The sequence below is a fragment of the Sturnira hondurensis genome, unplaced genomic scaffold (genome assembly GCF_014824575.4).
Source record: "Sturnira hondurensis isolate 20B ecotype Veracruz unplaced genomic scaffold, ASM1482457v3 Scaffold0002840, whole genome shotgun sequence".
NCBI lineage: Eukaryota > Metazoa > Chordata > Mammalia > Chiroptera > Phyllostomidae > Sturnira > Sturnira hondurensis.
Genome location: NW_028075471.1, coordinates 15,444,042 through 15,669,538, shown reverse-complemented (window position 1 = coordinate 15,669,538; position 225,497 = coordinate 15,444,042). Strand labels below are relative to the sequence as shown.

At 38.4% G+C, this 225,497-nt stretch overlaps 5 protein-coding genes and 1 pseudogene across 10 annotated transcripts; 5 read left to right on the top strand and 1 right to left on the bottom strand.

Annotated features, from left to right (window-relative positions):
• The first annotated feature begins 800 nt into the window (after positions 1-800).
• LOC118983670 (glyceraldehyde-3-phosphate dehydrogenase-like) lies at positions 801-1,798 on the top strand (annotated as a pseudogene).
• Positions 1,799-9,053: 7,255 nt separating this feature from the next.
• Positions 9,054-20,843, top strand: LMOD3 (leiomodin 3). The gene is made up of 3 exons (XM_037040927.1): positions 9,054-9,514; positions 11,662-13,071; positions 20,013-20,843. Exons 1-3 carry the CDS (start codon positions 9,221-9,223, stop codon positions 20,037-20,039), a joined length of 1,731 nt encoding a protein of 576 aa, XP_036896822.1. The 5' UTR covers positions 9,054-9,220; the 3' UTR covers positions 20,040-20,843.
• Positions 20,844-27,711: 6,868 nt separating this feature from the next.
• Positions 27,712-50,581, bottom strand: ARL6IP5 (ARF like GTPase 6 interacting protein 5). The gene is made up of 3 exons (XM_037040926.1): positions 50,190-50,581; positions 30,920-31,137; positions 27,712-28,605 (listed from the first exon to the last, which is right to left on the bottom strand). The coding sequence occupies exons 1-3, from the start codon at positions 50,363-50,365 to the stop codon at positions 28,433-28,435; spliced, it is 567 nt and encodes a 188-aa protein (XP_036896821.1). The 5' UTR covers positions 50,366-50,581; the 3' UTR covers positions 27,712-28,432.
• Positions 50,582-69,090: 18,509 nt separating this feature from the next.
• UBA3 (ubiquitin like modifier activating enzyme 3) lies at positions 69,091-94,509 on the top strand. 4 transcript variants are annotated; one of them, XM_037040921.1, is made up of 18 exons: positions 69,091-69,169; positions 69,356-69,397; positions 71,078-71,198; positions 72,450-72,530; positions 76,127-76,209; positions 78,514-78,594; positions 84,066-84,109; positions 84,423-84,487; positions 84,770-84,925; positions 88,019-88,121; positions 88,261-88,374; positions 91,930-91,983; positions 92,465-92,501; positions 92,586-92,667; positions 92,991-93,091; positions 93,211-93,274; positions 93,368-93,422; positions 93,733-94,509. In XM_037040921.1, the coding sequence occupies exons 1-18, from the start codon at positions 69,150-69,152 to the stop codon at positions 93,819-93,821; spliced, it is 1,392 nt and encodes a 463-aa protein (XP_036896816.1). In that variant the 5' UTR covers positions 69,091-69,149; the 3' UTR covers positions 93,822-94,509. The 4 variants fall into 4 exon arrangements, with proteins under 4 accessions (XP_036896816.1, XP_036896818.1, XP_036896820.1 ...); XM_037040923.1 differs by lacking the exon at positions 72,450-72,530; XM_037040922.1 differs by lacking the exon at positions 69,356-69,397 and having other exon boundaries at positions 69,097-69,169.
• Positions 94,510-96,096: 1,587 nt separating this feature from the next.
• TMF1 (TATA element modulatory factor 1) lies at positions 96,097-126,955 on the top strand. The gene is made up of 17 exons (XM_037040920.1): positions 96,097-96,518; positions 98,827-100,031; positions 101,988-102,091; positions 102,724-102,850; positions 105,123-105,228; positions 111,019-111,161; positions 111,404-111,570; positions 112,305-112,461; positions 115,885-115,977; positions 116,707-116,863; positions 121,476-121,668; positions 122,767-122,836; positions 123,068-123,160; positions 124,007-124,108; positions 124,240-124,392; positions 125,165-125,290; positions 126,241-126,955. Exons 1-17 carry the CDS (start codon positions 96,377-96,379, stop codon positions 126,382-126,384), a joined length of 3,282 nt encoding a protein of 1,093 aa, XP_036896815.1. The 5' UTR covers positions 96,097-96,376; the 3' UTR covers positions 126,385-126,955.
• Positions 126,956-133,267: 6,312 nt separating this feature from the next.
• EOGT (EGF domain specific O-linked N-acetylglucosamine transferase) lies at positions 133,268-190,544 on the top strand. 3 transcript variants are annotated; one of them, XM_037040917.1, is made up of 18 exons: positions 133,269-133,409; positions 134,174-134,252; positions 135,000-135,055; positions 137,776-137,999; positions 139,181-139,281; positions 139,871-139,979; positions 141,929-142,023; positions 142,373-142,477; positions 149,126-149,232; positions 164,796-164,899; positions 170,658-170,750; positions 174,212-174,283; positions 174,422-174,508; positions 175,198-175,266; positions 180,593-180,654; positions 182,894-183,013; positions 184,711-184,813; positions 190,389-190,544. In XM_037040917.1, exons 4-18 carry the CDS (start codon positions 137,790-137,792, stop codon positions 190,533-190,535), a joined length of 1,584 nt encoding a protein of 527 aa, XP_036896812.1. In that variant the 5' UTR covers positions 133,269-133,409; positions 134,174-134,252; positions 135,000-135,055; positions 137,776-137,789; the 3' UTR covers positions 190,536-190,544. The 3 variants fall into 3 exon arrangements, with proteins under 3 accessions (XP_036896813.1, XP_036896812.1, XP_036896811.1); XM_037040916.1 differs by having other exon boundaries at positions 133,269-133,585; XM_037040918.1 differs by lacking the exon at positions 174,212-174,283 and having other exon boundaries at positions 133,268-133,585.
• Positions 190,545-225,497: the final 34,953 nt, after the last annotated feature.

Below are 225,497 nucleotides of genomic sequence, written 5' to 3'. Positions count from 1 at the left end.
ACACCAATTCAAAAGAACCTATGCACACCAATGTTCATAGCATCACAATTTATAATAGTCAAATACTAGAAGCAACCTAAGTGCCCATCAGTAAATGAGTGGATCTAAAATCTGTGGCACATTTACACAATGGAATACTGCACAACGGAAAGGAAGAAGGAGCTCATACCCTTTGCGACAGCATGGGTAGAACTGGAGAGCATTATGTTAAGTGAAATAAGCCAGGCAGTGAAAGACAAATACCATATGATCTCACCTATAAGTGAAACCTAATCAACAAAACAAACAAGCAAATACAGTATAACCAGAGACATTGGAATAAAAAAAACTGACAACAACCAGATGGGAAGGGGAAGGGTGATAACGAGAGAAAGAAAGGAAAAGGTCATCAAGGAGCCTGTATAAAGGATCTATGGACAAAGCCAACAGTGGGGTTAGGATTGAGTGTTGAGGTGAAGGTGGGTGTGATAAGGAAGAGTTGGGGGGGGGGAGTAGGGACAACTGTAGGTGAACAACAATAAAAATAATAATAATAATAAACTTAAAAAAAAAGAATCCATCATGGGTTAACACAGCTTTCAGATATTGCTTAGAGATATTGCTAAGATGCTTTGGTGAGTGGCAGAACCATTTGGATAAGTACACATCCTACCAAAATCACTACAGATGGGAACAATCTCATTGAATTTACAAACTCTAGTGTATTCACTTTTAGAAACCATGTTTCAGGCTCTCTGCTTCTCATGTTCAACAGACAGCCACATTTTCCTGTACAGTGCCAGCTGCAACCCTGAGACACAATGGTGAAGGTCAAAGTGAATGGATTTGGCCTATTGAGTACCTGGTTACCAGGGCTGCTTTTAACTATGGCAAAGTTGGTATTGTTGCCATCAATGACCCATTCAGTAATTTCAACTACATGGTCTACATGTTCCAGTATGACTCTACTCATGGCAAGTTCAAAGGCAGAGTCAAGGCTGAAAATAGGAAGCTTGTCATCAATGAAAAACCCATCTCCATCTTCCAGGAGCAAGATCCTACAAACACTAAATGGATGTAATGCTGGTGCTGAATATGTTGTGGAATCCACTGGTGTCTTCACTAGCTTGGGGAAGGCCGGGGCTCACATGAAGGATGGAGCCAAGAGGGTCATCATCTCTGCCCCTTCTGTGGATGCCCCCTTGTTTCTGATGGGTGTGAACCATGACAAGTATGACAACTCCCTCAAGATTGTCAGCAATGCCTCTTGCACCACCAACTTCTTGGCCCCCCTGGCCAACGTCATCCATGACAACTCTGGCATTGTGGAGGTAACTCATGACTACAGTCCTTCCCATCACTGTTGCCTGGAAAACTGTGGGTGGCCCCTCTGGGAAACTGTGGTGAGATGGTTGAGATGCTTCTCAGAACATCATCCCTGCTCCTACTTGGCACTGTCAAGGATGTAAGCAAGTTCATCCCTGAGCTGAATGGGAAGCTCACTGGCATGGCCTCCTATGTCCCAGCTTCCAATGTGTCAGTTGTGGATCTGGCCTGCTGCCTAGAGGAAGGTGCCAAATACAATAATATCAGGAAGGTAGTGAAGCAGGCATCAGAGCCCCCTCAAGGGCATCCTTGGCTATATTGAGAACCAGTCTGTCTCCTGTGACTTTCACAGTGGCACCCAGTTCTCCACCTTCAATGCTGGGGCAGACAATGCCTTCAATGACCACTTTGTCAAGTTCATTGTCTGGTATTACAATTTGGCTACAGCAACAGGGTAGTGGACCTGATGGTCCACTTGCCCTCCAAAGAATAAGAGGCCCCAGCAAGAGGAAGAGAGGCCTACAGCTGCTGGGGGAGTCTTTGCCACAAATCAGTCCCTAACACAGGGCATCTTCTGATCTCCACTGTTTCCATCCCAAACCCCCTGAAGAAGGGGAGGGGCTTAGGGATCCCTACCTTGTCATATACTATCAATACAGTTAACTGTACCCAAGTAAATACATACATACATGCATATACAGATCCCATGTTTTTTAGCCATTTGTAGTCATGTTTCCTACACAGGTGTAGGTGATGGCCTTGTATTAGTAGGAAGAAATCATTCCTAGAAAAATAATACTACCTTGAAATTTCAGAACATATTCCAAGTCATAAATGCTAACATTTGAAAGACAAAATTAATTGCTCTCATCTTTAGAAAAAGGAAAACTGAGGAAAGAATTTTTTTAAGATAACACCATGAGTCCAGGGTCACATATAATTAATTACATGATAAAACTGTTGGATCCTCCCCAGGAAAGGCAGCCATAGGTTTCTGCAAAGTGAGAATTTCACTTAGGTAGTAGAAAAGATAGGAACAATCTTAAAAGAAAAAGTTATGTAATTTTCTCATTAAACAAACACCACATGTTAAGAGTGGTTATCTAATTATTTCAATTTTTATTTCTGTTATCTATAGTTTCTATTTTTCTATAATAAACATTACTTTCAATGCCCATATTTTTCAGCCTTTTCTTTGGAAAGGCACCAAAGAGGAGGCTTGCTTTTACCTTAGTAAGATTTGATAAAATTCTTGAGACACTGAACATGGTTTCGGGTTATGCTTCTAAAGTTTCTTGAAGCTCTGGCCTTTTCTCCAGTATCCTAATGCTTCTTGAGTAACAGCACTGTGATATCTAAATTTCTCCTTGCATTTCAATCAACTGAAGTGCCCTTTGCCTTTATTGTTAGGCGTGGTTGCCTCCAATATTCAGTGTTTTTTGCACTCGGAACAGCTCTATATTCTTTTCTAGCTACACTTTTTGTTTAAAACTTTACTTACATATTGAGGTGAAATGTGCATTGTGGGAATTGCCTAGATCTTTGGTGTACAAATAGATGACTTGTAACAAATGTATTCACCTATGTAACCAATACCCCAATCAAGATACAGTGGTCACCCCAGAAAGTTTCCCAGTTCCAACTTTCCAGTCAATCCCCACCCTCTAGAAGCAAGTGCTCTTATGATTTCTATCACCATGGCTTTTCTTTACTTGTTCTTCACCTTCATTTAAATAGAACCTTACTGCACTATCCTTTTGTGTCTGGCTTCTTTCAATGAACCTAATGTTCTTGAAATGCAATCATGTTGTTGTGTCTACCAGTAGTTCATTTTTATTATTGAGTAGCCTCCCTTGATTGGCTAAGCCACAGTTCTTTTACCCATTCTCCTGTGGAGGGACTTAATCATCAGCTTTTTAAAAAGTAGCTTTTTGATCCCTGGCTGGTGTAGCTCAGTGGTTTGAGCGCAGTCCTGTGAACCACACGACCGAAGTTCAATTCCCAGTCAGGACACATGCCTGGGTTGCAGGTCAGTTCCCAGCAGGGGACTCATGAGAGGCAACCATACGTTGATATTTCTCTCCTTCTCTCCTTCCCTTCCCCTCTAAAGATAAATAAATGAAATATTTTTAAAAAAGAAAAAGACAAAAAATAAAATAAAAAAGTAGCTTTTTATTTTGTGAGATAATTCAAAAATAATAGAATCTCATATAACAAATACTAGTGGGAACATCTTTATCCTCTAATTGTTTGCTTCTAATATTTTCTGTTCAACATTTTTCAAGTATTTTTATAACTGTGGTAAAAAGCATATAACATAAAATTGATCATCTTAACCATTTTAAAGTGTACAATTCAGTAATATTAAGTATATTCACATTGTCAACCAATGGCTCTCCAGAACTTTTTCATCCTGCAAAAACTAGAACTCTGTACCCACCAAACAACTTCCCGCTTCTCCCTCCCATCACCCCCTGGAAATCACCATCCTACCTTCTGAGTCTGAATCTGACTACTGTAGAGGAAACCTATAGTGTCTTTTGTGATGTGTTTATTCCACTTCTCATAATATCCTCAAGTTTTATTCATGTTGTAGCACATGACAGGATTTCCTTTTATTAAAAGGCTGAATAATATTCTATTGAGTGTATATACCATGCTGTGCTTAACTACTTATTTGATGATGAATATTTGAGTTGCTTCCACCTCTTGGCTATTGTGAATAATGCTGCCATGAACATGGATATACAAATATCTCTTTGAAATTCTACTTTCAATAAGTTTGGACATAAACCCAGAAGTGGGATTGCTGGACTATATGGTAGTTTAATTTTTAGTATTTTAAGAAACTGACAGCCTTTTTTCCATAGTTGTTTGTACCACTATGGAAAAAAAGTGGTACATAGTGATACCATTTTACATTCCCACCAAACAGTGCTTTAAATAACTTTTGAAGGAATCAAATATCATAGTTACATTTGAGGTCCTAGGTTAGCTTTTCCTTTCGCTCCCCTCTTTTTCTGCCCAGAGAGAGTCACTATCCTGAATTTGGTGCTTCTCTTGCCCATGAATGTTTTTATATTACTTTGTTCACTTGTTGTATCTACTACTATGGATAAGATGTCTTCTGTCACTCTGATTTCTTCTTATTTTCTCAATAATGTCTTTTCTCTCTCTCTGATAGTTTCTTGAAGTCCTACAGTTTTACTAGAAATTGCCTAAGTATGGCCAGTTCCACATGTTTTCAAATTACAAATGGTTTTAAATGTTGTTAAACTTACTTTGCTCACTATTCAGAAAATACTTTCATTCTGAGGCCCTACATCTTTCTTCAATTCTGGAAAATTAATAATAATTTCTCTTCAAATATTGCTCCTTCACCATTCTCTCCACGCTCTTATTCTGGAGTTTATATTCAACAAATGTGAGAGCCTTACAATCATTCTCTGTACCTCAATTGCTCCTTCAGCATTTTGGCTCCCCACCACATTCTGAACACCTCCATGCTATGTTCCAGTGTAAAAGTGTACTCTTTATCCAGCTAGAGTTCATCCCATTCATACATAGTTTATTTCCATACTATATTATTTATTTCCACGATTTTTATTTACTTTTTATGTTTTTCTATTTAATGGTGTATAATTTCTTCAACACCAATCCAAAAAAACCTATGCACCCCAATGTTCATAGCAGCACAATTTACAATAGCCAAGTGCTGGAAGCAACCTAGATGCCCGCCCATAAGTAAATGAGTGGATCCCAAAACTATGGTACATTTACACAATGGAATTCCATGCAGCAGAAAGAAAGAAGGAACTCCTACCCTTTGCAACAACATGGATGAAACTGGAAAGCACTATGCTAAGAGAAATAAGCCAGGTGGTGAAAGACAAATACCACATGAGGAACCTAAACAACAAAATAATCAAACAAGCAAAATATAACCAAAGACACTGAAATAGAGAACATGCTGACAGTGTCCAGAGGGGAGAGGGGAGGGAATTTCAGGGGAAATGGGTTTACAGGAACAAGTATAAAAGACACATGGACAAAAACTATGAGGGGTGGAAATGTGAGGGAGGGGAGGGCTGGGTGGGTGGGCTGGGATGGGAGTAAAAGACAGAAAACTGTACTTGAACAACAATTAAAATAAAAAATAAAAATAATTTTTTTCAATTACAGTTAATATACAGTGTTCTATTAATTTCAGGTATACAACATATAATTACTTCTCAGATGGAAGTTACACTTAATTACTCTGAATGCCCTAAATATTTAAAGTCTATCAAAATCTATAAATTAATCTGTGGTAAACACATATTCAAAATACTGATTTCACTGGTTATGATTTTTCCCACATAATTTGCCCTGACACATTTACTTGTTTTCTTCTCCTTAAAACATATATTGTCTTAATTCTTACATCTTTACTTAAAGGTAGTAAAACAGAGGGACATGCTAGTCTCCAAATAACAATACCCACAAGGATATTACCTATATGTGAATACACACTAAGAACATGGTCTCAGGTTTTTCTGATTATAAAATTATACATACTAGCAAAATATTTTAAAAACTTGGAAATGTTTATAGAAGAAAACAGGATCTGTTTCATATTGATATAAATACTGTATGTCTCTAACAATATTGGTTTTATGTTGATAGAGATGTTGTATCTATACCAATATAGATATCATTGATAAAAATATATGATTGTGGTATCATAGCACCCCTCTGATATAAGAAGCTGCTGAGGTGACAGCCACAGAAAATCGTTAAAAGAAAGCACCACTAAATCATCTGTGTGTCAAATGAGGCTAATTATACACAAACCCTCCTTGTCAGAATGTGGATCAAATGCACAGTGGGGCAGCTGGGAGAGATGTGCCCACTCTGTACAATGATTTAGAGGATGGACATTTGCTGAAGGAGTGCCTCTTACAGGTGTTCCCAAATATGCTTCATCATCCAAAACGTTTGGTCACATTAAAAGAAGTAGAATTTCTCCGAATAGAATTTGAATCTGAAAGCTCACTAGCAATAATGCAGATTATTTTCTGCATTATAAGAGTTTCATATTTATGAGCAAATGGTGATTTTCTATTTTCTTTATAAATAGTTCCATCTGAAAGTCTCAGAGTTGTTTTCTGTAAAAGAGACAAGATTTTTTAAATGCCCTTTTGTTTATTGTCTTTAATATAATGATTTCTATTGTGGAAGTGGTTTATAAAATGCATTACATTTTATAATTGATTTTGTTTTTCTTCAGATGTTCTGTGGTTATCCATGAAGTACAATAATAATATTTAACATTTATCGAGGGCTTACTCTGTATCATGCAGCATCCCATTTAATTTACATGTATATCTCTATAGAAACTCATGCAGTTCTCTCAATAGTTACATATAGTAAATCTTATTCTCAGATCCCTTTCATATGATGGGGAGAACGGGAATAAGTTGCCCAATACTAGTCAGGAGTGAAGCTAGGACTTGAATCCTATAGACTGATTCCAGTCTTCCTTTTTTATATTTAGATCAATATTTCCCAAAGTATGAATTATGTAAAGTTAATTGCACAGGATATTATTAAGGGATTTTTAAAAGAAAAAAATGTGAATTAGCTAAATAAGGTTGGAGAATATTGGGCTAAACAAATGGGTTTCTCTCCTGTAGGATTTCTCAGAGTACCTAAAAGATCATAAACTCTATAAGTCTCTAAAAGACAAACATGGAATATAATGTTTCCCAGTCCTCCTTGAACACAAAACTCTTTTTGGCCGAGTCTTTTCTGACTACTGGCCTGCAAACTACATCTATAAAATAGCAGCCTGAGAATCAGTGGTTAGAAAACTGGTTTACAAACCTCCCTGCCAACTGAGGCCAAGTTTTTACTTGGAAGATCTGAGGGCTGTTAAAGACTGGAAGTTGCCCCTGTGTACTCCTGGTCTTTACTTTATAAATGATTATTCAGGTAAATTGGTAATAACTTCCTGGGGAATCATTTAGCTATACAAACAAAAAGCCTCTCAGCCTTGGGGAGTTCAACATAAACCACTGGGGTAAGAAGAAAATACTAGAACATCAATTTAAAACTTTACTCATTTAATTTTTTCACGTTTTGTTATATATGTGTATTTGTATAAAACATATGCCAAAATTATAAATTTATTTCTAAATATTTATTACTACTATAATACTTAAGAATATATTATTTGATTATACATCAAATATATACTATAAATATGTATAAATTATGTATGATATTGCAATAGTAAAGTGTATATACTTTGCAAATAATTATATATATGTATACATATACATGATGACTTACAATAATATTGTAGCAGTAAAATATATGTAAAATACACAATAGCCTAGAAAAAAACTGATTTTCTAAGAAAAGGAAAAAATTACAAGATATTAAGTTCATATGCCTAGCAGAAAGGACTGCAATGATAAACCAAAATGTTAATAGTAATAAGATCTTAGTAGTGAGATAAAGGGAATTTCTTTATTTTCTTTGTGCTTTTCTCTGTTATCATAACTTTGTACAAGAAATATGTATTTTTAATAAATAACATATTTACAACATTCAACTTTTGACAATTACAAACATGTATACAGTAACAAAGTCTTTTTCCCGGGCTTCTCAAACAACCCTTTCCCTCAAAATTATCCAAAGTTATTGATTTCTTGTGTATCTTTCAAAGGATGCATTATGTTGATACGATCTATTTATATACACATATTCTTTTTACCTTTTATCACATAAATAATAGCATACAATGCACACTGTTTTTCACTTTGCTACGTTAAATAATCTTGTATATCTATCATTTCGCCCATGTGGGGAATATATCCGCAGTATAAAAATGGGGATAAAAATTTCTAAAACCTTTCTTTAACCCTAAAAAGACTCATATAAAAAAGTTCTTCAAGTAGAGTGGCTAGTTCAAAAGAAATTTACATATGTCATTTGGATAAATATTGCCATTTGAAAATTATTGCCATATTCCAAAGCTATGAAAATATCTTCTCATGTTCTCTTTTGGCACTTTAATGTTTGATTGGTTTTTGGCTTGTGTGTCTGTGTGTGTGTGTGTATGTGTTTTATACTGCAATTTAGAACCTTTCACATTTATCCTGGCTTAATGAATACTTAAGAAAAACAAATTATTTAAAATATTAAACTGCCCACTCAGTGGAAATTCAAGTGCTGGTTGTCCCCGTCTGTTAGATCACAGGATCTAGATGCAAATAAGGACGACTTGCAAAGGCTCAGCTTACACAGCAGATGGGTACCAGCCAGACCTCTGCTCTGTTGTGTGCTGGTTATTTGCTGCCAGAGCCACATTGTAGTGAAGAGACATATTCCTTCACATGAACTTTTCACATCGGTAGAACCCAAGCCACTGGTTGGATTTTCCTTCTGAAATATTGTAAGTTGCTTTAATCATTTAAATAAAAAACAAATGGTCTTCCTGTGTAGTGGGGTGTGTGTATGGGGGGTGTGAACTCATGTATGACAGTGTGAGAGTATAAAAGAAAGGAACTCTTTATTCTTGCAGCAATTCTGTAGACCTGTTTCTCACTGGCAAACCTTAGCAGCTGCACCGAAATGTCAGATGGATTTGCACAGCTGACTCAAGTCACTGAAAAGAGAGAAGCACAGTAGCTCCATAAACTGACCATCTCCAGCCAAGCCCTGCTTAATATAGACACAGAATAAGCTCAGCCTCAGTCACTCCTTGCTGCTCAGCAAGCACCACTGGGGTTCTTGGGGGGAAAATCTTTCAAAGGGATGTTGACCTGGGATACTTGTTAACTGGGGAAACTTTTTGAGAGGTTTTTCAAAATCATCTTTAATTATTTCTCTTTTTCTAGTAAAATAGAAAAAATACAGAAAAAAAATCATGTCCATGCACAGCAGGAATTCAGATCAGGAAGAACAATTTGATGAAGAGATTGATGAAGATAAAATCTTGGCCAATTTGTCCCCGGAAGAGCTGTTAGAACTGCAGTCGGAAATGGAAGTCATGGCTCCTGACCCCAGGCTTCCCGTGGGAATGATTCAGAAAGACCAAACTGACAAGCCACCAACAGGAAACTTTGACCATAAGTCTCTTGTTGATTATATGTATTGGCAAAAGGCATCTAGACGCATGCTGGAAGACGAGCGGGTTCCTGTCACCTTTGTGCCATCCCAGGTAACCAGGGATTTGTGTACAACAGAGAAAGGGTGCCTGGGCTGGCAGGTGTCCATGTGGCAACTGCCATTTTTCAAGATTTCATGTTTTGAATTGTTCTGTTGCCACTTAAAGATGAAATTATAATGTTTAATATTGGAAATTTCTGAAACACCTATATGATATAGCTGTGAGGGAAAAGTTGATCATTTTGTGTAAATGCCTTTGTTTTTTAAAAAGTTGTTGTTTGGTTTGCCGTGTAGAAAAGTCTGTAGTCTGTAGTCATGAAATTTTATGAATTAACTCATAACACAGAAGGAGTTGTCCTTAATTTTTGTTGGCTCACAGACCCCTTTAAGAAGCTAATGAAAGTTCTGTACCCTTTGTTTCTGGCACATACACACATATGCTATATTTCATATACAATTTCAAGATATCATGGTCCCTCTAGAGTCCATCCACATACCGTACAATTAATCAATTCAAATAACTGAAAATATCCAACATTCCCATAGTGCACTGGATATCAGTGATTAATTTAGAAATGAATAACTATCAACCTGTTTTAAAGATAGTTCTTTCTTAAATGTTCTTACCTGAAAAGTAGAATTGAGGTTAAATCTATTAATTTATTGTATATTAGCATGTTTTCTAATATGATAATACTAGGAAAAAAGACAGAGATCCCAGGTAAAGTCTCTCTTAGTTGTGCCTGCTGATATAGATAGATCTTGTCACATTACTGTCACACAGGCTGCAATTAGAAAAGTTGTAAACTGGTTTCAAGGGCAGGAGAGTATAAACATGTAGTGAAATCAAGACAATAAATTGCTGGCTTGATGAGGTTGGAGTTTGAGGTACAACTTTTACACATTTTACAATTGGTGTAAAAGCCAATCCTGTATAAACAACTTCAGAAAAAGAAAATTGATTGGGTACTTTTCACACTTTTTCTTCTCTTGGTAGAATTTAAACAGCTTGATGGCTGGCTCCCCCTACTGGGGAAGATGACAATTGCTTAGGTATTGTCAACTGTCAATCCCAATTTATTAATTCGTTATGTGCAGTAAGATCAAGTTCTTGTTCGGATGAACCTGTGACTCCAACTGCTAACTACCTTTCAAAATGACGCCTCTGAAGTAAACATATTGTATAGGAAAGTGCACAAATTGATGGGCAACAATCTAACAAACATTATTGATAAAGACTGCCACTTTTCTTCCCAGACTGAGCAATTGTTTCTAAATCTCTGCGTAATCCTATCCCCCTCTGTAGCTGGCTTTGCCTCCTACATACCATCCTTCAAAAAGGAACTGAACTAGTGAACCTGTCCTTGTAGTAGCCAGGGCAGTTTTTACAGAGCCAAGCAGACAAAATCAAAATCAAAGCTATTGGTATATTCCAAAATATCAAACTGCTCTCATTTTCCCCACAGTATTTTATGTTCTTAGGGAAACTTGATACATACAGTGTACTAGATTAGCTAGCAGATGAAGAATGTAAATTTTGGTTCTGGCAATAAGGAAATTATTGTGTAACTCAGCTAATGAGTACAAAGGTGACTGACTATTCAGCTGACTGACTAAACAAAACAGATTTCATTGTATTGGTAGAAAACTCCATTAGGTTTTCAAAACAAATCATTATTAGCTGCTTCTGGAATCATACAGCATTTTAAAAAACAATACTGAGTCCAAACACAAAAGGTACTATATTTCATTTTAATGTATAGGATGAGGTAAACATAGCCCCAAAATGGGCACTTATGTATGTGTGTTTCCAAAAAATTATATTTATTTTGGTTGTATTTGCTTACAAAACTACTATGTGTTTTAAACTTTGTTTAAAAAGCTCAATCGCTCTAGAATTATATACTGTAACAAGTGACTATTCCCCTAAATGCTTCTTCTCCTCCTCAGTTATCTTAATCATTACCTCTCTTCCTAAGAGCTAACTACTAATTTGATGAACAATACAACAGACTTTTGCTTATACATTTATAAAATTTTATATGTTGTATGTATGTTTATGTGTATATGTACATACATATATACATAACAGAATACTATACACACAGTTTATTTGCTTACATTTTTCTGAATAATAGATCTTTTTATTATCTCCAGTCTACATGGCTCTATTCTATATTTCTTCACTGTTTCTTTTAGGAAACCACTGAAGAGCAGCATGAAGAAATAGACAGAGGTGGTAAAAAGGTGTCCCAGTATTTAAAAGAAAAGCTCAATAATGAAATCATTGCAAATAAAAGAGAATCCAAGGGAAGCAACAATGTCCAAGAAACAGATAATGACAATAATAATGAAGATGAAGATGATGAGGAGGATGAAGAAGATGAGGAGGAGGAAGATGAAAGTGAGGAAGATGAAGATGAAGATGATGAAGAAGATGAAAGTGAAGGGAGTAGTGAAAAAGCAAAAAGAGAAGAGATAGGCAAAGGAAAGGAGCCAATTAGAAATGGCGAGAGCCACCAGCAGGCAGCTGACCAAGCATTTGAAAGACAAAAGGACAGACCAGAGTCCCAAGAGAAAATTGAGAAAAAGATATCAAAATTAGATCCTAAAAAGTTAGCTCTAGACACTAGTTTTCTGAAGGTAAGTGCAAGACCTTCAGGAAACCAAACTGACCTAGACGGAAGCTTGAGGCGAGTTAGACAAAATGATCCTGACATGAAGGAACTCAACCTGAACAACATTGAAAACATCCCCAAAGAAATGTTACTGGACTTCGTCAATGCAATGAAGAAAAACAAACACATCAAAACCTTCAGTTTAGCAAACGTGGGTGCAGATGAGAATGTGGCCTTCGCCTTGGCTAACATGCTGCGTGAAAACAGGAGCATTACCACACTCAACATAGAGTCCAATTTCATCACAGGTAAAGGAATTGTGGCCATAATGAGGTGTCTCCAGTTTAATGAGACACTGACCGAATTGCGGTTTCACAACCAAAGGCACATGCTGGGCCACCATGCTGAAATGGAAATATCCAGGCTTTTGAAGGCAAACAACACTCTCCTGAAGATGGGCTACCATTTTGAGCTCCCAGGTCCCAGAATGGTGGTGACCAATTTGCTCACCAGGAATCAGGATAGGCAAAGGCAAAAAAGACAAGAAGAACAAAAACAGCAACAACTCAAAGAGCAAAGGAGGTTAATAGCCATGTTGGAGAATGGTCTGGGGCTGCCACCTGGGATGTGGGAGATGCTAGGAGGACCCATGCCAGATTCCAGGATGCAGGAGTTCCTCCAACCTCCTCCTCATCCTCCAAACACCCCAGCAGTCCTTTTCAATCGACGAAATGAAGTAATAAAAAAGCCATCACAGTCCCCTCCTTGCAGGACAGACCCTGACTCCTTTCGGGGAGTGACGCTAAAGAGAACCCAGCGCAAATCTCGGATGCCAGAAGCCAGAGAAGCACCTGAGAAAACCAACCTCAAAGATGTGATCAAAACACTGAAACCAGTGCCCAAAAATCGGCCACCTCCATTGGTGGAAATCACCCCCAGAGATCAGCTATTGAACGACATTCGTCACAGCAACGTCGCCTATCTTAAACCTGTAAGTAGAAGGAAGGAGAAACGGTGAACAAGCGCTACAATAAATGTATGTCAACTCTACTCCTGTTTGTTTTACCACCAGGACAGCCTCACTAATTGTGACTAAATTAGAGATCTAAATTACTGGTTATCCCCAAGAACATACACCTACAAACTTCTGTAACAATATTAACATCTAACAATTACTAAACACTTATGATAGGCCAAATTCACTATATTAATTAACTCATATATATCATCTTAACAACCCCATAAGGTAGGTATTAGTATTCTCATTTCATTGAAAGAAACTTAGGCTTAAAGAAGTTAAATCACTTACCCAGGAGACACAGAGCTGACAATCAAGTCTTGAGGAATCTGATGTAGGCATAAGAATGAGGTCTAAGGAGGTCAGTCATTTGTAGATATCTGAGTGCTTCCAAACTACTTTACAAGTTGATTCATTTTCAGTAGATAAAGAGAGATGACTGGCACTGCATTTATACTTTTCACTGTTTAGACAGGCAGACAAAATGGTAAACCTCAGGTTGGTGTCACCACAAATTAATGGAGTTTAAAATATTTTACCATTATTTCAGTTTTATTTTATTTTATTTTTAAGATTTTATTTATTTATTTTAGAGAGAGGGGAAGGGAAGAAGAAAGAGGGAGAGAAACACCAGTGTGTGGTTGCCTCTCACATGCCCCCTACTGGGGACCTGGCCGGCAACCCAGGCATTTGCCCTGAGTGCAGATTGAATTGGCAAGCCTCTGGTTCACAGTCCACGTTCAATCCACTGATCTACACCAGCCAGGGCAGATTTCCAATTTCTTGTTTTTTTCTCTTTGCTTTGTCAGCACTATGATGTGAATGTTGGAATGCTTGAAGTTGTCCCAGAGGCTGCTTACACTATCCTCATTTTTTTAGATTCTTTTTTTCTTTTTTTTTCTGATTGTTTTAGTTTATGTTCCAAATTTTTTATTTGATTCTTGGCTTCATCCACTCTACTGTTGTTTCCTTGTAAATTGTTCTTTATTTCAATTAGTATAGCCTTCATTTCTGACTGGATCTTTTTCTTTTTTTAACTTTTTGAATATAGTTTATTGATTAAGCTATTCAGTTGTCCCATTTCCCCCCTTTACTCCTCTCCACCCTGCACAGCCTCTCCCACTCACGTTCCCCCACTTTAGTTCATGTACATGTATCATACTTATAAGTTCTTTAGCTTCTACATTTCCCATACTATTCTTACCTCCCCGTCTATTTTCTACCTACCATCTATGCTATGTATTCTCCATACCATTTCCCCTGCTCTCCTACTCCCACTCCCATGTTGCTAACCCTCCATGTGATCTCCATTTCTGTGGTTCTGTTCCTGTTCTATTGTTTGCTTAGTTTGTTTTTGTTTTTGTTTTAGGTGTGATTGTTAATAATTGTGAGTTTGCTGTCATTTTACTGTATATGTTTTTTATCTCCTTTTTCTTAGATAAGTTCTTTTACTGTTTCATATTTCAGTTTTAATATTTACTATGATTCACTATTACTGCTGCTGATATATGAAAATGTTCTATTCCTTGTAGCTTAAATACAGGAATGAATTTCTTTCATCATTGCTATGACATCATTTTAATGAACAATTACTTAAAAATCTAATGTGGAATTTACCAAGAGATGGCACTGATCAAATAGTTAATCTATTATTTTATCATAGAGAATCACAATTTTTTTTTAGATTTTATTTATTTATCTTTAGAGGGGAAGGAAAGGAGAGAAATATCAATGTATGGTTGCTTCTCGTGAGTCCCCTGCTGGGAACTGGCCTGCAACCCAGGCATGTGCCCTGACTGGGAATCGAACCTCGATCGTGTGGTTCGCAGGCCCGTGCTCAATCCACTAAGCTACACCAGCCAGGGCTGAGAATCACAATTTTTAAAAAATATTTTAAACAGATTTTCATGTAAGCTGCTTCTTTTTCTGCTTCAAAGACCTATACATTCTAAAATAAGATAGCTGTTACATATAATCATGTATGTATACACATACATATGTAGGTCCCTTATTCTCATCTGCTAATAATGCACAAAAATGACTTTTATTCAGAGAGATTCTGACTTTTGCTAGAGCAGGAGCCAGGATGAGAACACTAGAGGTCACATGAGGTCAGGTGAGAGTTCTTTGCCTGACCTTGCCACACCTGCTCTTCTCTGGCAGTCAGACCTCAGTAGGGAGTGGGCAAGGGGGTCATTTTGAGAGAAATTGTCACTTCTGTAACCAGTCATCAGTAAAGCATATCCAAGCTGCCTTGGTGGCTACACAGTCCAAAAAGTAACATTAGTCTGAAAAGAATGAAGAGAACTCTTTTTAAAATCTATGCTAAAGATGGCATGTAGCTTCAGAGTAGAGGAGAGAATGAAGTTCAAATGATCATCTGATCCAACTCCCTGCCTTCTACAGGAATATTCTACTGAGCAAATCTGCTTCCCTAAAGTCTGTTCAGCTCCAACCATTTACTCTCTCAATATGCAACAAATATTTGCATGCCAGGTGCCCTCAGAGGGGTCAGGAGTACAGCAGTGAATAAGACAGGTACAGTTTCCACATCACTGAACTTACAATGTAGGTTTTACAACATTCACAGTCAAAACACTCTGCCTTTTACTCAATTGAGAACACTTGTTTTAAGTCCAGATCCTAAAGCAAAGGACATTAAAATAAATCTGTGATAATTGCAAAATGTTCCATCCTACTAAATATTACATTTTACCTTTTCGATCTATTCTAAAGTGTTATCCATTTTAAGTTGTGTTTTTTAATGCCCACTAAGAAAGAAAAGAATGTTTCAAAGTACACTCTCAACTAATTTTTGAATGACAGTCTTGCATATTGGCCTCTGCATCAGAATGGCTTTTATGTGTTCTAAGGGATTGGCAATTTCGGCTGCTTTCTGTGCCTGGCTTAGCCTGCATGTACCTTGGATACAAAATGTCACACAATGTCATCTACATGGTCTCGTAAAGTGTCCCATGAGGAAAATGAAAATGCATTTTTCCACTGGTAAAAATTCATTTCACTAATGTCAGTTTGCTCCCCACTGCTCTGTTTTTGTGCCTTCCCACATACACAAGAAATTTCTGCTTTAATGCTGAACCATAGTGTAATCTTTAAAAGACTTCTTAAATCTCTTTATTTTGAAATCATTTTAGACTTACAGAAGTTCAAAGATAGTACAAAAATCCTTACATACCCACGACATTTTGCTACATTTGCTTTATCATTTTTTAAAAGGTTTTTAAATAGTAACACACTTGTGCATGGTTAATCCGTCCAAGAGGGGGGACCTCAATGGAGGCACAAACAGTAAGGAGAAAGGCTCTGATGTGTCTGTATTTGCACATGCAGCCAACTATTATAAATACCACTGACTGTTTTCAGGGTGGTTGAAATGTCATAAAACGTGCATCTTAGACTCAGTGAAGTACTATAAATGGCATCAGTGATGATGTCAAAAAATCCCAGTTAAAAGGGGGTATTTTGGGCTAGTCAATGAGACACAACGATGCTCATTTGGAGGTGAAATTAAAAGTTTGGGGGTTCTCTCTTTTGCACTGAATGTTCAAAGATGAGGTTAAAATTAAAATACAGTTTTGAAATCTTGTGGAATATTTATTACTGATGTTCCTAACTACACTATTAAATGCCAAAAAATGTACTTACAAATAAGTTATTCCTAAAAAACTTAAAAAAGAAAGAGTATTTTCATCTCATGGACTTAGAAATATTATTTTTGTATTTTCTAGAGTATATGTCATTAAGTAGTATGTTTATATTTTAAGATGGTATTTTTTTTATTTGAATGTTTATTCTCTCTCTACCACATGCTCTGGCCCAAGATATCTGAAATGAAGCTGCCAACAGAGAATAAGGAAAGTCTGTTACTTGCTTAGCTCACATGTTACATCCTCCAAGAAGCTGCCCATTTAGTTCAGTTTAAAAGAGATATATTCTGCAGGCCAGGTATTGAAAACTGGTGGCCTACAGGCCAGGTCTGAAAGCCTGTTTTATTTGGCTTGGCTATTATTATATATAATTAAAAATATCTCATTAAAAATCCCAGATATCCGGCACCACTTGAAACCTCATTTCTGGCCCCACTGGGTTTGCCATTTCACAGCACAGGTTAGGGAGCTGTGTACCGGCTTCTCCGGTGTCTCAGGCCCCACCATGTCCTGCTCCCTAACACCTAGCCTGCTCCACTCATTTCCATCAGTGCTCCTATAGAATTTTTTAAATTTTGTTGCTCTTGTTTTTTTAGCTATGTTTTAAAAGCCTTTGTGTTTACTATCAAATTGAATTTATGAGATAATGAGTATGAGTGAGTAACTTTCAATGAATATGATAACAGCCCAAAACAAAGACATTAGGTTTATGCAGGCTTATCCCTCAAGGCAAACGTATGATTTCCTTTCACTCAAAAATTCTGTGGTTCATTCACTGCCCACCATCTCAGATGCGTATTTTCACTTCTCACTGAGCTAATTGCATTTATGGTACATGCCAGCTTCTGTGCCAAACAGGGTCAGTTTTAACTTTACTTGGTTTCACTTTGGGCTTCCAGCCAGTGTCTAACGACAGTGCTAAATTCTCTTTTGGAAGGATTTCAGTTCAATAGTGACATGGAGAGCTATCCTGAGCCAAAAGAGTCTATGACACCCGAACAATCCTTTCAATTACAACATGAAAGATTATAGACTCTCAAGCCTTCGTCTCCATCTCTGGCCATTTCTTCTGTATCTCATTTATATGACTTTCTTCTTTCTCTTCAACTAGGTTCTCTAGATCCTCTCTTTCTGCAATTTTCTCCTCTTCTCCTTTGTTTCAATGACCACATAATCTGGGACGATCCCCAGATCTCTTTTTCAATTTATATCACTCAGGATTTTCTTGCCCCTTCATTCAATCTGTCTCCAAACCAAGTTTTTTGTTGGTAGGCCTGGTCATTTTTTCTGGTTCCCATTTTCCCTTGTATCTCCATTCTTTCACACATTCTGGTCTAAAGCCCCAGAGCTGTCTTTAACTCCTATTTTCCTGCTCCTGTTTCTTGCCTCCAAAAAGAACCCAGGAGAATCTACAAGCCCCAAAGCCTAAACTGTGCCATTTCTTTGGAAATGTTCTACTCCTTATAAAGGGAATCTCTCCATGGGAGAAAGCAATGTAACCTTTCAAATTCATCTCAAAAGAGCATATACTCACCAGGAATTGTATAGACCACAAAATGCCTTTCTCAAATACCTAAAGAGAAAAAGATACCAATACCTAGAATTTTTGACACAGGGTAGGGCCAAAGTAGGTTTATAATTCTGAGTACTCAAAACAGAGTTTATTCTTGTGTTACTATATATTAATTACAGTATTAGTTTCCATGTGAACAACTGTAAACCTACTTTGGCCCCACCCTGTATATTGTTTTCCTAACATCTGTGGGAGTGATTTTTAAATTTTATTATTAATCAAAACCACTTGGAAGGCTAACACAGATGACTGAGTCCACCTCTAGAGGTCCCTATTCAATAGGTCTTGGACGGGGCCTGAGAATTTGCATTTTGGACAAATTTCTTGGTGCTGCTGCTTATTTGGTGACTGTACTTGGACCACCACGACTCCAGGGCATCCAGGGCAATCCACAGTCTTGATTATTTTCTCTGACAGGCCTTTTTTTCCTGCCTCCATACCACCCTCTGCTCAAATTACCTTTTATTTTATCTCTGTCTGTTGAAATCTACCCAGAGAAATGTGATTTCTCTCAACAACAAAAGAAACCACACAGAACATCGGGATTGAGTACCCTTCCTTAATGTTTCCACTGCCCTCTATCTGTACCTGTCCCAGCATCTCCCACATTCTGCTTCAGGTTGAGAGTGCCCTTATGTGGACACAATGTAAGTCTCCTCAGGTCTTCCTCACCCCTATCCTGGACACCCACTGGGGTGTTGATCCAGAGCAGGAACTCACCCAGGTGTGAGGAATTAAATACCCTCTGCTGAAATGAATCGTTCCGCCCTGCCCAGCCAGTTCCATTCTCCATGAATGTATATATGTGGGATGCTGTCCATATGTGTGCATAGTGCACACACTAGTAAGCAAATTACTTACCCTGTCTGAGCCGGTACACTCTTTACAAGGCTGTTGTAGGATAAAATGAGAAAAATGTTCTAAAAACAAGCATTACAAAACAAACAAAATGGAAACACACAGTTACAGAGAACGAACTGATGGTTGATAGAGGGGAGGGACATTGGGGGACTGGGCGAAAACAGTGAAGGGATTAAGAAATACAAATGGATAGTTAGAGAACAGAGCTGGGGATGTAAAGTACAGCATAGGAAATATAGTCAATAATATTGTGAAAACTGTATGGGGCCAAGTGGGTACTTGAAATATTGGGGGGAACCACTCTATAAAGTACATGATTTTCTAATGATTATTTTCTACATCTGAAACCAATGCAGAATAATATTTAATGCTAACTGTAATTTAAAAAATTTTAAAGGGAAAAAAATAAGTGTTAACATTAATTACTAATTTATATTATTTAATCCTTAAAATAGCCTTGCGAGTTAGATACTACTATTGTCATTTTACACCTGAGAAAATAGATGCTCAACACCACACAGCTAGTAGGTGCTAGTCCCAAGTTAGACACAGGTGGCTCTAGCACTCGCCCTCTTGTTTCGATGCTATGCTTCACCAGGTGCTCCAAGCCCTAGAATAAGTTCCTGTTATCAAATGCCCAGTGAATGGCAGCTGTGATTGTTGTCGTTTTGCCATAACTTTGTGGCTCTCTGTCTAGAGTTTCTAATCTGCTATGTGTCTTTTGAGGTGTGTAAGCGTCGTCATTCCTGCTATAAAGCTCTTGAACTTCCAGGATTAATTTTTTCCCTTTTACTTAAATGCCTAAATCCCAGGTGCAACTGCCAAAGGAACTGGAATAAGAAGAGGCAACAGAATAATCTAGAAGAATAGGAATTGAAATAATGACTCTTGGATTAGAGTTGGTGTATCAGCAGCATCGTTCTGGATCCACATGGAACTGGGAACAATGTTAACAACGTCTGATGGGGGAATTTTATAAAAGGCAGAATGCTTAGCCCATGAAAAAATAGTGGCTGAAAAGGAAAGGGAAGGGGATGTTTAACTAACATTTGGGAGCAATGTTTTCTACTCCCAATCAGTTTGAGTAACTTCAGTGAAATTTAACTATGTTTCCAGCACAGAAGTTAAAAAGCTTTTTTTGTAAATGTTTGCTTTACTATTGCTTTCTTCTGCTAAATAACAATAAATACAATAGAAGTGTTAACTGTTATACTTCCATTTTTTCATCTTCCATCTCTTCTGCTGTAATTCACCACATAATATCTTAAAGGAACAAACCATATTTCACCTATGGAAATGTGATGGGTAACTTGACCTCCAGGCCTCTCTGATGCTTTGAAATGGAAGACTTGCAAATTAGCTTTTCTCTCATACTCAGCTGAGATTTCCATTTTCCAGCCCTGCCATGCTTTCTTTTTTGGCCATTCCCCTGGTGTTTTGGGACATATTTCTAATAGAGGTATCTGTGACAACCTAAATGTTTAAGCCACAGGGTGTGGAGAAAACAGTTTCCTGAAAAACTAATAGAGAAAACAAACCCTTCCCTGTTTCCACACACACAGGAACACTGGGAGGCAGCATGCTACCTTTCTAGAAACAAATTCTTATAAATAATATAGTTATTGAGAGGCTTTTGGTTTTAGCTAACTGTATTTTATTTGTTCCCTTTAAGTTTATCTAAAGATAAACAAGAGAAACTTAAGATAAACTTATCTAAAGAGTGAATCTAATTTGATCTTTTTTCAAATATATTTTATTGATTATACCATTACAGTTCTATTCCCCCCTTCATTCCCCTCCACCCTGCACACCCCCTCCCCCATCACTCCTCCCTTTAGTTTATGACCACATGTCTCAAGTTCTTTAGATTCTATATTTCCCCTACTATTCTTGCCCTCCCACTATCTATTTTCTACCTACTGTCTATGCTATTTTCTGTACCTTCTCCCCCCTTCTCCTCCTCCCACTCTCCTGTTGCTAACCCTCCATGTGTTCTTCATATTTATGGTTCCACTCCTGATCTAGCTGTCCTCTTGGTTTGCTTTTGTTTTAGGTGTGGTTGTTAGTAACTGTAAGTTTGCTGTCCTTTCACTGTTCATATTTTTCATCTTCTTTTTCTTATATAAGTCCCTTTAACATTTCATATAATAAGGGCTTGGTGATGATGAACTCCTTGAACTTGACCTTACCTGAGAAGCACTTTATCTGTCCGTCCATTCTAAATGAAAGTTTTGCTGGATAAAGCAATCTTGGCTGTAGATCTTTGGATTTCATGACTTGGAATACTTCTTTCCAGCCCCTTCTTGCCTGTAAGGTCTCTTCTGAGAAATCAGCTGACAGTCTGATGGGAACTCCTTTGTAAGTGACTGTCCCCTTATCTCTTGCTGCTTCTAGAATTCTCTCCTCCATTTTAATCTTGGCTAATGTAATTATGATGTGCCTTGGTGTGTTCCTTCTTGGGTCCAACTTCTTTGGCACTCTCTGAGCTTCCTGGATTTCCTGGAAGTCTATTTCCTTTGCCAGACTAGGGAAGTTCTCCTTTATTATTTGTTCAAAAAAGTTTTCCACTCGTGGCTGTTTCTTTTCCCATTCTGGTACCCCTATAATTTGGATGTTGGAATGTTTAAAGATGTCCTGGAGGTTCCTAAGCCTCTCCTCATTTTTTTGAATTCTTATTTCTTCATTCTTTTCTGGTTGGATGTTTCTTTCTTCCTCCTGGTCCATTCCATTGATTTGAGTCCCAGTTTCCTTTCCATCACTATTGTTTTCCTGTGCATCTCCCTTCATTTCAATTAGTTTAGCCTTCATATGTTCCTCTAATTTGTGACTATAATCAACCAGTTCTGTGAGCATCCTGATCACCAGGTTTTGAATTGTGCATCTGAGAGGTTTGCTATTTCCTAGTCGCTTAGAGTTATTGGCTGTGGGGCTTTGAGTTCTTCTTGAGCCATATTTTGGACTGTTCGTGCCTGTTATGTTTGAGGAGCGGAGCCCTAGGTGTTCACCAGGGCGGGGCCACTCAGTTGCTGGGTTGTGACCCTGTATGTGGAGGCAGGGTCAAAGGGGAGCAATGGGGATTCCCTCTGCCGCACCGTCCATCCCACTGTGTGTGAATGTTTGACCACAGTCAGCCCGTCGCCTTGTGTACTCACTGGGTTCGCCAGCTGGGGCCTGCGAGGTCTGTCTCACTGCTCTGCTGGTTTATCTGCGCGCAAATGTGTGACCACCGCAGTCAGCCTGCCCCACACTGTCACTGGGTCCGAGCTGCTACCCTAGCCACCTGTGCGCCTGGGTCTGGGGATCTTTCCTGCCCGACCCTGCTCCGTTGCTGGCTCCCCTCCTCTTACAGGTCTCAGTTCGTTGTTGGACTTCCATATAGTTCAATTTTCTATTCTTTGGCTATGTCTTTGTTTACTAAACCTTTGTTGTATTCAAACTTGGTTGTGGGAGAAGGCACAGTGTTTCCACCTACGCCTCCATCTTGGTGGAAGTCAATAGTCACCTTAAATGTAAATGGTTTAAATGCTCCAACCAAAGACATAGGGTAGCTGAATGGGTAAGAAAACAGGACCCATATATATGTTGCCTCCAAGAGACCCATCTCAGATTGAAAGATACACACAGACTAAAAGTAAAGAGAAAGAAAAACATATCTCATGCAAATGGAAAAGAAAAAAAAGCAGGGGTAGCTGTACCTATATCTGAAAAAAAAAGATTTTAAAATCAAGGCTATAGTAAGAGACAAAGAAAATCACAATATAATGACAAATCGAACAGTCCAAAAACAAATTAAACCCTAGTGAACATTTACACACCCAACATACAAGCACGTAAATATGTAAAGCAAATTTTGATGGACTTAAAGGGAGAGATTGACAGAAACACAATCATAGTCAGGGAGTTTAACACCCCATTGACTTCAATGGATAGATCTTCCAGACAGAAATCAACAAGAAGACAGCAGCCTTAAACAACACACTAGATCAAATTGATTTATTTAATATCTTCAGAGCATTTTACCCCAAAGCAGCAGAATATACATACATTTCAAGTGCACATGAAACATTTTCTAGGATAGGCCACATGTTAGGACACAAATCATTTCTCAATAAATTTAAAATTGAAATCACACCAAGCATCTTCCCTGACCACAATGCTATAAAACTAGAATTCAAATCACAAGAACACTGAAAATCACACAAAAAGACATGGAAGCTAAATAACATGTTATGAAACAATGGGTCAACAACAAGATCAAGGAACAAATCAAACCATACCTTGAAACAAATAAAAATGAAGACACAAAAAAAATCTCTGGGACACTGGGAAAACAATCCTAAGAGGGAAATTTATAGCATACATTATAGGCCTATCTCAACACACACACACACACAACAAAAAAAAGTTCAAATAAACAATCTAACTCACTTAATGGAACTTGAAAAAGAACAACAAACAAAGCCCAAAGTAAGTAGGAGAAAGGAAATAATATAGATCAGAGGAGAAATAAAGGAAACAGAATCTAAAAAAAGGGACAGAAGATCAAAGAATCCAAGACCTAGTTCTTTGAAAAGATAAACAAGATTAACAAACCTTTAACTAGACTCATCAAGGGAAAAAAAGGACCCAAATAAATAAAATCAGAAATGAAAAGAGGAGAAATAAAGGACTATAGAAATGATCCCTGAAAGTACAACTGAGAAGGGTGGAAATGGGAGGGAGGGGGGAGGATGGGGGGTGGGATGGGATGGGGGTAATAGACAGAAAACTGTACTTGAAAAATAATTAAATAAAAAATTTAAAAAAAAAAAGAGGAGAAATAGTCTTCCAACCAAGATGGAGACAGGTAAATATACTTTGCCTCCTCACACAACCAAAAGAAGGACAACAAAAAATTTAAAATTAAAAAATAACCAGAACTGCCAGAAAATCAAACTGTATGGAAGTCAGACAACCAAGGAGTTAAAGAAACATTCATCCAGACCAGTTGGAGCAGCAGAGATGGGCAGCCAGGGTAGAGAGCACTTGCAGCAAGGCAGTGACTGAAGGAACAGGCAAGGTGGCAGATGGTGGAGTGGGCAGTCTCACATTTGCGTGCAGATAAACTGGGAGGAACAACTGGAGAGAGAGACATCCTGCAACCCAGGGTTCCAGTGCAGTGAAATAAAGTCTCAAAACCTCTGACTGAATAAAACTATAGATGTTCAGTTGGTGTGAAAAACTCTCAGTCTCACAGGAGAGTTTGTTGGAGAGGCCCAAAGGGTCCTAGAATGTACACAAAACCACGCACCCAGAAATCAGCACCAGAAGGGCACAATTTGCTTGTGGGGTAGCAGGGGAAGCAACTGAAAGCTGGCCAAGAGCTGAGCAAGTGGCATTGTTCCCTCTTGGACCCCTCCCCCACATACAATTCCACAAAACAGCGACATGGGTTGCCCCAACCTGGTGAATACCTAAGGCTCTGCCTCTTACAATGTAACAGGGACACTAACACAAAGAAATTATGGCCCAGATGAAAGAAAAGATCAAAGCTCCAAAAATAGAACTAAGTGACAAAGAGATAGCCAACCTATCAGATGCAGAGTTCAAAACACTGGTAATCAGGATGCTCACAGAAATGGTTGAGCATAGTTGCAAAGTAGAAGTGAAGGCTATGCAAAGCAAAATAAAGGAAAATGTACAGGGAACCAAGAGTAACAGGAAGGAAACCAGGACTCAAATGATTTGAAGCAGAAGGAAGAAATAAACATTCAACTAGAACACAATGAAGAAATTAGAATTCAAGAAAACAAGGAGTGGGTTAGGAACCTCTGGGACAACTTTAAACATTCCATTTGAATCACAGGGGTGCCAGAAGAAGAAAAGCAAGAAACTGAAAACTTATTTGAAAAAAAACAATGAAGGCGCTGGCCGGTGTGGCTCAGTGAATTGCCAGCCTGCAAACCAAAGAGTCACTGGTTTGATTCCCAGTCAGGACACATGCCTGGGTTGCAGGCCAAGTCCCCAGTGGGGGGAACTGCACGATGCAACTACACATTGATGTTTCTTTCCCTCTCCTTCTCTCTCTCTTCCCCCCTCTCTAAAAGTAAGTAAATAAAATCTTTAAAATTTTACTAAAAAAAAAATAAAGAAAAAAGAATGAAGAACTTCCCTAATCTGGCAAAGGAACAGACTTCCAGAAAATCCAGGAAGCTCAGAGGGTCCCAAAGGAGTTGGACCCAAGGAGGACCACACCCAGGCACATCATAATTACATTGGCCAAGATTAAAGATAAGGAGAGAATCTTAAAAGCAGCATAAGAAAAGGAGACCGTTACCCAGGAAGGAGTTTCCATAAGACTTCCAGCTGATTTCTCAAAAGAAAACTTGCAGGCAAGAAGGGGCTGGAAAGAAGTATTCAAAGTCAGGAAAGGCAAGGACGTACATCCAAGATTACTCTATCCAGCAAAGCTGTCACTTAGAATGGAGGGCAGATAAAGTGCTTCCCAGATAATGTCAAGTTAAAGGAGTTCATCATCACCCAGCCCTTATTATTTGAAATGTTAAAGGGACTTATCTAAGAAAAAGAAGATAAAAAATATGAACAGTAAAATGACAACAAACTCACAACTATCAACAACTGAATCTAAAAAACAAACAAACTGGGCAAACAACTAGAACAGTAAAAGAATCACAGAAATGGAGATCACATGGAAGGTTATCAGCAGGGAGAGGGATGGGGATAGAATGGGCAAAAAAGTACAGAGAATAAGAAGCATAAATTGTAGGTACAAAATAGACAGGGGGAGGTTAAGAACTGTATGGGAAGTAGAGAAGCCAAAGAACTTATATGTATGACCCATGGATATGAACTAAGGTGGGAGAATGATGGTGAGAGTGAGGTATGGGCAGAGGGGAAAAAAAGGTGAGATAAAATAGGACAAATAAAATAGCATAATCAATAAAATATATTAAGAGAAATTCTACAACCACTATGGAAAACAGTATGGAATTTTCTTAGAAAACTAAAAATGGATCTGCCTTTTGACCCAGCAATTCCACTGCTAGGATTATATCCTAAGAACCTTGAAACACCAATCCAAAAGAACCTATGCACCCCAATGTTCATAGCAGCACAATTTACAAGCAACCTAGGTGCCTGCCCATAAGTAAATGAATGGATCCAAAAACTATGGTACAGTTACACAATGGAATTCTGTGCAGCAGAAAGAAAGGAGCTCCTACCCTCTGCAACAGCATGGATGGAACTGGAAAGCATTATGCTGAGTGAAATAAGCCAGGCGGTCAAAGACAAATACCACATGATCTCACAGGAACCTAAATAACAAAACAATCAAACAAGCAAAATACAGCCAAAGTCACTGAAATTGAGAACTGGCTGACAGTGACCAGAGGGAAGAGGGCAGGGAATTTTAGAGGAAAAGGGGAAGGGTTTACAGGAACAAGAATAAAGGACACATGGACAATAACAAGGCGGGGCATGGAAACGAGGAGGTGGGTAGGGCTGGAGGGGGGGAAACTGGGATGGGGGTAAAAGGCAGAAAACTGTACTTGTATAACAATTAAAAGAAAAAAGAAAAACCCCCGCTTCCCAAATAACACAATGAAACACCATCTCACACCTATCAAAATAGCTATCTTTAGTAAATCAGAAAACAAGTGTTCGAGGGTATGGAGATAGGGGGACTCTTTTACAATGTTGGTGGGAATGCAGACTGGTGCAACCACTATGGAAAACAATATGGAGATACACCAAAAAATTACAAATGGATCTGCGTTTTGTCCTAGTGATTCCACTTCTGGGAATATATCTGAAGGAACCCAAAACACTAATTTGAAAGAATATAAGCACCCCTATGTCCATTGCAGCATTATTTACAACTGCCAAGATATGGAAGCAGCCCCAGTGTCCATCAATAGATGAGTGGATAAAACAACTAGGGGACATTCACATAATGGAATACTACTTGGCCACAAAAAAGAAAATGTTATACTTTGCAACAGTATGGATATACCTAGGGAACATTACGCTAAGTGAAATAAACCAGTCAGAGAAAGACAAGTACCATATAATTTCACTCACATGTGGAATCAAATGAACAAACTGAACAAACAGGAAATGGGAACAGACTCATAAATGGAGAACAGGCTGACAGATAAGGGGGAGAATTAGAGAGTATAGGGATTGCACAAAAAGGCAAAAGGACTCATAGACGTGGTCAACAGTGTGGTGATTGCTGGGGGGTGGCGAGTATAAGGGAACTAAAAGGTAATGTAAAAAAACACGATAAACAAAAAAATAAATATGCTTTTCAGATTTCAAATAATCAGCTATTGTCCTCATTATGCCCTAAGAAATTAAAACACACATTTGTTTTCTTCTTTCTAAATGTTCTACTTAACACTAAAAATGATATAAACATAGGAGATATTATCTTGGACATCTTTTGTTATTATAAAAATAAAAATACACAATATAAACATAATTTGTTTTATTTTTTTTAAAGAAGAATGTAAAGAATAATACAGGTTACATAGCTGTAATCTCCTTGAGGAAGATGACATTCAGTTTTCAACAAATACATGCTAGTGAAAATACATTGCTAGCATTTCAAAAATTTACAAAACTTTGACAAAATATTCTGCTAAACAGTTACCTTTATATTTGTAAACAAAATATGAACGGTTTATCCAGTTTCAACTGCACGCCAAACAGGAGGCAAAGTGATAGAGATCATCTTTGATTTTAAAGAGAATAAAAATAAAACTAATTTATAGCCCACATATAATCCTTGGGAGTATTTTTTGAGGAGGATGCTGGGGAAATTCAACAGGCTAATGCATACCATTGTCTACTTAAACAGTCTTTCCTTTTACTGAATTGCCTTGATACTTTACAATAACCTTTCCCCCCACAAGATGATAGCATTGTTGTACAATTCATAATTCTTATATTTTCTTTTATTTACCTACAGACATAAGTGCGCTCCATTTCCTACCAGTTTTCATAAACAAGCTGAAAATTCCTACATACTAGGAGGGTGGTTTCTTTCAGTTTTTGAGACCTCTCTGTAACATCAAAGAGGTTAACAGTTTGGCCAACATGTGCATGCAGCCATTGATGGTTGGGTGGTATGTCCCTCCCATTTCAAAAACTCAAATGGGAAGGGTGTCCAAATGAGGGCAAACTGCAACTCGTGTTCTGTTGCAGCCTCTGGCCAGGTCATCTGCGTTTACTCCTTCACTTTGCTGATGTACTCAGTGAGCTTGCCGATGCTTTCTTCCTGCTGCTCCAGAGCATCCAGCACAATGCCCATGGGTGTCCTCTTTAGCCCAATCCCCTCCATCTTGTTCTCTAGTTTGTTCTTGAGGTTCCTCAGTCTGAGCGATGCATGGATAAACATCACTGCAGAGAGGTGAGACATGGTTAGACCCGTTCCTCCCCAGCCACAGACCACTCTCTACTCTTACTTCAGTCCTAGTTTCCTTCACTGGAAACCAACCTGGTTCTCTCATCAGTCTAAACCCTCCAATGTCTCCTTGGACTGTATATAAGCTTTATCTAAAGCTCTCTGTCAAGTCATATATGAAGTTTTCCTCTTGTGTGAAGGGAAGGACTGTCTTCAAGAGGAAGAACACTGACCTTGCAACCACATTTCCTCCCTATATTGGTACGGTCACCTTCCCATTGCTACAAATGCCCTGACGCTCAAAAGGAATCTACATGACTTCAAACCTGCAGACCAGTCAATCTTCCACAAGGTTCCCAGAAAGGAACTCAAGCTCAATTCTGGGATTGTCTGCATTGTGCTCCCTACAGGAAGCATGTGGTGAAGTCAGCCAAAAAGGCAGTTTTCCAAAGATTTATAGAGAAAAACTAATAGTTTTATAGATTTAATATACCCTAATGTTCCCCAAATTTGCTTCATCATCGAGAATTACCCAAGTTTGTTTATTAAAATGGATTCCCTGACCCCTTTCCTAGACCAGAACCTTAATCGAACGGGTCTGGGAATCTGTATTTTAAATGGGTACCCCAGGTGATCTACACCAATAATTTTCAAACTTCTGTGTACATACATATCATCTGGGCAGCCTGTTAGATAGACAAATTCCCAGTTTCCACTCCCCTCTCCCCCAATTCAGGCTGTTAAGACTGNTTTATAGAGAAAAACTAATAGTTTTATAGATTTAATATACCCTAATGTTCCCCAAATTTGCTTCATCACCGAGAATTACCCGTTTGTTTATTAAAATGGATTCCCTGACCCCTTTCCTAGACCAGAACCTTAATCGAACGGGTCTGGGAATCTCTATTTTAAATAGGTACCCCAGGTGATCTACACCAATAATTTTCAAACTTCTGTGTACATACATATCATCTGGGCAGCCTGTTAGATAGACAAATTCCCAGTTTCCACTCCCCTCTCCCCCAATTCAGGCTGTTAAGACTGAGGTAGGGCTCCAGAATGTGAAATTTCACATTCACTCTGGATGATTCTGATAAAGGTGACCTTGGACCCTCACTGTGAGAAACTAATATGCATTCTATCTGGAGGCTCCCAACCTAGACTAGCCATTAGAAACACATAAGACAATCTTTTAAAGTAGGAGGTTTTGTGGGCACCACTGTCAACCCACAGAATCAAGGTCTCCAAGAAATATGGTTAGGAAGTTTATATTTTTAAAAAGCACCCTGGTTGATTCTCACAATCATCAAAGTTCAGGAACCACAGATTTTGTCTAATTTCCTTATTTTATAGATGTATGAACTACAGCCCATATAGTATACCTGGTCCAAACCACATGGCTGGTTTCCAGCAGACCTAGCAATAGAAATCAACTTCACTACACTGGCCTATATCAGGCTCTGAGGTGAAAAGACACCAAAGTTAAATCATTGAAATAATAAGCCTCTAGCACATTAGGAAAACTTGAAGAATATTTCAAAAAGTCTGAGTTTCTTGATTCAAATATTTTCTCCAGTACTGTGTGGGATACATGCATAAATATTCTGGGCTTAATCTAACACAACTCCAAACAAGAAACTGATTTTACTTAATGAAATAATACACATGTGAAATGCTATTAAAAGTTAAAGGGATATTCCTGTCACTTAATACACTATATTTTAATCAGATTTATACTGATGAGACTGAATTTTATCTGTTCTCTATTTTAGGCTTCATGTGTTTGGAATCTCAGTGGGGAAAAAAATGCATGAAAAACTTAAAAAATATCTAGTTCTCTTCACCAGAATTGGAGGACTCAGTATCTATATTCTGGGATAATTATTTCTACAGACTTATAGAACTTGACACCAATAATGATCTTCTAAGTAACAGAGTAAGTAATTTACTTTCAAGTGACATACATTCATTCTTGAGTCAGGGTGGTGTGAATGGCACTTAAAAGATTGAGAACAGACTCTAATATCAGAGAAATCTGAAGTCCAGTGGAGGCTATGCTACTTTCCAATGTGTGACTTTGGATTTGTGTTTCTTTTGTTTACTGTTGCATCCCCAGAAGAGTATCTGGTACTTAGCAGGTGCCCAATACATATTTGTAGAACTAATGTACTACTAGGCCTTAATCTGCTATTTGAGAAAAGCCTGATAATTTTTCAGATATGCCAACACACATAAAAAACGGATTATGTAATTCCCACTGAACAATCTCTCCTACATTTTTGTAAGAAAAATCAACTCAGATTCACTTACACAACAAAGGAAAGGTGATGCCAAACACAAAGACCATGACCCCCCCAAACATGGATATGAGGAAGTAGCTAGCCACCATGACCACCATGACAAAGGTTGTGGGGTATTGCTTCTTCATCCGGCGGAGGATGTCTTTATTGTGGGCTGCCCACACAAACCCTGTGAACACCAGCACCACCACAATTCCTCCAAGGATCATGTTGAAGGGGCTCAGGAACCTGGAACATAAAAAAAAGAGGGAGGCCAGGTCAATAGTAATAGCAAAAAGAATAGGAAGATGAGGACGGGGAGGAGTAAAAATGAACGTGTAGTATTTACTAAGTATTGTATCTAAATTGCCTCATATAGCCCTCAGAGCCATCCATTCATTTCTCAAAAGAAGAAACTTTGGTGCAGAGGTAAGAAAATGGTGGGGCCAAGATTCTCATCTAGGCAATATGACTCTCACCAAACTCATCAGTTCATCTCATTAGAGACGCACAATTTTAAGACTTAAAATTTAAGAGACCCCACTGTTCGGAGGGGCTATGTTTACCTTTCATTCATCCAGGGCCCTAGTACACATTAAATTGTATTTTCTGAGCTCTAAAGGCTTATTTAAATCCTCACAGAAATGGCCATGATAGATGAATGTAGCACAGAGATCACAGAACGACCTCCATGAGCCAGGTCAAACACTGTATATTTGAAATATACAGTGTTTTAAAAAACTTTCACTTGAATCTCAATGTGTTTAAAAACTCCATAAAACTTGGGGGGTTTTGCTTTTCTTGGAAACAAGAAAATCTAACCACACCAGGCCCACTTATCCACGTTTCAACAAAGGCTGGAGCTGCCTTCCCATTCAGACAGAACCGCTCATCTCCATCATGCCTCAGCACCCCCCCCACCACCACGGCATCTCTGAAACAGAGGCCCCAGTGAGCTGCCATTATTCATTGTTTTTCTAATAAATGGCCTGTATTACTCTCTTATACAACTGGCCTAGTCATGGAGGCATTTGAGTTTATGACTCCTGGTATAGAGAGTCCATTATAATTCTTTAAAAGGGCCAAAAGCATTGTCTGGAAATGGGTTATCAATTAGGATTTCCAAATACAGAGCTTTCAGATCCATTGGTGCATGAGTCAGAGATAACACTACTGTTCATAAGGGGGGAACACACTATGAGGAAGAAATTTATAATACCAAGTATTTCATAAACTAAACTGACTGGGCCTTGTAGCCCCCACCTTCACTCCTACTCACTGTCTATACAAAACCCTTACGAAGACAGCTGTGGTCAGCAAATGCAACAAATTACTAACACTTTACCCTCACGAGAGGCTAATGAGCATGTTACTTAGGAAGGACAAAGAGAGTCAATGTGTTTTCATCATGCTCTGAGTATCGTCACGACTGATTTGGAAGGGAGGGAGAGGGGGAGACAGGATATGAAAGGTGAAGCCAAGAGCTTACTACCTCTGAAATGGAACAAAGGAAGGATTCATACTCATGTTGAGATTCATATGTAGGATAATTAATAAAGTTTTTAAATCCCTTTACATTTAGCTCTGATTCTACCTCTCCAAACATAAAAGCTATTTGAAATAGCTTTTAGTAGGAGTGAAAGTATTATATACCTTAATGGGTGAAATCAGGGATACAATCAATGTCAAAAATGCTTTTAAGAAGTTAAAATGAAATTTTACATGAAATTAAACAGTGGTAAAAGTAGTAGTACATAATTTAAAATTAAACCCTACAATAATACATTGCTTATTTCATTCAAAACTCTCGCAAATACTTATACCCTTCAAGACAACAAATCCCTCCCCTAGAATAGAGTCTAAGGAAATAAAAATGCAAAGATTGAGTTGTAACAATATTCATGAGTGGTACTTATGATTAAAAACTTTTAGAAGTAACCTATAGAGCCAAGAATTCACTAGATGGTGGGATATACAGCAAATTTTTAAGAGTAAAAGTATAATTAATAATATGGGAGACATTAATAGTGTGTGGGTAAACGCAACTAGAACACACTCTCTCTGTGAGGTTAGGTAGATTTATCATGTTACACAGCTCAGAAGTAGAAATTTCAAAATTAGTAAATTATTTGGTAATTAGAAATAATGTGAACATCTAAAAAAGAAAGTATAAAAATATTAAGGCAGCTGCTTCCTAGCCGCACACTGAGGCATGGTACAGCCAACTACAACAGTCCATCTTTACTTCATCTCTTTCATAGCATTAACACAATTTCCATTCATACACACAGTGAAGCCGCTCCTTCTCCTGCTCAAACCTTGGTTCACTGCCCCCAAGCTTTCCCAACATCTAGCTCATGTGCTATTCTGCTTGTCTTCCCCGGTTCTTTATTATCTGCGTCTAGTCAGTCTCTCTGTACTTTTTTTCATTTTAAACTTTAATGTGGGTTATACCCTACCTCCTGACTTAACCCCATAATTGGTGCGAGAAACACAAAAATTTCCCCATAGCCTTAGGAAAGGAAGAATTGGACAGGGCAAAAACAAAATCCTCTTTAGCAGGTGGTGGGGAGACTAAATGGAGACTCTCACAGATTAATAAATCACATTACTAGCATCAAAAGGAATCTGACAGAAATTATACCAAAGCCTACAGTAGTTATATTGGTAGTAGGATCATGGGTAGTTTATTTCCATTTGCTTATTGCTATTTACATGTTTTCCTCAATAGTCATCTATTAGTTGAAAATGGAAAAAAAAACAGTATTTAAAAATGAGCAAATGAGAGTGGAAAAAGGCACTGAAAGAAATAAACACTTTTACAAAGCCTGATGTTTATCTATAACACACCCAATTATTTCTGAGCTATAAAGAAAAGCAAAGACTAACATTAACACAAAGAACTAGAGTGCAGGATTCAAGTTTCAAGAAACTCTTTTGCATAATATATAAATAGGAGAGGATTGGTTGGCAGCAAAGTGTCAAATGCCCCCTCCTCAGTTCTTTCTAGAATACCTATTAAAATGATGTGAGCATGGAATAAAATGCATGCCAAGATTTTCCTATGTTCCTCTAGACAAGTAAAGTAGATATCTGGTTGAGTGTCTAAATTAAGCCAGTGACAAAGAACAATGAAAAATCCAGGCCTGACTCAAGCAATTCCAGATTTGTTTTTCACCTGTTCCTGTTGCTCATGGTCAAAGGAAGAAAACAGAGCAGAGATAGAACTGGTTTGAGTTTATAATACACCCAGCCACAATCTATAATTAGTGAGTAACCAAGTTTCTAAGCTTGAAAAAACAAACAAAGTTACTCAGAGCAGAAATGATTTTTTTCCTTATTTTGCTTAAGGGCAATTCCATGCCAAGAAATGGTAAGATGCACACCACTCCCATGCTCTGGCACCTACCTGCACTTGGAGGAAATTAATACACAAATTAACACACAGCAGCAAAAGGGAGAGATAGAGGGAGAAAGGGAAAACAGCAGAGAGGGAAAGAGAGAAACATGATATTCTGTCCTTGGTGGAAATAGGACCTAGTTTCATAAATAAAAAACAAAACAAAAACAGACTCATAGAAACAGAGACCAAAGGGAGCGAGTAGATGAAAAAGGCAAGGGAAATACAATAAATAATATTGTTACAAACTTACATGATGACAGATGATTACTAGGATTAGTGGAGTGATCATACTCTAAGGTATAAAAATGTTGAATCACTATATCACACACTTGAAACTAACATAAGCAATATAATATTGTATGCTAACCAAACTTAAATAAAAAATAAATTTAAAATAACATAACTATGTTTTTTCTATTTTGAGATAAAATAAAAATATATACTACATACATATATATCCCATTTCGCCCATTCCAATAGTAAATAAATAAATGTAATAGTTAAAAATTCTATTGGAATCATTGATGGCTGTAAAAAGGTTTAGAATCCCACCACAAAGCATGCAGCAGAGTCTTCAAAGATGAATTGGTTCGGTCCCATTACACATAAATAAGCTGAGGCCTGGGGAAGTGAAAAAATGTATTCAAAGGGATCCAGGGTAGAAAAAAGGTGCCAGCTGATGAAATTGGGACACCAACTGACAATACAAGGCATTCTGTGTTGTTAATCAGGCTCAGGAATTTCTCCCCTACCGCCTACCATTTTAAGAAACGCCATTCTTCTAGTTGGGATACACAACTAAGGGTCATTCCGAGAAATTCCTTAGCATTCTTGTTTCTCTCTGAAGGAAGGTGGCTATTGGCAGGTTAGGAAGCGTGTGTTAAACGTGCAGCGTGATTCAGCTAACTATAGCTACAGAGCTAGCATAAGCCACTTAAGGGAAAAAATACTGACCAATCACAGAATTTGAGAGCTTCGGGAACCTTGAAAACCTACTTCATTCTGCATAAAAGCAGGCTAAGGAATAGACAAATTAATAAATTTATCCCAAGGCCACCAGTTGCAGAGCTGGCAATAAAACCAAAACAGAGATACTCAGATCGATTCAAGGGCATATTTGGTAGCTTCTTTCAGGTTGCAATGTCAAGAACCAAAGAAGCAGTAATATTTCCTGAGCAGTAGAAACAGCTTTTATACTGAATTCTAGTTTTCTAACACAAAAAGATTTTTGCAGTTTGTTTTCTGAGGAAGCCTGATTCACCAAGAAAGGGGGAAACAATTTACTCACAGTGAACTTCTCTAAATTGCTAATGTTTTTTTCAGTCCTTCCACAGCCAGAGGGATGCTAGCAAACAGGAATCCACCCATCTGTTTCTTTTCTTCCCATTGCTCTCAGAATAAAAACAGAACTCCTCACACATGTACCAGGTCCTGCAGGGTCCAGCCCCTGATGCCTCCATAGCTGCACCCAGTTGTTTGGTTTACACCCCCACAGGAGGCCTTGGCTGGGGGAGGAACAGGGGCCTGATATCCAGGCCACACTGCACCTGCCTGCAGTAATTAGGGTGTGAGTAAGCCCCCAGAGCCAGCAGCTGCTTTCTCAGACTGCCTTCTCAGGTTCCTATACTCCATCTGCTGGAGCTTATAAACATCTGCAGAACTCGCCCATGAAAAAGTTGTGCTCTACTTGGCCCTTCCTACCTCCCTCACATCTCAACTTCTTCAGCTTTTCCTCTCAGTCCCTCTGACCTGACTGGGTCAGAGCACCATCTGATCTCTTCAGAGCACTAACACCTAGGCAGTGTCGCATTTATTTGAATTAGCACTGGGTGAATGTCCTTGTCTCCACTACCGATTAAGCTCCATGAGGACAGGGACCATGACATTTTCTTCCCAGCACCTAGCACAGAACAAGTATTCAATAAATATTTATTGAAAGACAGAAAAATGCTAAGAAGCGAGCATATTTTCATGTTATTTCAATGAACACAGCAACTTCCTATGGCCACAAATTAAGTGATGTGAGACTTATCTTGGAGAAATCACTATTATTCTCATTGGACACTAAATAATACCAAAAAATTAGTTCCTGTCTTTGTGTCTTCACAGAGCTGAGATGAAAGAAACAAATAAAAAAGCAAAAGTAAGATAAATCATCTAAGCTCCTATGCAAATGTAAGTGATAATTATTCTGGTATGATTGGTGAAATTTGTTAGTTTTTTGCTAGTGCAGGCTGGGGGCCAGGAGAGGATCCATGTCCCACAAACCTGTCTATACAGGCCCCTCTTGCTCTCTGTACCTCAGATAACCCCAACAATCTTCTATGTTTATGTTGGTTTCTTAACACAGTCTTCCACCCTGGCAAGGTCTATTTCTACTGTAAAGTATGAATGTAAATGTACAAACCAGTTTTGAGTAAACATGGGCAGTGTCTTTTGGGCCTAATGACCAAGAGCAGTTAAGATGGGACAGAAGCCTGTCTCTTGCCACAGAATGGTCACAGTAACCTAACCTGGAGATTTTCCTACTCAGTGAATTAGGAACTCCATTGGTATTTACTGCACACTCACTGTGTGCTGAAATCTACTGCACCCTCAGTAATTGGCAAAAACTAAACACTCATATCCAAGTGATCCACTATCCTGGCAGCCACTGGCATGTTAAAAGTATTCAGGGACTTCCAGACAAAATGGAGGTGTAGGTAGATACGCTTTGCTTCCTTGCATAACCAAAAGAAGGATAACAACCAATTTAAAAACAAAAACAACCAGAACTGTCAGAAAACAAACTATGTGGAAGTCCAACAGCCAAGGAGTTAAAGAAACATTCATCCAGACCGGTAGGGTAGCGGACAGGACACTCTGTAAGGTGGTGGCTGGTAGAGCAGGCGGTCCCACATTTGAGTGGGAATAAACCAGGAGGTACAACTGGGAAGCAGGATAGACCATGGAACCCAGGGTTCTAGTGTGGGGAAATAAAGCCTCAAAACTTCTGGCTGTAAAAATCTGTAGGAGTTGTGGCAGTGGAAGAAACTCCCAGCCTCACAGAAGAGTTCATTGGAGAGGCCCACAGAGTCCTAGAACATACACAAAACCAGCCACCTGGGGAATCAGCACCAGAAGGGCACAATTTGCTTGTGGATAGCAGGGGAAATGACTGAAAGCAGGGTGAGAGCCAACATTGTTGGCAATAATGTTGCCAAGCAAGCAACATTGTTTCCTCTCTGACCCTTCCCCAACATACAGTGCCAAAATGCTGGGAAGTGGGTTGTCCAACCCTGGAGAATACCTAAAGCTCCACCCCTTACATTGTAACAGGGGTGCCAAAGAAATATGGCCCAAATGAAAGAACAGATCAAAACTTCAGAAAAAATACAACTAAGTGATGAAGAAATAGCCAACCTAGCAAACGCAGAATTCAAAACACTGGTAAGCAGGGCGCTCACAGAAATGACTGAATATGGACGCAAAATAGAGGAAGACATAAAGGCTATACAAAATGAAATAAAGGAAAATATACAGGAAACCAACAGTAACAGGAAGAAAACAGGGACTCAGATCAGTGATTTGGACCAGAAGAAAAAACTAAATATTCAACTGAAACAGAATGAAAAGCAAGAATTCAAAAAAATAAGGACAGGCTTAGGAAACTCAGGGACAACTTTAAATGTTCTAACATGCAAATCTTATGGGTGCCAGAAAAAGAAGAAGAGCAAGAAATGGAAAACCTACCTGAAAAATAATGAAAAAAAAAAATTCCCCAATCTGGTGAGGGAAACAGACTCCCAGGAAGTCCAGGAAGCTCAGAGATTCCCAAATTGGACCCAAAGAGGAAAACACTATGGCCCATCAAAATTAAATTACCCAAGATTAAAAATAAAGGGAAAATCCTAAAAGAAGCCAGGGGAAAGGAGAGAGTTACCTACAAAGGAGTTCCCATAAGACTATCAGCTGATTTCTTAAAAGAAACCTTGCAGGCAAGAAGGGGCTGGAAAGAAGTATTTGAAGTCACGAAAGGCAAGGACCTACTTCCAAGCTTACTCTATACAGCAAAGCTATCACTTAGAATGGAAGGTCAAGTAAAGTACTTCCCACATAAGGTAAAGTTAAAGGAGTCCATTATCATCAAGCCCTTACTATATGAAATGTCAAAGGGACTTGTTTAAGAAAAACAAGGAGATCAAAACTATGAACAGTAAAATGACAACACACTCATAACTATCAACAACTATACCTAAAAAAACAAAAAACAACTAAGTAAACAACTAGAATAGGAACAGATTCACAGAAATGGATATCACATGGAGGGTTATCAGTGGAGAGGGGGAGGGAGGAGAATGGAGGAAAAGTTACGGAGAATAAGAATCATAAACGGTAAGTAGAAAATAGACAGGGGGAGGTTAAGAATAGAATAGGAAATGGATAAGCCAAAGAACTTATATGTATGACCATGGACATGAAGTAAGGTGCGGGAATGATGGTGGGAGGGGGTGTGCAGGACAGAGGGGCACACAGGGGAGAAAACTAATTGGACAATTGTAATAACATAATCAATAAAATATACTTTAAAAACTATTCCTATTAAGACACCTTTGAACCTCCATGTTTTGTTTTGTTTTGTTTTGCATTTATCAATTAATTGCGTGTTTTATTCTTAACAAACAACAGGTTGGATCTGGGTTGTAAGTCATATATCCGACACTCCCCACAGGAATGTAGCTTCAGATAGAAGTTAGTTACAAGACTCTGATTGGAATGCAACAAATCCTTTTTAAACTTTTTACTATAGAAGATTTCCTTTTTTATTATTGAATCCATTGGGTTTTTGGTAATAGATTTCTTTTTTAATTTTTTAAAATTTATTTAATTATTTTTCAAGTACAGTTTTCTGTCTATTACTCCCATCCCATCCCACCCCCCATGCTCCCCCCTCCCTCCCATTTCCACCCTTCTCAGTTGTTGACCATGTTTCCTTTATATATGTTCCTCTAAATCTCTCCCCTATTTCCCCTGAAATTCCCTCCCCTCTCCCCTCTGGTCACTGTCAGCCTGTTCTCTATTTCAGTGTCTTTGGTTATATTTTGCTTGCTTGTTTGTTTTGTTGTTTAGCTTCCTGTTAAAGGTGAGATCATATGGTATTTGTCCTTCAACACCTGGCTTATTTCACTCAGCGTAATGCTTTCCAGTTCCATCCATGCTGTTGCAAAAGGTAGGAGCTCCTTCTTTCTTTCTGCTGGATAGAATTCCATCGTGTATATGTACCATAGTTTTTTGATCCATTCATTTACTGATGGGCACCTAGATTACTTCTAACTCTTGGCTATTGTAAATTGTGCTGCTATGAACATTCGGGTGCATATGTTCTTTGGGATTGGTGTTTCAGGGTTCTTAGGATTGCTGGGTCAAAAGGCAGGTTCAAACTTAGTTTTCTGAGAAAATTCCATACTGTTTTCCATAATGGTTGTACCCATCTGCAGTCCCACCAACAGTGGAACAAAGCAATAAACAACAAATGTTGGAGAGGGTGTGGGGAAGATTTCTAATGTACACAAAGGTAGAGAGAATGGTAAAACGACACTCATGTATTTGCCTTCAATAATTAAGAACTCATGTTTACTCTCACAACAAATAATGTTTTAGAACTGAATTGAAAAGATACTCATTTACAAACTGCTTTTTCTGAATACTTTTAGTAGAATAAATTAAATTGTTTTCACATGGCAAGTTCTTACAGAGCATTGGAGAGAACACAGGGGTTGGCCAAATGCTAAGGAGACTAGCAACACAAAAATTCCCTTTGTACAAGCAGTTTTCCATCTGCAGTCCATTACCAACCAATTTCTGCTTTCCCTTTCATTCCTCTGAGACAAGGGGAAGCTGCACTGTGGATATGAAGCTACTGAGCTGATTAGTGGTAGGATTAGAAGAACCAGAGCTCAGATGGGCTTTCTGCCTTCCCTTTGTGTCCATACATGTGCTCCAGAGCCAGGAGGGCCGGGAAGTCTTAAATATTTACGGTCAACACCTGCAGAATGGAAAGCAGCCTGCAGGTCTTAAGATCACGGGCATGGAAGTGTTCCCCAAAACAAGCCACACTCATTACAAGAAACAGGAGGCAATGTTATGAGTAAATATTCTGAAGCCAAGTGATAAAGGGTAGAATTCATTTGTCCAGAAGGAAAATGATAAATTTCCAATAGTCCTGCTCAATTGAGTGTTAAATGGATAGGTCAGGCTCATCTATTAGATCTGGATTTCCTATACATAGCTCTCTGCCTCTAGTAAGTTCCTTAAGAGCTTCCGCCCTCTAAGAAAGGGACCAGGAATCCAAAACACACTCATTCATTTTGCACACTCACCAAGAACCACACCGTAAGAAAAGGGGTTAGAAACTACCAACCCTAGCTGACAGTGGCAGGGGAAAATTTGTTAAACAAGTGTATGGGGCCCTGACTGGTATGGCTCAATGGGTTGGTGTGGTCCTGCAAACTGAATGGTTATCAGCTCAATTCCTGGACAGGGCACATGCCTGAGTTGTGGGCCAGGTCACTGATTGGGGGTGTGAGAGAGGCAACCGATCAATGTTTCTCTTCCTCTTTCTCCCTCCCTTCCCCTCTCTCTAAAGATAAATAAATAAAACCTCTTTTTAAAAAAGTGTGTGGGGAGAAGTCAAGAACTAGGTTAGATAAATAGTGTCAAAAGATGATTTAACAAAAGATAACCCTTATTAGATGATAAAATTAGCAAATTATCCAAAATTAAAATTGTGTTTCTTCTGGTATCAGGAGAAACATGTAATCCACCAGGGGAAGACATATGCCAGCATGCCGCAAGCTCTGCTTCATGAGTGAATGAAGGGGTCTGGAAGGGCAGAAAGAAATGAATTCTGGGAGGATTTGGGAAAGCTGGGTGGACTTCAATTCCTTCCTATATCCTCAGGGCTTTCACAATGTCTGGCACAAAGTAGGTACTCAGTAAATATTGCTTGAACTGAGTAGAAGGGTGAGGATGAGTAAAATTTAAAAACCATTTACCCTATGCACATACTAAATGCCCCTCCCATTCTCAACATGTGAAAGTACTGGAATTTAGAATCATAATGTAGAGGGGAGATCAAGTTAGTCAGGCCAAAGGTGATGTATATTTACATAAATTTGTTTTTCTGTATGCTTGCTATGCTTGTACTTGTATAAAGGTTATTCTGACGTGTCCAGCTACCACCATAGACTCTAAATGCATTGAAGGCAGGAATCATAGCTACGGCAATGATAGGCGGTAAGTGCTTCACATACTTTGTGGAGTGAAAGAATGAAGCAATACAAATAAGAATGCTATCACAGAATTGGTGACGAAGCTGATTAATCTCAAAAACATTCCCACTAGGTTTTAGCATGAATAAGCTACCATCAATTTCACATGCTAATGTTTTGATTGATATGTTCCCACCCAGAGGATCCCAGGGCTCTGTTTTCTTTCTTTACCAACTGGAAACTCGGTTTTGTTTTTTATTTTTTAATCCTCATCTGAGGATATATTTATTGGTTCTAGCAAGAGGGGGAGGAGGGGAGGGGCAGAAAGAGAAAGATATATCGAAGTGAGAGAGAAACTTTAATTGGCTGCCTCCTGTACGTGACCTGGCCTGACTGGGAATCAAATCTGCAAACTTTTGAGACCAAAAGTTTGAGACCAAGACAACTTTTGAGACCAAGACAACACTCCAACCAACTGAGCCACCCAGCCAGGGCCCAAACCATTTCTTCAATACCAGATCCTGGTAGCCATAGTCCTAGAACATTCTATGGGACCACACTCATTTTTGAAAATATTATAGCAATGTTCTTTTCAAACAGAGTTACCAGCCTTCCAGAAAATCCTTTGCATCTCAAGCAACTGAAAGCACAAAGGAGTAACTCTAGTTTCCACTCTCTGGTAACAGGCCACAGGGTGATACTTGCTATGAAAATAATGGGCTTTTTCATTTAGCAGCTACATTGTGCTTTCTTGAAGGAAAGTCATGCATGTACACAATTGAGCATAAGTGCCTTTCTAAGTGGAGATGCAGTGGAGGGGCTTATGCATTTGAAGATTTTGTGTGTGGTTTGGTGCTTCTGATGTCACACCAGAACATACAGTTCAGCTAGCAGGGAGGAATTTGTGAGAATGAGAGCTGCAAATAATAAGATGTTGTGAGAAGAAACTATTCAGGAAAAAGTGGTTAATTAGGAGCTTTAGAATATTTGCAGTATGATTAAATGGGAGAAGTATTTTACTTTATATCAAGAAAAGAAGCTGCTATTAGCAGCTTTGATTCCAAAGCTGGAACCACATGATCTTAAGCATTTATATTTCTGAAAGTTGGGGAGTTGAATGGGATCAGTACCTCACAACTTCAACTTGGTGGTGTAGGAGGATGATCCAAAAAACCCAGAATTTATTTTTAAAAAATCGTGTATTTATTCTTACATGTTTAAACTTCAGTCGCCTTCAAAGTACTCTCCATTTGATGTGATATACATCTGGTGACATTTTTTTCCAATGCTCAAAACAGTTTTTGAACTCATTGATTTTGATGCCTTTTAGTGCTTCTGCTGTTTTTTTTTTCACCTCTTCCACATCTTTTTCACCCAGGGAAACAAACAAACATACAAACAAACAAAGGGTTGCTTGGGGCAAAATTGGGTGAATAGGGTGGGACACAGGGGTCATTCATTTTTTATCAAAAACTGCTGAATAGTCAGCGTGGTGTGGGCAGGTATGCTAGTAAATCACCCATCACAAAATGGGCAAACACGATAAGTCTTTAAAAAAAATTCACTGAAGTGGAACACAGCCTCTCATAACACCAACTGGTACTCTGATATGGATGGGTTCCTAGAACACTCCCCTAGCAGAGGAAGCCTGTACTACAAGGGGCCTGCCCTCCAGAATGTAATTCTCTGTTTTTAGGCAGAGGTCCCCCCTCATATACCAGAATAACTTGGGGAGTTAAGATAAAACTACAGGTGCCTGGGCCCAGGCAAGAACTATATATTTAGAATCTCTGAAGGTGACACTTGGGCAATAGGTATGTTTATCTAAATTTTCTCTTTCTGCTGAACCACAGCAGACTTATACTTCTTAAACTGTCATTGCCTGTGAGTCATCTGAGAGTCTTGTTAGAATGGAGATTCTGACCCAGTATGTCTGGGGCCTGAGAGTGTCCATTTCTAACAAGTTCCCAGAGTGAAAGATGCTGTTCTATAGTAGATTTCTCCAACCCACAGGTTTTGGCATTCTGTTAAGCACACAGAAATTCCTGTCCACAGCTAGAATATACCACATGCTTAGTACTTCAATTGCAAGTGCTATTAGATGTTGTCCTTGTTCTTCACTTCAAAAATATAACAAGAGCCGTGGCTGGTGTGGCTCAGTGCATTGAGCGCGGGCCTGCGAACCACACGATCGTGGTTTGATTCCCAGTCAGGGCACATGCCTGGGTTGCAGGCCAGGTCCCAGCAGGAGAGTCACAAGAGGCAACCATACATTGATACTTCTCTCCTTCTCTCCTTCCCTTCCCCTCTAAAGATAAAAAAAATAAAATCTTAAAAAAAAGAAAGAACTCATTAAAAAAAAAACTTAAAAAAATATATATATATAACCAGAGCCCTGGCTGGTGTGGCTCAGTGGATTGAGCATCACCTTGCAACCAAAAGGTCGCCCGTTCAATTCCTAGTCAGGGTACATGCCTGAGTTGCAGGCCAGGTCCCCAGTTGGGGGCATATGAGAGGCAATCATTTAGTGTTTCTCTCCCTCCCTTGCCCTTTCTAAAAATATAATAAATAGGACTTCTGGCCAAGATAGAGGCATATGTAGACACACTGTGCCTCCTCCCACAACCAAAATAAGGACAACAATTCAGAAACAAAAAACAACCAGTACCAACAGAAAATTGAACTACATGGAAGTTCAACAACCAAGGAGTTAACAAAGAAACATTCATTCAGACCAGTAGGAGGGGCAGAGTCAGGCGGCCAGTGGGAAGCGGGTCATGGCAAAGTGGTGGCTGGCGGACTCTGGATGCACAGGGCAGCAGCAGGTGGATCCAGCAAGGTGGCGGATTGTGGAGTGCAGCGCACAAGGCGGCTGGCAGACCGGGCAGTCCCACATTTGCTAGCAGATAAACCAGGTGATACTGGGGAGCAAGACAGACCACAAAACCCAGGGTCCCAGAGTGGGGAAATAAAGCCTCAAACTATCGACTGAAAAGACCTGTGGGGGTTGAGGTGCCGGGAGAAACTCCTAGCCTCACAGGAGAGTTCACTGGAGAAACCCACACGGTCCCAGGACGTACACAAACCCATCCACATGGGAATAAACACCAGAAGGGCCCAATTTGCTTGTGGGAAGTGGGGGAAGTCACTGAAATCCAGCAAAGAGCTGAGCAAGCACCAGTGTTCATTCTCGGACCCCTCCCCCACATACAGCATCACAACCCAGCACTGGTTGCCCCACCTTGGTGAACACCTAAGGCTCCTCCACCCCTCACTACGTAAGAGCCACACTGAGACAAAAAACTAGCCCAAATGAAAGAACAGATCAAAGCTCCAGAGCAAATACAATTAAGCAACAAAGAGATAGCCAACTTATCAAATGCACAGTTCAAAACACTGGTAATCAGGATGCTCACAGAATTGGTTGAATATGGTCGCAAATTAGATGAAAAAATGAAGGCTATGATAAGTGAAATAAAGGAAAATGTACAGGGAACCAATAGTGATGGGAAGGAAACAGGAACTCAAATCAATGGAATGAACCAGAAGGTAGAAACATCCAATCAGAAAAGAATGAAGAAACAAAAATTCAAAAAATGAGGAGGGGCTTAGGAACCTCCAGGACATCTTTAAACATTCCAACATCTAAATTATAGGGGTAACAGAAAGAGAAGAGTAAGAACAACAAGTGGAACACTTATTTGAACAAATAATAAAGGAGAACTTCCCCAATCTGGCAAAGAAATTAGACTTCCAGGAAGTCCAGGAAGCTCAGAGAGTCCCATAGAAGTTGGACCCAAAGAGGAACACACCAAGGCACATCGTAATTAAATTACCCAAGATGAAAGAGAAGGAGAGAATCCTAGAAGCAGCAAGAGAAAAGGAGAGACTTACAAAGGAGTGCCCATCAGACTGTCATCTGATTTCTCAAAAGACACCTTACAGGCAAGATGGAGCTGGAAAGAAGTATTTCAAGTCATGAAAGGCAAGGACCTACATCCAAGATTCCTCTATCCAGCAAAGTTTTCATTTAGAATGGAAGGGCAGATAAAGTCAAGTTCAAGGAGTTCATCATCACCAAAACCTTATTATAGGAAATGTTAAAGGGACTTATCTAAGAAAAAGAAGATAAAAAACATGTATGGTAGCCCTGGCTAGTGTAGCTCAGTGGGCTGAGCGCGGGCCTGTGAACCACACAATCGTGGTTGATTCCCAGTCAGGGCACATGCCTGGGTTGCAGGCCAGTTCCTGGTTCCCAGCAGGGGACGCATGAGAGGCAACCATACATTGATATTTCTCTCTCTCTCCTTCCCTTCCCCTCTAAGATAAATAAATAAATAAAATCTTAAAAAAAAACATGTATGGTAAAATGACAGCAAACTCATAATTATTAACAGCCACACCTAAAACAAAAACAAACTAAGCAAACAACTAGCACAGGAACAGAACCACAGAAATGGAGATCACATGGAGGGTTAGCAACAGGGCATTTGGAGGAGGAGAGAAGGGGAAAAGGTATAGAGAATAAGTAGCATAGATGGTAGGTAGAAAATAGACAGGGAGAGGGTAAGAACAGTATGGGAAATGTAGAAGCCAAAGAACTTATAAGTATGACACATGGACATGAATTAAAGGGGGGAAATGTGGGTGGGAGGGGGAGCAGGGTGGAATGAAGTGAAGGGAGGAAATGGGACAACTGTAATAACACAATCAATAAAATATATTAAAAATAAAAATAGATTTAAAAATTTTAAAGTTTTCCCCTAAGTATAGAAACAAGGAAAAAATAAATAAAATAAATAAAATATTTTTTAAAAAAAGATTTTATAAAATCTTTAAAAAAAAGATTTTATTTATTTATCTTTAGAGGGGAAGGGAAGGAGAGGGAGAGAAATATCAATGTATGGTTGCCTCTCATGAGTCCCCTGCTGGGAACTGGCCTGCAACCCAGGCATGTGCCTTGACTGGGAATCAAACTGCGATTGCCTGGTTCGAAGGCCCGCGCTCAATCCACTGAGCTACGCCAGCCAGGGCTAAATAAAATCTTTTTAAAAAATAAAAAAGACCCTGGCTGGCTTAGCTCAGTGGATTGAGCGTGGGCCTGCGAACCAGAGGATCGCGGTTCGATTCCCAGTCAGGGCACATGCCTGGGTTTCAGGCCGGTTCCCTGCAGGCCAACTCCCAGCAGGGGACGCACGAAAGGCAACCATACATTGATGTTTCTCTCCCTCTCTCCTTCCCCTCTAAATAAATAAATAAAGTCTTTAAAAAAATTAAATAAAATAAAATTTAAAAAATAAAATAAAAAAGAAATATATAACCAGAGACATTGAAATAAAGAACAAACTGACAGTAACCAGAGGGAAGGTTGGAGGGGATAATGGGGGGGAACAGAAGAAGGGTCGTCAAGGAACATTTGTAAAGGACACATGGACAAAGCCAAAGGGGGTAGAATCGAGGGTGGGAGGTGGGGATGGGCGGGGATGGGGTGGTGAGAAAATGGAGACAACTGTAGTTGAACAACAATAAAAAAAACAGGCACAGACTTGTATTGCTATATGTGAGATAAAATGAGTATCTGGTGCCAACATGTCTTATGATAAGGATGGAGGAGGTAACTCATTTCCTCTTCAACCTCAGACAGCTTTCCCTTCTGGATTTAAGGGATGAAAAGCCACTTTCAGCAAAACATACATTCTCCACCTTGTGATTCATGTTATTACTTTTAAGTCATTCAGTCTCTTCTGAAGTGACACCTGCATTTCAAAAGGAAACTCAAGTCTTCAAGGGAAGCAAAGTTTTATATGAAACACAAGTTGCAATTATGACAAAACCACTAACGTTTATTCATCATCTAAAACTTCTGCCTAAGACAACATACAAGTTGTGAGAATTTTAAACATGCCTGTGACCTAGGATTTACTATAACACCTAACATTTCAGTGTTGTCATCTGCAAGACCTTGATTAGTTTTATATTAATTAAGTCATTTAATTTCTATTTTATAGCAGTAGAACTCAAAGAGCACGTGTTTTTGGAGGTAGAGGATATCCTCTTGGTCTTCCTTCTCCCTCCCTGCAGGCCCTCTCTATCCTCACGTAAGTGGGTTTTCAACAGGAGAGCAGCCAGAGCTGAGACTTAGAACCCTATAACAATGGCCTGCAGGTTCCTTCCCACCAGCAGGGGATGGAAGAACACCCTGGAGGAACTCCCTTCAACAGAGTCCCTTCCCCAGTAAACAGTCAGGCCACATTTCCACACAACTCTACCAAGATATCAAGAGAACTATCAGATGCCAGTAGAGAGGATGCAGATCCACAGTCTCCAGTACTGCTCTGAGCCCACTTATCTACTGACTTTATCAAGAGGAGCCTCTGTAAAATGAGAAATGTTCCAGAATCAACTAAGCTCCCTGACCCCGAAGATATGTGGTTTCTTCTAGCTTTAACAGACTATAATTCTACACCTCATGATTCATAGGATGGTACCATAGTAGTTAAGAGCACAACCCTGGGTCTATGTCTTTGAGCAAGTCATTTAACCTCTCTGAGCCTCAGGTTTAATAATACGATAATAACAGTATCTCACCTCATTGGGTTGTATGAGGGAATGCAAGTAAATCACTTTGTTATTGTTAGATTATAAAGAAAGAAAAGGGCAATTTGTGGGAAAAACTACAGACTGTGTGTTTGTAGACACAGAAAAAACAGTCGAAGGTCATACATTAAGTTTTTACTGAGCTACAAAAATCTCACATTTTGTATGGAGTTTTCAAAACAACTCACTACTGGCCTGTAGTTTTCCAAAATAATAATTATAAAAAAATAAACATGGCTATGTTCTACTTTTACCTTCAAAAATTTCAATGCCAACCAATATCTCCCATTTGAAAAAAGGAATGAGAAGGGCGAACACTCCAAACTGCCTGAGTTAGTGGGCTAAGACACTACAAGGGAGCTAAATTTAGTTAAGGAAGGGAAGAGCCCTGGCCTTCCCAGGTAAAAAAAAAAAAAAAGATTCCAGCAAGGTTACCTGAGCTGTGTCTGGTCTGGGCAGTACACCTCTTTGAAAAGCATTGTTTTTTGTTTGTTTTGTTTTTGGTACATTTGCTTGGTTTGTGTCAGACCTTGCCTCATATCTAAGTTTTTGAAGTTACCTAAAAACAAAACAAAAAAAACCCATAACTAAATCACCAGATAAGATTCCTTGTTTACTTCTTTACAAAAGAAAAGAAAAAAGAAAGCAAAATAACAGATGCAATCCTATTTACTATTTATTTGTTTTCTTTTCTTTTCTTTTAATTTTTTTAGTGTACTAGGAAATAAGACTCTAGCAGAAAGACAGGGGAAGGTTCAGAAGGCAGCTGTTTCAGGCCTGTTTTACCCCAACTAATTTTAACTCAGGTTGCCACCTTGGCTCAGAGTTCTGCCCTCCACACACTGAGCGGTTCTCAGAGATTGCAGATCCTTAAGCAACACATAATGAAGATCTGGGTAATTAACTGTCAACCGAACCCCACAGATGAGTGTCCACTTCTCCATCAGAGTGACTACTCTGAACCACACCACAGAAATTGTGACCTCTGTCTTCTCTGTGCATTGTGTTTGGTCCTATAGCTTCTCAACAACCAACGGTGCCCTTGGGCCTTCTGGCCGGAAGATGAATTCTTTCATCTCTGTCGGATCCCACTGAGCTCCCGAGATTGGCACAGAAGAATGACTCAATAAATAAGTCAAAGAACAGCAAATCAACTTAAAAAACCACCCTATTAGCCCTTTCTCACACCCTCCAAGTTTGGATTTCTCCTGTCTCCCAGGCCAGCTTACTCTTCCCTCTGTGTTTACTCTGAAATGGAAATATCAGACCCTTCTTTAATGGCAAGCGTGTCCCTTATAATGTCTGAGGGTGGCTTTTTCTTTAAAGATGTGTGGATCCTAGCAGAGTGGGCGTGTGTGCATGTGTGAAACTGTATATAACACAGGGCACTTTTTTATTTTAAGATCCGGTTGAAGAGGCCTCCTATACACAGAACGCACCCTAGGAAGTGAAGATACAGAAAGTGGCCATGCCTGTCAACTCCTAGGAGGAAAAAAAAACTACGGACCCCACTCCTACAGGCAGGGCAGCCTTCACCCCACACTGGGTGATGCGTCCCAGGGAACAGCCCCCGCTTGCCTCCAAGTTCAGCTTCGTTGTACAGAGCGTCAGGCACAGCAGAGACACTGACAGAGCCGTCGCCTCCTGAATGTCCTTCCTACACTGCCGAACCCGAGCGGACATCGTCGGGATCCAGTCCTAAGATAGGGTTACACGACTTTCGTCTCCTTATTTTTAAAAGACCGGGCCACTACCGACATTCCCCCAGCAAGACCCTAATCGAAGCAAAGCTGAAACAAGTCATTGTTCTTGCCCGGTACTGTCAATATTTCCTTACTCTCAGGGCCCCCGCAGGTCTCAACCCGAGGAACGGAAAGGAAAATGGGGCCCCAGGTTGCTGCGGCCTCGCCCTGAACACATGCTACAAAGGCTGGGCCGCCTGCGGTTGCCCCGGCCCGCACCGCGCGTGCAGAGAATTTCCGCCGCCCGGAGTCTGGCCCTCAAGCCCCTCCGAACTACCCTCATCAATGCCCCGAAGGGGCCCCACTTACCCTACAACTGAAATCATCATGGCAGCCACCACCAGGTAGTTGGTCTGATAGTAGAGCAGGTTGCTCACCACGCGATTGTTCCATTTGGAAATGTCCCTGAAGTCTGGCCGGGCGAAGCGGTCAGAGCCTGGAAAGAAATCATCCCAGGCCCGGAGCGGGGCGATGTTCACGTCCATGTCTGTTCTCTTCGCCAATATTTCTTCGCCTCTGGAATCTGGCAGCGGCGGTGGCTGCAACCGAACCAGCTGAAAGGTTAGCAGTGACGGCAGTTCCGGATCGGCCGGCTCTGTGGTTGACAGCAGCGGAGCAGAGAAAATTGGAAGCGGGAGGGCTTCCCCCCTCTTTTTAACTTCCTTATTGGCCCTAAGAGGTCGGCTATAGGAAAACTGGGTGCCCGCGACAGAGTAAGGGGCTGAGTGTAAAAAAGAGACGAAATGACAGGAAGGAACCAGCGGAAATCCGCCTGGTGAGAGATGACAATGCCTTCCCTGGAAGTCCAGACACAGCCTCCTTTAAAACACCCCCTTTGAATATTTAACTCTAGGAATGTGTTCTAGACTTTGGCGGAAATTTTTGCAGCGGTTCCGTTGCTAACCTAAGTAGAATGGAATGGGAGGCAACTGTAGTGTTACTGGGGAACGAGCTGTTTTTGGAAAGTAAGCCGTTACTAACCTCTGCACATCTGAATGTAATCCGTGTTTTCTCTGTTTCACCATGAGTCAGAATGAGTGAAATTAGATTGACAAAATCGGAATGAAGAAGGTGTAGAACGGAAGATTGGTTTGTTCATTCACTTCACTTCTTTGTTTTGTCTAGGCAAAATTATTCAACGACTGTGCATTCTGATAAAGTGGGCACAACATGCCCGGATCTGGTCACTTCAGCCCTGATCTGGGCATGCTGTTTACATTTGAAAGCAAACAATGGTTTGCAATGAACTTACTGTTCTGCACCCAGTATCTTCTGGACAGAAACATAGATTCCACTCACAAAGATCTTTCTTAGTTTTATCTTAATATTTGACGACAAATTTCACTATGAAAGCACAGCACTATAATAGATAATATGATAGTTTTATATCTCAGTTCAAATGCTTTAGATGTAAATTTCCTGCTAAGACTTCCAAAGGGTCTTCCTTTTTCCAGTCAGAGGGCTGGTTGGTATAGTCAACCTCCTTTTATCTCAAGTGCAAGAGAAAAAAATATTTTAGTTAACTTCATAGTGTGGTAGGCAAAATTCTAAAATGCGAATGTGTAAGATAACAGAGTCTTTAAACATTCAATGGTGCTGTTTTTAAAAAAATGAATTCACTCTCCTCAGGCCACCAATTTAAAAAAAATTGGAAAGGATATTGGAAAATATATCTACTGCAAAATCTATAAGACATAATTTGTTTTTTCTCGGTGATTTAGAAGCTATTTCAGGAACCCACAATGACTCTAAGTAAATACTCCTGTCATTAGTGTTGAATAAAGTTTAAAAGGTGAAAATATTTTTGAGCTGTCACATTTCCTTGATTCTGGAAAAATGGAAAGATTTGAAGTTACAGAGAATAAAATTAGAGTCCCAGCTCCTCCATTTCTTGCTAGTGACTCTGACAAATTACTTAATCTCCTCCAATCTCAGTTTCTTCATGTATAAACTGGGTATAATAAAAAACATCTGCCCTGTATTAATAGTTGAAGATAAATAAGAGTGAATGAAGTGTGCTTATTGTATAGCAATTGCTAGAAGTTAGATATTACTGCTATTGCTATTAATTATAGCACAGCCCATGATTCATTTGGTATCATGGCATTAATAGTGCTGTAAGTTGATTTGTTTTCTATGCTTTCATAATGAATATTCATTGACTTTTCTCTAACTCATTGCAATTTTATTGTTTTAGTTGTATCTGGGTAGACTTGATAGGGGAAAAAAGGTTGAAAAATTTCAGTGTGATGTTAAAAGATATTTTGAATCCTTTCAAGGCCTAATGAGAACATTGTGAAAGATTAAAAAAAAAAAGTTGAGAAGACTGCAGTCTTGCTCTGTCTTCAAGGATCTTGCAATGCAGTGGAAATACTGACTTTACCAAACAGTGAGAAGAGTGCTATCTAGAGATGTTACAGCATGTTACAGGAAGTCAGAGGGTGTGGCAGAATTCCCTTGGGTTTATGAGCCCCAGCAAGGCCCACACTTATTGGAGAGATCAGTGAGCATTAGGAGGTGTGATCAAGAATGTTTACCTTTTAATTGCTCAGTACCACATGACCATAAACCATCAAGCGTATGTTAATAATAATATGATTTACTCATTGATCATAAGTCATTGATATCCATTAAATATTTTTCAGTCTAGTTTCACTCATTTGTTCAAACCTTCAGAGAGGTTTAAAAATAACAAAAGAAAATTTTAAAAGCCAGGTATAGTGATACAGAGCATGATCCATTTCTCCCTCTCTCAAAATATTAAATATGCTTCTCATCCTGGTTGGATTATGGGACTTTTTGTTTTTTCACTACACATTTGTATCTTTGTCATGTGGGGGAAGAGAAAAAAATTCCTCCTTTTTCCCATTCTCTTAGTTCTTCTGGCAGGTCTAATAATCAAATCGACATGAGACAGATTAACAGAAGAAAATAACTAAATTTAATTACACATGTATGTACAGGGGTTTCATAAGAATACTGGCTCAATTGAAGCTTTGCCTTCTTGAGCTAAAGCTAAGGGGGCAGGGAGTTGTGGTTTGGGACTTCAAAGAGAAGAAAGGCAGTTCATGTGGAATGGGAAAGCAAATGTTTCCAAAACAAATGTTGGCTGGTCCATCTTTAACAATGGGACACAGAGAAGTCTTTGATCAAATAGGCTTTGCTGGTTCCTCCCTATCACACTACAGTAGTTCAGATTAAACTGCAATTATCTATACTGATATCTCTCTTCCTGGAGCAGGTCGTTTATCTAAATTCTTTTTTTTTGTCTTAACTTTTTAAATATATTTTATTGATTATGCCATTACAGTTGTCCTATTCTCCTCCCTTCATTTCCTCCACCCTGCACACCCCTCCCCCAACCATCCCCCCTTTCGTTTATGTCCATGTGTCACAAGTTCTTTAGATTCTGTATTTCCCATACTATTCTTGCCCTCCCCCTGTCTATTTTCTACCTACCATCTATGCTACTTGTTCTCTATACCTTCTCCCCCCTTCTCCTCCTCCCACTCCCCTGTTGCTAACCCTCCATGTGATCTTCATTTCTATGCTTCCGCTCCTGATCTAGCTGTCCTCTTGGTTTGCTTTTGTTTTAGGTGTGGTTGTTAATAATTGTGAGTTTGCTGTCCTTTCACTGTTCATATTTTTATCTTCTTTTTCTTAGATAGGTCCCTTTAATGTTTCATATAATAAGGGCTTGGTGATGATGAACTCCTTCAACTTAACCTTATCTGAGAAGCACTTTATCTGTCCTTTTGTTCTAAATGAAAGCTTTGCTGGATAGAGCCATCTTGGCTGTAGGTCTTTGGATTTCATGACTTGGAATACTTCTTTACAGCCCCTTTTTGCCTGTAAGGTGTCCACTTATGGCTGTTCCTCTTCCCCTTCTGGTACCCCTATAATTCAGACGTTGGAACGTTTAAAGATGTCCTGGAGGTCCCTAAGCCTCTCCTCATTTTTCTGAATTATTGTTTCTTCATTCTTTTCTGTTTGGTCATTTTTTTCCTCCTTTCTGGTCCACTTTCTTGATTTGAGTCCCAGTTTCCTTTCCATCACTATTGGTTTCCTGTGCATTTCCCTTCATTTCAATCAGTTTAGCCTTCATATGTTCCTCTAATTTGTGACTAAAATCAACCAATTCCTCTAATTTGTGAGCACCCTGATCAACAGTTTTTGAACTGTGCATCTGAAAGTTTAGCTATCTCTTGGTTACTTAGATTTATTGGCTCTGGGGCTTTGAGCTGTTCTTGAGCCATAATGTTTTGGTCAGTTCCCACTTGTTATGTATGAGGGGTGGAGCCTTAGGTGTTTGCCAGGGCAGGGCAACCCAGGTTGCTGGGTTGTGATGCTGTCTGTGGGGGCGGGGCCAGAGAGGGGCAATGGCGTTTGTTCCGCTCTCTCTCAGATTTCTGTCCCCTCTGCGGCTTCCCACAAGCAAATTGGGTCCTTCTGGTGCTGATTCCCAGGTGTGTGGGCTTGTGCACCCTCCAGGACTCTGTGGGTCTCTCCAACAAACTCTCTGTGCGCCTGGGAGCTTCTCCCAGCACCTTGACCCTGCAAGTCTTTCTAATTGGTGCTTTCTGGCTCTAATTCCTGTCTCTGGGGCCCTGGCCTGAGCGGTTTGTCTCACTGCTTTCACCTTCGCTTTCTTTATCTGTGTGCGAATGTGTGACCCTGGTCAACCAGCTGCCTTGTGCCCTCACTGGGTCTGCCCGTTGCCACCCCACGCCTGGGATCTGCCAACCACCACCTGCGCTCCTATGCTCCTGAGCTCCTGGGTCGATTGGGCTGATCTTTCCTGCCCGATCTGGCTCCGATGCTGACTCCATCCCTCTTACCAGTCTGGATGAACGGTTCGTTGTTGTCGGACTTCCATACAGTTCAATTTTCTATGTTTTGGCTGCATTTTTGTTACTAAAACTTTGTTGTCTTTAAACTTGTTGTGCAAGGAGGCAGTGTTTCCACCTGTGCCTCCATCTTGGCTGGAAGTCCTTTATCTAAATTCTCTAGAGAGAAGATGAAAGGATTTTCACGAGTCTTTAATTTCTTAAATATAACTAACTTAAAAGAAGGGGAAAGGGAAGGGTTTACAGGTATAAAGAACCCAAAGAAAAAACGGGGTGAGGGGAGGAGGGCATGGCAGGGGAGAGTAATGGGGGGAAGAAATGGGGACAACTGTAATTGAACAACGATAAAAAATTAAATGATAAAAATGGCAAAAAAAGAACAAAAACCCCTATCTTAAAATAATCAATATCCACCCCCCCTACACACAAAAACATATTCTGGGATGGCACATATTCTGCTTCTCTTCAGTCATAAAATTATTTTTAATAAAATGAACACGTGGAATCCTTACTTTATTTCAGGCACTGTTGGAAATGCTATTAGTAGAAACTTTGACATTATTCATTTAGTGGGGGTCAGATTCACTGTTAGAGCCTTCGTGGTGTCCTTATATACAGACTTGTGCTTCTAGATAGGATCACTCTGAATACCTGTGGGAGAAACTTGGTTCTCCTCACTGACACAGCAAAGAATTACAGATCAGCAAGCCTATTAGTATGCAAGTAAAGTTTATTAGTGATAAGTTCTCATGGAAGAGAATGGGCCTTGCTCAGGTGAAGGACAAAGGCATAGGGCATAGGTATAGGCAAGGTAAGGGTGGCAAATCACCTGGGTGGTTTGATGTTTCACAAAAAGGCTCTGCATGAGACATGAGTATGAGTGGGCATGTTGTCATGATGAAGCTTCCAGTCACTACTTGCTCATAGCTATGGCCTTCTGAATCATCCAAATAGTTTCCATGGAGGAATGTTCAAGCTTCACACAAAATTTGATGCAGATTTGTTGCTCTACTTGCTCAGTGATTTTGAATGCAATGGCCACAGAATATACATGCTCATTCAATAGAATCCACTGCCCCTACAGACTAGTACAGTGAAGTTGTCATTGTTCACACATGAGCATTCCAGTCTACTCTCCTTAGCTGCTAGGTTACATTGATGTCATGCAAACTGTTATTATATTAACAATGGCTGGACTTTTTCCAGACAGACCTCATATATGGTTGCGGGATAAAGTAAGGGAGTTACACATTAATTGGTGTGTAAAGGTGGTGTCAGCTTCCTGCAGGGGATGTGACTACTTAAACATAGGCATTTGTGGAGGGCTATTAACCCAGGTCCCTATCTTGATGCAAATCACATCTTGTCACCCATTGTAAAACAGGTGATCGAGGCAGTTAACCAACGTTATTTATGGGCTCTTTCTGTAAGCACTAGGGACCCGCCTTGTGAAACAGATAGTATATCCAGAGGCAAGCAGTAGCTGAAGTTGCTTTATGGATTTTTTCTTTGGGCACCGTGACCCCCCCTCTTCTTCCACCTTTTAGACCTTGGGATGAATGCAGAATTTCAAAAGTGTTTTTCCCCAGATACTGAAAATAATATTATGTACAGAACTTCAAGGGCTCTCCTCTTCATGTGCCAGCATGGTGTTTCTTGTGACATTTGAAACACCTGGCAATGTTATCAGACCAGGTTCAACACTGCTGAGTTAGTGAGTGAGATATGTCTCCCTCCTCCTCCCTGCCTAGGTTTGCTATCTATCCTACATAACATATTTATCTATCTGTATGTAAATAATAGTGTACACATATTTGTTTACAAATATTTAACATTTTTACACTATTTGTTTACAATAGTGTAAAAATATGTAAACATATTTTATCTATCTGTATGTAAACAAACAAAAGACTAATAGTTTATAATAGATTCTGTTTGAAGTGAAATAAATTGATTGCAGGTTTTGCTTGCTTGTCTTTTATTACTGGCAAGGGCAATTGGCTATTTCCAGTCAGTGAGTCTGACCTACAGGGAGGGCCTGGTGTCAGCTATCAAAATACCACCACAGTGAGTCAGGGTATTAGTTCTAAGGCACAAAGATGCAGAAACAGATACCTTTGCAAACCTCTTCATGGAAGAGCAGGATTCTGTGCATGGGCCTCAGCTTCCTCTTCTGTGATGTGGGTGGGTTTAGACTAGGTGATCTTTAAGGTGCCTATTGGTTTTTAACACCTGAGGAGCTGTGATGCTCACTGCCATTAATCAAAAGGTCTCCTAAATGTAGCATTGCTGGGGAAAAGGATCTAACCTCAAGAGTTTCATCTGTGGAGTTGTCTGGGCAAGAAAAAGAGGATTCTGTGTAGATATCAAGACATGTGACCTAGAAAGAAGCTGGTGTTTCCTATTGTATGCTCTATACCCCATTTACTGCCTGGTTCAATGAATGCTATTGAATTGAACCTGATTGTGGGGTGCTAAAGGACAAAGAAAGACAGAATATCATAATTTATAAACAGCAGCTACATTTATGAATACCCATCAGGTTTTATACCAGGGGTATCCAACCCACGGCCCATGGGCTGAATGCAGCCCAGGATGGCTATGAATGCAGCCCAACACAAATTCGTAAATTTACTTAAATCTATGAGTTTTTTTGTGTGATTACATGTCACGATGTCACATAAACATACATATGCTCTCACTATTTGCACACATGCACAGCTTCAGTTTTATTGTGGTGTGCAGCTTCCAGTGTGTTCTCTTCCAAGTGCAGACAGTAGAATTGACACCACCAGACATTACATGTGCTCGTGGTGACTTAGTGAGCTGGTGATTATCAATAATATGTCAACCTACCATTACAACATTAATTTAATATTATTTAGAAGTAAGGTGAGCATTCTTATTTGATTATTAAAGGTAATTCCACATCTCAGAGGCACCTCACACATCACCCACCATGCTTTAAATCAGCCCTCTGCCTTGCCTGCATTGGCAGCCTAGAGGACTGTGGAACAGCCCAAACCTTGCTTTCTATTTTCCTGTCAATTAATTTTCATAATAAAAATAAATAAAGTCCCTTATCTATTATTATTTTTTAATCCCAGCATGGCTTCAACAACATCTCAAAAAAAAAAGAACCCCCCAAAGGAAAATATTACTGATGAAGGAAGGTTGTTCAGTGAAAAGTAGACAGATGACTACTTTTTTTGTCAAGGCAAATAGTAAGGCATTCTGTTTAATTTGTAGGGAAATTGTGCAAGTTTTCAAAGGCTATGGATTGAAAAGTCACTAAAGCAAAAACATGCTGCCAAATTCAATGCATATGAAGGCTTGCTTCATAAGGACAAAATAACAGAACTGATAAAAGTCTGTCTTCTCAACAAAAATTTTTTTTTTTAAAGTTACAACTCGGGCGGATTCCATCATAAAAGTTTGTTATGTGGTAGCATATTTAATCACAAAAAATCAAAACAATTTACTGATGGTGAGTTTATTAAGCAAAGTATAGAAAGCGTAGCACATGTAATTTGCCCTGAAAAAAAAGGAGAATATTTCTGAAATTAGTTTGTCTCAACAGACTATAGCCAGGCGAATTGAAGAAACTGGAAACACTATCGAAAGAAGTTTTGAGAGTAAAAGTGCTAATTTTAAATTTTATGCTTTGGTGATGGATGGTAGCACTTATGCTACAGATACGGCTCAACTTGCCATTTTTTATTAGAGATATTGATGACAAATATAATGTCACTGAAGAAATGGCTTCTTTAGTGCAAGTAAAAGACAACTAAATCAAGAGATTTATACAAATCAATAAAAAAAATGCTAAAGTGATTTTCTTTGCCCGTTGTCAACATATTCAGTATAGTGACTAAAGAGGAACTTGTAGAATTAATAAAAGATGCAATTGCTGCCCCAAATTCACATTTGATGAAGTATCATTGCACAGTAACTCAAGAAAATTCATGCACAAATACTTTTAAAATGGAGAGAGAAGATGGCCGCTAGGTAAGAGGGAGCAGATTCCACTCCCCTGTACACACGGGAGAGAAACCTGGCCAATCTACAGAGGAACAGAGTAGACAGCCAACAGTGCACAGCATATATGAAAATAGAAGATCAAAAATTGTAGCAGACATTGAAAAACCAGATGGTAAGAAGAGTGCTTCAGGACAATAAGGACCCAGGGATCAGCATGGGGACCAGGGAGGCCGCAGTCCCAGGCCCGGGGCTCACTGGGCCGGCCACAGGGCTCTTGGGAGAGAGCTGGGTCAATGTTCCCTCCTTGGTCAAGCAGGATTTGAGCAGCACTGGGAGAGACCTGGTTGCTTGAAGTCACAGAGAGGGGAGTAAGGACTGAGTAACAAATACACGGGGCTGTAAGCACCCAACACAGAGCCCTAGAAAGAGTGTGTGCCCGATCCTCTTCGACCGGAGGCGGTCTAGCCTAGCAAGTTTGCCCACAACCCAGGAAGAGGGAGCTTTGTGGAACACCCGGGGACCATACTCGTGGACCCAGAGAGATACTGCGTGCATCAGGTGACCCGGAACTTGCACAGCTCCACAGACCACATCTGTAAACCCGCTCCTCAGTCTGTTGCAGCCACCAAGAACAGAAAAACCAGTTTGGATAGTTTGAAACCAGCAAGAGGTTTTTTCTAGGTTGTGTGCGTGTGTGTGTGTGTGTGTGTTNAAGGACTGAGTAACAAATACACGGGGCTGTAAGCACCCAACACAGAGCCCTAGAAAGAGTGTGTGCCCGATCCTCTTCGACCGGAGGCGGTCTAGCCTAGCAAGTTTGCCCACAACCCAGGAAGAGGGAGCTTTGTGGAACACCCGGGGACCATACTGGTGGACCCAGAGAGATACTGCGTGCATCAGGTGACCCGGAACCTGCACAGCTCCACAGACCACATCTGTAAACCCGCCCCTCAGTCTGTTGCAGCCACCAAGAACAGAAAAACCAGTTTGGATAGTTTGAAACCAGCAAGAGGTTTTTTCTAGGTTGTGTGCGTGTGTGTGTGTGTGTGTGTGTGTTGTTTGTTTGATTTTCTAAAGTAATTTTTTATTTTTTAATGTTTATTATTTTTATCTCTCAAATCCTTTTGCTTCTCTTTCCTTCTTTCTGGTTTTATTCCTTCTTCGTTTCTTTCCAATTTTATCTCTTCTACCTTCCTTAGTCTGCTTCTTTTTATTTTGAAATTCCCATAAATGAGACCAAAAATCTGGGACCCTGAAAAGACCAGAGCTGGATCCAAAGAAGGGGCATCCCAACAGCTGAGACAAGACAAATTTCATTTCGCTACTACAGAGAACCTGCAAGTTATTGTATATTTGTATTACTGTTGTTTCATTATTCTTACACCTTTTATTTTAATAGTATTTTTGTATTCCTCTTCTTTCTGTATAGTCTTCTTTGCTTGGCTGGTTATATCGTATCATTTGACAGGTTTCCCCTGCTCTCTCATTCACAGTGTATTGCTATTTTACTGTCCTTCACATCGCTTATGTTCCATTAGCACACTGTTCAAGGTCCTGTACTCCTTATTCTTGTTATCCAGATCATGTAGATTCTGTCACATAATTGTTGCTCTAATATTATTATAAATAATAGCTGTTCCAAACAACTGTAAATACTTCACAATACCCCTTCCAGATCTTAGCCCACTTCACGGTCTCCTGAACTCTATTACTGTAGTGGTTAACTCTATTCTCTCACATAATACACCTCTTTACTATCCTTTATTCTCACCTTACCTCAGAATCTGACCTCCCAAAACCTCATTGCTTTCTAGATCCAACTCACAATCCTTCCCTTCTTAACTAGAATCTTACCTTCTTTCCATCCTTGCTAAAAAGTGGCTAGTTGGGTGGAATATCATGGTTAACACTATACATAGCCAAAGGATCTCCTATCTCTTCTTTATCGGCTGCTACTGTAAATAGCATAGAATACTTTCTTGCTGTCTTAAACCGTTTTGCATTACCCCTCCAATTGATCACAAAAAAAGAGTAGATGGAAGTGGTGAACACAAGGATACCTGCAGGAGACTGCACCACTGAATCTCACAGGTATTCTACCAGAGAAGTTCACACAATAAACCCAGAAAGTCACAACAGATAAATTTAAGAAACTGAGGCTAACAAGAAGAGTCTCACAAACAATGGGAAGACAAAGAAATAATCCCCAAACAAAAGAAAAATGAGGAAATCTCAAAAAAAAGATAAATGAAATAGAGGCAACTCAGCTATCAGATATTGAGTTCAAAGTAATGGTTATCAGGAAGCTCCATGAGCTCACAGCAAATTACCAGAAACGACAGGAAAACTACAATGAACTTGCCGCAAACTATATCAATATGAAAAAGAAAATAGAAACTATCAACAAGGGCCAAGAGGAAAGGAAGAATGCAATATCCAAACTGAAGAACACAGTAAAAGGAATCAAAATGAGGATAGATGAAGCAGAAGATCAGATCAGTGAGCTAGAGGACAAAGTAGAAAAAAGTACCCAGAAAGAGCAAGAAAAGGAAAAGAGGCTCAGAAAGAATGAAAAGGGAGTAAGAGAAATGCACGACAATATGAAATGTAATAATATCTGAATAATAGGGATACCAGAAGGAGGAGAAGATGAGCAAGGCATACACAACCTGTTTGAAAAAGTAATGATGGAAAACTTCCCTAATTTGATGAGAGAAAAAGTCACACAAATCCAGGAATCACAGAGAGTCCGAATCTAGAGGAACCCAAGGAGGCCAACTTCAAGACACATCATCATTAAAACGGCAAAATTTCAAGACAAAGAGAGAATCCTAAAGGCAGCAAGGGAGAAAAAGGAAATAACATACAGGAGATCCCTGATAAGGTTAGCAACTGACTTCTCAATGGAAATGCTCCAAGCCAGACAAGAATGGCAAGAAATATTCCAAGTAATGAGAACCAGAGAACTACAACCAAGGCTGCTTTACCCAGCAAGGCTCTCAATCAAGCTAGAAGGTCAAATAAGGAGCTTTCCAGACAAAAGAAGTCTAAAAGAATATACCTCCACCAAGCCAGCTCTATAAGACATGCTAAAGGGCCTGCTTTAAGGAAAGGAAGGAAAAGAGAGAGAGAGAGAGGAACACAGACATGAAAATGACAATGGATAAGTACCTATCAATAGTAACCTTAAACGTAAATGGATTAAAAGCATGACCCACACATATGCTGCCTACAAGAGACCCACCTCAGGACAAAAGACTTACACAGACTAAAAATGAAGGGCTGGAAACCAATTTTCCAAGCAAATGAATAGGAAAAAAAAAAGGCTGGGGTAGCAATACTCTTATCAGACAAAATAGACTTTAAAAAATGCCATAAAGAAAGACCCAGAAGGTCACTTCATAATACTCAAGGGAAGAATCCACCAAAAAACATAAACATTGTAAATATATATGCACCCAATGTAGAAATACCCAAATACATAAAGAAAATCTTAGAGGACTTAAAGAAAGATAGTGACAGCAACACAATTATAGTAGGGAATTTTAACACCCCACTGTCAAAAATGGACAGATCTTCCAAACAAAATATCAACAAAGATATTGTGGCATTGAACAATGCCCTAGATGAAATGGATTTAATTGATATAGACAGAGCCCTTCATCCCAAAGAAGCCAAATACTCATTCTTTTCAAATGCACATGGAACATTTGCAAAGATACACCACATGATAGGACACAAAACAAGCCTCAGCAAATTCAAGAAAATTGAAATCATACCAAGCATTTTCTCCAGCCACAAGGGACTTTAACTAGAAACCAACCCCAAGAGAAAAAAACCCCAAAACACTCAAAATCATGGAGGCGAATAGCATGCTATTAAACAACAAATGGGTCAAGAATGAAATCAGAGAAGAAATCAAACAATTCCTGGAAACAAATGAAAATGAACTCACAACAACTCAAATTTATGGGAACACAGCAAAGGCAGTCCTGAGAGGGAAGTTCATAGTGATACAGGCCTACCTGAAAAAGATAGAAACATTCCAAACAAACAACTGTGGGGGCGACTCTCCTTGCAAGTCCCCCCGTGTGCATGGTGAGAGTACACATGACTGAGACATGATGTGATTTGCTTGGGGAGGAGAAGTGGCCAGTTTCCCAGAGGAAAAAGGCCTTCAGCAGTGGCCAGTTTCTCAGGGGAAAAAGGCATTGAGCCCCTTCCTCCAAGGGCTTTTATTGGGTTGTAATACACAGGAATACAGGGTGGTAAGGATGAAACAGTAGATAACATTTCAAAGAAATCTGAGGGCTTAGTTTGAGTCAGAGTCTCTCAGGAAGAGAGTTTTAGGGTTTCCTGCTTGAACCTTTAACATATGAATGAAAGCATTCTTAGCAGAGCAGATTTCACAGGTTTTTCAGGAAGTCCTTGTGATGCCAGATTTTTTCCCTGGACAAGCTCTAGCAAGACAAGGACCTGCGCCCCTCCCCATCAGGTATTCAGGCTTAAGAGGATTAGAGCCAGGAAGGGCTTCTCCCAGAGGTCATGGGGACTCAGGCTATGTCAAAGCTGGGGGCGATAGTCCATTCGTCTTTGTTGCAGATCCCTGAGTCCTTCCATGATAGCCTCCCAAGTGATCGTGTCTGGCCTAGGTTGCCCCCTGCTGTGAGGGGTCTTACCTGTCATTTCCTTCCACCAATGTTTGGGGGAAGGGAGGAAACTGAGGCAGCATTTGCTACCAGAGACAAGCTTTGTCTCCTGCAGCTCAAATTCCAAAGGTAGTTACTCCTCATCCTTAAGCCATAGGGGGTAGAGAGTTACAATTCCTGAAACCAGGCAGAGTGGTCCACAACAAACAACCTAAGCCTATACCTACAAGAACTTGAGGAAAGACAACAAAGACAACCCAGAGCAAGTAGAAGGAAGGAAATAACCAAGATCAGAGCAGAATTGAACGACATAGAGAGTAAAAGCACAATTCTAAGGATCTATGAATCCCGGAGTTGGTTCTTCGAAAATATAAACAAAATTGACAAGCCTTTAAGCAGACTCATCAAGGAAAAAAAGAGAGGACTCAAATAAACAGAATCAGATGAAAGAAGAGAGATTACAACTGATACCACATAAATACAAAAGATTGTAAGAAATTACTATGAAGAACTGTATGCCAAGAAATTTGAAAACCTAGATGAGATGGTCAAATTTCACCTAGGAAAATATATAATATTTTTCACCTAGAAAAATATAACCTTCCAAAACTGAATGAAGAAGAAGTAGAAAGCCTAAACAAACCAATAACAGCAGAAGAAATTGAAGTAGTAATCAAAAAACTTCTGATGCACAAAAGCCCTGCACCAGATGGTTTCACAGGAGAATTCTACAAAGCATTTAAGGAAAAGCTAACCCCTGTCCTTCAAAGACTATCCCAAAAAGTCCAAAATGATGAAAGATCCCCAAACTCTTTTTATGAAGCCAACATCATCCTAATGCCAAAACCAGATAAAGACACAACAAAGAAAGAAAACTTCAGGACAATATCACTGATGAATATAGATGCTAAAACCCTCAACAAAATACTGGCAAACTGCATCCAACAATACATTAAAAAGATCATACATCATGAACAAGTGGGATTCATCCCAGGGATGCAAGGATGGTTCAACATTCATAAATCAGTAAATGTAATATATCACATAAACAAAAGCAAAGACAAAAAAAACATGATCATATCAATAGATGCAGAAAAAGCATTTGGCAAGGTACAGTACACATTTATGATACAAACACTCAGCAAAGTGAGACTAGAGGGAGCATTGCTCAACATAATAAAGGCCATATAGGAGAGACCTACAGCCAACATCATACTCAGTGGGCAAAAACTAAAATCTTTTCCACTAAGATCAGGAACAAGACAAGGCTGTCCACTTTCACCACTTCTATTCAATACAGTATTGGAAGTCCTAGCCACAGCAATCAAACAAGAAAAGGAAATAAAAGGCATCCAAATCAGAAAGGAGGAAACAAAACTGTCATTGTTTGCAGATGACATAATATTGTCATGGAAAATCCTATAGACTCTACCCAAAAACTGCTCAACCTAATAAATGAATTTGGCAAAACAGCGGGGTACAGAGTCAATATCCAGAAATCAAAGACAAGTGTGTATACCAACAGTGAAACAGCAGAAGCAGAAATCAAGAAAAAAATCCCATTTGATATAGCAAAAACAAAAGTGAAATATATGGGAATAAACCTAACCAAGGAGGTAAAAGACCTGTATGCAGAAAACTACACAACACTGAGGAAAGAAATCAAGGAAGACACAAACAAATGGAAACATATACTGTGTTCATGGATTGGAAGGATTAATATCATCAAAATGTCCACACTACTCAAAGTAATTTCCAGATTCAATGCAATAGCTATTAAAGTACCAATGGCATATTTCACAGATATAGAATAAACACTTCAAAAATTTATATGGGACTATAAACAACCCTCCATAGCAGCTGCAATTTTGAGGAAGAAGAACAAAGTACGAGGGATCACAATACCTGAGACTGAAGTGTATTATAAGGCCACTGTAATCAAAACAGACTGGTACTGGCATAAAAATAGGCACATAGTCCAGTGGAACAGAACAGAGAGCTCAGAAATAAACCCAAGTCTCTATGGTCAATTAATATTTGACAAAGGGAGCAGCAACATAAAATGGGGTATAGATAGCCTTTTCAACAAATGGTGTTGGGAGAACTGGACAGCTATGTGCGAAAAAATGAAATTTGAGCACCAATTTACACCATACACCAAAATAAATTCAAGGTGATAAAAGACTTAACTATAAGCCATGACAACATTAAAGTCCTAGAGTAGAGCATAGGCAGGAAAATCTTAGATATTTCATGCAGCAACATTTTTACTGATATGTCCTCTAGAGCAAGGGACATAAAGGAAAGAAACAAATAGGATCTCATCAAAATTAAAAGCTTCTGCAAGGCTAAAGGAAATAGTATTAAAATAAAAAGACAACCCACTGTATGGGAAAACATATTTGCCAATGATATCTCAGAAGAGGGTTTAACCTCCAAAATATATAAAGAACTTACATGTCTCCACTCTAAGAAGACAAGTAACCCAATGAAAAAGTGGGCAAAGGACTTGAACAGACCCTTTTTCAAGAAGGACATACAGAGGATCCAGAGACACATGAAAAGATGCTCAATATGGCTAGCTATCAGAGAGATGCATATTAAAACCGCAAGAAGATACCACTTTATACCAGTCAGAATGGCCATCATAAACAAAGCAACAAACAATAAGTGTTGGAGAGGTGGTGGAGAAAAGGGAACCCTAGTTCACTGCTGGTGGGATTGCAGACTGCTACAACCACTATGGAAAACAGTATGGAATTTTCTCAGAAAACTAAAAATAGATTTGCCTTTTGACTCGGCAATTCCACTGGTAGGATTATATCCTAAGAACCCTGAAACACCAATCCAAAAGAACCTATGCACCCCAATGTTCATAGCAGCACAATTTACAATAGCCAAGTGCTGGAAGCATCAAAAAACCATAGTACATTTACAGAATGGAATTCTGTGCAGCAGAAAGAAAAAAGGAGCTCCTACCCTTTGCAACAGTATGGATAGAACTAGAAAGCACTATGCTAAGCAAAATAAGCCTGGTGGTGAAAGACAAATATCACATGATCTCACCTATAACAGGAACCTAAGCAACAAAACAATCAAACAAGCAAAATATAACCAAAGACACTGAAATAGAGAACAGGCTGACTGTCCAGAGGGGAGAGGGGAGGGGAGGGAATTTCAGGGAAAAAGCAGAAGGGTTTATAGGAACAAGTATAAAAGAGACATAGAGGAAAACTGGGGGGGGGGGGGCGGGGAGTGGAAATGGGAGGTGGGGGAGGGCTGGGTGGGTGGCCTGGGTCAGGAGTAAAAGACAGAAAACTGTACTTGAAGAACAATTAAAATGAAATTAAAAAAGAAAAGAAAGGAAAAGAAAATTCAGCAGGATCACCTACTTAAAACCAGCAACAACTGTAAAAATGGAAAACATTATGCAAATCATCATCAAGACTGAATTTCATAAGGGCCAAGGGATTGAATCATCACCAATTCTGGGAATTCTTTAAAAGTATTGATGCTGACTATAGTAACATCGTTTACTTTTCAGAAGCAATATGGCTAAGTCAAGGCCAAATGTTGAAGAGATTTTATGATTTGCAACATGCTATCATGTTGTTTATGGTATCAAAAAACAAATTTGTGCCAAAACTTGACAATCAAAACTGGCTTACTGATTCAGCATTTTTAGTGGATTCAACTGCTCATTTAAATGAATTAAACATGTGTCTTTCAGGTGAAAACCAACTTTTCAATATCATGTTTCAAAGCACAATAGTGTTCCAAATGAAACTGAAATTATGGCAAGCTCAAATTAAGGCAAACAATTTTCTGCATTTTGACATGTTGGCTAAACACAGTCATGTGAACAGTGAAAAATATTCAGCCTTACTTTTCAATTTGATACAAGAGTTTGAAAATAGATTTCAAAATTTCTAGGAAAATAATCAATATTTTGTATATTTGCGACTCTATTTCTAGTCAACATAAATATGTTACCTGCTAATTTTCAAATGGAGTGCATAGAGCTGCAATTTAATATTCAACTTAAAGAAAAATTTGAAAAAAAAAGAAAAATTTGATCATGTCTCTTCACTGGACTTTTTTAGGTCCTAACTTCCCGGAGACAAATATCCCTTGTTTTACAATCATACCTTATTCATGTCATCGCTCTTTGGTGGCACCTAATTTGCCAGCAACTATTTTTAAGAATGAAAACACCTTAAAAGTAAAATTAGAACCAAAATAGCTGATGAGTACCTTGAGAACTCACTGAGAATCAGACCAGATATTGATGCACTATATTCTCAAATACAATGTTAAACATCCCACTAGTTTTATGTTGCTCCCTTTTACTTTTATAACAAAATATTTAAAAAACATCAGTGACGTTTTATTACTTAGGTAGGTATATTTTCTATATTAGTGACCACAAACTTGGCATCTGTTGATGATTTTAAAAGATTATTGAAAGGGTTGCTGCATAATTAGGGTTATTATACGAGGGCTTTTTTGCTTATCTGTGGCAGCAGATATTAGGAATAGTAGGCACTGACCTTTGTTTTTTGCGCATCAGTTTTTTTTAATGTTTGTGTTATTTAATGTGTGGCCCAGGGCAACTTTTCTTTCAGTGTGTCCTGGAGAAGCCAATAGGTTGAATTCCTTTGCTTTACATAGTCTTCATTTAAGTAGTTCTCAAGCTTTAATTTGCACAGTCAGCAAGGGTTTTGCAGAAGGTTAGAGGTCGGGCCTGGAAATTTGCATGTGTGAGAAGTTCCCAAATGATGCAGACGTGATTGATCAGGAGTTACATTTTGAAAACCACTCTGGATTTCATTAAAATCTCAGACTCTTACAAAGCTAATATTATTATCTCCACTTTACAAATGAAGACACAGATGTGCACAAGATATCAGAGGTAGTAAGTGAAGAGTTAAAATTTTCTGACTCTAAATCTTATTTTTGTTCACTTTAAGGAAAAATATATATAATTATATATATTTATATGTAGCTATTTCTAATTTAATGATTATATTTCTGTAGCCAGTCATACACACATCTATCTATCTGTTTTTGACTCTGGAAGAAAAGACATAGTCCAAGATTTTATCATCATTTATATTTAAGCGATGAAATCATGTGTGTTCTAAATGATTATTTAATTTTTGAGCTTTTTTCTTCATACATTCTTCTATCTGAATATTATATTTCTCTCAGAGATAAATGTTTCCAATTGTTCGTCTGCCACTGAATTTATTTGATAGAATGTGACACTATATTGATACTGGTATTAACGAAGAAAGAAAAACAGTATCTTCATCCAATCCCTATTCTGACTTAAATTTTACTCTTAAGTGAGTATCTTTAGGCAAAGATGTTGGGACCGTCTTGAAAATCAGTAAGTGAAAATTCCCCCGGTGCTTTTCCTCAGATGGAAGCTCTGGCATATTAAAGTGACTCTTCCAGGAGTTCTCTCATAGAATGTACAATTTTATATAATCAGTTAACACACAAATTGTACAAACATCTAACGTATTACATCAATATTTTTTCAAGCAGCATAACAATATCATACATCGGATAAGAGTTAGGCAATTAAGGGTAGTTTATCAAATCCATAACAACAACGCCGGGCTTTAAACCCCAAGGGAGCATCGGCGAGGCGGAACCTGCCCCGCCAGCCCGGTTCCTGCTCCCAGCCCCTACCTCCGCCCCTCCCGCCCCGTCTCCACCCACGGCCCGCTCACTCGCCCGGCCCCTCCTGCCGTGGGGGTACCTGGGAAGAGGCGGAGAACAATATGGCGGATGGCGAGGAGCCGTAAGTACTCGGGCTCTGCAGGCGCGCCGGGCCGGGCTGGGTTGTGAGAGAGCGTGGCAGTGGGCGGTGGCCGCCACCACCCGGGGTCCTCCCACTACCTCGCCCCGTTCCCTCGCCCCCCATCCTCTCGCGGCGCCCAGTGTGTAGCGTGATGCTGACCCTTCTTTTATTCTCTCTTTCTTTTAGGGAGAAGAAAAGAAGGAGAATAGAGGAGCTGCTGGCTGAGAAGTTAGTGCTGCCGGGAGGCCGGGGTCCTCTCCGGGGACCCCCGCCTCCCCTGACCCCAGGCCTAGGGGACCAGCCGCAGCGGGCCCGGGAGGCTGGGAGGGGGGCACCCGGAGCGCAGGCCCCGAGGTCTCGGTCCCGGCAGCAGGTCCCCTTCGGGCCCGCCGGTGCTTGACCCACAGGTCTAGCGGGACCATCTGGCGCCCCCTCTTCCAACATCCCAGTGCTCAGAGACGTGACCTTGTGAAAAGGGAACCTCACTTGAACACACGAAAGCAACACCGGGCCGATTTTGGCCTTCCGTAAACACAAACAGTTCTAATTGCACTTTGTGTGAGAACTTTCTATGGTATCGGACTAAGCACATCAGTTATTTTTGCAGAATAATTGGCTCTTAAAGGGGAGTGTTGACTCTAGAGGACTTATTTTGCCCACTTATTACACACCCTATTTCTTAGTTTTATGCGGTGAGATTGATGTAAACTTTTAAAATTTTTGCTCCTGTCTACACGGGAGGGGACGAAAATACTCTTGCGGTGGGTGTGGTGAGTTAGTAACTCCTGAGCCAAATCCTAGTAGCAGAGCTTTAGTCTAGGTTTCACCCCCAGAAAGTTGAATGTCAATTGTAAGAGGATTGGCGGGACAAGCTTAATTTCACATTCCTTCCCGCCTTTCTTTTACTTTCTGCTTTTGCTTAAAATGACAGTTAAAGTTTGAATGCTTACTATGTTTTCATTCTGACCTTAAGTAGATGTAAAAATTTGTAGATGACGTTTATGGCTGTTTAGTAATCTGCTCAAGGTCAGTTACGATACAGTTAATTGTGGAATCAAACCCAGCTTATCATATTAAAACTTAAGGTCTTTATTGCTAGGAAATACTTCTTGGACCCTTGTAAAAGTGGATATTAATACATTTGAACGTAGATGTTGTGGGGTTATAGGAAATAGGAAAACTAAAAATGATTACAACTCAACATGAGTTTTGCACTGAGTGGGAAATACATGGATTACTAGTATGTTAGAGGAGTCCAGTGTTAGAACACACTCAGTTGTGTGGTCTAGATTTCTAGAGAATAATGCTTACCTGCAGTATAATTGTAACCTAAAACTTACTGTGTACAGTGGCAGTAAAAAACACCTTGTAGTATTTAAAGAAATTGTTTTTTGAAAATCAGGACCTCTGTTTCAGATAAAAATGTGTGAGAGTTCCTCTCATCAAAAATGCTATTTTAGTTACATCTTTCAGACTTGGAAAGGACAGATGAGTTATATTAGCTATGAAACATCACAGTTCTGAAAGTGGAGTTACATATTTATTTTTCTCTTACAACTGATATTTCCTGATCCAGGTGTATTGAAGGAACACCTTGGGGAAGTTCACAATGATCTTTTATAACCCATTTCTCTGATTAAACAATATCCTAAGTTTTATTTTGGCTTGCTGTAGGAACCCAGAAACAAATAGACTGATTTATTTCATCAAACACATGTAGTTTTTACCTTTAAATAAACTCTGTAATAGCTAAGAAAAAATTTAAAAGCATAAGTATAACCACATTAAAACCCTTTTTATTTGAGCATCTCTGGTGTGGTTATCATTTCATTTGGGAAACCACAGTAGTTGTAGGTGTGGTTTTTTTCATATTGACCTTTGCAGCTGAATTTACTGTGTTCTGTGCAGAATGGCTGTTGATGGTGGGTGTGGGGACATTGGAGACTGGGAAGGTCGCTGGAACCATGTAAAGAAGTTCCTCGAGCGATCTGGACCCTTCACACACCCTGATTTCGAACCGAGCACTGAAGTGAGAAACATTTATTTTTAAATAACTCCTCTTACAGTTTTGTTTCAAAAGTAAAATGCTTTTTTTCACTTGCTCTTATAATAAAAATACTAATACAAATGTGTAAATTATCTTGAAATACTAAATTGAATATTTGCAACTGATTTTATTTGGATGGCTAATATTTGAGTCATTTTCACATTTCTCATGTAATATGTTGAAATTTTTTGAGTAAAATAACTTTGTAATCTCATTTAGAACTCTTAAGTTATAGTTCACTTTGAATTTCAGTTTAAAATGATTTCTGAGACACTCCCCTTTTTAGTTTTGCTATGAGAAATTAATTTTGATAGCAAGATAGATGCGTGTTTAACTTTTGAAATTTAGTTTAAATGAGCATCCTAGGATTGAATATAACTAATTGCATGTTAAAAAATTATGTGACTGCTGTATAACGGGAATAGAATTTTGGACAGGTAGTGTTTGGCTTAAAGCAAGTGTTCAATTAGATATAACTCTTTATTACAAGGTAGAAAAAAGTTTTCTTTATAGTAAATTTTTATGTCATTTTGTTTTTATAAAGAGATATTATTTTGAAATAGAAATATTGTGCTACTCCTAGAGGTATAAGCTCTTGGATTTTATCAGTGTCTTGTCTAAATAACTTTTTCTCTTTTAGTCTCTTTGGATAGAATTGACCATATTCTTTCTGCCTTTCTTTGGAACCACCTTATCTTCCTGTACTTCTGATTTTTGTTTTGCCTGATTGTTTAAGATAATTCTGTTAAGTGATTGTTTCAAATAGTATTTCTGTTCATATATAATTTTCTAAGAATTTTATCTGTTTTTTTTTTTCTTCCTGAAGACCTTTAAACACTTTGTGCACTCTTTGATTCTACATTATTAGGATTTTTACACTTTTTTTAGGAAGTCAGTGAAATAATGAATTTGATGCCTTCCATCCCTTTTCAAGGTTAAAAAAAGATAACTTTTAAGTAGCATAGTTTTTCTTTTTAGAAATAGCCTTTTAATTTCATACAATAAACATCAATTTAAAAACATTGAAATTGAAATGCTCTGAAATCATTAGGGTTATAGAATTTCTGGCTCTACGTTCTTCAGAAATTTATGAATTTATTAAATAGAAAGTCTGTTCTTGGTCTTCATTTGCATTTTTCATGGAAACATCAGAAACTATTTATGGTCTGTTATAGTGATGGAACTTATGTTTTTTTATAACTAGGTTTTAATATGCCTTTTCATTCTTTACAGTCTCTCCAGTTTTTGTTAGATACATGTAAAGTTCTAGTCATTGGAGCTGGCGGCTTAGGATGTGAGCTCCTGAAAAATCTGGTAATATATATGCATATATTTAATACGTATCTTTCTCTTTTGTGGTAATTTTCCTTTTCTGTCATACTAGGAAATTTTTTTATTATGATTAATAACCTATCTTGAGCCTTTGTTAGATAAGTTTAGCGGGTCAAATTCCAAACGGTCTTAAATTCTGAAGTTCTCAACTGTAAAGTCATTGACAGAAATTCTTACTACTTTGTTCTTTATCAAAGAAATCTTTCTGCTTCCTCTTGCAAAGTGCTCATTAATTTCAAAGAACAAAACTGGTAATTCATATTTTAACAAGCAATTTGAAAGAATTTATTATTTCTTTTGTCCCATAAAATAACCCACTTAGATAGGGCTTTGGCTTATTTTATATTGAAGGAGACATGAAGTTCAGAGAGGTTAAATGATTTACCTAACTTTTTTGGTTTATGGTGATAGGTCTGGAATCTAATCCAGGTAATCAATTCTTAGTCAAGTGTTCTTTTCACTGAACCATAGGTTAATTTGTTTTTAACAAGTATCTTTTAAGAGAGGGTATTATTTAGTGAAACTATTGGATATACTGGTTGGAAGTCCATAAGTAGTGGTTTAGTTAATTTGTTTCATTGACTTCTGATAACAAGTAGCTTTTTCTTTATTTTTTTAAAGATTTTATTTACTTATTTTTAGACAAGGGGGAAGGAAGGGAGAAAGAGGGAGAGAAACATCAATGTGTGGTTGCCTCTCCCGAGCCGCCTGCTGGGGGACTGTCCTGCAACCCAGGCATGTGCCCTGACTGGGAATTGAACCTGCTACCTTTTGTTTTGCAGGCCAGCACTCAGTCCATTGAGCCATACCAGCCAGGGCCCAAGTAGTTTTTTTTTCCAAAAGGAAAAACAGAAAAACCAGTTTACTCAACAAAGATGGATAGAAGGAGAATTGATTGAGAGCTGATATATGCCAGGCTTCTCACTGGTGTGTAGAAAAGTGGAAATGCTAGATTGGACTCCTTAAAAAATGAAGCAAATAAAAGAATCAGGTGAACAACCTAAAAAGTTAATCATGGGGCTAAAGTTTAAATATAAACAGCCACATTGATTTTGTTAGGGAGTACTAATGTTACTCCTAGCGAAACTGCAAAAATTCATTATACTTCATGGTACTAAGTAGTAGGTTCTGTGGTGATTGTAGATTATCACAATCTCAGTCCTTAATGAATTTGAACTTTCATTGGGGAGACAACTTTCACACAAAATAAATAGTGATGTGTATGATATACTCTGGCGGTACCAAAAATGGCAGTACCTTATCAGATATAAATACTCTAGCAGTGTAAGAACCAAAGTTGTAGAAGGGAAAGGTGGTTCGACTTTTCCATTTTGAAACTGTCGAGGTATATACTATTTTAAAGGTAAAGTAATTGGAGATTAGATCTGAAGAATAGTCATCATCAACTTTAGGAGTGGTCTCCTTATTCATTGAATTGTAATACTCTCGTAGAAGAAAACTAAGGGTTTTCAAATTTACAGACATAAGTACATAAGAGGTACACATCTTTTCCAAAATGGATTGTAAACCCCTCCAAGTCTCATTCTGAAAAAAGGAATGGGACATTAATATTATCTATTGAGTAAATATTTATTGAGCCTCCTACCCCATATGCCAGGCACTATTTTAGATGCTAGAGAAGCAGTTACAGCATTAAACAATACAGACAGGTGTTTTTTGGGCTTACATTTTAGTGGAAGGAAAAAAGACAAGTAAAATACATAGTTTGACAGATGGTAATAAATATTTTAGAAAGGAAAGATGGAAGATAGATAGCCAAGTGGAAAGGGAACAGACTTTTTTTTTTAAAAAGGTGCTATTTCAACAGAGGTGAACAAGAACATTCTAGACAGAGGGGCAGCAGGTGAAAAAGCTGTGGTGTAGGTGTATGACTGTTACATTCGAGGACGGCAAGGAGGTTCTTATAGCTAAAGCAGAAGTGGATTAAGGGTCAGCATTTTCAGAGAGGGTATCAGAGAGGTAATGGGAGGTGGAGGGGCTGGAAATGAATAACACAAAAGGCTTTGGAGGTTACTGTAAAAACTTAGTCTTTTACTCCTAGTCAGGAAGTCATTGGAGGGATTTAAGCAGATGAGTTGACTTGATCTGACTTTTAACCTGGATCACTATGGCTTATGTATTGAGAAAAAACTAAAGGAAGAATAGAGGAGAAAGCTGAGAGGCTAGTCAGAAGGTAGTTGCAGTCATGTAGACCAGAAAGGACAGTGACCTATAACAGGGTGGTAGCACTGGAGGTAGTGAGAGGCAGTCAGGTGATGCATGTGTTTTGAAGATGGAGTCAACAGGATTTGCTAATGGACTGGTTGTGGGACATGAGCGGGAGGAAGACAGGAGCAAAGGATGACACCACAATGTTTTTGCCCTGAGCAACTGGAAAGATGGAGTTAGCATTCACTGACAGGAGGGGACTGGAAGGACAGACTTGGTGTGGTTGGTGAATAAAGATGGTTAAGTTTGGTTTTGGAAACTGTTGAGTTTGTGATGTCTTTTGGATGATGCTTATAAGATTGAGATCAGTAGAACTAAGTGTAAGAGGCTCTATATTTCTAGCCAGTAAAGTAGGAGGGAAACTGGTAAACTGGAAAACAATTTTTAAAGTGTTCAAATTCTCATGAGTATAGTGACCAAGTGAAAAACATGTTTTGAGGAATTGATCCACATGGGGCCAAATACTCAGATGGGTAAGGTCATTGGAGGTAGCAACACCATGTGGAGTTCACTGGTGACTTAGAGAAGAGCTGTTTTCAGTGGAATGGTGTAAGTGCACGTTTGTTTAAAGTGAGCACAACAGGGAGTTTGAGAATGCAAGTATGGACAACTCTTTTGAGGATCTCTTTTTACTATAGTGGCAGAAAAATTGGGAAATTGTTGACAAGTGACTTAATTCGATCACTTAAACCAACCAAGACCAGAACGGCATAATTAATGAACGTAACTTAATTTTTTTCAATCTTTTGCTTCTGCTGGTAAATTTGAGCAGTGTTGTACTGTTGAAGTGCCTGTTCTTATCATTAAAACACAACAGTTGTTTGTTTTCCCTAGCTGTTGTGATTGCTTGTTCTTGACTCAGTACTTCAAGGTATTTCTTTTACATGTGCAGTGTACCTATATGTTGTTTGTTTATGATATGTATTTTATAAGTTATTTCTCAATCATGGCATGCCTAATGTTACATAAACTAAGAGAAAGCTTGTATGAATTGCTTTTAACAATATTCTGAAAAAAGAATAGTTAAGTACAGTTAATTAGTAAAACAAGTAAAATTAAAGCATCAAGCAGCAGCAAAGTAACAGACTTTACAGATGTGTTTATAAGATTATAAAACAACTGTAAAAAATTTTGAGTTGTCTTTTGGTTATAGACTATTTAAAATGGAATAGTTATACATTTTTGACCTTTCCAAGAACAACAACTTATGTACTTTGTCAGTCTCTTTATCAAATATGATTATGCAGAATTTATTATTGAGAATTTGTAGCTTTAGGACTACATTGAAAACATCTCGTTTTTTAAATGTGAGGAAATTTCTGCTTAATTGGATTTTTCTATTTCCACAGGCATTGTCTGGTTTTAGACAAATTCATGTTATAGACATGGACACTATAGATGTTTCCAATCTAAATAGGCAGTTTTTATTTAGGTAAGTTTTAATGTCTAACAGAAATTTCCAAAAAGTATGTGATATTGGGGGTGATTGTGCTCTGAAGACACAGAGTTCAACCTTCTGGGGATTTCATAAGAGAACAGGAGCTGGACTATTAGGCCCTAGTGTTATTGGGTGGGGGGAATCGTGAGCCAAAATTTGAGTGTTGACTCTGGGACAATGCAGTTGTAATGGAATTTGAGCTTTTTATATAAGGAGAGAAGAAATGAAGAGTTTAGGAGAGAACACCAGGAGCATTTAAAATGGAACATGAAATAACAAAATCACCTGGGAATGACTTGTTAGCAATAATTTTGAAAACTGGAATGGTGCACCTATGCAGATCTGAGAAATGTTCATTAGTGAAGTTCAGCAAATAACATTTAGGGGTTTGAGTGGCTAGATAACAGTGTCTGTCAGTTAAAGAATTTCAGATATGGAGAGATAATGAACTTTTTTCCTTTCTCTAGTGATTAGGATACTAACAGAAAGTAATTAGTCCTGGGAATGTAGGATAAGGTTAGGTTAGCCAAAAAGATAAAATTAACTTTTAGGATAGGCACAAAACCTCTTTATCTTTGTGAAATTTCTTAGATTGAAGGATGTGTTAAACCAAGTCAAATTAATGAAATGTTGTTACAATGCAAACTCTACATTTAACTTTTTTTGTTTATTTTTTTAACCCTTGATATTTCCCTTCTCCATAGAAAAGTTTGGGTGTCCTTGTTGGTCTGATAAATTTTGGTGTATACCTATTTTAAAAAAACATTACTGAATTAATTGGTTATGGTAATAGTTATCATGCTCTTTAATTTGTGGCTAAAATAATGATGATCTTAATGATAGTTAACATGTATTTATTGCTTAGGATGTATAAAGTACTTTCTAAGCAAGTTCTTCATATTCCCTTATTTAATCTCAGAGTAACCTTCAAGGTAGATATTTGTTTTCAAGGTTAAATAATTAGGCCAAGGTTTTCCTGCAAGGATGCTGCGGGTGGAAAAAAAAAAAAACAACCATTTTATTCAAGGTGAAATTTTTAGGTGGAACAGTCTGATTCCGTAATCCTGGAACGGTAAATTAGCAAAAATCTCCACAAAAACAATCTAGGAGTTATTTTGTTTTGGACTTACTATGAGAGCACATAAAATCCACACCTTAAAAGACTCTTAAAAGAGTATAATTTATCCTGTTTATATACCTGAAGAGCTCTGTGTCTACTGTAGTTGAATGCAATAGTGAAATCAGGTTCCTTGATTTATGTATGCTAGAGCCTTTTCTACTGCAAGTTAAGACAAAGAATAAAACTTAACAGAAGTTTTGAATGAAAAAAGAACACTGCTTTATTGAAGAGAAGAAAAATGACCTGTTAAAGTATTTTTTTAATATTGTAATTTTAAATATTTCTAATAAGCACATTGTTTTAAAAAATATTGATTAATTTAAAAGTTTTTACTCTATGCTTAGATATGAAGGAATACAAAGAGATAAAAATATGGTCATTTTCTTCGAAGTGTTCATAGTTAGTATGAATGATAGACCTATGCATATAGAAACATATGTTGTGAAAAAGTTGTAATAAAGCACTTACTATGTATGTATGAGGGAGTGATTTTGGCGAGGAGAATAAGGAAATATTAAGGTAAAAAATACCATTTGCACTGAAAATAAAATAATTAATGTCCTTTTCTGTATATAGCTATGATTATTACCTAGGAGTGATCTTTTGAGGCCTTATATTTTTAGCTTCTTGAAAATGTTGGTGACATTTGCAGTGTTGGATAATGCGTTTGGAATTATTCCTTCTTCAAAAATGTGGTTATGGTCTCTTATGGAACACAAAATTTACTACTTAGGGAATAAGTGAAGGTTCTTGCATCCCTAGAATGAATTTCATTGTGTATATTTCAGCCAAGACCTGTATAGTAACACCTTGAAGTTCTGGGATACAGGACAGATACTCAGAAGGCTCTAGGTCTGGGATAATTTTTTTTACGTTGGGAAATGCCACAATGAGAAATGGCTGGGAAACCTATTACAATTATACTCTACCTGGGGGGAAAATCCTCACATTTTCACCTGAATGCTTAGAATTTTCAGTATTTGTAACTACTTAATTTGGAACATCCAAAAGGGTTGACATTTAGTGTTGAATGACTATTTATCACAGATACTCAGATAAAAATATTTCTTCTAAATATCCTCTAATTAAACTCATCGTGGGCATTTTTATGTTTGAAATTATGTAGATCATGTAGATTTACATCATGAATGCTAATTTAAGTATAATTTTTCCTGTAGGCCTAAAGATGTTGGAAGACCTAAAGCTGAAGTTGCTGCAGAATTTCTAAATGACAGAGTTCCTAATTGCAATGTAGTTCCGTATCCTTTTGACAAAAAAAAAACACACACAAAAAAAACCCTTAATTTTTTGAACCTTTTGTCTTTTTTCTTTACTGTAAATGACATGTTTAACATAGAGAAAATAGATAAGCAAAAGGAAAAGAGATAACAGCAGTAAGTTATATGAGCTATCTGCTGATAATAATTTGCTCTATCTCCTTCCATTTTTAAGGTTATATAATTTTTTTGCCCTAATTTTTAAATTAAGCTTCTGTAGCCAGTGCTGTCATTTATTCTGCATTGTTGCTTTTAAGTTCTGTATCTGTTGCATGTCTCATGTACTAGACTGTAAGTTCCTAAATTGGATCCAATTAGTCTGTGTGTCTCTTTAAAGTAGCAGACAGAATAGAAAGTCAGTGTATTATTAACCAAATGGAAGGTGTGTCAGAGTCAATATATTATAGAAGTATGTTTTTAAAAAGAAGTATTCACACTCTGTTGGCTTTCACACCTTTAGATCAGGAGAACATTTAGTATTTTATAGAAATTCAAGAGATGGGACTTGATATGTAGAAAATCCCACAGGATACAAAGTCAACATATAGAAATCAATTTTATTTCTTTATAGTAGTGGTGAACATGTGGAAAATGAAATTTAAAATACAGTGGCATTTACAAGCATTAAAAAAAACCCCTGTAGGTGTAAATAAAATAAGAATGGGATTTCTGTGCTAAAAACTGCAAAATGCTAATGAGAGAAATCAAAGATCTAAATAAATGGAGAAATATTCCATGTTCAAGAGCTGGATAGTTCCAACATAGTAAAGATGTCATTTATCTGCAAATTTGTGTCCAATTTTAACACAATTTCCACCAAAACGCCAGGAAATTTTGTCAGTACAGAGAAGATTATTCTAAAATTGATGTAGAAAGACAAATGAATACCTAAAATAATGCTGAAAAGAAAAAAGCAGAAGGAATTACTAATTTCAATACTTATTATATAGCTACAATAGTCAAGACTGTGTAGTATTGCCAGAGAGAAAGACATAGATTAGAACAGTGTAGAGAAGCCAGAAATAGCCCCATGCAAGTATGGCCAATAAATATATGACAAAGGTGCATGAACAAGTCAATGGAGGAAGGATAATCTCTTCAACAAGTTGTGGTGGAGCCACTGGATATCTGCAGGTAAAAAAATGAATCTTGACTTAAACATCAAAATTGCAAGAAAGTAACTCAAAATGGATCATAGGTTTAAGTGTCAAATGTAAAACTGTAAAACTTTGGAAGATAATTTAGGAGAAAAATCTCTGGGATCTAGGGTTTGGTGAGGTATCCTTTGACCAGATTAAAAGCATGATACATAAAAGAAAAACTGGGTAAATTGAACTTTACCAAAATTAAAAACTTTTGCTTTGTGAAGGGCCCTGTTAAAAGGATGAAAAGACAAGCTGTAGATTGTAAAATACAAAGCAGATATCTGACAAAGGACTTGTATCTAGAATAAAGAACTTTCTTAATCATAAAAATAGTGCAATTGGAAAACGAACAAAAAATGAAGGGGTATTTCACCAAAAAGATGGCAAGAAGCATATGAAAAGATGTTCAACACCACTAGCTATCTGAATTATAACCACATTGAGATATTACCACTCATCTATTAGAGTAGCGAAAATAAAAAATTGTAATAATAGCAAATCCTGGTTAAGATGGAGGCATGGGTAGATACACTTTGCCTCCTCTCACAACCAAAAGAAGGACAATAACAAACTTAAAAACAAACAATAACCAGAACTGCCAGAAAATCGAACTATATGGAAGTCTGACACTCAAGGAGTTGAAGAAAATTCAACCAAACTGGTGGGAAGGGTGCACACAGGCAGTGGTGTGAAGAGGACTCATAGCAAGGCTGCAGCTTCAGAGCATCAGAGTGGGCAGTCTCACATTTGTGTACGGATAGCCAGGAGAAACAATGGGGGGATGAGACAGACTGTGCAACCCAGAGTACTACTGTTAGGAAATAAAGCCCTGAAACCTCTTGACTAAAAAAACGTGTGGGGGTTGAGGTGGTAGGATAAACTACCAGCCTCACAGGAGGGTTTGTGGGAGAGACCCACAGTGTCCTAGAACTTACACAAAACCACATCCTGGAATCAACACCAGACGGGCCCAATTTGCTTGTGGATAGAGGAAGTGACTGAAAGCTTCTGAGAGCTCAGCAAGTGGCATTGTTCCCTCTCAGACCCCTCCCCCACATACAGTGCCAAGATGCAGCAGCAAGGGTTGCCCTGTCCTGGTGAATACCTAAGGCTCCACCCTCTACTACGTAACAGGAGTGTTGAGACCAAAAAAAAAAAAAAAGGCCCAAATGAAAGAACAAAGCTTCAGAAAAAGATACAGCTAAGTGATAATGAGCTAACCTATCAGATGCAGAGTTCAAAACACTGGTAATCAGATGCTCACAGAAATGATTGAATATGATTGCAAAATACAGGAAAACTCGAAGGCTGTGAAAAGCAAAGTAAAGTAAAATGTACAGGGAACCAGCAGTAACAGGAAGGAAACTGGAACTCACATAAATGGCCTTAACCAGAAGGGAGAAATAAACATTCAACCAAAACAGAATGAAATAAGGAGAGGCTTAGGAACCTCCAGTACAACTTTAAACGTTCCAACATGCAAACCTTAGGGGTGCCAGAAGGAGAAGAGGAGGAGCAAGGAATTGAAAACATAATGAAAGAGAATTTACCTAATCTGGCAAAGGAAATAGACTTCTTCTAGGAAGTCCAGGAAGTTGAGAGAGGCCCTAAAAAGTTGGATCCAAGGAAGTACACACCAAGGCATATCATAATTATATTACCCAAGGTTAAAGATAAGGGGAGAGTCTTAAAAGCAACAAAAGAAAAGGAGTTATCTCCAGAGGACTTTCCATATGACTATTAGCTGATTTCTCAAACCTTGCAGGCAAGAAGGGGCTGGAAAGAAAGGCAAGGACTTACATGTAAGATTATCCTGCAAAACTATCATTTAGAATGGAAGAGCAGATAAAGTGCTTCCCAGATAAGGTCAAGTTAAAGGAGTTCATCATCACCAAGCCCTTATATGAAATGTTAAAGGAACTTATCTAAGAAAAAGAAGATAAACAATATGAACATTAAAATGACAACAAACTCACAGTTTTTAACAACTGAACCTAAAAAACAAAAACAAAGCAAACAACTATAACAGGAACAGAAACAGAAATGGAGATCACATGGAAGGTTATCAGCAGGAGAGTGGGAAGAGGAGAGGGGGAAAAGATACAGAGAATAAGAAGCATGAATAGTAGGTACAAAATGGAGATTAAGAATAGTATGGGAAATGGAGAAGCTAAAGAACTTATATGTACAAACCATGGACATGAACTAAAGAGGGGGAATGTTGGTGGGAGGTGGGTACAGGGAAAAGGGGGATAAAAGAGGGAAAAATGGGACAGCTATAATAGCATAATCAACAAATTATATTAAAAAATTGCAAATGCTGGCAGTGGTACAGAAAAACTAGATCATTCATTGCTGATGGAAAATGTAAGGCACTATAGGCATCTTGAAAATAGTTTGACTGTTTATTCTTTTTATAAAGAGAGAGAAGTGTTGCTTTATTTTTCCACTTACAGATGCATTCATTGGTGATTTTTGTATGTGCCCTGGATTGAAACTGCAACCTTGGCATATTGGAACAATGCTCTAACCAACTGAGCTACATGTCCAGGGCTGTTTATTAAAAATCTAAGCATATACTTTCTGTATGAGCCAGCAGTTTTATTCCTGGGCATTTATCCCAGAGAAGTGAATACTGAAGTCTGCATGAAAACTTGTTCTTGATTGTTTATAACAGTTTTATTTGTAGTAGCCCAGAACTAGAAACAACTAAAACATGGAGCAATAGGTGAATTGTTTAACTATGATACAACTCTACTATGGAATAATACTGAGCAATAAAAATGCACCAAATAACAAAATGTTAACACCTTCAATGGATATTAAGAAAATTATGCTGTATGAAAAATGCCAATCTGAAAAGGTCATATATGTTATGATTTTTAATTATATTACGTTCTTCAAATGACAAAATGGAGAACAAATCAGTAATTGCCAGGAGTTAGGCATTGTAGTGGGAGGGAAGGTGTGACTCAAAATGCTTAGCAGGAGGGAGGTCTTGTGCTGATTGATGTTGTTTGTCTAGAGTGGTAGTTACACAAATCTACATGTGCTTAAGTGACTGAGACATACTTGTACCAGTGTCAGATTTGTGGTTTTGATATTGTAAGATATAACAGTTGAGGGACATCTGTAAAAAACATAGGACTTCCCTGCACCATCTCTCAACTCCCTGTGACTCTATTATTTCAAAATAAAAAGTATAAAGATGTAAATACAGGCCCCTGTTAGGGAGAAAAACCACTGTGTTTATCCCATTTTTTATATCTGGGAAAAAGTATTTTATAGAAATCCAGGAGATGGTATATTTTGGGCTGGCTCCTTGGTTTCCTCCTCTATTGTTGTTCCAGTGTTTGCTTGAGTTATCTTGACCTTTCTGTTCCAGTTTCAGCTTTTGCCCCCTGTTTGCCTACCTCAAAAGGAATAGAGGGCTGAATGTGCAAGGGCTAGTATTGTATTTATTTTTCATAGCAGTATTTACAGGCCAGAGCAATTGTATATTGTTCCTCTTTTTTCTGTTTTGCTTTTAAAATACAAATATAATGGGTTATTTATTGTAATTTTAGAGAAGTATAATTTATATATTATTAAACATTAAATTGCTCTGTTAGAAAAATTTAAATGTTTTGCACACATATATGCTATTAAAATATTAAGTGCTAAGAGTGATTCATACCCATCCAATTTTGAATGGGATTCCTTTTGCAGCCTCCAGGCAGGAGAAGACTGCTGATAGGTCTTGATTGGATAAAAAAGAGAGGCTTGGAAAACTGAGTAAATGAGAGGAAGAATTCATACCTCTTATCACCACATCCCTCCAAAAAACCAACAATAACAAATCATTGGCAACTGAAGAAGTTGTTTTTGGAAACTCCTGGGGTTTGTTTTGTTTTGTTTTTAATTAGCTATTCAGTAACCCTTAAAATGACCCAGATCAATAGGAACTCTGATGTGCTCATTCCCTTCACTCAACAAATGTTCATTGCCTTTTGGCTTGGTGCCGATGGTGGACAACACACCCATTCTGCTTTCCCTGGCTTACACTTTTATACAAAAATTGAAGCAGAGCAGAAAGTGTAACGAGTCATAAATATAGTGATTTGGGAGTTCAGGGATGAGACTGAGTTGTTAAAGGGAGTATTAGAAAAGAGGTTTTGTCAAAAAAAGGTTGTGTTCGTTTTGTCAGATTCCTTGAATTCTACTACTTTGAATATTTGAGATCTATTTCTTGTTTTAAATATATATGTATAAGTTTTTTCTTATGGTATTATCACATTCAGCAGCTCGGATTCCTTTACTTACATGCAGACATTTCAACAAGATCCAGGATTTTAATGATACTTTCTATCGACGTAAGTTGTTCACTTGAAATTAAAATCTTGTTATTTTTTAATTGCTAATTTGAAGGCTGTTCAGTTGTTTTTCATCTCTTGGTGTTGGCTTTTCAGTAAGGTTTTTGATGGATTGAAAAGAGAGTGCCACTGTTTTGACACCATTATCTGCATTTTTCTGTGCTGACCTGAGTAGGGATTATTCAGGGATTGGGAGGTGTATGTGTATGTATTATAGTAAAATGTTTTTGTGTGTGTGTGTTTTCTTAGAAGGTATAAATTATGTTATACTGTGGCATTTAAAAAACTAAACTTGCATGTTTTTTTTTCTTAGAATTTCATATAATTGTATGTGGACTAGACTCTATCATAGCCAGAAGATGGATAAATGGCATGCTGGTAAAGATTTTTTGCTGTTGCTCTTAATATACTGAAAATTAGAATTGAATATCATATTATTGAAAATCAGTTTATTTAATTTCCATTAAGTTCATAGACTTCATTGTTTATTGCTAGTTATTAATCTTAAGGTGAGGCTGCAGATTACTAATGTTATCATCCCTTGATTTGATGTATTAGTACTTAGTCATGCTATTGACTTGTGGAATTACTTGACGGCATGCTTTTTCTTTTGAATTCTTATGCCTCTCTCCTTTAAAACTCTTTAAATAATTTTCCTAGATATCTCTCCTAAATTATGAAGATGGTGCATTAGATCCAAGCTCTATTGTCCCTTTGATAGATGGGGGGACAGAAGGTTTTAAAGGGAATGCCCGGGTAATTCTGCCTGGAATGACTGCTTGCATTGAATGCACACTGGAACTTTATCCACCACAGGTAACCCAGAAAGCACCTGCATTTGTTTTATAGTTTATTGGGATGACGTTAGTGTTGAAATATTAAGTTTATTTAATATATATGATTTTTAATTAAGGGTAACTATATTTTTTAAATCATGTTAAGAAAATGATAAAATAGGAAATTCTGTATTTGAGAAAAGGTATGGACTGAATATCATACTTTTATACTGTTGCTTTATAATTTACTTGTATTCTCTACTAGAAGAGTAGGGATCAAGGGATTAATGTATTTTTGTGATTTTGTTTTTCTATATTTATTTATTTTTGTTGTTTAATTACAGTTGCCCCAGTTCTTCCCCTGTTGCTCTCCCCTACCCCATCCCCACATTCCCATGGTCATTCCCTATCCTGTTGTCCTATGGGTCATTTACACATATTTCTTGACAACACCCTTCCCATTTCCCCTGTTATCTACCTCCCATGGCCTCTATGGTCACAATCAGTTTGTTCCTTATTTTCATGTCTCTGGTTCTGTTTTGCTTGTTTGTTTTGTTCATTAGGTTCCACTTACAGGTGAGATCATATGGTATTTGTGTTTTGCCACCTGGCTTATTTCATTTAGCATATTGCTCTCCAGTTCCATCCAAAGGGTACGAGTTCCTTCTTTCTTTCTGTGTAGTATTCCATTGTGTGAATATACTGCAGTTTTTTCATCCACTCATTTACTGATGGGCACTTAGGATGTTTCCATCCAGCACTTGGCTATTGTAAATAACACTGTTATGAACATTGGTGTGCATAGGTTCTTCTGAATTGGTGTTTCAGGATTCTTAATCCCAGCAGTGAAATTGCTGGATGGAAAGGCATTTCCATTTTTAGTTTTCTGAGGAAATTCTATACTGTTTTCCACAGTCGCTGTACCAGTATGCATTCCCACCAACAGCGGACTCAGGTCCCCCTTTCTCCACATCCTTGCCAGCCCTTGTTGTTTGTTGATTTACTAATGATGGCCATTCTGACCACTGTGAAGTGGTATCTCTTTGTGGTTTTAATTTGTATCTCTGATGGCTAGTGATGCTGAGCATCCTTTCATAATTCTCTGGGCCCTCCGTATGTCCTCCTTGGAGAAGTGCCAGTTCGAGTCCTTTGTCCATTTTTTAATTGGATTGTTTGTATTCCTCTTGTTGAGTTGTATGAGTTTTTTATATATTTTGGAGATCAAACCATTGTGGGAAGTGTCAGTGGCAAAAAAATTTTCCCATGTTTGGTTCCCTTTTCATTTTGCTGCTGTTTTCTTTACCCATGCTGAAGCTTTTTAATTTAATGTAGTTCTATTTGTTTATCCTTTTCTTTATATCCCTTGACCTAGGAGATATATCAGTGAAAATATTGCTGTGTGGAATATCTGAAATTTTACTGCCTGTGTTTTCCTTTAGGACTTTACGGTGTCACGACTTATATTTAAGTCATTTATCCACCTTGAATTTGTTTTTGCGTATGGTGCAAATTGGTGGTCTACTTTCATTTTTTTGTATGTAGCTGTCCAGATCTCCCGGCACCGTTTGTTGAAGAGGCTATTTTGTACTCTGTTTTATGCTCCTGCCCCCTTGGTCAAATATTTATTGATCATAGAGACATGGGCTTTTTTCTGGGCTCTCTATTCTGTTCCATTAATCTATGTGTCTGTTCTTGTACTGGTACCAGACTATTTTGATTACTGTGGCCTTATAATATAGTTTGATATCAGGTATTTTGATCCCTCCTACGTTGTTCTTCTTTCTCAAAATTGCTGAGGCTATTATGGTTCCATAAATTTTTTGAAATGTTTGTTCTATATCTGAAATATGTCGTTGGTATTTTAATAGGGATTGCATTGAATCTATAAATTGCATTGGGTAATATGACCATTTTGATGTTAATTCTTCCATACAGTATATGCTTCCATTTATTGGTCTTCCTTGATTTTTTTCTTCAGTGTTCTGTAGTTTTCTGAGTGCAGGTCTTTTCTCCTTGGTTAGGTTTATTCATAGGTACTTCATTTTTCTAGTTGCAAATGACACTTTTTTTCTTGATTTTTGTTTCTGATATTTTGTTGTTGGTGTATAAAAACATGTTCAATTTCTGAATAGTGATTTTGTATACTGCTATTTTTCCAAATTCACTTATTAGTTCAATTCATCTTTTGGTGGAACCTGTAGGGTTTTCTATGTATACTATCATGTCATCTGCAAACAATGACAGTTTTACTTCGTCCTTTCCAATTTGGATGCCTTTTATTTCTTTCTCTTGTCTAATTGCTGTCATAGAACTTCCAATAATATGTTGATTAGAAGTGGGTGAACTTGAAAAATAATTAAATGGTATCCATGCTTAAAAAAAATAAACAGAAACACACACACACACATACAAAAGTGGGTGAAACCGGGCACCCTTGTCTTGTGCTGGTTCTTAGGGAGAAAGCTTTCAGTTTTTGCCCATTGATAATGATGTTGGCTGTAGGTTTCTCATATATGACCTTTTTAATGTTGAGGTATGTTCCCTCTACTCCAACTTTGCTGAGTGTTTTTATCATAAATGGGTGCTATGTTTAAGGGATCAATTTTAAAACTATGTTGGATAGAGCTGTAATCTGTTTTCTTTAGTCTTTGCCTGTGATTGTTTCAGGGAAATAAAGATAAGAGGGATGAAAATGACCTTTCCAAAGATGGGACTTTTTCATTTGCATACCTACTTTAAAGGACAGCTGAAATTTTGATTTATAAGTATAAATAATTTTATGAATATTTACTTGAAATTACTTGAACTTGCTTTTGTTTTATTTTATACATTCAGATTTAAATCAGGTAAACATAACAAAGTGCTTATATTTTAGAAATTATTCAGCACTTTTTTTCTCACATCCTAACACAGTTAAACTTCCATAGGGCAAACCTAATTTATAGGTAGATCAACCTGAGTGAAGTGACTCAGATGCTTTGAGAAATATTAATGGTATAAAAGTTTTGTTTCTATAAGTGGAAGGCTAAGATGGATGATAACAAAGTGCTGCAAACTAGATCATAGCTAGAAGTTACATTTAAAAATGATTCATTGTTTTAAATCCATTAAAAAGGGCAAACTGTGGTTTTAGGTCAATTTTCCCATGTGCACCATTGCATCTATGCCCAGGCTACCAGAACACTGTATTGAGTATGTAAGGATATTGCAGTGGCCTAAGGAGCAACCTTTTGGAGGTAATGAACCTAATTTCATAATCTAGAATTATATAAAGTGTTTATTTGTCTATATTATTCATTTGGATAATTACATAAAAAACAAGTTGATTCATTTTTACATGTTTCTGTCTTCCTCTTTTTTTTTTTGTCCTGACAGAAGGGGTTCCATTAGATGGAGATGATCCTGATCATATTCAGTGGATTTTCCAAAAATCCCTAGACAGAGCATCACAATATAGTATTAGGGGTGTTACATATAGACTCACTCAAGGTAAGTTTGTGAATTGTCATGAATGATGATCTTGGGATGATCCTTTTTTTACTGGCTGGAGATGCTTTGGAGGAAATAATTGATAAGTGATTTTAGACAGCACCATCAATTTGAAGTTCAGTAAAGGTACCATGGAAATAATAGTTTTAAGGTACCCCAAAGTTGGTAGGAGGCAAATGAGTTCAGCAGAGTCTATAATACTACTTAGCTAGGAGGACTTTAATAAAATCATTGAATCTTGTTTAGTTATTGGAAGAGACCTTAATGCATCCAGTTCAACTCATGCACTTTATCTTTCATTGAAGAGCAATTTACTTCTTCTAGGGCAGTCTGTTCCACATGTGGACAAGGGTGTTACACAGTTAATTCTATATATTAACCAGAAATCTCCATCTTTAGTTTGGTCAGAGTATTGTCCTAGGGTATATCATATATGTATAAATGTAATTTCCTTTTAAGTAATAGCACTTAACAAATTGAGAACAGTGAGCACATTCCTTCTAAATCTTTATCACTTCCATGAACCTCCCTAATTCCTTTAATCCTCTGACATGTTTCAGGACTTTAAGTCCCTATTATGCTGTTTTTCTCTAACCATATTTTGGTTATCCATACTTCACTTAACATGGTTAGAATGCAGCATAGAATGTCTAAAATATTCTTATTTTAATAGCCTTCTGATAACTCTGGTAATTGGTTTTAGAGGAGAGCAGGATTTTTGTTGTTGTTTGTTGTTTACATTGATCCTATACTTTTGACTTTCTGAGATAATTGTCTACCAAAATCTAGAGGCCTTTTCCACATATCAACTCCTGAGGCACATCTGCCTGTTAAAGAAGTGGTAGTTTTGTGGTTGGTAGTTTTGTTAATTTTGTACTCAAGTATGGGTTCTTACCAATTTATTCTTAAATTCAACCTGCTATTCTCTCGTTTATATCCTTTTATGCCTACCAACCTATCTATTCAGTTTCATTTCAGCTGTTGTTTTGATAATCATATCCTTTATCTCTTTTCCACATAATTAATTTAAAAAATTAATAAGACTGAACTGGCAGAGAATTGACATCTGAATCATACTTCTGATCTGGCTCTTAACTTTAGGTTTTATCTCATTTTGTTGATCAGACCTTTTTGAATACTTCATATTTCTGTGTCTTGTTCAGAAGGTGTTATGAAAGGCCATTCCAGATGTTTTACTACTTGGGTTGCTAAGCTAGTCATAGGAAGTAAGTAAGACAAGTCCAACATGTCTGGTCTTAGTAAACAATCATAATATAATGCTCAGTCTTAGTGATCAGTTCCTCCTATTCTAGATACTCACAGTTCATCCTTTATAGAATTTTGTCCAAGGTCATCACCAAGTTCCTAAGAAAGAACTTTGTCTTTTTTTTGAGAATATGCTATTTCTCTTCTGTGATTATTTTTTATATTTACTGATGTTCTATTAATGTCATTTGAAAATTTCACTCTTACTTACTCCTTGTTGCTCCCTGTACTCCCCCCATTCTGACCTGCTTTGGGTACCTTTAACAAAGTAAACTCATTCCTACCTTAGAGCTCCAATACTCCTAATTCTTATGTCTGTACTGGTCTTCCTTGGCTCCCCTCAAGTATGTCTGCTTGTCCCTCAGGTCTCAACTAGCCAGTTATTCTGATGATTCAACTGAAAATGACATCCTAGCCATTCACTATTTTACCTTTTTTATAATTGCTTAAAACTAATGTTAGTCTATTTTTTATGCCAGGAATATTTCATACTTACACTTTCATATATCTCTACCCTGGGGCTGTTGCCCTGGCTGTTTCTCAACAGAAATGCTCTTTCCATAGGTAATTGCTTGACTGGGTCTTAAGGTTTAGGTTTCAGCTCAAATTATTGCCTCCTTAGAGACATCTTCCCTGACCATCCTAGCACTGTCAACTCTAACAAATACATTGTTTTACTTTCTTTATAGAACTCTTTAATTTTCAGATAGAACTCTTTTATCTGAAATTTTCTAATGTTTTCACTTGTGAGTGTTATCTCCCACACCAGAATGAAAGCTCTATAAGAGCAGGTAATTTTTTATTTTTATTTTTGTGTAACACCTAGAACAATGTTTGGTATATGGTACACATTTGGTAATTGTCTGAATTAACAAATGAATTTAGTTTGTCCTGATCAGAAATGGAAATTCATTTCCATATGTAGTCTCATTCATCTTTCCTTACCTTTGAGCAGGGTGTATGCTTTGTAGCCTGATGATTGAGGGCCTTGACAAGGAGTACAGAAGCAAAAGGAGAAGTGAAGTTCAGCCTTTCTGAGGGGTTGGGAGTACGAGGAGTCTTTATCATTTCGGCAGGGCTCTTATTGGGCAGTGTCCCCTCTACTCTTCACTGTTTGTGACTACCTGTTCCTTCTCTCAGTACATCTTACTGTATGTGGCTCACTGGTGAACATCCAGTTTAACCATCATGAGGTTAGCTCCTTCCTCTTCTCCTGCTCTGAAATTATACTTAATCATATGGTCAAATTAACTTTTAAGGAACAGCTTTCCAGACTTAACCAACTTCTTTTCCTGTCTTCTTAGATATCTGCCTTTTTTTCTGAAGTTTTTAAGTTACATCCATTGTTCAGTGTTCCCTCATACTCCAAGATAATTAATATGGCTACTTTCCTTTGAAGTTTTTGTTTTCTAAAATGAACAATTTAATTATAGTTATAAATCAGAATATTTATTTTGTACTTAAAGATTGTTTAAGGTATTGTGGAGGGAGGGAGGTATAAGGGGGTTCAATCAATGGTAATGGAAGAAATACAATAAAAATGCTAAAAAATTCCCCCCAAATTGTTTAAAGTAGAATTTTGTTCATTCATAATGTGAATACTGATGTAAAAAAGTAGGGTATAAATAGAGAGGTATGTTTACTATTTTGTGTAGTGTAAGTTGTAGAGTGAAATGAAGATAAGTTGAGGACCCATGTTGTGTTGTAAAGCTTTGTGAATCAAATGGCTGAAATTATATGAGGAAAAATAAGATAACTCTTATTTTTTGTATTTTACTCAAACTTTACTGAGCATGGCATTATATAATGTATCAGTTAAGATTATGCACTTTGGGGTGATCTGGGTTTCATATACCATTGTCATCACTTACTAAGTGTATAGGTGGAGTTGTGATTTTTTTCAACCTCATTTTCCTTGTCTTTAAAATCGGAGTAATAAGACTAACATAAGAATATTGTGAAAATTCAACAATATCTATTTAAATTTCACAATGTACCTGGAATACAATAAACACTCTAATTGTTAGTTAATGTGATATTATGGTCTCATCTTTATATGAAGCTTACTGAAGAGTTTTCTTTGCTATTGTAATTTCCTTAAGATTCTGAACATGCTACAAAAATTAGGGGAATATGGAGGAAGATTGCTTCATGGTTAAAATTAAGTCCTTTTTGTGACTTGAAAGCCTGAAAAATCTGGAAAGTGGTATTTAATAAATCATGTTGTTTAACTTAGGATACCTACTTTTTAAAAGAAATGATCATGTTTTAATAAGTATATTTTTTCAGGGGTAGTGAAACGAATCATTCCTGCAGTAGCTTCTACAAATGCAGTCATTGCAGGTGAGGAAAAAAGGCCATGACTTAATTTTTTTTCTTTAGTTTTTGATTCAGTATCTGAATTGATATTTCTTCAGTTATCCAATATCAGAAAACTGGTGTTACAGGAATTTGGTATCTTCTTGGGTGGATGGTATAATTAAGCTGTCCAAAAAAGGATAAGGTATTTCATACCACAAAGTGCTCTGTAGTAAGCAGATACTTGCATATATACCATTTCTTTTTAATCACTGTAATAGGCTGCTAATTTGAAGAAGAGGAAGGAAAACACGTAATGTTACTCTATCACATGGATTGTACAAAACAAATATAAAATTTGTTACTTTTTCAGTTTTCTAACATTAGTATTTGTATTTTAATATATTTTAAATCATAGCCTGTACATTCATCTGTTCTGAATTACAATTGACTTTCTAACAGACTTCTAATTTTAAATGTCTAGTTATCATTGAGTTAAAGCACCTGTGTTTCCTCCCCCTTTCAGCTGTGTGTGCCACTGAGGTTTTTAAAATAGCCACAAGGTAATGTGTTTTATTTTTAACATGTATATAAATCTGTTTTGTTCTGGCTCAGTTATATAAATAATGGACATTTTTTCATTACAGTGCATATATTCCCCTTAATAATTACTTGGTATTCAATGATGTAGATGGACTGTACACATACACATTTGAAGCAGAGAGAAAGGTTAGTATACTAATGAAAAAATTTTTGATCATGCATACCTTGATTTTTAAATATTAATTATTGGTTTAGGAATATAACTGAAATTGTTCATACCCTAAGTATTTTCTAATTTCCAGAATCCTATTCACTATATATCTTTTGTAGTATAGTCTGAAATAAATACTATATAGGAAAATAATTTAGGAAAAATGGCCCATTATGAAATGTATAGGTTTTAAAACATTTCTTTAATATGCATAGTTATAAAACAACTTCCTTTTTATTTCATTATTATATAGAGACTGTAATTGGTGCATTGCTGCTCTGATTTGTGTTTTATATAGGAAAATTGCCCAGCTTGTAGCCAGCTTCCACAAAATATTCAGTTTTCTCCGTCAGCTAAACTACAGGAAGTTTTGGATTATCTAACCAATAGTGCTTCTCTGTAAGTATTCTGCACTTCTGATACGTTGTAGAAGTAACTTTTGAGATTTTAAAACTTTTAAAACTAGAGTTATTTTTTTAAAGTGATAACTTTGATTTTTTTCTCATAATTATATTTAGGCAGATGAAATCTCCAGCCATCACAGCCACATTAGAGGGAAAAAATAGAACACTTTACTTACAGGTGATAAGTGTTCTATTTGTATTTCTTTCACAATTATATTAGAAGTTTAATTTCATTTAATGTGTTTTACATTAAAATAATTTTGCTTTATAGTCAGTAACTTCTATTGAAGAACGAACAAGGCCAAATCTCTCCAAGACATTGAAAGGTATTTTAAACGAGTTATATTTACTAGTCCATGTTTTTGATGGAAGTAACAAATCCTTTTAGATTTGTTCTTAATACCTTCAAATGACATCATCAAATTACTTATATTTTTAGAAATAATGATTGAATTGCTCTTTTAGTAGAATGCATAAACATTTCTAAACAATCAACTGTAATATTGGCTTGATTAAAGAATTTTGATGTTTATCTCAACCATAATATTCTGTAATTTGTGTTATCTGTGTGTTATCATTTTTGTTGAGGTTTTTGATATTTTGTGGCTTGGGTTAATTATCCTTTTTCTGTTTTAGAATTGGGACTTGTTGATGGGCAAGAACTGGCAGTTGCTGATGTCACCACACCACAGACTGTACTATTCAAACTTCATTTTACCTCTTAAGGAAAATAAATCTGCACATAATAGAAAATTGATGGAAATGTTATACTTTCTGAATGCTAAAAAATTAATTGATTTATTGTTAGCATTAGTGTTGCTGGGATTTGACTTTTTTGTTTGAATATAATGAACCACTCTTTTTGAAGATAGAATTTTGAGTTGGTGCTTGTAAGCATTTTCATTAATGTGGGAAATGATGCCTGGAGAGAGAGATTATGAACAATTGCGTTGCTTCTTTTGCGAGGCAAACACACTCTTGTATGTGAATTTTGTTCTTATGGTCAAAGAATGCATTCTTCAGTTTTCATTTGAGCACCCACATATACAAAAGATGTCCCTTTAAATCAAATAAGAAAATTAAGTTTTAAATAACATTAAAAGTTATAACTTGACATCTGCAATATACTGAACATAGCATACATCTTGCTTGTTTAATATTCATTTAATGGTGGCTGTCCAAATGAATATTAATTTTTGCAAAGGTTACCTTGTCCATAATAATTTGTAAATAGTGTTAGAACTGAATACCTGTGCATGGAAATGGGAAATATTTTCATGTGTTTACTTGGAGTGCTATAGAGGCCAATATGCACAACATTAAAGCCAAGACATGGATGTTTAAAAGAATTTAATGTTTAAACAGTTATCACTGATGCTTTTGCACTATTTATTAATAAAATCGTATGTTGTCTACTTTGCTCACTGAAACTTTTAAAAAATTAAGGATAGTAAATAGTTCTGTAGTATTGTAGAATAGTTTTTAAATGTGTAGCAAAATTACTAAAACAAACTTTTTAGGGCCCCTGAATTAACCCTTTTGCCACAGTAAATATCTGTTGTTTTAGTTTAATTTGCTCAAACATAATACTATAATAAAAATGGAATAACTATGTTTTTATATTAAGATCTCTTAAAAAATGCCTCCTCCCAAACTCTGCAAAAACCATAAGACTAAGTCTCAAAAGAAAATCAAGCATAAGTACTGAAGAATGAATTTAAGTATCTCAGTGTGGGAACATGTATTATATGTCCTCTCTCTTTGACTTATATGGCAATTTTCTTTTCAGAGGCTTTGTAATTACATATCACTGGGTTAAGTTTTGAATTCTTTCTAGTTCCATGTTGGCAAATAATTCGTTTCATTATAAAATCCTGATAAGTTTCTCTACTTAAAAATTATAGATTCAGTATAAATTTTCAAAAGTGAAGGAACTAACATTTAGCACTTTATACAGGTACGTTAATAATTCTCAAAGTAGACTTGTGCAAATGTGACAGTATTTCCATCTGAAAGTTGAATAAATAGTTGCAGAAAGGTTAGGTCATTTATCCAAAACTGTACAATTAGAAGTCCTGGAAGAGGAATTTTTAAAGAAAAATAGTTCCTTATGGCTTGCTTAGTTCCTTGCAGTGGGGTAAAATTCTCAAATATAATAAATCATAGCAAGGCAGGGTGTAAGAGAATGTAATATTAGTGATGTCTGTGGTAAAGTGGAGTGAAAAGTATTGTCAAAAGGGGCAACCATGCCAGCTGAGTCTTCCATGTTGGTATTCTTATTTTTCAAAATCAGTGGGAAATTTGAATTTTTATATGAAATTTGGCTTTTAAATGTTGGTAGGATTTTATCTTTATAGGTGCCAAACTAAACATAGCCACTGATTAGATTAGGAAGGCCACGAGTTAGATTTCCTCGTATAGCTAAATGTTTGAAGAGTGCGTGCAGAAAAAAATGTATTTTAAATAATATGCACAGTACATATTAATAGAGTAATAGGCTTAGTGCTTCCCAGGTTTTGACTGGGGCGAGAGTGGACCTGTATTGTGAGGGAGAGGTTGTGCCCTCTGTACCCTTATTGTAGCCTGTAACTCATTGTGGAAAATGGCTTTATACTTCCATCAGGTGGACTGGGGCAGGTTTTTAGGCATTGTCTGGTGTTTTTAGGCAGAAACCCAAACCCAGGGTTTTTCTTTAAGGTCGAGTTAACACAGAAGTAATTATTTGAGACAAAGGTCTAAGACAAGGACACTTCCCAAACTTTCTTTTGTTTGCAATTATTGCTGGCAAGGCACTAGCTCTTAGTACGGCGAGTTACTTTGTAGGAAGGAGCCTACAGGAAAAGTCAGCGAGTCCAGAGGAATAGGCCCCTTTCTGCTAAGAATTCCAACCCAATGTCTGGAATCCGTACCCGATGTCCGTGGAAACCGTTCCGCGTTTCTAGGTAACTAATGGCAACCCTTGGCTACCGGAAATGACGTCAACGTCTCCTATTTGTCTCCACTGACGGAACTCCGGACTCCGCCGTTTGAGGGTTGTGTACGTGGAAGTGGCCTGCGCACGCGCAGTCGGCCCGGTCGTCTAGGCCGTAGGAAGGACTGAGGGTTATACCCCCGGGCTTAGGGGAGACCTGAGATCATGGGCACCCCCTGACAGGTCCCGCCGAGTGGAGAAGTGGGCGAAATTGTTCCGTCGCACTCTCCCCCGAGCCTTCGCCAGTCGGCTTGGCCTTCGGCCTTCCCACCAGGAGCTACCGCCACCACTGCCGGCCGAGGAGGGAGGATGAGCTGGTTCAATGCATCCCAGCTCTCTAGCTTCGCTAAGCAGGCCCTGTCCCAGGCTCAGAAATCCATTGACAGGGTCCTGGACATTCAGGAAGAGGAGCCGGGCGCCTGGGCGGAGACCATTCCTTACGGAGAGCCGGGTAAGGGAGCGGCGTCGGGCTGGGCCCACAGGTGAAGCGGAGGCAGGGCTGGTCCTCAGGTTTCTTTGGTCTGTAGTTGGTCTTTGCTCTTTTTAGAGGGAAAATCTGGCCCCGCGTTCCTCCTCGCTTGCAGCTCTGAGGGCGGGTCCTGCCAGCCTCACTTGACCGGACTACGAGCACAGCCTTTCCCAAAGTAGAGTGGCTTGGGACTTTTCGGATCCCAAATCCGGAGTCCGTCACTGGGGCCCAGGGATGGTCGCCAACGTTGGGCGAGCGCTTCTGCCGCGAATGGTTTTCTCCAGTTAAGACTAGCTCCTCGGGTCCCGGTCGCACGTTGTCAGTGTTTCACCCAGAGGAAAACGAGTCTTAGGCCAAGCGACTTTTCCAGGCCACTTGGCGGGAGGGGGTGGAGTGTGCTGCAGATACGATCCATGGACCCTGGTGCCCAAGATTTGGGGGGTTATTTTCAGATGGCAGTTTCTCTTTGTCAGATTCCTCAGGGATCTTCATTACTTTTGTCTCTGAGTATAAGGTACAGTGTGGGGGTAAAGATTTGCAGGTTTGAGGTGTGTGTGATCTCAGTGGAAAAGAATGTTATTCTTGACTACTTTCTGGGTTTTTAATTTTACATCGTTGGAAAGTCGGGACCTAAATTTGAGGTACCACATTTTAAGATTTTTTTGCCCATGTCTATATCATGATCTTACTATGTTTTACAAGATGTTAGACCTTGTTTGAGTAGCTTAACTTCTTTTTTCATAGGCACTCCACATTTTGAATTATGGAAGTTTAGAGAAGACAATATTATTAAGTTTTAAATATAATGATACTCGTCTTAGTAAAACTGGGGCTTGATTGTTTGCTATATATTTTAAAAAATAGGTTATCCAGAATACACTCCGACTTAAGGGAAATGCCATAAGTGTTTATTGATCACCTATGTTTTCTTTTATATTGCCATCATTGTGACATTATCGGTGTTCAAAATGAACTAATTTAAGTGGATATCAGAGAAACCTGGTTTTTATATAAAACGTTCCCCAAGAGGGGAGCGTTAATAAATGACTTCTGTAATTTATTAAGATGACTTAATAAATTAAATTGATTAGTAGACTTAATCTGCTTATTCATTTATATCTTTAATTTTGGTTTTCACCTTTTCACACTGTTTTCATATGCTGAACAAATGGATATAAAACTATGTCCCTAAACTGAAGTTTCTTGTATACCTCCAAAGCCATATTAAAGGATATAGACTTTAATGTAGGACTTGATAGTTTTTAGGAGTTTTTAGGTTATTTGTGTTCTGGCCACCAACCTCTAATTGTGTGTAATTTGTGATAATTCTCTCCTTTTGAATTTTGAAAAGGCAGATTTTTTAAGAAGAAGACATGCTTTAAATATTTTAGAAAATATGCCATGTTTTGTTTACTGTTGGGTGTTTTGGTAGCACATATTTCTATGACTATACATGCAATTATCTTTTTTTAAAACACGGGATATTTTCTTTGGAGTGTTTTTAAAAATTCTATTATAAATTACTGTCTATCAAAAAAGCAGTAATTTTAATAAAAACACACATTTTTGAAATTCATACAACCTCTACTATTTGTTGACATAATTTGGAATTTAGGAAGACAGCGAAATTTTCACATAGAGTGGGTTTGGAAAGTGGGACTTGGAGAATGTGCTTGTCATTAAGTGGATGAAAATGAATTTTCCTCTAGAAGTCATTCTTCCCATCAGTTTACTTTGGTCTTTGGAAAAGGACATTTGTCACCAGTATTTTGGTTCAGTTTTTTACTGTTGCCCTCCTCTCTAGCTCATAACTATATTTTATTATTGATAGTACAAGAATAAAATTAATATGAAACTAACTGAATAGAAAGTAGGATCGGTTTGCCATGACCACACATGACCTTTAAGTGAAGATATTGCCCATTATTATGAAATGCATCATGTATATCAAGGACTTAGCGTGGGTTTTAGAACATGCCATTACTTTCTTAAATTGCTGTGTGTGGGAATAACAAACTTGCTTCTGGTAGTCCAGACCCAGTCCAGCCTTTTATCTTTGTTCCTAGTTCCTTTTGAGCAGATTCACACCAGTTTTCCTCTTTAAGAGCCAAAGGTAACCTGTGAACTAATTACTTGTATAGCAAACAAGGAGTTTAACAGGTGCAAATTATAGGTTGAATTCCATAGATTTTCTTTAAAAAAAACCATTTATATTGACATAATAATGATTATAATATTGATGTAATATATTTTTATTTTTAAATATATGTATATATATTTTTTGTCAAAGGAATAAGTCCCCCTGTCAGTGGAGGATGGGATTCAACCTGGGGGATGAAATCAAACACTGAACCTCAGAATCAACCAGTAGCCTCTCCTAAAGCAATTACGAAACCAGTTCGGAGAACAGTGGTAGATGAATCTGAAAACTTCTTTAGTGCCTTTCTCTCTCCAACGGATGTCCAGACCATTCAGAAGAGTCCAGTGGTATCAAAACCACCAGCTAAATCACAGAGACCAAAAGAAGAAGTAAAAAGCACCTTACAGGAAACCTTGCATACTGGACAGTCAAGAACAGCTGAAACAATTGAGTCAAAAGTAAAAGATGACTCTCCCTGTGGATCCTCAGAGGAAGCTCTGGTAGTAAGTACTGTTCCACCTAAAACTGAAGGCAAGCATGGAGAAACCGTTAATAAAGAATCTGCTATGAAAGTGTCAACCATAAGTTTGAAAGTATCTGAGAGTATAATGAATGTGAGAACAACTAGGGAAAATGTACCTAATATGTCTATGCAGTCTATCACAGCAGAAACAAAGGACGTGGCCTCAGAAACAAAGGAACAGAAACATGAAGACAGACAGAGTAATACACCTTCTCCTCCTGTTAGTACCTTCTCATCAGGTACTTCTACTACCAGTGATATTGAAGTTTTAGATCATGAAAGTGTAATAAGTGAGAGCTCAGCAAGTTCAAGGCAAGAGACTACAGATTCAAAATCTAGTCTTCACTTGATGCAGACATCTTTTCAGCTTCTCTCAGCATCTGCTTGTCCTGAGTATAATCGCTTAGATGATTTCCCAAAACTCACTGAGAGTTGCTGCTCATCGGATGCTTTTGAAAGAATAGACTCATTTAGTGTACAGTCATTAGATAGTCGAAGTGTAAGTGAAATCAATTCAGATGATGAATTGTCAGGCAAGGGTTATGCTTTAGTACCCATTATAGTTAGTTCTTCAACTCCAAAGACAAAAATAGTTGAACCTGTTGAAAGAAAATCTGAAGAAGTAAATGAAACATTAATTATACCCACTGAGGAAACAGAAATGGAAGAAAGTGGACGAAGTGCAACTCCTGTGAACTGTGAACAACCTGATATCTTGGTTTCTTCAGCACCAGTAAATGAAGGACATTCTGTCTCAGACAAGGTGGCTGAGCAGTGTGAAGCTGCTGAAAGTCAGCTAGAGGCACTTTCTGAGAAGGAAGATATTTGCAAGGTAATTCTAGAAACTGGAAGAGGATTTTTGGCTATGTCTTTTAGAGATTAAATCGTGTTTATTTTTAATATTTAGTGATGCATAATAATTTGTACTGATTTTTAAAAAGGCATTTTGCCATTTAAATGGGGCATTAAGGACCTTAACATTGAAGAATTATTCACAATAAGTTATTTGAAATTTCTCTGTGGCAACTATGATAGCATAAGTTGATATTTCAGTATAAACAACATAAAAATGTTTTTCTTTTCTAACTTTGTTATTGAGTCCTTATCACCTTAGAATTCTCTTATATGGTGCTCATTAATTTGTTAGTTTGCAAAGGAGTATCTTTGTCAGTTAACATATATCTTGAACTCCTTTGCAGATAGAGCTAAAACAAATCTAAAATATTATATGGTTTTTCTTAACATCAAAACATTTTTACATGTTCACATTATTTTGTAGCAAATCTTAAATAAAAATTATTTTAAGATTAATTATTAATTTTTAAGAAAAATTATTAATTTGAGAAAGAGAAACATTGCTGTTGTTCCATTTATTTATGCATTCGTAGGTTGTTTCTTGTATGTGCCCTGACCTGGGATCAAACCTGCAACCTTGGTGAATCAGGATGTCACTCTAACCAACTGAGCTACCTGGCCAGGGCTTTAAGATTAATAATTGGTGTATTCTGTTATTAATTGCATTAGTTTGTTTTTTCTCTTTTATGTTATTTTTGATATTTCTTATTAATAGCTATCTGATATGAATAAGAAGGGGAAATGTCCAAAGAACAAAGGCATTGCTTAGGGATGTCAAATTACTTCTACCTAAAACATGTAAAGGGAAAGTGCTGTAAAATCTTTAACTAACATTAAGTCACAGTTTTGGGTTTTCCTGTGATTTTTAGATACAGAAATTGAGTTAGATCTGGCATGTTTAATAGACTTCTCTGAGATATAGGATGGCTTGAAGAAATGTCCTATAAGTGTCATGGACTGAATTATTTAATGTTAAAATATGCCAGATTCTCTTACCTGGGTTTAGTATAATTTACAAGCAAAATGTGATGCTATAGCTTTATTAGCAGTTTGAATTCGTAGAAACCAATACTATTTTTTATCAATAACATATTTTTTAACTGTTTTCAGAGGGTGATTTCTAAATTATTCTAGACCTAAATCAAGTGAGACTTACTATTTATTTTTTCTAGTACAAAAGGAGCCATTCTTTTACCTTCATATACAAGTTTATCAATGCTTTGGCAGAACCTAATGAAAAGTATATTCTAACCATTCCTTTTTGTTTAGCTTTATTCTGATATATTTTGGAGATTTTTAAAATTGCATACTATGGATTTTCTAAAGTTACTTTTTAAGTGCAAGGTATCATACTAAAATAGTTAACATGTTACATGTTTGGGTTAAAGAGTAATATGGAAAAACATATACTTGTATATCTACTACCCAGTTAAGATACAGAACATTATTAGAGGCTATGAAGCCTCTCTTTTATTATTATTATTATTATTATTTTTATTGTTTCTATCTTCCTCTTTTGGTGGGATATGCACATACTTCCCAGGTTTTTGCTGTTACAGATCTCTGTAAGTGTTCTTGTATAATAACACATGCAACAGGTTTCTCCTCTAAGGTAGACCTAAAAGTAGAATTATCTACATCAAAAGGTAGGTAGATGTTCAGGTGGATATTGCCGGATTGTTTTTGAAAATGGCTTACTAATTTATATTCTCACCTGCTACGTGCTTGTACTAGTTTATACTCTCCTCCTACCAGCCTTGTATGAGTATTATTTTTGTAATGTATTCATTTTGTTCTTAATATTATTTTTAATTCTTCTTATGAGATAATGCTCTTTTATTAATTATAGTGGTTACCTTTTCAACTCATCATTGCATGTAAAAATGGTCTTTTAAAGTTAAATGTTTGACTTTTGTATATTTTCCTTTTCTAGAGAGTCGAATTTTTGAATGAGAAACTGGACAAAAGGGAGGCTCAGTTATTATCACTTAGTAAAGAAAAAGCTCTTCTAGAAGAAGCTTATGATAATCTTAAAGAGTAAGTGTTTAACAAATATGAATGATTATACACATTATGTAGAGGCCAATACACTTGGTTATTTTTTAAGAATGTATTTTAAATCAAAATAGTTTATAATTTAACTTGTTTATAAGTAGAAATTTGAATAGCATTTCAGTTCTAACCTTAGAGATTGCTTTTCTCCTTATATTATCTTCATTGTATTACCTTTGGTATTGGAGAGAGGCATTTTGCGGGGAGGTGGAAACCTATTTCCTCTTATTAATAGTATTTTAGAGGTAAGATTTAAAAGATGTCTTTAAAGAAAAAAGTGATATTGTAGTTTAAAACAGTACTGAGTATAGGTTTGTTTTAAGGAGGTAATTGGTAGAATGTAGCACAAGACTCAAACTGAAAAACTTTACTTTTATATTATTTTTATGTGTCAAACATTGGTGACATTTTCAATTGCTAATGGGTTGTCTTTCAGGTGTTTTAAAATAAATTAAGCAGGTAATTTTCCTCTGGACAGTTAAGTTGCCTAAAACTAATTTATTTTATTAAGGTATATGTTGAAGACAATGTTGTTTTCCTTTTGTAAAGTGAACTTAACCTTGTTACCTTTGGACTGTTTAAACAACTATCCTTACTCAGTATTATTTTAAATTTAGTGAAATGTTCAGAGTGAAAGAAGAAAGCAGCAACATTTTTTCTTTGAAAGATGAGTTTACTCAAAGAATTGCAGAAGCAGAAAAGAAAGTTCAGCTAGCCTGCAAAGAGAGAGATGCTGCTAAAAAGGTAATGGAAATTTAAAATAATATTAATTAAACTACGTAGAGACAATAGATTTTTAAGAGTGCCTTCATACTATTTTGGTATTGGAAAAAAGAGAGGTAAGAGTAAAAGGATACTGTAGAAAACATCTAAATTGTGAATTTTTTAATATCTTTGGACTTACAGATTTTGATACTTTAAAAAATTCTTAGCACATACTTGTCCATATAATTTATGTATAAGTTGGAAGATGTATAGGAAGTATCGCTAGAATAATTTTTGTAAATGATAATTTCATTGAAATAACACAAGTGTAAATAACACTGTCTAAGTAAAATTTATTGTTACTCTCATTTGTTTTTTGTCCACCACTTCAAACATACACACACACACACACACACACACACATACACACACATAAGTATATATAATTCTTCAGGTCAAAGTAGTTCTAATGGTTAGTGACTCTTGGGAAGCATAACATTTATTCTGTTATAGGACTTCTCAACCTCAGTACTATTGACATTTTGGGCGCATGCTTTTATGTGGTATGGGACTCTCCTGTGTATTATAGGGTGATAACCAGGGTCCCAGGCCCCTACTTACAAGATGACAGTATCACTCTTCCCCACTGCAGTCCCTCCTTCTCTTCAGTTGTGCTAATTAAAAATGTTGACAGACATTGCCAAGTGTTCCCTTTGGAGCAAAATCACTCCTGTTTGGGGACCATTCTTCTGAGTCTTAAAATTTGGAACAGTTGGCTATTTCAGAAATTGGTAATCTGCTAAGGTTAGTATTTATTTATTTGAATTTTTAAATGTTAGTATTTATTGCTTGTATCTCAACTGTGAGTAATAACATTCCTCAGTATTTGCCATTCCCAGTTCGGTTGCTTTCTCCCTTCTTGACCATTGTTAATGTTAATACTGTATTTATAATTTTTCTGTGTATACTCTTACAGAAAAGAAATATATATTTCCATTTGCTAGTTGCTTTAACTAGCTAGCTCATTTCAGACACTAATAATAACCTCAGACTATATAACCAATTTATCTCCTCTTGTCCCTACTGTATTTCATTTGGACCAGTTTAATCAAGAAATTAGATTTTAAATAATGTTTGTTTTGTGTACTGCATTTTGAATTATAAATCTAAAATATATCCAAATCATTAACTGTTGGTGGAAAAAAATCAGGCCCTGAATTTTAACATATATTTTGTGTACTACCTTGTATGAACCCCCTGCATAGGAGGCATAGGAAATTCAAAGGTAAATTGAATTACCTTTAGTGATGAATTTGCTTTTCTAGTGATGGAAGACATTGTTAACAACTGTGTAGTACTAGGCAGAATGAAGTAAGTTCTAGAAATAAATAAGCAGTTTGGAATGATATCACAGAGGATGAATTCTGACCAGGGGAACTGAGGAAGGTTTCACGGAAGACATGACATTCGACTAAACCTTGATACATGAATCAAATTTGAAAGTTGGACAGTAGTGTTGTGGGTGATTCAGAGCATGGACTTTGACATTTCAAAGACCTGGTTTCAAGTCATAATTTTACAACCTTAATAGCTCTCAGACCATCCAAGTTTACTCAGTCTTTCTTAGTCTTGGTTTTATTATTTCTCTAATTGAGTAATACAGGTGCCTCCTTCATAGGCTTGTGAAGATTAAGTGATACTGGATGCAAAGTATGCTTTACATACCTAGTAAATGTTCATTGTTTTAAGCTATTGTTTAATTTCAGAGAATCTCTTAAAACCAAATTTTAAGTTATAGAACACTTTGCACATCACCATACTTTTCCACTGTAGCTTTAAGGATAAACCATCTTGACATGTTTCTACTGAATCTCTGCTTTATTAAAGTAGATCATACTTTGTATAATCATATTTTTCCTGTCATTTCACGGTATGCTAGTGTGAGTTTTAATAAGGAAAAGAAATACAGTGAGAAGTGGAGACATGTACTGCTTGAAATGTTATTCCACATATACTTGTAGAAAATGTAGAGTATTGAAATTTAACTTATTCTCATTATATTTGTATATTATATATTATAATATATATTAAAACCTATATGTGAATTCAGGTGTTCTATGTAATTTTCAAAGCTGTTTCCTTAGTCTTAATAAACCCAGGTAATAAATAAATTCAGATTAACAGAACAAAACTTAGATGTTCTTATCAAGAATGTGATTATTGATGACTTCTTTGAATGTGGAAAAAATTGAAAAATATGCCTAGTATGAAAGTAATTCTTCATGATATTTACATTATTTTTTTAAATTAGGAAATCAAAAGTATAAAAGAAGAACTTGCAACTAGATTAAATAGTAGTGAAACCTCAGACCTTTTGAAAGAGAAAGATGAGCAGATCCAAGGATTAATGGAAGAAGGTATGTACTTAGTTGATTATGAAAAATATTGTGAAGATAGGAAAAATAATTGCCACTTAGTTAGCTGCTGCTTCCTAATAAAAAATATTGGAAGCAAGGAAGGTTTGAAATTAAATCTCAGAAATTGTAGATGGTAATTTCTGGAAGGATGGGGAGCAAGATGTATAGAAGCAGATACACACATATGTAGCTTTTTGTTTCTAGGGAGGAATACAAATAACTCTCTAAAAAATTGAAGTTTGTGCTTCCTGAAGAAAGCTTGTAAGAAGTTATAGAGCATGTTATTTAAACCAAGATATTTAAGGTTATAATTCTGGAGCTTATGTAGTATCTGAATTCCTAGCTTGGGACTATATGGTATTATTATATTATTCTGGCATTTGCTGGTGAATTTTTTATTATATTCATGTTTTAATTTTTCAGTTATTAAGCACTCTGTGCTTAATAGAAAGGGAGGAAGGGAAAGGGAAAGTGGACAGGGGGTGAGGAACATTGATGGGTTGCCTCCAAATACGTGCCCTGACTGGGGATGAACCTACAACCTTTTGTTGTATGGGACGACGCTCAAACCAGCTGAGCCACTGGGCTAGAGCCTTTTACTTTTCTAACATTTTACTAGTTAAAAGAATAATGCATGCTACTTGTAGAAACTTTGAAGTTATAAGAAGTGTATGAAGAAAGAGAAAAAATAGGTCATAATTCAATTTTATAATGAATTGTTCATTCTAGTACCTTTTTCACACATTTAAAATATATTTTTAAACATAATTAAGAGTATATATCTAATTCACAATCTTCTTTTACATTATTCTGTGCCCTTAAATACTTTGATATCATCATTAATGGTTATATTCAAGTTCATTGTATGGATATACCACAAAATGTCTAGTGTTTTCTTAATTTTGTACATTTATTTCTAAAATGTTAATATTACAAATTATGGTGTGATGACTGTCCCTGTGATTAAGTTATTGAGCTTATGTGAATTTTCAGAGTTAAGGGTTTGAGAACAAGTGGAAACAACTGCCTCATTTAAAAGAGTTTACCCAATTTTTCCTTTTCATGTATGAGGGGGGCCCTCCCCCCAAATGGAATTATCTTCTGGCGGGTGGGCCCTTTGTAGTATAGGCTTCCTCTGGTAGGTGAGTATTCTAGGAACCCATCTGTATCCGTGTACCAGCAGACATTGGTGTGAGGCTGCATTGCGCTTCAGTGAATTTTTTTTGAAGACTCTTTCAAACTGTCCATTTCATGATGGGTGATTTGCAAGCTCACCTGTCCACACTGAGCTGAGTGTTCAGCAGTTTTTGACCAAAAACAGCGTGACCGGCATGCCCCACCTTTCCTATTCACCTCATCTTATCCCCAGCAACTTATTTTGTTTCCATGGATGAAAAAAAAATCCTCGAAGGGAAACATTTTGCCAGTGTGGAAGAGGTGAAAAAAAAATGAAAGAAGTACTAAAAGGCATCAAAATTGATGAATTAAAGAAAATGTTTTGAGCATTGGGGAAAAAAATGTCTCAATAGGTGTATTGCATCAAATGGAGTGTACTTTGCAGGTGACTGCAGTTTAAACATGTAAGAACAAGTACACAATTTTTTATAAGTAAGTTCCAATTTGGGGGGAGTTCTTGCTCATATTAAGCTGACATTTATCAATTAGCCTATCAGATATGTATTTGGTACAATAATAAGTAAACACACTTTCTGTTCTTTAGGAAAGAGAAATATAGGTACAAAGATAATTATTAAACCCAGTCTAAGCATTAAAATAGAATGAAGAGTTGATAAAAACACCTTGAAGTCACTAACTACCTTATGTTACAATATCAGAGATGGAGGAAAGGCTAAATGCATGGTTTTAGTATTTTGAGAAATTATTAAAAATGTTAATATCTAATGTCACTATTTTGGAATTTAGTAATTTAGTCAGGGGTAGCCTGGTGTTTTCTTTAGCTTAATGAAATTCTTTATACAGAAAATAGAATGACTTTATTTGGGAGTGTTTACATACTGCTTCTATATCCCCCACAAGTATTTTTAAACTCACAGTCGAAAAGCTAAAAAGTTGAAAGCATACTACAGTGAATAACAGATTGCTTCATTACTTCCATTCATGAACTACTAACATCTAGCCATACCCTCATATCTTTCTGCATATTGCCAAACCATTTGAAAATAGATGACATATGACATTCCACTCCTAAATTCTTCAGCTTTACTGAGGTATAATGGACAAATAAAAATTGTATAGATTTAAGGTATACTACATGATTTTTTTTTAAAAAAGATTTTATTTAGTTACTCTTAGGGAGAGGGGAAGGAAGGGAGGAAGAGAGAGAAGCATTGATTGGTTGCCCTGGCATGCCCCCAGTTGGGGGCCTGGCCTGCAGTTAAAGTGGCGACCTTTGGTTTGCAGGATGACACCCAACCCACTGACCCACACCACCCTGCACAGTTGATCCTCTGTGGGTGGTAGAAGTTGTAGGTCAGTGGTCACAGTCAGTCCTCACACCTGACTGACCTGGGTAAATCCCTCCCATTGATCTGCCGACAGCAACCATGGCTCAACTACAGAAGGAGGGTGTACTTGGCCCACACAAGGGTGCACCTTGAGTATCCAGCTTGGGTGAAAGGGGAAGCTGTGCTACTGGACCCTGCAGGACACCTACTACATTAGGCCACACTACCAAGACACAGAATCAAAGCAGCTCTACCTAATACATAGAAACAAACACAGGGAGGTTGCCAAAATAAGGAGGAGACAAACAAACATGGCCCAAATGAAAGAACTATTCAAAACTTCAGGAAAAAAAAAACTAAACAAAATGGAGATAAGCAATCTCTCTAAGGCAGAGTTCAAAATACTGGTTATAAGAATGCTCAAGGAGCTTAGTGAAGGTTTCAATAGCAAAATAAAGATTTAGTGAGAAAAGAGGGATACACTAATTAAAATAAAGAACAATTTACAGGGAAACAGTAGTAGAGTGGATGAAACCGAGAATCAGATCAATGATGTGGAACACAAGGAAGCAAAAAATGACCAAACAGAATACCAAGAAAAGAAGAATAAAAAAAATGAGGGTAGTATAAACATCCTCTGGGACACCTCGAAGAGGTCCAGCAGTTGCATCAGGGGGGTGTCAGAAGGAGAAGAGAGAGAGCAAGCAATTGGAAATTTATCTGAAGAAATAGTGAAAGAAAACTTCCCTAATTTGGTGACAGAAATATATATGGAAATCCAGGAAGCACAGAGAGTCCCAGTTATGTTGGATGCAAAGAGTCCCACACCATGATGCATCATAATTAAAATGCCAAAGGTTAAAGATAAAGAGAGAATCTTAAAAGTGGCAAGAGAAAAATAGTTACCAGATGGTTGCCGGATGGGATGGGGGAAGGAGAGAGTGGGTGAAGAGGTGAAAGGATTAAGAAATATGAGTAGGTAGTTACAGAATAGCCATGGGGATGTAGTACAGTATAGGAAATGGAATAGCCAAAGAACTCATATGCATATCCTATGGACATGAACAATGGTAGGCGGATTGCCTGAGGGAGTAGCAGAGCAAAGGGGGAAAATAAAGGCAACTGTAATTGCATAATCAATAAGCTATAATTTTTTATAAAAGAGACTTGACGGGGTGGTAAACCCACAATTCAATATACAGATAATGTACTATAGAATTATAAACCTGAAACCTATATGATCTTATTAAGCAGTGTTACCCCAATAAATTCAATAAAAAATAATACAAAAACAGAAAATAACAAATATTGGTGAGGACATGGAAAATTGGAACCTTCGTAACATTGCTGGTATGAATATAAAATGGTATAGCCACTATGGAAAAGTTTGGAGGTTCCTAAAAAGCTTAAAATATAATTATTATGACTCAGCAATCCTACTCCTAAGTATATACCCAAAGGAATTGTCCCTAGACAGACAGATGTTTGTAAATAAATGTTCACTGAAGCATTAGTCACAATAGCCAACAGATGGAAACAAACCCTAATGTTCCTCAACAGATGAATGAATAAGCCAAAAGTGGTGTATCCATATGTTGGAATATTACTGAGCCAAAAAACGACATTTTGATACAATCTACAACATGGATGAATCTGGGAAACATTATACCAAGTGAAATAAGCTAGACACAAAAGGGCAGCTATTTCCATATGTAGATTGTTTCTTCACTCTGCTGATTGTTTTCTTTGCTATGCAGTGCTTTTTAGTTTGATGCAATCACACTTGCCTATTATCACTTTTGTAGTCTGTGCTTTTGGTATCATATCCAAAAAATAATTGCCAAGACCAATGTCAAAAAGCTTTTTTTTTAAAAAAGATTTTATTTATTTATCCTTAGAGGGGAAGGGAAGGAGAGAAGGAGAGAAATATCAATGTATGGTTGCCTCTCATGAGTCCCTTGCTAGGAACTGGCCTGCAACCCAGGCATGTGCCCTGACTGGGAATTGAACCGCGATCATGTGGTTCACAGGCCCGAGCTCAATCCACTGAGCTACACCAGCCAGGGCTCAAAAAGCTTTTTTCTTGTCTTTTCCTCTAGTAGTTTTACAGTTGCAGATCTTAACATTTAAGTCTTTAATCTGTTTTCTGTTTTTATATTTGGTGTGTGATAAGGTCCAATTTCATTCTTTTGCACATGGAAATTCAGTTTCTCAATACCATTTAGTGAGACTGTCCTTTCCCCATTGTGTGTTCTTGGTATCCTCGTTGAAAAGCAGTTGACTGTAAATGTGTGGATTTATTTTTAAGCTCTCTTTTCTGTTCCACTTGTATGTCTGTTTTTATGCCAGTACCATGCTGTTTTTATTATGGTAGTTTTGTAATATGTTTTACAATTAAGAAATGTAGCATCTCTGGCTTTGTACTTGCTTGAGATTGCTTTTGGTGTTTGAGATCTTTTATGGTTACATCTGAATTTTAAGATTTTTTAAATTTTATTTTTGTGAAAACTGCCCCTGGAGTTTTGATAGGGTTGCATGTAGTTCACTTGTTTTTTAGTCTTTCAGCAGTCTAGGATAGTTTTGTCTTCATGATGTTGAATACTGTAGAGTCCAGGCCAGTTGTCCTGCAGAATACTTTATACTCAGGAATTTGTTGCTTTATTCCTGATTAGACTGAGATCAAATTTCTAATAAGGAATATTGTGCCCTGGCTGGTGTAGCTCAGTGGATTGAGTGCGGGCCTGCAAACCACACAGTCATGGTTCGATTCCCAGTCAGGGCACATACCTGGGTTGCAGGCCAGTTCCCAATTCTCGGCAGGGAACACATGAGAGGCAACCATACATTGATATTTCTCTCTCTCTCTCCTTGCCTTCCCCTCTAAGATAAATAAATAAAATCTTTAAAAGCAAACAAAAAAAGATTAAGAAAAAGGAATATTGTGATATTGTGCACCTACTGTTTCACATCAGTAGACACATAATATCAAGCTGTACCACAACCACTGATGCCAAAACTGAATGGTTAAGGTGATTACTGCCAGAATTCTTTGTTGTAAAAATGTATCTTTCCCTTTGTAACTTACATGTAATATGTAGAAATGCTTCTTTAAGACTGTAAATATCTTGTTCCACATCACCCTTTCACCTAGTAATTTTACTCTTCATTGAAGATTCTTGTCCAGATCAGTTTAACATTGGTGGTTACAACATTGTGATTTTTAAAAAATATTCCATCATTTTATTACACTGGTTAGATAAATATTCTGTTTAGATTCTATGGAAATCATTATTATTTGAATTTATACTTTTTTTGCCATTGCCAGGAGAAAAACTTTCAAAACAGCAGCTGCATAGTTCTAACATCATTAAGAAATTAAGAGCTAAAGACAAAGAAAATGAAAATATTATAGCAAAGCTGAAGAAAAAAGTTAAAGACCTAGAAGAAGAGTTGCAACATTTGAAACAGGTGAATGTTAATCATTGTCTCCATCTAAATTGTTATTACTTACTGTATGAACAGTTGGCTATGCTTTATAAAACATTTGGAATGATTTATTGGGGTGTATCACATGGGAAGGATTTTTTTCACAATTTAATAAATGAATGTTAAAATTATTCTTTGTTATTACACACTCGAGATTCCTGAATACAATTATTTACCATGGTGTTATTTATTGAGGAATATTTTTGCCTGTTTCTATAATACAGATCCTTGATGGCAAAGAAGAAGTTGAGAAACAACATAGAGAAAATATTAAAAAGCTGAATTCTGTGGTTGAACAGCAAGAGAAGGATCTTGGCCGACTTCAGGTAGACATGAATGAACTTGAAGAAAAGAACCGAAGTATTCAGGCTGCTCTTGACAGTGCATACAAGTAAGAAAATGAATAAAGATGCAACTCATTTATTTATTTTTATAATTTTATTTATCTTTAGAGGGGAAGGGAAGGAGAGAGGGAGAGAAACATCAATGTATGGTTGCCTCTCGTGAGCCCCCTGCTGGGAACTGGCCTGCAACCCAGGCATGTGCCCTGACTTGGAATTGAACTGTGGTTGTTTGGTCCACAGGCCCATGCTCAGTCCACTGAGCCACACCAGCCAGGGCAAGATGCAACTCATTTAAAATCATTTAAATGCAGGATGTTGAAGGAATTCTTTTTTTTTCTATTATTTGATGACTCACAACACATAAACTTAACTGTAAATGAATTTGTAACTGTTCAAAGCAAGTTCAACAGAGAGAGAGTACTTACTGCAGTCATTGTTGATTATGTATGAATGCTCTTTCATTCTGTGAATTTTGTAGAAATCTACATGGAAACTTTATAACCTTGGCCATGTAATTTACTGTATATTATTTTAAATATTTATTTTAGAGAGTGGGGAAGAGAGGGAGAAAAATAGGGAGAGAAACATCAATGTGCAAGAGAAATGTTAATCTGTTGCATCTTGCACGCCCCCAACTGGGGACCCAGCCTGCAACCCAAGCATCTGCCCTGGTTGGGAATTGAACTTTTCAGTTTGCAGGACAACGCTCAACTCACTGAGTCACACTAGTCAGGGCTGTATATTTTTTAAAATAAAATTTATCAATCTGATTTTTTTTAAGAGAACTTACTGATCTCCACAAAGCCAATGCTGCAAAGGATAGTGAGGCACAGGAAGCTGCTTTGAGTCATGAAATCAAAGTTAAAGAAGAACTTTCTGCAGCATTAGAGAAGGTCCAAGAAGAAGCCCATCAGCAGCAAGAGGCATTAGCCATTCAAGTAAGCAATGAATATGAATTAAATTTGTCTTTTAAATCTTTGTGCTTGTGCAGATTAAAGAATCCATTAGTTAGTTTTAGTCAAGCCTTATTTAGTGGTGCATGTGTTGTATTTCCTTTATTGTCTTGTTGGCAAACTTAATTGTGTTTTTTAAAATATATTTTTTAAAGATTTTGTTATTTATCTTTAGAGGGGAAGGGAAGGAGAGAGGGAGAGAAATATCAATGTATGGTTGCTTCCCCTGCGTCCCCTGCTGGAAACTGGCCTGCAACCCAGGCATGTGCCCTGACGGGGAATCGAATAGCAATTCTTTGGTTTGCAGGCCCATGGTCAATCCACTGAGCTAAACCAGCCAAGGCTAATTGTGTGTTTTTTAAAAACTGTTGTTAAATTATGCTTACTTTATGCTAATATTGCTTAATTTTTTGTGAATTTCAGATTTATTTCAGAATAAATGTTATGAAAGCTAAGGACCCTATAACTGAGAAATGCACAAATGCAGATAAATACTAAACATTGCATATAATTTAAAGAGAATCTATGTAACTTCATGGACCTGAGATGAAGGAAGAATTTGTGTATTTTACACTTTTTGTTAACTTGAAAAATGCTGCTTTCAACCTTCATTTATGGTTTTTGTGTGCATCTGTATTTTAAATTCTCTTAGATATATGCCCTCAGGCCATAGGATATAACTCTAACTTTTTTGTTGAACTGCCAAAGTGTTCTGCAGCAGAACACTGTTCATTATTTTACATTCGCACCAGCAATATATGAGAATTTTAATTTCTCTACATCTTTTCCAGTATTTGTTATTCTTGATTTTTTTTTCAGTGTAGCCCTTTTAGTGGGTGTGAAGTAGTATCTGATTGTGGTATTAATTTACATTTCCTCAGTGACTAATGACATTGAACATCTTTTTATGTGATTATAGGCCATTATATATCCTTTTTGGAGAAATTTATTCAAATATTTAAATCCATTGATTACTTTTAAATTGAGTTGTCCTTTTATTGTTCTTTTTATATTCTACATAGCATTACCTTATCAAATGTAGGATTTGCAAATATTTTTTTCCATTCTATAGGCTGTCTTTCACTTTCTTGATACTGTCTTTTGATGCACAAAATGTTTTTGACCCAATGCACTTTTTATTTGATTTTCTATCAATATCTGAAGTCTGTATAACAAGGTTTATATAACAAAGAGAGGCCTATATAACAAGAATATTGAGACATTTGTTTTTAACTTAGCCCCTCCCCATTCCTTTTATTTGTCTATAAATGACCATTTTATTGGTGCTTGGCTTATTTTTTCAATGTTTCTATTTGTAAATGCAAGGAAATACGCATTTTTCTATACATTTCATACCCATACACTTACACATATATTTATTTGTGTCTCTCTCATCCTTCTTGCATAAAATATAGTTTACTACTTATACTGTTTTACTATTTGTATAGTTTGCTTTATTTGCAAAATAAAGTGTGGTAGAACCTGGTTCCACAGATCTCTATTGGCTGCCATGGGTGAGAATAAGTTGTCCAAGATACAATCTTATTGTTCTGGCAGGAAAGGGGATAGTGATTCCCTCTAGAAAAGGATGCCCCGAATCCTTCTCCCAAGTGGCTTTTATTGGGAATGGTATGTGTAGGTGTATACAGCATACATGCATAGCTCATCAGTCAAAGTCAATGTCAAAGGCTATAGTCATAGAAAAACAGATATTATCAATAGATAACAATTGAAGGAACACAGAGATCTGCCTCAGGGTCTGTGTATGTTAGTCATGGTGACACCAGATGGTCTTTAAGATGTGTTTCGTGAGATAGGGAGTTTACTCCTTATGCCTTGAACTTAAAATATCTGGTTTATGTCAACAGGGCTATTCCAAGCAAAGCAAGCTTCAAAGGACACAATGTATTTATCTATCAGGCTTGATTTTTCCATGGGAACCCTTGGTGTTGGTCTCGAGGGATGCCTGCCACCTGCATTTCCTGGTTTTCCAGTGAGACTGGCCTTTTTTAAGGCTTGCTTTCAAAGGGCTACCATCGCTGAAACCACAGAGTAGTCCCCAACAATAAAGTACTGATAATCAACAATAAAGTGTTATCTTGATAATCACTCCCTGACGTGATCAGAGGCTATCTTTATGTAAAAAAATGTTTTGTAAAGAAGCACTTATCTAGCCCTGGCTGGTGTAGCTCAGTGGATTGAGCGCGGGCCTGTGAACCGCACAATCGCGGTTCAATTCCCAGTCAGGGCACATGCCTGGGTTGCAGGCCAGTTCCCAGTTCCCAGCAGGGGACGCACGAGAGGCAACCATACATTGATATTTCTCTCTCTCTCTCTCTCTCTCTCTCCTTCCCTTCCCCTCTAAGATAAATAAATAAAATCTTTAAAAAAAAAAGAAGCACTTATTTAGATACTCATAATAAAACATAGAGCTTTTTAAAAGTTTTCTTTTTACAGTTATAATAAAAACTTCATTGTATTCAGTCAATTCTTACTGATGGATATTTAGGTTGTTTTTAATACCAATCAATACCTTGATATTAAAAATAATGCCATGGTCCATATACCCCTTGTATTTCTGCTACTTTTATCACTGAGATAGAAAAATTATTAATGTTTTAAATTAAAAATACACTAGGAGAATAACAAAGAAAAATTGGGGGGATGGGAGGTAATAGTGTAGGGCATTCTCATTCATAAAATCATCACCTTATGCGTACTATCAATTTTGGGTATTACCTTCTTCTTATTTCCATGTACATATTTTTGTCTATTTTAAAAATTATTTTATTGTTTAATTACAGTTGTCTATATTTTCTCCCCACCCCATAGATTTGATATTATATATTTTATAGTTTTTAATTTAAGATTAAATCATACATGACTTTTAATGGGTATATTCATGTTGTATTAAGGTTTGCAAAACTAAACTATGACTGATGGATAATTAAACTGTTTCATGTTTTGTGTGTTATTGCTAGCTACCTACCATGTAGGGAACATCTTTGTGTGTTTATAGAGACAACTTCAATGGAGTGAATCTCAGGTTTAGTTTCATAGATAATACATCCATCACATTCTGCTCGCACTGCAGACATTTATGGATACATCGTCTCTCCTCTTATCTTGTGAGGTGGGGCAGTGGTTGGGCCTTGTACACATTTGTATATGTGTGTGTGTATGTATATACATATATATATTTTTTTGCCTAACAATACATATCGAACATATATACAGTTTTGGAATTGCTTGATGAATGGGATGTGTGATAATCCTATGGAAAAACTCATTGGATAGTGTAGAGTATTACACATGAACTGGAAGTCAACACAGCACAAAATATGTAGTTAGCAGGAAGTTACAGAGAATGCTTGAGATTGTGATAGTGTTTTGGTTCTCCTCATACAGGTGGGGGACCTGAGGCTGGCCCTGCAACGTGCAGAACAAGCAGCTGCCAGAAAGGAGGATTATTTACGCCACGAGATCAGTGAACTCCAGCAGGTGCTGTCACAGTTTTCCTGAATACACATTCAATATGTGTTTTTGTAGAAATAAAAATGACTCAGTGGGGTAATGCTTATAGAATTGAGAGGATTACTACCATATGTATCTTTTGTGGCTTATGTCAATAAAATCAGAGTTGGAACCTTAAAAATGTAGGAAAAAAATCCTAATTCTATTTTACAGAAAATAGTATGGGAGGGGTCGGGAAAAATAATTTTATCATGATAGATTTATTGTGCATTTAGTATTATTTTTGCATTTGTAATACCTAGTTTGTTAATTATCAGTCTGATTACTGTGGGGCAGATAATAAGTGCCCATTGTTTATGTTACTGCTGTATTAATTTTTGTTAAGTGAACATGCATAGGAAAAGGGAGAGAAAATGCAACTCAAATTGATCTTTATGTTTTTATAAATACTTAGAAGGATTTGGATGAAGAAGAAATTACAGGGAGGTTTGAATGATATTCATTTTTACATTAAGATGATCAAAGGCTCTCTTTGTCTTAGAAAATGCTTCTTTGTAAAGAAGCACTTATTTAGATACTCAACTGTGCAACTTAAGGGTTGAATAATTGGAAATAATTTCATTGAAAAAGTAATTCTATCTTGGAGAAATAATTTTTTTTCAAAAAGTCTCCCATAAAGTTTATTTGCTAGTGTTTTTTTCTTTTTGTTTTTATTGCTGCTGTTGGTGGTAATAACTTAAGAATTTCATGATTCAGAGACTCCAGGAAGCAGAGAATCGAAACCAGGAACTCAGTCAAAGTGTTTCATCAACAACAAGGCCATTGCTTCGACAGATAGAAAATTTGCAAGCAACACTAGGGTCCCAGACATCGTCGTGGGAGAAGTTAGAGAAGAGTCTCACTGATAGGCTGGGTAACTGCTTTAGTTCTTAAGCTCAATGCAGAAGCCCTTTCACCTTGTTTATGGAATTAGGGTAATGGTCTGAAATTGAAAATCAGTGATCTGATGCTATATTTTGTCTTACTTGTAGATTTTTGCTTCTCCTGTTTTATATTTATTTTCTAATATCTTAATTGACTCTCAAAACCACTTGTTTTCCCTAACACAATGGATCAGATACTAAAATACATCCGTGCTATTTTTTCATTCATTTTTACAGACTGCTGCACTCATTTTTTTTTCCTTGTTCATTGCTCAATGTGACCCTTTTTTAGCTTGTCTTCAATAATGTTGAAGGTAGATGCCAGATAGGATTCTATTTAATGGCAGAACTCCAAGAGCAGATAGGTCTAAGGTGGATCAAGGTTAAATTGAATATTCAGATGCTATGGAATCTTAAGATTTTATATTCTGCTTCTTTACAGAAATGTCCCAGTTTGCCCTTCTGTGCTATTAATAAAAAGAAAATTATTTTCCCAAGATGTTTATTCAAGCACAGACTGGTAGAATACTAGATATCCCAGAAGCTAGCAAATTCATGAAAAATCCATGTAATTAGAGAGACACCCACAACAAGACCATTGCTTTGACAGATACAAAATTTGGAGTAGTGATAAAAGCAGACCTGAGTGGGTGTCAGGAGACCTGGAAGCAAGACTTTGTTTTGTTTTGTTTTTAATCATCCAGCCAAGTAGTCTGGAGCAAGTCACTTCCCTTTTTTGGACTACTCACTGGAAATCCCAAGGGGTGAGTTAGGTTAGTAGGTTTTTCACAGTCTTCAGCAGACTCATTAGATGTGCCTCAGGGCTGGTGAGAGGGAAGCTCTACAAGTAGGGTACTGGGCTCCCTCCAGGCAGCTTTAATGAAAGCAGTGTCTCCTTTGTCTTTTTTTGAGTGTCATGTAGGATTTTCTGTGAAAAAAGATTTATCTGCCTAAAAAGAAAATCACTGAACTAGATGAACCTTCACATATTATTTAACTTATATGTATACATTTTGCATCTGTCATTTATTTCTGACAATTTTTTAAAAAGACTTTATTTATTTTGAGAGAGAGGGAAGGGAGGAAGAAAGACGGAGAGAAGCATTGATTTGTGAGAAATACATCAATCAGTTGCCTCTCTCAAGCCCCCAACTGGGACCTGGCCTTCAACCCAGGCTTGTGCTCTGACTGGGAATCGAACTGGTGACCTTTTGGTTCACAGGCTGGCACTCAGTCCATTGAGCCACACCAGCCAAGGCTATTTCTATCAATTTTTGAGACCAATTTGTTATGCAATATGAGATATCTGAAAATGACAGTCTCTGAAATGGATATCTGTTTAGCAGTAAGTGGAGACTGGAAGCTCTCATGTTCTGGTTTTTAAAGTGTAGTCAGCACACTCTTGGGGATATGTGGTATTGTGGAATATACTGTAGGCAAAGCCACAGGACAGGCATACTATATAATGCTATTAATAGGACCATAGGTGCAATGTGGAACAGACTATAACATCTGTAGTAGAGATGCTATTAGGTCTACTTTGGCTCTTGAGGGGAAATACGAAAATTCTTGGCTAAATTTCAGAATCTTATCCACTAATCTTTTTTTTAATCAAAAAATTCTATTGAGTTAATTATAGATATACATGCATTTAAATGAAATAATACTTTCTCTAGCATCTCCAAATGTTAACATTTTGAAAAATTCTAATATTATAACTAGAGTATTGACATTGATAGTGTTTACTGATCTTACTCAGATTACCCCAGTTTTAATGGTTCTTGTTTGTGTGTGTTTGTGTGTCTCTGTGTGTTTATTAAGCTCTACAAAATTTTACCACATCTATGGGTTCATGTATTCATCAGTATAGCCAAAATATCAAACAGTTGCAACACCAAAAATATCCTGCATGTTGCCCTTTTATGACCATATTTAACCACCTTCATTGCCCTACTTCCCTGTCCCACCCAAATCCTGGGCAACCACTAATCTGTCCTGTATTTTGAAAGTTTTAGAATTTCAAAATGCGATATAAATAAAATTGTGTAATATGTGACATTTTGGGGTTGGCTTTTTCACTCGGCATAATTCCCTTAAGATTCATCCAAATTATTGTGTGTGTCAATGATTCAATTTTTTATTACTGTTTTTTACTCTATGTATGTGCCACATTTTGTTTACTTGAAGGCTGTATGAACTGATTCTAGATTTTGTTTGTACAGATAAACTGCTGTGAACATTCATATACAAGTCTCAGTGTAGACATAGGTTTTTATTTCTCTGGATAAAGCCCAAGTATGCAGTTGCTGGGTTGTATAGGTAGTTGCATATTTTGTTTTTTTAAAGATAATGCCAAACTATTTTCCCAGGTGGCTGTATGTATGAGAATAATCTAGTTTCTCCACATCCTTGCCAGGATTTTGTGTTGTCCTATTTTTTATTTTAGTCATAGACCAGTGTGTAGTGATATGTCATTATGATTTTAATGTGCATTTCCCTAATGAGTAATGATGTTGAACATCATTTTATTTGCTTATTTTCTATTTGTACATTCTCTTAAGTGAAATGTCTATTCAGATCTTTTGCCCATTTTCTAATCAGATAGTTTGTATTTTCACTGTTGAGTTTTGAGACTTCTGTATATATTCTAGATACTAGATTTAGATAATGTGGTTTGCCTTTATTTTCTCCAAGTCTGTACTTTTCTTCCATCCTGTTTACATAGAGTAAAATTTTAAAATTTGAAAAAGTAAATTTTCTCTATTTTTCTTAAAAAGTTTTGTTTTAGTTTTCAATTGCAATTAACATTCTCTCTATATATTACTTTCATATGTTCTACAGTGGCTAAACATTTACATATCTTACAAAGAGATCCCCCAATAAGCCGTGCACCCAATACTATTGACTATGTTCCCTGTGCTGTGTACTTTACATCCCTGTGACTATTCTTTAACAACCAATTTGCGCTTCTCAATTGCTTCACCATATTCATTTAGGCCTCCAATTCTCCCTCCTGTCTAGTAACCATCAAAATGTTCTCTGCACTTATAAGTCTGTTTCTATATTGTTTGTTCATTTATTTTGTTTTTTAAATGCCACATATAAGTGAAATCAAATGGTATTGTCTTTCTCTGTCTGAGGTATTTCACTTAGCGTAATACCCTCTAGGTCCATCCGTGTTGTCAGAAATGGTAAGATTTAATTCTTTTTCATGGCCGAGTAATATTCCATTATGTATGTGGACCACATCCTCTATCCATTTGTCTTTTGATTGGAGCTTTTAATCCACTTACATTTAAAGTAATTATTGATAGCTATGTAGCATTGCCATTTTATTAATTGTTTTCTGATTATTTTTGTAGTTTTCTCTGTTTTTTCTTTTTCTCTTTTATATATTGATGACTCTCTGTAGTGTTGTGTTTGGATTCTTTTCTCTTTATTGCTTGTATATCACTTGTAGATTGTTGGTTTGTGGTTATTATGTGCTTCATTTATATCAACCTACATTTATAGCAGTCTGTTTTGAGTTGATGGCCACCTAAGTTCAAACACAGTCTAAAATCACTACTGTTTTTGTGCACTCCCTTTATGTTTATGTTTTTGTCATTATTTTTTTCTTTGTGTGTGTGGATTTGCATGTATTCTTTAATTTACTGTTGTAATTACACACACATGGTCTTTCTACTTTTGCCTTTTAACCTTTGTACTAGCTTTAGTGTTAGTTGATCTCCTGCTTTTATTATGTTTCCCTTTGACAGTGAGACTTTTTTATTGTGATAGTTTCTCATTCATACTTTTTATTATATTTTCTTCTTTTAAAGAAGTCCCTTTAACATTTCTTATAATACCAGTTTGTTGGTGGTGAATTCCTTTAGGGGTTTTTTTTTCTTGTCTGGAAATATTAATTTTTCTTTTTACGGCTCTTGCTTTTGGTGTCAGACCTAAGTATGTACTATCCTTAGATTCTAAATATTTCTATATTTTATTAAAAGTCTTGTAGTTTTGTCTTATACTCAACTTTATGATCCATTTTCAGTTAATTTTTATATACAGTGAGAAGTTTCCTTTGTGGTGTTTTGTGGGGGATGGGCCTACAGATGCATATCCAGTTGTCCCAGCATTGATTGTTGATCCATTGCCCTTTTTTAAAAAAAAGATTTTATTTATTTATATTTAGAAAGAGGGTAAAGGAGGGAGAGAGAGAGGGAGAAAAATGTGATGTTCGAGAGAGATTGATTGGTTGCCTCTTGCATGCCTCCATCTGGGGACCTGGCCCGCAACCCAGGCACGTGCCGTGACTGGGAATTGAACCAGCAACTCTTTGGTTCACAGGCTGGCCTTGAGTCCACTGTGTCATATCAGCCAGGGCCATTGCTCTTTTTTGTATATAACTCCACTTTCAAATTAAAATATTTTGGGGGAAAGCAGGTAGAAATTAAGTTTGGTTCCTTTGTCTCTGCAGGCAGTCCTGCCTTAGGCAATAAGCAGTTACAATAACTGTTAAATGTGGCTACTTGCATCATTAAAAGTGAGAACTGACTTGGTATCTTGTCCTCTTGGGTATATTCACAAGTGACTCTTCTTCCTTTATTCTCTGTTCAGGTGAATCTCAGACCTTGTTGGCAGCAGCAGTTGAAAGAGAACGTGCAGCTACAGAAGAACTCCTTGCCAACAAAATTCAAGTGTCTTCCATAGAGTCACAGAATTCTCTCTTAAGACAGGAGAACAGTAGATTTCTGGCCCAGCTAGAATCAGAGAAGAATAGGCTAAGAAAACTGGAAGATGAAAATAATAGGTGAGCATATTTCCTGATTGTTATTTTTGGTAGCTTTATGACATTTTAAAGCACTTAAACATGCTGTTGGCTTTTAGCTTCTTGTCACTGAGAACTTTGTAAAATACATACTTTTAGTGTTTAATGTTAGAGTCATTAGTAATGGATATTATAGTAAGATATAGTACTTGGATTCATTGAATCTTACATGTATTCTTGAAATTGTGTGGCATGTTTTGTACGTATTTGCATTTTCTAGGAAAATGATTCATTATTTTAATCAGATATGTTAAAGGAGTCTATAACCACAAAATAGTTTGGAGACCATTCATTGATGTTCTTTTTATATTACAAGGGTTTTAGCAATGTTTCAATCTTTCTAGATAAATGTCCTGGTTCTTTGGAAACCACAAGCTATAAAATCCATCTGTCTGAAATTATGTTGAAGCTATGATTAGTGTACTTTTACCCTCAGTTCTTTTTTTTCTTAAACCATAACTTTATTTTGATACCCTCAGTTCTTTACTGGAAATTTTACTTTTAAAAAAAGTTTTCGCCCTGGCTGGTGTAGCTCAGTGGATTGAGCATGGGCCTGTGAACCAGACGATTGCAGTTCGATTCCCGGTCAGGACACATGCCTGGGCTGCAGGCCAGTTCCCAGCAGGGGATGAACGAGAAGCAACCATACATTGATGTTTCTCTTCCTCTCTCCTTCCCTTCCCCTCTAAAGATAAATAAATAAAATATTTAAAAAGAAGTTTTCAAGTAAAAATAATTTATAGAGTAAAATATCTGAACTTTTTCAAACATTTGCATAGAGCTCTCCCTAACAAGCTTTTGCAGAATCTGAACCTAGTATAGAATGGTGATATTCAAAATTATTTTTGGAAATTCTCTTTTTAAATGAAATCTTAACCCAAAAGAACGAATAAATAAAGTGCACAAAAGTAGTAGTTTGGCTTCTGAGTAAAATGCAAGTCTCTGGGAAAAAATAGTTGGAAAATCAATCTGGTAATAAAAATCACTACTAAATACATAACCGGAGTTAATAAAGAAGTGAGTTTGTAGTAGTTTGTACTGTCATCTTTTTGTTTTGTTTCATTCCCTTTGGCTTAATAGGTTCCAGGTTGAATTAGAAAACCTAAAAGATGAATATGTAAGAACACTTGAAGAGGCAAGGAAAGAAAAGGTATATGCTTTTAGTTTTTGCTCACCTCTTAGGGCTACCATTAGTGAATGCTTGGGGATGCAGTGAACTAATGAGATGACAAGATGAAATGAGTGGACTTACTGCTTTTGGAACTTAGTCCTTAGTAGTAAAATTAATAGGAGTATATATTTTATACGCCTTACTTTGAGATTGACTTATGATGATGATTTAATATTATAGGAATTATCTAACTGTATTTCTGTCCATTAGGCACTGTTAAATAATCAATTAGAAATGGAGAAAATGAAAGTTGAACAAGAAAGGAAGAAAGCAGTTTTTACTCAAGAAGCAATAAAAGAAAAGGTATTGAATTTTCTCTAATTTTGTTTTTGGTATAACCAGTTAGTAACTCTCATTGTTTTGTATTTTTAGTTACATGTTATAAATACCATTTCTTATGTCTATAATCAATAGGGTGATGAATTAATTCTAGTAAGGTAATCAGTGTCCTGTTCAGCATGGATCCAAAGTAATTTGAGTTTATCCAAAGAGATCTGTGATTTCTAGGATTTGAATTACAAAACCCCTTTTAAAATGAATTTTATGGTCTCTCACTGAGATTAATGTACTTCATTTGGTCTGTAGGTATTTTGGGAGTAAAACTTGTTCACTTTCTTTCTGGTTAATGAAGATAATTTTTCTAAAGGGAGTTTTCTATATTTAAAGGATTGGTGTGACTTGGAAGTTAATATATTAAAACTACCTATATGCATATTGAAAGTACACTTTGAATTTATTTGGAATTTTTAAAAAATACACTAAAATGGATAAGTCAGAAATTTTATGGTTTATAAAACTCATTTCTAATTTTATTTAAAGAAATAGGTTTAATTGGTATTATGTTATACAATGTAAAACAGTTAGTTTGTGTAATTGTTTCAACAAGAACATTCTCATTCCATTAAAAATAAAACAAATTATGTTGTTGCAATGTACATAGATCCTGAGGTGATTTGATCAAGTCTGTCTGTACTTTTAAATTGCTAAATATTGTGCCTTTCAAGGTTAAGACTTTAGAAATTATATTTATAACTTTAGGAAGAAGCTAGAATGAGTCTTTGCTGTCATTAATCCTAGAAAACATTCTTGTTTTTTTATTTACCATTTTGCTCTTTAATCTGAACTGAATTTTTTTTTCTTACTCTTAAGGAACGGAAGCCATTTTCTGTTTCTACCACTCCCACAATGTCACGATCAAGTTCAGTAAGTGGAGCTGAGATGGCAGGGCTACAAGCATCTTTTCTGTCTCAGGTGATTCTCTGCCTGCCTGCCTGTCTGTTTGTCTGTCTTAAGCAAGAATTGACTGAATCATTTGTTTGAACCTTATAATGGAATACAATCTGTAATAACTGAATAACTATGTGCTTTCTTAATTAACATAGGATGAGCCTCATGATCATTCCCTTGGACAAATGTCCATATCAGCAAATGGAAGCAATCTTTATGATACTGTAAGGATGGGGGCTGGATCCAGCATTATTGAAAATCTACAGTCTCAGTTAAAGCTAAGGGAAGGAGAAATTACTCATTTACAGGTATTGGAAAACTTAAATATACTATAAAAGTAAATGAGAAAGTATAGAAGTAAATGTAAAACTTTCATCTTTTCTTCCTAGTGTATGACTTGAGTTGAAAATATTACTCTATTAAAGATGTTCTTTTTTAAAAAAATATTTATTTATATTTAGAGAGAGGGGAAGGGAAGGAGAAAGAGAGAGAGAGAAACATCAATCTGTGGTTGCCTTTTGTACACCCTCTACTGGGGAGCTGGCCTGCAACCCAAGCATTTGCCCTAACTGGGAATTGAATCAGTGACCCTGTAGTTCACAGGTGTCAGCTCAATCCATTGAGCCACACCAGCCAGGGCAAAGATGTTCTTGAATTAGGAAAAAATAGATTAGAATGATCTGAATAACTATGTTTATATAGTTGAGCATGCTGTACTTGAGGGCCCAAATTAAACTTCTTTGGTAGTCTGTCAATATTCTCTACACAGTGGGAGATACATTAAAATATGGTTTTATTTTTTGAGGTTTTTGTAGTAATTTAGAATAAATGAAATATATGTTGTTTCCTTAGATTAGAGAAAAATATGGGGTTGCAGAGGTCAAACAGATGATTGAGTTCCCTTAAGTTCTTTATGTCTTTCATAGTAAACTCTGTAAATGGTATACTTTTGAAGAAAGTTGAAACCCTTTTTTTGCCACTATTTCCTTTTACTTAAGAAATGGGTACCTCATGGTTATATGTTGATTCATTAAGCAAGATATATTTTGATTTAAATTACTTTCTGGTAATGTTTCACAGATAGAAATTGGCAATCTAGAAAAAACACGCTCAATAATGGCTGAAGAGCTAGTTAAATTAACAAATCAAAATGATGAACTTGAAGAGAAAGTAAAGGAGATACCCAGACTTCGAACTCAGCTAAGAGTAAGTATTTTTTACTTAGGGCTGAATGTATGATATTGTAATCCAGTTACTAAATCTCATTTTTATACTGTACATAAAAAGATATATATGTTAAAAGATGTTAAAAGATGTATATGTTAAAAGATGTATATGTTATGTATTTGTTTTTTATTTTTCCAGTAGGGTAAATGCCAGGTAAATACCACAATAAGCCAAAAGCACTAAATTTCATCAAATGTACTTAAGTTAACGAAAGAAAGCACTGGTTNCAGACTTCGAACTCAGCTAAGAGTAAGTATTTTTTACTTAGGGCTGAATGTATGATATTGTAATCCAGTTACTAAATCTCATTTTTATACTGTACATAAAAAGATGTATATGTTAATGATTTCTTTGAAAATTACAATGTTAGTGTTTGAGTAAAGAATTTTAAAGGTAATTTTTTTTTGCTTATTACATTATACATTCAAAGTATTTTTCCCAGTTATTTTTAACGTCATATAGGAAAATAAGTAGATTTTATTTGGCCAAGGCTCATTTATAATACTATATTTTTGTATTAGTAGTCACTGTTAAGCCACATAAGAAATTTTTGTTTTTTATTTTTCCAGTAGGGTAAATGCCAGGTAAATACCACAATAAGCCAAAAGCACTAAATTTCATCAAATGTACTTAAGTTAACGAAAGAAAGCACTGGTTAAGCTATGTAAAGGGGAAGTTACAGTTTAGTGGAAAAATATGATAAGATTGATAGCAATTTGGCTTAGGGTTTTTTTTTTTTTTTTTTGTAGTTCCTTTACTTGCTATTTATTCCAACCTGCTGGAGTATGAGTTTGATTTTTATAAGAGCTGACTATATACTTTTATTTAGATTATAATGTGCTTATTGGTTACTTGTTTATGATAATATAAATATAATCAAGACATTGTATAGAGTTATTTTACAAATTGTAAACAAATGTATTTTGTAGGATTTGGATCAAAGATACAATACTATTCTGCAGATGTATGGAGAAAAAGCAGAAGAGGCAGAAGAACTTCGATTAGATCTTGAAGATGTAAAAAATATGTATAAGACTCAAATAGATGAACTTTTAAGACAAAGGCTCAGTTAATTTCTGAAAGTTACATTCCCATCAAATTGAATATAAACATTTAATAGCTAAATGCAAACTTCCAATAAATTCTCTTATAATTAGAAAGTGGAATTTATTGCAGATATCAAAAATTGAAAAAAAGAATTTGTTTTATAATATACAGTAATATTTACAGTTAAATTATTTTGTGCAATATTTGAACTTTATTTTTGAAACTATCTTTAAAGATTTATTTTTAAAGCATTTTTTTGCCATGAATAGCACAGAGGTTTATTACTTTATCCTTATATCAATATGATTAAGGAAGGAGAATGGTGTTCATACTTTGTATTATAGATAAATAACTAATTGTATCTATAATTTATATGTTTGTATATAGTGAGAATATTTAATGAGTGATTATTAACATAGTGATACTTTGAAATCTTTCATACTTAAATCGTCAACATTTCTAATTACTACTTATGAAAATGGACATTAAGTGTCCAAGTATAAAAAATTATTAAACTTCTAGTTACTAAATTTTGAACTAATTGTTTTTTCTTTAAAGTAGAAGTCGCACTGACTTAGAAGTTTAAAGGGTGAATAATTTGAACTTAAAAATTTTTGTGGTCTGGACATTTATTTCACCCAGATGCTATAATTAAGTCTGTACAAATTTTGTTACCTGTCTGGAGAAAGCTGTAACTATTCAAAGTTATCTAGGCATGGTTACATAATGAAAAAAATGTGCTTATAAAGATTTATGATGGGCCCTGGTGTGTGTGGCTCAGTGGGTTGAGTGCCGGCCTTCAAACCAAAGGGTTACTGGTTCAGTTCCCAGTCTGGGCACATGCCTGGGTTGTGGGCCAGGTCCCGAGCAGAGGGTGTGCAAGGGGCAACTACACAATGATGTTTCTCTCCTTCTCTCCCTACCCCTTTGTCTGAAAATAAATAAAATCTTTTAAAAAACATGATTTGTGATGGCATCAGTAACAATTATTTTTGAACAGGTTTTGTTTTTAATACCCTGTAAAATGAATCAAAGTAATAAAATTATTAACCTAATCTCTTTAATTTTTTTTTACATTTTGTAAAGCCTTATTTTGGGCATATAAAAATGAATGTTTAATATTACAGAACATTCATTAAAAATAGAGAAATTATAGGAGTTAATTTAAATTTGGCACTTGTAATTCTATGCAATTTGTTATTTTTTCCTTAAGTGTTTAAAAACAAATAGTAGTGCAGGATAGCTTTAAAAATAGCTATGCAAACTGTGCTTGAACAATAATTAAATACATTTTAAAGAAAAGGTGGGAAGGAAAACAAGTAAAAAAATAGCTATGCCTTCTTTTAAATGTTATTTTGTTCAAAAGTAGATCAGGCCGTGTTTTATATTTGTGAAATATTTTAATACTTTTTATTACTGGCAGCAAGTCATTTAGCTGCCTTTATTTGCAAGTCATTTATAATGGCAGCAAGTCATTTAGCTGCCTTTATTTGCAAATAAAAACTCTCATTTAATTTTTTGTTAAATTTTCAGCTCTAGAACTATGTAGTATTAATTAAACCATCTTGAAGAGTTTGAATGCTTTTCAGAGCATTTGAAGTTACTGTTTTTCTTTTTTTTGTATTCCAGGCAGTATTTCTGCTGCGGGATCTCTAATGTTTAGCATTATTAAATATCCTTTCAGTGTGAGCCAAATTCATAAAATTAATTTTCTGTATTTTATTGGTAAAATCAGTGTAATAGCTTTGAGCCACCTTATTATTATTATTTTTTAATATCAGGGGTTGGCAGGTAAAGACAAGACTGGTAGCAATAAGAAATGTACAGACTTAGAAGATACAGGAAACTTAATTTTCAAAATTCTGTCAAGGGTTTAAAACTGGAAGTTTAGGAATTATGAAATTGTTCTTTTAAAATATCCATTAGTGAGGAGGAAAAGAACCCTTTAGTGGTGAAGAAAAGATTGAAATAAAATTCCTACAACTTCCAATTATGACACTAAACATTCCCTTCTCTTAGCCTTTTACATTAATAAAGCTCCATTAAGTAACAGAATACATATTTAATATTGGTTTTCATATCTTGCTTTGTCATTAAGACGTCTCTGTGCAAATTTTAGTAAAGTAATATTTACATTTTAATAGATAATATAGTTTGCAGTGAGAGGTTTCCATTTTTGGGAGAAAACATACTATAAATCTTAATTTCAAAAACATGGAAAAAAGTAAAAGAGGTATGGACTTTTTTTTAATGTATAGACATCTAAGGACATACAGTAGTCATTCTTCAAACTCTTGGGAAGTGAATTTGAGAATACCAATTCTTTCTTTTCCTTTGCCTCTTTTTTGAGAACATCCAGTGTTAGTGTTTTTAATACATGGGGATGTATCAAATATATCTGCATTGTGATTTAAGATATCCCAAATATGGGTAGTTTCTGATCTAAGGAAACTTTAGTTTTTGTGGTTGAGTAAAAAGAATGTTCAGGAAAAATTTTCTTCTCATGATTCCTCAATTGGCATTTGATTTATTGAGAGTTTTATTCAAATGTTTATTAAATGTATATGATTTATAGTCTTTAGAAAGTAGCCACAAGAAAAAAAAGAGAAAAGTGACTGTAGATATTTGAATCTTGTTTTACTACTATTTGTTTAGTATTTAGTATGCATAATTTTTACTAATGTACCATAATATTATATTTTCATTTTTAAAATTAGTTTTTTCAATTCAGTTTTAAACTATATATTTTGTAAAGGGCTGAAAGTATGATTCAAACTACAGATTAATATTATAAATATTTCAAATGAAATGTAAATAGTAAGCATGGATCTAATTTAAATAAAGATTTTAAAATAGTAATGGTGCATTTCATTTTTAACATAAAGTGTTCAATACCAATGAAAGGAGGTAGTATTGTTTTATGAAGATAATATAACTTGTATAAGTTTGGAATTCATATTTGAATAAAATGAGTATACCCCTGGCTTGTGTGGCTCAGTGGATTGAGCGTGGGCCTTCAGACCAAAAGGTTGGTGGTTTGATTCCCAGTCAGAGCACATGCCTGGGTTGTGGGCCAGTTGGGGAATGTGAGAAAGGCAACCATTTGCTGTTTCTCTCACACATCATCTTTCCGTCGTCTTCATTTCCCCTCTTTCTAAAAATAAATAAAAATTTTAAAGTCTATTATTAAAAAAATAAGTATAAGCCCTAATTTTGTATGAGTTATTAAGACTATTAGTATTAAGCATAGTTGTATCTAATGAAGATTTAGTTTGGAAAATAATTTTAAGACTTACTGATTGTAACTAACTGGTAATTGTAAGGATGATTTGTATCTTTTAAAAATCTTAAATAGTATCAAAGTATTCTTCTAAAAGTCTTATAATATTTCTATATTTAAGTAACCATACGTATGTTATCCTCTATTTTTAAGTTCATATAGCTTATACCATTGAACTCTGCATCTTGATCCCTAAGTATTTTTAAGCTATTGCTTTTACATGCATCCATGTTACCGTTTAACCAGTCAGTATCCTTCAACAAGGTAGAATGAAAATTGAAAGTATATTTCTTCTTAATATTTAAACGCTTTTTTCAGAACACACAAAAATCCCTAATGCTTCCATATAGCACACTTGCAATGCAGAGAATTTACTTAGTGCTGTCCAGAATGTATTCATCATACTGCCTCATTCCCTAGTAGGATAAATTTGATTTTAGAATCCTCAAGTAGTACTAAGTAAGAGATATAAACAAAAAAGGTGCCACGTAGAAAACCGGACAAGCCTAGGGGGCTACTTGGAAGGCCTGACAAGCCCAATGACAAGATAATAACTGCACAGGCTGATGTGATCCAAAGTTCCTAACTGGGTAGGTCACAGTGGGTAGTCACACCTATAGCTCTCTTAATAAAATGTTTATCTTTGCCTTAAATGAGCCCTGTACATTGTTCTTTTTTTAAATTAAGTTTATTTGGATAACATTGGTTAATAACATAAGTTTCAGGTATACAAGTTTATAATACATCCCTTTGTATATTGTGTGCTCACCACCCGAAATTTAGTCTCCTTCCATCACCATATATGTGACCCTTTTCCCTCTTCATCCTCCCCTCACCCTCTTTCCCCTCTGATAAATCACCATACTGTTGTCTGTGTTTTGACTAATGATTAAAGAATAGGTGGCACATATATACAGGGAAGTACTTCTCAGCCATAAAAATGATGAAATGTTGCCATTTGTGTCACTATGGATGAATGCTGTGAGTATCGTGTTCAGTGTCCATTGTCCTTGTGCATCTAGCTTAACATACCTTTGAAATGCTCCAGTAATCTTTTCTAGACCTCTTGGAGGTATAACCAGCCTCACAGGAGCAGCACTTGAACTCCTCATTGTAATCTTGTTGCTTGAATACAGTCTCTGTTTCTGTATGTTAAATGTTAACTCTCTGGTACCCATCAATGTCGGTGTGTGTATCTCTCCATTTTGCTTTTTCTTGAATCCCAGAGATTCCCCCTACTTGCTTCGCTTTCCCCCACCTCCATAATCTACCATGAATGGATTTCATTTAACCTTCTTTATACTTCTTTGATTCTAAATATATAAAGTTAGAACTGTCATTTTCTCAATCCACTGAGATCTTGCTTCTGGTCATGTTCTTAGTTTTGCTGAAATAAACTTGAATAAACACTTATAAAATGTCTGTAGGTTTAGATGTTCTTACATCAACAGAAGTAATGGGAAGGTTTTTTGCTTAATATTAAAGTCTCTTCTACATGGGCAGAGAATGGAAGTTTTATACAATGCCATGCCCATTTGTCTCTTGAAATTACAATCTTAATTTTTTTAAGTATTCATTTACTTTTAGAGAGAGGGAAATGGAGGGAGGAAGAGGGAGAGAAACACTGATGTGGGGGAGAATCAGTGATTGGCTGCCTGTTACAGGAGCCTTGAGTGGAGACTGAACCCTGCAACCTGGACACATGCCCTGACTGGGAATTGAACTGGTGACCTTTTGCAGGACAATGCCCAACCAGTTGAGCCACATCGTTCAGAACACAATCTTAATTTTTTTAAATATGTATTGTTTTTAAAAATCTGTGGTCATGTTGATAAAAATGAGCTCTGGAGGCTTTCAGCTTCTCAGCCAATCCAGTCTGAGACTGTTTACCATTGCCTGGGCAAACTCCTCCTATAGCCCCTCCCTACTTCTCCCCATTGAGCTGATCAGATCTCTTATCATTTTTATAATGGTAGAGCATTTAGATTCAACTGGAGAGCATTTAGATTCAACTATCTAACTGGAGAGCATTTAGATTCAACTATCAAGAATTGTTTTCTAAAAATTTAATTTTATGTAAAATTTTTATATGATTCTAAAGTTGCATCTATAAAATGTATACTCAAAGAAGTTATCTTATGGTGTATACATATCCCTTCCACTGTGCTTTTCCACTCAATATGTCCTGCAATGTATAGAGATATTCCTCAGTCCTTTTTCACAACTGCATAGTTCAACATTGTGTGGATATGCCATAGTTTATTCAGTCAGTCTCCTATTCACAGACATTTGAGTTTACCATAATGTTAATTTGAAGAAAGTTTAAAATTAAAGTTTAACATGGATATTTTAGGGGGGAATTCTATGTTGAGAATGGCTGTTGCAGTAATACAGAACTCAATTTCATGTTCTTAAATCCCCCTCATGTTTCCTCTGAGTCTGAATAACCACAGCTTAATATGTAGTCATTTAAAATAGTGGTATATGCATGTCACAGCAATTTAATGGGCTTGAATGTCCTTATAAGGAGTCCAGCCTATTATAAGCCTTTCTGGTGTATTGTTTTTAAAAACTATATATATAAATAATCTATATGTATACATATATAGTTTCTATTTTACTTAACTCAGTGGCAAACCAGCCTGTTAAAATTTTTTTTAATGACTTCATTTTAAATCAGTTAACAGGAAAGCTGCATTTCCTGTATATGACCAAAATAGGGTGGTGGCAAATAAGCCAAGAAAATAATTTTTGAAAATTACTGTCATTTGTATGGGGTGGGCATAGTATGAAGTAGACGAAGTCTTTTACATAAAGAGTAAAGGAATTAGTACCGCAAAGTGCTTCAGAACAATGACTGGTGTACGTCAAATACCATATTTGCTTTATTTGAAAGAAATCCAGATAACAATCTTAATTTGTAAGGTTGCTAATAGAACTCTTAGCAATTCTCATAATAGCATCTAAAAACATTCTAAAAGAATGTAAGGCTTTGGAAATAAAGTGTCGTGTTTTCTTATGATTCTGTCATTAATACTGGTGACTGACTTTGTGTGTGAGCATAAGTTTATTTCGATTGTATCAGCCTTCGTGCAATCCGTTCTAGTTGAATCAGTATTGAATGATCAACTCCAGTATGCTGTATACGAGACTGTGTGGGAGATGGGCAAATTATTATAACAAAATGATTAAATAATTAGAATTTACTAATTATAAAATGATAAAAATTAAACTCCACGAAGTAGCATTTGAAATTGATGAATTTTCAGTTAGCACGGAGAGGCAAGAACACCAGTTATATAATGTTCGTGGACTTGAAAGAAACCTCATCATCAGAAAGTGCTCCAGATTTGAGAGTTAGGGCGGCTTCTGCCCCAATTAAGAAAACAGTGAAAATTTGCCTCTGCAACTCAATCAGAATGAAGAAGAGTCGGGTTTTTCACCACTCTATCCAGTGTCCTCCAAGGGCACCCGAGAGGACAGCTGGGCTTCTTCAAGTCCTGCTGCACTTTTCAGCTCTGCAGAGGTTTGCACCCAGACCCCAGAGGAGAGCCCAGCCTCTCAAGCTGGTGCAGTGCCCGGGTAGGCTCTGCGACCCGGCTTTCGCCCCGCCTCCTCCTCTCGCTGGCTGGTGGAGGTTCCATGGCTCCCTGGCGCCCCCTGGTCCAGCTCTGCGGGGTAGGTTTCCGGTGAGTCTCTAGCCGTACAGGACGACTCCCTCCTCCAGAGTAAGGCACAGTCTGCCGGCTTCGCCTGATCCCCCTGTTTCAGGTGGGACTTGCCCCGTGAACCGCCGCGCCTTCACCATCCCCTTCACCAGTGGTCCGGCTGCGTATGCCTCTGTCACTCCGGCGCACCGTGGGTGCTCGTGGGTGCTCCAGACTGCTCCTGGTGCGGCTCCCCGGTGGGCTGCAGCCACCCGCCAGCCCGAGCTCGGCCCCTTTACGGTAAGAGTAGCGGGGAAGATTTCCGGTTCCTGACCTAGGCCGCGTGAACCCGGTTTCCCAGGCCCCTCTTAGGCGTGCCTGGGACTGAGGTCGGAAGGTGCGGGGTGCAGAGCGGGGGGGGGGGGGGGGGGGGGGGGGGGGGGGGGGGGGGGGGGGGGGGGTGTAGGGTGTGGGTGGCTCCCGGGATCTCTGTGTCCCTTGAGGCAGCTTGGGCAGTGCTTAGGGTGAAGAACCTGGGGGGAGCTTGGTGGCAGCGGAAGGGCGCTCGCCGCTGACTCCGTAGTGCTGGTTCCTCCACTGACGTTCTAGCCAAGCTGGCACACCTCCCCCAGTCCTCTCAGGCAGCCAAGGCCCCTCACCCCCAGCGGGGGACAGACCGTGAGGATTATGGTACCGTGGGGCAAGCTGTTTAGGAATCGTTGTGAGTCTCTGATGTGTGTAGCTTTTCGCTTGTCTACTGCCATCTTTAAGCTTTCCCACGTCTGTCACGGAGCAGTGCTCTATCTCACCCACTGTGGTCCCCATCAGCCGCGGCTTTTCACCTCTCATCATCTTTCAGGCGTTTTCCTTTTGTCTACCCCCTTTTAGGCCTCTGGGAATCCAGTCAAGGGATGCAGGAGTGGAGGGAGCCAGCTACTTTGTGCTGAAGGAAAAAGTACCTCATCTGGTAAAACTTCTATCCCCTGGAGAAGGGCCCCACCCCTCCCCAGGGGGACTTGCAGGAGGATTCGGCACCACAAAGGCCTCTGCCAGACCCTGGGCTTGTGATGTCTTGTACCAGCCGCTACCCGCTTCTGATTTATGCGAGTGCTTCTGATTTATGCGAGTGGGGACGTGTCCCCTGCAGAAACCAGGTTTCTGTTCTGAGTCTTTAGATTTTCCTGTGACGTATGCGTTGTTACGCCTTCATGAATCTGTGGCTTTAGTTATGGCTATAGCTCCGTCCAGGACAAGGAACTTGGATAACCAAAGGGCAGGCAGACTTGGTCATAACAATGACTTCGTTTCTGGGGAGGATGAGTCGAAGGAAAGGATGTCCTGTCTGTTGAACAGTGAGGTGCAAATAGTAGTGTGATTCAGTGAGTAGAATTACAACCTGCAAATTGTTTGCTCCTAGGAATGTTTTACCTGCCTGTACCAGTTGATGCCTGCATAAAATTGGCTGCCTCATTCCTGCTCAGCATTGGAGTCTGGTTGAGGGTGGTTCCTGTAACTCTGCAGCTTGGTATTCATTAAGGCAAAGAAAGGGCACCAGGAGCCAGGCTAGGCCTTATGTTATTAAATGCCAGGCCTTTTGTGTACAGGCTATCTCATAAATTATTTTTTATCTTAACATCCATTAATTCAAAATATCACATGGAGGGTAAAATCTACTTCACCATCTTTTTAAGGTAATATGTTTAATTTCTGACAGGTTTTGTATATCCGAAACATTACAACAGCTTCTGAGTGGTTCTGAGTATTAAAGAGGTAAATATTTTCATTATAAGATACTGTTACTATTAAAATGTACTTTTAAATTTTATAAAATTGCTGTCAACTGACTGTTTAACAAAAGTTCTAGCCAAAAAGATTAGTTCAGATCACTTTTACAACAGATAACAGTATACTCTTTAGTTACACCTAAATGTAAAACCGTTATATTTACCACTCTCAAGGGGAAAGGATTTCTTCTTGGTGTTCCCATTGTTCAGTGATGATCTGTTGGCCTTGGAACTTGAGGCTTAATGGAACATAACAGTATGTTTCTAAAAGCCCCCGTCTTTACTGCCCCAACAGGGGTGTCCAGCCTGTGTCCCACAGGCCTCATGCAGCCCAGGAGGGCTGTGAATGCGGCCCAGTACAAAATCGTAAGTTTACTGAAAACATTATGAAGTTTTTTTGTGTGATTACATGTTGCATTGTATTTAATGTGTGGCTCAAGACAACGCTTCTTCTTCCAGTGTGGTGCAGAGATGCCAAAAGTTTGGACACCCCTGCACCTAGTTAATGAGGACTGATTTTGAAAGTTTGGTTTTCCAGTTTGCCCCCGTGACAGCAGACTGTGCTGGGAAGCAGCTAAGCTATAATAGGGCTCTGTCACCTTCTGGAAAGAACACTTTTATTTTTTTTAAATGTTGCCTCAATGGCAAACCTTTTGTTTTCTATTTTTAATTTTTTTATTCTTAGAGAGAGGGAAGAACAGAGGGAGAGAAACATAGATGCGTAAGGGAAACAACTATCAGTTGCCTCTCAAATGCACCCTGTCCAGAGACTGAACCTGCATCCCAGGCACGTGCCCTGATGGGGAATCAAATCAGTGACCTTTCACTTTGTAGGATGATGCCCAACCAACTGAGCTATACTGGTCAGGGTTTTTTTTTTTCCCTTAATAGAGAAGAGATAACACTAAAGTGAACCAAGAATGATTATTGTCTATTATATATTGTCTCTGATGTTATGATTATTGTCTATCATATATAGGGGAAATCTGGTCCAAGATATTTAATCTTTATGGGGTGAGTTACAAATGTACTAAGGTCAATGACCATTATCTCTTTACAATTGTAAAGCAGGACAGGGAGAGCAAAGTATCCAGTCTCTGAGGTGGACTCCCTGGATTTCACTCCTAGAGTTTCTAAGTCTTAGCTATTGTTATCATAGATTATCATTATACACACCAGAAGGCAAACTTCACAAGGGCAAGGAGTTTAGGTCTTGACTGTGTTCATTGCTGCATCCTTGTTATTTAGAGTACCGGGCACATAGTATATTCTCACATACTGCTTGTGATTATTTTGTTCAGCACATACACACTTGCTCAGAGCCATGACACTTCCTTTTTCTTCTGTCTTCCTGGCATGTTTTCCCTGCTCCACATTATTCAGGTTTCAGTTCAAATGTTACTGAGCACCCCACACCCCATCCAACATGGCTTTAAATATTTATTCAGTAAGCATATTGAATTTAACGTGGCAGGAACATCTAAACATTCTAAATATTGGAACACTTTACCAATATTTAACTCACAACAACCCTATGAGGGAGGCTTAATATAAATTCCATTTTTACAGATGAAAAAGCTGAAGCACAGAAAGATTAAATAACTTGGTCAAAGTCATACAGCTCAGGGAGCTGCAGCTGGATTCAAACCTAATTAATCTAGTTCTAAAGTCTTTGTTCAGGCATCAACAAACTGGATCATATCAAGGCCTTCCTCCTATTTTTGTAAATAAAATTTTATTAGAACACAGCCCCACTCTCACCTTTAGCACAGGCCATGGCTGTTCAACAGTTGTCACAGAGACTGTACAGCCTGCAAAGTCAAAAATATTTTACTCCTTGGCCCTCTCCAGAAAAGGTTTTCCAGCTCCTGGTTTATTTGAATAACAGCCCATGTCGTCATCGGAAGTTGTTGGTTTGATTGTTTATGTTGTGTCTCTTGCACTACATTATAGGCTCCATTGGAGCAGGGGTCTTTCATGCTTTGTTCTCCTCTGTATCGTAGCTCTGATACGAAAAAAAAAAAACAAAACTGAGATGTTCTTAACTAAATTATAGGGGCCAGAAAGTGAGGGAAAGAGACAGACCCATTAGTCTGTGAATGGCTGTGTGCCAGCTAACAATGGACTGTTCACGCTCCTGTTTTGTCTGTTGGGATTTTAGATTAATTTCCAGGTGGTTAATCTGCAGATTATTTCAGCCAGGCACCATGGAACCCCAGGAGCCTCGCTTGTTTACAGGTGGGCTTTCCACACCTGTCCCAGCCAATCCATAGGAGCTGGCATTTCTTCCTATGGACTCTGCCTGCTCTGAATTGGTGCTTCCCTTCCCCCACCCCTTTACATGTAAATCCTTTCAGACCACCTCCTTCTTCCCCCTACTTGATGTGCAAAAAAACTGTGAGATGGCAGATACGCTTCTGGGAGTTTAGACTCTGTGCCCCAAGACCCATCTTCTTTTTTGGCTAGCATTTTTGGCTTAATAAAACCTTACTTATAAAAAGATTTGCAGCCATGGAAGTTAAAATATTTTAGTGTAAGGCCTCCTAACAAAGTACCTGGCACATAACAAGTGCACAATGAATATTTGTTAAACAAAAGAACATTACTCAGTGATGGAGCAAGTTCATTGTAATTATGCTTAGCCCTTGACCCCTTTGATTTTTAGAGGATATGTCTTAATGAACATGTTTGTGATGTGGTCTGTAGGTTTGGAGGTTGCTATGTTAATGCTGCTTGTCTTTGGAATATTGCTTCCTGACATCCCACTGAGTAGCCAAGATGAAGCTTCTTCAGGGGCCCATGGCACTCCTACCGAACCTCTGTTTAACTATGCCAGCATCCGCTTGCCAGAGGAGCACATTCCCTACTTTTTGTACAATAATGGACATATTGCCATGATCTGTAAGAAAGACTCCCATTGTCCTTATAAGGTAAGTGTTATTTTTTCCTTCTATTTATTAGAAGTATGCAATTTAGACTAGCTTACCAATTCTGCTTTATAACTTGAAGGTAGAATTTCATCTTTTGGTTGTAGGTGAGTCAATTGTTGTATTTCATGTAATGCTTCTAAGTGACCAAACGTTGTTTAAAATTATGCCCCATTCTCAGCAGTGAGATTTAAAATCTAAATCACTACTAAAATACATAGGCAACCAATACCATTTGTATATTCTATAAGTGAATCAAGTTAGATTTTATGCACAAAAGGATAATATTTCGTTCAAGGTGTGAAATTCATTTTTCTTTCAACTGCACCTAAAAGGGTCTCTTAGCACTTAATTTCGATAACATCACTACCCTGTCTCCATATAATTAAAATTACTACTGCAGTTTTCCTTCTGTTTTAGAGTTGTTGGAAAGGCCTCAAATTGGAGCCCAAATTGGAGTCCTCAAATTAAGAGGGCCCTTGAGGCCCTAGAGATCAAAGCTGGGCAGATGAGACACTTCCTTTCCTATGGTGCTAACACAGGAACCTACTGAGAAGCAGGCTTGGGACCCAGACCTGGGAGTCAGACCACAGTGGTTCTGGGCTACACACAAGAGCTTTCCAGGCTCTTTGACTAATAGCAGCTGAGGTGTCCCCCAAAGGATACAGGGCTTTCTATGCCTGTGGGGTCTCTGCTGATCTTGATGGATGAGTAAAGTTGTTGAGCCATGTAATTTAGCTCTGATTCTTTTGGTGACAGAAATCCCATTTTCTTTTATTTATATTTATTTTTATTTTTCATTACTATTTATCCCTCTAGAAGTTCCATTTTAGATGACTCTTAAGAGACTGATTTTTGAATCAGTTTGCTTACTAGAGATAGGCTGTTCATGAAAATGCCCCCAGAAATTTCAATTCAAGTGGCCTTTGGTAGTCTAGGTAAAGCCTAAACTTTTGTTTAGGGGATAGACTGAGCAGGGGGTGATGGTTAAAGATACTGTTATTAAGAAACTTAAGACTACTTATTATTTTTAAGATTTAATTATTTTTATTGCGTGAGTATGTATTACAAAATATAAAAGTGGTAGTTCTACAAAGCTTTGTTTTCTTCATAGAAAAATCTAAGAGTTCTCTCTAAATGTCAGAATAAGGGAGCCCAGACTAAATACACATTTTATGTTCTAGAAACACTTAGAAAATCTCAAGTACTGCTGGGGCTATGAGGGATCCTGCAGACCAGAGTTCAGGTTCAGTTACCCTGTTTGCACCTACGTCGACATGGGATGGTAAGTTTCCAGATGGAATAATTTCTCCCCTTTAAGCTAACTTTCTCTGAACTGTGTGCTGGTGCCTCAATTCTCAGCTGTGTGTTTTTGGTTTTAGATAGTAATTTCTTTAGATATCAGGATTCATCTTGACTCCTCCCCTCCACACACATACAAGAATATCCCATTTCCTCTGCCGGAGGAAGAAAACAGTATATAGAGCACAGAAAATGTTTTCCCTCAGCAAACACTAAGAAGATAAATTGATCTTTTCCTCATGATTCTGGAGGGGAAAATTAAGTATAATTATTATTTTCAATACATGCACAGGTAATGGAGTAAGGAAAATACAGTAATTGACATTTAATTCTATTTAGTTCCAGATGACGCTAACTTCACGCATTTATAAGTGTATTTGTATTATAAGGGAGTACATCTGGAAATGGCTTATTTTGATAATTTCTCATAGCAAGAATTTATTTTAAGAAAATTATGATAGTTTCCTTAAAAAATTAATGAAAAGGTGCTAGCAATTTAACCTTTAGAAAGAAGATTCAAGTTTCATAAAAAGTAAAAAAAAAAATGATAGAATGTCTTTGTTTTCGAATAGGACAGACAGTCTGGAGTCGGCCCAGGATACGTTCTGGAAGCAAGCTGACTTTGGATATGCTGGAGCGCGGCTGCGGGAGCTGCATGTGCTCTGCCAGCCTGAGCAAGTGGTAAGGTGGCCTCGTAGTCACGAACATGTCCCCTTAATATATTCGTGCCCTTTAGATGACGGTGTAAAGAAAAGGTAGACAGCACTGTGAAAAGACTTCTTGCTCTCAAGTATTTATTGGCTTAGACTTTTATTTAACTTCTAAAAACAGGTTGTTCTGTGTCCTCTGGAAACCATGTCCTCATTTCACACATATATCAGATGGCCATATATATATTTTTTGGATAGATTTTGAGGCAGTTAAAATATCACTAGATTTAGAATTTTCCCCCCAATATGTGCTGAAAAAGATAAATTGATAAATTACATCTTTACAAATTTCCTGGCAAGTAGTTTGGGACAGATGATCCACCCCAGTTTGCAAATAGCTGTTTCTATCTGTGAGCTTGTTGGATTCCCACAAGCATAGCAGAGAGGAAAACAGGGTCCTCAGAGACATTAACCAACTTTTCTAAGACAACACAACTATTACATAGAATTAGAATGCAGCGCTTCTGTGTGCTGTCAAGCATGCCACTTGCACACAGTTGGTAAAACAAAACATTACCCAGAGGCAGTTTGGGGTAGTCAGTAGAAGGACTGGGTCAGATACTGACCGGGTACCGGTCAGTTCCCGGTCAGACCGGGTACTGTAGGGTTCAGATTCTGATTGTTGGACAACTTTCCTATTTTCAATTCTGCTTTTTAGCAATTCCTATTTCAGACCTTGTGGTAAGGATGAAATGAGATTCTGTATATAAATATGCTCAGTGCATAGCCTGGGTCCCAGCAAAGGGCTCATTGTTCATTTTTAAAGGTCCAGGGAATTGTAAGCACTTATGATTAAGGTCTATTTATCTCTTGTTGTTTTTGAACCCTGGCCGAATCTCTGATATCTCAGGCATCTCTTTTATCTCCAGGCAATCCAGCAAATAAAAAAAAAAACACATTTTTTATAAAATGCACTTGAATTAATAAAACTGAGTATATGCTCTATAGCACTTTTGGAGGATGTCATATAATAGAACTTCAAGCAAGTCTCACAAGAAAGCATGGCATTAACCCACACTGCTGCAGTTTGCCTTTAACAGATGTTGTTTTATGTGTTGAATTCTCTGGCCTGAGTCTAGTTGTTCATCTGGAAAGGGCAAGGGAAGAGCCACAGCCCACCTTGCTCACCTCTTCCCAGGCAGTTTGTAGAATGCTTTCCTGGCCATGATCTACCTCCACATGCTCTGTGCCAAAGAGTATGATCCCTTAACAACTGTGGATTCCAAGACAACATTTGGAAGTGAAGGTCTTATGTTCAAGGTGAAGGTCTTGTGTTCATGGGAATTATGGGAAAAACAATGAAATGGTATTTAAATCTAAAAATAAAATCATTGAAACTGTCTCTTTCAACACAAACCAGATTGGGAGAGACAGGAACAAGTTCTGATAGTTGAATTTTGAACTCATTTATTTCAATGATTTTGGAAGCGTTGCCCTTATGTTACTGTTGAGACAGGAATTCACGGTTTGCAGAGAGTACCTCTTATCTTTTCAACCTAGTTATTTTGATGACTTGTGTGTGTTCTTCTTTGTTTCTTTGTATCATCTTTGGAAAATGCATTTTCATACAACTGTTGTGGTGATGGTTCTGGGTACTTTTGCTTTTTTTTTTTTTCTTAAAGGACTGAATCACATATTCAGCTCTTATCTTTAAAATTTGAGGTGACATAAATACAACATTTAGGAGTTTTTAGTCACCCAAAAGTATGAAAATTTTCAAACCTGTGCTTGGCCAAAGCCTGCTGGGAAGGGGACAAGTCTTTAAATAGAAGCAGTCTTTGGGAAGCTTCTCTCACCACACTATGTGGTATGAACTTGAAGGTACACATACCTTCAACATGTCTGGCAAGTATGAGTGTGTCCTCAAAATGTTAATACTCAGAGTTGTTTTTTTTTTCTTTTTTCTCAATCTTATTTTAGAATGACTCAAGTTTGGTATGTTCCCGTTACCTTCAGTATTGCAGAGCAGCCAATCTCTATCTTGATTTAAGAAACATCAAGAGAAACCATGACAGGTATTTAAGTGGTTGATGTTAAAATCTAGTGGAAATTCTGTGATATTTTCAAGTCCAGGGATATACCTTGTATTTGCTTCGTACTGATACAGCAATGAGGTTGAGGACAGGTGGAGGATGTAAGACTCATATTGGCCATGAATTGACCATTGTGAAGCCGAATTACAGGTCCATCAGCTTCCTATGCCATTCTGCTACTTTTGCATATATTTGAAATGTTTTATTATAAAGAGTTAAATTCTAATGGAAAACCGGTTTTGGAAATTGGTAAATGACTTTGGTTACAACTTGTGAGCGTGAGTCATGAAAAAATTTCCCAAACTCAGTTTAATTTTTTGTTACCCATCAGATTTAAGGAAGATTTTCTCCAGACTGGTGAAATTGGAGGACACTGTAAACTTGACATTCATACATTGATGTCTGAAGATCAGCGCAAAAGCCCTCTACAGTCTTGGTGAGTTTCTTTTTGTTTTGTTTTGTTTTTATTATGTTTGTAAAATATTTGCCTTTATTTCTGGTACTTGCAGATTTTGGTAAGGTCTTTCAAATGGAAAATTTTACTTATTCGTGAATAATTTGGCATGAATTTGGGGAGTGATGGCCAGTTATATCTGAATCAAATGTTTTTTTTCTGTTCTGTTTAGGTTTTTATTTTTTCTTTTAAATATTTTTATTGTTTATGTTATTACAGTTGTACTAATTTTTCCTATTTTGCCCCCTCCACCCATCCTGCCCCCTATTCCCACAGTCAGTCCCCTCACTGTTGTCCGTTTCCATGGGTCATGCATATATCTTCTTTGATTAATCTTTTCACCTTCTTTCAACCAGTCCCTAAATCCCCCTCCCCTCATACAGCTGTCAGTCTGTTCCATGTTTCTGTGTCTCTGATTCTATTTTGGTCATTAGTTTTGTTCATTAGATTCCACCTATAAATGAGATCATATGGTATTTGCCTTTCATTGAATGGCTTATTTCACTTAGCATAATAGACTCCCGTTCCATCCATGCTGTTGCAAAGGTAAGAATTCATTATTTACTGCTGTGTAGTATTATATGTTTATAAAATATTAGGAAGTATGGTACAGTGCTTACTGATTGCTAATGAAAGAAAAATTAGTTTAAAATGAATTTTTATTAATTCCTCATTATTGCTATATGTGTTTTGGGGAATATACTTTTTAAAAAAAGAAATACATATTTATTGAAGTATGTAACAGGCATATAGAGAAGTATGCAGTTGGATTATGAATGAGTGAACCTACCTGTGCTGCTGTTACCCAGGTCTAAAATAAGACCCTCATCACACCCCTGGTTCTCTTCTAGTCACAACCCCATCCTCCCGTCGTCCAAAGGCAAATGCATCCTGACTTTCAATACTGATTGATCAGCCTTTTGAACTTTATATAAACTGGAGAATACATTTTGATTTAAAACATTTTCAAAATTAAACTATTTCTATGGTCTATCAAGAAATTGCCATCTCTAGAAATTAAGGAATAAGGGTAATTTAAAACAACTTATTTAAAATACTTTTAGACCCATAGAAGTTTAAACATAATATAAGGAGTTCTCATAGTACCCTTATCCTGACTGCCTCTAATGATGACATCTTATATAAATAATGTGGCTCAATGATCAAAACCATGAAAATCACATTGGTATAGTGTTAATAATGAACACATTTGGATTTTACCAGTGCTTATATATGCTGTCATTTTTTTTGGATGTCTAGTTCTATGAAATTTATATCACTTGTCTAAGTGCATGTAACCACTACCACAATCAGGATATTCCCAAAGAAACTCTCATGCCACTTCTTTATAGTCTGAGGTTCTGAGCAGTCAGTTTTGATGTGTGGGGGTGGTTTCCACATATCACCAAGCAAGTCTTTGAAACCTTCTGGGTGTCCTACAGTTCAGTTCAATTCTGATACACTGTCCCATGGGTTAAGGGCTCAGTCCCGCAAGACTGCAGCTCCCCTTTCAAGCCCCAGTCTCAAGGCCAGGTTGTCACTTGTGCTTTTGACTGATCAGCAATAGATTGGAGGTTCTAATGATCCCCTTCTTGGGTTTAGTTTGCTAGAGCACTTCATAGAACTTTGAGAAACATTTTTCTTGTTAAGTGGTTTATTATAAAAGAATATAGCTGAGGAACAGTCGGATGGAAGAGGTGCATAGGGCAAAGTATGGGGAAGGGTGCAGAGCCTCCTTGACCTCTCCAGGGCACGCCAGTCTCTCCAAATCTCTAAGTGTTCCCCTACCCAGAAGCTCTTTTAGTTTTTTTATGCAGGCTTTGTTATATAGGCTTTGTCAATTAAATCATTGTTCACTCATTGATTCAACCTCTAACCTTCTTCTTTTCCCAATGGTTGGGAGGTGGGACTGAACATTCTGAAACTCTAATCACACTGTTGGTTCTTTTGGCAATCAGTCCCCAACTTAAGGGTGGTCCAAAAGCTACCTAATTAACATAACAAAATACACCTATATGGCTCTCATCACCTTAGAAATCGGAAGGGTTTTATGATCTCTGTGCCAGAAATGGGGAGTAAGACCTAATGTTGTAATATTATAAATTGCAATATCATAAGTCACATAGGATACTCTTATGTTAGCTTTTGAGGTCAAACATTCATTGTAAGCAAATCCTTAAGGGTCATAATCTACTATAAATTTGTATAGCATTTTATAGTCCACAATGCAGTATCTTCTTTGACTTAACAGAGTTTTGCATATGACTTCCTGTATTCTAGCGGGCATTTTTATTCCTAGCCATTTTGATATCTAATTCCACATAGTAGTTTCCTATGGTGTCTTTGTATCAGTTATTTATTGCTGTGCAATATTTTACTCCAAAATATGCCTTCCCTAGAGTATATTTGTATTTATTATTTATTGCTGTGTGACAGATTACTCCAAAATGGAGCGTTTTCAGACAACAAACATTCATTTTCTTATGAAGTTTTTGATGGTCAAGATTTTGAGGCAGCTGGGTGGTTCTGGTTCATGGTCTCCTACAAGGTCCCAGTTCGGTGGTTGACAAGGGCTGGAGTCATCTCTGGATTCAGCTGGACCTAGAGAATCTGTTTCTAAGCTCAGTCACATTGTTGTAAATGCTAACAAACAGACAGCTTGATATTTCTCCAGCAAAATAGGTTTTTGGGGAATTAAAAAATTACAACTAAGGACATGCAGTCTAATGATGACCCATGCCCAAGTCTAGAGAACAAAGGAGAGGAACATTATTTTATAGAGAAAAGGGGTTGTTGTAAAGAAAGAGACCGTTGGAAGGAACTGGGAGTTCAAAGTGTGGCAGCTTTTCATTGGCGGAGTTGTAACCATCTTTCATTGGTTGAGTGGGTTCCTAAGTGAGAAAATCCTTCTTACTGTTGTAGTAGTAGCTAGTAGAACATATTCCTGTGGAGATGGACAGTATATCTTTTCCTGTTTGGGATGATTGATCATGAGTGGTGGGGCATGAAAACTACCCCCTACAGGCCTTCTTAACTCAAATAAATGAGCTTTCTGTTGACTAATCTTCAAGTAAGTTTTAGTTTTTCTCTGGCTACTGTTCAGAGGTGTTATTTCTTTGCCATGTGGGCCCCTTCCAAGTGCTCCTCACAGCTTGGCATCCAGGATCCCCAAGAGAGCCCTTGGTGAAACAGATAGAGATAGAGAGATAGAGATAGGTACATAGATAGATAGATAGATAGATAGATAGATAGATAGAGAAGAGGAAGGGAAGGGGAGAAACAGAGAGATAGCATGCCCAGTGGAGGTCTTAGTCTTCATATGCCCCAATCTCAGGAGTGACACACCATCACTTCTGCCACATTGTGTTCATTAGAAGTGAATCACTAAGTCCGGCCCACAGTCAAGGGGAGGGAATTAAACTCCACCTCTTGAAAGAAGTATCAAAGAATTTGTGGACATATTTTTGAAATCACAGTATTTTAGCATTGTGTATTTTAAAAGGATCTGTTTGATATCTGTTTTACATCAGATGTGGTTTCAAAGATGAAGTGTTACAAATGATCTTTAAGTTAACTCTAAATATTTTTTTTAAAGATTTTATTTATTTAGTTTTAGAGAGGAGAAAGGAAGGAGAAAGAGAGGGAGAGAAACATCAATGTGTGGTTGCCTCTTTCATGCCCCCCCGCACCCCCCCCCCCAGCAATGCAGGCATGTGCTCTAGACTGGTAGTCAAACGAGCAACCCTTTGGTTTGCAGGCCAGCACTCAATCCACTGAGCCACACCGGCCAGGGCAACTCTAAATATCTGTCACATGCTTGTGATTGTCTTCTTTTACATGGAGGAAACCTGTGCCATGTGGCTTTCTATGATGTTTTCTAAGAAAAAGGCTTTTCTTTCTTCTGGGAAACGTACCTGTCTGCTATCTTTCCAAAACACTGGATAATTCTTTTTTTTTGTTTTAAATTTAAATATCTTATTGTTTATGCTGTTACAGTTGTCCCAATTTTTCTCCTTTTGTCCATTTATGTCCTGCCCATCCCCCACTCACACAGTCAGTCTCCACACCATTGTTCATGTCCGTGGGTCATTCATAAATGTTTTTTTGACTAATCCCTTCACTTTTTTTCAACCAGTTCTCCCCTCTCACTGCTTCCCTCTTACAGCTATTTTATGTTTCTATCTATGTTCTTTCATTCTGTTCTTTATCTTTTAAAAAAGATTTTATTTATTTATCTTTAGAGGGGAAAGGAAGGAGAGAAGGAGAGAAATATCAATGTATGGTTGCCTCTCATGAGTCCCCCACTGGAACCTGGCCTGGAACCCAGACATGTGCCCTGACTGGAAATTGAACCGCAATCATGTTGTTTGCAGGCCCGCACTCAATCCACTGAGCTACACCAGCCAGGGCTGTTCTTTATCTTTTAAAAATATTTTTATTAATTTATCTTTAGAGAGTGGGGAAAGGAAGAAGAGAGAGGGAAACATCAATGTGTGGTCGCCTTTCATGGGCCCCCAACTGGGGACTCAGCCCGCAACCCAGGCGTATGTCCTGACCTGTTCTGTAACTTTTTTGTTGTTGTTCTATGTTTCTGTGCCTCTGGTTCTGTTTTGCTCTTTAGTTTATTTTGTTCATTAGATTCCACTTGTAAGTGAGATCATATGGTATTTGTCTTCCAATGACTGGCTTATTTCACTTAGCATAATATTCTATAGTTCCATCTATTCTGTCCCAAAAGGTAAGAATTCCTTGTTTTTTACTGCTCCCTGGTATTCCACTGTGTAAATGTACCACTGTTTTTTTATCCACCCATTTACTGACAGGCACATAGGCTATTTCTGAATCTTGACTAGTGCATAGAGGTGCATATATTCTTTGAAATTGGGATTCTTAAGATATATTCTCAGCACTGGAATTGCTGGATCAAAAGGCAGTTCCATCCTTAATTTTTTTTATGAAATTCCACATTGTTTTCCACAGTGGCTGCACTAGTATGCATTCCTACCATCAACAAACTAGGGTTCCCCCCTTTTTTAAAAAAGATTTTATTTATTTATCTTCAGAGGGGAACAGAAGGAGACAGGGAGAGAAATTTCACTGTGTGGTTGCTTCCTGTGCATCCCCTGCTGGAACTGGCCTGCAACCCAGGCATATGCCCTGACCGGGAATTGAACCACAATCCTTTGATTCACAGGCCTGAGCTCAATCCACTGACCTACACCAGCCAGGGCTAGGGTTCCCTTTTATTCACATCCTTAGCACTCATTGTTTGTTGGTTTATTAATGATGGCCATTCTGACAGATGTCAGATGATATCTTATTGTAGTTTTAATTTTCATGTCTCTGATGGCCAGTGATGTCGAACATTTTGTTTTATGTCTATGGGCCTTCTATATGTCCTCCTTGGAGAAGTGTCTATTCAGGTCCTTTGCCAATTTTTTAATTGGATTGTTTGTCTTCTGGTGTTGAGTCATATAAGTCCTTTATATATTTTGGAGATTAAACTTTTGTCCAGTGTATCATTGGCACATATGTTCTTCCATATAGTGGGTTCCCTATTCATTTTGATGGTGATTTCTTCAGCTGTGCAGAAGCTTTTTAATTTGATGTAGTCCCATTTGCTTATTATTTCCTTTGTTTCCCGTGCCCTAGGATATTTGTCAGCAAAAGTATTGCTACATGAGATAGATGAAATTTTACTGCTTATGTATTCCTTCAGGATTTTTATGGTATTGTGACTTATACTTGTCTGTATCCATTTTGAGTTTATTCTGGCGTATGGTATAAAATAGTGGTCTAATTTTATTTTTGGCATGTATTAGTGTCCAGTTTTCCCAGCACCATTTATTGAAGAGACTGTCTCTCTCTCTCTTTTTTTTTAAAGATTTATTTATTTATTTATTTATTTATCTTTAGAGGGGAAGGGAAGGAGAGAGGGAGGGAAATATCAATGTGTGGTTGCCTCTTGTGCGTCCCCTACTGGGAACTGGCTTGCAACCCAGGCATATGCCTTTTATGTCTTCTTGTCTGATCACTGTGGCTAGAACTTCCAGTACTATATTGAATAAAAGAGGTGAAAATGAACATCCCTGTCTTGTTCCTGATCTTAAGAGGATTTGTTTTAGTTTTTGTCCATTTAATACGATGTTGGCTGCAGGTTTTTCCTATAGGGCCTTTGTTATGTTGAGGTATGCTCTCTCTATTCCCTCTTTGTACTGGATAATTCTTGGAATGCTGTCTTTCTCAGAATCCAAGAAGTCTATGCCAGAAAAGCCTCTGCGTCAGTGTTACTTCTGAGACTCATCAGACTCCAGGAAACCTTTTTGAATCTTCCCATTGTACTGGTAGATTATTTAGCCAACTTAATGTATAAATTTCTTCTTTGTTACCAGTTTGTTAGAAAGTTACCAGTGTACCTTGCACTGAAATTTAAAATTATTTTTGTTCCTTGTCTCAATGTTAAAATCAATATCAAGTTATGAAAGTGTTAGTAAGTTTGAGAAGTTCCACATGTCTTCCTAAGTGCCTATTCTAGAAATAAAGTTGCCCTAATTAACAGATCTTAAGTGACAGTGCAGTAGTATGTTCAGGAAAATCACTTTGAAAGTATCTCCTAATTTATACTTTCAGGTTTGCAGAGCTCCAGAGCTATACTCAGCTCCACTTCAGACCTATAGAAGATGCTAAATGTGACATTGTTATTGAAAAACCAACCTACTTCATGAAATTGGATGCAGGTGAGAAGTTAATTTGCCTATAATTTATTTATTTAATTTTATTGTTTAAAAGATTTTATTTATTTTTAGACAAAGGGGAAGGGAGGGAGAAAGAGAGAGGAAAACATCAATGTGTGGATTCTTCTTGTGCACCCCCTACTGGGGACGTGGCCCACAACGCAGGCATGTGCCCTGACTGGGAATTGAACTGGCAACCCTTTGGTTTGTAGCCCCATGCTCAATCCACTGAGCCATACCAGCCAGGGATATAATTTATTAATGAGGCTTTGTTCCTTTTTTGATACACATATGTGGTGATTTCCTGTGACTTTTTGGGAAGCAGTATGACATTAAACAGTGGATTAGCTTTTTCCTTTTTTCTCTGAAGAAGTGAATTTGTTTGAATTTTACTTCATTTAATACTTGAGTATTTAAAAAATATTTATTTATTTTTAGAGAAAGGGGAAGGGAGGGAGAAAGATTGAGAGAACATTAGTGTGTGGTTGCCTTTCATGTGCCCCCAACCAGGAACCTGGCTCACAACCCAGGTATGTGCCCTGACTGGGAATAGAACTGGCCACCCTTTGTTTCGCATGCTGGCATTCAGTGCACTGAGCCATACCAGCCACAGCTAATAGTTTTTATTTTATGTTATTTTTTATTAATTTTTTTTATTTTTTAATTGGTGTTTGAATACAGTTGTCTCCATTTTTCCACTACCATTTTCCACTGCCCTACCCATGCCCACCTCCCACCCTCAATCCCACCCCACCTTGACTCCATCCATGGGCCCCTCATTCATGTTCATTTATTTCCCTTTTCATTCTTTCCCACATTATTTCCCTCTCCCCTCCCCTCTGGTTACTGTCAGTTTGTTGTCAATTTCAATGTCTCTGGCTATATTTTGCTTGCCATTTTGTTTTGATATGTAGGCTCCACTTATAGGTGAGATCATATGGTATTTTTCTTTCACCACTTGGCTTACTTCACTTAGCATAATGCTCTCTAGTTCCTTACATGTTGTCTCGAAGGGCAGGTGCTCCCTCTTTCTTTCTGCTACATAGTATTCCATATGTAAATGCACCAGAGTTTATTGATCCCCTCACTTGCTGATGGGCACTTAGGCTGCTTCCAGCACTTGCCTATTGTAAATTGTGCAGCTATGAACATTGGGATGCATAGGTTCTTTTCAAATAGTGTTTCGAGATTCTCAGGGTATAAACACAGTAGTGGAATTGCTGGGTCAAAAGGCAATTCCATTTTTAGTTTCTCAAGGAAATTTCATATTGTTTTCCACAGAGGATGCACCAGTTTACATTCCCACCAGCAGTGCAATAGGGTTCCCTTTTCTCTGAAACCTCTCTAACACTTATCATTTGTTGATTTGTTTGTGATGGGCATTCTGACAGGTGTCAAGTGGTGTCTCATTATAGTTTTAATCTGCATCTCTGATAGCTAGTGATGCTGAATATTCTTTCAAATGTCTCTGGACCCTCTGTATGTCCTCTTTGGAGAAGTGTCTGTTCAGGTCCTATGCCCATTTTTTAATTGGATTGTTTTTATTCCTGGTGTGGAGTCATGTGAGTTATTTATATATTTTGGATATCAAACCCTTGCCTGAGATCTCATGGGCAAATCTGTTTTCCCATACAGTTGGTTCTCTTTTCATTTTGCTGATGTTTTCTTTAGCCATGCAGATGCTTTTTATTTTAATGAAGTCCCCTTTGCTTACTCTTTTCTTTAAGTCTCAAGGGAACATATCAGTGAAAATATTGCTGCATAGAATATCTGAGATTTTCCTGTCTATCTTCTCTTCTAGGACTTTTATGGTATCACAGCTCATATTTAAGTCTTTTATCCACCTTGAATTTATTTTTGTATATGCTGTAAGTTGGTGGTTGGGTTTCATTTTTTTGCTTGTAGATGTCTAGATGTCCCAACAACATTTGTTGAAGAGGATAGTTTGATTCAATTTTGTTTCTGCCCCCTTTGTTGAAATTGACCATAGAGACTCAGGTTTATTTCTGGTCTCTTATCCTGTTCCATTGATCTATGTGTCTGTTCTTATGCCAGTACCAGACTGTTTTGATTATAGTGGTCTTAGAATATAGTTTGATGTCAGGTATTGTGATCCCACCTATTTTTTTCTTGCCCAAAATTCCTGCAGCTATTCTGGGTTGTTTATGGTTCCATATAAATTATTGAAGTGTTTGTTCTATATCTGTGAAATATGTCCTTGGTATTTTCATAGAGATTGCATTGAATCTATAAATTGCTTTGGGTAGTATGGACATTGATGATGTTAATTTTTCAATCCATGAACATGGACTATGCTTCCATTTGTTTGTGTCTTCCTCAGTTTCTTTCTTCAGTGTTGTATAGTTTTCTGAGTATAGGTCTTCTTGGTTAGGTTTATTCCCAGTTATTTTATTTTTCTTGTTCCTATAGTGAATGAGACTTTTTTCCTGATTTCTGTTTCTGATATTTCATTGTTGGTGTACAAAAATGCCTTCAGTTTATGAATATTGATTTTGTATCCTGCTGTTTTCCCATATTCACTTATTAGATTGAGTAGTTTTTTGGTGGAGTCTATAGGGTTTTCTAAGTACACTATCAGGTCATCTGCAAACAGTGACTGCTTTGGTTCCTCCTTTCCAATTTGGATGCCTTTTATTTCTTCTTCTTGTTTGATTGCTGTGGCTAGGACTTCCAATATTATGTTGAAGAGAAGCGGTGAAAGTGAACATCCTTGTCTTGTTCCGGATGTTATTCAGAAAGATTTTAGTTTTTGCCCATTGAGTGTGATGTTGGCTCTAGGTCTCTGATATATGCCCTTTGTTATGTTGAGGGATGGTCCCTCTATTCCCACTTTTCTGGGTGTTTTTATCATAACTGTGTCCTGTACTTTATCAAATGCTTTTTCTGCATCTATTGATATGATCATGTGATTTTTGTCTTTGCTTTTGTTTAGGTGATGTATTACATTTACTGATTTGTGAATGTTGAACTATCCTTGCATCCCTGGGATGAATCCCGCCTGGTCATGGTGTATGATCTTTTTAATGTATTCCTGGATGTGGTTTGCCAATTCTTGGTTGAGGATTTTAGTGTCTATGTTCATCAGTGATACTGGCCTGAAGTTTTCTTTCTTTGTTATGTCCTTATCTGATTTTAGGATTAGGATGATGCTGGCTTCATAAAAAGAGTTTGGGAGTCTTCAGTCTTATTGGATTTTTTGGAAAAGTCTGTGAAGGATAGGGGTTAGCTCTTCCTTAAATATTTTGTAAAATTCTGTGAAACTGTCCAGTCCAATGCTTTTGTGTGCTGAGTTTTTTTATTACTGCTTCGATTTCATCAGCTGTTACTGGTCTTTTCAGGCTTTCTGCTTCTTCACTGAGTTTTGGAAGATACTATTTTTTTAGAAATTTGTCCATTTTACTTAGGTTTTCAAATTTCTTGGCATATAGTTCTTTTTAATAATTTTTTACAATCCTTTGTATTTCTGTGTTGTCAGTTGTAGTATCTCCTATTTCATTTCTTAGTATGTTTACTTGGGTCCTCTCTCTTTTTTAAAAAATATATTTTATTGATTATGCTATTACAGTTGTCCCATTTCCCCCCTTCATTCCCTTCCACCCTGCACACCCTCTCCCACCCACATTCCTCCCTTTAGATCATGTCCATGTGTCTTAAATTATTTAGCTTTTATATTTCCCATACTACTTTTGCCCTTCCCCTATCTATTTTCTGCCTACTATCTATGCTACTTATTCTCTGTACCATTCCCCCCGTCTCCTCCTCCCACTCCCCTGTTGCTACCCCTGTTGCCTTGAGCACCTGGTGTCACCACTTCCTGTGCTGCGACGCCTCTCCACTTGGCTGCCTGACTCTGCCCCACCTATTGGTCTGGATGAATTTGTCTATTTTAACTCTTGGTTGTTGGACTTCCATACAGTTCAATTTTCTCTCAGTTTTGGTTGTTATTTTGTTTCTAAATTGTTGTTGTCCTTATTTGGTTGTTTGAGGAGGCACAGTGTGTCTACCTATGCCTCCATCTTGGTCGGAAGTCCCTCTCTTTTCTTCTTGATGAGCCTGCTTAAAGGCTTGTTGATGTGGTTTATCTTTTCAAAAACCAGCTCCTGGATTTATTGATCCTTAGAATTTGTTTTAGTTTCTATGTTGTTTAATTCTGCTCTGATCTTGGTTATTTCCTTCCTTCTACTTGACCTATGCTGTCTTTGTTGTTGTTCCTCCAGTTCTTATAGATGTAGGGTTAGGTTATTTATTTGAGATATTTCTGTCTTCTTTAGGTAGGCCTGTATTGCTATGAACTTTCCTCTCAGGACTGCTTTCTCTGTGTTCCATCCGTTTTGGATTATTGTGAGTTCATTTTCATTTGTTTCCAGAAACTTTTTGATTTCTTCCTTGGTTTCATTCTCAACCCATTCGTTGTGTAATAGCATGCTATCAATCTCCATAAGTTTGAGTATTTTTGAGTTTTTTTCCTTCAGGTTGCTTTCTAGTTTCAGGCTCTTGTGTTCTGAGAAGATGCTTTCTATGAAATCAATTTTCTTGAATTTGTTGAGGATTGTTTTGTGTCCTATCATGTGGTCTATCTTTGAAAATGTTCCATGTACATTTGAAAAGAATGTGTATTTTGCTTGTTTGGGATAAAAGGTTCTATATATATCGGTTAAGTCCATTTGATCCAGGGCATTGTTCAATGCCACAATATTCTTGCTGATATTTTTTTGGAAGTTCTATTTATTGTTTACAGTGGGGTGTTAAAATCCCCTAGTATATGTGTGTTGCTGTCTGTATCTTACTTGAAGTTCTGCAAAATTTTCCTTATATATTTGGGTGCTCTTATGTTGGGTGCATATGTGTTTATAATGTTCATGTCTTCTTATGGATTCTTCACTTGAGTATTATGAAGTGTCCTTCTGGGTCTCTTTTTATGGCCTTTGTTTTGAACTATTTTGTCAGCAATAAGTATTACTACCTGGATTTTTTTTCTGCCTGTTGGGGTGGAATATTTTTTCCCAGCCCTTTACTTTCAGTTAGGTCTTTTGTTCTGAGGTGGGTCTCTTGGTAGCATATGTGTGGGTCACATTTTTTAATCCATTCTGCTACCCTGTGTCTTTTTATTTGAGCATGTAATTCATTTACATTTAAGGTTATTATTAATAGGTACTTATTCATTGTCATTTTACTCTTTTTGTACCTTCTTTCCTTTATTTTTCACTGTTTTCCTTCGTCTTCTGAAAGCAATCCATTTGGCATATCTTGCAGTGTTGGTTTGGTGGAGGTGTATTCTTTGAGGCTTCTTTTGTCTGGGGAAACTCGTTATTTTGTCTTCCACTTTCATTGTGAGCCTTGATGGATAGAGTAGTCTCCATTTCAGGCTTTTGTTTTTCATTACTTGGAGTATTTCTTGCCATTTCCTCCTGGCTTGTAATGTTTCTGTTGAGAAGTCAGCAGCTAGCCTTATTGGGGCTCCCTTATATGTTACTTTCTGTTTCTCCCTTGCTGCCTTTAAGATTCTCTCTTTGTTTTTAAATTTTGCCATTTTAATTATGATGTGTCTTGCAGTGGGCCTGTTTGGGTTCCTCTTGATTGGGATCCTCTCTGCTTCCTGGAGTTGTGTGGCTTCTTCTCTCATCAGATTTAGGGAGTTTTCAATCATTACTTTGTCAAACATGTTTTCTTTTCCTTTCTCCTCTTCTTCTCCTTCTGGTATCTGTTATACAGATATTATTCCATTTCATGTTGTCCTGCATTTCACTTAATCTCTCTTCATTTTTTTTGTCTTTTTTCTTGCTATTTTTGGGAGGTTTTTTTTTTTTGCTCTTTGTCTTATAGCTCACTAATTCGATCCTCTTCTTCATCTAGCCTGCTTTTGATTCCTTCTACTGTATTCTTTATTTCTGAAATTGTATTCTTCATTTTTTCTTGGCCCTTGTTGATTCTTTCTTTGTCTTTTTTTTTTTTTGCTGATACAGTTTGCAGTAAATTCCTGGTAATTTCCCTGTAGCTTTTGGTAGTTTGTACTGAGTTCATTGGGCTTTCTTATAACCATTGTTTTGAACTCAATCTCTGATAGTTGAGTTGCATTTTCATTTAGCATTCTTTCTGAGAATTCCTGCTTTACTTTAGATTGGGGGTTGTTTCTTTGTCTTCCCATTGTTTGTAGGACTCCTTGTTTGCTTTTGTTTCTTAAATTGATCTTCTTTGACTTTCTGACTTTGTAGTATGAACTTATATGTTGGGAGGCCTTTTAGATACAGTGGTACAGTCTCCCTGATCACCTGAACTTGATGTTCTTCAGATGGCCTTAATGCCTTTTATGCTTGTTTTTCGGATGTAACGGGTTTTGGTTGTTGTTGGGTCATTCTTTCATGGGTCCTTCTCTTTTTCTGGTTGACTTAAAGTCACTTTGCCCACCACCTCTTGTGTGCTATTGTGCAGGCAAGCACAGAGTCCTGAACGAAACCACAGAGCCCAAGAAACAAACCCAAACTGGCAACTGTAGCTGCCCGCAGCCATCCTACTGTCAATACCAAATGAACCAGCATTAATAAGGGTGTAATGAGATTAAGACTATTCTAAGAAAAGAGAGTGGATATGAGATGACCTACTGAAAGAGAAATGATTTTGAGAGAGTTGAGGGAGGAGCCCTAATAAGAGTTGGGAGTTGGAGCAATGGAAAGAGAGAAGGTAAAATTTACCTCATGAATAAAGAAAGGGAGTGATGAGTGTGGAATGGAGTATGAGAAGGGAAGCATGTAATATTAGGTTTAAACAGAAATTAAAATAGTATAAAATAAAATAAGGTGGGATGGAGAGAGAAAAAGGAAGGAAAATATTAAATAATTAATAAAAATATAAGAGCCAAGTTAGAGAAAAAGATCCACCAGAGTACTATCAATAGCAAACAATCTAAAATTAATATAGGTGGTATGAGAATAAGAGGGAAAAAAGAAACAAAGAAAAGTCTAAGAGATGTTTAGTGGAATGGGCAGTGGTTTTGTAATGATAGAAGAAGAGGGAATACCAATAGTAAGAAACAAAAACTAGACTAAGTGAGGGAAAAATTAAAATTTGGGATGTAAAGGAAAAGAATAAAAGGAGAATAAAAAATAAAAGAGCAGGGTGGAAGAGAAATATAAGAAAGGCAAAAAAGAACAAGAAAAAACAGGCGAAGATGGCTAATTAAAATTTAAATTTAAAAAAAGAGAGTAGGAGAGGTGTCCAGTAAAATTTGTCATTTGAAATACAGAATTAGTGAAGCTCTGGAGATAACCTTGAAAAAACGATGCAACAACAACTACTCTACCCACAGTCAATTAGCAAAGTTTGTTACAAGTGTAGAGAGAACTCTGGCATTTTAATAGCTGGGCAAAAGTATATGAAATGACCCTTGAGAAGAGAATTCATTTTTAGTGTCTGGACAGGGGAGAAATAGTAAGAGTACGGAATGGGAACAAGTTGTAGCTAGAGAGAAAACCAAATTTGAAATGAAAATATTGCAAGGAAAGAGGAAGGTAAGATGGGCTAAGAGAAGGGAGGGGCAAAATATGTGGATTGAAATACACTATAGTGTAAAATCTACTGACTTATTATATTCACATTTGCTGGACAAGAAATGAATGTTATAAAGCTATGCAGGAAAGAAAATATTGTAAATCATGAAGGAGACCACAGTGGCTTCCACATTGGTAATCTCTTGTATTTACCACTGTTTTTTTTTTTTTTTTCCTTTCTGTATCTGCCTCTGGTGATGTCAGATGTTGACCCTGTCTGGCCTTAGGCAGCCTGTTGGGTACTTCCAGTAATCTGTTGTCACTGGCTGTCTCTTTCAATTATTAATATGATCACTCTGCATTCAGCAGCTGGATTTAAGCACCATAGGGCTGGGCTGAATCCCTCCTGCAGATGTTTCCCCTCAGGTAGCCGCTGTTGCTTGGGGGTAAGTGGACTGTTTGAGTAGGATGATTGCTGTGTATCAGGAGGATTGTTGGCTCAGCACCTGATCCCCGAAGCTACTTTCTCAGCTAGTTTTGTCCCCGAAGCCTCTGTCTGCAGTCTCTCCTCAAGTCTCTATAGTCCCCTCTGTCCCTCCTTTGCCAGTGATCTACTGTCTCTGGCTATTTCCTTTGGTTGTCTGATCACTAGAACTTAGCAGTCAGGCTTAAGCACCAAAGGGCCAGGGCAGAGACCCTGCTTTGGTGAAGGCCATTGCTTCCCTCAGGTTACTGCCGCTGGGAGGGGAGTGATCTGCCTGAGCACAAAGGCTGCTGCTGTCTGGTGCATGACTCAGCACCAGGATTCAGGGCCTACTCTCTCAGTTCTCTCCCCAAAGCCTCTGTACTCAGTCTCTCCTCAAGCATCTCTAGTCCATGCTGCCTCTACCTTTGCCTGAGCCCAGGGTAAGTGGCTGCAAATGAAAATTCGTGTACAGGCCCTTTAAAGGGCCCTTGCATCTCCAGCCGTCTGTCTCTGGCAGAGAGCAGCCCTGCTGCTTTTTCCATTGGTTATCTTTGTGCTTTTTGGGCTCTGGTGTTCTAGGCTGGGGGTCCTACAGTTTAGACCCCAGTCTTCTTTGGTGGATCCAACAGGCCAATTAATTATCCTGCTGGCACTGCCACCTGTGAGCGCCCAACCAGCCTTCCCGAGTCTCTACTGCACTCCTTACCAAACCGGTTGTGCCGAAGCTGGTTCTGTATATCTGAAGTTGTATGCTTCTCTCTGGCTATTGCTCAGTCATTTGTTCTGGATGTTACAGAACAGAGGTCCATGGTGGGGGTGGGCAATATTTGGCCCACTCAGGGATGCCAAAAACTGTTACAGAACAACAGGGGCCCCTCCCAAGGACAGTATACTAATACCTACTGGGCTCGTCTGTCCGCCGCCAGAGGAAAGACATCTCTCAATGTCAGAGATTTGTGAAAAGAAAAGGAAAGGTTTATTTAAAGCTATACACAGACTTAAAGTAGTGGTGACCCAATGTCCCCGTTAATATATCAAAGTCCTTTAGGATAACCACAGACGCCCACAGTGCTTCCTCCCCCCCCCTAATTTGGGGTACCGTGTCTCAGAAAAAGAAGCACACGTCCATGTTTCAGGTTGCTGGCACTGTCAGCTGTGTCACCGTCTAGGCAGGATCTCTAATTACTCCAAAGCCATGTGCCACCCTTTCATGGCCTACTGGCAAAGAGTTCTCTCACCCTTATTCCAGGCAAAGTCTCTCCTGATTTTCAGGCCATGTGGCCAAAGGGAGCACCCCAAAGCCATGTGGTCCTCTTTTACCAAAGCTGCAGGGGTCTGCACTCTGGCCAAAACCACATGGTTCTTTCCTCCACCAGACCTGCGGAGAGGGTAGGGTCACCACTCTGCCAAAGCTGAGTGGTGATTCTCTGCTAAAGCCGCATGATGATTCTCTTTCACATGACTGCAGGAGTCCCCATTCTGGCCAAAAGTGCGTGGTTCTCCCTCTTACATGGCCAAGAGGAGGTCCTCACTCTGCCCAAAACCAGGTGGCTCTCTCTTTCAATGGCTGCCATGTCTGTGTTTAAATCCCCGCGCCAGTCCTCCTCTGCAGCCCCATTTCCGACTCCTCCTCCAATTGGTTACACCTGCCAGGACTCCCATATCCTCCCAGCTTTATTGGGCTGCCATAGTGAGTCTGGGAAGGTGTGGCCCCATGGCATGGAGCCAATCACCTCCAAGCTCTCAGGCAGGTGCTGTAACCAGGGGGTGTTGCCTTCCAATTACATCCCGGGTGGAAGTCACTCCCTTCTCCCTGGCTCAAAGCATGGCGACAGCTATTTGACATATCTATGAAACCAGTTAAAGGTTATAGATATGTTAAATGACCATTCTAGAGGTTAGCTGTGAAACTGTTGCTATGCAAAACAACTCTCAATGGCCCTGCTCCGTTTGTCCCTTCCCCCAACTGACACCGGTGGGGGGAGAGTAAGGGGTGAGGACATCTTATATGTCTTTCTAATATTTCCTGGACATCCTGAGTTCTGTACCCCATTCCAAATTCCTTTTTGGGGCGCTACCCTCTTAGCTGTGCCCTGTTACATGGATGGTCTCTCCACAGTGGAGTTGTAACTCAAGATTGGTGGTGGGAGGAGGTCGGTGTGACTTCCATTCACTCCTCCGCCATCTTCCCTCTTTCCCTGAAGGGCTTTCAATACTTTAGTATTTTAGAAGAAAACTGCATATTTGTGTCAGCTAACTCAATCAGAATCAAAAGGTGAAAGAAGAATGTATATGTATATACTGTTGTAACTTAATTTATCCCATCACTTTCTCTAATCCCTTGATTTAGATCGAGCCTCATTAGAACTTTTTTCAAAATAAAGCCATTTATATACTGTGGGCAGAAAAGAATGTCCATGATCTATCTCTTGTGGCAAACTTTCTGATATTGTTTCCATGACTGATATGAACTTAATATTCCTCTGGGAATTGGGTTTGCCATATATCCTTGGGAAAAGAGTTGAAATTACAATTATTTTCCCATTTATGCATGTATATTCTTATTCTCAACCTACAAGCACAGTTTTAACTTGATGGACTGTTTGTCCTGTGGAGGAGAAACATGAATTGTGCTATACTCTGCTCATTACAATAGGGGATGATTACAATGCCATACCATATCACAGTTTTGAGGGGCTGGGCTGACAGTGAATATTTCAGAATTAATATAATTTATTCATCATATTTTTAATGTGTTCTGCCTCTGAAGTCATAATTCTTTTATTTATTTATTTATTTATTTATTATTTAATTGTTGTTCAAGTACAGTTGTCTCCATTTTACTTCCTCCATTCCCCCCCCACCCCAGCCATCCCTGCTCCCCACCCTTGATCCTACCCATCTTTGGTTTTGTCCATGTGTCCTTTGTACATTTACCTGAAAACCTTTCCTCCTTTTCCCCCCATTATCCCTGCCCACCTCCCTCTGGTTACTGTCAGTATGTTCTTAATTTCAGTGTCTCTGGTTCCATTTTGCTTGCTTTTTTGTTTTGTTGATTATGTTCCACTTATAGATGAGATCATATGGTATTTGTCTTTCATCACCTGGCTTATTTCATCACCTGGTTTATTTTGCTTAGCATAATGCTCTCCAGTTCCATCATGCTGTTGTGGAGGGTAGGAGCTCCTTCTTTTCTTTGTGCTGCATAGTATTTCATCATGTAGATGTACTGTAGTCTTTTGATTCATTCATTTACTGATGGGCAGTTAGGTTGCTTCCAGCACTTGGCTATTGTAAATTGTGCTGCTATGTACATTGTGGTGTGTAGGTTCTTTTGGATTGGTGTTTCAGGATTCTTAGGGTATAATCCCAGCAGTGAAATTGCCAGGTCAAAAGGAAGTTCCATTTTAAGTTTTCTGAGGAAATTCCATACTGTTTTCCATAGTGGCTGCACCAGTTTGCATTTTCACCAACAGTGCACTAGGGTTCTCTTTTCTCTACATCCTCTCCAATACCTGTTAATTTGTTTATGATGGCCATTCTAACTGGTGTGAAGTGGTATCTCATTGTGGTTTTATGAAGTCCTAATTCTTATATCAAAAAGTATTACGTTCAGAAATCCAACAAATTTAAGTTTTGAAATGAGCAAGTAAAAATGCTATGTTTGATGTCCTGCCTCATTTTTAAAATATACAAATTAAAAAAGGTCAAAGAAAATATTGATCCACCTGTAAAAGGGTTGAACATATGTGAACTGCTAAACTGATGGAGGTTCTTAGGCAATAATGTATGTCAAGGGCGGTTAATTGGCCAGGGTATACATGCTCCATTTCTTTCCTATAGTTATAACTACATTTTTCTTCTGCCTTACGCCGTCTTCAGTTTTTCTTTTCATAATAACTCTTACCTTGAGAGGATGAGCATTCTGAAGAACAAGAGTCCTGAGGGAGTACATTTCTTGAGGATGGAGCCTGAATTTTCCCCTCCCTTAGAAGTCCTCCTAGGGCCGTGTGCTCTTCTCTGTGTGCTGCATCCCTCAGTACATGTTGTGAACCTGCTGCGTGACACCTGAGAGAGCTGCTGTGCACCATGGGCTAACATGGGAAAAGGGCTCTGCTGGAATAGAATTTTCTCTTTCTTGTTTATTTAAAAATACACTCTTTGTCAAGATGAAAAAAGAAGCCTCTCCAAATATCCGTCTAAATTACCTGTCTAAAAAGAACTGAGTATTTTTTACCTCTTATTTTCTTATACACAGAGTGATTATTCACTGTGAGAATAAAGTCAGAGTAATCTATGATATCTGCTTTTTAAGAACATTGTCTTTTAATAAACATTTTTCTCCTTTATGATTTTAAATGTCAATTCCTAAAATTTTATCCTGTTTACATTTGCACATTTCTAGGTTGAAGAATGTACCACCTGAGTTAGGGGTGGGGGTGGAGATGAGACCAGGAATGCTTGGTTTCTTTTTAATGATGACCTTGGGGAACTTTGGTTCTTCTCTGTCTGTCCAACCCAGCAGGATCTAATTAGTCTTCATTGGTTCACTGCGTACCAGGCCCTAGCTAGGGAATTTTAGATAATCTTTGCATTTCTACTAACAAAGCTGGCACCTAAGTATAAGGATTTCTTGTGTCTAGTAGACAAGCTTAGGGATTTTAAGAACTTACCTGAGAACATGATTCATGAATGGCTGAGCTGGGATTCAACCTAGTTCTTCTACTTACAAAGTTCATGCTCTTTCAATTAGAACATGAGACATTACAGCCTTTTTATTTGTTTTATTTTATTAATATATTTTATTGATCATGCTATTACAGTTGTCCCATTTTTTCCTCCCCTTTATTCTCCTCTGCCCTGTACCCTTCCTCCCATCATCATTCCCCCAAGTTAGTTCATGTCCATGGGTCATACATATAAGTTCTTTGGCTTCTCCATTTCTCATACTATTCTTAACCTCCCCCTGCCTATTTTGTACCTACCATTTATGCTTCTTATTCCCTGTACCTTTTCCCCATCCTCCCACCCCCTGCTGATAACCCTCCATGTGATCTCTCTTTTTGGGAATCTGTTGCTGTTATAGTTATTTGCTTAATATATTTTTGTTTTTGTTTTTTTAGGTTCAGTTTTTAGTTATGTTTGTTGTCACTTCACTGTTTGTATTTTTGTCCTTTTTTTTAGATAAGACCCTTTAACATTTCATATATAAGGGCTTGGTGACAATGAACTCCTTTAACTTGACCTTATCTGGGAAGCGCTTTATTTGCCCTTCCATTCTAAATGATACCTTTTCTGGATAGAGTAATCTTGGATATAGGTCCTTGCCTGTCATGTCTTGAAATACTTCTTTCCAGCCCCTTCTTGCCTGCAAGGTTTCTTTTGAGAAATCAGCTGATAGTTTTATGGGAACTCCTTTGGAGGTAACTTTCTCCTTTTTTCTGCTTTTAAGATTCTCTCCTATCTTTAATCTTGGGTAATGTAAATATGATGTGCCTCGGTTGGTGCTTCCTTGGGTCCAACTTTATTGGGACTCTGAGCTTCCTGAACTTCCTGAAAGTCTATTTCCTTCACCAGATTGGGGAATTTCTCCTTCATAATTTTTAAAATAAATTTTCAATTTCTTGCTCTTTTTCTTCTCCTCTGGCACCCCTACGATTCAGATATTGGAATGTTTAAAGCTATCCTGGAGGTTCCTAAGCCTCTTCTCATTTTTTTGAATTCTTTTTTCTTCATTCTGTTCTGGTCAAATGCTTATTTTTTTCTTGTGATCCACACCGTTGATTTGAGTCCTGGTTTCCTTTCTGTCACTGTTGGTTCCCTGTACATTTTCCTTTATTTGACTTTTCATAGCCTTCACTTTTTTTCTCTATTTTGTGACCATAGTCAGTCATTTCTGTGAGCATCCTGCTTACCAGTTTTTTGAACTCTGTGTCTGATAGGTTGGCTACCTATTCGTCACTTAGTTGTATTTTTTCTGGAGCTTTGATCTGTTCTTTCATTTGGGGCATATTTTTTTTGTCTTGGTGTGCCTGTTATATAATAAGGGGTAAGCCCTTAGGTATTTGCTAGGGCTGGGCAACCCACACTGCTGAATTCTGGCATTATGTCTGGGGGAGGGTTTTGAGAGAGAACAGTGCCACTTGTTCAGCTCTCAGCTGGCTTTCAGTCACTTCCTCCACTACTCACATACAAATTGGGCGCTTCTGGTGCTGATTCCCACGTGAGTGGTTTTGTAACATTCTAGGACCTTGTAGATCTCTTTAATGACCTCCCCTGTGAAGCTGGAATTTTTTTTCCTGCCTCAACACACATCATTTTTTTTCAGCCAGAGGTTTTGAGGCTTTATTTCCCCACACTGGAACCTTGGGTTGTGTTGTTTGTCTCGCTCCCCAGTTGTTCCTCCTGGTTAATCCCCATGCAAATGTGGGACTGTTGTGTCCATCAGCAGCTGCCTTGCTGTGAGTCCTCTCCACCCCAGCTGCTGGCCTCTGTCCCTCCTACTGGTCTGGATGAATGTTTCTCCTTTAACTCCTTGTTTTTCAGACTTCCATACAGTTCTATTTTGTGGCAGTTCTGATTTTTTTTTTTTAAATTTTAAATTTGTTGTCCTTCTTTTGGCTGTTCAACTCCATCTTGGGTAGAAGTTCCCAAATACCCATTCAGCCCTTTTAAACAATAGTTGGCTAATACAAGGTCTAGCAGAAGATGCCTGCTTGAGTGTGGTTGGTAGGGTCATAATATGGGTGTATTAATTTATAGTTTTAATTTGAACATTTCACTTAAAATGTCATATAGTGTGCTTGAGTATGATCTTGTTATTATACAGAATTACCTGCTTGATTTTGTAATAAAACAGGAGTGTTATTTGTGACAGACTCTGTTATTTTCTCAAGAAGCACATGATAAGTAGTAGTTAAGTAGGAAGAAAAGACAGGAATGAAAAAATGCCAAAATGTTAATAGTTGCTGTCATTTTCAATAATTCTGTGATGAACAGGTGTTGCCTAATTTATTTTTTAAAATAAATCATTGTTAAAAAAATAACAATTAGTTTTTATGGTCCTGTAGTTCTATCTAATTCTGAGCTAAATAGACTTTTGTCATTTTTTGTTCAATTGTTGGTTAGTGTATATGGGGAAGTCCATTCCTGATTTCTAAATAACCAATTTTATTTTTTTGAAGATTTTATGTATTTATTTTTAGACAGAGGGGATGGGAGGGAGAGAGGGGGAGAAACATCAATGTGTGGCTGACTCTTATGTGCCCCTGCACTGAGGACCTGGTCTGCAACCCAAGCATGTTCCCTAGACTTGGAATTGAGCCAGTGACCTTTTGGTTCACAGGCTGGCATTCAATCTACGGAGCCACACCAGCCAGGGCTAAATAACCAATTTAAAGTGAAATTTTGAACCCATTTCATCTCTAAATTGAGGATTACCTGAGTATAGATTATTTTACATTTGGAAAAACTTTTTTTTCTCATTTATTTCAGCTAAAAGCCCATCACATGATAAATAGATGGGGTAGAATAAAAATTGTATAATTATTTGTTCTTCAGGGTTAATTAACATAGACTTCTTTTCACGTTGCTAGGTGTTAACATGTATCACCACTTCTGTGACTTTGTCAATCTTTACATCACTCAGCACGTCAACAATTCCTTTACTACAGATGTGTACATTGTGATGTGGGACACGGTGAGTAGGACTGCTCTCTGCTTCAGCTCTGTCCTTGCTCAGTAAATCTGTGACTCTGATGTGGTAAAATGGAATTTTCTAAGACACACACACTTAAAGACTCACACATACATCTATGCATGTGCAGATAAGTGGCGTGTGTCTATGTGTATGTACATGTACATATATACATGGGGAGATACTGGGTTGGCCAAAAAGTCCACTTAGTTTTTTCTGTAAAATAAAAGTCATGTTATTCATTTTCACAAAAAACTATTGATTTGGATATTTTGAGTAGATTGGTTGTCTCCCATTATTGGCTTCTAGTGGGTAGAGGCTGGGATGCTGCTAAACATCTTCCAATGTATGAGAGCCCCACAGCAAAGAATTATTTGGCTAAAGTATCAATAGTACCAAGAAACTTAGCAAACAATTTTTGACACATTCGATCAGTCATAGCACCTTCTCCATACAAATCTGTTTTTGCATTTTTGTTGCATTTTTATCTTTCGTGAAATAATAAAGCATAATATACTGAGCATGTTGCATATTTTCTTTCATCTTTGATGTTAAAACGTCTACACAAAAATTCAATTTTGATAACATTTTAAAAATGCATCTGATATGATAGCTATCACAGTACAGTATAAGAAATTGTTTTGAGTGAAGTTAAAGACAACTAAGCACGACTAAAGCCACTGTATGGAAAAAACTAAATGAACTTTTTTGCCAACCCAATACATATGTAGGTTTATACTTTCATTCTATGAACTTCAGAGTGAGGCCATGGAAGATTTCTTTGCTCCTTTGGGCAGGTGAATCTCCAAAGACCAAAGTCCCATCCTTTGTGTTTCTCTGAGGCAGGCATAAGAAGACTGTCATTCCTTTGACCCCTGTGACCCCTGCATGACCCTCATGGGGAGCACCCTTGTCTTTACCATTTGACTTTGCCTACTTGCAGTTTCCTCTTGCTGCCCACTTCATGACAGCCATGCTGTGTGGATGCACTCACTACACATGGCAGGTCCTGGGTGTGCACATAAATACTCTACCTGCTATTTGCTTATTTATTTTTAGTGCTGTCTTTTTTTCCTTCTCATTCTTTCCCTTCCTTTCCCCTATTTCTTTCAAGACTGGCCTATCTACCTGCCAGGGTAACCCACCCCCGCCCGAGTTGCCCAAGTGCACACAACTGTGAAATGGGACAGTTGTAGTATCTATTTGAGTGTCATTTTGAGAATAAACCATATAGTATATGAACAGTCAGAATGCTCGACACGTAGCACGTGTGCTTTGAATGTTACTGTGACGTAGACAATACTGAGAACATGTGGTTTATATTGTGTTGACCAAAAAGTTTGTTTAGTTTTTCCACAAGATGGCTCTGGTTTTTCCACATGATGTCTTTAACATCATTTGAAACAATTTTGTTCGATTGTATTGTGACAGCTGTCATATCAGATGCATTAAAAAAACTTATCAAGACTGGTGAATTTTTGTGTAGCCCTTTTAATATTTAAGATGGAAAAATATGCAACATTTTGGTATTTTGCTTTATTATTTCAAGAAAGATAAAAACACTACTGAAATGCAAAAAAGATTGGTGTGGTATATGGAGAAGGTGCTCTGACTGACTGAATGTGTCAGCAGTGGTTAGTGAAGTTTCATGCTGGAGATTTCTTGCTGGATGATGCTGCCCAACTGGTCAGGTAGACCAGCTGAAGTTGATAGTCATCAAATCGACACATTAATTGAGAATAATCAACATTACACCACACTCGAAATAGCCAGCATACTCAAAATATCCAAATCAATAAAGGTATTGGTGAAAATGAAAACTGTGCCTTTTCTTTTATGGAGAAAAACACATGGACTTCTTGGTTAATCCAATAGTACACATGAGAAAGGCTGCCCAAACTGGGAAGTTGAAATACCAACTGAAAAGTCATGTAAGTTCCAGCTGAACATTCCAGCTCACAGGCTGCCATGGCCCCACTCTTGGCACAAGTCTGCTTAGAACGACCTTCCAGGGGAACCACGCTTGCTGATAGGACAGCCTCAGATATTTTCTTTGGAAAGAGTCTTTCTAGCAGCTCACACAGTATAGCTCAGGTGCAAGGACTAGGGATCCACTTGGGGCAGGTACAGGTGCCTCATGTACCACAGGATGTCCCTAATGTCTCCTGGGACAACTGCATTGGCAAAGCCTCCAGAACCCTCAGAAGAGAGAACAGCCAATTATGAGAGTCATTACACCCTTTGCCAGTCCAGATGCAATTTACCTATTAAGCATCTTTTTTTTTATCAGCGGCAGTGTTATGTAGAAGCACAGCAGACACATGCTATATTCATTTTCATAGAGCAGAGCTAGATAGCTGATTGCAGTTCCATTTCTTGTGCAGACAGGAAATTGTTTTCCTGACATGTTTTCCATTTAATGAAGCTTGTAGTCGAGCTGAGTAGGAAAGGTTTCATTATCACTGTGAGACCTGTGGTTTGACGTGAAGTTTGATGAGAGTAATTTTTTTTATTCTTGGATGTAAATGCTGTCTCTAGTTTCCTTCTTGCATAGATTTACGTTTTTCATATCTTCAGTTTTGCTGCTGCCAGTTTCATTTCCTAAAAATGTTTCTGTGAGCGAAGGGCACATAGTTCCTTTCTTTTCCTCTTTTTGTGTGCTTCTAGGCCACAATCACTGGGCATCAGTAGCCCTGAATGACTAACTCAGGGTGGTGCTTTTTAAAAAAATTATACCTGTTGTTATTTAATCTAATGCCCACAGCCCTTGGTGGACGAGGGCTTTATTAGCTTATTTCATAGATAAGGAAGCCAAGGATCCAAACAGCTGGTAGCTGTCCTCCAAGAACAGAGTCAGCAAGGGGTGGAGTCAGGGTTCCTATGCAGGCCGGTTGACCCCAGATCTGTCCCCAGAAACTGCAGTGCTTTATTGCTTCCCTAGAGTTCCCTGCAGAACCTGTTAAGTGGATGGAAGTTTTCCAGATACTTTCCAGAAGCTTCCTTGTATCTTGTATGCTTTTCTATGTCTTCCTCAAGTAGACTGAATTAAGCTGAGCTGACTTCTCCCACCCACCCTTTTCTGTGTCCTGCTGGGAGGAGTAGGCTGTTAAGCCATCGGCAGCTTCTCGGTCACTCAGGTCACTGGGCACATGTGGCAGGGCATTCAGACTGGGACTGGCCTGGCCCAGCATGTTGTGTACCCTCATGTTACCTCCCTCCTTTGCTGCTCTCTGTGCATCCATTTTAAACTTGTTTTCTTCATCAGCGAGGCCTTTTTGCTAGTTGCTCATTCAGATTCCTAGGACAGACAAATCTGCAGAGTTGCTACAAAATTGAGGCCCACAAAGTACTGGAGGTTTCCTGGGGACAATCGTAAGGTGTCGTGTGGCCACTGACGCTTCTCTTTTCTGGTGAGGCCTTGAGTAAAGCCACATTGTGGCCCAGGTGGACTGTGACTCGAAGCCCTGACAGAGGACAGCGCTGAGTCCAGTCCTGAAGGCTTTGGAACGAGCAGTGTGCCCAGGGAAGGAGCAGAGTGGTGGCTATGGCTGCACTTCAGATCTTACTGGCCTTTTACAAACTTCTCATAAAGAAGCCCTACGAGGACTTCCCTCTTGTGCTTGCAAAATTTAGCAGTTTGGCCTCTCCCTTGAGTCACATGGCTTCCTCTGTGGGATGGGTAAGGCCACCAACCTCCTGAGATGCGTTAAGGGACACTTCTGCAGAAGAATTTCTGGACATAACAGGGTTGCTCTTATTAACAGAATGAACAGAAGAGGAAATTGCTGCAGGATTTTCATATTTTCTTGTGCTGAGAAGTAATGCAACTTTATTATTATTTTTAATTAGGCAAATAGTATCTGGTTGTAATGAGTTCAAACAACACAGGAGTATGTAATGATTAAAAAAATTCTCCCTCTTCTCTAATTCCATTTCCCTTAAAAGTAATTGCAGTTAACACATGAGAATGCCTTGTAAGACTTACTTGAATAAATGTAAATGTGTCTTTATAGGAAATATACTCTCTCATATTAACTTAATATGTCATGGACATTTAAGGTTATCATTTTTCACTGGTATTTTATTGGCTGCATGCCTCAGTACATGCATTCATCTCTGTCCCCACCTGGATCATGTGGTGTTTGTTTCCAATTCTTTGCTATTTACTGAAATGCTACAGTGACAGTCCTTCCCAGGGACACATGCCTGTATACCTCATCCTAGCATTTCCGCAGGACAGGTTCTTGTAAGTAAAAATTCTAAGTTACAGGTTATGTGTATGTTTAAATTTGAGACAAACACAGGAGGATATGACACTATGAGACTAGAAAAAAGTTTCTCCTTTCCCTGTGGCACAGAATTTGAATTTGAGGGCCCTGGCAAAGCAACTTTTAGAGGTGGTTATTACTGAATATTACATGATTTCCTGGAAAAGGGATGAGTCAGATTTCTGTATTTTATTATTAAATTTTCCTTTCAAAGGTATCTTATTTTTTCTGAGGTATTTTCTCTCAAGAAACTGTCTAGTTACTTCTTTTAATTGCCCTTTGTTTATTATTGAGCCAGACCCGGGACATTGCACTTTTGGTGGTGTTGACAGGGGCCTTTTCTAGAATGGCACTTGGAGAGATACTGAAGCAACCATTTTTTTATCACCACATTTAACAATTCTCTGTAATTTTGAAATAACACCAAAATGTATGATGTAAAATTTTCATGATCTGAAAAAAGTGCTATAAAGATAAAGATACATAGACACAATCATAATCTGTAACCAACTGAGACTTTAATATTTCTTATTTCTATTGGCTGAATTTTTCAATCTAAGTTATGCCACTATAAGATAAATTATTCTTATAGTTTGAAAAAATAAAATAAAATAAATTGATCTCCTTTAGCTGATAGAGCATGTAATTAATATCTGCTTTTCAAAAATCAATGCATTTGGTTAATGTACTGGAAGGAACTAGTTCCCTCTGAGGGGCAACTGCTGTACAGAGGTTGTGAGCATTCAGTCTGGAGCCACACAGACTGGGTTAATCCCAGCGTTGCAAACACACCAGATCTATGATTTAGGCAAATTACTTAAATTTGTGTCTTAGTTTTCTTATCTGTAAAAAGTGGGTAATGATATTATATAGCTTATTAAGTTTGTAGGAGGGTTTAATGTATTAAAGAGTGTCAGGTGCTTAGAATAATGCCCAGAATGCAAGAACATGCAAAATGCTGCTATTATTATTATTACTATTATTACTATTATTATTATTTTACTCTTATTAATGTTAATGGGGAATTATTAAGTATTAGGCAGTGGGTAGATGATTTCATACAGTTACACATATATTATATTTCAAGGCATTTTCTTGTCCTGAAATTTCTTTCAGAACTTTCAGAAATACCCAAATATCAGAGTGTTTACTAATGATGGTGTATGTATGTGTTGTGTGTATCTGTAACTTGGATAGAAAACTCACAGAAAAACCCCACAACAACTAGTTTCAGACATGAAAATGCAAAGGGTTGGGGGGGAGACAAACCACTTTTAGCAGACTAAGATTATAATTGTGATGATTATTTTTTATGAAATTACATCAAATAAGACCCAAAGTGAAAAAATCTGTTTTTCTTCTATGGATTTTATGGACTTGTTTAGGATCATTAGTTCTTTGCACTAACAAGGTAATTCAAGTACATGGTTGCATTCTTGAAAAGCCATGTTGAGTGACTTTATGGCTCTAACTTATTTTATTTCCACTTTCAGAGCTCCTATGGATATGGTGACCTGTTCTCTGACACATGGAAAGCATTTACTGATTATGATGTGATACATCTGAAAACTTATGATTCCAAAAGGGTATGGGAAACTTTACTAAAATGTCTGTAAATAATTGTCATTCCAGATGACTCACACATCAGATAAATACTTAGTGTGAGTTTCTATTAGCTATTGGGTTAGCCAAACTGTCTATTTAGTTTTTTCCATAAAATAAAAGACACATTTTTAATTTTTACCAATAATTTTATTGACTTTGAGTATGACAGTTACCTCCAGCTATTGGCTTCTAGTGAGCAGAGGCCAGGGGTGCTGCTAAATGTCTTCCAATGCATAGGACAACCCCATAGCAAAGAAGTATTTGGCCAAAATGTCAGTATTACCAAGAAACTTCTCAAACCACTTTTGACACATTCAATCAGTTGCAGCACCTTTTCCATGCACTGCACAAATCCTTTTTTGCATTTCAGTTATATTTTTACCTTTTTTGAAATAATAAAGCATAATATGCCAAAAATGTGTATTTCATCTTCTTTCATCTTCAATACTAAAATGGCTACACAATATTTCACTAATTTTGATAAGTTTTGTTAAAAAAATACATGCTGGTATGACAGCTGGCACAATGCAATCTAACAAAATTTTTTCAAATGAAGTTATAGACAACTAAACACTACTAGAGCCATTGTAGGAAAAAGCATAACAGACATTTTGGCCAGCCCAATATTACCATTGATTTCTTACCTCTTAGTTTTTTTAAAAAATTATTGTTCAAGTACAGTTTCCTGTCTTTACTCCCATCCCAGCCCACCCCCCCGTGCTCCCCACCTCCCTCTAATTTCCACCCCCCTTAGTTGTTGTCCATGTGTTCTTTATACTAGTTCCTGCAAACCTTCCCCTTTTTCCTCTGAAATTCCCTCCCCTTTTCCCTCTGGTCGCTGTCCCCCTGTTCTCTATTTCAGTGTCTTTGTTTTTATTTTGCTTGTTTGTTTGGTTGTTTAGCTTCCTGTTAAAGGTGCGATCATATGGTATTTGTCTTTCAACACCTGGCTTATTTCACTCAGCATAATGCTTTCCACTTCCATCCATGCTGTTGCAAAGGGTAGGAGCTCCTTCTTTCTTTCTGCTGCATAGAATTTCATTGTGTATAGGTACCATAATTTTTGATCCATTCATTTACTGATGGGCACCTAGGTTGCTTCCAGCTCTTGGCTATTGTAAATTGTGTGGCTATGAACAATGGGGTGCATAGGTTCTTTGGGATTGGTGTTTTAGGGTTCTTAGGATATAATCCCAGCAGTGGAATTGCTGGGTCAAAAGGTACATTCATTTTTAGTTTTCTGAGAAAATTCCATACTGTTTTCCATAGTGTTTGTACCAGTCTGCAATCCCACCAACAGTGGACCAGAGTCCCCTTTTCCCCCAAACCTCTCCAACATTTGTTGTTTGTTGCTTTGTTTATGATGGCCATTCTGACCAGTGTAAAGTGGCATCTCATTGTGGTTTTAATTTGCATCTCTCTGATAGCTAGCGATTTTGAGCATCTTTTCATGTGTCTCTGGATCCTCTGTATGTCCTTCTTGGAGAAGTGTCTGTTCAAGTCCTTTCCCCATTTTTTAATGGGGTCAGTTGTCCTCTTAGAGTAAAGTTGTGTAACTTCTTTGTATATTTTGGAGATTAAACCTTTGTCTGAGATATCATTGGCAAATATGTTTTCCCATACAGTTGGTTGTCTTTTTATTTTAGTGCTATTTTCTTTAGCCCTGCAGAAGCTTTTTATTTTGATGAGATCCCATTTGTTTATTTTTGCCTTTATGTCCCTTGCTCTAGGGGACATATCAGTAAAGATGTTGCTGTGTGAAATATCTGAGATTTTCCTGCTAATTTTCTCCTCTAGGACTTTAATGGTGTCACGGCTTATATTTAAGTTTTTTTATCCACCTTGAATTTATTTTGGTGTATGATCTAAGTTGGTGCTTGAGTTTCATTTTTTTTGCACATAGCTGTCCAGTTCTCCCAACACCATTTGTTGAAGAGCCTATTGTGACTCCATTTTATGTTACAGCCCCCTTTGTTGAATATTAATTGACCATAGAGACTTGGGTTTATTTCCAGGCTCTCTGTTCTGTTCCATTGGTCCATGTGCCTGTTTTTATGCCAGTACCAGGCTGTTTTGATTACGGTGGCCTTGTAATACAGTTTGAGGCCAGGTATTGTGATCTCTCCTACTTTGCTCTTCTTTCTCAAAATTGCAGTTGCTATTTGAGGTTGTTTACCACTCCATATAAATTTTTGGAGTGTTTGTTCTATGTCTGTAAAATATATCATTGGTACTTTAATGGGTATTGCATTGAATCTGTACATTGCTTTGGGTAGTATGGACATTTTGATGACGTTAATTCTGCCAATCCGTGAACATGGTACATGCTTCCATTTGTTTGTGTCTTCCTTGATTTCTTTCTTCAGTGTTGTGTAGTTTTCTGCATATAGGTCTTTTACCTCCTTGGTTAGGTTTATTCCCAAATATTTTATTTTTGTTTTTGGTATATTGAATGGGATTTTTTTCTTGATTTCTGCTTCTACTGATTCATTGTTAGTATACAAAAATGCTTTTGATTTCTGGATATTGACTTTGTAACCCACTGTTTTGCCAAATTCATTTATTAGGTTGAGCAGTTTTGGGGTAGAATCTATAGGATTTTCCATGTATACTATCATGTCATCTGCAAGCAATGACAGTTTTTGTTTCCTTCTTTCTGATTTGGATGCCTTTTATTTCCTTTTCTTGCCTGATTGCTGAGGCTGAAACTTCTAATACTATATTGAATAGAAGTGGTGAAAGTGGACAACCTTGTCTTGTTCCTGATCTTAGTGGAAAAGCTTTTAGTTTTTCCCCATTGAGTATGATGTTGGCTGTAGGTCTCTCATGTATGGCCTTTATTATATTGAGGAATGCTCCCTCTATTCCCACTTTGCTCAGTTTTTTTTATCATAATTGGGTGTTGTACTTATCAAAAGCTCTTTCTGCATCTATTGATATGATCATGTGGTTTTGTCTTTGCTTTTGTTTATGTGATGTATTACATTTACTGATTTGCGAATATTGAACCATCCTTGCATCCCTGGGATGAATCCCACTTGGTCGTGGTGTATGATCTTTTTGATGTATTGTTGGATGCGATTTGCCAATATTTTGTTCAGGACTTTAGCGTCTATGTTCATCAGTGATATTGGTCTGAAGTTTTCTTTCTTTGTTGTGTCTCTTTCTGGTTTTGGGATTAGGATGATGCTGGCTTCATAATAACTCTTAGTTCTTTTTTGGTAACTGGAATCCTCATCGTTATTAACTTGCAGCTTTTAAAAACACTTTTTCATACCTTTTCCAAAAAACGTGAGTTTCACTTGAGTGGAATAGTTTGCTATTCAACATATTTTAATGTAAAATAGAGGTTAATTAAAATTTACTTTCTGTAATTATAAGTTCTGTTTTGGTGTGAAGGGTACCTGTTTCTTCTAACCTTTTAATGGACCTGTGTTTTTAGGTTTGTTTTAAAGAAGCAGTTTTTTCACTACTCCCCCGGATGAGATATGGGCTGTTTTATAATACCCCTCTGGTAAGAATGTTATCTGTTGTAAACTTTCACATTTATAAAATTTATTCTTGATGTGTTTTAACATAACTTATGTAGCTAACTTCTGAAATAGTAACACATAAATATTCACTGTAATATGAACTGTTACTTTTATTATAGATATCTGGCTGTCAAAATACTGGATTATTCAGGGCATTTTCCCAGCATGTACTACACAGACTGAACATCACACAAGAGGGACCCAAGGTAATGAATACACAGCAGGTCAAATAATGTTGTTTTACTCAATGTCATTTCATTATAACCTTGGCAAGATGCCCTAGGAACTTAACTTAATTAGGTTATACTTACACTAGTTTCATTACACATTATTTTGCTTAAAGTCACAGAACTTATGAGATGATGTTAAGAGAGGACATACTGCATTACAGGTTCCAAGGTGAGCTTGACTTTCTACCCTGAATAAAAATTAATACCACCTTTTTAGAAAAAGAAATACTCAGAAGACAGTGTTTTCTGTATTAACAACTTCTGAACTGGAGTGATCTGAAATCAAATGTCTACCACCTGTATGAAAGATAAACTAGAGATAGTGGAAGAATGTGCTTTTTTCCCCTTACTTTTTTCCTTTGTCATACCTCCCCCCCACCACCAAATCCCCATGTGAGTCACACAACATCTTCTCAAAAAAATCTACTTAACCATCCAAACACAAGTGTAGTGAACAAGTTTTGGCTCCTGTGGCTAAAGTAAATGTATTTTTTTTTATTCTCTAAGAGAACTGTGAAGGAAGGAATCATGCTTTAAAAAAAAAAGTTTCTTAAAGTACTCTTGTTGTGTTTCATTTCTTTGTGAAAATCCCACTTTAGGTTTGGGTGTTCATTCATCTGTCCAGGCGCATACAGCATCATTTTGCCTTTTCCCTTTGATTGCAGGATGGGAAAATTAGAGTCACCATTCTTGCACGAAGCACAGAATACCGGAAAATACTAAACCAAAATGAGGTTAGTTTTTCTCTGTATTTTTAATGTCATCATATTCACTTTCTGTAACAGGTGTGCTTTATTTTTTCACATTGCAGTAAATGTTTCAATTTGAAATGATTATCCTTTAGAAAAGGTTATGCCCAGTTTATTTATTAGATTTTTATTGAAAGGTACCAAACGAACCACTTATTAGACTCTCAAACTGATTTCAATAGCATCAACTCATAAATTATATTTAACATGACTAAGATCAGCATGTGTACAACAACATGTCTGAAAGATGTCACAACAGTAAGATTTATATTACAAAAATATATCAAGAACTGCCACTTGCTGGGTCATCGTTCCAGGACTTGTTAGAAACAGAATAGGACCAGTTTACAAATTCCCCTTTTTGTTCTTCATTCCTCAGACTTGGGGAACATAGGTTCCCCAAGCCACTTCCTGCTGATAAGGGGACAGTAAGTCAGGAAGAGTGAAGAAAGCATAAGAAATATGCTTAGACTACTAGGCCCGTATAAGCAAATATCATAACCAGGAAAGGAAAACATGGTTAAAACCCAAATAAGAGCAAGTTAGGATAGATAATTCAGATCTATACAGGCTTGGTGCAGGCTCTTGAGAGGAAGCAGACTTCTTTCTAGCTGTCTGTGTCTTTTCTTCTTGGCCAGGTGGGGTCTGTTGTCCTGTTTCTTTTGAAAAGTAATTAAGAGAGACTTCACAGACTCTGTTCTAATTAAGTAGTAGCTAACCATTGGTGTTGATTTTTCCAAGTCTTGAGGGCCAGATAAAGCAGCACCTAGAGACAGCACACATTTATAGCATGTAATTTTTTTACAATATTTTTAAGGAAGGGTCTCCCATATAACATTTCATGCAGGGTCAATGGAGCTTGCTTGCAGGGGACTACTCTTACCTTAAGCAGGGCAGCTGATAGAACCTTATCCCAAGTTAAGTTGGTTTCTTGACGTACTCCTCTCTTCAGTATTTCCTGTACACTGAGGCGTCCATGAGGCATGTAATTTCTGAGCACCTTGCATCTTTTCTGTCTTTCCTTAGCTATACCTTGTGGAAGTGCCATCCTGCAATATTATTGTTTCCCATTAGTTTCTGGATTGTCCCATTCAAAGGCAAACAGGACTCAGGGGTATACAATAAAAGGCATCGTTTTTAGTCCAGAACTATAAACCAGCAGAGGTCTTCAGATCATGTTGTAAGCAAAGTAAAAGGATTTGGTGCCACCATATATATATTCTCTATAGTTTGGCTCTCAAGTCCTGTACAAGACTATTATTCCTAGTGCTGGGTGTTTTTGCACTGGCAGTCTTAGAGTGTTATGTGGGGAGTGACATGGTCAGATTACTTGGCATTTAAGAAAGGTGGTGATCTGCACTGACCAGTGTGGCTCAGTTGGTACGGTGTCATCCCATAAAGTGAAAGGTCGCCAGTTTGATTCTGGTTGGGTGTGTGCAAGAGGCAACTGACTGATGTTTTTCTCCCTCTCTTTTTCCCTCCCTTCTACCCCTCTCTAAAAAATAAAAGATAAAAGAAAGGGTGCTATCTGAGGCTTTATACCTTCTTTTGCAGGTCTCTCCAAAGGGTATTTTTCAAACTTGGAGTTTTAGTACCTGGATGAAGTTTTACTATTACTGGGTCATCGGCTTGGCTCTTCCTGGCCACTGTCAGCCCAAACATTTTTCTTACCTTTTGTAGAAGTAGAATTTATTTAGGGATTTCTGGTTGAGACATGTCTTCCAGTTGTAATAGCACAGCTTGGAGGGCACAGGCTTGATCTGGTAGGACATTAATATTGATTTTTTTCTGGTGAGAAAATCTGATGGGCATTTAATTTCGTTGGTGGATCTCATCCCAACAAGGGAATAGGGCATTCAGGCATATATAGAAAGTTGTGTTTTAAATGCATTTTCTGCCCTGGCTGGTATGGCTCAGTGGATTATTGCCAGCCTGTGAACCAAAGGGTCGCTGGTTTGATTCCCAGTCAGGGCACGTGCCTGGTTGCAGGACAAGTCCTTAGTACGGGGCATGGGAGAGGCAACTGCACATTGCTATTTCTCTCCTTCCCTTCCTCTCTCTCTAAAAATAAACAAATAAAATCTTTTAAAAAAGTGTTTACCCTACATGACATTTGAATGGCTGAAGGAAAGGTCCATGGGGGTGTCTTCCCCCCAACAACTGTAATAGCTATGGTTTTGGGGGAGAGGGGCCTTGTTGGATATTTAGAATAGAACATGTAGCTTCAGTATCAATTAGAAAGTCTATGAATCTCTGTCCCACAGCCATTGTCACCCAGGGTTCGTTGTTTGAAACGAAAGAATCTTGAGGCTGCCCAGGACCCTGCCATTCCTCGTCATTACTAACCGGCTGTGGCATCTGGTGGGTTTATTTGTGGGTACTTCCTTCCCCATCCTTTCCTGTGATTAGGACATTCTCATCTCCAGTGATTCTCTTATTTAAATATGTACAATGTTGTGGCCCTAAAGGGGACAGCCCTTTTAGTCAGCGGGCTCCTGGGGTTTGCCCATGGTTGTTTGTTTTCTTGAGCAGGCGCCTTACTGGATCTTGATTGTATGCTGGTAAGTATTGAGGTGAGCTCTGCAGCTTGTTGTGTCATGCCATGTCGTGAGCCTCAAAACCTCTGTCAAGAAAGGTGCATGGGTGCTTCTTGGGCCCTTCTTTGGGCCCCTTAATTAAGTCCCATTACCAGGTGTCCACTTCCACTGGGCCAGGGAAGGCATGGCTTGGTGGATCCCAGGGGGTTGCCTTGGGCCTTTTTGCCCCTCTCATGTCCGCATGGAGCTTGGAGCCCACGGCCTGGGCTTGGCCCTGGGGCTGGCCTTGGCAACACCCCAGCCTCAGCCGATGCCCAGGCTGGTGCTGTCCAAGTGCTCTACTTTCTGTCATGTCTCTTACCTGGCAGGCTTTCCTCTGAGTCATGCCTTCAGTATTCAGTTGACAATGAAACTTAAACACATATTGCAATAATATTTTTTAAAAATATTTTATTTATTTATCTTTAGAGGGGAAGGAAAGGAGAGAGGAAGAGAAACATCAATGTATGGTTGCTTCTTGTGCATCTCCTGCTGGGAACTGGCCCTTGCTGGGAACTGGCCTGCAACCCAGGAATGTGCCCTGACTGGGAATCGAACCGCGATTGTCTGGTTCACAGGCCCACGCTCAATCCACTGAGCTACATCAGCCAGGGCTTATTGCAATAATATTTAACATTGTAAGATAGCAACTAGAATGATTTCTTTACTTGACCAATCTTTCCATCTAATTTTAATATATTAAATAGGCCAAATTAGTTTAAAACATTTTTATAGGGAGAGAGAGAACAAATCTTTGAGGCATTACAGGGGAATAACCCAAATCCAATTCCAGGTTAAGAAAATGTCTTCTTTTAAAACCTGAGCTCTGGGAATTTTGTAAAACATACTTGACCAAAAAAATTCTATATCACTATGAAACAATATTAAATTACCCATTTATCCAAAGTGACAATAAAAGATATCAAACATGTTGGTAACTTACATTAAGGGTTAAGGACTTTTCACTTTCAAAATAATTAATATGGGGCTCCTGTTGGAACTGACTGAGAGCTTGGGACTGAGTTCAGTGCCCTTGGAGGGGGTGGGGGAGTGGGCATGACACACACACACACACACACGACTGTACCAGGCTGAGCTCTGCAGCTGGGACCCTGTGACTGAGCTTCCGTGGTAGCTCAGGGCTGGGACTGGATGCCAACAGCTGCTGTGGGCACCTCCTTCAGGGAAGGCTGAAGAGGGCAGCACACACAACCTTAAATCTCCACAAACTTTATAAAACAGGACAGTGCAGTTGATTGAGAACTCTTCCAGACAGACATCCAAGACCTGGGACTGTGCCTGACACAGCCTCCCAGGGTGAGGCTCTACTCCACAGTCCAGATGAGGCTTTAGACAAAGAGGTGGCTCAGCCACTGTTTCTTACCCAAAAGTGAAAAGTAGAAAGTAGCCCAGAGGGGCTGGAGCTTGCCACAAGCTGACAAAGCCTGTAAGTGGCTATTCCAGTCATTTTCAGGGCCCATCCACGTTGGCTCCAGGGCTTTCAGCAGTGGTCACAAGGCCTCCCGCTTTCTGGTGCCCAAATTGTCACTGAGCCAGGGATGTTGCCTAACACACACAGGAGCCAGTACTGTGACATCTACTTTGGAGAAAAAGAAAGGTGAAGAGATGGGAGGGAAGGCTCCAGGTTTGGGGTGGGATTTTAAGGGTTTTCAGCACTGGATCTTCCTGGAAAATGAACCTTCACTTCTGAAAGGTCCTGGTCTTCAGGTACCAGTCACATCTGATCCTTTGAACGGTTCCATGGAGGTCAGTTAAGGGTTCACAGTGTTAGTCATGAGTGGCATTCCAAGGTTGAAACTTCGGTTCTGGGCTTTGTTAGGAAAGGACCTGTAGGGGCTTTGCAGTTCCAATCCCTTTGGAATTACAGTACTTCTCTGTAGGAGAAATATTACTCAACCTCTCTAAGCTTCTGGTGTATCACTTACGAAATGCACATAATAGTAATACTTCCTTGGTAGGATTTTTATGAAGATTAAGTGACCTAACCCTTAAAAAATGCCAGCTACAGTCAGCGATGCTTTTGTAGCCATCAAAGTTGTGCATTCTGTATGCCACAGACGCAGGACACAAGCACAGGACACAGGTGCGGGACACGGTGCATATGTTTCTGAAGAGCAGGAGCCACAGTGTTGGGTTAAGACGGCCCAATTCTGAAGGACGTGAGAGCCATGGCTATGATTTTAATAATAGATTAATTTGCTTTTTCACTTTCTATATGCTAAAAAAATAATTGTTTTTCTGTATAGAAATATTGAAAATGTTTTCCTGCCAAGAATTTAATATTTTTAGAGGATGAGGCCCAAGGTGCTTGTGGTTTATTTGAAATGAGATAATGGATGGAAAAAAAATTCTTAACATCATGTCTGGAACAAAGTGCTCAGGAAATTACATGTTGAAACTTGAGGGAATAACTAGCAAATGGTAATAATAATAGCTAACATTTAGTGAGCCTCCGTCCAGAGCACTTTGCTCCCCTGAACTTTCTCCTCTCAGCCTCATGACATTCCAGTGCAGTACAGTTTTTGGCAGGCAGTGTGTCCAAAGTGGTAGAGCCAACATTTGAACTCAGTTAAGGGTTAGTAGAGCAATAGACCTGAGGGATATTTAATATGTGGGAAATACTTTATATGAGAAATAAGAAATGTGAGGACTCAAAGAAAAGTAAAACTGAAGAGAAGGGAAAGAAATTTTAAATGTTTCTATTATTTTCTCAGCTTGTAAATGCACTGAAAACGGTATCTACATTTGAAGTCCAGATTGTCGATTACAAGTACAAGTAAGTATGCACCCTTGGGCAGAAGCTGTCACCTTTTTTTCTGGATGAGTTAATGGAAGATAGAAAGGGTTTTTCAAACTGGAGTTGTTGGTGCTTTAGACCTGGAAGGGACAAGCAGACACCAGCAGTGAATGAAGGGGGCAGGTCAGGGCACAGGCATAGTTGCTCTTTGGCTGTTGGGGGCCTACTGTTGTTTACCATCTCATTTTTCAAGAGGAATGGTGAATCCATATTTTCATTTGAAATGTCTGAATTTTTATGTTGGCAACTAATTCTGAATTTTAAAAAAATGCCGTAGACCTAATTTACCCTATTAATTGCCGGGCTTCAACTTTTGACCTAAAATTAGTTATATGTAAATAATTTTAGAGTCATAGAACAATATGAAAGTTTTAGAAATCTTATAAAGCATTTACACTGCTATTAAAATTCTGATACAAGTAAAAAGCTTCACAAGACAGAATATGCCTGTCACTGTCTAGCTAACCTCTTGATGCAAAAACAGTAATGCCACAAAGGCAGTGTGTGTTCCTGGATGGAAAGTCAAGCTACATGGAAAAGGTCCAAAGGAAAGGTGAAAGCTTCCTCTCCCACCCTCGTCCACCCACAATTATTATCTTGTTTTCCAAACTCGTGAACAGTTTCTGTGGTAAAAAAGAACAAGTGTACATTTACCAGCATCAGTGTATCTAATGTAGACAGGTTTAAACTTCTCAGTGTTGCATCTCACTCATCACACATTCATTCTTTCACACAAATCTTTATTGGGGTTCTACCGTGAGCTGCTCACAGGCTTTGAAGTAGGAATGCAGTCATAGGGCTGGTATGGCTCTTTTCTTGAGGACTCTAGACACTGAATAAAAATAAGTAACAATTATAAAGAACAGCGACCCTTTATTGAGACTTATTATTATGCTTTGCTTTATCTCATCTCACTCTTCCAACAGTCCTGTGAGGTTGGCAAAGTTATTCTTGTTGTATGAATTTTCTGTGCCCTGGTGACCACCCTCATTGTCACATGAAGAAACATAGCATACAAGAAGTGGCCAGGCATCCGGCTGACAGAACGGAGGAGAGGGCGTGTGCCCCTGAGGCTCTGCTATTGACTGGATTTCTCAGATGAAGGAAAATGACAATAAATTTAGACCTTCCCAATTTGAGGATCATGTTAGTAATGTAATCACATGGATATTGGTGATGCCCAAGCCATAGACATTTTCCATAACTGGTGATTCTCTGCATTTATTCATCTGGATGACATCCTATGTTTTTCTTGCATCAATGGCACTCCTAGGGAAACTGATGCATGTGTACCTCATGTGAGACACACGGTATCATTGTCTCCCTTTCTTTGTGTGGGTGTGGGGTTTTTGTTGTATTGTGAGAGGCAGGTCTTTAAAGAGAAGGAGCTGATTAAGAGGAAATTCACTTTCCCTTCTTAGGTTCAGAATAATCTTGATTATTTATTTTTCTTTAGTTTGGGTAAGTGGGACTTGGAGGTCTAATTCCATCATGTTTGTGTTATCCTCATTCCAGTGTTTCTTCCCAGACTCACTTTGGTGAACTTTTTTGGCACTGATTTTAGTTCAAAGTTTCACATCTTTTAGTGTCTTGAATTCAACGAGCACTTTTACAGTCTTAGCATGCATAAAATTGTGGCTTAGTCTGTTGTAAAGGCAAGAAACTACTTGGTTTTATCAAGATAATTTTAGTTATTCAGAGGGAATTGAATAAGTCAACTCATACAAGGAGGAATTAATTTCCTATTTAAAAAAACCACTTTATCATCTTAAGGAAATATTTTCCAGTTTAGTGCAAGTATACCATAACATCTTTTAAATCCTTGTTAGTTTCAATTTTTCATAAAGAGAAAGCAGGCATCAGGCTTAGAGCTCTTTGCCTTGCAATAGTATTTACCTAGATTTGAATTTTTATAGTTTTGTTTATGTCATATGTTAATGGTTTTTCATCTAAGATGGCTATGAAAGTTTTCTTCTAAGTTAAATACATTTAGGTTTTTAAAAAAGAGAGTTTACTTAGAAAAAAATGTTAAATTATCGAGTCATTAGTTATTAAATACTGGAGTAGGCTTGAAATGGCAAAAAAATATGGTGAATTTGATTTCAATTGGGAAAGACACTCATGAGTCATGAGCTCAACTATGAGTCATGAGCTCAACTCAACTTAGTGCTTTGTCTTTTTTTCCCCATCTGTCTTTTGTTGTTCTTTATGTACACAGGGAACTTGGATTTTTGGATCAGCTAAGGATCACCCACAACACAGATATATTTATTGGAATGCACGGAGCTGGTCTTACCCATTTACTTTTCCTACCAGACTGGGCTGCTGTATTTGAACTGTAAGTGTTTTGGAGCAGTTTTGCATTGGGGCAGCAACCTCATAAAGGTCTTTTCATGCATGCTGAGTCTTTCACTAAGAGAATCAAAAGACTAAATATTTAGTCATTGTAGGGAAGCCTCAGCATGTAGGCATCTGGAAAGAAAAAAAAGAACTAAAGCTAAAAATGTGAAGTCTGCATTTCACATAGCAAAGAAACCTTCCTCTTCTTCCTGTAACTCAGCAGAAGATGGGACTCTGTGATTTCTTACTTGGGGTTCCCTCCTGTGTGCCTCTTAACCTGAGTGTCTCCTGCACTTGCTGTAATTACTGTTAAAAGAGAAGCTGTTTGTTGCACATCCGTGTTCACAACATCAAGATGTGGAAGCAACCCAAATGACCGTCAAGGGGTGATTGGATAAACAAAATGTGGTCTATACACACAATGGAATACCATCCCATGGTACTACATGGCTGCACATTGAGGGCATTATGTGAAGCGAAATAAGCCAGTCACAAAAGGACAAATGCTGTGTGACTTCACTTACAGAAGGTTCCCGGAAAGGTCACATTCACAGAGACAGGAAGTGGAATGGTGGTTGCCAGGAACTGGGGGCAGAGGGGTGGTTAGTGTTTGATGGGGGCAGAGTTTAAGGTTGCAGGATGAAAAGTTCTAGAGATTGGGTTACACAGCAATGTAAATATACTTACCACTACTGAACTCTGTACTAGAAATGGTTACAATGATACATTTTATATTTTCTACCACAATTTTTAAAAAGTGAGAGTTTGAGAACCTGTGTGTCTCACGGAGAACAGAGCTCCAAAACAAGCTGACCACTTCACCCAGTGTTCGCTGATTCACACGTGGGAACTGAGGTGTCAGGGTGCCAGTGATTGTCCTGAAGGCTCCCCCACCTCGGTGGCTGGTTATGGAGACGTGGCCTTCTTACCCTTAATAGTTCTACACTGTGCCTCCTCTTTAGTTCTGACACACCACTCGTTACCAGGTTCCCCACCTTGCGTCCAAATATCTTGATTTTATGGTTCCATTTTAAAAATGACTTGACTCACTATTTAAATTGGCAACTATTTAGAAAAACATTGTCATGAACTTCCACACCCTGCAAAAAATATTTTAAAAATACACATGTTAGAGAAATAGCCAGATAATTGTGAATTCTGTCTCAAGTCCTTATTTCTCTTAGAGGTAGAGAGGGAGAGAGAGAACAAAGGAAGGAAGGAGGAAATAAAGGAAGGTAATCGAGAACGTCTAGACCTTGGAATTCCGCAGGCCTGGGTTTAGTTTCTGATTCACTAGCCCTCTGGCCTTTGGAAGTGTTACCTACTCCAAGTCCACACGTGCAAAGACAGGTGTTATGAGAACATATAAAATTCATAGTCAGCTCCATTGATAAAGATCAGTCTCCAATCTATACTGTTTCATAAAGTCAAGGTGATCTAGTTATGAGAATATTATAAAAATATCGGGTTGGGCAAAAGAAGGTTTATTGATGTTTGTATGGAAAATAATATAGTAATTAAAATAATAATATAAGAATAAACTGTTTTATGTACAACTGTAAACCCGCTTTTGCCCCACCCTATAATCTCTCTTAGACTTATTTACTGTTTACACAGTCTTTTGTAAGAACCTGTTTGGAAGGTGGATTGGGCAAAAACTGCGGGCTCATGGGTGGATGCCTTTGGTCCCCTTAGGTACAACTGTGGAGATGAGCGTTGCTACCTGGACCTGGCCAGGCTCAGAGGCATACATTATATCACTTGGCAAAGACAGAACAAAGTCTTTCCTCAAGACAAGGTAAACTTGAATGCCAAAACTCACCTTGGTTTTGCTTTTTGATGAGCTTTAAGTGTCTAGTTATGAAAAACTGTTATAAACTTCAATCCGAGAATAAATTGTTCTGTGGAATAGTGAATTGTTCCATCTCATATTTGCAAATTGGAAGAAGGGGGAAATTAATCTCTTGAGGGGTGGAGGAGGGTTTTGGGGCCAGAAAGTAACTCCAGGAGGAGGCCAGAATGACCAGACAGTGCAGCAGCAAGCAAAGGGGGGGGGTGGGGGGAGTGGGGAGTGCAGGGTTTGCCTGAGCCTGATCTGCTCTGCTTTCTCTCCACGTGGTGTTGGGAAAGGCTCATTGTCCAGCCTTGGTGGGTTGATTACAGGGAGCACAGGAAGTTCTGGTCAAAGTGTAAAGCCTGGGGCTCCTATTATAATCCGGGCAGCAGGCAGTGGTGGAAGCCTGGATGCCTCACTGCAAGGAGTAGCCTATGAGAACTCGCTTTGAGCCCAAGGCAGTGTCTCACTGAGGAAGGAAGAAGCTTGTTGCAGTTGTCTCCCACCTGGTCACCTGTGTCTCCCCTGGCTGCTGGGGGGATCCCACTGCCAGCCCAACTCACCAAGTCCAAGGAGCCTGTGCACGTGGACAGCCTGAGGCCCAGCAGCTTCCTGGCCTTGCTCACCCTGTACCCTGACTCCAGAATGAGCTGCCTCTTTACTGGCACTGAGCCCAGTGTTCAGGACAGTTTAAGCAACAGTTTCACTGACCAGAATGGGGAGATTTTCCCGTCTCCTGGGCTCTCTTCAGACTGAAAACTGCTGCTTGTGGTAACTTCAAGGCCGTCAGCCTGCTGTCAGAGGAGGCACACTGCTACCAGCTGTGAGTGGTGGTGCTTGAGTGACAGCGCGGCTGCACCTGGGCGAGAGGGTCACCCTCCCTAGTGAGGAGCTCTTCCCAGAGACCAGCGACGTCTGTGCCGTCCTGGCAGCACTGGCTGGAACCCGGACCTTGTCATCTTGGAGATTCTTTTCAAAGGGGCTTCAGCTGGCTCCCTCCTGTGGGGCTGGCGTGGCCTCCTCCCAGTTGAAATGGTAGTGCTTGGCTCAGAGGAGTGGCTACTGCAGACCACACCCACTGCTGTCCCAATAAAGCCAGAATCCCCAGCCTGGGCCCTGTGTCAGTGCCCAGGTGAGGCCCCTGGGCTCTGGGGACAGCCCAGGGACCTGGAGACAGTTCTGCCTGTACCTGCTTAGTGGCCTTCATGGGCCGAGAGTGGTGCTGCAGGGTCCGAGGACAGTCGAGGGTGCCCCAGGGCCCCAGGCATTATGCAGTGGAATGTGGGGTGCTGGTGGCATGCTTTACTGAAGGACTGTTGCAGTGACCCAAAGATGCCTTGGTGGGAACTCTACCACCAGTTTCCCAGCCGCTGGGCCCGCCAGCCTCAGGCAGTGTCCTCCAAGGCCCTGGCGCAGGCAACGGCCAGGTCAGCAGAGCCTCCCCGGCCCACCACAGAGGAGCTCTTTACTTTTCTCTATACACAGCAGACTCTAGTGGGTCTCCATGCATCAGAGATGGCTTATTTTACAGTATTTAAACCAGAAGTAACTGTAACTGCACAAGCCAGAGAGTCAGACAAGGACCGACATTTTTTTTATCTGGTGCTCCATTCTCAGTCAGACGTGCAGCACGTCCACCCCCAGGGTGGGAGAGCTGCTGGACACCCCAGCCCAGATGCCCATCGAGTGGGGCTTAGAGAGGTCTGGTCCCTCTCTAGGGGTATGGGGAGAGCAGTGCTGCAGAAGTTGAAGCAGCATCCCCAGGGAGTAGGGCTGCTGGGGGGAGGGTGGTTGATCGGGGGATGGTGGCTGTGGAACTACCTCACCTTTACTGCCACCTGGGGCACAGGCTACACTTGGTGGGTCACCTGACCTACTAATGTCCAAGGGTTTCCAGTCCGTTTTGTGTGTCCTCACGTATGGACCACTGGAGAAGTCTCTCCCCATCCAGACCAGCCACAGGGCCACACGGCATCCTTACCTCAGGAAGGGGCCCCACAGTGAAGGCCCAATTGTCAGCAACATCTTTTGGGTACCCATGTTCCCACACTAATATGCACACTAAATTTTTTAAAAATATATTTTATTGATTATGCCATTACAGTTGTCCCATTTCCCCCCTTCACTCCCCTCCACCCTACATACCCTCTCCCACGCACATTTCCCCCCTTTTAGTTCATGTCCATGTGTCATACTTATAAGTTCTTTAGCGTTTACATTTCCCATACTAGTCTTGCCCTCCCCCTGTCGGTTTTCTACCTACTGTCTATGCTACTTATTCTGTGTACCTTTTCCCCCTCTCTCCCCCTCTCACTCCCCTGTTGATAACCCTCCATGTGATCTTCATTTCTGTCTTTCTGTTCCTGTTCTAGTTGTTGCTTAGTTTGTTTTTGCTTTTGTTTTAGGTGTGGTTGTTAATAACTGTGACTTTGCTGTCATTTTACTATACATGTTTTTAATCATCTTTTTCTTAGATAAGTCCCTTTAACATTTCATATAATAAGCGCTTGGTGATGATGAACTCCTTTAACCTGACCTTATCTGAGAAGCACTTTATCTGCCCTTCCATTCTAAATGAAAGCTTTGCTGGATAGAGCAATCTCGGATGTAGGTCCTTGCTTTTCATGACTTGGAATATTATTTGTTCAAATACGTTTTCCACTTGTTGCTGTTCCTCTTCCCCTTCTGGCACCCCTGTAATTCAGATGTTGGAATGTTTAAAGATGTCCTGGAGGTTCCTAAGCCTCTCCTCATTTTTTAAATTCTTGTTTCTTCATTCTTTTCTGTTTGGTTGTTTCTTTCCTCTGTTTCACTCCACTGATTTGAGTCCCAGTTTTCTTCCCATCACTATTGGTTCCCTGTGCATTTTCCTTTATTTCACTTAGTGTAATCTTCATTTTTTCATCTAATTTGCAACCAAATTAAACCAATTCTGTGAGCATCCTGATCACCAGTGCTTTTAACTGTGCATCTGATAGGTTGCCTACCTCTTTGTCGCCTAGTTGTATTTATTTCTGGAGCTTTGATCTGTTCTTTCATTTGGGTCATTTTTTTTGTCTTGACATACCTATTACATAGTGAGGGGCAGAGGCTTAGGTGTCCACCAGGGCAGGGCAACCCAGATTGCTGCGTTATGATGCTCTTTGTGGGGGAGGGGTCCTAGAGGGAACAGTGGCACTTGCTCTGATCTTTGTTGAATTTCAGACCCTTCTGCCGCTTCCTCCAAGCAAACTGGGTCCTTCTGGTGCTGATTCCCATGTGGGTGGGCTTGTGTATGTTCTAGGACCTTGTGGATCTCTCCAACGAATTCTCCTGTGAGTCCGGGAGTCCCTCCCGGAACCTCAACCCCTACAGGTGTTTTCAATCCGTGGTTTGAGTCTTTATTTCCCTGCACTGGGACCCTGGGTTGTGTGGTCTGTCTCACTTCCCAGTTTCGCCTGGGTTATTTGGTTTATTTGGGTGCAAATGTGGGATCACCTGGTATGCCAGCGGCCTTGCATGCCGCGCCCATCCACAGTCTGCCACCTCGGTGGGCTCATGCACTGCCACCCGTGCCCGGGGTCTGTGCGCTGCTGCCTGCATGCCCGGGGTCCGTTGGGCACTGCTGTTTTTGCAGCGACCCCTCCCTGCCCAGCTGCCTGACTGCCTGTCTCTGCCCCTCATACCAGTCTGGATGAATGAGTCTATTTTAACTCCTTGGTTGTCACACTTCCATACAGTTCAATTTTCTTTCAGTACTGGTTGTTTTCTTGTTTCTAAATTTTTGTTGTCCTTATTTTGGTTGTGCGAGGAGGCACGGTGTGTCTACATATGCCTCCATCTTGGCCGTAAGTTGTCCTAAATTTTTAAAAAGGTTTTTATTTATTTATCTGTGGAGAACGTGAAAAGGAGGCAGAGAAATATCAATTGGTTGCCTCTTGTATGCATCCCAACTGGGGATATGCCTGCCACCCAGGCATATGTCCGGGCCAGGAGTAGAACCAGTGACATTTTGCTTTTGCTTTATGGGACAAGGCTCATTGTTATAGTAGCCTGAGGGGGACCCTGCCCCACAGTGTCCCCCAGTGTTTCGGATGAAATAAGACTGCCAAGACAAGATCTGCTTGGGGAGAAAAGACTGGCTAATCTCAGAGGGGAAGAGCCCTGAGCAGCTTTTTCCTTGGGCTTTTATTGAGTTTAGCTTGTGTAGGAATACATATTAAAGAAAGGAGATATGGTTTACAAATAATATTTCTGGGATCTGAGGGTCCTTTTGAGTCAGGGTCTGATACACAGAGTGATGTCAGTTGGGTATAAAACCTGGGGAAACAAACTCATTTTGTGCTTGGACCCTGAACATTTAGTATGTTGAGCTTGAGAGCATTCTTAGCAAAGCAAGTTTCCCAGGATTTAATGCATTCTTTCTCTGGCCTGATTACCCCCAGAAACCACCTGTTGCAGCACAGGGCTGCACCCCCGCCCCCGCAGAGGCATTGTTTCAGGTCTGAGTCAGGTGGAGAACGCAAGGCAGCCAAACATTAGGAGAGTTTTTACAGATAGGGTGAAGACTCAGGCCATAACAAAGCCGAGGGGTGAAGTTTTTTCACCCCTTCTCTAAAGTCCCCTGAGTCCTTCCCTGATGGTTGCTTCACAACTGTGCCTGGCTTAGGTTGTTCCTCCCTTGAGGAATCTTACTCTATTGGCTAACCAGTCATCTGCCCAGGCCAAGCAAGGGTATATGAGAGAGGGGATAGGTTTTTGTCTCCTTAGCAGCTTATGTCCCTAAGGCTTTTCTATTCAGCCTTAGCTGTGGGGGGCTACATCTCCTGAAACCAGACAGGGTGGTTCCCAACACTATCCTACTGATGAGACCTGGATGTAGGCATACCTGGGACTCAGATTCCGATAAGGAGTGGCCCCAAGGGGTCCCCATAGACCTGCTGTCTGTTAGATGAGAGGCCCAAGGATGGACACCCAGCCTTGTCACACTTGACCGAGCCCTGAGAAACAACAGACAACTCCTCGGTGGGTAAGGTGTCCACCTGGCATTGCCCCACATATAATGCCTGTGGACTTGTATATGACTCCTTTAATATTGTAAAGATGCTGATGTACAATTGTCATGTTTGTGTAAACCCATTATATTCCTCGTTCATGCCATAAACAATGTTATAAAGAAAAAAACAGCTTCATGAAATTTGGGCCTAGAATGGTCTATTAAATTATACATAGGAGGGATCAGCAAACTATATACCAGCAGGCCCACTCTGGCCCACCACCTGCTTTTATAACTAAGGTTTACTGGGACACAGTCATGCTCCTCTGTCTGTGTGTTGTTAGCTCTGGCTGCTTGTGCCTGTCAATGGCAGAGTAACCGTGTCAGAGACTGTACGGTCCACAGCTGAAAATGTGTTATCTGGACTTGACCAAAATAAAATGTGCTGACCTCTGAGGTAGAGCATGAATTAAAATAGTTACATTGGCCAAAGTGAAAGTTTTCTTGTATAGAAAAACATGTTGTCAGTGACTTACGGATGTGTGCTTTGCTTTGTTTTTGCAGGGTCACCACCCAACTCTGGGGGAACATCCAAAGTTTACCAACTACTCTTTTGATGTAGAAGAATTTATGTACCTTGTCCTTCAGGCTGCAGACTACGTATTGCAACACCCAAAGTGGCCATTTAAGAAAAAACATGATGAGTTGTGAATGTGCTGAGTCTGTCTGCAGGATGGGGGCATCTGAGCTCTGCCACCCACTCCCAGTTTAGTCAGTGAAACAACTAGTGTTTCTTAGCCCTCAGATGATCTGCTCTGTACCAAAACATGCCTTCAGGAGATTGCTTGTGGGTTTTTTGCTGCATCCTGTGATTTTTGTGTCATCGCTATTTGTCAAGATATTCTTTTTCCACTGAAAACTTACTTTTGTAGCTCAAAAATTGGGCATGGTCTTGCTGAGTAATTGAGCTTTCCTCTTACGTAGCCAACTTTCTTAGCTTTAGAAGTTGTAAATGTTTTTGTAGAATAACATGGGATTGTTCATTCCAGGGATTTTCAACTTGTTTATGATGTGTCTAAGTAAGCTCATAACAGCTTCTATTTGCCATAATTTATTCATAGCACTGTTTATGGTAGGAAAGGAGGACATGCAGCACGCACAGTTTTGATTCTCAGTACCAAGCTATAGGATCAAGTAATGGATCAAACAGTGCTATAAACAGATCATTTTTACTCTTTCAGAATCCAAGTTAGCTCCCACCGAATCTTCTGCTGTATATTTTCAGTTGAAGGCTGGTGATAGGATCAAGAGCCTGAATGAATCATGCTGTATATTCATATGTATTCACATATTTCGTATGCAAATCAGTTTTCCCCCAATGCACTACATATGATAAAAACAAATTAGAATATTCTTTAGGACTGTTCTGTGTACCTTTTAGTTGGTTTGCACTGGCTCCTTAGCTGTGGAGAGCACTTCCATGTCAAACCATGGCCTCCACTGTGTGCACTTGCTGCTGAATTGCCTGTGCATGCGCCCACCTCTTTCACATAGAGGCATGCCAGTATTTTTGCAGACTTTACATTAGCTATGTAAGAAGAATGTTTCCCAGAGGACATGTGCATTATCCATTTCAAAATAAAAGCCATAAGGAAGTGCCATTTATTGAATTCCTGAAATGTAGCCCACTCTTTGAATGGGGTTCATTTCTTACTGTTTATATCAGCTTTCTATTTTGCAGTCAAAAATCATGATTTATTTCACTGCAAAAAGATGTTTACATTTTAACACTTGACTAGTCTAATTCAGAGACCAGGGATTTCTATTTTTTTTAAGTCTTTTAAAAACTAGCAGATTACAGCAGAGCTAAGAATTTTTTTTTTTTTTTTTACATTTTAGAGGTTGTGTGTTTTTTTAAAGGAGAATGTGTAACAGAGAAGTGACCTGAAAAACCTATAATAGTTATTATCTGGACCTTCACAGAACAAGTTTGCTGCCCTTGCTTTAAAGGATTATGAATAATCTTCTGGAGTTTAGGAATATTTGTTAAAATATTTGCAAAAACTATATAGTCAATCAGGATAGCAATAGCTTTGATTTGGATCTTGAAATTGTGAAAAAAACAGGGACAACATGAATTTTAAATTAGTGGTATTGCTACTGCTCTTTGTGCAGAATACTGAGTAGATGGTGGGAAAGTGTGCACATGAAAGGAATGGTCAAAATGGCATTGTACTTTCAGTGAGAGATGTAAACAGCTGAAAAGCTTATTTTCTTACCTCATTTTGAGAAGTGTGTGGAAATGTGATTCTATTTACTTGCTAGTAATAGACATGATATTTTGCATTTAAAGAGAGAATATGTTTTATATAAACAAAGTATATTTGACACTTTTATGGAATTAATTTTTATCAGAATTTTATGGTAGCAAAAGAAGTCTTCAAATGTTATAAAATTTACAATGTAAAGCCTGCTCTTTTCATTAAGTCTTTAAAAGATGTTTTTCATAGTTTGTACATTTGGTGTATGCCTTTATAATAAATCTTTATATCTTATTTGAATACCAGACATTTTCAAGGTTTTCTGTGTCTGAATGTTTACTTATTGGGAATCTGGTAGCTATAGATTATAACAATTAAGTAGCTCACTGATAAAGAATTTAGGTTAAATAAAAATTACATCTCCTACTTTTATTTAGCAGTTTATTATATGATGCTTTCACAAATGTATTGCATAATCCTTACAAAAATGACAGAATTGTTCCCATTTTTCTATTGAAGACAAGCAGATGCTGTTCAAGGCACTTTCCTAAAGATCACAGGTGTTTCGAGTGCCCACCTATAGTCTTCCTTTCTCACATTTATTCACTCACATGCTCACTAAATACAGATTGATTGTGGAGCAACTATGTGCCGGCTACTGTTCTTGGTTATGGGGACACAGCAGTGAAAAGAGCAGGAAGGACAGTTCTCGTGCTCATGGAGCTTGCATTCTGGGAGAGGAGACTGATAATAAATAACATCAGTAAGTAAATGCACTCTGTGTGAGATCCTGAAACCAACCACTGAGGAAACTCACTCGCTAGGAGCAAAGGGTGTGAGCTCTGGGGTAAGGTGGAGTTAGAGGTTCAGGGAAGTCCTCACCAAGGCAACATTCGAGATAAGATTTGAAGTTGGTGAGGAAGGAAGCAATGCAGATGACTGGGCAAAGCACATTCCAGGGAGACAGAAGAGAACCAGCAAAGGCCCTGAGGCAGGGGTATGCCTAGTGTGTTTGAGGAACAGCAAGGAAGCCAGTGCAGCTGGAATGATTAAGGACCAAGGAGTAGAAGATGAGGTACAGGAGGTAGTGGGTGTGGGGTACCCATGCCAAGGCTTTCATTCTGACGAGATGGGAACCCTTGATGGAATCTCAACAAAGGAGTAATAATCTGACTGACTTTGAACAGGGCCCTCTAGCTGTTTTGTTGGGAATATACTGCAGAGGAATGTTCTCTGGAAAACAGTCTCTGGGATGGAGATTTGTACGCAGTTCATTTATTGGGAGAGGTGCTTATGATCACAACTAACCAACCTGTGAGTTAGTAAGGGGCCCAGGCTTGAGCAAAGGGAGAAATTGAATTGGCATACAGTGGCAGGTGAGGCCTCAGCAGGGGAGATGTAGAGTGAGGTGGTCCTTCAGTGGGATCCCCAAATAAGGCGGGAGTTATCATATCAATGAATGATCTAATACAGGCATCCCCTCGGAGGGCTGTAATATGGGGCAGGTAATCACCTTTAGCTGAGGGTGATTCCTTTGGAAGAGCCATCATCAGCCAACATCCTCTGCACTCAGGGATGGAGGGGATCCTGGTGCCCCCCTGCAGCACACACTAGAGGGGAAGGGTGGTGCCATTCAACTTGTTGCATCTCCTTTCTAGTCTAGTGTCTGCCAACTGAAAGTTAGACCTAAAGTCTTCACTGGAGTTAGGATGTATTTGTTTTACAGACGATGCCATGTAATTTATATTGCAGAGGATTAGACCCGGCTTTGTGGCCACATGTTCTCTCTTCCATGTTATTATTGGTTGCCCTCATCTTTAAAAATGTAGAATTCATTCTTTACAAAGGATGTTTAGGATGTTTAAACAAAGCAGAGAGGTTAAGAGACTTTCCCAAAGCAATACAGCTAGTAAGAAACAGATGGAGTGGAGATTGGGATTTCTTTGTAAAGGAATTTAAAGTTAACAAAAAGTTTACAGGTGATGTGGGAAGGAAGGGAAGGAGAAGAAAAAGAGAAGTTAGTTGGGGAAATAGGGAATAGAGGAAGCAGCTCTGTAGTTAGGCCCCCTCTTGGCATTACAAATAATTTTCTTCAAAACAGTCAATGAATACTTGCTTTTTTGAAGTTAGCTACACATAAGCAAATGAGCTCAAGTTGGCAAACCAGTTACTTAGAATAACCTGTTCCCAACCAATGCTATTGCCAGACATTTTAACACGTTTCTTCTATTTTAGCTTATCAGGGCAAGTCAAAGGAGTTAAGCATTCCTGCGGTAAAAATGGCGGCTCAGGGCAGTGCATAGGTTGTGTGGGCCCTTGCTTTGGGATGTAATGCTCATTCGACCAACAGGTGGCAGTCAAGCCCTTCCAAATGGCTTTTGTGGTCTGAAACCTGGTGTACCAATCCCATTGCAGATTCCAGGGAGCTCAACAACAGGAGTACATGGCCTTGCTTTTATGTGTGATAGATTTTTTCATTCTTGACTTGCGAGAAAGTAGGAAAATTATCACAGAAATTTTCTCATTCGTGTGTGGAATTTCCTAGCTGCAGCCAATACCTGAATCCTGTGTAAGATCTGAACACCTTGTGCAAACAAGATTTGACCCCGATTCTTAATTGAAAGCAGCTCTTCAGTGGAATGCATTTTCATTGATGTGCAAAGACATTTTCTTGGGATGGGAGCTGTATTTTAGGACGTATAGATAGCACATTAGTTCTTCAACTATTTTTAGGAACCAATTTCATTCTTGTATTGGTTTTGTAGGTTATTGCATATGCAATGGCTGTTATTATTTAGCTTGAGCAGAACAAAACTGTAAGTACAGGAAGGAGTTCACTGAGGATTAGACACCCCAAATTGTGCAGTGTTAATTAAGAAGTGCTTTTAAACATAAACAAAGGAGGGTTAATATCGAGTTTTTACATGGGTGTGACCTAATACAGTTCTCAAATTGTGTGGTAGTATTTTTTCTTCACAACCTTGAGTTGCAGAATTTTAAAATGTTTTTGCTGAAAGGGGCCTTGGAGGTCCTTCATGGCAATTTTCCATTGCACAGTGGTTTGTTGACTGCCCACCAGTAACAAGAACTTCCAGACCAAAGGAGGAAATTTCCTAGGAGGAACATGTTGTGTGTACTGAATTCACGTGTAGAAGTCAAAAGGCCCTGGCTTCTCCGCCTTGCAACACATAAGCTGTGTGATCATGGACTTATTGCCTAGCCTCATGCAGCTTCAGTTTTCCTACTTTTAAGTTGGTGATAGTACTATCTGGTTGGCAGGATAGATTTAAGGATAACATTTTAAAAAATGAAGTTACACTGGCTTAGTGCCTGACACATAGTATATGTTCAAGAAATGCTTTTATTATATACACAATGACATATAGGACTATTATTATTTGAAACTATATAGTAACTTGAGGAGCATTTAAATTCTGATTCCTAGGCCTCTCCCCAGACCAAATAAATCGGAATCCCCGGGGTTACAGTCAGCCGACTCTATTTAGTTGAATGTCCCGTGGTGGTTCTGATCCGCAGGAACTGGGAGCTACTGGTTTAGTAGACAACGACAAAGCTCATGGCCTAGGCAGTTCATGATGTCTAAGTCAGCACTTGTCAAAGTATTTTCCACTAGGTATCAGTTAATGTCACACAAATACCTGACAATGCTGCCTTAAGCCAAGTCAAACAGATTTGTTTATTATGGGGTTTCTCTGCACCTTTTGTATATATGACTGTGAATCTCTAAAATGGAAGGTGAAATATGGGCTGTTTCCTAACTTGTTGGGCAACTGGATCTTTGTCTGAAGGAGCATGAGAGTCAGTATTGCAAGAATCCCCTCCAGGCAGGCTGCCACAAGCATTGTGGGTCTGTTATGGCCACAGACCCCTTCTGGGGATAAAGGAACCAGGCAGTGCTTTTCCTGAGAAGATGCTCTGGTCATCTTCTGGCCATCCTGTTTGTGAGCTGAGCCAACTGTGCTACCTGGTCTATCCAATCAGGAGGCTGCTAGATAAAAGGTAAATAAAGTACCCACCCAGATCCCTTCTGCAGAGACATTGGGATTGGGATGCAAGGAGAATGCTGAAGTCCCTGGTTCCAAGACTGAGCTCCTCTGCTTCTCTCACATCAGAGACTATGAGTCCTGTTCAGTTATCCATGAAACCATGTGTACATTCAGGTCATGAACTGGATTCTCTTCCTTGCAGCCTGAAAGAACCTAACCAAGACAGCCACACCCATACTGCAGGTGTGATTTTCTCCACATCACTCCATGGAGATGTAAGGGCTGACACCAGATCTTACCCAAAGTTTAATGCCATCCAGAGAATCAGCAGGGAGGTGAAAAGTAATTGTATTTTCCAGAAAAATCAGGAAAATAAATTGCAAGGACACAATTCTGTTGAAATGCTGACTGTGTTGGGTGGAAATCTAACCTGGGCTGTGTGTTAAATAAGGTGCCAGAGAAATCAGGCCTGTTTGTTATGAAGCAATTGGATGAAGAATCAGCAAGCAGTAGAGGGAGTTAGAGGTGAATGTTGCAAGTCCCAGGAGGGAAGCCTGCAGTGGTACAGGCATGCAAACAAAGCCAGCAGCAGGAGTAGAGTGAGGGAAGCCCTAGACACATACTGAACAGACCTCAGGCAAGGCAGCGAGAAGCCTGCACAGACATTTGAAACCCAGTTAAGGGGAGGGGAGATAGCAGATCTCAGGAGACAAATACATACTGTTGCAACCCTCAAGGCAGGTGGAAAATGGTGAGGAAAGCAAGAAATCACTGATTCACAGCAAGAACGATTCTGCACTGATAGAAAATGTTAAGTCCTTTAGAGAAATGTCTTTGTCTATGGATCTTTTTTTTTCTAAAGCAAAATATTCAGCAACACCCCAGGAGAGAATTTACACAATTTGCTTTCTGAAGTGTTTATGGTTCATGTTGTGGAACTGGGGACCAGGAATTTCTCTCCTCCAGTTTCAAAAAAATGTCACTAGAGCTATTTTTCTGTAAAATTAGCAGGGACATGTGAGGACAGAGACCCTCATGGTACTGTTCCCTAATGGAGCAGGGAGCAGAGATGGCATTTTGGTTCTGTCTGTGGGGAATCTCTATGCAAATACCTCACTTTTCAGAAACTGCTTTGTAACACTATCACATCTACTTTTACTGGATTACATACTTTGGGGTAGTCTTGCTTTTGCGATTCAAATCACATCCCACTGAGAAGAGTTTTATGGTGGCTGCTACTTGGTGTAAGTAGTGAATCTGGGGGACAGAGAACAAAGGGGACGTGCAGGAAAAGGTACCTATTCTTCTGTGACTTTGCTTTTTTTAAAATATATTTTACTGATTATACCATTACAGTTGTTCTATTCCCCCCTTCATTCCCCTCCACCCACACACTCCCTCCCCCACCATTCTCCCCCCTAGTTTATAACCACGTGTCTCAAGTTCTTTAGATTCTATATTTCCCCTACTATTCTCGCCCTCCCCCTTATCTATTTTCTACCTACCATCTATGCTATTTTCTGTGCCTTCTCCCCCCTTCTCCTCCTCCCACCCCCCTGTTTCTAACCCTCCATGTGTTCTTCATTTCTATGGTTCCACTCCTGATCTAGCTGTCCTCTTGGTTTGCTTTTGTTTTAGGTGTGGTTGTTAATAACTGTGTGTTTGCTGTCCTTTCACTGTTCATATTTTTCATCTTCTTTTTCTTATATAAGTCCCTTTAGCATTTCATATAATAAGGGCTTGGTGATGATGAACTCCTTGAACTTGACCTTATCTGAGAAGCACTTTATCTGTCCTTCCATTCTAAATGAAAGTTTTGCTGGATAAAGCAATCTTGGCTGTAGGTCTTTGGATTTCATGACTTGGAATACTTCTTTCCAGCCCCTTCTTGCCTGTAAGGTCTCTTTTGAGAAATCCGCTGACAGTCTGATGGGTACTCCTTTGTAGGTGACTGTCCCCTTATCCCTTGCTGCTTCTAGGATTCTCTCCTTCATTTTAGTCTTGGCTAATGTAATTATGATGTGCCTTGGTGTGTTCCTTCTTGGGTCCAACTTCTTTGGCACTCTCTGAGCTTCCTGGATTTCCTGGAAGTCTGTCCTTTGCCAGACTGGGGAAGTTCTCCTTTATTATTTGTTCAAATACGTTTTCCATTCGTGGCTGTTTCTTTCCCCCTCTGGTACCCCTATAATCCGGATGTTGGAACGTTTAAAGATGTCCTGGAGGTCCCTAAGCCTCTCCTCATTTTTTTGAATTCTCACTTCTTCATTCCTTTCTGGTTGGAATTTTTGTTCTGCCTTCTGGTCCATTCCATTGATTTGAGTCACAGTTTCCTTTCCATCACTATTGGTTTCCTGTGTATCTCCCTTCATTTCAATTAGTTTAGCCTTCATATGTTCCTCTAATTTGTGACTATAATCAACCAGTTCTGTGAGCATCCTGATAAACAGTGTTTTGAATTGTGCTTCTGAGAGGCTGGCAATTTCTCGGTCGCTGAGAGTTATTGGCTCTGGGACTTTGAGTTCTTCTTGCGCCATCTTTCGGGCTGTTGGTGCCTGTTCCATAGCAGGATCGGAGCCCTAAGGTGTTCACTAGAGCAGGGCAACTCAGTCGCTGGGTTGTGACGTTGTATGTGGGGGCGGGGTCAACGAGGAAGTGTGGTGTCCGTTCTGCCGCCTCCCGCCCACAGGTGCTGCAGCTGCCACTGTTACCGGGCCTGAGCGTTTTTGTCCCACTGCATTCGAGTGTGCCACCGCCTTCTGGTTCCGGGCTGCCTGCGCGCCTAGGTCGGGGGATCTGTCCTGCCCGACCCTGCTTGCTGCTGGCTCCTCCCCTCTTACCATCCCCGTTGAAAGGTTAGTGGTTGTCGGACTTCTGTATAATTCAGTTTTCTGTTTTTTGCTGTGTCTTTGTTCTCCAAACCTTTGTTGTATTCAAACTTGGTTGTGGGAGAAGGTACAGTGTTTCCACCTATGCCTCCATCTTGGTGGAATTCTCCTGACTTTGCTTTTAAACTAGTGAAAAGGGGTGACAGCTGGGCAAGATGTTATATCCCTCCTTTCTTTGTCTTTCTTCCCCTCCAAAAATTCCTTCTCTCCTTTCCAATAATAGCCTTTAAAAGTCTGTTTTCTTGATGGGAGATGACAGCACCTATCAGTGGAAATCCTGCAGAAACATCTTGGTGAGTTGTTTCCTGGTTGACTGCATCCTGTTCCAGGGCGAGAAGACATTGGAGACAGTCTTGGACTTTGCTGTCCTAAGGCTGTCCTGTGGAAGAGAGCCTGTGGTAGCCTGTGAATAATGTTAGTTTACCTACAGGGACTTCCTGAGATATGCCCACATCCTCTGGAGGGTAAGGCCAAGTGCAGGGACACAGAGCCTTACAAAAACGGGAGGAGCCCTGTGCAGCCATGACCAGACACTGACAGTAGGGTGGTAACGCTTCCCAGCTCTGGCCTCAAACAAGCCCTGTGCCACGGCTTACTAACCAAGTCACTTACCCTCACAGAGCTTTGATTTTCTCATCTGTAAATGGGGGCCCAGGCTCAGGGTTATGAGCATTTATTTGGTCTTTTATGTGCAAGGCACTTTGCTGGGAAGGCAGTGGTGTGGGGACAGGGAGACTATGTTAACCGGATAACCACACAGGTGAGGGTGTATGAGGATGAACTGAGGTTGGTGTCCTGAAGAGAAGGAACAGCCTGTAACCAAAGGAAATGCTCCAGACAGCACAGAGGAGTGGGGCAAGTTTGCTCCAGGGGAAACGTAAGATACCACTTGATACTTGCACACAGTGAGGCCTTGATAAGCAGGGAAGAAGGGCATCCAGGAGTAGGAAAGAGAGAAGGTGGGGGAGAAGAAGGAGACACAGACACTTAGGAAGCCAGGGTCCCCTGCCTGTTAACATTGGAGAAGCCTTTGTGTAGGTAACAACTTAACTGAAATGTCCCAAGGGCAGGGCCATCCAGGTCTGCAACTCCAGAAAGCGTGTTCAGCAATGGGCAGACAGTTTAAGAGAGAGGAGACCTCAAGAGAAGCCCGTGGAAGACTAGCTGGCCCAGCCTGAAGGTGTGGAGGCTGGAGGCTGAGGGGCTTGAAATTTGCTTCCCACTGAGTGTGTGTGTCAGCATCACCTGAGCACCTCACCAGTGGAAATGCCTGTGCAAGTCTCCCTCTCCCAATCTCAGTATTCTCCGCTGATAAATGCAGAATTTGGACCAATATCTAACCTGTGTTCTGCTCATTAAGTCTGTGAGTACATGGCAAGTTGCATGTGGATATGTGCAAATACATGTACACATATAAAATCACAGTTCAGTCATGGAAGGTAGTCATGTGGCTCTGATGGGAGGGTGGTTCTAAAGCCTTTTTACAAAATATCTGTGCTCTTGATCCTTAGGGTTGAGGGGGTTCATTCATTTGCTGAGTGTTCTGGGCTGGGCAGGGACTTACAGATATCCTGCTATAGCCCAAAGTTTCCAACTGTACATAGGAAAATGACTTCTAGGAGGGAGCAAACCAAAGCTGGTTTTTGTGAAAAAAGAAATGAATAAATTGCTGTTGGAGGAGGGGAGGGGCACTTTTAGGGCAGGTGTTATTACTGATGCTCCTCACTGAGGGGTCTGTGATGCTGAGGTCATGGCCTAGAAATCAGACACTGGTCTCAATGACAGGCCTGTGAACACAGAAGGTTCTTGCGTGAATGGGAAGTGCCTCACACATTAAGGCTGCTGTGGATGGTAACTCTTGTCAGGATTGAGCAATGTGTCAGTTTGGCTCTTAATAGTACCCAGGACTCCTGATGAGTCTGCTCTGAGGGTCTCAGGCCTTTAGCAAGCCTTCCCCTGGTCAGAAGGGTTTGGCTTTAGCCGACCCTGCAGATACAAGGCTGATGACAACACCCTCAGGGCAGAGTGGAACTTGGGAATATGTCTATGACCTGCACTAAGGACAGTGCCCAGTGGCTTGGATCTGGGTATCTTTTTGGTGTCTTCTTTTGCCTTCTTTTTTTTCTGAGACAGAGGACTTGAGTTTCTGGTTGAATTAGATAGTAGCAAGCAGCTTTTAAGTTAAAAAAAATTAACAAAATCTTTCCCAAGCCATAAAATAAAATACTATGAAGGCGGTGTTGTGTTGCACTCATGCTAAGACACGTACTCATGCATATTTTTAATTGTGAGTGTCTGACATGCACCACAGTCGTGGCTGGTCTTAATCCTGCCCCTGACCTTCACCCCATTCTCCCTCCATCCCCTTCTTCAGCAAGTTCCTGGACCTGACCTCTCCCTCCATTTTACACACCATAGAAAGAGCAGCAATGTTACTTATCACCCTGCAAAATGCTGCACAGAGCCCAAGGTTTGTGCAATGGTGATGTCAATGGGAACAATGAATTATTCCATCAAGCACTTGGTGTGCTGGTCAATGAAAAAACATGTGCTTTAGAACCAACAGTGTAAAATATCTTTTGGGGATTGGCGTGCCAAGATCTTGATAGTAAAATGAATTATTCTTTAAACCTATCATTTTATTGCATCAATATGGCCATATAGACATTTCTTTGGGGGGGGGAGAAGCAGGACTGAATGACAGAGTTATCTAAAAGATCAAGCAAAATAACTTTGCAGTCAGGGGAGAAAGGATGGGAGGCATGAGTGACATGGACCACGGCCCATGGGGTCTGTGACATTATGGATGAGACTCGAGACAAATTCACATGGACTACTGAGTCCTGTGGAAGAAAAAGGATGGCACAGTCACTCTCTCAAGGTGAGAGTGCTTTGACCCTTGCCTTGACAAGCTTTTATTGCTTTTCTGGGCACATTACATGATGGTCCTCATTTACTATGCACAGGTTCATTTTAGGTGGTTACCTTTTACAGGAAACAAAGGAAAGATGTTGCTAATTATTTCAAAGAGAAGGATGTTGCAGACCAAGGGGAAAGTGGTTGAACTAGTTACGCTCCATACTTGGGAGGTTTAGCACTGACTTCGGGAAGTTACACTAAGCACTTGATGCCTCAGTTCAGGGTGAGGGAGTTTTAGCAAAAGCAAGTCACAAAGCAGCTTAGGTACGATGCAGGCCTGATTCCCCATGGGAGAACCTATCGGTAGGTGTGGGTCCTGTGCATTGGACTCACTCTCCACTGGCCTTTCTGAGTGTGAGCTGGGCCCATGCCACACAGAATGGTCTCCTATATATGAGAAGTAGAATTCTAAAGAGTGTTCCTCAGGAAAGATGTTGGTAAACATAATTATGATTCACAAAAGTATAGGAAAAGTTCTCTGATTTTATATGATTATCAGGAACGAAGAAATAGTTTATTCTCATTGGCTACCTATAGAATGCCACCAGACTTTCATCCTGATTTTCCATAACAATGCACAGGGGAAATGATATTGTTCTGTCTACATTGTGATGCAAATTTGCTGAGCAATAAAGCTCCTGATCATTTAGGACACACAGGCGGTTAGGGCACTCTTGGACTTGACTTTGAGTTTAGTGGAAAGATCAAAGTAATGTAAATTATTTTCCTACACTAGATGTATAGTTTTACTTGTACTTATGTGGTTGCTTAATTTCATTCATTCTCAAGTCTGACCTCGTCGAAGATTGGCACCCATCTCTTCTTGCATAAGTGTTCTGAAACCAGGTGAGAAAGTGCACAGGTCACTGGCTTCATGGGGAGTGTCTGGAACATTGGCATGCATTTTGGGTGGCTTCTGAACACGGCACAAAACATGTTTAGATTTCAGCTATTTAGGTCTAATTGCTTTCATCATAAAATGTCAGCTCTATTGTAGGAACAGCAGCTGCCATATACATTTTTTGTCTCTGAGATCTCTTTGCTGGATTGCTGGGTGTAAATGATTATTTTCTGTCCTGTTAAATAATGCCCCATTGCTGCAGCACTGGTCATTTTAAACATCATCACAAAATAACAGCAACACCAGTTTGTTCTCAGGATTGGGTCTTAATTGTTTGCCCATTGTTTGAAAATAGAGAACAGCTTCATTAATACACTGCAGAATATTAGGCCTTTCAATGGAATTTTCCCAGAAAGGAGAGTTACTTCAAATCCCCTCCATGTGTTCCTCATGGTCAGAAAAATAACCTATTCTGCATGTTTTAACTATCAGCCTGAGGAAAAATCTGGGCCTCCATGACCTTTTAATTGGTGCTTCGAAGAAAACATTTCTTAATGCTATAAAAGAAATCAGTCATTACTTGCTTAATATTTGTAATGAAAATCTTTGAAGTTAGCAATCCACAAGAGAAGATGGATTTAAAAATCATTGACTCACTGGTCATTTGATGCAAACTGTGTTTTATTGATCAGCTATGGAACAGTCCTTCATGCTAGCTTCAGATTATGGGGAACAATGAAAAATGAAGACTACTAGATATATATTCATTCTGAAGTGTATATAACATAAGACATTTTAGTACTTTAATATTTCAAATTTAAAAAAATATTTTATTACTTATGCTGTTACAGTTGTCCCATTTTTCTCCTCTTTACTGCCCATCACCCTGTACCCTCCCTCCCACCATCATTCTCCCACTTTAGTTCATGTCCGTGGTTCATACCTATAACTTCTTTGGCTTCTCTATTTCCCATATAATTCTCAACCTTGCCCCTGTCTATTCTGCACCTACCATTTATGCTTCTTATTCCCTGTACCTTTTCCCCCATTGTCCCCTGCCCCCACCCCGCTGATAACCCTCCATGTGATCTCCATTTTTGTGAATCTTTTCCTGTTCTACTTATTTGCTTAGTTTGCTTCTGTTTTTATTTTTGTTTTTGTTTTTAGGTTAGGTTGTTGTTAGTTGTAAGTTTGTTGTCATTTTGCTGTTGATATTTTTTATCTTATTTTTCTTAGATAAGACCTTTGAACATTTCCTATAATAAAGGCTTGTGATGATGAACTCCTTCAACCTGACCTGATCTGGGAAGCACTTTATCTTCCCTTCCAGGGACCAGAGGGGAGAGGGGAGAGAATCACAGGGGAAAAGGGGATGGACTCTCATAAACAAGTATAAAGGACACATGGACAATAATTAAGGTGGGGGGCAGAAATGGGAGGGAGGTGGGGAGAACTGGGGGGGCAGGGCTGGGAATATAAGACAGAAAACTGTACTTGAACAAGAATTAAATTGAAAAAATGATAGCTTTGCTGGATAGAGCAATCTTGGATGCAAGTCCTTACTTGTCATGACTTGAAATACTACTTTCCAGCCCCTTCTTGCCTGCAAGGTTTATTTTGAGAAATCAGCTGATAGTCTTATGGGAACTCCTTTGGAGGTAACTCATTCCTTTTCTGTTGCTGCTTTAAGATTCCTTATCTTTAATCTTGGGTAATTTAATTGTGATGTGTCTTGGTGTGTTCCTCCTTAGGCCCAATATCTTTGGGGCTCTCTAAGCTTCCCAAACTTTCTGGAAGTTTATTTCCTTCACCAGATTAAGGAAGTTCTCCTTTATTATTATTTTTCAAGTAACTTTTCAAGTTCTTGCTCTCGTTCTCCTTCTGACGCCTCTGATTTGGATGTTGGAATGTTTAAAGTTGTCCCTGAGATTCATTCCTAAGCCTCTCCTCATTTTCCTGAATTCTTTTTTCTTCATTCTGTTCTGGTTGAATGTTCAGTTCTTCCTTGTGGTCCAGACTGTTGATTTGAGAACTGGTGTCCTTCCCTTCACGGTTGGTTCCCTGTACATTTTCCTTAATTTCACTTGTCATAGCCTTCACTTTTTTCTCTATTTTGTGAGTGTACTCAACCATTTCTCTGAGCATCCTGATTACCAGTGTTTCGAACTCTGCATCTGATAGGTTGGCTGTCTCCTCATTGCTTCTTTTTCTGGAGCTTTGATCCGTTCTTTCATGTGGGCCATATTTCTTTTTCTGGACACAGCTGTTATATAGTAAGAGGTGGATCATTGTAGGGTGGTGATGGAGACATGGATGGTTATTGTACTGCTCACTCTACTTTTGTGTAGACTTGAAACTTACCTGATAAAAATGTGGGTTTTTTACAATGTCACTTTTTCATGCAGTTACAAACAACCTAAGTGTACTGATCAGGATAGCCACTCAGAGTTTGTAGATAATTTCAAAATGTCCCATCATGCACTCAGTCTTTAAAATACCTAAAATGGGGATATGGTAAATGCACTTCAGCTTTAGATAAAAATGCCTCATCTTTGTCACACAAGTTCGTTTTTTTTCTAGACCTCTGGAATATACATTGCATACTTGTCTTAATGGAAGAAACAATTACCCAGGCACTGTGTCCAACTGCATATGTTACCTTTTAATTAATCTTTTCTACTTAACCTAGTTTGCATCCTTTAGCAGTTTTTTTTACTTGACCCAGTTTGAGAGGTGACAGCCACCTAGTCTGTCTAAATAATGTTTGCCAATATTCTTTTATTGTGTCTATTCAAGCAGAACAATAACTCCCAGTGCATGGTCCAGCTCTCCACTGTTGGTTATACATTCTATTCATCCACGATCTGTGTCACAAGTATCAGTGTTACAACTGGTCTTACTAACCACATTACTTAGAATTGCTTCAATATATGAAATACAGATCAACCAATAAGTCCTCTTTACTCAATGTTTCTGTGCAAAAACTACTCCACACCTCTCTCTTAAAAGCCCTCTGCCAACTCACATATCTAGTGTGTGACTGTGGGGAAATTAGATGCTTGCATATCTGCAAAAGGCTTAGATAAAAAGGGCCACATTTCTGGGTGAAAATTCATCAGTATATCATGAAATCTCTAAAAATGTGCATGCCCTGGGGTCCAGCAGTGCTGTATCTAGGAAATTATCCTAAGAAAGTCATTGGCAGATGCACAAAGATGCATGTGCAAGTATATTCAAGACGATGGGATTGTTTTTATAAATAATATTAAGTAGTTTGAAACAGTCTAACTGCCCAACAATATGAAGTGAGCTCAGTGAAATTATCAGAAGGCACTAAAAATATTAACATAGATATTTTTATGGTAATAGAGAAGTTCTGTTAAATACTGTTAATAATCAACAGGTTACCCAGAAATATGCATTTATACATAATATTTATATACAACTGCTCTGCCTGGTTTCAGGAGTTGTAACTGCCCCCCATGGCTAAGGATGAGTGAGCAACCTCCAGAATGCGAGCCACTAAGGAGACAAAGCTTGTCTCTGGTAGCAAACGCTGCTTCTGCTTCTTCCCAGCCCCCAATGCTTGGTCAGTTAGTCCGAGACAGATGAGACACCTCAGAGGGGTGGCAACCTAAGCCAGACATGATCACTTGGGAGGACATCATGGAAGGACTCGGGGGACTGCAACAAAGAGGGAGTGATGGACCCTTGCCCCCCGGCTATTCTGACATAGCCTGAGTCCCCATTTCCAACTGGGAGAAGCGTTTCCTGGCTCTAATCCACTGAAACCTGAAAACCTACGATGAGGGAGGCGGTGTGGCCCCTTGCCTGACTAGAGCAGGATCCGGGGTGATTGGGCATTGGAAAGAATTCCTAAAAGTACTGTGAAGCCTGCTTTGTTAAGAGTGCTTTCATTCATATGATAAAGGCCTGAGCAGGAAATGAGTATGTCTCCCAAAGTTTCTGCAACCCCCTTACCTGACAGACACTGACTCAGACTAAGCCCTCAGATTTCTTTGAAATGTCATCTATTGTTTGATCCTTACTACCTGTATTCCTGTGTATTACAAGTCAATAAAAGCCATTGAGGAAGGGGCTCCTGGCCTCTCGCCTCTGAGAGATTGGCCACCTCTCCTCCCCAAGCAGATCATGTAGGGTAGTTTCACTTTCATCCATGGCAGACGAGGGGATTTTGCAGGCAAAGTTGCACCCACAATATGTTATATAAATATATGTGCATACATACATATATATACATATATATATATATATCCTAACATAAAAATGTTCTCTCTGTGTATGTGTGCATACAAAATATGTATGTGTGTGTGTGTGTATGTGTGTGTGTGTGTGTGTGTGTGAGGGAGTATAGAGGTGTGCTCATAGCATAGGTCTGCACTGATAAATACTATGGTTTTCTTCAAGTATTTTCTTTTCCTCCTCTGTATTTTCATGTATTTCTAGAACAAAGTAGCTACATAAGAAATAAAATATATATAACAAATAACTCCTACTCTGTCTAAATGTGTTCCAGGTGTTCAGATAAAAAGAAAATGAAAGGGGGGAGGAAATGGGAACTGTAATGGCATAATCAATAAGATATATTAAAAATAAAAATAAATACATAAATAAAACCAAATTTAATAAAAAAAGAAAATAAAATAAGCTGTAGAAGATGTGGAAAAGCTTTTGGGAGCATTGTTTCAGTAAAGCAAAGCCTCTCGGTATTAATTGTCGACTATAAATGATGGGTAAAGTAACAGGGAAAGGAGCTGAGAGTAAAGTGAAGAGTTACTTTGCAACTGGTACCAATATCCCAACTCCAGGCTGGGAGATCAGAGTGAGATCTGGCCCCCAAACCAGTGACACAATGTAGCATGTTTTCTATTCCTTTTTTGGAGTGCCAGCACTTCTTTTTGAATTCTACAATGTGCCAGGTATTGTTCTTTGACCTGTACAGCAATCCCTCAAGGTAGGTTTTCCCAAAAGATGGCCCCAGGGGTCCAACCCCTTGCCCAAGGTCATAGCTGGTAGACTTGATCTGAGATTAAAACTCGGATGTGTCCTTTACCACCATGCTTTAGGAGTCATTCACTACAAAAAGAAGAGGGGCCTGTGGAAGCTCAGAGAGAGGCACTGTCACTGCTATGCAAGTGACTAAGACAGGACCCTGGTAAAATCTGGGTAGAATTCTCTGAAGAATGGGGTTCAGTTGACTTGTGCAGGTAGCAATGATAAGACTTCTTTAGGGACGTATATGAGCCCCTCTGACTATCAATTATTCAGGCTGGATGTGTACTATGAGCAGTTTAGCTTCAGGCCAATATTAACTTCCATTCCTATTACTATCAGATTAGCTGTATGTTGTTGCTTTTGCTAAATACACTGCAAGTCAGGAAACCTATCACTCAGCAGTTAGTCATTAAAGTAGCAGTGGGTCTGCAACTGTGTTATATGAAGCTCGTCTACAAAATAAAATAAAAATATGGGGTCTTCTTTTTTTCAGTATAACAAATAGAGCACGAATAATAAGTAACCAGAATTTTTTAAAGCTGAAAATGTCTAAATTGAAAAGTTCTTCAGATAACAAAAGAAATCAAGGCAAATAGACAAGAGGATTGAATGAACGTGAGTAAATTGACATTTAAAAAATAAATTTATAGAATATATAGAAAATACGGTTACAAAAATGGTCATCTCAAGATTAAACAAACCACAAAATATAGAAATATTAGGTGTGCTAGTATGTTCATGCATAAAAATAAGATAAAATTAAAGGGAGTTAGTATTATCTGAAAAATTTCAAATAATAGGACTTTTAGCCAAAGTGGAGGCATAGGTAGATTCACTTTGCCTTCTTGCACAACCAAAAGAAGGACAACAACAAATTTAAACACAAAAACAACTAGAGCTTCCAGAAAATCAAACTGTATGGAAGTCCAACAACGAAGGAGTTAAAGAAGAAACATTCATCCAGACCAGTAAGAGGGGCAGAGTCCGGCAGCTGGGGTGCAGAGGATTCTTGGCAAGGTGGCGGCTGAAGGACTGGGGTGGGTGAGGAGGCAGCTGGTGGAACAGACAGTACCACATTTGGGTGTGGATAAACCAGGAGGAACAAATGGGGAGTGAGACAGACTGTGCAAACCCAGGGTTTCAGTGTGGGGAAATAAAGGCTCAAAACCTCTGACTGAAAAAAACTGGTGGGGGTTGAGGCAGCAGGAGAAACTCCAGCCTCACAGGAGAGTTCACTGGAGAGACCCACAGGGGCCTAGAATGTATATAAACCCACCATATACAAACTGGGAATCAGCACCAGAAGAGCCCAATTTGCTTGTGGGTAGAGGAGGAAGTGACTGAAAGTGGGCTGAGAGCTGAGCAAGCAGCATTGTTCCCTCTTAGACCCCTCCCCCACATACAGCACTGCAAGGCAGCGACCTGGGTTGCCCCAACCTGGCAAATATCTAACACTCTGACCCTTACTATGCAACAGTTACATGTTGAGACAAAAAAAAATATGGCCCACATGAAAGAACAGATCAAAGCTCCAGCAAAAATACAGATAAACAATGAAGGGATAGCCAACCTATCAGATGCAGAGTTCAAAACACTGATAATCAGGATGCTCAGAGAAATAGTTCAGAGTGGTCACAAAACAGAGGAAAAAGTGAAGGCTATGACAAGTGAAATTAAGGAAAATGTACAGGGAACCAACCGTGAAGGGAAGGAAACCGGGACTCAGATCAATAGTTTGGACCACAAGGAAGAACTGAACATTCAACCAGAATAGAATGAAGAAACAAGAATTCAGAAAAATGAGGAGAGGCTCAGGAATCTCAGGGACAACTTTAAACATTCCAACATCTAAATCATAGGGGTGCCAGAAGGAGAAGAACAAGAGCAAGAATTTGAAAAGTTATTTGAAAACATAATGAAGGAGAACTTCCTTAATCTGGTGAAGGAAATAGACTTTCAGGAAGTTCAGGAAGCTCAGAGAGTCCCAAAGATATTGGGCCTAAGGAGGAACACACCAAGACACATCACAATTAAATCACCCAAGATGAAAGATAAGGAGAGAATTTTAAAGTAGCAAGAGAAAAGGAGACAGTTACCTCCAAAGGGGTTTCCATAAGACTATCAGCTGATTTCTCAAAAGAAATCTTGCAGGCAAGAAGGGGCTGAAAAGCAGTATTCCAAGTCATGACAGGCAAGGACCTACAATTACTCTATCCAGCAAAGCTATCATTTAGAATGGAAGGGCAGATAAAGTGCTTCCCAGATCAGGTCAAGTTGAAGAACATCATCACAAGCCCTTATTATAGGAAATGTTCAAAGGTCTTATCTAAGAAAAATAAGGTAAAAAATATGAACAGCAAAATGACAACAAACTTAGAACTAACAACAGCCTAACCTAAAAAACAAAAACAGAAACAAATGAAGCAAACAAATAGAACATGAACAGAATCACAGAAATGGAGATCACATGGAGAGTTATCAGTGGGGAGGTAGAAGGGGGAGAGGGCATGAAGAGGTATGGGCAATAAGAAGGACAACTGGTAGGTTAAAAAGTAGACAGGGGGTAGTTAAGGCTAGTATGGAAAATAGAGAAACCAAAGAACTTATGTGTATGATCCATGGACATGAACTAAAGGAGGGAGAAATGCTGGAGGGAGGGGTGTGCAGGGTGGAGGGGATAAAGAGAAAAAAATGGAACATTTGTAATAACATAATCAACAAAATATACTTTGAAAAAGAATTACTCTCACCCTCCATAAATTAATTTAGGAGCTTTTTAAAAAATCAGTTCTCTTGTATTTTGATTTTTTGTAAAAGGATGGAAGTTCATTGTCACATCTTCTTTCATCTTGTGTTGGTGTAAACAGGGCCTTATTTATTTAAGAAAATAGAGCAAATTCATTTGGGAGAAGAACAAGAAGTAAAATTGGATCCAAATTGATACACAGCAGGACAGACTTCCTTGGATAGTTTGGTGCTAGCTACAGTCGACTAGCTTTTAAGCATTTGTGACATTACCTCTTTAGTAAGTTGAATTACCCAATTAGCATCAGTTGCTCAGCAATCTTGTGATCCAGTCCCAGATTTCTTCAGGGTAATTGAATTAATTTATGTAATTTAAATGAACACTAATCTTGCAATTTTTCTTTCACAAAGCCTTTGAAAAGTGGGTGTATGGATAGTTCAAATTTAATTGTGAGCCTTAATAGAGATGTAGGGAGGGATGCTTTTTAGTGTTTTGTTGTTTGACCCATGCCTGTAACAGCCATGCCTGTAACAGCCAATTCAAAATAAAAGCAAAATAAAGTCAGATGTGAGGTGGGGGGGTCAGCCAAACTGGTTCCTGTAGATCAAGGTTTCTCAACCTTGGCAACATTGACTGTTTTGGGTCAGAAAATTTCTTATTGTGGGGGAGCTATGCTGTGCATTGTATGATATTTAGTAGCATCTCTGGCCTCTGCTCACTAGATGCCATTAGCAACCCCCACATTGCAACTCAGCTGTGACACCAGAAATGCCTACAGACATTGCCAAATGCCTGGTGGAGTCCCAAATTGCCCATTGTTGAGAATCATTGTCTAGACAACAGAATATTTTTCATACTAGGTAAACAAACAAATTTGGCCTCAGATTCCTCTCTACTTCTCACCCTTACCTTCCTAACCAATAGCATTGCTCTTCACACACATTTGTGTTTAATCAGTCCACCTCTGGCAATCTTTTCCAGTGCAATGATCTCTTATTTCCTCTGATACTTGACAATAGATCACTCTTTATTAGACCCACTTGGGAATTGACATTCCCATTTGAAAGTGATTTTTTTGAGGGAAGCCATATTTTACGAGGTCATAAAAACACTTGGTGTTAGGTTCTTAAAGCGTTCGATGAATATTTTACTAGTTAAAAATATAGCCATGCATCAAGGAATTGATTTAATGTTGTAAATATATCTCTTTGTGGGATTAGGTGCCAAATGGATAGCAATGACTTTTAAAAATCATTCCCTAAATGATGGGATCTATACAATGTTGCACCCATATCTAGAGACAGTGTTCACTATATATTTCTGTTTACTATATACAGAAGGCAAATAAGCAAATGAAGATGCTCTACATCATATGTCATTAGAAAAATGCAAATTAAAACAGCAATGCTGTTACCACTTCACACTTGCCAAAACTTGGATCACTTACAACACCAAATGCTGGTGAGGATGTGGGGTGACAGGAGCTCTCATTCATTGCTGGTAGGAATGCAAAATGGTGCAGCCACTTTTTAAGACAGTTTGGATGTTTGTTATAAAACTAAACACACTCTTACCATATGATCCATCAATTGTATTTTTTCCTTACCAAGAACATTTTTTCCATTGCTTTTAGAGAGAGAGGAAGGAGAGGAGAATAGAGAGAGAGAGAAAAACACTGATTGGCTGCCTTCTCCTACACACAACCTAGGCATGTGCTCTGATTGGGAATTAAACTCATGACCCATTGGTTAATGGGACAATGCTCCAACCAACTGAGCCACCCCAGTCAGGGTGCACTTGTGATTTTTGATATTTACCCAGAAAAGTTGAAAACTTCTGTCTGCTCCCAAGAATCTTCACAATGGGGTTTATAGCTGCTTTGTTCTTAATAACTTAGAACCAAGATACCCTTCAGTAGGTGAATGTTAAATAAACTGTGGTACATCCAGACAATAGGATATTGTTCAAGAATTCTGGAAAAAGCAAAACTGTGAGGACAGTAAAAAGATCAGTGGTTGCCAGGGAATAGGAAGGCAAGACAACTAGGAAGAGCGAAGAGGATGTTTAGGGGAATGAAATGCTCTGTGTGATACTATAATGGTTGATACTTGCCATTTGTTCATTATACATTTGTCTAAATCTGTAGTATGTACAATGCCAAGAAAAGCCCTAATGTTAACTATGGATTCTGGATGATATAATATGTCAATATAGGTTCATCTTGAGTGAAAACTGTACCATTCTGGTGAATGGTCTTGATAATGTGGGAGGTTGTGTGTGGGGGAGAAGGCAGGGGGTATATGGGACATCTCTGTACCTTCCTCTAGATTTTGTTGTAAACCTAAAACCGCTCTAAAAATAGTCTTATAAAAATCATATCAGATTCAAATTTCAGTGTCTATAAATAAAGTTTGATTGGGACACAGCTATACCCATTCATTACGTACTGTCTTTGGCTGTTTTCATGACAGAAATGGTGGGGCTGGTGAAGACTGAAGTATGAGTATCTGGCTCTCACTGAAAGCATTCACTGCCCCCTGAGCTGCTGCTTCTCCTACTTTAAAGAGGGGAACATGGAAGTACAGAGAAGCAAGCCTTATTCAAAGCCACCATCAATATGTGGCAGAACTGGGGCTTGAACTCAGTCTGGCTGCAGGACCTTGACTCAGCTGTGGTACCACAATATGTTGATGATAAAACTTGCCAGTTCAGAACTTGTAGTTTTAAAATCAAGCCAGCAAACAACCCCCATAATTCAGCTCTTTTTAAATTGATTTTAGAGAGAGGGGAAGTGAGAGAGAGAGAGAGAGACAAAAACATCAGTGTGAGAGGGAAATATCGATTAGTTGCCCCCTGAACGTACCCTAACTGGTAATCCAACCCTGCTACCTTTTGGCACACAGGACTGCTCTCCAACCAACTGAGCTCAGCTTTTTTTACTTTACTTTACAGCCAGGTCACACACCTCATTTAGTTTTTGTATTTAGGTCCCCCAGCAGCAATTACTGAATGAAGCAAAGAGCATTTCCCACTCCTTTGGCTTTATCTATATTCCCTTCAAAATTTGTAAGGATGAATGTTTGTAATTCTCCTTTTATGCAGTGGGACTTCTGCCACACAAGAAGCCACCTAAGGAGAAGTGTCTTGTGGGTCAGGAATAAAGGTGGGTAGCAAATTTCCTGCTACACAGTGCTAGTGTGGAGGAGATGTCAAGGACAGAGGACAGCTTCTAGGTCTGCTATAACTTAACTTGTAATGTCTATGTAGAACAGTTAGGTACTTTAAAAAACAAAACAAAACAAAAAACCAATCTCAACCAACAGGCTGGCCCAGAATTGGCCTTGCTTCATTCAGTTTCTCTATTTCAGAAGACGAAAGGCTGCACTGTTGTCTGCCAGGATTTGGCATCCAGCCCCAGGGAATCATTGTGTTTCTAACCTCAGGTTCGAGCCATGACACCATCACCTCTGCGGGCCCATCAGGATCAGTTCCTTTCTGTGTTACAGTGTTCAAAGTCCAGGACATGCACTGGTTTCAAACAGCATTTGGCTCCACAGGGCACTGGCTCACAGGTTTCACTTCATTCTTGTTGCAGTTTAGAGAGGCGTTCATTCCTTGTAACAGAGGGCTGTAATAATTCTCATTTTTAAAAAAAAACAACAGCCACATGAACAAATTAAACATATGGAATGTTCTGGATATTGATTGGAATGATGATTCTATGAGTGAATGCATTTGTCAAAGCACACTCAACTGTATGCTTGAGATCTGAGCATTTTACTTCAGCTAAAATGGTATTAAAGGGGGAAATGTAGGCAAACTAGACTTACAAAAAGAGAGAATGGTTAATTATAGCACCTGTCTGAGGCTGGTTAAATCCAGAATTACTCCCTAGTAATCATTTTTAATTCTTCGTATTTCTTGAATCCCTGATCAAGGTATCTCCGGGTGAGAGGCTTAAACTCATTCCCTCTGTATGTATTCAACATTCCTTTTGCCCTGGCTGGTGTGGCTCAGTGGATTGAGCACCAGTCTGTGAAATGAAAGGTCAAGGTTTGAGTCTCAGTCAGGGCACATGCCTGGGTTGCGGGCCAGGTCTCCAGATGGGGGCATGCGAGAGAGAACATGTATTTCTCACACACTGATGTTTTCCCTCCCTTTCTCCTTCCCTTCCCCTTTCTCTAAAAAAGTAAATAAACAAAGTCTTTAAAAAAAGAAAGAAAGAAAGCAACCATTCTAAGGCCGTGTAAGGATAACTGGTACTTATACCTAAATGGTCACTGTCAAAAAGGTAATCCTTATCTTTGAGATTCTTTATTATGCCACATTGAATTTGCAATTAGATAAAGGTAGAAAAGTTTACCTGGGATGGGGGCAGTGAATATATTTAGGGCTTATTTCCTCCATTTTGTGGGGAAAGTATAAAGATAAGACATATGACTTTAAAATAAAGTCTTTGGTTCAATCATTCATCATGCCTCCAATAGAGATTTCAAGTCTCAGATATAAATATTTCAGGATTAAGATGTTTTCATCTTTCCTTTGCAAGAAGGAAAGATTAGAAATAATCTTCCTTAAAGTAGAGCATCTTCAATCATTGTTTCTCAATTAACTGTAGTGTGTTGGGGAAAAAAGAAAACATGTAGGAATCCTATAATCCCTAGTTTAGTTGTAATGAAATTGTCCAGGCTAAAAGGGAATAGATGGATTTTGATTAATTTCTACTAAGAAGAACAAGTATGAACTTCAATATTCTTTATAAACTTCTCAGGGTAAATGTTATATAGTCATAAGAAGATGGAGACAAAAAGATAAAAAGTAAACATGAATTTATAACTGAAATTTGGATGAAAGGGGGATATACTTAAAAACAGTATCTCAGTAACACATCAAAATTCAGATTTATTGAATCGGGGCAATCTTTTCAGATTTAATTCCTTAAAGAATAAAATACTTTATTTTTCATCCCTAAGAGAGGACCCGTTGCCCTAGCTATCCAGTAAAGTGGGCCATTACATCTGATGGGTATAACAGTGAGAAGAATGCAAAAAAATCACAGAGCTGTGAGGTTGTACCTCAAATTTGACATTTGTGATTGAAAACAAAGGATGGTAATTGAAAACAAAGATGAATTTTACCAGGATGTAATTTGGAATGAACTTAGACAATTCAGTTGGCACAGTTCACTAGTTTTATGATTGATATTTAGGGTGCTGAGGGCAAATTCTCAGCTTCCCCTGTCCTTTGTGGGACCTCCTCACTCCTCCAGTCTGTCAAAGAACCAACAGTTGTCAAGGGGATGCAGAGAGATCCAGAGGCTTACAGATTCAAATTTGGCACTAATCTGGCATTAGAACTGAAGATTAGAGAAAGGCAAAGAAAGAATCTCAGTGGCATTCATTACACATTTACATAGGGTATGAAGTGCTTACCTCCAACAGAAAATCAGTAACTGTTTTAGGCTTAGAAATACTCCTGTCTGGCTGTATTTTCTTCCTAGCATAAGTTACCGTGCCCGTTTCTTTTCACATGGTCTATGAGATGGTCATGAGTCAGGATAATAAGAAGCAAAGAAAATTCCTTGGCAAGTGGAATGAGGAAAACTGAGAGAAAATAGTTAAACAAAGCCTATCAATTAACAGCCTGCTAACAAATCACAAGATATTATCTTACCCAACCAAGGACACAAGATATTATCTTCCCTAACCAAGGACACTATAGGGGACCTGTTTGTTTAAGTCTGGCAAATGTGATTCAGCTCTGTATGGAAAACCTACAGAAGCAAGGTGGTGGGCAGGAGCCAGACCTTCAAACCAAGTTTTCCCATGGGAATCAGGCCTAGAAAATGCTTACAAATTGTTATGGCTTGCTCTTGCTAAAACTCCTTAACCCTGCTCTAAAGTGACAGGTGTCTATTGTCTATCTTCAAGGTAATATCCAAAATCTGTGTGAGCTCTCCCAAGGACAGAGCTAATCAGCTCATTGCCACCCCCCTTTGCATGTTATTTTTATTTCCTTGATTGTACCTAGAATGTAGACAATAATATTCTATGTGATAGATAATACATCTTTCTTTGATGTAAGACCCCAGGAAAAAAATAAAAGCCTGTCTAGGCAAGAGTTGGGGTGCTCCCCCCTTGATGGAGTGGCCGAGGCACCCATAGGCACTCTCCCCTTGAGAGAGTAGTCGTGCCTGTTCCCTTTTTCCACACAGGATTGTTGTTGCCTGTGCATTGATTCTCATCATCAGCCACAACAGGCAGACTCTGCTGGACAGAGTCTGCTACAGACACTATACCTCTTCTCCCCAACTAGAGAGAGCAGCTTAAATTGCCCTAGTTAAGGAGATAGCAGAGATACAATTGGTGCCATTAGTGTTAGTCAAACCCCAGAATGAATGAAGTCAGGGGAGTAAAGACAACAACAAAAGAAACCCCAATTTAAAACCAGACAAATCCAAGATAAAAGTAAAGCAGTGAAGCTGACCAGAGATTGATCCCAAACTCTGCTATGTGCTCATTTTGATGCATCAGCATATTAAAGGATACACCTGGAAAGCTGTTGCATATTTTGTTGAGACCCTCCGCAGAACCACCCCTCGCCCCCCGCGCCTAAAATTTTCACCTTTGGAAAGCAGGTAAGAGCCCTCAAGACTAAAGACAAACTGTGCTTTCTCAAGCATACCTGCACCACCTCAGAAGTGTATCTTTGCTCTCTTTTTCCTAAGTTCTAAGGGTCCCTTGAGACTTGCAACCAGCAGAGCAGTGGGCACTGGCAGCTCATCCTAAGCCAACCCTCTGAACTTGTCTCTAAGAATCCTTCTTTTGCCTCTGTAATTTCCTTTCCTGAATCCATGTGGCCCAGATGGCTCACTTCTATTACTGTGCCTTGTTTTCCTGAGTCTAGGTGGCCTGGTCTATACTCGCTCCTGTTGCTAGACCTTGCCTCTTCTGTCTTAAGCTCTTACTTTGTTTCACTTTTGCAGCTTTAATAAACACATTCTCAAAATCACCTAGACTCATGTTGTAAAATCTTTCCTACATAAAGTCCAGAACCTTCACGTTCCAGACTGCGCCTGGACAGAGCTGCTTTGATCTTGGTTCCTTTCCAGTGACAGTCAAAAACTGAGAGCTGGCTGAGCAAACAATCCTAAATATAACCTTCAGTATCATCAATACTTAGCACTTTGCCAATTAAAGTAAGAATTTGTTGTTAAAAATTCTCATTTGTTTTTAAAAAACAAAACAAATTACAACCTTGATTTTCAATACTGGGAGCCAAGATGAGATCTTTCCAAAGACGCAAAAAAATGTTATCTCCTTGACAGCTGTGAAGTGATACATTTACTTAAATGAAAGAATTATTAATGAAGTGTATGGTTGCTGTGTCTTCAGCCACTAGAAGGTAGTGAGTAGTAAGTGAATTAATGGACATTAATTCAACACTAGGTACTCTAATTTCCCCCATGACAAGATTGTTATTTTGTCACCTTAGCTGTGACTTGGAAATAACATCTACTTAGGGACAGGGACACTACATTCACTAAAATGGAACAGGCTCTGTGAAATCTGACCACAGATCATGATTTTAACTTGATAACTGCCCCCCTCTGTCCACTTTTTTGTCTGTCAGGCATGTGGGTAGAGGAGATGATGGCACCTGTCAGGGTACTGGCAGAAAACAACCAGGGTGGACTTCACAATTATGCACAATAGCAGGTTCAGTACCTGGGATCCACACTACATTCAGGAGCCCATGAGAATGTTTTCATTGCTTTTAAAATCAGAAGAAAAACATGGATACAGTCTGGCCTGGATTTTGTTCATTTTTCTACCAACACAGTCATCAAGTATAATCTTCAATGTTTTTTATGCAGGAAGGAGCACACTGAGGTAGAAATGCCGATCGGACATAAAACTCATCACTGGGAACATGGAAACTGATGGAACTCAAAGATTTTAACCAAAGAGAATGAATCACAGGGGCTCTTTGCAAAAGTGTGGGTTGAGTTATGAAAACCAGTAAGAAATAGTGAAGCACCCAGGGCCCAGTCACCATGGGATCCATCATCACTTTGGGGCCTAAATTGACAAGGGCAGGGACTATTGGCCAAACCCAATCAGAAACCATAGGGTAAGGTAGCCCAGAGGTTGCATCCATATAGGCCAGACTTACATGGCATAGAGTGGGGCAGACAGGAGCAAAAGATAGATTAGGGTGGATGATAGGGTCATTAACAGAAAATAACGAGGACTAGGACTCACAATCCAACTTTTCCCTATCTCTCGAATTTTCCAGTGGGTATATCTCCTGCCTTTGTGTATAATTAATAGGATCTATGCATGTATTATAGGAAAAGAAAAACTTATTTTCTGTTTCAGATGAAAAAAAAAAACAGGTTTGAAAGGATAGTACTCCATCAAGTGGCAAGTAACCCAACCTTATTTGCCCATTTGCTTTATTTTAAAAGCATCTGCCTTTTGGGGTTTATGTTCCTATCCTTTCATAATCAGGGCTCAGCTTCCTATTCTAGTCCAATGAGGAGACAGGCTGGAAACTTGGTCAAGAAAAGACTTTTTAAAAAAGTATCTTCACTGAGGACCTATTTTTTCACTGTTTTTAGAGAGAGAGAAAGAGAGAGAGAAGGGGCATGGGGAGAAAGAGAGAGAGAGAGCAGACAAAAGTGTTGCTGTAACAGAGAAACATTGGTTGCTTCTCATAGGCTCCCCAACTAGGGATTGAACCCAAAACATTGCAGTTTACAGGATGGTGCTCCAACCAGCTGACCCTACCGGCCAGGGTGAAAAAAGCCTTTAGAATCAGACTTCCTGGACTGGCTTGGTTATTGAATAGCTACATGTCCCCCCACTCTCCATCCTGTGCCTCAGTTCCTTTATTGGCAAAAGCAGGACAATAGTAGTACATGCTTCACAGGATGGTGGGAGTATCGAATAATATAGTAGGTTAAAGGAAAAAATATTTTCTTTCACTGTGCTTATTATGATCTCAACACTATTCTAAGTGTTTCATGTATGTTGATTTGTTTAACCACACAGAGAAAAGCAAAGATGAAAACCCAAAGAGAGACAAGCTTGTATTGGTATTGAGTGTCTGCATACAGCTGTGCTTGCATCTAAACTGCCACTGGATTTTTCACATATGTGAATAAATACTTCCTAACTTCTGAGGGGTTCTTAGCCATGTAAATGGAATTTCTGCCATTAAGACACTTTTTAATAAAGTAGATGCTCTTTAGATGTGTGTATAGAGTATATATATATTGTATATATTTATATATACACAAACATATATTCATTAGCTAAAGAAATTAAGGAACAAGATAGAATGCATAGGTAATTTCTCTAAACTTTTAGGGATGTTGCTTAAAAATGACCTTAAATGTGTTCAATATCACCAGGTGTGTGTCTCATTTCAGACAGTGTTCACAGCCACCCTGGGAGGGCGTGTTAATACTGTACTCACTTTACAGAGGAAGATATGAAGCACAAGAGAAGTGGAATAATTTTCCCAGAGTCAATTAGCTGATGGTGGATTGAGCTAGTATTCAAACACAAAGCCACATTCTTTTTTAGTAATAGGCTTCCTCCACCTGTCTCACTTAGAGTGCAGGGATAAAGGGACCATGAGTTTGAGCCAGTATGGTTTTTGCCATCTTCTATTGTTCCATAGAAGGCTGAGATTACTACTAAAATGCAAAGGATGATGAGATCAGCACTTGTGGTGATGAACACAGCTCATTATAATAATAAATGAACTCTATGCAATCAGCTTTTGAAAGGCAACCATCTCTCCTACAGAATAACAACAAACGGAGGCTTTCACCTACCTGTTGCCACACACTGTGTGCACACTAATAGCAAGGCTCACTGACTTCTGTGGAAACTGGCAGAGTAATTGTCTTACCATTTTATGTGCTTTAGTGACAATAGAAGAGTCTGAAGTGGGGCCTGCTGGAAGCTTAGAAGCTCCTAAGAATCTAGAAGCTTATTCCTTTCCAATGATTCCTATTTGTTAACAATCTTCCTCCCCTTGTTGAAACAAAAGGCAGTTATCTGTTATCTGTTATCTTTAGCAGTACATAGTATTTCCAGGGTTTGGAGCCTAGAGGCCTCAGCTTCTCCCATGCTAGGCCTGGGGTAGGTGTGGGGCTGATGAGTATTGAAGCCACGTTTGCAGGCTCCAGACTCTGAAGGAGTCTGCGGTTGATTCAGTCTTTGTCATGCCCTTCAAATCAGGAATGAAGAGAAAGGACACCTTCAGACCTAGTCAAGCCCAAGATTCCTATTCCATTGGGCCAATGTCAAATGACTGACCATCAAACATTCTCTGGCCTTCCTCAGGCACAACTCCTTTCCCCTTCCTCTGTGCTCCCAGAGCTTTCATAGAACACTCATCATATATTTTCCCTAATACTTAAAAATTACTTCCCTCTTTTTTTGTACTATGAAGAATTATTAATTCTAGACTACTGGAAATAAGAAAACTCAAAATTCCACTAACAAAAAAGAGTAATTCTTAATGTCTGTCCTCTTTGTTTACTTAAAAATATTTCATTTTCTGGCTAAAAGCCCATAACTGCAAAAGGGCAACATATCTTTATATTTAGGTGGCTGACACAGAGTAGGTGCTCAGGCAATATTTGCCTAATCTAGCTGGTTGACCTGAGCACAGATCCAGTGTTGATTTTATCTTGCTTTTAATCTCCAGTTAGTCACATCACGGTTGCCTGAAAATCTGACCGGTCCAAAGAGCAATGAAGAAAGAAGCTCTTCTTAGTGACTGAAACACCTAGGCGTTAGTATCCTGGGTTTTTTCTTCCGACTCCTTTCTGTCTCTGCCTGTTTTTTTTAAAGCTTTACTGAGCTATGACTCACATAACACATGTAGTTCAATGGTTTTATTATATTGACAGAGTTGTGCAGCCATCACCACTACTTAATTTTAGAACATCTTTATCACCACCAAAAGAAACTCCACAGCCATTAAACAGACTTCCCATTCCTTTTGCCCAGCTCCTGGCTAATAATCTACTTTCTCTGTGGATTTGCCTATTCCAGACATTTCAGGTAAATGAAATTATACAATATGGAGTCTTTTGTGACTGGTTGATTTCATTTAACAATAAAGTAAAGCGATGTTTTCAAGGTTCATCATGTTGTGGCATGCATCAGTACTTCATTCCTTTTTGTTGCAGGTCTGAGTGTTTTTTCTGTCGGTTGGTTCTTCACATTCTTTCAGAGCTCCGTCACGTTGTGTTGCATGTGTTCATATGGCCTCTGCTATCTGATATTTGCCTTCTTTACCTGAGTGGTGTCACATCTAACGTATTTCTTTGCTCATGATTTGCAGGATCAAGTCACAATCATCTTAGAATTTGCCATATTCTAAGGAACTCTGTTTATTTCACATTTATGTAATATACATTTACATAATTGGGTGTTTAGAGAACAGGCTGACAGTGACCAGAGGGGAGAGAGGAGGGAATTTCAGGGGAAAAGGGGAAGGGTTTACAGGAACAAGTATAAAGGGCACATGGACAAAACCAAGGCGGGTTGGAAAGGGGAGGGAGGTGGGGAGGGCTGGGGGGGATGGGCTGGGATGGAAGTAAAAGGCAGAAAACTATACTTGAACAACAATTAAAATGAAAAAAAAGATAAAAAGCAAATATGTTTGAAAGTAACAATCTTACAAACAGAGGGACATACACATGCAGAACTTTTCCAAAAATGAGGCAGGAGATCAGGAAAAGTATGATAGAATTTCTAGATGAATCTGTTGTATACATCATTAAAAAATAAATATCTGCAAAATAAACTTAATTAACTGGAGGAAGAATTGGAATCAACTAGGTTCTAGGAAATAGAAAAGGTATGGGATGTTCTAAATTGTGCTTATTTTCTAGGTAGTATTAGAACCAAGAGAAATTTCTTCAAAATTTATCTGGAGCTTTAAAGTCCAGCCCTCAAATTAGTGTCATTTACCTCCCATGTGCTGCCAAACAGATCACTTACTATTAATGGGTAATGAAATGGATCACTGGGACGCTAGGGTACTTCTTTGTAATGAGTTCTGTCTCTCAGTACAACTGAGTTGCTTTACGAACTACATTTCAGAGGCCTAGGGTATTTCTGTATCTACTCGACTCATTGCTTTTTCCTGTGCATATTACTAAGGCACCCTTTAGCTGTCAATAGCATTGCAGAAGTTGGCTTTGGTTTAAAATTGTGCCTATGGTGGAAGGAAGGTTTCTACAAACCACTTAAGATATCATTATGCTGTACTCTTTTTCCCCCTCAGAATTTATTTGATCTCATTAAGCCTGAAAAATGGCTAAGCAGCAGGTAGCATTTTCTATTTCTTTTTTTTTGTGAATGTAAACATGAAAAAGACTGCAAGCATTAAGAAGTAATGAACTTTAAATGCACTCCCTATTCTAACTGCTCAGACTTAAAGCAGTATAAAATGCTTGGATATCATTATCTAAAATACTTATGATGGGGTTGTTTTTCCTCAAGAAACTAATTGGTAATAAATCTGTGTTAGAGTGTAACTGAAAGTAAAAACAGACTGTACCAACTTAATTTGGCTTCAGGAAGAAGAAAGAAGCAGATGTTAGAATTAGCATCTTTAAATATTATCCCTCTAAGTCAGTGTTTGGAGATGAGATTGGTTGTGGACTTTTGCATAGAAAGCAGCAGATTCAGTCAACTAAGGTCTCAGCCTTGGCTATGTTTTGGGACCTCTGGAATCTGCACAAAATTTTTCTTAGTGATAGAACTCATAATCAAGAGTTACCCTAATATCTTAGTGCTCACAAACTCACATGCTATCTGTGAGCAGTTGACATACTAACAGTCTCTGGATTATTTCAGTTTTGGGCAGGATATATGCTGTCAGTGTGAGCTCTAATAGCAAAAACCCAGGACTCAATGGAGGTGGGTTTTAATCCTCCATTGCTACATGAATGTGTTCCTGTGGGCAGGTCATGTAACTTCTATGAACACCAGTTTTCTTATCAGTAAAAAGGGACTATGGGAAGCTCCCCACATTTGTGGCAATGTGAAGACCACTGTGGAAGGGTAAAAGCATTAGAGAAATAGAGGTGCATTTTAGGTCATCAACTATGACTTAACCAGCGAGATAGTAAATATTTTAGGCACAATACTCCAAATACCAATTTTCCCTGTTGAGAACCTTCCTTAGGAATTTACCCTAAGAAAACCATCAAAGGAATATATGAAGATGTTCACCAGAGCATTGCCAATGATGGTGATATATTGGGAGTAACCTAAATGTTTAGCAATAAGGGATTGGTTAAATAGATTATATGTAGCTATGTTAAGGAATGCTATGCCTCTGTGAAAATTCATAATATGTTGTGAAGTAAAAAAATTGCAGATTACAAACTGGTATAACATACAGTTATATCACCCCACTTTTTGGTTTTCTTGAAATAAAACACATCTTGGAAAAACTGTGTGTAGATAAAATACTAGCAATGATTATTTCTCAGGGGTAGAATATCAATGATTTCTTGGGTAATATTTTTGTATTCTGAAGGTTTTCTGTATAAAAAACAAATTTTTTATTAGAAAGATGTGAGTTTGTGTGTACAATCTCAGTCTCTTTTGCAGTCTTTCACTCTACCCCCACCCTCTCTCTCTCATTTCTATCATCTCTCTCTCTATCTCCATTTCTTGCTGTAACACTAGCTCAAGCTCATTGTTTCTCAACTGGGGACAATTTGACCTTCTCTCCACCTGCTTCCTCCTTACCACCCAGGGTATACTTGGCAATGTAAAAAAAAAAGAAAAAATCCCATTAGATATAGCAAAAAGAAAAATAAAAAGTCTGAAAATAAACCTAACCAAGGAGGTAAAAGACCTGTATGCAGAAAACTACATAACATTGAAGAAAGAAATCAAGGAAGACACAAACAAATGGAAGCATGTACCATGTTCATGGATTGGCAGAATTAACATTATCAAAATGTCCATACTACCCAAAGCAATGTACAGATTCAATGCAACACCTATTAAAGTACCAATGATATATTTTACAGACATAGAACAAACACTCCAAAAATTTATATGGAATGGTAAACAACCCCAAATAGCAACTGAAATTTTGAGAAAGAAGAGCAAAGTAGGAGAGATCACAGTACCTGACATCAAACTGTATTACAAGGTCATTGTAATCTAAACAGCCTGGTACTGGCATAAAAACAGGCACATAGACCAATGGAACAGAACAGAGAGCCTGGAAATAAACCCAAGTCTTTATGGTCAATTAATATTCAACAAAGGGGGCAGTAACATAAAATGGAGTCACAATAGGCTCTTTAACAAATGGTGTTGGGAGAACTGGATAGCTATGTGCAAAAAAATGAAACTCAAGCACCAACTTACATCATACACAAAAACAAGTTCAAGGTGGATAAAAGACTTAAATATAAGCCATGACATTATTAAAGTCCTAGAGGAGAACATAGACAGAAAAATCTCAGATATTTCACACAGCAACATTTTTATTGATATGTCCCCTAGAACAGGGGACATAAAGGAAAAACTAAACAAATGGAATCCCATCAAAATTAAAAGCTTCTGCGTGGCTAGAAAAAACAGCATTGTAATAAAAAGACAACCACTGCATGGGAAAACATATTTGCCAATGATACCTCAGACAAAGGTTTAATCACCCAAATATACAAAGAAGTTATAACAACTTCACTCTAAGAGGACAACTGACCCAATTAAAAAATGGGGAAAGGACTTGAACAGACACTTCTCCAAGGAGGACATACAGAGGATCCAGAGACACATGAAAAGATGCTCAATATCACTTGCTATCAGAGAGATGCAAATTAAAACCACAATGAGATGCCACTTTACACTGGTCAGAATGGCTATCATAAACAAAGCAACAAACAACAAATGTTGGAGAGGTTTTGGGGAAAAGGGGACTCTGGTCCACTGTT

Bases quoted from the DNA above. Each gene is read 5' to 3' on its own strand.
- UBA3 (XM_037040921.1), top strand. From the start codon at position 69,150: ATGGCGGATGGCGAGGAGCC. The intron at 84,488-84,769 runs GTAAAGATTTTT...TAATTTTCCTAG, and splicing joins GATGGATAAATGGCATGCTG to ATATCTCTCCTAAATTATGA. The intron at 84,926-88,018 runs GTAACCCAGAAA...CTGTGGTTTTAG, and splicing joins TGGAACTTTATCCACCACAG to GTCAATTTTCCCATGTGCAC.
- EOGT (XM_037040917.1), top strand. From the start codon at position 137,790: ATGTTAATGCTGCTTGTCTTTGGAATATTGCTTCCTGACATCCCACTG. The intron at 138,000-139,180 runs GTAAGTGTTATT...TTTATGTTCTAG, and splicing joins ACTCCCATTGTCCTTATAAG to AAACACTTAGAAAATCTCAA. The intron at 180,655-182,893 runs GTAAGTATGCAC...TTATGTACACAG, and splicing joins ATTGTCGATTACAAGTACAA to GGAACTTGGATTTTTGGATC.
- LMOD3 (XM_037040927.1), top strand. From the start codon at position 9,221: ATGTCCATGCACAGCAGGAATTCAGATCAGGAAGAACAATTTGATGAA. The intron at 9,515-11,661 runs GTAACCAGGGAT...TGTTTCTTTTAG, and splicing joins TCACCTTTGTGCCATCCCAG to GAAACCACTGAAGAGCAGCA. The intron at 13,072-20,012 runs GTAAGTAGAAGG...CCTAAATCCCAG, and splicing joins ACGTCGCCTATCTTAAACCT to GTGCAACTGCCAAAGGAACT.
- TMF1 (XM_037040920.1), top strand. From the start codon at position 96,377: ATGAGCTGGTTCAATGCATCCCAGCTCTCTAGCTTCGCTAAGCAGGCC. The intron at 112,462-115,884 runs GTAAGCAATGAA...CTCCTCATACAG, and splicing joins AAGAGGCATTAGCCATTCAA to GTGGGGGACCTGAGGCTGGC. The intron at 123,161-124,006 runs GTATTGAATTTT...CTTACTCTTAAG, and splicing joins AAGAAGCAATAAAAGAAAAG to GAACGGAAGCCATTTTCTGT.
- ARL6IP5 (XM_037040926.1), bottom strand. From the start codon at position 50,365: ATGGACGTGAACATCGCCCCGCTCCGGGCCTGGGATGATTTCTTTCCA. The intron at 31,138-50,189 runs GTAAGTGGGGCC...TTTATGTTCCAG, and splicing joins ATGATGATTTCAGTTGTAGG to GTTCCTGAGCCCCTTCAACA. The intron at 28,606-30,919 runs GTAAGTGAATCT...ACCTCTCTGCAG, and splicing joins CATCACCTTTCCTTTGTTGT to TGATGTTTATCCATGCATCG.